At 46.0% G+C, this 288,358-nt stretch overlaps 1 protein-coding gene, 3 pseudogenes and 3 gene segments (V, D, J or C); all 7 read left to right on the top strand.

The window, feature by feature from the left end:
- The first annotated feature begins 28,723 nt into the window (after nt 1-28,723).
- LOC132676663 (putative non-functional immunoglobulin lambda variable 5-48) lies at nt 28,724-41,390 on the top strand. The segment is given in 3 exon segments: nt 28,724-28,837; nt 28,959-29,138; nt 41,203-41,390. Coding segments are annotated over 3 exon segments (399 nt in total).
- A 45,562-nt stretch (nt 41,391-86,952) lies between these two features.
- LOC145713001 (immunoglobulin lambda variable 1-40-like) lies at nt 86,953-87,550 on the top strand. The segment is given in 2 exon segments: nt 86,953-87,010; nt 87,123-87,550. Coding segments are annotated over 2 exon segments (486 nt in total).
- Nucleotides 87,551-104,070: 16,520 nt separating this feature from the next.
- On the top strand, nt 104,071-114,622 carry LOC144613825 (immunoglobulin lambda variable 5-37 pseudogene; annotated as a pseudogene).
- A 1,163-nt stretch (nt 114,623-115,785) lies between these two features.
- LOC144613826 (immunoglobulin lambda-1 light chain-like) lies at nt 115,786-125,124 on the top strand. The gene is made up of 4 exons (XM_081790848.1): nt 115,786-115,843; nt 116,932-117,258; nt 123,003-123,314; nt 125,012-125,124. The coding sequence occupies exons 1-4, from the start codon at nt 115,786-115,788 to the stop codon at nt 125,122-125,124; spliced, it is 810 nt and encodes a 269-aa protein (XP_081646974.1).
- A 1,900-nt stretch (nt 125,125-127,024) lies between these two features.
- On the top strand, nt 127,025-136,227 carry LOC132677068 (putative non-functional immunoglobulin lambda variable 5-48 pseudogene; annotated as a pseudogene). The gene is made up of 2 exons (XR_013551243.2): nt 127,025-127,109; nt 135,884-136,227. The product of XR_013551243.2 is annotated as a putative non-functional immunoglobulin lambda variable 5-48 pseudogene (transcript).
- A 3,117-nt stretch (nt 136,228-139,344) lies between these two features.
- LOC132676253 (putative non-functional immunoglobulin lambda variable 1-50 pseudogene) lies at nt 139,345-139,816 on the top strand (annotated as a pseudogene).
- A 5,466-nt stretch (nt 139,817-145,282) lies between these two features.
- LOC132676254 (immunoglobulin lambda variable 5-37-like) lies at nt 145,283-219,619 on the top strand. The segment is given in 3 exon segments: nt 145,283-145,410; nt 202,590-202,769; nt 219,346-219,619. Coding segments are annotated over 3 exon segments (420 nt in total).
- The last annotated feature ends 68,739 nt before the right edge of the window (nt 219,620-288,358 follow it).

The raw sequence follows: 288,358 nt of genomic DNA, 5'->3' as shown, positions 1-288,358 counted from the left end.
GAAGATATGGTTGGAGCTCTAGGGATAGTTGACAGAGATTATGTTTTGAAATAAGTCATAGTTTTCCACTGAGAGAAGATCTCATGTATGAGAATGTCACTGCTCCAATAATGGACCTAGAATGGCCCTTTTTCAATATCTTGGGTTATAACATGAGTATAACTACTGTCAGAAAGATCACTGTGTTTGGTGTGCTGAGAGGTATCATAGTGGCTGGAGTATGTGTGCACTGTGGCCAGCTGAGGAACAATGTACACAGGGGCCTGCAGAGCTGTAGGGTGCTAGGCAGACAGCTAATAAATCACTGAGCTGCCTGGAGGGGTGTTGAGCAAACTGTGTCCTCACTGTTGTAAGACTTGCCCTCACCTGGGATCCCCCATTGCCCTGTGAGCTCCGGGGTTGGGCTCCCTTACTACATTGTTTCAGACTTGGGTTGTCTATTCTCTTTTCTCTAAGGGGTCTGGTAGTACTGGAGTTGATAGACAAGGCAGAATGCATTTCCAAGGAGAAAGTGGGATCTTAGGAAAGTCTACCCAGAGAATAAGATCTTGTAGGCAGAATCCCCACAATGGAACCTCAGGAGACTGAGCTCTGTGGAGTCTCCATCATGTCCTGGAATCTCTCCTTCAGTCTGTTATGTAGTGATTCTTTGCCAGATTTTAGGAGAAGGAGATCCTGAGGTAACACAGGATCTGCCGTCTCCTTACTGCATCAAGAAACAGATGCAGTGGCACAAGGCTCACAACCCATGTCTCAGTGTACTGGTTACACCAACAAAGGTCCACAATTTTTTCCCTGCAAGTCTCAGAAATGTGAGACAGAAGCCCCATAAATGTGATGATTGACATCACTTAGATGCAGCCTGAGTGGGAGGCAGATGATCACTTTGGATCTGGGGGCTCCTCTTCACACCTTCCATAGTACTCTTCACCCCAGGGCAAGTGGGCCAAGACCTCTTCTCTGCTGCCCTTGTTCCACTTGTCATGCCTCTGTCACTAAGTGTCACCAGTACTAGGCACATTTAATGATTAATCACTCATTGGGGAGATCTCTGCATTAACTTCCTCCCTGACTGACCTATCTGAGGCTACAATATCCATTTGGATCTTAAGTATGACCACTTGTTCTTTCCCCTTAAAGATAACTCAAAATCATTGATTTTACTTCTTTTAATTGCATTTTCTAATACTTGTAGAGTAATGTTGAATGATAACAGAAGTAATGATCACCTTTGCCTCTTCCTGAACTTTGTGGGAATGATCCTGTTCACTACTCCATGAACTCAGATGCTGACCTCAGGACTACATCACAAGTATGAGACACAGAGTGTGTATTACCACATTATAAATGTATCTGTTTGAATTTTTCTGTGGTTTTTATTAAGATTTAGTGTTAAATTTTCTCAAGGGCTCTTTCAAGACCAGTTGGGACAATAGAGCGTATCTTTTGATATAATAATATGGTGTGGAATATTAAAATATTTCTCAATATGGAACCTGACTTATACCTTTGGAATTAGTCACACTGGTAATGGTGTGTCAATTTATTATTATGGTATGACTGAAACAGGGTGATGTCAAAAAAAAACACCAGATGCTGAATAGAAGCAAGGCAAGATTTTATTCATGGCTGGGCCAAACCTGATCTCCTGATCTTAAGGAGAAAAGTGCAGAGAATGGCCCCGAACAAAGGTAGCAGTGAGTTTATAGGGATTTTAGCAAGTCAGAATACGTCATTATTCAGAATTAACCAATTACAATTTACAACATTTCATGGTAGCCGATTATACTGTGACACACAGACGTTAGTTTTGGCAGGAACCTATCAATTTAAAGGTCTTTGCCCTAAGAGGGTTTAAAATAACCAATCATAGTTAGACACCTAAGATGCCGTGGGGCAGTGAGTACATGACTTTTTACATGTTGGTCTTGCCTGGGCCAGATCTTGGTAGAAGGGGTGGGGGAGCGTTTTGCATCCTAAGTTATCTATTTAGCAAGCAGGCAAGGTCACAGAAGCGAGATAGGGTGGTTAGTAATTTCTGATAACGCTAATAGGGGAACTACATAAGCCTTTTATCTCAATTATTCATGAAAGGTGAGTTTAAGCCAAACTTATATACAATAAGCTTTCTGATATCTTATAAGTTGACCTATTACAATGACAATATCTTTTAATATTTTATTTATAATATTTATAACAATATTTAATGTTATTGGTCTGTAATTTTCCATTTCGTGAAATTTATTTGGAAGGTGGATTTATCACTGTTATAGCTCTTTTGTTTATTTTTGTTACAGCCTTTTTATTTATTTGTTTATTTAATTTATTTTTTTAATATGAAATTTATTGTCAAATTGGTTTCCATACAACACCCAGTGCTCATCCCAACAGGTGCCCTCCTCAATGCCCATCACCCACTTTCCCCTCCCCCCCACTCCCCATCAACCCTCAGTTTATTCTCCGTATTTAAGAGTCTCTTATGGTTTGCCTCCTTCCCTCCCTGTAACTTTTTCCCCCCCCTTCTCCTCCCAGCCGGTCTTCTGTTGAGTTTTGCGGGATCCACATATGAGTGAAAACATATGGTAGCTGTCTTTCTCTGCGTGACTTATTTCACTTAACATAACACTCTCCAGTTCCATCCATGTTGCTACAAAAGGCCAGATTTCATTCTTTCTCATTGCCAAGTAGTATTCCAGTGTTACAGCCTTTTTTAAACAACTAAGAAATAATCCATCCTTCTAGATATTATGGAAAAATATGAAGTAAACAAAGTGGAACCATCTGTTCTGAAGTTTTGTTAGATGTTTCCTGTGAAAATGTCTATATCTTCTGCCTTCAGGGGAAGTGGTTGATAATAACATTTTCCACTTTCATTTTAAAATTGGTCTATTTGGGGCGCCTGGGTGGCTCAGTCGGTTGGGCGGCCGACTTTGGCTCAGGTCATGATCTCGCGGTCCGTGGGTTCGAGCCCCGCGTCGGGCTCTGTGCTGACAGCTCGGAGCCTGGGGCCTGTTTCCGATTCTGTGTCTCCCTCTCTCTGACCCTCCCCCGTTCATGCTCTGTCTCTCTCTGTCTCAAAAATAAATAAACATTAAAAAAAAAAAATTAAAAAAAAATAAAATTGGTCTATTTACTCCATTTATTTCTAGTAGAGCCATTTTTTAATCTTCTTAGGAAATTATGTGTTATATCTCTTTTCAATAGGAGTTCTCTTAGGATATTTTCATTTTTCCACTTAATACCAGAAAGGTGTGTTGTGGGACTTCCCTGTGGTCCCTACTCAGCTGCTCAATGAGGACCACTTAGTCAAAGGAGCTTCCCAGAGCTTCCTGATGGGGATTCAGCAGCTCTGTCCCCTCTGGCCTGGCACAGTCCCCTGAGCAGGGACCTTTATGTTGTCTCAGCAGGTGTTCCCCCCAGGGCTCTCCTTAGGGCTGAAGCCAACCTCCATCTTCCTGAATGTGTGGTGTAAGCTGAGCTCCAGGACCAGGGGTCAGGGAGGGGCTGGGCAGCCACTGGATAGAACTCATTTGCATGGACAGCCCCTCCTGTGACAGAGGGTGGAGGAGAAAAAGAGGCCTGGGGCAGCCCAGACCACTGTGGGGACTTGGGGCTGTGTCACTATGGCTTAGATTCCTATCTTCCTTCTGCTCCTGTCTCACTGCACAGGTAGGGACTGTTCTCTGGGACCCAGGGAAGACTTCTCAAATAAATTAGTCCCTCTGGATCAGAGCCTGGGAAACTTTATCCTGGTCCCTGATCCATCATCCACGAGTGTCTGTGTTTGCAGGTTCCCTGTCCCAGTCTGTGCTGACCCAGCCTCCTTCCCTCTCTGCATCTCTGGGGGCAACTGTCAGACTTAGCTGCACCCTGAGCAGTGGATTCAATGTCGGCAGCTACTACATAAATTGGTACCAACAGAAGCCCGGGAGCCCTCCTCAGTATCTCCTGTACTACTACTCAGACTCTAATAAGCATCAGGGCTCTGGGGTCTCCAGCCGCTTCTCTGGATCCAAAGATGCCTTGGCCAATGCAGGGCATCTCTGGGTTGCAACCTGAGGGCGAGACTATTACTGTCTGATTGGACATAATTATGCTTCTCACAGTGACACAGGCAGATGAGGAAGTGAGACAAAAGGTCTTGGTCCCACAGACCTTATCTCTGAGTCTCTTTTCAGTGAGAAATTTATGTGGAGACACATTTGGGCGGCACTGTTCTGCAGAAAGATCTGTTATTAAACTGGGGAAAGAGAGACATGCATGTTTGAATGTAACGTGAGACAGCACAGGGCATCCCAGGAAGACAGGGACAGATGACCTATCAGAGCTCAACTGCATATCCCCCTGGGGTCTGGAGAAGATGAACAGGAGTAAATACTGCGTCTGAAACTAAACATGCCACCCATCAAACATTCATCCACACATCAGCTCCATTATCTTATTCCATAAAGTGTAACCTTGTGTCAGTACTGATGTATCCACAGCTGATATATTGACAATGACCCTGGTCATAGACACAGTCCCCTCTCTCTGAACAAGCTACATGTAATCTTGGACCAGATCATACACTCTCTCTGACCACACCCCCCACACACTCCCTCCTTTTCTCCCCTCTGCCCCGAGTCCCTCAGACTTCAATCTCTCCCTCTGGCTCTTCAGGTCTGACCTCCGTATCCACTATCCACATTAGGATTTAGAGAAAACTGGAAGTGATCTTGCTGCAGCTTGCAGTCTCCAGTGTCCATCTCTAGGGAGGAGAATGAGCAGAAAATAGAGCTGCATGAAACCCCTCACATTCTCCTTCCTGCTCTCACTCTCAGGCCCCATTTTTTGTTCCCAACATGCCTTGTCATTCTTCTTAATATGAAAGTAAAGTTATTACATTTTTCTAAAAAGGATATGTTCAACTAACTTCCAGGCATTTGCACATGGAACTTATTGATTTTTACCCACTTCAGAATTAACCGATGCCCCTCCCATGGGGGGCCTTGGAGGAATACACAGACAAAGGATCACCTGCATATTTTAAAATATGTCATTGGGGGCGCCTGGGTGGCGCAGTCGGTTAAGCGTCCGACTTCAGCCAGGTCACGATCTCGCGGTCCGTGAGTTCGAGCCCCGCGTCAGGCTCTGGGCTGATGGCTCGGAGCCTGGAGCCTGTTTCCGATTCTGTGTCTCCCTCTCTCTCTGCCCCTCCCCCGTTCATGCTCTGTCTCTCTCTGTCCCAAAAATAAAATAAAAAACGTTGAAAAAAAAAAAATTAAAAAAAATAAAATAAAATATGTCATTGTTTTTCTTATGCTCCAGATACTGATTTCTAAGAATTCTCTGTATAGTAGATGCAGTGCAGAAACATTTTTTCTACAGCACATAAAGTTCCAGGTTGTAGTGGTTTTGTTTTCACAAGACATGTCAGCACTGTGTTCTTCTCATTCCCTGTTCTCACCTGGGGACACAGGGGACTGTGGTGCTGGCTGTGCTGTGGTGGCAGGAAGGAGGAGCTGTGTGCTGAACCCTGCCCTATACTTCCTGACTCCTGAAGATCCCGGAGCCGTCACTCTTGTGTCTGCAGAGATAAACCCCCCCCCCCCCCAACTCAACAAGACTTGGACTTCTGATTCAGTGAATTAACAGGTCTGTTCTCAAGTGAGTTTTCCTGGCCTACATAATTCTTTTCGCCGTAAAAATCTTAACATGCTTACCTTTAGATTCAGGGTCCAGGACCCTGGGTGTTATTAAAGAGAATCAGCTTCATGGGTAGATTTTCCAGAGAACCATTCCTCAGGGTGTTTACATGCCATATGAGGGACAGGGGGCCTCCTAGCCTCATTTGGGACACACATACACACACACACACATGGCTCTCTCCTCTCTCTGAGTGAATACCGTTCTGGACTCTGCAGGTTCTGGGCTTGTCTGTTCCTCCACAAGTATGGGTTGGCCTGTGCTCACTCAGCTGTCCTCAGTGTCACAAATTCCAAAAGGCAGAATCTGCATCAGCAGGAAACAACTGGTGACATTGAGTGTAACTGGGGTCCTGTCACAGGGCAACCAGGACGTGTTCTGAACATCTGCTCTCCTGGGACAAGGCTGATGCTCAGGAATCCCAGGTGGAGTTTCTGGACTTCAGTCAGTGCCTGAAGCTGATCAATACACTGATTCTGGGACAGCAGACCCAGTGCTGTTCCCATGGAGGTCAAGGCCCATTGGGACACGAGATGCAACCTCCTTGTGCTGTCAGGGCTGGTTGTCACTCACTCAGTCTCTCCACTGACACCTCCTGTCAGGCTGGACATCTGGGAAAAGTCTTCCAACCCAGGGTCACAGTGCCTGTGACTTCAGGGACACAGTCCCCCTTACCTTCACCTCTCCTCCACTCACATGTGGGACCTTTGACAGAAATGTCTGGTGCAGATGACCTTGGGTAACAGGAATTCATTCCTCTACTCATGGATGGCTGAATGGACAATTGCTTTATCCTGAACATGCTGGTCACAAGGCACAGGGACTAGGGCTCTGCCTACCCCAGAGAAGAGTCTGACCCCAAATCCCTCCATCCTGGAAGCTCTGGGTTTGGTAATTCCATCGCTGAGATGGCTGTGAAGTCCTCAGGAACAGGCCCCTCAGGGGGTTTCATTGGGCAAAGTGGTGGGCTTTCCTTCCTGGAGGAACAGACCCTGGATCCAAAACTTATAAGTAAAAAGAATAAATAAATAAATAAGAAGAAATCAAGCCATTTTAGTAAAAGTACATGAATTCCTACTGGAACAAGAAAAGAAGACATTCTTTCCATTGTGGTCCCACCCATGTTATTCATCACAATTTCCATTCATGTTCTTTCTGCCGTATACACAGGTGTGGGAAAAGTGTATTAGTGACTGTACTTGCATATTCACAATGATATGAACATTGAGATTAAATCAATTTTGAGTTAAATTCTATAAAAATAATATACATATATTTGATGTGCACGGTTGGCTAAGTGGTGACTAACACATACATTCTGTCAGAGTATCTGCTACTTTCACTCCATCCCACCTGGAATTTTTAGACAGTGGATCCTTTGGCACTGAGGTCAGTGCCACACACAGCCTCACCTGGCAGGGCTCCTGCAGACTGTGTCTGTGTGTTGGGAGAACATATCCTAGGAGGGATTCACTGCCCACAGTGTGTGGAGAACTGTTTCAACCTGATGGAAATACTGAGAGACAACAAAGATTGTCAGGGTGTAACCCCTCTAGGAGTGCACATGAAGGCTTCTACTAACAACCTGAAAAGAAGAGCTCCTGATCTCCACAGTGCTGTGGGAATCTCAGAGGAAGGAGGGCTCTGGAAACCTGGAAGCAATCACATAAGAGGAAAGACCTAGCATCTTGTGCAGAAAGGGTCATGTGTCCATGGGGACCCATCACTTCTCTGCAGTTGATCCTGATCTAAGAAGAGTTTGTATAAGAGACACATGGACTGGCCCTAAGGTATGAGACAGTGGACAGAGGGAAGGCAGGAACTGTGTCTGGCTCTGGTTACCACATCACACAGTGGTGTGTCTGAGCCTGGACACAGGGGGCAATCAGGGCATGTTTCTGAGGTGCCAAAGGTGATCAGAGCTAGGACTTACCACCTGGCACTACCTGTGTCTTGCTCAAGACTCACAGCTGTAACCTCTCCACCCTCTGGCCCCACACAGCCCCTCCCCTGCCCACCTCCGTGACACCTTCAGACAGAGGGACCCAGGACCAGTGAGGGTCCAGAGAGCTGGGGTATCATTTGCATGGATGGGCCCTCCCTATCTCAGAGGATGAAGAAGGGACAGATTAGGGGAGTTCTGCTCAGCTGGGAGCCACAGAAGGCAGGATCAGTGATGGTGTCCACCATGGCCTGGTCCCCTTTCCTCTTCACCCTCCTCACTCACTGCACAGGTGACTGGATATGGGCACAGGGGAAGGGGTTCTGGGAGGACAGGTGGGGCCCCACATCCTCCTCTTGCCTCTAGACCTTGGCATCATGTTCTCTGTGTCTCTCCCCCTTTCAGGATCCTGGGCCCAGTCTGTGCTGACTCAGCCTCCCTTGGCGTCTGGGGCTCTGGGGCAGACCGTCACTATTTCATGCACTGTCAGTGACTCCAGTTTTTGGGGTGGTGAATTTATACACTGGTACCAGCAACTCCCAGGAGCGGCCCCCAAACTCCTCATCTATGGTAACAACAATCGTCCTTCTGGGGTCCCCAGTCAATTTTCTGGCTCCAAGTCTGGCAACTCCCACTCTCTGACCATCACTGGGCTCCAGCCTGAGGATGAGGCTGATTATTACTGCCAATACTTTGATGACAGAGTCATTAGACAATGCTGCAGGCCTGTGGGGAAGTGAGACAAAATCCTGTTGTCCCGACAGCGATGGACTTCCTGTGAGCAGCCCCAAATTTTCAGCCGACTCAACTGTTCCCTTTATTTGTTTGGCCTGAACTGTGGTCTGAGAGCCATCTCAGGGTACTTTATCCACAAAATCTTATCACTTTTTAGAAATTCTGCCCCCTAAGCCTGTTTCTGGCAGCAGTAGATTGTGTGATTCTTCTCAAATCCAGCTGAAATACCTGGGTGTCAGTGGAAGGCTGCCCAGGGGACAGAGTCCATGGTGAGCCAGAGAAGAACCAGGGACACAGAATCCAGCCATGTCTGGGTCAGGACACACCCACAGTGTACTGTATGTGTCCTGGTACTAACAGCTCCCATGAAGGGGACCCTAAATCTTCATCTATTGTGATGATTAGACCCTCTGGGGACCCTGATCTGTCCTCTGGCTCCATGTCTAGCAACTCTGGCTCCATGACCATCACTGGGCTGAGAACTGAGGACGAGGCTGCTCCTTACTGACCATCTTGTGACAGCATCTCAGGGCTCACTCAGAGCCCCAGGCTCATGGGAACTAAGGTCAAACACCTTTGTCATCTGCTGGGAAGCAGAGGCCCCACCAGCTGCTCAGCCTCATCTTAAGGCTTCTGCTTCTGCTGCTCCTGTTGCTGCCACCATGGGCCCAGGTCCCTCTGGGGGCATCACCTGGGAGTGAAGGCTTCTCCTTCCTTTCTGTTCCCAACGTCACTCACAGCAGCCCCTTCCTAGACAAAAGATCTCAAAGGACACAGAAATGCTATCTCTCCCATAAGGTTGGGAGACAGAATCTCTTTGCACTGAAGTTCATGGATTCTGGGTGGCAGGTCCAACTGTGCTCAATTCCCACCCTAATGCTGAGGAATCCTGCATCTCAGTCCTTGGTCATTTACCTACCTCTAGAAGATTCCAGAGCTGCGGCATTCTCTCTTTAGTTCTCAGTGTTGTTTGTGCTCCTTGGGGAGATTTCTTCTGCCACTGCTGCGCCAGCCCTGGAGTATCTATCACTGAATTGTATCTTTGATTCTTTTGGAAGAACTACGTGTCCACTCCCATCAATGCTAAGATCCATTTAGCAAGTGATTTTTCTTGTCTAATTGCATGGTCTAATACTTGCAGAAGGAGGCTGAATAATAATGGATTTAAAGGTCACATTTGCCTGTTTCTGATCTTGTGGAATATTCTTGCCCTGCACCCCATTAGCTAAGGTGCTGGCTGTGACAGTAACTACATGTGTGTGGGAAAGAAAGTGTCACCATACTGCAAATGTATTTGACTATTTCTATTTATGTGTTTTTTTAAATAAGAGATTCATTTTAGATTGGTAAAGTCTCCTCCAAATTCTACTGAGGAAATAAAATTGTATCTACTCATCTATTAATATAATGTCTCTATTAAAAGATCTATCAATATTGAACCCAACTGTATATCTGGAATAAATCACATATGACCCTGGTATATCCATATATTAACGTAATACTGGAATCTCTTTGTTGGTATTTAATTTAGAATATTTACATCAATATTTCATAATATTAGTCTGTAATTTTCTTTGTATTTTATTTATCAAGTGTAGTTTTTACTATTATACATGCTTTCTACCAAATTTAATTTTCCTAGCTTTTCAATGTTTTGAAAAATATATAATGTGAAGCCAAGAAATGGAATCACCTGATCTCAGAAGGCCTGTTTGCTTTTTCTGTGAAACTAACTGGATCTTATGTCATTTTCTAGAATAGTTCCACAATAATGTTTCACTTTTTTCCCTCAGAAATTGGTCTGATTATCCATTGCTTTCTGGTAGAATTTTTTTTATATTGTGAAAGGAACAGCTTTGAATCCAAATGACAGCCCTGCCTTAGTTTAAAGCTAGGTTCTCTTTTCTGCTTATTATGGATCTTTGATAAAAAATACAATTGCTGAGAAGTCTGTTTTGCTTGCTGTTTGCTATGAGCATTGTGAGACCTTTCCTGATTGTAACCCGCTGTAGAATGGGCTGTAAAACTTCCTAAATGTAGTCTGATATGTAATAGAATGAGTGATTGTATACAAACTAACCGGCATTTCTCGCTTCTGTAAACCTGCCTGCTTAGCACATTCCTCACCTACCCCCTTCCCCCTTTCTTCCTCCCACCACAAGTAAAAAACCTCCCCTGTGCTATTTGTCTCTGTCTATAAAAACGCTATACCAACCCTATTCGTGGCCTCTTGTGTCACCGGCGACGAGTGCGCAGAGGACCAGGTTCGAACCTGCAATAAACGACCCTTGCCGCTTGGCTTTGACTTACGACTCTGGTGGTCTTTTGTGGGAGGTTTTGGAACTTCAGGCATTACAATTGCTAGGAAATTATCCTTTTTATCTATTATTAATAGGTGTTAACAGTAAGATTGTTTTTCATTTTTGTCATTTCTTATTTTGTATGTATATACATTATCCATTTTCATTCAAAACTTTATAGTTGCTTGAACTACTCTGTCATTTACAAACAAGATTTTGATGTGCCAATTAGATACAGTTCTTCTGTGACCCCCCCTGCCTTTTTTAAGTAAGCATCACACTCAGCACAGAACCCAGTGTGGGGTTTGAACTCACAATCCTGAGATCAAGACCTGAACTGAGATCAAGAGTCAGATACTTAAGTGACTAAAACACCCAGGTGTTCCAATGATCTCTTTGTTGTACTGTTTCATTTATTATGATGGGAAGTTGGTTTCTTATTTGTCTTTTTCATTTCCTCATGCCTGCTAGAAATTTAAATTGTTCCTCTTTTTTTTCTTTGCTATATGATTTTCACAGAGCTCTTACTCTCTTTTTTATTGAATAGACTTTAATATTAAGAGAAGTTTTAGATTTATAGTGAATTTGAGTGGAACTTGCAGAGATTTTCCAAAGTTCATGACAAACAATGTTCTTTTGTTGTCACTGAAAGGGCACTTTCCCAACAACTTCTGAGATTCTACTCAGTCTCAAGTAACCAGAGGATTCTTGGATCCTAAGTGTTTCTGAAGGACCAAAGATGCCTTGATGAGCTCGGGATATTTGCTAAATTGTGGCCTTCATGTTGGACCTGAAAATGGCCAATACTCTCAGATACGGGTTGACAGCGTTACCTCACACATTGAGCTCCAGGTCAGTGCGAAGGGGAGGCAAATCCCTCTGCTTGTGCTGCCTGGGCTGTCACTAGGTCTTACTTGCTTGTGACAAAAGCCAGCATCATGTGATAACACCAGCTATTGGTGCCCCACATGCAGATGTCACTTAGAGAATTTCTGCCGTATTGCTAATAGGATAGTAGAGACTTTTCATCTCTATGTGGCAACAATTATCATGTTCAGAACATAAAATCACAACAGGGTAACAACATGAGATAATTTGGACTTTTAGCTGGCACAGGAGATTTATTCACCAAAATGATTCTGCGTTGTCAATTATAGTTAAGAAGTGTTAATCAGGAATTCTGTAGTAAATGTCTTACAAACCCAAAATATAATAATTTTTTGAATATTTAACAAAAATATAATTCATGAATTTGTGAGACAAGCATGCAGAATCCCCCAATGGAGAGTGAAAACCACGACCTAGTAAGAGTAGGGACCACTGATATGTCTGGAGACATAGCAGGAGTAAGGTGAGAGATGAGGCAGGACAACTGGGAATTCCTCTAGGCTATGGGGACCCCACAGAGAGAAGACCTGGGGAATCACTGGTTCCAACACCCAGTCTTCCTACTGGAGATGTAGGAAAAGCTATCAGAAGCGGGTCACCACTTAGAGGGCCAGCTGTTGTTTCCATACATGTTGTGATGCTCTGGCCACCAGAGGGCGCTGTGGCTCGACACCAGAGTGGACACTGATGCCCACCCCCCTCCCACGTGGGAAGACCCCGAGACTGCTCCAGTACAGGCAAGCATGACCCTCCCCACCTATGTGTGACTCTCCTACACTGTGACCCCTCTAATGCCATGGAGAAACTGGATGATAAATGTCCTCCCTCAGTCCACACGGAGTTGAGATCATGTCTTCTCTCACCCTGTGACTAGAAGCATCACCCAGCCTAGAGTGATGTGGGGGCTGTACATGGGGAGAGACAGCACTGTATTTTCATGAATAACTCTATTCTCAAGATTGAGGGGGAGGAGGGAGCAAGACTCAGTATCCCCATTCGCCCTCACAAAGCTGTGCTGTCATGTTTCCTACACGGTCCTATGTTAATTTGCACCACACAATCTATGTCAGATTACTGCCTGCTGCCCAAGTACAGCTCGGAGAGGAGTCCCTGCCTTCACCTGCAGGAGATGACACCTCACTCCATGCGGGATTACAGAACTGCCACCTGCTCTCACTCTGGAGGCAGAAGTCACAGCAGTAGAAATGTCAGCACTATTAAGGCCCCTGGCCAGATGACCAAATACCAGGGATCCCATGGGGGGCAGGGCTCTTCTGATGGGAAGAAGGTCTGAGGGGTATTCTGAGAGGAGGTAAGAGGTGCATTTCCTCAAACTGGAGCACACAATGTGGGTGACAGATGACAGTGCCTGAGCTCACTTGGGCTTCTCCGAGCTGAGAATGGCCTGAGCTATGACTGGATCACTCTTCCCACGGGTTTCCTGTGTCCATCCAGCATCCTCACACCCTCAGCCATTCATTCCACCACATTCTTCAGGTTCCTTAGAGAGCTCGTCTGTGGAGAGGCAGGGGTTTTGAGTGGGGAACCCACGATGAACTGGGAAGATGGGGGCCTTTTTCTCTGCCTCAGATTCTCCTCTCTCCCCCTGCTCTTCCTTGTTTCACCTTCTCTCCTCTCCAGGGCACCTTCAGACATTTGAGCTCCTCCCCATCAGGGTAATTTATTCCTCCCCACGTTATTACACTTGTCATTCTCAGAGGACAGGGAAAAAAATCCCACCCTCACTGGGGATTCTGCAGAATAATCTTCCCCTTTTATTCACCTGCCACAGGTAGAGCCCTTCCCTGGACCACATTTCTCTATGTGCCTCCTGATAATCTGTTCCTTATTTCTGTTTTCACCGTCTGCTTCTCCTAACTGCCTTTGTCCAAGACCAGAAACAGAGAAGGGGCACATATATGGAATAGATGTATGGAAATAAACAACTACACCATAGAAAAAAAATGCATTATCCTAACGGAGCCAATGTTCTGTTTAAGGTTCATGTGTCTTCCCAAGCTTCCTCATTCAGTTCCTTCGTCACATGGGAAACTCAGAGGTGGGCCAGACACACATATGGGAGAGGACTGATGGCCCTTGGCAACTTTCTCCCCTAGGGTTTCACTTAGGTGGTTCCAATACCCCTCAATATGAATTATCCTCTGGTCAACATCCCTGAACTTTTGTCTGTGCACATGTCACATCCTACTGATGCCTTTACCATGTGTTATTTTAGATGGTAACAAACATTTCAAGCACCTTCTTGCATTTGAAAATTGTACAGTTTTTTAATCTCTTGCTCTTACTAAGGAAGATAAATACCCAAGTTACTGTAAATTGTACAAATGTAATTGAAAATGTTTCAGTAATGGAGCATAGTAAGCAACAAAATAAAAATATATATATTGAGGAGTAATTTATAGTCAGAAACTTACAGGTTAATATTTGCACAATTCAGGTGTAAATTTGAAAGATGGCATAAATCAGTGGAGGGGGGTACATTTCTTTTGTGTCCAACTTCCAATAATCCAACAGACCAAGGTAGATGTTAAAGCTTCAGGGATTCTCTTTTGGTGTCATTGACCTTCTTTAAGAAGGAGGAAATGGGGTTCAGTGAAGAGTTCAGGGAAATGCTGGAGGGTGGAAGAGGGAGTGAGAACTGGTCAACTAGCAGAGAGGGGCTGTGTGAGCAGAGGGTCTGGTGTCCTCTCCCCGGGGCCAACGCTGAGGAAGCAGGGAGCTGGAGAGCCTTCCTCTCAGTCCTGGCAGAACCATTGAGTCAGGAACACAGAGACGGCTCCTCCCTGACTCTTCATACTACTCCCTCACCTGCACCCATCAGAGAATACTTGGTGCTTTTAAAATATGTGTTTCATGAATAATTACATAAGTTCTGGAACATATAAATGAATTATTTCTCCAACTAAAAAAAAAGCTTTATACTTTTCTGTTTCTCCCATAAAAAGTGGAGGCAGCATGGGTTCCTTCGTTCTTAAGCCCATCCTGTGCTCAGAGTCTACCCTGTGAGATCGCTCATTTCATGGTCATGGAGGCAGAGCTTCCCTCTCATACTCCCTCCTGCTTCATTACTTGTTCCTACTCCTCCAAAATACGGAAACAGGCTCTATCATCAACCCTAGCCTGAATCTATCTAGTATCTCCTACAGGAGTTCACGTAGTGATTCCCTGCAATCATCAGGTGGTTTTCTCTATGCCAACAATGAAGAAGCCAGAAGGATATTGAGAAAACAATTCCATTAAGACAGCATAGAAAAGAACAAAATTTATTTTTTTAAGTTTTTATTTACTTACTTTGAGAGTGGGGGAGGGGCAGGAAGAGAGGGAGAGAGAGAAAATCTCAAGCAGGCTCCGGACTTCCAGCAAAGAGCCTGATGTGGGGCTCGAACTCACGAACCGTGAGAGCACAACCTGAGCCAAACCAAGAGCCAGACTCTCAATGGACTGAGCCCTACCCGCCACGTAAAAAGAGAACAAAGCATTCAGGAGTGAACTTAACCAAGTAGGCAAAAAATTTGTAAATTGAAAACTACAAAACATTGCTGAAAAAAATTAAGGAAGATTTAAAGAAGAGAACAGATGCCACTCCATGGATTGACTGGATGACTTAATATTGTGAAGGTACAATCAATAGCTCTCAAGTCCACGTACACATTCAGTGCCATCCGGCCATGTGCTCACTGCCCCCAGTTTAATCCTATAATGTTGGGATAAATGCCAGTTCTTTGGAACTAAATCTTAGACACCCAACCACAACATATTCCATGGAGCTTTTACCAAAAAATCTTGGTTAGTGCCCAATGCATGTAGTGTAATAGGTCATGAGAGTTTTCAGTGCAGGAGAGGAGGAAGAACCTCTCAGAAAGTTGAGAGCTCCATTTATAGTAATGTTCTTTTTATGTCAGTCTTCATACTGAGTAAAATAGCAAAACTAGACTACAACTATATTAACCATATCAAAGAGTGAAATGAACTATCGTGAGACTTTTAATCGTCTTGTAGCCCTGCAGCTTTCCTTCCAGTCTCCTGAGTCAGATTGTGCTGATGCTGCCACCCACACCATCTGGATTTCATTAAATAAAGACAGAATAGAAGTTGTATTTATTATAAATGAATGTGATATATATTTACCATAAAATCTTTATATATAATGATTTTATATATAAATATATATTACATATGTGCCATCTGCTATACTATTGTAGGGTTTATTGATATATTGTAATTTAATACATAGCATATATAACATGAAATACTGCATTGTATTTATTAATATTCTGTTACATAATATATGTACACATGTTACATGTTGCAATTTATATATATTATATAAATTAAATAATATCTGTATATCATATATACATTATAAATGTTATATATTTCATATATACTTTTTATATGTATGATATCATATATTTTGATATGGTATGTATCACATATACATTTTACATAATACATATGTTATAAATTACAGATGCTAGAGACAGCTGGACATGGGAATGTAGTGTAAACTCATTTTCTGATTCTATGAAAACAATAAAACCCAAATCAACAGGAAGAGCATCCAATGAACACAGCTGATAGGTACATGTAGAATCCATGTTATATAGGGAAGCATTTACCCTGACCCCAGAGAGGATCCAGGCTGAGACTGGGCAACTGAAACCTCTTGTTGATGAGAACAGAGGGTGTGGGAGAGCAGATAGGAAGACACACTGAGTCCTATGTTAGAGGCCCTGATCAGAGAGAGCTTGTGAGCTTCCAGAAATATGGTACTGACACACTGTGGGAGAGGAATATGAAGTCATGGACCCACTGAAATGATACCTTACCCCCAGTGAGCAGTTTGCATCAGTCTGGTGCTTCAGAGATGAAATGCACAACCCAGAGATAGTTCTTCCCTGGGCCAGGGGCTCCCTTCTTTAGGGTTGGCTCAGGCCTCCCTTCAGAAGTCAGGGATCCAGGCTGATGATTGAGACTTCTCAGTTTCCTCACTATGAAATATACACTGAATGCATTAGTGTTCAAATTGTCATGATTTGGCTTATTTGTAAGAAATATGTCATTTATTTCTATACTTTATAATGACTTACAGAAACTGATATTGTGCCATTCAGATATTTCAATTATTACCAAATTCTTCCTTTTCCTTTTTTTTTAAAAGTTTATTTATTTTGAGAGAGAGAGAGAGAGAGTGTACACGTGGGAGGGGCAGAGAGAGAAGGAGAGAGAGAATCACAAGCAGGATTCACGATGTCCGCAGAGAGCCCAACACTGGGCTTGATCTCAAAAACTGAGAGATCATGACTTGAGCCAAAATCAAGAGGTGGATGCTTAACTGACTGAGCCATCCAAGCACCCCACTTTCCTTTTTTTCTTAAGTATTACAAAGCACCAACATCCATTAGAAAGCATTCATTTAAAGATATACAGATTGAGAAGGGAAAACTAAAACAGTACTATTCTTAGATGACATAAATATCTATGAAGAAAATTGAATAGAATTACCATCAAGAAAGAAAGAAAGAAAGAAAGAAGAAAGAAAATCTTAGAACTAATAAGAGATTACAGCAAAGTTGTAGGACAATGATAATGTAAGATTCAAGTGCTTTCCTATAAACTATCATTGAATGAGTGGAATTTGAAATGAAAACACAATTTCACTTACATTAGCACTCCAAAAATGGAAATGCTTAGGTATAAATTGAGCAAAATACATACAAGATCTATGTAAGAAAAACCAGAAAATTCTGATGAGCCAAATCAAAGAAGAACTACATACATTGAGAAATGTTCCATGTCTGTGGATAGGAACACTCACTATTTTCAAGATGTGAGTGCTTCCCAATTGATCTATAGATCAATTGTCTCCCTCTCTCTCTGTTCCTCCCCCACTTGCAGTCTGTCTCTCTCTCTCTCTCAAAAATAAATAAATATTAAAAAAGAAGTAATATATTAAAACAATGAAATGGAATCAGTAATCAACAAACTCCCAGTAACATCCAGAACCAAAAGTCTTCATAGGCAAATTCTATCACATGTTTAAAGAAGAGTTAATACTTATTCTTCTCAAACTATTTCAAAATAGAAGAGGAAGGAAAACTTCCAAATTAATTCTATCAGGCCAGCATTACCTTGATATCAAAACCAGATAAAGATACCACAGGAAAAGAGAACTACAGGCCAATATCTCTGATGGACATATGCCAATACCTCCACAAAATACTAGCAAATTCATCCAACAATACATTAAGAAAATCATTTAACATGATCTAATGGGATTTATTTATGGGATGCAAGGGCGATTTAAATTTGAAAATCCATCAATATGATACTACACATCAATAAGAGAAAAGATAAAAACCATTCGATGATTTCAATAGATGCAGAAAAAACAATTTGGTAAAGTACAATATCCATCCACGATAAAAATCCTCAACAATGTAGGTTTACAGGGAACATGCCACAACATAATAAAGGCCATATATAAAAACCCCACAGTAATCATAGTGGAGAAAAGTTGAGAGTTTTCCCCTAAGGTCAGGAACAAGACAAGGATGTCTGCTCTCGCCACTTTTTTTATTATTTTATTTTATTTTATTTTTTAACGTTTATTTATTTTTGAGAAAGAGAGAGACAGAGCATAAACAGGGGAGGGTCAGAGAGAGAGGGAGACACAGAATCCGAAACGGGCTCCGGGCCGCCAGCACAGAGCCCAATGCGGGGCTCGAACCCACAGACCGTGAGAGCATGACCCGAGCTGAAGTTGGCCGCTTAACCGACTGAGCCACCCAGGCGCCCCTACTCTCACCACTTTTATTCAACCTAGTACTGGAAGTCTTAGCCACAGCAATCAGAAAGCAAAAAGAAATTAAAAGTATCCAAATTGGTAAGGAATTATATCATACTGCAAAGGACATGGTACTATATATATATATATATATATATATAATTCTAAAGATTCCAACAAAAAACTACCAGAACCAATAAATAAATTCAATAAAGTCACAGGTTATAAAATCAATGTACAGAACTCTGTTGCATTTCTTTTTTTTTTTTTTTTTTAATTTTTTTATTTATTCTTGGGACAGAGAGAGACAGAGCATGAACGGGGGAGGGGCAGAGAGAGAGGGAGACACAGAATCGGAAACAGGCTCCAGGCTCCGAGCCATCAGCCCAGAGCCTGAGGCGGGGCTCGAACTCACGGACCACGAGATCGTGACCTGGCTGAAGTCGGACGCTTAACCGACTGCGCCACCCAGGCGCCCCTCTGTTGCATTTCTATACACTGATAATGAAGCCACAGAGAGGGAAATTAAGAAATCAATCTCATTGACAATTGAGCCAAGAATAATAAGATACCCAAGAATAAACTTAACCGAAGGGGTGAAAGACTTTTACTATGAAAACTATGAAGGATTGATGAAAGAAATTGAAGATGACACAAGAAATGAACAAACATCCCTGTCATGGATTGGAAGAACAAATATTGTTAAAATGTTTATACTACCCAAATCAATCTACAGATTTAAGGCAATTCCTATCAAAGTGACAACAGCATTTTTCACAGAACTAGAACAGTCCTAAAATTTATGTGGAACCACAAAAGTTCCCAAATAGTGAAACATTCTTGAAAAAGAAAACCAAAACTGGAGGTATCACCATTCCAGATTTCCATTTATATTAGAAAACTGTAGTAATCGAAACCATATGGTAATGGCACAAAAACAGACAAAAAAAAAAAAAAAAAAGGAAACAGAATAGAAAGCCCAGAAATAAGCCCAAGAGTATATGACCAATCAATGTTTGACAAAGGAGGCAAGAATACGGAATGGGAAAAAGACAGTCTTGTCAACAAATGGTGCTGGGAAAACTGGACAGCTACATGTAAAAGAACGAAACCAGACCACTTTCTTCCGCCATACACAAAAATGAACTCAAATTGGATTAAAGACCTAAATGTGAGACCTGAAAACATAAGAATTCTAGAGAGAACTGGCAGTTATCTCTCTGACATTGGCTGTAGCAACATTATTCTGGGGATATCTCCTCAGGCAAGGGAAATAAAAGAAGAAATACACTATTGGGACTACATCAAAATAAAAATCTTCTGCAGAGTGAAGAAAAAAATCGACAGAACTAGAAGGAAACCTGTTGAATGGGATTAGTCAAGGTCACTAACTTTTGCAAAGGAAGCCTGCATGCAATGGCGGACTGATGCGAGGTTCCATGATTTTTCCCTCTGATCCCTCTCAGAATCTAAAAGGGCTTCCCAGTTCTAGACTCACCATGGAAGGGGATGAAGTTGCCACTGTATTACAACAAAAGTTCTCCCTCTTCACCTTTATTCATTTGTCCTCTTGAGCAGCTGGTGACCCTGTGAGGGCCCCTCATCATCTCTGTGGACATCTCCATTTCAGTGACTGCTGCTCAGAAAGTGATGGGGACGAGGAGAGTCTGATACTTACAAGAATGTAGGCTGGAGAATGGCTCCTCCATCTACCCTGAAGCTCTGTTCAGGGTGTTTTGAGAGCCCTTAGGTACAAGGAGAAGGATGTTCACCATCCGTGATGGGGAGTAAAGACTCCGTTTGGATACATCTCTTCTTATTTCAAGAAAGTCACAAAATACATATGACATATATTTGCATCTAACAAAGGATTGAAATAAGGAGGAAATTTGGGACATAGAATTCTTTATACATATTCCTTTCTACTGCAAATGGAAGGTGATTTAAGGAGAGAACTATTTGTTTTTTTTTAATTTAAAAGATAAGACTTCTCAATAGTAAAAACAATGCCGATTTAAAAACTGCAAATTATCTCAACAAAGGTAATATTCATGTGATATAAATAAGCTTGAGAAAAGCTGGTCAACATCATGTCAGTAAGAAACTGCACAATAACACAGCAATGACATACTGTTACATACCCATTAGAATGGCCAAAATCAAAACCACAGATGACACCAACGTCTGGCCAGGATATGGAGCAATGGAACTCTATTTCATTAGTGAGGGGAATTCAGGATGGTACAGCTACTTTGGAAAAGATTTTGGCAATTTCTTTTAAAACTGAACATTCTCTGAATTCTTGCCATTTGCAATAAATGTGGATGGAACTGGAGGGTAGTATGCTAAGCAAAATTAGTCAGAGAGGACCAATATAATATGACTTCACTCATATGTGGAATTTAAGATACAAAACAGTTGAACACAAGGGAAGAAAAGAAAACAACATAAAAACAGGGAGGGGACAAAACATAAGAGGCTCTTAAATATAGAGAACAGAGGGTTGCTGGAGGGATTGTGGGAGGGGGGATGGGCTAAATGGGCAACAGGCATTAAGAAGACATTTGTTGGGATGAGCACGGCCTGTTATATGTAGGGGTGAATCACTGGATTCTACTCCCAAAATCATGATTGTTCCTAACTAACTTGGATGTAAATTAAAAAAAAATTTTTTAAACCCCCAAAAAACCAAAAAACAAACAAAACCCTGGAACATTGTTTTGCTTTAAAATCCAGGGATCATGCATCTTTGCATTTACCTAGAGGAGTTAAAAACAATGTGTACAAAAAACCCCTGCACAAGTATGTTGACAGTGGCTTTATGCATAACTGCCCACACCTGTCAGCAGCCAACCGAAATGCCTTTCAGGAGGTGATAGGTAAGTAAATCCCAACGATAGAATATTGATCAGAGCTACAAAGATATGAGGCACCAAGGCATAAAAAAACACGGAGGACATTTTGTTGCACGTTGCTAAATGAAAGCAGCTAACGTGTAATGGCTGCACGCTGTGTGACTCCAAGGATGTAACATTCTCCAAAAAGACAAATCTATTTAGACAATAAAAGAATAGTGGTTGCAAGGGTTTGAGCATGGGGAGGGATGGACAGCTGGAGCACAGAGGTTTTTTGTGGCAGTGGAAGTGTTCTGTGTGATTCTAAAATGGACATATATCAGTGTATAGCTCTTGAACTTATTGAATGAACAAAGTCAAGAGTGAGCTTTGCTGTTGTAAAGTATAGACTTTGGGTGACAATGACTTGTCAGTGTTGGTTCATGGTTTATAACAAGTGACCACACTCATGCTAGAGTTGCATGATGGGAAAGACAAGGTGGTAGAGGGGGGTGTATTTGGGAAATCTGTAATTTCCACTAAATTCTTCTGTGACAATAAATCATAAAGTCTATTGATGTTTTTAAGTATTCAGTGGTCAAGACCACATATATGGGGATGTCTGGGTCTCGGGCAGCAGGGGGCACTGTGGCCTGTCTCTGAGCCTTGTGTGCTGTGATCCCAGCTGGGAGCCACCTGGCTCTGGTTCTCACTGTGGCTTAGCATGTGGGTGCTCACAGGCCCTTGGGGAGCCCCAGGTCAGGCCCCACAGCTTTCGCTCCATCCCCTCCTGGGGTGAGATTTGCAGACAAGGGTCAGGTTCAGGGTTCAGGCTGGGGCTGGCCAGCCAGGGGGAGGGGGCTGGTTTGCATGAAATGTCTCTCCCTCCCCTTGGGCTGCTGGAGGCAATAAGAGAGACTCTGGGAGCCCAGCTGAGGGACATTGAGGACACACTGCTGAGCAGGGGTCTCCACCATGGCCTGGGCTCCTCTCTTGCTCACACTGCTGGCTCACTGCACAGGTGGCTGGAGGCTGGGATCAGGGCTGGAGAGGAAAGGACTGTGGAACCATGTATGGGCTCTGTCCACTGACCCTTCTCTCTCACCCCATGTCTCTCTTCTGACTTGCAGGGTCCTGGACCCAGTCGGTGGTGACTCAGCCATCTGAAGTGTCCAAGCCTGTGAATAAGAGTGTTACCATCTCCTGCACGGGAAGCAGCAGCAATGTTGGGGTTGGAGGTGTGTCCTGGTACCAGCAGCTCCCAGGCAGTGTCCCCAAAGTTCTCATCTATGGTAGCAGTGCTCGGCCTGCGGGGGTCCCGCCCAGATTCACAGGCTCCAGGTCAGGGAATGTGGCCTCCCTGAGCATCTCTAGCCTCCAGGCTGAGGATGAGGCTGATTATTACTGCCACAGTCTCAAAGCTCACACACTGCTCCAGGCCTGTGGGGAAGTGAGACCCAAACCTGCTGTCCCCTCAGCAATGGGACTTTCTGTGCAGCTCACACCCCTTGGCCAACACAGCTGCTTCATTGTTTGTTTCTTCTAAAAGTGGAGTCTTAGACAAGGCTAGGGAATTTTTTCTAGAAAAAGTGTCCTTGTTCTCTCAAATTGTGCCCGTAAACCCAACCCTACTCTGCAAAACATTGTCTGAGTTTCTTCCATTGGGCAGGATTACTGTGCACCTGGGGGCCGGCTGCCCTGGGAATTGAGTCCCCATTGGGTCAGAAGCAGGCAGGTTCCATGTGTCCCTGATCAGGATAGATGACTACAGAGATCAGTCCCTCCACACCCTCTGGTGAACACCAAGTATGTGCCAGGCATGACCCTTGGGCTTAAGTACAGCTTGAGTGTGCTAGGGACAATCTATGTCCTCATGTTGCTGAAAATGTCCTGGGAGAGAAAGAGGAGAAACAAGCATGAATAGCAACACAAATAAGATGTTTCTGGAGAGTGAACAAGGGTGAGGCAGTGAGGTGGACCTGGAACATTGGAGGGGTTGACAGGAAACCCCCGAATCTGACATGCTGTGATGATGTCTCTGTGCTGCATAGATGATCAAGGAGCCAGAGGGGAGCGTGAGGAGGGGACCAGGTAGAGGCTGTTGACTGTGTCCCCATCAGACCCCTCCTCCTCAGGTCAGGGGTCCAGCAAAACTGAATGGCAACATGCAGAAGAATGAAACTGGATCTCTTTCTTGCACCATACACAACAATAAATCCAAAATGTACAGAAGACTAGACAGGAAGACAGGAAATCATCAAAATCTTAGAGGAGAACACAGGTGTAAACTCTTTGACCTTGGCTGGGGAAACTTCTTATGAGACACATTGCTGAAGGCAAGAAAGCACATGTAAACATGAATTACTGGGACTTCATCAAGTTAAAACGCTTCTGCACAGCAAAGGAAACAATGAACAAAATGAAAAGGCAGCCTACAGAATGGGAGAAGGGTATATGCAAAAACATATCTGATAATAGGTTAATATCCAAAATCCATAAAGAACTTTTCAACCTCAACACCCCTAAAACAAATAACCCATTTAAGAAATGGGCAGAAGACGCGAATAGACACTTTTACAAAGAAGTTATCCAAATGGCTAACAGATACTCAACATCACTCATCCTCAGGGAAATAAAAATGAAAACCACGATGAGAATCCACCTCACACCTGTCAGAATGGCTACAATTAACAACACAAGGAACAACAGGTGTTGTCAGGGATGCAGAGAAAGGGGAACCCTCTTGCATTGTTGGTGGGAATGCAAACTGGTGTAGTCACTCTAGAGAAGAGTACAGATGTTCCTCAAAAAACTAAAAATAGAAATACCCTATGATCCAGCAATTGTACTATTAGTTCTTTACCCAAAAGATACAAAAGTATAGATTCAAGGGGGTACATGCACCTCAATGTTTATAGTAGCTTTATTAACAATAGCCAAACTACGGAGAGAGCTCAAATGTCCATCAACTGATTAGTGGATAAAGACGTGGTCTGTATCTGCAAAGGAATATTACTCATCCATCAAAAAAAAATGAAATCTTGTCATTTGCAATGCAATGGATGGAGCTAGAATGTTTCATGCTGAGTGAAGTAAGTTAATCAGGGAAAGAAGAATGCTGCATGATTTCACTCGTATGTGGAATTTAAGAAACAAAACAGATGGACATATGGGGAAGGGGTTGAAGAGAAGAGAGGGAAACAAACCTCTCAGTGATAGAGAACAAAGTAGGAGCTGACAGTGGGAAGTAGGTAGGAGATGGGCTAGATGTGTGATGGGTATTAAGGAGGGCACTTGTGATGAGCACTGGGTGTTGTATGTAAGTGATGAATCAATGAATTCTACTCCTGAAACAAATATTGCATTGTATCTTAACTACCTAAAATTTAAATGAAAAAAATTTAAAAAATTAAATAAAGCCAAAATCACAAAAATAAATAAATAAGATAAACTGTAATTTGAGACCATTCTCAGGAATCTTTGGCTACAAAATCACCCACATTCTCTTAAATTCAGCTCCCCCAAACTTATTCTTGTCAGGAAAACATTGTAGGATTTTCTCATATTAAAGAGAAATTCCAAGGTGCCAGGCACAGGCTGCCCTGAGGACAGAGTATGTGACAGGTCAGGAAAGACCGGAGACACAGAGTCCACCTGTGTCTGACTGAGGGTAGACTACTGTCCAGATATTGTGCATCCACACCACTTACTGAACACCTAATATATGTTACACCTGAGTCTAGGATGTGGGACACATCTGGACATGACAGGAAGGGTCCCCATGCTCAGGGAGCTGACAGTGTCTGGGGGAAGAGAGAGGACACAGAAGTTAAACATGTCTTCAAGGAAAGCTATGTCCCAGCAGCATGAGGAGGGGTGAGGTCGGTGCAGTGGAGCTGGAGCATTGGAGGGGTGAACAGGGAACCCCAGAATCTGACGTTTGGTAATGACATCCTAGTTCTGCATAGATGATGAAGGGACAGGAGGGGAGCATGAAGCTGTGACCCAGCAGGGACTGTGGAGTCTGTCCCAGTCAAACTAGGAGTTCTGGACAAGGGATTGAGTGAGGACGAAAGTCAGGGTCCTCATGACTTGGAGGAAGCAGGGACTGAGGATAGGGATTTGAAGGAGGGGAACCTGGTAGGGGGCTTGGGAACTGGTGGAGAGGGGGCCCCATCAGCTGGAACAGTGTGAGAACCTATCTCTGATGCAGGAGGACTTCTATCTCATGTTTCCAAGAAATAGGATCAGCCCCTGACATAGGGAACTGTACATCAGGAGTCCTAGGAATTCACATATTTGCTTACTCTTGTCTGACCCTTCATGAAACTTCATGTGGGCCTGTTGTTGGGGGGGTGGGGAGAGTATTTCCTGAGTTCTTCAGGGTCCTTCCAGCTGGAATATGAATCAAATTTATATTTGGCAAATTAGCTGGAGAAAACGAAATTTAATAGCCTACATAAAGGGAATCCACAAAGACATGGAAGATTCAAAAGACAGGCAACATGACACATGAATAAAGGAGGTAGGGGTCTCAGGTTCAAAGAGGAGAAAGACCATTTTTCGCAGGAAGGCCAGAGGAGATGTCTGGAAAACAAAGGTTGCTCCTCTATCTCTATCTATCTATCTATCTATCTATATCTAACTATCTATCTCCCTATCTCTCTATCTATCTATCTATCTATCCTGTTTCTCATCTATCTATCTATCTATCTATCATCTATCTCATCTCTATCTATCTTATCTATCTTGTGTATCTATCATCTATCATATATCTATCTATTCATCTATCTCATCTACCTATTTATCTATCTATCATATATCTATCTCATCTATCTATGTATCATCTATCTATCATCTATTATCTATTTATTTATGTTAACTTTTAAAAGCTTATTTATTTTTTTTAAGAGAGAGAGAGAGAAGGAGAAGTCAGAGAAAGAGGGGGAGACAGAGAATCTCAAGCAGGCTCCACACTGTCAGTGCCAAGCCCAGTGTGGGGCTCAAACTCATGAATGGGAGATCATGACTTTACCTGGAATCAAGAGTAGTGTAATGCCTGAAGTTCCAAAACCTCCCACAAAAGACCACCAGAGTCGTAAGTCAAAGCCAAGCGGCAAGGGTCGTTTATTGCAGGTTCGAACCTGGTCCTCTGCGCACTCGTCGCCGGTGACACAAGAGGCCACAATTAGGGTTGGTATAGCGTTTTTATAGACAGAGACAAATAGCACAGGGGAGGTTTTTACTTGTGGCGAGAGGAAGAAAGGGGGAAGGGGGTAGGTGAGGAATGTGCTAAGCAAGCAGGTTTACAGAAGCGAGAAATGCCGGTTAGTTTGTATACAATCACTCATTCCATTACATATCAGACTACATTTAGGAAGTTTTACAGCCCATTCTACAGTGGGTTACAATCAGGAAAGGTCTCACAATGCTCATAGCAAACATCAAGCAAAACAAACTTCTCAGCAATTGTATTTCTTATCAAACATCCATAATAAGCAGAAAAGAGAACCTAGCTTTAAACTAAGGCGGGGCTGTCATTGGGATTCAAAGCTGTTCCTTTCAGTAGGCCACTGAACTAAATGAGCCACTTAGGCAACCCCCCCCCCCCCCCCCCCCGTACTATTGAGACACATGTCTTAGGTAAAGAGGGACACCAGTTGATAGCTCTCTTCCTGATATAAGTGGGCAGTTTGGGGGAAGGTATAGAACTTTTCCTAAATATGCTGAGTTTTATTTGCTTTTAACTTGAAATAATGTTCATGCCAAAATGACCCATCTTGGGGCAAAACTCATGTTGGGGCAGCCTATTCCTGGCCAGTTTCCTCCCTCCTCTGAAACTTCCCTGAGATTGCACATGTTAAAGGTTGGGCTGGTAGATTGCTCAGTTTCTTGAACCTTCCCCGACAACAGGCCAGTTTAGTTAAACTCATTTCAGGAGGGGGTGATGTGAGTGCGTTCTCCAAGTAAGGCCTGTGCTTCAAGAAATCAGGTATTAGGAGGCACTTCTATGGAAACAAACAAAAATGATGGTTAAAGATTGGATCAAATTATAAAGCAGTTCCTGAGTTTAAATTATGATATTGCTAAAGGATAATGAATGTACGAGTGCAAGTGTGTGTAATGTGATGGTGGGGGGGGAGAGCAAATGTGGAAACATGTTAATTGGGCAATCTGGTCAAGGGAATGTGAGAGCTCTTTATATTCTGGCAATTTTTCTGTTAAATGACATTATTTCAAATGCATCATTTAATACAAATTGTAAAATGGACAAAAACAAACAAACACAACTTTTGTTCAATGAACCAAAGTCCTGATAAGCATAGGAAATATTTTGGCAAAACACAGTGCTTGTTTTCTAGGCAGATAATGTCAAAAGTGAATAAAATTGTTTGTTTATCATTTTTTGGTAATAGCAGACCAAGAGTTCAAGACCGTTTAGTCCTTTTAAACAAGTGAAAACAGTTTTAATTTTACATCCATGTATTTTGACATTAAAATTCACTTATTCACTTGAATGTTCTGAATTTTAACCAGTACTAACCACATATCAAATTCCATTCCGGATTCCTTTTCCAAAATCCTAGTACAACCTTCTCTTCTACATTTAGATTTTTAAAGTTTGTTCGTTTATTTTCATTTTTTTATTACAAATTTTTTAAGCGTTTATTCATTTTTGAGAGACAGAGTGGGGAAGAGGCAGAGAGCGGGAGGCACAGAATCCAAAGCAGGCTCTAGGCTTTGAGTTGTCAGCACTGAGCCCTAGGTAGGGCTCCAACTCAGGAACTGTGAGGTCATAATCTGAGCCAAAGTTGGACACTTAACCCACTGAGCCAGCCAAGAGCCCCTATTTATTTATTTCTGAGAGGGGGTTGCAGAGAGAGAGAGAGAGAGAGAGAGAGAGAGAGAGAGACAGAATCCCAAGTAGCTCCATGCTCAGTGCAGAGTCCGATTTAGGTCTGGATTCCAGGACTGCGAGATCATGACCTGAGCCAATATCAATATTCACAGTCTCCATTTGGTCAGGACTGCATGTGTCCCTCCCGTTAGAAGCGCCTCCCCCCCCCCCCCCCTTCACAGGGGAAACCTGATCAGTGACAGCACAGCAGGACGTTTCCCTTTCCCAGGAGGGTCATTCTCAGGTTATGGAAACACAGGCATCAGGGAAGCCAGAGGTGGGAAAGGAGAGGTTCACCCAGAGACCAGCAGGGGGCACTGTGACACTGTGTCTGGGGGTTTCTGCAGGACAGGGGCATCCAGCTGGGCAGTCCTCCACTGACAGAAAGCCAGGACTGGGCCCCTTGCCTCCAGTGGGGCCAGGGCAGGTGTGTCCGGTCAGGACCTGGAGGAGTCCCTGGATCTGGGGCCTGTGTGTGGTCCCAGCAGCTGCTGCCTCCAGGCCCACCCAGGGGGAACGCAGTGCATCAGGAAGTCTCCGTGTCCAAGGGCCACAGACCCTGTTTGTGCACATGGAGAAGAGGCAGGGGTGGGTCCCATTTGCATGTGCAGCCCCTCCTCTCTGAGGCCTGTGCATAGGGGATAAGAGAGACCCGGGGCAGACAAGCCCTAGCTCTGGGCCTAAGAAGGGGGTGTGTCACCATGGCCTGGATCCCCGTCCTCCTCGTGCTCCTCTGTCACTGCGCAGGTAGGGACGGGATGCAGGGCACCAGGGTGGGCCCGCAGCCAGAGTCAAATCCCTGTGGCTCAGCTCCCTAATCTCATGTGCCCTGTCCCTTGTCTTCCTTCTGCTGTGTCTGTGTTTACAGGTTCCCTGTCCCAGCCTGTTGTGACTCAGCCAGCCTCCCTCTCTGCATCTCTGGGAGCCACAGCCAGACTCACCTGCACCCTGAGCAGGGACATCAATGTTGGAAGCTATAACATATACTGGTACCAACAGAATCCAGGGAGCCCTCCCCGGTATCTCCTGTACTACTACTCAGACTCCAGTACACAGTTGGGACTTGGGGTCCCCAGCCACTTCTCTGGATCCAAAGATGCCTCAGCCAATGCAGGGCTTCTGCTCATCTCTGCGCTGTAGCCTGAGGACGAGGCTGACTATTACTGTGCTATATATCATGGCAGTGGGAGAAGCTATCGTTACTCACAGTGATTCAGATAAGCAGGAAGTGAGACAAAAACCCCTGCATCTCTTTTATTGTGGAAGCTTCTGTGGAGGCTTGTGTATGGGACACTCCACTGTGGGAACAGCTATCTTTGAGGAGTTAGGAGTGACACAGTGTTATTGCCTGAGACAGCACAGGCATCCTAAGAGTGCACACAGGTGAGGGAACAGAGCACAGTACACATGCCCCAGGGTCTACAATAGGTAGACCCTTTATGATTGTATAAACCCAGTTGGAGGTTTTAGTCACATTCAGTTTGCAGAAATGACTGAGTTTAGATCTCCTAGCTGAAGCCCAGAGGGTATCTGTGTCCTGCTAAAGGGTCAATCAGGGAACATAAAAAAAAGTCTACGGTTTGATTGAACGACCTTCCTCCCCCTGTGACCGGGCAACATAAGGATGGTTTTCCTGGAAAGAAACCTGGTTATGGCTACTCTGCCTTCATTCTCTCTTAGGACCTGTGGCTTCAATACTCATATGCCTAATTGTTGCCCCCTCCCCCCGCCAATTTAATCCACTTTTGAACTTTGTGTCCTCCAGAATGCAACAATTCCATATATGAATGATGGTTCAACAAGGATTCCAGCCCGGGGCACCAGAGGATCCCCTCCTCCTAAATCCCATGGACCAGGCCACCAAGGAATTTCATTCAAATCACCTGTCAGCATGTTAGTATAATACCATGCTCTGGTCTATAACTGCACAGAACCCCAGACGGACAGACAAGTTTATGTATGGACAGCACACCCCCACTGTTCAACACGAGCTGCTACTGAAGATGAGACCTCTGCCCAAATGCCAAGGATTTCATTGTTGATCTATCAAGTGGGAATATAGAGGCCAGTTTTAGGCAACAGGCTTGAGCAATGGTCACCTGAGTATGGTAGAAGGTCCCACAGTGACGAGTGGGCTGTATGCAAACAGGCCCGTTAGACAACTCACCTCAAAATATCTATAAGCTCTAGCTGACTCTTACCCAGACACAGGTACCAAAAAAGGAAAAAAAAAAACCCACTAATTTCACACCTCCTTACCTTCCCCTCTTGACTATAGCCCCCCACCACTGCCTCCTGGGAGACCATCTCTGCTTTGCTGTCCTGCCTGCTGCTCCCTTACAGTGTATTCCCTAAACTTCTATCTCCTTTGCTTTGCTTGGGTGAATTCTTTCACCACCCATGCTGCTGGCCTACACCTGATTGGGTTGCCCAACAATCCAAAAGTTTACTCCTAAATTAGTCTAAGAAAGCAAAAACCTTTGTTGCACAGGTGGTAAGGAGGCTGTAGTGAAAATGGCATTCCCAGTCTCACAGGTAATTATGACACAATGGTGCCACAGGCCCACTAAACTGGGACACTGGGCTGGTGCTCCTGGAATAGACTTTCCAGCACAAACAAACTTGAAGGTTGAGGTGACAGATGTTTCCTAGGGTCTGGAAACTCTCATGACTAACTCCCCCAACAGCAGGCCCATCTGGACCAAGAAAGAGACAGAGGCATAGACGGAGGGAGAAAGTTCTCCAGTCTTTTTGGTTGGCCAAAAAGTTGCACCCCAACAAGTACAATTTCTGGATTGTGGACACCAGGAAGAATATGCTCACTAGTCATAAAACCACGATATTAAGGTCATAGAAGATGAAAAACAAATCCACATTGTTATATTATTATTATCATTACCATTATTATTATTATTATTAGTTTATTCTGGCTAGGCCTTGGTTTCTTGCAGCCACACTAATCCCCAGGAGGGATGTGGCATGGGGTTGGGAACTGAGGGGTGCTTTACAGTATACCTTGTTTTATGGAAGTTTTCCTGAGATTGACAGATTACCTAGTATCAATCTAACTTATTCCACGACCAATTTGTACTAACACATGTGTCTTCTTGAAGTGCTGAGTGCTCTAAATGCTTTGAAGACCTAAGCTCTGGGGAGCTGGGTGGATCAGTTGGTTAAGCATTCCCACGTTGGCTCAGGTGATGATCTCATGGTTCATGGGTTCGACCCCATATCGGGCTCTGTGCTGACAGCTGAGAGCCTGGTGCCTGCTTCCAATTCTGTGTCTCCATCTCTCCTTCTGCCCCTCCCCTGCTCTCTCTCTCTCTCTCTCTCTCTCTCTCCAAATCAATAAATAAACACAGACAGTGTAAAGGTGGGGATGGACAGAAGCCTGAGACAAAGGAGGAGTGACAGGTTGCACATCTAAGAGGGTGTGAAATTTTTCTGCTCAGGAGACTAGAGAGCAGCACGCAGCCATTTTAGCCTGTAGCAAACCCACACTTACCCACCCCAGTGAGCGAAGCAGCACCACCAAAAGAAGAATGGAGCCATTACACAGAACCCTATCCATCTGCAACCTCTGAGCACATCCCCCCCAGAACAACACAAACCCCTTCCATGGGCTGAATCTGGGGACCATATTGTGCTACAAAGTTTCAGTTCTAGGAGAAACTGGATCTAGCTTTATTCAGTTACATTTTGTTTGCTGGTTCACTTGTTCTTTTGTTTGCTCCAGTTTTTGTTGTTTTATTTCTTTTCTTTCTTGGATAAAAAAAGAGCAAAACTTTTTACTCTATTTTATTTTCTTCATTTTGTATAATTTTAATTTTAAAAAATATTGTAAATTTGTAAACTGTTTTTCTTTTCTCTTTTTTCTCTTTTCCATCAACGATGTCTTATCAAGCAGACCAAAACACATCTAGCATCTAGCTTCCTTTATTTGCTTTTTTTGAAAAAAAATTTTAATTTTATTGTTAATTTTAATTCATTATTATTTTTTCTTCCAAAGTGACAAGATGGAGAAATTCACCCCTAAAGAAAGTACAAGGACAAATGATGGGCAAGGATTTAATCAACACAGATAAGTAAGATGTCTAAATTAGAATTTAAAACCATGATTATAAGAATTCTAGCTGAGGTTGAAAAAAACATAGAAGATACCTGAGAATCCTTTATGCAGAGATGAAAGAACTAAAATCTAGTCAGGCCCAAATTGTAAATGCTATAACTGAGATGCAATCTTGAATGGATGCCATGACAGTGAGGATGGATGAAACAGAGCACAATCAGTGTTACGGAAGATAAAATTATGGAAAATAATGATGCTGAAAAAAAGAGAAAAACAAAGGCAAAAGATCACACTACAGAATTTAGAGAACTCAGTGACTTACTAAGAGGAATATGTTCATATCATGGGCGTCCCAGAAAATGAAGAGAGAGAAAAGTGGTAGAACATTCATGTGAGCAAATTATCGCTGAAAAATTCCCTAATCTAGGGGAGGTCACGGACATCAAAATCCACAAGGACAGAGAGCACAAATTAGAAACCACAAATAATGACCAAGGCATATCATAGCTAAATTCACAAAATACACAGAGAAAGAAAGAGTCATGAAAGCAGCATGGGGGAAAAGGTCCTTAACCTATAAGGGAAGACAGATCAAGGTCACAGCAGATCAGCCCACAGAAATTTGGAAGGCCAGAAAGGAGTGTCAGGATATACTCAATGGGCTGAATGAGAAAAATATGTAGCCAAGAATCCTTCCTCCAGCAAGGCTGTCATTCAGAATGTAAGGAGAGAAAAGAGTTAACCAGGGAAACAAAAGCTAAAGAACTTTGTGACTGCTAAACCAACCCTGCAAGAAATTTTTAGGGGGAGACACTGAGTGGAGGAAGAAGAAGAAGAAGAAGGAGAAGGAGAAGAGGAAGGAGAGGAGGGGGAGGAGGAGGAGGAGGAGATTAAGGAGAAGAAGGAGGAGAGGCAGGAGGAGGAGGAGGAGAAGAAGAAGAAGAGGAGCAGGAGGAGGAGGAGGTAGGGGGAGGAGGAGGGGGAGGAGGAGGAGAAGAAGGCCAAAGCAACAAAGAGTAGAAAGGACCAGAGAATATCACCAGAAACACCAACTCTACAGGCAACACAATGGCACTAAATTCATATCTTTCTTTTTTTTTTTTTAACGTTTATTTATTTTTGAGACAGGGAGAGACAGAGCATGAACAGGGGAGGGTCAGAGAGAGGGATACACAGCATATGAAGCAGGCTCCAGGCTCTGAGCTGTCAGCACAAGGCCTGACACGGGGCTAGAACTCACGGACCTCAAGATCATGACCTGAGCCGAAGTCGGAGACTTAACCGACTGAGCCACCCAGACGCCCCTAGAAATTAACATTTTTAATTGTTACTAGAGTGGTAGGTTTTCTTCTAAGCACTTCACTAACCGACTGAGCCACCCAGGCACGCCCCCCCCCTTTTTTTAAGGTCATATCTTTCAATAATCGCTCTGTAAATGCACTAAATGCTCCAATCAAAAGATGTAAGGTATCAGAATTAATAAAAAAAAAACAGTATCCATATATATGCTGCCTACAAGAGACTCATTTTAGAGCTGGCGACACCTGCGAATTGAAAATGAGGGGATGGATGGGTGCTTGGCTGGCTCAAGGGTTGAGTGTCCCACTTTTGGTTCAGGTCATGATTTCATGGTTCATGGGTTTGAGTCAACTTTGTGCTGACAGTGAGGAGGCCACTTTGGATTCTCTGTTTCCCTCTCTCTCTGTCCCTCCTCTCTCTCTCTTTCTCAAAAATAAATAAACATCAAAAAATTAAAGGAAAAGAAAGTGAGAGAATGAAGAACTGCCTATCATGCTAATGGATGTCAAAAGAGAGCCAGAACAGCCATGCTTATATCAGACGTACTAGATTTCAAAACAAAGAATGTAAAGAGATGAAGATTGACATTATATCATAATTAAGGGGTCTATGCATGAAGAAAATCAAACAAGTGTCCATATTTGTGTGTTTGTGTGCCCCCAAATATATAAATGAGTTAATAACAAGCATGATGAAATTCATTGATAGTAATACACCTGTAGTAGGGGACTTTCACAACCACTTACAGCAATGGACAGATCATCTAGGCAGAAAATCAATAAGGAAAAATGGATATGAATGACACACTAGTCCAGATGAACTTAACAGATATATTCAGAACATTTCACCCTAAAGCAGAAAAATGCACATTCTTCTCAAGTGTACAGGGAACATTCCCAGAATAGATCACAAACTAGGTCACAAATCAGCTCTCAACAAGTATAAGAAGGTTGAGATCATACCATGCGTATTTTCGTACCACAATGCTATGAAACTTGAAGTCAACCACAAGAACAAAACGGGAAAGATCGCAAATACCTGGAGGTCAAAAATCAATCCATGTAATGTCTTGTATTAAAAGACTAAAGACAAAAAAAAAATCCATTATTTTATCAATCAATACAGAAAAGCCATTTCACCCCATTCAAAATCGATTCATGATAATAAAAGACAATGAATGAGTGACAGTTAGTAAAAATGACAAAAATTATCAGAGAACAAAAAATAGAGGAGCACATCCTCAGCTTGATAAAGGAACTATAAAAGGCCTTCAGCTAATATACATGGAGGGGAAGCGCTGAAAGATCCCCCCCCACCCCAGGGACAGAACCATAAAGCAAGAAAAAAATGAAAAGCATACAGACAACAAAGAAGACATAAACATCCCTCTTTTCAGGTGAAAGGATGATCTAAAGGAAAACTACAAAAGAAGATACAAATATGTATGTAAATATATAAAGTCAAAGAGTAATAAACAATTTCAGGAAGGTCATACAATACAAGATCAATATATACAGATCATTTAGATGTGTATATACAGCAATGGACATGTAAATCTGGGTTATATTACCACATAAAACCACTCAATAATGAAATATTTAGATGCATATTTAACAACACATGTACAGGCCATGGAGGCTGAAAAGTGGACAATGCTGATAAATCAAATTCAAACTAAAAGAATGGAGAGACATGACCTATTGGTGGTATGGAAGGCTCATAGTGCAGATGTCATTCTTCCTGGGATGCCTGGGTGGCTCAGTCAGTTAAGCGAACTGGTCTTGTCTTTGGCTTAGGTCATGATCTCACAGTTCGTGAGTTTAAGCTTCACATCAGCATTTGTGCTGACAGTGGGGAGCCTGCTTGGAATTCTTTCTCTCTCTCTCCCTCTCTTTCTGCCCCTCTCCCACTCTCACTCTTTCAAAATAAATAAATTTCTAAAATATGTTATTCTCAAATTGTATAAAATGTTAATCCACTGCTATCATAACAAGACAGATTGATATGGATGGAAAGGTAGACACATTTGTCAATGTAATCCAATAAAGACCAGAAAAACAGACTGACAAAAGTGTGGAAGAGTATTTTTGATAAACTTTCAGAAGCTTTTCAAAGGAGGAAAGAAGGCCTTTTGGACAAATGGCCATAGAAAATTTGGATATCCATAGAGAGAAATGAAACTCAACTAAAATTCTTACCTTCTGAAAAATTTTAAAATGGATCCTAGACATAACTGTGCAACATAAAGTTGTAAACTTTGAGAAAACATGGAGGAGAAAATCGTTAGGATCTAGGATTTGAACCAGAATGTTGAGACAAATCACCATCAGCACAACCCATAAAGTAAAAAAAACCTGATAAATTGGACTTCATCAAAGATAAACTCATGGTTTTTCCTTTACTTAGTAAATCAGTAAGACAATGAAATGAGCTGCAACATCGCAGAATAAAATAAAGCTGAATTTATGGGAGTGTATTTGGAATCCATTGCTTCAATGCACATGTGTTATTAACACTCCAAATGTAGGTATATTCAACATTGCATACCAAGGGAGGGATGTGATTTTTGCAGTACCTTCTCTAGGGTGCCCACAGATTCACTTGGAGTTGTGGTAAATGCTTGCATCTTCCATCAACCAGGACTCCCTCTGAGAGTGAAAACCACTACGGTAATCATGGGCAATGCAACGGGATGACACTATCTGTGGATCAGATCACTGATGTGTGAATACACAGGGATCCTGTGAGCTGCAAAAATCAGCAGGATGCATAGGGATTTGGGCCATGGCCAGGTGAATGCCCCATGACCAGCAGGGTGCACTGTGGGACTGCACTGTGGTCCTTGCACAGCTGCTTGAGGAGCGTTCACTCAGGCAGCCCTCCCTGGTACAACCTATCCTATCACACCCACTGAGATAAGCAGCAGGACTCCAGGGTACCCAGCCTGTTGACTGGATCCAAAGATGCCTTGTCCAAGGCAGGGCTTCTGCTCCTCTCTGGGCCGCAGCCTGAGGACGAGGCTGTTACTGTGCTACAGCTGATGGCAGTGGGAGCGGCTTTCATTGCTCACAGCGTCTCAGCGAGCAAGCGAGAGAAAATACCTGTGCACAAAGATCATGATTCCGAGCATCTTTTCAGTATGAAACACCTGGAGACACATGCACATGGGATTCTTCTGCTGAAAGATCTTTCCTTGAACAGGGAAAATAGAAACGCTCATGTTTGAATGTAATGTGACAGAAAATTGGGCATCCCGGGAAGACACTGACAGTTGACGTAACAGAGCCCAACCGCATGTTCCCACGGGATCTGGAGAAGATGCGCAGGAATAAATACTGTGTCTGCACCTGAACGTGCTGCCCAGCAATCATTCGTCCACACATCAGTGTCACCATGTGATTCCTTAAAGTAGGACCTTTTGTCACTGCTGATGTACCCACAGATGATATATTGACAATAACCCTAGTCATAGTCAAAGTACCCTCTGTCTGAACCAGCTATTGTGAATCTGGACCAGATCCTACAGACTCTCCCTGCCAACACCCCCAAACCCTCCCTCCTCTTTTCCCATCTGTTCCTGGGTCCCTCAGACCTTCAGTCTCTCCCTTGGCTCTTCATGTCTGACCTCCATCTCCACGTTAGGATTTCAGAGGAAACTAGAAGTGATCTTGCTGTAGTTTCCTATCTCCAGGGTCCATCCCTCGGGAGGAAAATGGACAGAACATACAGCTGCATGTAGTCCCCTCACATTCCCTTCTGGTTCTTGGACAACTGGGGAGTCCCCTGCCCCTCTGTCAACCCCTTTGGATCAGACCCCCAAGCAGCTTCATCTCCATCCCTGCCCCATTACACAGGAGTGTCTGTGTTTGGAAGAAGCAAACCTCTCCCAGACTGTGCTGACCCACATCTATACCCTGAGAAGTGACACCATATATAGACACTGGCAGAAGGCAAAGAGCCATCCCTGGTTTCTGCTGAGATTCAAATCAGAGTCAGGTGCACTTCAGGGATCTTGGGCCTCCTATCATTTTCCGGATCCGAAGATGCTTTGACCAGTTCAGGTTTTCTGATATCTCTGGACTCCAGCATGAGGAGAAGCTGACTATTACTGTCTCATATGCCAGGATAGTGCTAATGCTTATGTAGAGCGTCAGTCCCATTGGGAAGTGAGACAAAATCTCCCTTCACCCTCTGCGTCTGGTGATGTTACCCTTCAGGTGGCTCAGGGGGTGACTTCTGTGCTCAGATCTTCAACAGACCCTCCGTTGTCCCAGAGACAGATGATGTGACACTGTCATATCCTTTCCTTCAGTTATATTTTTACACTGACGACCCATTCTCACCGTGTTCATGTTTTCAAAGGCAAACTTTGTTGCTGAGAGATAAAAAAAATATTCAGTGGAGATGTCCGAGAACAAAAGGTGTTGATTCCCAATCAGCTCTAGGGCTCAGTCGCAGATGGTTTGGGTCTGATTGGTTCAATTCTGGCCTTCTGGTTACAAAAACAGAATGAGGAGATAAATGGTAGTCTATATAGAGGCAATAAACCATCAATATATAAAAATAAAAGCAGTTCCACTTATAGTGATATAATTATGTAATTCTTAAGGATATATTTTGGGAAAATTGGAAGTCTTGTATATGGAAAACTACAAAGCATTGTAAGAGAAATTAGAGAAAACTGGGATGAATGAATAGATATTCCTTGCTTGTGGATCAATATGCTGAATTGAGTTAAGGTAAGAATTCTTTCTTTTCTTTTAAGTTTGTTTGTTTTTGAGAGAGAGAGAGAGAGAGAGAGAGAGAGAGAGAAAGAAAGAGGGAAAGAGAGAGAGAAACCCAAGCAGACTTTGCACTGTCAGCACGGAACCCTCTGATGGGCTCGGTGCCATGAACCGTGAGACCACAACGTGTGCAGAAATCATGAATAGTACGCTGTGCCACCCTGATGCCCCAGAAATCATTCTTTCTAAAATTGTCATTCAGTAGCTGGTGTCAATAGCACCCTAGCACAAAACAGACAAAAAATGGAATACCTCACGCAAATAACAAGAAAACTATTTCAAAGAAAATATTAAAAAATAGTGTTCACTTATATATATGTATCACAAGAAATACAACGATGAAATGGGGTGTATTGTGGGGATGCAAGGCTAGTTTTATATTAAACAATCAGTCAATGTAATCTCCAATATTAAGAGGACAAATAAGAAAAATCCTGGGGCACCAGGTTGGCACAGTTAAGCATAGGACACTTGATTTCAGCTCAGGTAATGATCTCAGGGTTCCTGAGGTCAAGCGCTCCATGGGGCTCCATGCTGACAACGTGGAATCTACTTGAGATCTTTTCTCTCCTCTTCTCTCTCCCCATCCCCAGCTCAAGCTATCATTCTCTCTCTAAATAAATAAATGAATACACTGAATTTTAAAAATTACTTACAAAATCAAAAACCCTGGTCTTATCAATCAATACAGAAAAAGCATTTCACACAATGCAAAACCTATTCATGACAAAGAATGAGAATGAATGAATGAATGAATGAATGAAAAAGACAACATTTCTCAGAGAATGAAAATAGAGGAGCACATCCTCACCTTGATAAAGAAAATGATGAAACACCACAGCTAACACACACTGAGGTAAGCTCTGAATGCTTTCCCCCCAGGGCAGCTACCAAGGTCATCATGTCCAGTCTCAACACTGCTGTTAGCCATAGGACTGGATGTGCCTGACCAAACCATAAGACAAGTCAAACAAAGAGAGGCGTACAGACTAAGGAGAACAAGACGTTACTGCCCCTATTTTCAGGCCAGAGGATGATATAAGAGAAAAATACAAAGGGAGCTATGAATATGTATGTAAATATTTGAATTCAAAGAGTAATAAGCAATTTCGGGAAGGTGGCAGAACACAAGAACAACGTAGAAAGATGATTTAGTTGCGTCTGTATGAGCAATAAACTTGTGAAAAACAATGTAAGAATAACACTTCAAACCACTCCATGATGAAGTATTTGGGTGAATATTTAACAAAACACGTACAGGTCATGGATGCTGAAATCTCGACAGTGCTGGGAAATGTAATCAAAGTGGATCCCAAACCGTGGAGGGATATGTTGTGTTTAAGGATTAGAAGAGTCAATATAGTAGAGATGACAATTCTTCCCAACTTGTAGAAAAGTGTAATTCAATTCCTATCACAAGAAGACAGAGTGGTATGGATGGAAGATAGACACAGTGGCCAATGTAACAGAACAGAAAACTCAGAACCAAACTCATAAAAGTATGGATAAGAAATACTTATGGATACTTATGGAGTAGAAAACCTTATTGACAAGGTTGCAGAAGCCTTTCAGAGGAGGAAGGATGGCCTTTGAACAAATGTCCACAGAACCACAGGATATCCATCGAGAGAAATGAATCTCACCGAAAACTCTGACTTCATAAAAAAATTCACTGAAAGGATTATTGACATAATTGTAAAGTATACAGTTGTAAACATAAAAATGGAAAAAGTCGTCAGGCTCTAGGGTTTGTATAAACATGTTTAGATAAGACCCCATTAGCACAAGCCATAAAAAACCTGATACATTGGACTTCATCAAAGATAAATTCATTGTTTTCCCTTTCCTTGATAAATCACTTAGCCAATAAATGAGCTGAAAAATCGCAGATTAAAACAAAACCCAATTTATTGGACACTCGTTGGCATCCATCGCTACAATGCATAGGAGCTGAAAAACATTCCCAAGGTTTACAGATGCTACCTCGCACACCAGTGCAGGGATATGATGTCTGCAGCATCTTCTGCCAGATGTCAACTTACCACTAATGGGAGGTAATGTTTGCGTCTCACAGAGACCAGGACTCCTTCTGAGAGTGCAAAACACTGCAGTCATCACAGGCGGTACTATTGGATCACGTTGGCCATGATTCAGCTCAAGGATGTGTGAACAAAAGGAGCTGAGGAAGCCAGCTGGGCTCTCAGGGCTGTTGGACACAGTGAGGTATGTGCCTGTCAGCCAAGAGGGGATGCTGTGGGAGTACCCTGTGGTGTCTTCACAACTGTGCAGAGCCTGGGCCTGGGGACTGGGCTCTGGGCTCCCTGATGGGAAGTCAGCATGTGTGTCCCTTCTGGTGTGGCAAGGTCCCTTGAGCAGGAACCTGTGCATTGTGCATGCAGGTGCTTCCTCCCAGGGTTCTCCCCAGTGGTGAAGCCAACCTCCATCGTCCCCAGGGTGTGTCCTTCAGCTGGGCTGAAGCACCAGGGCTCAGGGAGTGTCTGGGCAGTCACTAGATGGACTTCATTTCCATGGACAGCTCCTCCTGTGGCAGAGGGTGGAGGAGAAAAGGAGGCCTGGGGCAGCCCAGCCCAGTGTGGGTACCAGGGTCTGTGTCACCATGGCTTGGCCTCTTCTCATCCTCATACTCCTGTCTCACTGCACAGGTAGGGACTGGCCTCAGGGACACAGGTGGGCCTCAAAGGATGCTTCCCATGCTCAGCATTTTGGGACATTTTCCCCGCATTTCTGGTTCCATCACTGACGAGTGTCTGTGTTTGCAGGTTCCCTGTCCCAGCCTGTGCTGACCCAGCCGCCCTCCCTGTCTGCCATCTCTGGGAACAACAGCCAGACTCACCTGCACCCTGAACAGCGGGTTCAGTGTTGGAGGCTACTACATAAATTGGTCCAGCAGAAGCCAGGGAGCCCTCCCCAGTATTTCCTGTACTACTACTCAAACTCAGATAAGCACCAGGGCCCTGGGGTCCCCAGCTGCTTCTCTGGGTCCAAAGATGTCTCGGCCAATGCAGGGCTTCTGCTCATCTCTGGGCTGCAGCCTGAGGACGAGGCTGACTATTACTGTGCTATAGCACATGGCAGTGGAAGCAGCTTTGGTTACTCACAGTGTCTCAGATAATGAGGAAGTGAGACCAAAACCCCTGGGTCCACAGACCTTGTCTCCAAGCCTCTTTTTTTGAGAAGCTTCTGTGGAGGCTCCTGTAGGGGAGAGTCCTCTATGGTGAGACCTGTCCTTGAGGAGGCTGAAATGACACAGAAGAAATTTAATAGTGAACATATGGGAATCAACAGAGACCTAGAAAGTCAAAAGACACGCAGACAAAATGAGATCTATGTTTTTCTGAATTACATAGACGAGGTAGGGGTCTAGTATTCAATGCAAAGAAATGCACATCACAGAGAAGAAGAAGACTAGAGTAGATGTTGGGAAAACAATGTGTGCAGGGCCCCTGGGAAATGATGGGACACAGAGGACTGTGACCAAACAGGGCTTGCTGGCTGCCCCTCCTCCCCCCCCCCCACGGTCTCCCCCACCATGTCCATATCCTAGTGCAGTTGTCTGTGGTGCCAGCTGGCTTCTGTGTGTCCCTGTCTCTCCGCTCCTCCCCTGCTCGCACTCTGTGTCCATCTCTCTCTCTCTCAAAAATATATAAACATTAAAAAAATTTTTTTTTAGATTTCAAAACTCACTTACAAAGCTATAGTCAAGATGAATGTGGTACCGGCCTAAGGATAGACAGAGGGATAAATTAAACTTATCTCAGAGGCCAGAAAGAAATCATTCATCTATGGTGAATTGATTTTCAAAAGAGTTCTCAAAGAATGTAGTGTGAAAAAAAGTTCTCTCCTACCAATGGTCCTGGACCAACTAGATATCCACACACAAAAAAACAAAAGAATGAAGTTAGACCCTTACCACATACTATAAACAAAAATGGATGTAAAATGGATCAAAGATATAAATTTTAGAGCTAAAACCATAAAGATCTTAGAGGAAAACAAGAAGGAAATCCCCATGATTTTTGGGTTTCGCAAGAGATTCTTCACATAGGATATCATAAGAAACAGCAAAAAAAGGGGGGGAGATCATCAATTGAGCCTCTCAAAAGTTACTATATTTGAACACCCAAATATACTATCAAGAAAGAAAATGCAACCCTAAGTACAACCCCATCTCCCAGAGACCACTTAAGGAGATAAGAAATGTCTGGGACAGCCTAGCTCCAGCCATGGGTTCTCAGTAGGACTGTGACCACCATGGTGTAATCTCTTCTCCTTGTGTTCTCTTGTTACCACACAGGTAAGGACGGTCCTCAGTGATCCAAAGCAGCCTCTGAGCCTATGTCCACAACTTTGGATCAGCTTCCAAGCAGCTTCACCTCCATCCCTGCCCCATCACCCATGAGTGTCTGTGTTTGCAAATTCTTTCTGCCAGCCCATGCTGGCTCAGACACCCTCCTTGTCCGCATCTCTGAAGAATCTAATAGACTCATTTTCACCCTGAGAAGTGGCATCATTGTTGTTTTAAGAAATATGCATAATGGTGCCAGTAGAAGCCATGGAACCCTCCGTGATATCTCCTGCGATTCAAGGCAGGGTCAAATACCACACCAGAGATCCCAGTGCCCTGTCGTTTTCTGGATCCAAAGATGTTTTGACCAATGCATATGTTCTGACGTCTCTGGAATCTCGTGTGCAAGGAAGTGACTCTGTGTCATATATGCCAAGATAGTACCAATGCTTACACAGTGCTTTAGATCCATGGGGAAGTGAGAGAAAATCTCCCTCCACTCTCTAGACCTGGTGGCATCCCCTGTCAAGAGGTTCCAGGAGTGACTTTTGTTGTCAGATCTTCCAAAAGATTATCGTTGTCTGGAAATAAGATGATCTGAGAGTGCCATATCCCTTCCTTCAGTTATATCTTCAAGGTGATCCTTACTCACCCTGTGTTCATATTTTTGAAGGCAAACTAGCTTGTTCAGAGTTACAAATGACTCAGTGGAGGAGAGCCTGGCTGTTTCAGTGGTTAGAGCATGCAACTCTTGACCTTGGGTTCGTGAGTTCAAGCCCCACTTTAGGTACAGAGGTTACTTCAAAATAAACTGTTGAGGGTCACCTGGGTGGCTCAGTTGGTTGAGTGTCCAACTCTTTGATTTCAGCTCAGGTCATGATCCCAGGGTGTTGGGATCGAGTCCTGTGTCAGACTCCACACTCACTTTCTCCCTTTTCCTGACATAGAGCTCTTGCTGAGCTCCTGAATTCCCTGGTGCTGGGCAGTGCCTTCCCAATGAGCAGATCTGAACAGATCCCTTAACAAGGAAGATAGACAAAATGACTATTACACATGCAAAGTGATTTCCAACTTCATATGTCATTGTGGTATTACAAATTGAACAAGGACGTACCAGAGGCCTCCCATGACCATGGCTAAAGTTCAATACAGTGCCAGCACCAATACTACCGAGGATGTGGGGCAGCAGGAACTCTCATTCACTGCTGGTGGGAGTGCAAAAAGCCCCATCACTGGGAAGATTCCTTGGCAGTGTCTTCCACGGCAAACAAAGCCTTAACGATATAATGCAAAAAGAACAGTCCTACGGATTACTCTAAATGATGTTCTTGTGTGCAAACTAGAATATGCACCTAAGTGTTTGTTGCTGTCTTATTTATGATTGCCAAGACTCGAAAGTGACCAACACATCCTTTAAAATGGGTAAACAATAGCTAATATGTCTACACATGCAGTAGGACGCAGGAGAAAGACGTGAGTTATCAGGCCACAAAACACATGGGGGAAACTTCCATGCATATGTGTTAGTGTCAGAATCCACCGTGAAGAGTCTGCAACAGTGAGTAGGGGGGATGAGAGGCAGAGACCCAGGCCCCAGCTCCAGGCCTTGGGTCACTGTGCGTCCCGTGACCACCAGAGGGCGCTGGTGCTCCCCCAGTTCCTTAGCTGGAAGGTCCCCACAGTGTCTAGCAGGTGCTCCTAATGATTTGCACAGATGGGATTGCAAGTGTCCCAGAGCACGGAGGTGAGGTCACGAGATGGCCTTGCAGCGGTCCCTGATGGATGCCCAGCCCTGCTCTGTCCCCACACCTGTAGCACCCTCATCAGGGTTTGCCTTGTCTTGTCTCCCCTGCTCTGGAGGGACCCGGCATGCCCATGCTACGTGTCCTCCTGTGTGAGTGTGTGTCCCCTAGGTGAGCTCCTGTCCACATCTGGCACCCAGAGCCAGCATGCATCATCTGAGCTGTACCATTGGGACAGATGGTTTCTATTCCCTCTTCCATGTGTCTTGTCCTCAGCTCCATAGTGGTTCATGGGTTCTCCTGGGTCAAGACTGCATGTTTCCTTCTCACAGACCCCCCATGCATGGACGATACCTGATGGTACAGCAGGACCTTTCTCTTTCCCTGGAGGGTCACTCTCAGGTCGTGGAAACACAGGCACCAGGGAAGCCTGCACTGGGAAAGGAGAGGTTCACCCAGACACCAGCAGGGGACACGGTGACAAGGTCTGCGGCTTTCTGCAGGATGGGGGCTCCCTGCTGAGTAGCCCTCCAGGACAGAAAGCCCCAGGGCTGGACCCCTTGTTTCCAGTGGGGACAGGGCAGGTGTGTCCTCTCTGTTCCTGGAGGAGTCCCTGAACCTGGGCCTGTGTGTAGTCCCAACAGCTGCTTCTTCCAGGCCCACCCAGGGGAAAACTAGTACATCACATAGCCTTCCTGTCAATGGGCTGCAGATCTCTAAGTGCACAGGAGGGAGAAACAGAGGTGGGTCCCATTTGCATAAGCAGCCCCTCCTTGTGTGCTCTGCGGACCAGGATAAGACAGGCCCAGGGCAGCTCAGCCCCAGCTCTGTGGTCTAGGAAGGGGCTGTGTCACCATGGCCTGGACCCATGCTCTCCTCGTGCTCCTCTGCCACTGCACAGGTAGGGACAGGACCCAGTGCCCCAGGGTAGGCCTGAAGCCAGGGTCAAATCACTTGGGCTCACCTCCCTAATCCCATGTGCGCTGTTCCTTCTCTTCCCTCTGCTGTGTCTGTGTTTGCAGGTTCTCTGTCCCAGCCTGTCGTGACTCAGCCAGCCTCCCTCTCTGCATCTCTGGGAGCAACAGCCAGACTCACCTGCATCCTCGGCAGGGACGTGAGTGTTGGTAGTAAAAGCATATACTGGTACCAACAGAAGCCAGGGAGCCCTCCTCGGTATTTCCTGTACTACTACTCAGACTCCAGCAATGAGCTGGGACCCGGGGTCCCCAATCGAGTGTCTGGGTCCAAAGATGCCTCGGCCAATGCAGGGCTTCTGCTCATCTCTGGGCTGCAGCCTGAGGACGAGGCTGACTATTACTGTGCTATAGCACATGGCAGTGGAAGCAGCTTTGGTTACTCACAGTGTCTCAGATAATGAGGAAGTGAGACCAAAACCCCTGGGTCCACAGACCTTGTCTCCAAGCCTCTTTTTTTGAGAAGCTTCTGTGGAGGCTCCTGTAGGGGAGAGTCCTCTATGGTGAGACCTGTCCTTGAGGAGGCTGAAATGACACAGAAGAAATTTAATAGTGAACATATGGGAATCAACAGAGACCTAGAAAGTCAAAAGACACGCAGACAAAATGAGATCTATGTTTTTCTGAATTACATAGACGAGGTAGGGGTCTAGTATTCAATGCAAAGAAATGCACATCACAGAGAAGAAGAAGACTAGAGTAGATGTTGGGAAAACAATGTGTGCAGGGCCCCTGGGAAATGATGGGACACAGAGGACTGTGACCAAACAGGGCTTGCTGGCTGCCCCTCCTCCCCCCCCCCCCCACGGTCTCCCCCACCATGTCCATATCCTAGTGCAGTTGTCTGTGGTGCCAGCTGGCTTCCCAGAGCAGGTGCTCGCACTGAGTTTTTTAGTCAGTTGAAGAGACATGAAGAGCTTTTCCTGTGTGTGTGGACCTTGACTGCTTTTTAACTCAAAATAATCTTCATCCCAGGGAGCCTGGGTGGCTCAGTCATTAAGTGTCCTTTTCTGTTCGGGTCATGGTCTCCCGGTTCGTGGGATTGAGCCCTGCATGGGGCTTTGTGCTGACAGCTCGGAGCCTGGAAGCTGCTTCAGATTCTGTGTCTCCCTCTGTCTCTGCCCCTCCCCCACCGATGCTCTGTTGCTCTCTGTCTCAAAAGTAAATAAACACACGAAAATTTTTAAATAAATAAAAAAAACTTTATGCCGAGTGGCTCATCGAGGGGAGGCCCGCCCTTGTGTCCTGCAGTTCCAGTAAGAATTTGCTATGGCCGAGGTCAAACGTTGCTGTCTGCGTGCTTCTCTTGGATTTTGATGGTTCCCTGTCTCACCCGTGGGTCTTTCATCTATTTTGAGTTCATTTTTGATTATGGTGTAAGAATGTGGTACAGTCGTTCTTCTGCACGTTGCTGTCCAGTTTACTCCACACCATTTGTTGAAGACACTGTCTTCTTCCCATTGGATATTCTTTCCTGCTTTGTCCAGCATGAGCTAGTGTATAGTGTCCTGGACTTGACACTTTCCAGGTTCCTCTGTCTCCCCAGGAGTCATTGTCAACCTGTGCTCACCCAGCCTTCATCAGCGTCACAATCGAGGAAACAGAATCCCCATGAGCAGGAAACCCAGTGACAGCGAGTGTCACTGGAGTCCCATCAGGAGGGCAGGACTTGCTTTGAACACCTGCTCTCCTGGGATGAGGCTGACGCTCAGGGATCCCTGGGTGAGTCTCTGTCCCCATGGGCGGCTGAGCCCCCAACGATGTCTGGATTCCAGGTAGCGCCTGAAGCTGATCAGTGCACTGATTCTGGGACAGCAGCCTCAGTGCTGCTCCCTTGGAGCTCAAAACCCACAGGGACACGAGGCACACTCTGCATCCTCTCAGGGCTGGACTGTCACCCCCAGACACTCCAGTGACACCTCCAGCCAGGATAGGCCTCTGCTGAAACGTCTGTCTCAACTCAGGGCTACAGGGCCTGTGACCTCAGAGACACAGTGCCCCTTATCTCCACCTCAGCTGGCATTTATATGGGATCTTTGAAAGAATTTTCTGGGTCAAATTGGTCTTAGCTAGTGGCAATTCATTCCTCTAATCAGTGGCGGCTGACTGAGCAATTTTTCTATCCTGAACACGGTGAACACAAGACACAGTGACTATTGCTTTACCCACCCTGAGAGGAGTCTGACCCCTTATCGTTCCATGCAGCAAACTTTGTGTTTGTTCATTCCACCAGAGAGATCAGTGTGAAGTTCACTGGAACAGGCTCCTCATGATGTTTCCCCGAGAACCATGTTGGGCTTTCCTACTTTACCTGTTAGACCAGACCTAATACGCAAAATCTTTATTAAAATAATAATAAGAATAGTAATAACAATAATGAATCAAGTGATTTAAGCAAGGTATTGGCCCCTATTCAACCAAGAACTAAATGTCACATATTTTCCATTATGTTTTCACGCATTTGGCAACCACTATTTTAAATCATATTCTGTCTGCAATAAACATGGGTCCGGGGAAACACACTCGCAGTTGAACCTGTACCTTCCCATTGAAACTGTCACTGAGTTTAAATCATTCTTTTGGAGCTGAGTTTTTGGAAAAAATGACACACATTCATTTTAAGGTAACTGTTGTCTAATAGGTGATTAACACATGAAGTCTGCAAACAGGTCCCTGTCAGAACACCTGCAGCTGTCACTCCTTCCCTCCTAGAGCTCCCTGCAGGTTTGCCCTTTGTGCTCTGAGGTCAATGCCACACACAGCCTCACTTGGCAGGGCTCTTGCAGAGTTGGGTCTATGTGTTTACAGAACAGATAATAGGAGGGAATCTGTGCCCACAGCGTGAGGAGGACTGTTTTCTAAGCTGGTGGAAATAGTGACAGATGACCGAGGCTTTTAGGGCTTAACCTTTCTAGGAACAGACACGAGTGCTTCTACACAACCCGGAAAGGAGTGCTCCCCAACTCCTCAGGGCTGTGTGAACACGAGTGGAAGGGGAGTTCCAGAAACCAGGGAGGAATCCCATAAGAGGAACGGCCAGCCTCCTGGACAGAAGGGAACACCTGTCCATGGAGACCTGTCACTGTTCTGAACTTGATCATGATCTCAAAGGAGTGTGTCCCAGAGATACCAGCTCAGTCTTGACCCATGAACGAGCAAGGGAGCAGTGGGGAGGCTGGAGCTGTCTCTCTGATGGGCTCTGGTCACCATGTCACACAATGGCGTGTCTGTGACTGGACACTAGGGGTCACTCAGGGCCTGGTTCTGAGGGGTCATGGTTATTGAGACTTGGGATCTGCCACCTGGCACTGCCTTTGCCTTCTGCTCAGGGCTCCCATCTGGGACCTCCCCACCCCCTGGCCCCACACAGCCCCTGCCCTGCCCACGCCTGACCTCCTCAGGATGAGGGACCAACTGGGGCCAGTGAAGGGTCAGAGAGTTGAGGGTCTCATGCATGGATGGGTCCTCCCTCTCTCAGAGGACAAAGAGGGGAAGGAGGGGTTAGGGAAGGTCTGCTCAGCTGTGGGGTCACAGAGGGCAGGAGCAATCATGAGGAACGGGCCTCTACCATGGCCTGGGTCTCTCTCTTCCTCATCGTACTTGCTCACTGCACAGGTGACTGGATGCAGAGACAGGGGAAGGGGCCCTGCTTCCTCCTCTTGTCTCTAGACCCCAGCCTCATCCTCTCTGTCTCTTCTTCTTCCAGGGTCCTTGGCCCAGTCTGTGCTGACTCAACCATCTTCGGTGTCTGGGTCCCTGGGCCAGACGCTCACCATTTTCTGCACTGGAAGCCCAGCCACCATTGGGGCCGGTTATTGTGTGTTTTGGTACCAACAGCTCCCAAGGATGACCCCTAAAACCATCATCTATGAGAACACTCATCTTTTGGGGGTCCCAGACCAGTTCTCTGGCTCTGGGTCTGGCAATTCTGGCTCATTGACCATCACTGGGCTCCAGGCGGAAGACGAGGCTGATTATTACAACTCAGCGTGGGACAAGAATCTCACTGCTTACACAGTGCTCAGTGCTTTGGGGAAGTGCGACAAAAATCTGCTGTTTCCCCAGCATCAGGGCTCCTCTCGCAGCCTCCTCTCTTTGGCCAAGTCAGCTGCTTCCTTCGTTTGGTGTAAACTGTGGTGTGAGAACCATTTCAAGGAACTTTGGTTAGCAAATGATCCATATTCTATTAACTTCAGGCCCCCAAGCCTATCTTTGGCAGGAACACATTGTAGGAGATTCTCCTACTGAGGAGAAATTCCTGGGTGTCAGGGGCCAGCTGTCCTGGGGACAGGTCTGTGATAGGTCAGGACCAAGCCAGGAACAAAGAGTCCAGGTGTGTCTGAGTGTTGATACAGTGCTGCCCAGATAATGTGCATCCATAGCACTTCCTGAACACCTAGTGTATGCCACAAATGACTCTAGGGATGTGGGACCCATGTGGACGTGACAGGAAGGGTCCCCATGTTCAGGGAGTTGACGGTGTCTAGGACAAGAGAGAGGACACAGAACCTAAACGTGTTGTAAAGGAAGGTTGTGTCCCAGGATCTTGAGGAGGAGTGAGGTCTTTGGGGTTAGAGCTGGAGCACTGTAGAGTTTGACAGTGAACCCCAGATCTGATGCCCCGTAATGACATCCCAGTTGTGCACAGATAAGGAAGGAGCAGGAGGGGAGCAGGAAGGTGTGACTTGGCAGGGGCTGTGGACTGAGCCATAGTCAGGTTTGGGGCTCTGGATGAGAGGTGGAGGGTTGGGGAAGGTCAGGGGCCTCAGGACGGGAAGGAATCAGGGGCTGAGGATGGGGAAGGGAAGGAGAGGAAGAACATGAAGACTGCCTGTGTGTGAGTTGCTGTGAAGGTACATCAACTTTCTCTGAAGTTACAGCAAGTTGTTCGGATTTACTTTGCATGACACCTGGCAAAGGGCAGTGTTAGTCCAGCTCATTTGATGGGAGAAAAATCAAAATGTTAGGTTTGAGACCTATAGCCAGACATTGTAGGAAGCTATGGAAATCAGGTTCTAGTCCAGGTTTTAATGAACAGGATTAGAATCAAGTATGTACCCATGTGTTTATTGAAAAAAATTATTTCCTCTACAACCACCCTTGTTTTTATTCCTTACAGCCTAATGGACATTCATTTGTTTGCAAAATAAGTGTGATTTCAAAAAGAACTTGGTGTGATGATTATTTACCTAACTACAGCAAAATAGCTGTTGACCATATAGACTCTTTAAAACTTGCTTTGCTGGGACTTTTATAAGAAACCTCTAGAGTGAACATTTAGCAGCCCCTGCAGGCCAAAAGTCCAGCCAAACTGGTGCCAAAAACCTGCCATCAGACTTAGCCTGCAACACCTATAGAAGTGGGCAATTTCTCTGTGCTCAGGGTCCCAGCAATCCCAAGTTTCCTGCAACTTCCAGAAAATGTCCTGCTTGACGCACTGGAAGAGTTGCTGGGAACTCTGTAAGCAGGTGGCAGGCTGATACTTCCAAGAAGCTGCATTGGAACCATAAAGTTAATGTTAGGTATGTAAAGCTGTCTGGTGATGTGGAGTATTTGCATCTGCATATCCCTTTCAAATATGACATTCTAGTCAATATCTTGGTAATACAACCAATGTTTCCAATTGTAGTCTGTTACAAGAAAAATGGAATCTTATCAAACTTGTGCTAATAAATGTATCGCCATAAAAATATGAGAGAGTCACTGACACTTTATGAGTTCTGGAAGGATCAGGTAGGGAGAAAACTAAATGGCTTCATTGGTTGACACAGGTAGATTTCATCATGTCATTATACGTAAGTGTGCTTAAAAGAAGTTCCTTGAATCTGAAGGAAAGAAACTGTTTTTAAAAGGCAGCAATGTTTTAAAGAAAATGTCACGAAAATTTTATTTATCCTTCTCTGTACATTCAGTGCCATGGTATTAAGTTTTGTGCCATTTGAATCCAGTTTTCCTATTAGTTCTTGGAATTTACACCTCGGTGTTACTATCCTAATGGTATCAAAACCCGAAGTTTGTCAAAAGTCCTCTCCATGAATATCCTTGATGATGAAACACATTGCAGGAGCATGGGAGTAACATGGTCACTGTGCATGAGAAGCTGTAAAAGTGGTCATGGCCAAAGATGTGAGTAGAGTTCATTACGATGCAATTGACAAGAAAATGTGTTTATTCCTCTGACACCCAAACAAACACATTTTAAAGGCAAGTAGAGAAAGTTACCTAGTTATAAGCAACATGTAGGACTTCTGAAATATTATAAACAATTTGTTTTCAATGAATGACATTTCTGATAAACATAGGAAGTATTTTGGTAAAACAGAGTGCTTGTATTCTAGGCAGATAAGGTTAAAAGTGAATAAACCTTTTGTTTCCATTTTTAATAAGAGCAGACCAATAGTTCAAGAGAATTTTGACCTTTTAACCCAGAGAAAACACAATTTTGATTTTTCATCCATGTATTTTGATATGAAACATCATTTCTTTACTGAATATTTTTAAAATTTAATCAGTACTGACCACACTTAAAATTCCTTTCCAGGTTTCTTTTCCAAAATCCTACTACAGCTTTCTCTTATACATTTAGATCTCGATCTAAGGATTCTTTGAATAACCGGACTCATGTTAGGACAATATTATTTTTCTTTTCCTTCAACACAAAATGTATTCCCTTTCTTCATACTTTTCCCCCTCAAAAAACACACGTCTTACTTTCCTGGAGCACATAGCTGTTTTCCTTATTGTTTTTAGTAGCCTAAGTTATATTTATTAGAATTCCTAACTCTAGAGACCTTAGTTTTCTAGTGAAAATTAAATAGGAAGCAACTGTGAACTGTTTGCTATGCCAGTATTCTTTAGATTAGCAAATTTATGACTGCCTTTCACAATTTCTAGAAACATAATAAAATATTTAAATAAATAACAACCCAAGTTTACTAATGGCCCCACATTTATCTTTATAGTTTTTCTGTACTAAGACAAAAGTAGATAAACAGATGGTTCATACTGAAATTTTTTATTATTTTATCTTATTTACCTTACAAAATGTAAAGAACTACAATTGTTAGGAAGCTATACTCTCCGTAGCAATTAGTAGATTAAATGCAATCCCTATCAAATGCCCACATGCCTATTTTGTACTCTAAGAAAAGACGATCTTAAAATTTCTGTGGAATTGCATGGACTCAGAACATGCAAAAAATTCTGAAGAAGAACATATTTTCAGGACTGACAATTCTAGATTTCAAAACTCACTGGGGCACCTGCGTGGCTCAGTTGGTTGGACATCAAACTTCTGCTCAGGTCATGTTCTCACATGAGTTGGAGCCCCACATTGGGCTCTGTGCTGAAAGCTCAGAGCCTGGAGCCTGCTTCGGATTCTGTGTGTCCCTGTCTCTCCGCTCCTCCCCTGCTCGCACTCTGTGTCCATCTCTCTCTCTCTCAAAAATATATAAACATTAAAAAAATTTTTTTTAGATTTCAAAACTCACTAAAACTCACTTATGAAGCTATAGTCAACATGAATGTGGTACCTGCCTGAGGATAGACATAGGGAATAGTAAAACATATCTCAGAGGCCAGAAATGAATCATTCATCTATGGTCAATTGATTTTCAAAAGGGTGCTCAGAGAATGTACTCTGAAAAAAAAGGTCTCTCCAACCAATGGTGCTGGACCAACTAGATATCTACACACAAAAGTATGAAGTTAGACTCTTACCACATACTATAAACAAAAATGGATGTAAAATGGATCAAAGATCTAAATTTTAGAGCTAAAACTATAAAGATCTTAGATGGAAATCCCCATGATTTTTGAGCTTGTCAAGAAATTCTTCATGTAGGATATCATAAGAAACACCAAAAAAGGGGGGGGGGAGATCATCAATTGGGCTTCTCAAAAGTTCCTATTTTTGTACACCCAAAGATACTATCAAGAAAGAAAATGCAACCCTAAGTACAACCGCATCTCCCAGAGGCCACTGAAGGAGATAAGAAATGCCTGGGACAGCCTAGCTCTAGCCATGGGTTCTCAGGAGGACTGTGACCACCATGGTGTAACCTCTTCTCCTTGTGTTCTCTTCTTACCACACAGGTAAGGACGGTCCTCAGTGATCCAAAGCAGCCTCTGAGCCTATGTCCACACCTTTGGATCAGACCTCCAAGCAGCTTCACCTCCATCCCTGCCCCATCACCCATGAGTGTCTGTGTTTGCAAGTTCTTTCTGCCAGCTTGTGCTGACTCAGACTCCCTCCTTATCCGAATCTCTGAAGAATCAAATAGACTCATTTTTACCCTGAGAAGTGGCATCATTGTTGTTTTAAGAAATATGCATAATGGTGCCAGTAGAAGCCATGGAACCCTCCGTGATATCTCCTGCGATTCAAGGCAGGGTCAAATACCACACCAGAGATCCCAGTGCCCTGTCATTTTCTGGACCCAACGATGTTTTGACCAATGCATATGTTCTGACGTCTCTGGAATCTTGTGTGCAAGGAAGCGACTCTTAGTGTCCTATATGCCAAGATAGTACCAATGCTTACACAGTGCTTTAGATCCATGGGGAAGTGAGAGAAAATCTCCCTCCACTCTCTAGACCTGGTGGCATCCCCTGTCAAGAGGTTCCAGGAGTGACTTTTGTTGTCAGATCTTCCAAAAGATTATTGTTGTCTGGAAATAAGATGATCTGAGAGTGCCATATCCCTTCCTTCAGTTATATCTTCAGAGTGATCCTTACTCACCCTGTGTTCATATTTTCGAAGGCAAACTAGCTTGTTCAGAGTTACAAATGACTCAGTGGAGGAGAGCCTGGCTGTCTCAGTGGTTAGAGCATGCAACTCTTGACCTTGGGTTCGTGAGTTCAAGCCCCACTTTAGGTACAGAGGTTACTTCAAAATAAACTGTTGAGGGTCACCTGGGTGGCTCAGTTGGTTGAGTGTCCAACTCTTTGATTTCAGCTCAGGTCATGATCCCAGGGTGTTGGGATCGAGTCTTGTGTCAGACTCCACACTCACTTTCTCCCTTTTTGCTGACATAGAGCTCTGCTGAACTCCTGAATTCCCTGGTGCTGGGCAGTGCCTCCCCAATGGGCAGATCTGAACAGATCCCTTAACAAGGAAGATAGACAAAATGACTATTACACATGCAAAGTGATTTCCAACTTCATATGTCATTGTGGTATTACAAATTGAACAAGGACGTACCAGAGGCCTCCCATGACCATGGCTAAAGTTCAATACAGTGCCAGCACCAATACTACCGAGGATGTGGGGCAGCAGGAACTCTCATTCACTGCTGGTGGGAGTGCAAAAAGCCCCATCACTGGGAAGATTCCTTGGCAGTGTCTTCCACGGCAAACAAAGCCTTAACGATATAATGCAAAAAGAATAGTCCTACGGATTACTCTAAGTGAGGTTCTTGTGTGCAACTAGAATATGCACCTAAGTGTTTGTTGCTGTCTTATTTATGATTGCCAAGACTTGAAAGTGACCAACGCATCCTTTAGAATGGTTAAACAATATCTGTATGTCCACACATGGAATAGGACGCAGGAGAAAGACGTGAGTTATCAGGCCACAAAACACATGGGGGAAACTTCCATGCATATGTGTTAGTGTCAGAATCCACCGTGAAGAGTCTGCAGCAGTGATTAGGGGGGATGAGGGGCAGGGACCCAGGCCCCAGCTCCAGGCCCTGGGTCACGGTGCATCCTGTGTCTACCAGACGGCACTGGTGCTCCCCCAATCCCTCAGCTGGCAGGTTCCCTCTCCTTGTGTCTAGCAGGTGCTCTTGATGATTTGCACAGACAGGATTGCAAGTCTCCCAGAACACGGAGATGAGGTCGCAAGATGGCCTTGCAGTGGTCCCTGCTGGATGCCCAGCCCTGCTCTGTCCCCACACCTGTAGCACCCTCATCAGGGTTTGCTGTGTCTTGTCTCCCCTGCTCTGGAGGGACCCGGCATGCCCATGCTACGTGTCCTCCTGTGTGAGTGTGTGTCCCCTAGGTGAGCTCCTGTCCACATCTGGCACCCAGAGCCAGCATGCATCATCTGAGCTGTACCATTGGGACAGATGGTTTCTATTCCCTCTTCCATGTGTCTTGTCCTCAGCTCCATAGTGGTTCACAGGTTGTACTGAGTCAGGACTGCATGTGTCCCTCTCATCAGACCCCATCCATGGATGATGCCTGATGTAGAGCAGGACCTTTCTCTTTCCCTGGAGGGTCACTCTCAGGTCGTGGAAACACAGGCAGCAGGGAAGCCTGCACTGGGAAAGGAGAGGTTCACCCAGACACCAGCAGGGGACATGGTGACAAGGTCTTCAGCTTTCTGCAGGATGGGGGCTCCCTGCTGAGTAGCCCTCCAAGACAGAAAGCCCCAAGACTGGACCCCTGTTTCCAGTGGGGACAGGGCAGGTGTGTCCTCTCTGTTCCTGGAGGAGTCCCTGAACCTGGGCCTGTGTGTGGTCCCAACAGCTGCTTCTTCCAGGCCCACCCAGGGGAAAACTAGTGCATCACATAGTCTTCCTGTCAAGGAGCTGCAGACCTCTAAGTGCACAGGAGCAAGGAGCAGGGGTGGGTCCCATTTGCATGAATAGCCCCTCCTTGTGAGTTCTGTGGACTGGGGTTAAGACAAGCCTGGGGCAGCCCAGCCCCGGCTCTGTGGTGTAGGAAAGGAGTGTGTCACCATGGCCTGGATCCCGGTCCTCCTCCTGCTCTTCTGCCACTGCACAGGTAGGGACAGGACCCAGTGTCCCAGCGTGGGCCTGCAGCCAGAGTGAAACCCCTCTGGCTCAGCTTCCTAATCCCATGTTCCCTGTCCCTTGTCTTCCCTCTGCTGTGTCTGTGTTTTCAGGTTCCCTGTCCCAGCCTGTCGTGACTCAGCCAGCCTCCCTCTCTGCATCACTGGGAACAACAGCCAGACTCACCTGCACTCTGAGCAGGGACATCAATGTTGGAAGCTATAACATATACTGGTTCCAGCAGATGGCAGGGAGCCCTCCCCGGTATCTCCTGTACTACTACTCAGACTCAGATAAGCACCAGGGCCCCGGGGTCCCCAGCCACTTCTCTGGGTCCAAAGATGCCTCGGCCAATGCAGGGCTTTTGCTCATCTCTGGGCTGCAACCTGAGGACGAGACTGACTATTACCGTGCAATCTGGCCTAGTAGTGCTGGTCACAGTGACACAGACACATGGGGAAGTGGGACAAATACCCAGCCTGCTTAGACCACTGTAGTCTGAATCTCTGAAGTCTAATGTAAATTGAATGCACAATTACTATACTTGGGTGTAGCTACTGGATCTGAATGTCCTTCTTCCCAATTTCCTATCAAACCTGTGTGAACTCTACGAAAAAAAGAAAAAAAAAGAAAGAAAAATGACAACAACAATAAAGCAAACCAAAGACAACAGAAAAGTTATAATGATGCAGAAATTTCGCCTAGTGGTTCACACGTAAAAATTAGAGCCTGTGGATTTGGCTTTTTTTCTCTTCACAAGGGTCCATCAACTTGCCTTAGTTTTCTGGTCAGAGTCTACAGACCGTGCCCGCGGCAGACAGTCCTCTACAGCATGGCCTGTGTTCCTCCAGGGGTGAGAGCAGAGGCCCTCCCTTCCCTCCAGGCTCCTGTGCTCAGGGCTGACTGAGTAGCTCTGTGTCCCAGCGAGGAGACACTAAGAATCACAGACGCAGAGCTGGCCTGGCCCACTGGCTGGGTACCTGCCCTTCATTTGTGATGTCGGGAGAGGGTGACTGCCCCTGGGAGAAACTGTGTGTGCCAGTCAGCAAACTTCTCAGTGGGGCTTGTGAGGGACAGGTGGGAGTGCCACCAGTGCAGCAAAATTTTTAGTCTGCTTGGGAGATTTCACTGACGTGACTTCCCTACAGCTGACACCGTCAGGGCCCATGGGCAGCATGTGGCTGGTTTCTGCAGCCCAGAAGAATGGACTGTGTCTTCCTCTCCTCTCCTGCCGCATCGGGGTTGTCCGTGATCCATGCAGTAGAGGGGCTGCGGGGCACTATGTTGCATAAAGGAAGTCGATCCCACGAGCCTTTCCAGGAGAACGTCTTGTCATTTGTGACAACATGGACGAACCTGAAGGACATGACCCTAAGAGAAATAAGGCCTACACAGAAAGGCAAATGCTTTTTTATCTCATTTATATGTGGAACCTACAGGAAAAAGATAATAAAATCCCTGTCAATTTTTAGTGATGAGGATGAGTTAGAATAGGGTAACACATATAAAGATGGGAAAGAGATTGGTGTGAGTGCAACTTCCTTAACATAAGTTGGATTTTCATAATTTTTAATTATGAAAATACACACAACAGGAAATTTACTCTTTTCATCACTTTCTTGTGCAATTCAGAGATATGAAATATATTCGTCATGTTGGGTGACCATCACGACTCTCCATTTCTCAAAGCTTTTTATCATCCCAAACAGTAACTGTGCACCCAGGAAGGGAATGGGTCAGCTGGGTGTACAGAGAAGCCAGGGCCCCAGGAGCTCATGCCAATGCAGGAAGCAGCAGAGGGCAGAGGGCAGCTCCCATGGGGGCTCTTTGCGGATGTGGCCTGACCCAGGTGGGATCGTTCGTTAGGCTGTGCTTTTTACCCTGGAATGAACACGTGGGTGCACGCTGCAGCCCATGGCACGGGGATCCGTGTGCCCGCTGCAGGGGATCCAGAAACTCCAGCTTTCTTTCCCAAAGTGTGTCAGGGAACATCCGTGAGAACTGAGGTCCTCCTATGAGGCATCTGCTATATGATTCATGCTTATTCTTGTCTGAATTCCCTGCAAAATCCATGTGTGCTCTCCTCCAGAGACTGAGGAAAGGCCTCATTTTCAGTCTACATTCTCTGTGCTTGTCAAGAGGAACTTGCACTTATTTCTGGTCTTTTTATTTATATTATTTGGGTATTTTTAGGTTTATTTATTTATTTTAAGAGAGAGAGAGAGAGAGAGGAAGGAGCAGAGAGAGAGGGAGAGAGAATCCCAAGCAGGCTCAGAACCCGGCTCAGGGCTCAATTATAGAAGTTGAGGTCATGACCTGAACTGAAATCAAGAGTCTGACACTCAACCGACTGAGCCACCCTATTTCTGGCCTTTTGAATCTGTAGCATTGATATATGTGTCTCTTTTGGGGCCAATACCATACCAATTATAGGTAATGTAGAAAATGCAAAGTTTGATAGATGATAGACAAAATATACTCACGTGATCTATAGCCATGCACCGTCATTGATCTACCTCATCGAGGTCAGTGCAGAGGGTAATGGGGACTGGCCTGCCAGAATGGGAAATGAGATGAGAAAACTGGGGTGTCCCCTCAGGGCTCCCAAAAGAGGCTGTGGAGGGGAGTGAATGCTCTCTGCTCTTGTGCTCAGTGGGCGGAAACATCATCCCCGAGCTGTCAATGAGTCTTGGCCCCAACAACACAAGTCTCTAAGTAGTGGGAGGAGCCCAGGGTGATTCATACTGAGGAGGCCCCGTGTCTGCAGCAAGGACTGAGGTGTGGTGGCACCTGCAGCACAGGAAGAAGTCCTGAAGGAGGAGAAAATCTGGCCCCTGTGTGGGGGTGGACAGTATGCCAGGCTGACTGAAGTCCTTACTGCCCTGGTCTCTCTCTCGCAGCTCCAGGATGTCCCTTCCAGTCATGGGTGCAGCTGGACACTGAGACAGCAGGGGGCGCTGTGGGCCTGTCCCTGAGGGGTGTGTGTGGGGGCAGGGGTCCCAGCTGAGCACCCAGGCCTGGAGCCCTGCCTTGTGCCCCCTGCAAAATTGTGCCTAGAGGAGTTTCCCTAGTCCCACCCACCCCACACTCAGCTGTCACCACATTCAGTCCCAGGGGAGGGAGAGATTTGCATGAAGGCTTCCTCTCTCTTCCAGGAAGGGAGAGGATAAGAGAGGCTTTGTGCAGGTCTCTCCCTTGAGGGCTCAGGACCACAGCCTGGGGTATCTCCACCCTGGCCTGGATCCCTCCCCTCCTCACCTTCCTTGCTCTCTGCTCAGGTTACTGGCTGTGGAAAGTTGAAGAATTGCTTCTGGGGGACCCCTAAGTTGCTTGTTTCCCCCATTTTGAGAACACACTGTGAGTAATAACCTGATACTGACCTGTGTCTCCACTGCTCTGTTGCTGGGTCCTGGACACTGTCTGTGTTGACACAGGAAGCCTCTTCATCAGGGTCTGTGGGCTAGAAGGTCACCCTCACCTGCACTGGAATCAGCAACAATGTTGGGTCGTATTATGTGTGCTGGTACCCACAGATTCCCCACCGTGTCCCCAAAGCTCAGATGCTCAGAAGTACCGGGCCCTCCCAGATCCCAGCTGGGTTCTCGAGAATAGGGCCTCTCTTATCATCTCGGGCCTGCGGCCTGAGGACGAGGCTGGTCATTACTGACACAGTGCTCTAAGCCCGTGGGCAAATGATACAGCAACGTGCCCCAGTTTCCCATGGTCACTGCCAGTGACAAATAAACAGGGAGACCGAGGACACCCCGGAGGGTCTGAGGGTCTGACTCTCTGAGCACAGAACAACTATGAAGAGTCAGTGACAGTAGCTTCACCTCATGTTGTTTTCTTCTGAAAATAAGACAAATCTCTTAAGATCATTTACAGGCATAAAGTGCAGTCATTTAAATGGTACGATTCAGTGGTCTGTAGTATGTTTCCTGAGTTTGGCAAACATCATCAGGATCAACTTGACAACATTTCCATCGCCTGCAGAAAAACCCCTGACCCCCGAGCAGTGAGTCCATGGCCCCCTTGCATCAGCCCTTTGGAGCCAAAAATTCCTTTCTGTCTGCAGTGATTTTCCTGTTGTGCACATTTCACAGGTGCCGAATCACAGACCATGTGCCCCCGGAAGCGCACCTTTCAGTGGCATCAGCGTGTGCATTGTTGTAGGACCATCATGGGCACCATATTTAAATACAGGGAACGTTTCATCGTTTCCTCTAGAGACGGGTTCATCTGTGCAGAGGACACGCGGATCTATCTAGATGGCTGCAATTTTGATAGAGGCTGTCGAGATAACATAATTATTTTCCATGATGGTGTGTAATCACAGATTCTTTTTTAAAAAGTTTATTTTCCGATGGCTATTTTCCCACATTGTCATTTTTTATTTTGTAGATTTCTGCATACTGCAATTTTGTTCAATAATTTAGCCGGTGTTGTTTATTATTATGAAGAATAATATTATGTGTTACGGTCCATTTTTCAAGTGTTTGCCTCATACATTTTTCCTTTCCTTGTGGTGGGCAGGTGGGCTCTGTGGCCTTTCTCCTTTTCCCATTCCCTCATGCCTGGCAGACTCTACATGTCTCCTCCCCCCTCTTTTTCCTTAGTGAGATGTTTCCAGAGTGTCCTTCCTGACTTGGCTTTCTCACCCATCAGCCCACAGCACTGCATCTGAGACCTCCCGTTTCACTATTTCTCACCCTGGATGCCCGTCCTGGGGTCAGGGCTTGGGTCTCTCCACTTGCTGTCCTGTGTCTTCACTCTCAGGGGCTTTTTCGAGTGATGGTGGTTCAGACCCACGGCTAGCTTTCCCCTTCTGTCACCCCAGCCTTTTCGGGAACTGACTTCTCTTTCCACTGACGCTCATGATTTGTGGTGTGAGCCTGGGCACGAGGCCACCAGGGATTCTTAACAACAGATACCTTTAAAATTATTTCATTTTTTTCTAACTTACTTTGATATAAAGGGTGAAAATTAGCAAACAAAGATAATTTTAAGAAAACTGTTACTTAATATTTCTCTGAAATTTCTTATTAATAGACTTAAATGTCACTAAAACCACAGGTAGAGAGTAGAGAGAAGAAGGCAGGTTTCCAAGTTAAGGGATGAAATATATTACTTAGAAGTGTTGGAGCTACTTTGAGTTCACTCCTTGGTGAGGTACAGGCAGAGGCTTTAGCAGATGCTGTCACACAAAGGAAACTTTATTTGCCACAGATAAGGGGATCAGGGACAAGAATTATCAAAGCTGTGACTCCCTGAGTGGAGGCAAGTGGGTTCCTTTCGTTTGGGGTTAGGATGGATACCCAGAAAAGGGAGTTTTGTCATCTTATGCAAGAGTGGGCATGAGGTTGTGCAGGAATATGGAGAACAGGAGCTTGTGTTCCCATTCATGTGCTAGGTCAATGAAGCTGTCCTCCTCCTAGGGCAGAGACCTAACATGATAAAGAGGCAGAGGTCACTGGAGGACACTCCCTGGTCCATCTGCACTGGTGGAGCTGTTGCAGGAGATAAAACTGGTCTAGGCTCCCAGGCTCTTTCTGCTGTTTGCCTCTGAAATATGGGAACATTCCTGTGAAAAGAAGGGGTGTCAGTGGGGGTCCTACTGGTGACTGTTTTAACATCATTAACCTGTGGGGCAAGGTTTCAATCCTGCAAAAACAACTCAAGCATGTGCTTTAGGTCAAAGTTTACTTTTGTTCCTGCACTGGGACTTTTCCTCGGGTCACTGTCTCTGAAGCACTCAGGCTATTTCCTGGCCTGGTGGAGACTGGTAGGTTGGCATCCCCTTTGTTCTCCTCAAACCCTGAACTCCTGACCTTGTTGCATTTCTTTTTTCTTTTCCTCCCAGGAATGTGCTCAGTATGGGTGCTGGGCACAGACCACAGAAAATAGCTGGGGGGCTCAAATGAGTGCTCTTGGGGCAGGAAAGCTGTCTCCTCTTTATATACAGAGATTTTTTTCCCACCTGGGGACCCCTTCAGTTCTGCTTTCAGAAGGCTAAGGGTATTTAGTTTAAAAACACTGTGCTAACAAGCAGCCTTGGGCGGCTTAGTCAGTTAAATGTCTGACCTCAGCTCAAGTCATGATCTCCTACTTTGTGATTTCAATTCCCACGTCCACCTGTCTGCTGTCAGCAAGGAGCCTGCTTTGGATCCTTCATCCCCTCTCTCCCTGCCTTAACCCTTCCCTCTTGCGCTCTCTCTCTCAAAAATAAATAAAAATTAAAAAATATGGTCCTAATAAAGTAATTCAGGAAAGTCATGAGACATGTATAAAATAAAGTTTGTATTAATTATTTCAATAAAAATTTCTGTAATAACGAGACCTTGTTATATGCTAAACCAAAAAGGACTCTTATCATATTGCCAACAATGTCAAGATGCTAATATTATTGAACAGAGAGCTGGTTCTGAATTCAGGCTCTGCTGTTTGCCACTAGAAATTCATTCAATACTTGAGAGACAAGGGATGGTGGGAAAGGAATGGGTGCTTCCTCAGGAAGTCAACAGCCTGGGGAGATGTGGATAAATGTCTCAAAGATCATTTTCTCTGTCTAGGAGAAGTCCTGCACTTTCGTACGGGAAGGTGCAGGGAATCGTGGTGGCTCTCCATGGGGCAGAAGCAAGTGTCCACGTGGCTAGTTCTCTGTGGACATGAGCCTGTCATTGCCAGATCTGTTGGCATCATTGGCAGCTGCTCCAAATGTGGTCAGGCCTTCGCCTCTGGGAAAGGTCAGTCCTTCACTCCTTCCTCAGGGACAGTGGCCTGCAAATCACAAGAAAGTAGGGTAGTTCTGTTGCAGATCAAGGGTCTTAGGTCAGTGCACAAAGAGAGACTATGCTTGAAACAAGTTCACTGGAGAGACCAGAAGGAGAGCTGTTACGCTGAGATGTGTGAAATGTATGTATTAAGGGAATTGTAAACTGTCCCGAAGAATGTGAAAGCATATTTGAAATGGTGAACTGTGTTAGACTCTATGTCTAGAATTCTCTCTTGTTGAACAAGACAGCGGGATGCTGGATGAAAAGTGAGAGATGGCTAATGTCCAGGAAAAGACAAGAGCCCCAAACAAGGGTCCTTGCCCTGTGTTTATCAAGATCAGAAGGCTTACAGATTTGATGAGCGTGCACAAAGAGACAAGGAAATTGTGAGCATTCACTTGGGGATGTGAGGGAAAAGGGATTTTGAAGATATACAGCGTTTGGGGTTTTGGTCAATATACAACAAAATCCTGGTACTGGGCAGATGGACAGATGGTTGTTACCATGGTTGTTAATGGCACCGGCACCATGTCTGTTTATCTGAGCCAGCCTAGGGGGTAAGGCAGACAGGGGGAACAACCTCAAGGTTAACAAGGCACCTTTCTTTTGTTAACCATCTCTGCTCTGGGCTGCTTTGCCTGCAGTGCAGCGGTCTGTAGCTCAATTTACCTGTTTATCTAACTTGGTCCTTTCCTCCAGTAAAAGCAGCTTTTCTGCTATAGTACTAAGTTGGAGAGTGCTTCTGCCCTGAATGCCTAATCTGGCTTACCTCATATACCTTTGTATGGGGAGACTTTGTGCCTGTTCTTATTTTAGGACTTTTCCCCTCCCTCTCTATTCTGGGGGCTCTGCAACCCCTTTCTATTCTGGGGTGCCTTTGCACCTCCCTATTCTTGGGATGCCTTTACATCCCCCTAGTCTTGGGGTGCCAATCTGGTTTGCCCAAACTCAGTTGCCGGAGTGCAGCTCCCGCAGATCCAGGGGTTCCCGAAGGATGAACGGCATTGGCGAAAAAGTGAAAATAAAACAAAAATAAATTAAAAAACTAAAATAAAAACAAAAAATAAAAATGGACACAGACAACAGCGGTGTGTTGAACCAGCCGATTTATTGCAGTAAATGTGGCATTATATATGCTAGTGATTTCCTTGTAGCATACTTCAACTATGTTTTTCTAACATTACCTAATTTTGAAAATATTCCTATGTGTAAACAACCTTTAAGAAATAACATGGTGATTTTGCCCTAACTTTCCCGCATACCCTTTGATTATAGATTAATTTCTTACATTATTCCATTATGCATCTGCGTTTATCTATAATCTACAAAGGATTTGCTTTGCTGTTCTCGTGAAAGGCCCTCCATTTCTTAACACCTCAATTGGAACAGTTATAGGGACATGACCTCCTAACCACATGAGGCCAGAAGAACAATGTGTTTGCCTCGGTCAGAGCTGGCAGAAAGGGGCTGAAAAAGCCTTAGAAACCCATGTCTCATACATTCTCAGAGAGACAATGCACCTAGGAACCAATGAACCATTCTGTAGCTTAACCGACTAGGTTCAGCCACCATCTGGAATGCCTCCGGGGGGCCAGGTGGGCCTAGGGGTTGAAGTCACCGGTGCCCAGAGATACACTCCTTAGTTGCCGGAGTGAGGCTTTCAGATCCGTATGTCTCTCCTTACAGGCCCTCTTTGCTGGCAAACGCATGAGGCTATCCTTCCTGCAAGTAGAGGAGTCTCCATAGGGGATGGCAAGGGCTAACCATAAGGCCAGACAATTTCTTGCAGTACCTTAATTTCTTCCCTAATGGTTCTTTTCCCAGAGGGCCTGCCGAGCGCAATTCCCCAACAGACAATATCCCAGGTACTTTTAAGGCCAAGTTACGTAAAAGCAGGAGTACAAGAAGCTTCACTGTCGGCGGGCCGCCCTGCAGTCACCAATCCGTCCACAGCCCGGGGCCTGCCACTCAGGCTGGGAGAGCTCGGCTTCCAGCACTCAGTTGTGAGCATTCTATGTCGTTGTATTTCTTTATGCCTTGTTAGCCCCTAGGTGTAAGCCCGGGAGACTCCTACGCCTATGCCCCACAGTGAACATCTTTTTTCATCAATAAGAAAACAAAACGTGAGCCTGTTAACAATTAGTGGGTGATGCCAGGAAACTTACATTCTAGCTTCTATTTTCCAGTGTGGAGTCTGGGTGGAAGATACTTTCTCACTTTAAGGAGATTGAAGAAGTCTGACTGTGCAGTGTAGATAAGGACAGCCCTAACAATGGACTACAGAGAGGAATGTGAGAAATGAAGGATCACAGGGTGTCTGACTTGGGAGGCCCTAAAGAGAGTCTCATACATTCACAGCGGGAGCAGCCATCATGGCCATGTGCACCTGCAGCCAGTCAGCTGGGGGACTCAGCTGGAGAGGGAGCAGTACGTGGATTTGATGGGGTGGATGGTCAGTGAGGTGGGTGGGACTAAACCTCGAGGGGTATGTGGGATGGATTGTGATCATGGTAATGATGACCCAGGATTTTAAGAAAGTGAGGAGGGCAGGGAGTCTAAGGAAGTGAAGAAACCAGCAAGAAAACGGAGAGAGAAAATGCCATTTCTTCCATGTCATAAGTATCCTCTCACCCACCCTCATATTGGACAAGAGGGTGTGGTATCTGTCTCACCAGGCCTCCTGCCTTGTCTCCTTGACACCAAAGGAGAAGTAGAAATAAATCAGTTGTGATAATAGTCAAAGTATTAAATGACAGCTGAGGGGCCCCTGGGTGGCTCCGTCAGTTAAATATCTGACTTCGGTTCAGGTCATGATCTCATGGCTACTGAGTGCAAGTCCCATGTCGGGCTCTCTGCTGACACCTCGGAGCCTCCAGCCTGCTTCCCATTCTGTCTCCCTCTCTCTCTGCCCTTCCCCCATTTGGGTTCCGTCTTTCTCTTTCTCAAATATGTATAAACATTAAAAAAATTAAAAAAGAAAGACCGATGAAAGAGTCTCCCTCACTCTCTCAGGTAGGTTTAATTCTCTTCCACTTCCTGCACAGCTCAAGCCCTATTTGTGCTCATGGAAAAGAATGAATGAGTGTATGAATGAGAGTGATAAAAGTTTTCAGAGAACAAAATATAGAAGAGCACATTCAGTATGGTAAATAAAACTATAAAACACCTTCCCTTCAGTGAACACACACAGAGATGAAGCACTGAAAGATTTCCCACCTCAGGTAGGGAGCAAGGCCACCATGTCCTATCTCAACACTGCTGTTCTACATAGGACTGGATGTGTCTGTCAGAACCATAAGGCAAGACAAACAATGAGAGGCATTCAGATGAAGAAGAACAAGAGACAATTGTCCCATTTCAGGTGAGAGAATGACCTACAGGAAAAATACAAAGGAACCTACAATCAATTATGCAAATATATAAATTCAAAGAGTCATAAATAATTTTGGAAACATTTCAGAATAAAGATCAACATAGAAAGATCATATGGATGCATACATACTAGCAATAAACAGGTGAAAATTAAAAAAAAAAACCCTTAAAACCACTCGATGAACTTTTTAGGGTCATATTTAACAAAACAAGTATAGGCCACAGGTGCCGAAATCTGGACAATGCTGGTAAATGTAATCAAAGTGGATCTAAAACAAGGAAAGATATGTTCCGTTTATGGATTAGAACACTCATTATAGTAAATATGCCAGTTCTTCCCAAATTGCATAAAAGTGTAATTCAGTTCCTGTCCTAGCAAGTCAGGGTGGTATGGGTAGAGGATAGACACATTGGCCAATGTAACAGAACATATAACCCAGAAACAGACCCACAGAATGAAGGATAAACACTTTTTTTTCTTTTACAAAGTAGAAGAAGCCTTTCCGAGGAGAAAGGATGGACTGTTGGACAAATGGCCACAGAACAATTGGATATCCTGAGAGAGAAATTAATGAAATGAATGAGAGAATGAAAACTCACTTTATATATATTAAAAAATCACTAAAAGGATTTTAGACATAACTGTAAAACAGAAAGCTACAAACATAAAAAAGGAGAAACTATTCAGGATCTAGGGTTTCTATAAAAATGTTTAAATAAGACACTGTAGGGTAACCCATGAAAAAACAAAAAAAGAAAAACAAAAAATACCACTTGCTAAATAGGACTTCATCAAATATAAATTCATTGTTATTTCCTTTTCTTTTTAATGTAGTAAGCCAAGGAAATTACCTAAAAATATGGAAGATTAACATAATACTCAATTCCATGGACAGAGGCTGGAATCCATTGCTTTAACGCACAGGAGTTTTCAAACATTCACGAGATAGACATATTCTCAATTGTAGGCCAGAGGAGGGACATGAGGTCTGGAGTATCTTCTGCAAAGAACTGGCAACTTACCATTTAATTGAGGTAAATGCCTCCAAATCCTATGGACTAGGGCTTCTTTGGAGACTGAAAAATGCTACATTGAACATGGGCAGCACTATAGGGTCACATTATCCAAGATTCAGCTCAATGATATGTGAATAAACAGAAGTGAGGAAACCCGCTGGGCTTTCAGGTCTGTGAAAACACAGTTGGGTGTGTGCCCTTCAGCCAGGAGGGGGCGCTGTGGGACTGCCCTGTCATCCCTACACAGGGCCTCAGTGGGGACCATTCACTAAAAGGAACCTGGGACTGGGACTGGGTCCTGTACTTCCTGAGGGAGACTAAGCAGCTGCGTCCCTTCTGGTGTGGCAGAGTCCCCACTTGAGCAAGGACATGTGTGTTGTCTCAACAGGTGCTTCCTTGCAGGGGTCTCCCCAGGGGTGAAGCCAACCTCCATCGTCCCCAGTATGTGATGTGAGGTGGCAAGAGTGACAGCTGACAAAGATTTTCAGTGTGGAACCCTGTAGGAATGCACACGAGGAATGTGGGCTTCTACCCACAACCTCGACAAAAGGTCTCCCTGTGTCCTCAGGTCTGAGGGAGCTTCTGGGAAAGGAAAACTCTCAGACCAGAGAGGAAGCCGGGAATGGGGAAGAAATTGGCCTCCTGCACAGAACTGGCCATGTGTCAATGTGGACCCATCGCTCTGTGGCCCTGATCCTCATCTGTGTGGTTGTACAAGAGTCACCACGTCAGTCCTGCCCCGTCAATAATAGCCAAGGGCGCTGTGGACAGACTCACTATGCGGAGCCAGAGGAGAGCACAGAGTGTCCTCAGGAGATGGGAGGCCGCACAGAGGACACCTGGCCTGTCCTGAAGGAAGGCGATGGTGGACAGAGCAGTGGGAAGGCAGGAACTCTGATGAGATCTGCTCACCATGTCACATATGCTGTGTCTGGGCCTGGACACCAGGGGGTGGCTGTCACCTGCTTCTGAGGGTTGGCCATGATTAGAGCTGGGACCTGCACCTGGACAATGCCTGTGCCCTCTGCTCAGGACTCCAAACTGTGACCTCCCCTCTCCTGGCATGACCCCAGAGACTACCTCCCCGTCCAACCCACCTGACATCCTCAGGCAGAGGGACTTGACCCAGGGTCAGTGAAGTGTCAGAGAGCTGCTGGTCTGATTTGCATGGATGGGCCCTCCCTCTCTCAGAGGATGAAAAGGGGAAGGAAGGGATTAGAGGAGATCTGCTCAGCTGTGGATCCACAGAAGGCAGGGTCGGTGATGACCTCCACCATGGCCTGGTTCCCTCTTCTCCTCACCCTTTTCATCCACTGCACAGGTGACTAGATGAGGGAACAGAGGAAGTGGTCCAGGGAGGACACGTGGACCTTGGATTCTCCTCTGGTGTCTAGATCCCAGCATCATGCTCTCTTTGTCTCTCCCCTTCCAGGGTCCCGGGCCCAGTCTGTGCTGACTCAGCCGCCCTCAGTGTCTGGGGCCCTGGGCCAGACGGTCACCATCTCTTGCACTGGAAGCAGAAGCAACATCGGTATTGCTGGTGTGAACTGGTACCAACAGCTTCCAGGAAAGGCCCCTAAACTCCTCATCTATGGTAGTAGCGATTGACCCTCAGGGGTCCCTGACAGATTTTCTGGCTCCAAGTCTGGCAACACAGGCTCCTTGACCATCACTGGGCTCCAGGCTGAGGATGAGGCTGATTATTACTGCCTGTCTGCTGACATTACTCAAGGTGCTGACACAGTGCTCCAGGCCTGTGGGGAAGTGAGACAAAAACCTGCTGTCTCCACAGCAATGGGACTTCCTGTGTAGCTCTGACTTTTTGGCCAAGTCAAGTGCTTCTTTGTTTTTTTGTGCAAGCTGGGGTCTGAGACCCTTCACAAGCAATATGTCTACAAAGTCTTTCCACATTCTTTGCAATTCCTCCTTGAAGCCTGTCTTTCGGATCAATATACTGTGTGATTTTGTCAAATTGAGCACATTCCTGGGTGCCAAAGGCAGGCTTCCCTCAGGACAGGGTCCATGACAGGTCACAGCAGAAACGGGAACACAAATCCGGCTCTGTCTGAGTCAGGACACATCGGGAGTGTCCGCTATGTGTCCTGGTAACAAAAGCTCCCACTAATCGCCCCTAAATCCTCATCTATTATGATAGTTGGATCCATTGTGGATCCTGATTCCCTCTTTGGCTCCAGGTCTAGCAACTGTGGCTCCCAGATCTTCCCTGGGCTGAGGGCTGAGGGCTGAGGAGAAGGCTTCTGGTCCTTGCCCCTCCTGGGACAGCATCGTGGGCTCACACAGAGTCCCAGGCCCATGAAAACTGAAAGCAGAACCCCTTTCTCATCTGCTGGGAGGGCGAGGCCCCAGCAGCTGCTCAGGTTCAGCCTGTATCTTCTGCTTCTGATGCTCCTGCTGCTGCCACCATGGGCCCCGCTGCAGGGAGCAGCACCACCTGGGAGTGAGGGCTCCTCCTTCCCTTCTGTCCCCAAAGTCACTCACAGCAGCCCCTTCCTAGACAAAAGTTCTCAAAGCACACAGAAAGCTCATCTCGCCCATCAGGTTGCGACACAAGGTCTCTAAGTTCATGGACTGGGGGTCGTAGGTCCAGTGTTCTCAGCTCCCACCTGACTTCTGAGGAAGCCAGGGTGTCCATCCTTTGCCATTTACCTATTTCTAGAAGTTTCCAGACCTATGTAATCCTCTTATTAGTCTTCAGTAGAAATAACTGTTCTTTTGGCTCTTTGGGATGATGTCTTCTCTCACTGCAGCACCAGCTCCAGAGTATATATGACTAAATCACAATTTTTTTTTTTTGCCTTTTGAAATGAATCCCTGTCCATTCCCATCAATGCTGAGATCCAAGCAGTGGTTTTTCTTATTCACTTGCATTGCCTAACACTTACAGAAAGATGTTGAATAATAATGGTGTTTAGGTCACGTTAGCCTTTTCATCTTGTAGAAATATCCTCCCCACCCTCATCTCATTATCTAATTTTCTGGGTGTGGGACTGAGTTCTATGTGTGTGGGAGACTGTGTGTTATCTCAGTATACATTTTCTGTCTGTGAATGCTGAAGGAGGTTGTAGACAACTGAAACTATGACCTCTGAATGCTGTTACCATATTTTGTGTATTTTGCTCGTGTATTATTTACTTATTTATTTGTCTATTTGCATCTAAATTAGTTACCGTATAATCCAATAATAATTTCAGGAGTAGATTCCAGTGATTCATCCCCTATGTATAACACCCAGTGCTCATCCCAACAAGTGTCTTCCTTAATGCCTCTTACCCATTTAGCCCACGCCTCCCCCACAACCCCTAGCAACCCTCAGTTTGTCCTCTATATGTAAGAGTCTCTTATATTTTGTCTCCCTCTTTGTTTTTATATTAATTTTGCTACCCTTCCCTTATGTTAATCTATTTTGTATCTTAAATTGCTCATATGAGTGAAGTCATATAATATTTCTCTTTCTCTCCCTGGCTAATTTCACTTAGCATACCACACTCTAGTTTCATCCACATGGTTGCAAAAGGCAAGACTTCATTCTTTTGATTGCCAAGGAATACTCCATTGTATATATATATATACCACATCTTCTTCATCCATTCATCTGTCAGTGAACATTTGGACTCTTTCCATACTTTGGCTATTGTTGATAGTGCTGCTAGAAACATTGGGGTGCCTGTGCCCCTTTGAAACAGCACACTTGTATCCCTTGGACAAATACCTAGTAGTGCAATTTCTGGGATGTAGGGTAGTACTTTTTGTTTTCTGTACATACAATACCCAGTGCTCATCCCAACAAGTGCCCTCCTCAATGCCTATCATCCATGGGTAGTTCCATGTTTAGTTTTTTAAGGAACCGCCATATGGTTTTTGAGAGTTACTGTGCCAGTTTGCATTCCCACCAGTAGTGGAACTGAGATCCTTTTCCTCTGCATCCTTGCCAATATCTGTTTTTGCCTGAGTTGTTAATTTTAGCCATTCTGACTGGTGTGAGATGATGTCTCATTGTGGTTTTAGTTTGTATTTCTTTGATGACGGGTGATGTAGAACCTTTTTTCATGTGTCTTTAACCATCTGGATGTCTTCTTTGGAAAAGTGTCTATTCATGTATTTTGCCCATTTCTTCACTGGAATATTTGTTTTTTGGGGGGATGGTTTGGTGTTTGAGGGCATGTGGGAAAGGCTGGGGCAATTCTGTTTGTCCCCTGCCATCAGGGACACCATTCAGGGCCTCCAGGGTTTCAGGCATCAGTGTGCTCACTAGACGATGTTGACCTGCCAGGACCTGGGGAGCATAAGCACCCAGACCACCTGTATCTCTGGGTTAGTTCATTAACTCCTCCTCTGTGTGCTCCCACTTGTGAAAGCCCTGGGCAGGGAAGCTGGATAGACAGACAGCAAGGGTTCACTCGAGTGCAGAAATTCCACCCCCATGGAAGTGTCTACAGGCTGGTCCTGTAGAATTAGCAAGTAAGCATGGGTAGCATTGTTGTGACTATAATTGTGGCATATCAATATATGTGCATTCACAATGAGTAAAAACCATTTCAGGTTTTCATGTAGGTATGTTTATTTTCCATGTTTCCCTTCCAATTCCATTGGGAGATGTTGGATTCATGTGCTCATTGGTCCATCAGTTTGGCTCTGAGTGGATATTCACTAGAGTCACCTGCAACAAGCCTCCTCTCTTTTTCTGACCTTGGCACATGCCCTGACCTCTGACCCACGGGTCCCCCAGCTCTCTGCAGGGACACCACTTGACTCACCATATAGTCCCCACCGTATGTACCACAGTTCTGTTGGAAGTTCTTTGTCCCAAATTTCCATGCACACCCCACATGAACTTGGGCACTATCTCCATATGTGCCCCAACGACACCCCTTCACCATGTTTACATTTACCATATGCAGTGCCTACAAACACAAGACACACTGTGCATTCCAGGGATATTTTGGGCAGAGATGGATATTTTGAAATAAATCATAGTTTTCCATTGAGATACATTTCCAAATGTGAGAGTGTCATCATTCCATTAAGAGACCTAGAAAGCCCCTTTCTTACTCCACTCTCTTGGGTCACGACGTCAGTAAGACTGCTGCCTAAATGAACATTCTGCTTGGAGTGTAGAGGGGACCACAGCAACTGGAGGACATGGTGCTGAGGGCAGCAGGGGAGCAGTGTGGCAGGGGCCTGCAGAGTGGAGGGGCTGAGCCAGACAACTGGGAAACCACTCAGCTGGTGGGAGGGGCAGGAGGCAAACTGTATCCTCACTGATGTGTGACCAGCTTCCACCTGTGAGCTCCCATTGCTCTGTGACCTTCTGGATCTGGATGCTTCACCACATAGAGTCAAATGTGGATCATGTCCTTTTTCTCTATGGCATCTGGTACGTTTGAGGCTGATAGACAACGACCGGCTAGAATGTATTTCTAAGGAGGAAGTGGGTTCTCAGGAGAGTCTGCCCCGAAGATAAGAGAGCTTGTGGGCAGAATCCCCGCATGGAACCTCAGAAGACAGAACTCTGTGGGGTCTCCACCATGTCCTGGAGTCTCTTCTTCAAACCTTTAAACAGGAAGCCTTTGCCAGATTTTACAAAAGGAGTCCCTGAGATCACACAGGACCTGCCCTTTCCTCAGCTCATCAAGGAGCAGGTGCAGTGACATCAGACTCACAGTCCATCTGTTGGTGAACCGGTCACTTCAGCAAAGGTCCCCAATTTCTGCACTGAAAACCTCTGCAATATGTACTATTGTGGGTCTGAGGCAGAAGCGCCATGAATGTGATGACTGGCATCATGTAGAATGCAGCCAGAGTGGGAGGAAATAATCACTTCAGATCCAGGGTCACTGGCCCACACCTTGCACAGGGCTCTTCACCCAGTTAAGTGTGACAAGACCTCTTTCTGCTGCCCTTGTTCCACCCATCTTGTCTCTGTTACTTAGTGTCACCAGTACTAGTCACAGTCAGCGACTAGTCCTCACTGAGGAGATCTCTGCCATCACGGCCAAAGCAACACAGGCCTACCTAAGGCCATGACGTCCATCTGGATATCCAAGAATGACCACTTGTCTTTTGCCATCAATGCTAAGTATTAACCATTGATTTTGGCTTTTTAATTACATTTTCTAACTTTTTTTTTTTTTTTAAACACGCAGAAGGTTATTGTTTGCAGGTTAACGATAATTATATGAAAATACATGTTTTTACAACAATGAAGATGTCAATAAAAATACTGGTGAGGTTAATACAGCTGTGCTTAAAAATATTTATTCTGCCAGTAATTTAAAAATAATTCTATAAGTATCCTGACATCATCATCGAAATTATGTGTGTATGCATCTCTGCATGTATATAAGCAGTTTGTGAATTCTTTGGATAAAAATCGCTGAAGTCAATCTTAAAATACGTAGGGAATCAAAGAGTAAGAGACCTCTTTCTTAAAAAGAGATACATGTTTTCATGCTTATTACTGAAAGGAAGCTAGCAAATTGCCAGGGTTCCTAGAAATGATAGAGTTACTTTTGTGTGGATCTTACTGACATTCAGTGGCTGAGGGAGAATGATGGAAGGAAGAGAATGAATCCTATAACCAGATGAGTCCACAGTTCTTCATATTGTGTCAACCTGACTTTCATCCCTACTGGCATTATAAAGTATTGTGACACTGCATTCTGAAAATCTTTTTTTTTTTTTTTTTTGAATTAGATGGTATATATATATATATTTTATTTCAAACTTGTATTTTATTTGTTTTTTTGTTTTTTTTTTAATATATGAAATTTACTGTCAAATTGGTTTCCATACAACACCCAGTGCTCATCCCAAAAGGTGCCCTCCTCAATACCCATCACCCACCCTGCCCTCCCTCCCACCCCCCATCAACCCTCAGTTTGTTCTCAGTTTTTAACAGTCTCTTATGCTTTGGCTCTCTCCCACTCTAACCTCTTTTTTTTTTTTTTTTTTTTCTTTCCTTCCCCTCCCCCATGGGTTTCTGTTATGTTTCTCAGGATCCACATAAGAGTGAAACCATATGGTATCTGTCTTTCTCTGTATGGCTTATTTCACTTAGCATCACACTCTCCAGTTCCATCCATGTTGCTACAAAAGGCCATATTTCATTTTTTCTCATTGCCACGTAGTATTCCATTGTGTATATAAACCACAATTTCTTTATCCATTCATCAGTTGATAGACATTTAGGCTCTTTCCATAATTTGGCTATTGTTGAGAGTGCCGCTATAAACATTGGGGTACAGGTGCCCCTATGCATCAGTACTCCTGTATCCCTTGGATAAATTCCTAGCAGTGCTATTGCTGGGTCATAGGGTAGGTCTATTTTTAATTTTCTGAGGAACCTCCACACTGCTTTCCAGAGCGGCTGCACCAATTTGCATTCCCACCAACAGTGCAAGAGGGTTCCTGTTTCTCCACATCCTCTCCAGCATCTATAGTCTCCTGATTTCTTCATTTTGGCCACTCTGACTGGCGTGAGGTGGTATCTGAGTGTGGTTTTGATTTGTATTTCCCTGATAAGGAGCGACGTTGAGCATCTTTTCATGTGCCTGTTGGCCATCCGGATGTCTTCTTTAGAGAAGTGTCTATTCATGTTTTCTGCCCATTTCTTCACTGGGTTATTTGTTTTTCGGGTGTGGAGTTTGATGAGCTCTTTATAGATTTTGGATACTAGCCCTTTGTCCGATGTGTCATTTGCAAATATCTTTTCCCATTCCGTTGGCTGCCTTTTAGTTTTGTTGGTTGTTTCCTTTGCTGTGCAGAAGCTTTTTATCTTCATAAGGTCCCAGTAATTCACTTTTGCTTTTAATTCCCTTGCCTTTGGGGATGTGCCGAGTAAGAGATTGCTACGGCTGAGGTCAGAGAGGTCTTTTCCTGCTTTCTCCTCTAAGGTTTTGATGGTTTCCTGTCTCACATTCAGGTCCTTTATCCATTTTGAGTTTATTTTTGTGAATGGTGTGAGAAAGTGGTCTAGTTTCAGCCTTCTGCATGTTGCTGTCCAGTTCTCCCAGCACCATTTGTTAAAGAGACTGTCTTTTTTCCATTGGATGTTCTTTCCTGCTTTGTCAAAGATGAGTTGGCCATACGTTTGTGGGTCTAGTTCTGGGGTTTCTATTCTATTCCATTGGTCTATGTGTCTGTTTTTATGCCAATACCATGCTGTCTTGATGATGACAGCTTTGTAGTAGAGGCTAAATTCAGGGATTGTGATGCCTCCTGCTTTGGTCTTCTTCTTCAAAATTACTTTGGCTATTCGGGGCCTTTTGCGGTTCCATATGAATTTTAGGATTGCTTGTTCTAGTTTCGAGAAGAATGCTGGTGCAATTTTGATTGGGATTGCATTGAATGTGTAGATAGCTTTGGGTAGTATTGACATTTTGACAATATTTATTCTTCCAATCCATGAGCATGGAATGTCTTTCCATTTCTTTATATCTTCTTCAATTACCTGCATAAGCTTTCTATAGTTTTCAGCATACAGATCTTTTACATCTTTGGTTAGATTTATTCCTAGGTATTTTATGCTTCTTGGTGCAATTGTGAAGGGGATCAGTTTCTTCATTTGTCTTTCTGTTGCTTCATTGTTAGTGTATAAGAATGCAACTGATTTCTGCACATTGATTTTGTATCCTGCAACTTTGCTGAATTCATGTATCAGTTCTAGCAGACTTTTGGTGGAGTCTATCGGATTTTCCATGTATAATATCATGTCATCTGCAAAAAGCGAAAGCTTGACTTCATCTTTGCCAATTTTGATGCCTTTGATTTCCTTTTGTTGTCTGATTGCTGATGCTAGAACTTCCAGCACTATATTGAACAACAGCGGTGAGAGTGGGCATCCCTGTCGTGTTCCTGATCTCAGGGAAAAAGCTCTCAGTTTTTCCCCGTTGAGGATGATGTTAGCTGTGGGCTTTTCATAAATGGCCTTTATGATCTTTAAGTATGTTCCTTCTATCCCGACTTTCTCAAGGGTTTTTATTAAGAAAGGGTGCTGGATTTTGTCAAAGGCCTTTTCTGCATCGATTGACAGGATCATATGGTTCTTCTCTTTTTTTTTGTTAATGTGATGTATCACGTTGATCGATTTGCGAATGTTGAACCAGCCCTGCATCCCAGGAATGAATCCCACTTGATCATGGTGAATAATTCTTTTTATATGCTGTTGAATTCGATTTGCTAGTATCTTATTAAGAATTTTTGCATCCATATTCATCAGGGATATTGGCCTGTAGTTCTCTTTTTTTACTGGGTCTCTGTCTGGTTTAGGAATCAAAGTAATACTGGCTTCATAGAATGAGTCTGGAAGTTTTCCTTCCCTTTCTATTTCTTGGAATAGCTTGAGAAGGATAGGTATTATCTCTGCTTTAAATGTCTGGTAGAACTCCCCTGGGAAGCCATCTGGTCCTGGACTCTTATTTGTTGGGAGATTTTTGATAACCGATTCAATTTCTTCGCTGGTTATGGGTCTGTTCAAGCTTTCTATTTCCTCCTGATTGAGTTTTGGAAGAGTGTGGGTGTTTAGAAATTTGTCCATTTCTTCCAGGTTGTCCAATTTGCTGGCATATAATTTTTCATAGTATTCCCTGATAATTGTTTGTATCTCTGAGGGATTGGTTGTAATCATTCCATTTTCATTCATGATTTTATCTATTTGGGTCATCTCCCTTTTCTTTTTGAGAAGCCTGGCTAGAGGTTTGTCAATTTTGTTTATTTTTTCAAAAAACCAACTCTTGGTTTCGTTGATGTGCTCTACAGTTTTTTTAGATTCTATATTGTTTATTTCTGCTCTGGTCTTTATTATTTCTCTTCTTCTGCTGGGTTTAGGCTGCCTTTGCTGTTCTGCTTCTATTTCCTTTAGGTGTGCTGTTAGGTTTTGTATTTGGGATTTTTCTTGTTTCTTGAGATAGGCCTGGATTGCAATGTATTTTCCTCTCAGGACTGCCTTCGCTGCGTCCCAAAGCGTTTGGATTGTTGTATTTTCATTTTCGTTTGTTTCCATATATTTTTTAATTTCTTCTCTAATTGCCTGGTTGACCCACTCATTCGTTAGTAGGGTGTTCTTTAACCTCCATGCTTTTGGAGGTTTTCCAGACTTTTTTCTGTGGTTGATTTCAAGCTTCATAGCATTGTGGTCTGAAAGTATGCATGGTATAATTTCAATTCTTGTAAACTTATGAAGGGCTGTTTTGTGACCCAGTGTATGATCTATCTTGGAGAATGTTCCATGTGCACTCGAGAAGAAAGTATATTCTGTTGCTTTGGGATGCAGAGTTCTAAATATATCTGTCAAGTCCATCGGATCCAATGTATCATTCAGGGCCCTTGTTTCTTTATTGACTGTGTGTCTAGATGATCTATCCATTTCTGTAAGTGGGGTGTTAAAGTCCCCTGCAATGACCACATTCTTATCAATAAGGTTGCTTATGTTTATGAGTAATTGTTTTATATATCTGGGGGCTCGGGTATTTGGCGCATAGACATTTATAATAGTTAGCTCTTCCTGGTGGATAGACCCTGTGATTATTATATAATGCCCTTCTTCATCTCTTGTTACAGCCTTTAATTTAAAGTCTAGTTTGTCTGATATAAGTATGGCTACTCCAGCTTTCTTTTGGCTTCCAGTAGCATGATAAATAGTTCTCCATCCCCTCACTCTCAATCTAAAGGTGTCCTCAGATCTAAAATGAGTCTCTTGTAGACAGCAAATAGATGGGTCTTGTTTTTTTATCCATTCTGATACCCTATGTCTTTTAGTTGGTGCATTTAATCCATTTACATTCAGTATTATTATAGAAAGATATGGGTTTAGAGTCATTGTGATGTCTGTATGTTTTATGCTTGTAGTGATGTCTCTGGTACTTTGTCTCACAGGATCCCCCTTAGGATCTCTTGTAGGGCTGGTTTCGTGGTGACAAATTCCTTCAGTTTTTGTTTGTTTGGGAAGACCTTTATCTCTCCTTCTATTCTAAATGACAGACTTGCTGGATAAAGGATTCTCGGCTGCATATTTTTTCTGTTTAGCACACTGTAGATTTCGTGCCAAGCCTTTCTGGCCTGCCAAGTTTCAAAGGAGAGATCAGTCACGAGTCTTATAGGTCTCCCTTTATATGTGAGGGCACGTTTATCCCTTGCTGCTTTCAGAATTTTCTCTTTATCCTTGTATTTTGCCAGTTTCACTATGATATGTCGTGCAGAAGATCGATTCAAGTTACGTCTGAAGGGAGTTCTCTGTGCCTCTTGGATTTCAATGCCTTTTTCCTTCCCCAGTTCAGGGAAGTTCTCAGCTGTAATTTGTTCAAGTACCCCTTCAGCACCTTTCCCTCTCTCTTCCTCCTCTGGGATACCAATTATGCGTATATTATTTTTTTTTTAGTGTATCACTTAGTTCTCTAATTTTCCCCTCATACTCCTGGATTTTTTTATCTCTCTTTCTTTCAGCTTCCTCTTTCTCCATAACTTTATCTTCTAGTTCACCTATTCTCTCCTCTGCCTCTTCAAGCCGAGCCATTGTGGTTTCCATTTTGTTTTGCATTTCGTTTAAAGCGTTTTTCAACTCCTCGTGACTGTTCCTTAGTCCCTCGATCTTTATGGCAAGAGATTCTCTGCTGTCCTGTATACTGTTTTCAAACCCAGCGATTAATTTTATGACTATTATTCTAAATTCACTTTCTGTTATATTATTTAAATCCTTTTTGATCAGTTCATTAGCTGTTGTTATTTCCTGGAGATTCTTCTGAGGGGAATTCTTCTGTTTGGTCATTTTGGAGAGTCCCTGGCGTGGTGAGGACCTGCAGTGCACTTCCCCTGTGCTGTGGTGTATAACTGGAGTTAGTGGGCGGGGCCGCAGTCCGACCCGATGTCTGCCCCCAGCCCACCGCTGGGGCCACAGTCAGACTGGTGTGTGCCTTCTCTTCCCCTCTCCTAGGGGCGGGATTCACTGTGGGGTGGCGTGTCCCGTCTGGGCTACTTGCACACTGCCAGGCTTGTGTTGCTGGGGATCTGGCGTATTAGCTGGGGTGGGTAGGCAAGGTGCACGGGGGCTTGAGGGGCAGGCTTAGCTCGCTTCTCCTTAGGTGATCCACTTCAGGAGGAGCCCTGTGGCAGCGGGAGGGAGTCAGATCCGCTGCCGGAGGTTTGGCTCCGCAGAAGCACAGAGTTGGGTGTTTGCGCGGAGCGAGCAAGTTCCCTGGAAGGAACTGGTTCCCTTTGGGATTTTGGCTGGGGGATGGGCGGGGGAGATGGCGCTGGCGCCTTTGTTCCCCGCCAAGCTGAGCTCTGCCGTCCGGGGGCTCAGCATCTCTCCCTCCCTTTGTCCTCCAGCCTTCCCGCTTTCCGAGCAGAGCTGTTAACTTATGACCTCCCAGACGCTAAGTCGCGCTTGCTGTCGGAACACAGTGTGTCCGGCCCCTCCGCTTTTGCCAGCCAGACTCGGGGGCTCTGCTTGGCCGGGGAGCCTCCCCTCCGCCCCGGCTCCCTCCCGCCAGTCCGTGGAGTGCGCACCGCCTCGCCGCCCTTCCTACCCTCTTCTGTGGGCCTCTAGTCTGCGCTTGACTCCGGAGACTTCCTTCTGCTAATCATCTGGCGGTTTTCTGGGTTCTTTAGGCAGGTGTAGGTGGAATCTAAGTGATCGGCCGGACGCGCTGTGAGCCCCGCGTCCTCCTACGCCGCCATCTTCCCTGACTTTACATTTTCTAACTATTGAGGAATAATTTAAAAATAATAGAAGTGAAGATCTCCTTTACCTGTTCTTGATCTTTGTGGAAATCGTCTCCTCACTACGGCAGGAAGTAAGACGTGGGCCTTAGGACTACATCATCAGTGTGTGCGAGAGTGTGTGTTTTACCATATTATAGATGTATCTGATTGTATTTTTATGTGGGTGTTATTAGGATATGGTGTTAAATGTGGTGAAAGGCCCTTTTGAGACGAACTGGGGCAATATGGTCATATCTCATGATGTAATAATATGGTGTTTAATATAAAACTCTTTCTTATTATGTAATCCAACTTGTATCATTGGAATAAATCACACTTAATGATAGTATTTCAATTTATTAATATGGTATTGAGGTCTCTTTGTTAATATTTTGTACCCAACAAGTCTATCAATATTTCATGATACTGTTCTACTATTTTCCTTTTTGTAAAAGCTATTTTGAAGGTGTATTTATGAGTTTTATAACGTTTTTAAAAGAAGTAAGAAATATTCAATACCGTGTTAAATTATGAAAAAATATGAAGTAAATAAGTGGAATCATCTAAATTCTGAAGTTTTGTTAGATGTCCCTTTTGAAAACGTCTGTACCTAATGTATTTCTGTGGAGTGCTTCTATAATAAACTTTTCCATGTTTTTTTTTTTCCATGTTTTTACTGGAATTGGTCTATTCAGCCAATGTATTTCTAGGACAGCCAATTTTGTAACTTCTAAGAAACTCTGTATTTAATGTATTCTTACTAGGATGTACCACTTACAAGTTCTTTTTATTCATTTTTCATTTTTCCATGTGAGATTAAAAGGATGCACTCTGGGACAGCCCTGTGGTCCCTACACAGCTGGTCAGTGAGGACCAATCACTCAAAGGAGACCAGACCTTGAAGCTTTGTGGTGTCACAGCAGGTGCTACCTCCCAGGGCTCCCCGGGCAGGAGTTCCACCCCCATCCTCCCCAGTGTGTGGTGTGAGCTGAGCTCCAGCACCAGAGCTCAGGGTGGGGCTGGGCAGTCACTGGATGGACCTCATTTGCATACACAGCCCCTCCTGTGGCAGAGGGTGGAGGAGAAAAGGAGGCCTGGGGTGGCCCAGCCAAGTGTGGGGAGCAGGGGTTGTGTCACCATGGCTGGGCGCTGCTCCTCCTCCTCCTCTCTCACTGCCCAGGTAGGGATAGGCCTTATGCTCACAGGGTGGTCCCCACATCACTCCTCTTTTGCTCAGAATCCTGAATTTTGGTTACCATTTCCAGCTGCATCCCCAAAGGGTATCTCCCTGGGAGATCCACAGGTATCTCCCAGCCTGTGCTGACCCAGCCGCTCTCCCTGTCTGCATCTCCGGGAACAATTGCCAGACATCTGCACCTTGAGCAGTGGCTTCAATGTTGACAGCTATTACATACATTGGTTCCAGCAGAAGACAGTGAGCCCTCCTCTATCTCCTGTACTACTACTCAGACTCAACTAAGCACCATGGCCCTGGGATCCCCAGCCACTTCTCTGGGTCCAAAGATGCCTTGGCCAATGCAGGGCTTCTGCTCCTCTCTGGGCCGCAGCTTGAGGATGAGGTTGACTCTTCCTGTGCTACAGCTCATGGCAGTGGGTGCAGCTTTGGCTACTCACAGTGACTCAGATATGGAGAAAGTGAGTCAAAAACCCCTGGGTCCACAGATCTTGTGTCTGAGCCTCTGTTATTGGGAACCTTCTGTGGAGGCTCCTGTGGGGGAGACACCTCTGTGCTGAGAGCTGTCCTTGAGGAGGAAGGACGGACACACAGATGATGCTCTTGCCTGAGACAGCACACGTGTCCCAGGAGCCCATGCGAATCAGGGAATGGAGCCCAACTGCACATGCCCCTGGGTCTGGAGAAAAGTAACAAGAACAACTATTTTACGACCAAAATCTCTGTCTCTCCCTCTAGTTATATCTCCTTTACTACTCGCATAATACTTCACTTCACACACTCATGTTCATCAATTATACGTTTTGTATCTGTTTTCCCATATCTAGAAATTCTGTGGGACACACGGTGAGTGTCCTACAATTTACCTGAATTTAAGGCTTAGTTTATCTGCACAGAGATAGTGTCAGATCCACAGGGGAAGGGCTCAGCACCCGGAGGTTGCTCTTCATTTTGAGGCCAACAACAACTAGTAGATTGCCTGCGCCCTCTGTCCAACGTGGCTACACGTCGAAGGTTCCCACAACTCCCTCCTCAGGTCCATTAAGGTGCCAGATCAACTCACAGAACTCAGGGAGACACTGACTCCTTTGTCAGCTCATTAAAGATATGAAGGGGACAGGTGAACAAGTAATGAAGAGACACCTAGTGTCAAGTCTGGGAGCGTCTCGAGCACCAGAGCTTCAGTCCCCGTGCAGATGAGGTGCATCTGTTCTGAGAGTGGATGTGTTCGCCAAACCGGAAGCTCTTCAAACCCTGTACTTTGGCATTTTTTTTTGAGGATTCGGGTAGACGTGATTGGACATTAACTGCACTGTCAGTCTTCCCTCCCTGTCTCAAGTATGAGGGGGTGAATATTCGCAGCCTCTGATCAAGGCTTGGTCTTTCTGGGGACCAGCCCCACCCAGGAGCCATCCAGGAGCCCACCCAGAGTCATGTCATTAGAACTAAGATGCTTCTAGTGCTCTTGTCACTTAGGAAATGACAAGAATTTCAGAAACTCTGTGTCAGGATCCAGGGCGCAGAGACTCCTATATAGTTTCTAAGATCACACAGTACGATTGTCTCAACTGGACAAGGTGAACTAGATAGTCTTGTTCATCCACAAATCTCAGGCTGTAAACTGTGACTCTTGTGTTACTGACGACACATCCATAATCGATATGTTAATAAGCACCTTGGTCATAGACACAATTTTCTCTTTCACCCATCTGACAAAAAGTGAGTCACAACTTCTTCAGACTCACCTCACCCCCTCCCCCTCCCAACACAGGTTCCTCTTCTCCCTTCTGCTCCTGCCTCCCTCAGGCCTTCAGTCTCTCCCCATGGCTCCTCAGGTCTGAACTCATCTCTATGTTAGGATTTCAGAGAGAAGTAAAATTTTACAGTAATTTCCACTCTCTAGGGTTCATCTCTAGGGAGGAGAAGTCACAGATATTGGCCTGGCAGGAAATCCACTCATCATCTGATTCTTGCTCTCATCTCTGTAGTTTCCATGCTCACCGGTCTCAGTAAATCTCTGTAATATGAAACAGTTTTATTGTGTTTGTGACAAATGAAGGTTCATTCAGCCTTTGAGTATTTGCCCACAAAAGCCATTAGTACAATGACTTTTCCCCCTTGAAACTTACTGAGGTTCCACAAAAGGTAACTGTTGACCTAGCCAACAAAGGAAGGATTGGCTACATAGTTCCAGACATGACAACTTTTCTTGTTGTTGAGAATATTTGTTTCCGAGGCCATCAGGAGATTAATGCAACCACACACTTTTGTTCCAATCATTGAAGTCTCATGCATTAGCCTTTTTCCAAAATAAAAAAGGCACTCTTTCATGGTCACTGCCAAGGGGGCATCCAGGGACCTTGGAGGCATAGTGGGGGGTGGCTGTGCTGTGAAGGGCAGGAGGAAGGGACTGTGTTGTCACCCCTGTCTTGTGCTTCCTGAGACCTGAAGCCACAGATGTGGGATATGTATCTGTTGGGGTGAAAATGGACTGAAGACCTATCCCCAAGATCCAAATTTATGATTCAATGGAATTCCTATCAGAACTAATCTGTACCAAATTCTTATTCCTTGTGTAAATTCCATCCTTGTGCAAGGGAAGTGACCTTCAAGACACTAGCCTTCTTTAGCTCCAAGCTCCAGAACACAGGAGGCTCTTTAAAGAGCTAGCCCCAGCGATGGATTTGCGTAGAGAACCACACTCAGGGAGCAGAGAGAGGACATTAGAGGGACAGGGGTACACTTGTCTACGTAGTTGGCCTCTGAAGGAAAGACTTCCTGAGGATACATGGAGCATATTCTCTCTTTCTCTCTCGGTTTCTCTGTCTCTCTCCTTCTCTTTCTCTATCTTATACAAACACAGACACACACGCAGATGGACACACACACACACACACACACAACTCTCCTTTGAGTGTATAGTGTCCTAGAGTCTTCAGTTTCCCAGGTTCCCTTTGTCTCCAGAAATCATGGTCAACATGTACTCAACCAGTACCCCCAGGATCAGAATCCCAGGAGGCAGAATCCCCATCATCAGGAAACACCAGCAACATCCAGTGTGACTGGGGTCCTGTCACAAGTGCAACCAGCAGACGCTCTGAACACCTGCTCTCCTGGGACAAGGCTGATGCTCGGGAATCCAAAGGAGACTCTTTGTCCCCATGGGCAGCTCAGTCCCCAACAATCTCTGGGATCCAGCCAGCCCCCAAGGCTGATCAGTTCATTGATTCTGGGACAGCAGCTTCACTGATGCTCCCACGGAGCTCAAGGTACATGAGGACATGCCACAAAATCTGTGCGTGCTCTCAGAACGGGGCTGTCACTGCTTCAGTCTTCCCAGTGACACCTGCAGCAATCTGGACTTCTGCTGAAAATTCTTCTGTCCTAATCAAGGGCCACAGTGACAGTGACCTCAGGGACACAGTTCCCCTTATTGCCATCTCTCCACCACCCACATATGGAACCTCTGACAGAAAGTTTTCAGCCCCGTTGGCCTCAGATGATAGAAGTTCATTCCTCTACTCATGGATGTGTGAATGAGCTTTTTTCTATCCTTAATATGCTGGACACAAAGAACAGAGGTAGAGCTGTGTTCACCCCAGAGACAAGTCTGACCCCAAATCGCTCTTTCCTGGAAGCTCTCTCAGTGTTTGGTAATTGCATTACAGAGGTGGTTCTGGAGTTCATAGATATAGGCCCCTCATGGGATTTCACTGAGCATCATGTCGGGCTCTCCTACTTGCAGAAAAGTTCCACCATGCTATACTCATGACAAAGAAAACATGATTTTCGAAACACTTTATTGACTCCTATTCAACCTCCAACAAAGGGATTCCCTTCTCCATTATTCCCACAATTTCTATTTATTTTTCTCTGCAATAAATATAGATCTGTGAAAAGTATCCTAGGATTGTATCTGCATTTTCATAAGAACATTTCAATCAATTTCAAGAATGTTTCACTCTATGTTACTGAGAGAAATTTTGTATACAGAAGCACACACCCATTTATTTTTTTATTATTTTATTTTATTTTTTTTAATATGAAAATTATTGTCAGATTGGTTTCCATCAACACCCAGTACTCATTCCAACAGGTGCCCTCCTCAATAACCATCACCTATCCTCTCCTTCCTCCCAGTTTATTCTCAGTTTTGAAGAGTCTCTTATGGTTTGGCTCTCTCCCTCTCGAACTTCTTTTTTTCCTTCCCCTCCCCCATGGTCTTCTGTTACAATTCTCAGGATCCACGTAAGAGTGAAAACATATGGTATCTGTCTTTCTCTGACTGACTTATTTCACTTTACATAAACCCTCCAGTTCCATCCACATTGCTGAAAATGGCCAGATTTCATTCTTTCTCATTGCCAAGTAGTATTCCATTGTATGTATAAACCACATCTTCTTTATCCATTAAGCAGTTGGTGGACATTTAGGCTCTTTCCATATTTGGCTATTGTTGAAAGTGCTGCTATAAACATTGGGGTACAAGTGCCCCTAAGCATCAGCACTCCTGTATCCCTTGGGTAAATTCTTAGCAGTGCTATTCCTGGGTCATAGGGTAGATCTATTTTTAATTTTTTGAGGAACCTCCACACTCTTTTCCAGAGTGGCTGCACCACTTTGCAACCCTCAGTGCAGAAGGGTTCCTGTTTCTCCACATCCTCTCCAGCATCTATAGTCTCCTGATTGGTTCATTTTAGCCACTCTCACTGGCGTGAGGTGGTATCTCAGTGTGGTTTTGCTTTGTATTTCCCTGGTGAGGAGGGATTTTAAGCATCGTCCATGTGCCTGTCGGCCTTCTGGATGTCTTCGTTAGACAAGAGTCTGTTCATGTTTTCTGCTCATTTCTAAAGTGCACACTTGGCTAAGTGGTGACTAACACATAAACCGTGTCACTGGAACCCTGTCAGAGCACCTGCTGTGGTCACTCCTTCCCTCTTGGAACTTCCTGCAGGTTTGTCCTTGGGCTCTGGGTTCAGTGCCACACACAGGACCCCTGCAGACTTGTGTCTGTGTGCTGGGGGGACAGATCCTGGGAGGGAATCACTAACCACAGTGTGTGGAGAACTGTTGTCTCAAATAAGCAGACATAGTGACAGATGGCAAAGATTTTTAGTGGACAGTGCCCCTAGGAATACACACAGTTGTTCCTTCCCACAGCACTGAGGACAGAAGGAGAGCTTCTGTTCAGCCTGTGGGAACCTCAGAGCAGGAGAGATCTGGAAACCAGGGAGGAAGCACATAATAGGAAAGAACACAGAATCCTACTCAGAAGGGGCCACGTGTCCTTTGGTACTCGTCACAGCTCCGGACATGATTCTGATCTAAGTGGCATTTTGTAGAAATACCACCTCAGTCCTGACCCATGAAACATACAGGGAAACATGGCCTGGCTTTTCCGGAGGAGTCTGAGTAGAGCAGAAAGTCTGGTTTGAGGATATGGGAGGCTACCCAGGAGGATACCTGGCCTGGCCCTAGGAAAGGGGCAGTGGATGAAGCAACTGGGAACAGGAGCTCCTTTTATGGGTTCTGGTTACCATTTTGCACAATGATGCTTCTGAGTCTGGACACAAGGGGGCTCACAGGGCCCATTTCTGAGGGTTCAGGGGTGATGAGACCTGAGACCTGCCACCTGCACTGCCTGTGCCTTCTGCTCGAGACTCATAACTGTGACTTCTGCACAGTCTGGCCCCACACAGCCATTCCTCTGCCCACCCCCTGACATCCATGGGTGGAGGCACCTGACTCAGGTTAGTGAGGGGTCAGAGAGCTGGGGTATCATTTGCATGGACAGGCCTGCCCTCTCTCAGTGGATGAAAAGGGACAGATTAGGGGAGGTCTGCTCAGCTGTGGGGCACAGAAGATAGGATCGGTGATGGTCTCCACCATGGCTTGGTCTCCGGTCCTTCTCACCCTCCTTGCTCACTGCATAGGTGATTGGATGTGGGGACAGGGGAAGGGGTCTGGGAGGACATGTGGGCCCTGCTTCCACCCTCTTGTGTCCAGACCCCGGCTTTACCCTGTATGTATCTGTTCATTTTCCAGGGTCCTGGGCCCAGTCTGTACTGACTCAGCCACCCTCGGTGTCAGGCTCCTTGGGCCAGAGGGTCACCATCTCCTGCACTGGAAGCAGCTCCAACATCGGTAGCAATTATGTGAACTGGTACCAACAACTCTCAGGAACAGTTCCCAAACTCCTCATCTATCGTAATAGCAATCGACCCTCGGGGATCCCAGATCGATTCTCTGGCTCTAAGTCTGGCAGCACAGGTACCCTGACCATCACTGGGCTCCAGGCTGAGGACGAGGCTGATTATTACTGCTCAACATGGGACAACAGTCTCAGTGCTCACACAGTGCTCCAGGCCCGTGGGGAAGTGAGACAAAAACCTGCTGTCCCCACACTGATGCGCTTTCCTTGTGCAGCCCCCACCTTCTGCCAACACAGCTGCTTCCCTAAAACGGAGGTCTGAAACCCAAACCAGTGAACTTTCTCTTGAGTATGTGTCCTTGTCCTCTCAATTCAGACACCAAACCCTGTCCCTGTAGGAGCACATTTTCTGTTTTATGCAAACTGAGCAGGAATTCTTGGATGCTGGGGCCGGTTGCCCTGGGGACAGAGTCCTTGAGGATTGTGCCTGCCTGCTGGGGCTGCCATAACATAATACCACACACTGGGTGAGAAAATCAAAAGATACTCATTTTCTCACACTTTTGGAGGCTAAATGTCCAAATTCAAGGTGGGGGCAGGTTTGATGTCCCCTGAGGTCTCTCTCCTTGGCTTGCAAATGGTTACATTCGTCCTGGGTCCTCACATGGCATTTCCTCGTGTGCTCCATGCTGTGTACCTCTTCTATAAGTCTATGAAGTCACAGTGTGGGTTTCCATATAGGAATCTATGGGGATACAGTTCAGTCCATATCAAAGCACCAGGACAGAACAGCGACACAGAGCATAGCTGTGTCTGACTCAGGATAGTCAACCATCCACATGGTCTACATGCGTGGCATTGAGAGAACCCTCACTACATGACCTATGTGGGCTCGGGGCTCAGATCACGGTACAGAAATGACAGGGAGGGTCCCCATGCTCACAGAGCTGACACTGTCTTGGGGAAGAAAGTGGACACATAAGCCAAATGTACTGTGTCTCACACTGACTTCCCACATGGGGAAAATGTGTCTGCAGTCCCAGGTAATGTCCACACAACATAACATCTGGATGACAGAGACTGGCCCTAACTGACCCACTGGTAAGAAACCCCAGATTTGAGCATGACTGGATCAAGCCACCCCGCTCTCTGCCCTGACACCATCATGGCAACCGGGGAAGGGACACCTATTGCTTTGGGTAACACAGTGACTGTCTGGTGGGACCTGGACTCACTGGCTAACCGTGTAGTTGGGAGATTTGGGGTCCAGATAGAAGAAAATGATGGAAGCTTCACCAAAGAAGTCCCAGCCACCTGTATCATCTTCCCTCCATCCTCCGTGTTGTTCAGGTCGTAGCACGGACTATGGACAATCTGCACAGGGGACACAGGCCAGGGTCTTTATGTCTCATAAAACTACAGCTCAGCCCCCAGACCATTCTCATGCCCCTGCATTGGATGAACTCCAGCCCAACACACCCTCAGAGGCACGAGGTTCTGGCCTGAAATGCAAACAGTCCCATGAGAAGTAGAAAGCAGAAAACATATTCCTACTCTGATGGCCTCCTATTCCCAGAGGTTGTTAGAAGGCACAAAGTTTTCCAGAAACCTTAATGGTGACCATTTCCAGACCGCCATGCACCTGAGACCTTTTCTTTTGCTCTTACTCTGTCGGGTGAGGAACAGACTCAGGCGCCAGTACAGGAACCACTCCTTTTTTTCCACACACTCCATATTGAGCTGCTCCTGCTCTCAGGCTCCCTCAGTCACCTCTGTGTCATTGCTGAGTGTTTCCACCTCACAGGGTCCTGGCCACAGGAAGTCAGATCACAGGCTGCCTGATTCCAATGCCACTGTGACTCTGCCTCTGAAAGACACAAAGCTTACTATTAAGAGTCAGAAGGGGCGCCTGGGTGGCTCAGTTGGTTAAGCATCCAACTCTTGGTTTTGGCTCAGGTCATGATCTCATAGTTCATGGGTTCAAGCCCCACGTCAAACTCTGTGCTGACAGCATGGAGCCTGCCTGGGATTCTGTCTCCCTCTCTCTCTGCCCCTCCCCTGCTCTCTCTCTCTCTCTCAAAAATAAATAAATAAACATTAAAAAAATTTAAAAAAAAGAGTCAGAAATGAACTCTCCTGTTTTTCCCACACTTGGAACACTCTTTGCCAGTGTCCCTCCTGAATGTTCTTTCTCTATTCATTAATGTCATGTTATATCTCCAGGTCTAGGGTCATTTCTTTTCCCAAATTCCACTCTTCCCTTTTTCCTTCCTCCCCTTCCACTAATTAGTTCATGAACCTATACCGTCATCTCCTGTCTGTTGCCACAGTAATGTGGGGTGCATTGCAGGAAAAACACAGGGTCATTAAAGAAGAGTTTACTTCCTAGGAATCACTCTAGGATGTAAGAGAAGTCATTCATTTTTTTAAAGAATTAGTTAATGTTTATTTATTTTTTGAGAGAGAGACAGAGAGAGAGGGAGAGCATGAACAGGGGAGGGGCAGACAGAGGGAGACACAGAATCTGAAGCCGGTTCCAGGCTCTGAGCTGTCAGCACAGAACCTGAACCTGAAGGCTCAAAGTCATGAACAGTGAGTGTGACCTGAGGGAAAGTCGGATAGTTAACCTACTGAGCCAGGCAGACCCCAGGAAAAGTCATTATGCCCTTAAATATTTCAGCTTCAAATGACTTTTTTTTACATGTCAAATATTATTTTATGTATTTTTTTATGTTTTTAAATATGAAACTTATGGTCAAATTGGTTTCCATGCAACATCCAGTGCCCATCACAACAGGTGCCCTCCTCAATACTCATCACCCACCCTCTCCTCCCTCTCACCCCATCAACCCTCAGTTTTTTCTCAATTTTTAAGAGTCTCTTATGTTTTGGCTCCCTCCCTCTCTAACCTCTTTTTTTTTTCTTCCCCTCCCGCATGGTCTTCTGTTAAGTTTCTCAGGATCCACCTAAGAATAAAAACGTATGGTATCTGTCTTTGTCTGCGTGACTTATTTCACTTAGCATAACACTCTCCAGTTCCATCCACAGTACTACAAAAGGCCGTAATTCATTCTTTCTCATTGCCACATCATATTCCATTGAGTATATAAACCACAATTTCTTTATCCATCCATTAGTTGATGGACATTTAGGCTCTTTCCATAATTTGGCTGTTGTTGAACGTGCTGCTATAAACATTGGGGTACAGGTGCCCCTAAGCATCAGCACTCTTGTATCCCTTGGGTGAATTCCTAGCAGTGTTATTGCAGGGTCATAGGGTCGATCTATTTTTAATTTTTTGAGGAACCTCCACACTCTTTTCCAGAGTGGCTGCACCAGTTTGCATTCCCACCAACAGTGCAAGAGGGTTCCTGTTTCTCCACATCCTCTCCAGCATCTATAGTCTCCTGATTGGTTCATTTTAGCCACCCTGACTGGCGTGAGGTGGTATCTGAGTGTGGTTTTGGTTTGCATTTCCCTGATGAGGAGCGACGTTGAACATCTTTCCATGTGCCTGTTGGCCATCTGGATGTCTTCTTTAGAGAAGTGTCTATTCATGTTTTCTGCCCATTTCTTCACTGGATTATTTGTTTTTCGGGTGTGGAGTTTGGTGAGCTGTTTATAGATTTTGGATACTAGCCCTTTGTTCGATATGTCATTTGCAAATATCTTTTCCCATTCCATTGGTTGCCTTTTAGTTTTGTTGATTGTTTCCTTTGCTGTGCAGAAGCTTTTTATCTTGATGCGGTCCCAATAGTTCACTTTTGCCTTTAATTCCCCTGCCTTGGGGATGTGTCAAGTAAGAAATTGCTGTGGCTGAGGTCAGAGAGGTTTTTTCCTGCTTTTTCCTCTAGGGTTTTGGTGGTTTCATGTCTCACATTCAGGTCCTTTATCCATTTTGAGTTTGTTTTTGTGAATGGTGTAAGAAAGTGGTTTAGTTTCCTCCTTCTGCACGTTGCTGTCCAGTTCTCCCAGCATTTGTTAAAGAGACTGTCTTTTTCTCCACTGGATATTCTTTCCTGCTTTGTCAAAGATCAGTTGGCCATACTTTTGTGGGTCTAATTCTGGGGTTTCTATTCTATTCCATTGGTCTAAGTGTCTGTTTTTGTGCCAATACCGTGCTGTCTGCATGATTACAGCTTTGTAGTAGAGGCTAACGTCTGGGATTGTGATGCCTCCCGCTTTGGTCTTCTTCTTCACAATTACTTTGGCTATTTGGGCCTTTTGTGGTTCCATGCACATTTTAGGATTGCTTGTTCTAGCTTTGAGAAGCATGCTGGTGCAATTTTGATTGGGATTGCATTGAATGTGTAGATAGCTTTGGGTAGTATTGACATTTTAACAATATGTATTCTTCCAGTCCCTGAGCACGGAATGTTTTTCCATTTCTTTATATCTTCTTCAATTTCCTTCATAAGCTTTCTATAGTTTTCAGCATACAGATCTTTTACATCTTTGGTTAGGTTTATTCCTAGGTATTTTATGCTTCTTGGTGCAATTGTGAAGGGGATCAGTTTGTTTCTTTGTCTTTCTGTTGCTTCATTATTAGTGTCTAACAATGCAACTGATTTCTGTACATTGATTTTGTATCCTGCGAGTTTCCTGAATTCATGTATCAGTTCTAGCAGACTTTTGGTGGAGTCTATCGGGTTTTGCATGTATAATATCATGTCATCTGCAAAAAGTGAAAGCTTGACTTCGTCTTTGCCAGTTTTGATGCCTTTGATTTCCTTTTGTTGTGTGATTGCTGATGCTAGCATTTCCAACACTATGTTAAACAACAGCAGTGAGAGTGGACATCCCTGTCGTGTTCCTGATCTCACGGAGAAAGCTCTCAGTTTTTCCCCATTGAGGATGATATTAGCTGTGGGCTTTTCATAAATGGCTTTTATGATGTTTAAGTATGTTCCTTCTATCCGACATTCTCCAGGGTTTTTGTTAGGAAAGGCTGCTGAATTTTGTCAAATGCTTTTTCTGCATCGATTGACAGGATCATATGGTTCTTATCTTGTCTTTTATTAATGTGATGTATCCCATTGATTGATTTGTGAATGTTGAACCAGCCCTGCAAGGCAGGAATGAATTCCACTTGATCTTAGTGTATAATTCTTTTTATATGCTTTCGAATTCAATTTGCTAGTATCTTGTTGAGAATTTCTGCATCCATATTCATCAGGGATATTGGCCTGTAGTTCTCTTTTTTTGCTGGGTCTCTGTCTGGTTTAGGAATCCAAGTAATGCTGGCTTCATAGAATGAGTCTGGAAGTTTTCCTTCCCTTTCTATTTTTTGGAATAGCTTGAGAAGGATAGGTGGTATATCTGCTTTAAATGTCTGGTAGAATTCCCCTGGGAAGCCATCTGCTCCTGGACTCTTATTTGTTGGGAGATTTTTGATAAGTGATTCAATTTCTTCACTGGTTATGGGTCTGTTCAATGTTCTATTTCTTCCCGTTTGAGTTTTGGAAGTGTGTGGGTGCTTAGGAATTTGTCCATTTCTTCCAGGTTGCCCAGTTTGTTGGCATATAATTTTTCATAGTATTCCCTGATAATTGCTTGTATTCCTGAGGGATTGGTTGTCATAATTCTATTTTCATTTATGATTGCATCTATTTGGGTCATCTCCCTTTTCTTTTTGAGAAGCCTGGATAGAGGCTTATCAATTTTGTTTATTTTTTCAAAAAAAACCCAACTCTTGGTTTCATTGATCTGCTCAACAGTTCTTTTAGATTCTGTATGGTTTATTTCTGTCCTTATCTTTATTATTTCTCTTCTTCTGCTGGGTTTGGGGTGTCTTTGCTGTTCTGCTTCTATTTCCCTTAGGTGTGCTGTTAGATTTTGTATTTGGGATTTTTCTTGTTTCTGGAGATAGGCCTGGATTGCAATGTATTTTCCTCTCAGGACTGCCTTTGCTGCATCCCAAAGCATTTGGATTGTTGTATTTTCATTTTCATTTGCTTCCATATATTTTTAAATTTCTTCTCTAATTGCCTGGATGACCCACTCATTCTTTAGTAGGGTGATCTTTAACCTCCATGCTTTTGGATGTTTTCCAAACTTTTTCCTGTGGTGGATTTCAAGCTTCATAGCCTTATGTTCTGAAAGTATGCATGGTATGATCTGAATTCTTTTATACTTATGAAGGGCCATTTTGTGACCCAGTTTGTGATCTATCTTGGAGAATGATCCATGTGCACTTGAGTAGAATATATATTCTGTTGCTTTGGGATGCAGAGTTCTAAATATGTCTGTCAAGTGCATCTGATCCAATGTGTCATTCAGCGCCCTTGTTTCTTTATTGATCCTGTGTCTAGATGATCTATCCATTGTTGTAAGGGGGTAATAAAGTCCCCTGCAATTGCCACATTCTTATCAATAAGGTTGCTTGGGGCGCTTGGGTGGCTCAGTTGGTTAAGCGTCCGACTTCAGCTCAGGTCATGATCTCGCGGTCTGTGAGTTTGAGCCCCTTGTCAGGCTCTGTGCTGACCACTCAGAGCCTGGAGCCTGTTTCGGATTCTGTGCCTCCCTCTCTCTCTGACCCTCCCCCATTCAGGTCTGTCTCTCTCTGTCTCAAAAATAAATAAAGTTAAAAAAATATAAGTTTGCTTATGTTTGTGATGAATTGTTTTATATATTTGAGGGCTCCCGTCTTCAGTGCATGGCCATTTATAATCGTTAGCTCTTCCTGATGGAGAGACCCTGTCATTGTTATATAATGCCCTTCTTCATCTCTTGTTACAGCCTTTAATTTAAAGTCTAGTTTGTCTGATATAAGCATGGCTACTCCAGCTTTGTTTTGACTTCCAGTGGCATGATAGATAGTTCTCCATCCATTCACTTTCAATCTGAAGGTGTCCTCAGGTCTCAAATGAGTTTCTTGAAGACAGCAAATAGATGGCTCTTGGTTTTTTATCCATTCTGATACCCTATGTCTTTTGGTTGGAGCATTTAGTCCATTTACATTCAATATCATTACAGAAAGATATGGGTTTAGAGTCAGTGTGATATCTGTAGATTTCATGCTTGGAGTGATGTGTCTGGTACTTTGTGGTCCTTGCAACATTTCCCTCACAGAATCCCCCTTAGGATCTCTTGTAGGGCTGGTTTAGTGATGATGAATTCCTTCAGCTTTTGTTTGTTTGGGAAGACCTTTGTCTCTCCTTCTCGTCTGAATGACAGGCTTGTTGGATAAAGGATTCTCGGTTGCATATTTTTTCTATTCATCAATTGAAGATTTCCTGCCATTCCTTTTTGGCCTGCCAAGGTTCAGTAGATAGATCCGTCAGTAGTCTTATCAGACTCCCTTTATATGTTAGAGTGTGTTTATCCCGAGCTGCTTTCAGAATTTTGTCTTTATCCTTGTATTTTGCCAGTTTCGCTATGATACGTCGTGCAGAAGATCGATTCAAGTTACGTCTGAAGGGAGATCTCTGTGCCTGTTGGATTTCAGTGTCTTTTTCCTTCCCCAGATCAGGGAAGTTCTCAGCTATGTTTTGTTCAAGTACCCCTTCAGCCCCTTTCTCTCTCTCTTCCTCTTCTGGAATTCCTATTATATGGAGATTGTTGTGTTTCATTGCATCACTTGCTTCTCTAATTCTCCCCCTCACACTCCTGGATTTTTTTTGTCTCTCTTTTTCTCAGCTTCCTCTTTTTCCATAATTTTATCTTTTAAGTCAGCTATTCTCTCCTGTGCCTCTTCAATCCGAGCTGTGGTCACCTGCATATTACTTTGCACCTCATTGATAGCACTTTTTAGCTCCTCATGACTGTTTCTTAGTCCCTTGATCTCTGTAGCAATAGATTCTCTGCTGTCCTGTATACTTTTTTCAAGCCCAGCGATTAATTTTATGACTATTATTTTAAATTTTTTTTTCAACGTTTTTTATTTATTTTTGGGACAGAGAGAGACAGAGCATGAACGGGGGAGGGGCAGAGAGAGAGGGAGACACAGAATCGGAAACAGGCTCCAGGCTCCGAGCCATCAGCCCAGAGCCTGACGTGGGGCTCGAACTCATGGACCGCGAGATCGTGACCTGGCTGAAGTCGGACGCTTAACCGACTGCGCCACCCAGGCGCCCCATATGACTATTATTTTAAATTCATGTTTCGTTATATTGCTGAAACAGTTTTTGATCAATTCGTTAGCTGTCGCTCCTTCCTGGAGTTTCTTTTGAGGAGAATTCTTCCATTTCATCATTTTTGATAGTCCCTGGAGTGGTGTGGAACTGCAGGGCTCTTCCTCTGTACTGTCTGGAGTAACTTGTGTTGGTGGGTGGGGCCGCAGTCAGACCTGATGTCTGCCCCCAGCTCACCCCTGAGGCAACAGTCAGACTGATGTGTACCTTATCTGCCCTTCTCCCAGGGACAGGACTCACTATGGAGTGGTGTGGCCCCTGACTGGGCTCCTTGCACACTGCCAGGCTAGCGGTGCTGCTTAGATGGGATCTAGCATATTAGCCCGGGTGCATCCGAAAAGTGCACCAGGGCAGAAGGGACAGGCTCAGCTCGGTTTGCTGTTAGTGGTCCCCTGCAGGAGGGTCCCTGCAGCACCAGGAGGGAAGCAGGCAGACTCATCAAAGGGATGGATCCACAGAAGCACAGCGCTGGGTGTTTGCGTGGTGCAAGCAAGTTTGGTGACAGGAACTGGTTCCATTAGGGAGTTCGACTGGGGATGGGAGAGGGAGATGACGGTGGCCAGAGCCTTTGTTCCCGAGGTGAACTCTGCCGGGGCTCAACAACTCTCCCTCTTGGTGTCTTCCTGCCCCCCCCCCCCCCCCACTGGCCGAGAGCAGGGCTGTTGACTTTTAACATTCCAGATGTCAAGTCCTGCTGGGTGTCAGAACTCACGGAATCCGGCCCCTCCAATTTGCAAGCCAGACTCGGGGGCTCTGTCTTGCTGGGTGGGCTGGCTGCCCCTCCACCGCCCCTGCTCCCTCTCACCAGTTTGCGTAGGGCACACTGCCTCTCCACCCTTCCTACCCTCTTCCATGGGCCTCTTGTCTATGCTTGACTCCGGAGAGTCCATTCTGCTAGCCTTCTGGCGGTTTTCTGGGTTATTTAGGCAGATGTGGGGGGAATCTAAGTGATCAGCAGGACGTGGTGAGCCCAGCATCCTCCTATGTGGCCATCTTCTCTGATCGGCCTGCCTACATATATAAAATTGTAAAGATTCTACCAAAAAACTGTCAGAACCGACAAATAAATTCAGTAACGTCACAGGATACAAAATCAATGTACAGAACTCTGTTGCATTTCTATACACTGATGATGAAGCCACAGGAAGAGAAATTAAGAAATCAATCTCATTGAAGATTGAACTGAGAATAATAAGATACCCAAAAATAAACTTAACCGAAGGGGTGAAAGACTTTTACTATGAAAACTATAAAGGATTGATGAAAGAAATTGAAGATGATACAAGAAATGAACAAACATCCCTGCTCATGGATTGGTAGAACAAATATTGTTAAATTATTTATACTACCCAAATCAATCTACAGATTTAAGGCAATTCCTATCAAAATGCCAAAAGCCTTTTTCACAGAACTAGAACAAACAGTCCTAAAATTTGTATGGAACCACAAAAGTTCCCAAAGAGTGAAACAGTCTTGAAAAAGAAAACCAAAACTGGAGGTATCATCATTCCAGATTTCCATTTATATTAGGAAACTATAGTAATCGAAACTGTATGGTAATGGCAAAAAAACAGACCAAAAAAAGAAACAGAATAGAAATCCCAGAAATAAGCCCAAGATTATATGACCAATTAATGTCTGACAAAGGAGGCAAGAATACGGAATGGGAAAAAGTCTTGTCAACAAATGGTGCTGGGAAATCTGGACAGCTACATGTAAAGAGTGAAACCAGACCACTTTCTTCCCCCATACATAAAAATGAACTCCAAGTGGATTAAAGACCTAAATGTGAGGCCTGAAACCATAACAATTCTAGAGAGAACTGGCAGTTATCTCTCTGACATTGGCTGTAGCAACATTATTCTAGGGGTATCTCCTCAGGCAAGGGAAATCAAAGAAAAAATAAACTATTGGGACTACATCAAAATAAAAAGCTTCTGCAGAATGAAGAAAGAAATCGACAGAACCAGAAGGAAACCTGTTGAATGGGATTAGTCAAGGTCACTAACTTTTGCAAAGGAACCCTACACGCACTAGCTGACTGATGGTTGGTTCCATGATTTTTCCCTCTGACCCCCTCTCAGAATGTAAAAGGCCTTCCCAGTCCCAGACTCACCATAACAGGGGATGAACTCGTTGCCGCTGTATTACAACAAAAGTTCTCCCTTTTCACCTTTATTCATTTTTCCTCTTGAGCAGCTGGTGACCCTGTGAGGGCCCCCCATCATCTCTGTGGACAATGTCTCCATTGCAGTTACTGCTATTCAGAAAGTGATGGGGACGAGGGGAGTCTGATACTTATAAGCATGTAGGCTGGAGAATGGCTCTTCCATCTACCCTGAAGCTCTGTTCAGGGTGTTTTGAGAGCCCTTAGTTACAAGAAGGATGTTGACCATCCGTGAGGGGGAGTAAAGACTCCGTTTGGATACATGTCTTCTTATTTCAGGGAAGTCACAAAATACATGTGACATATATTTGCATCCAAAAAAGGACTGCAATAAGGAGGAAATTTGGGGCATAGTCTTCTTTATACACATTCCTTTCTACTGCAAATTGAAGGTGATTTAAGGAGAGAACTATTTGGGTTTTTTTTTTTAATTTAAAAGATAAGACTTCTCAATAGTAAGGAAACAATGTCAATCTAAAAACTGCAGATTATCTCAACAAAGGTGATATTCATGTGATATAAATAAGCTTGAGAAAAGCTGTCCAACATCATATGTCGGTAAGAAATTGCCCAAAAACACAGCAATGACATAGTATTACATACCCATTAGAATGGCCAAAATCAAAACCAGGATGACACCAACGTCTGGCCAGGATGTGCAGCAACGGAACTCTATTTCATTGGTGAGGGGAATTCAGGATGGTACAGCTACTTTGGAAAATATTTTGGCAATTTCTTTTAAAACTGAAGATTCTCTGAATTCTTGCCATTTGCAATGAACATGGATGGAACTAGAGGTTAGTACGCTAAGCGAAATTAGTCAGAGAAAGACGAGTATAATATGACTTCACTCATATGTGGAATTTAAGATACAAAACAGATGAACACAAGGGAAAGGAAGCAAGCATAATATAAAAACAGGGAGGGGTACAAAACCTAAGAGGCTCTTAAATATAGAGAACAACCTAAGGGTTGCTGGAGGTGTTGTGGGAGGGGGGATAGGCTAAATGGACAAGGGGCATTAAGAAGACATTTGTTGGGACGAGCACGGCTTGTTCTATATAGGGATGAACCACTGGATCCTACTCCCCAAATCATGATTATTGCTAACTAACTTGGATGTAAATAAAAAAAATTTTTTTAGGGGCACCTGGGTGGCTTGGTCGGTTAAGCGTCCGACTTCGGCTCAGGTCATGATCTCACGGTCCGTGAGTTCGAGCCCCGCGTCGGGCTCTGTGCTGACAGCTCAGAGCCTGGAGCCTGCTTCCGATTCTGTGTCTCCCTCTCTCTCTGACCCTCCCCCATTCATGCTCTGTCTCTCTCTGTCTCAAAAATAAATAAACGTTAAAAAAAATTTAAAAAAAAAAAAAAAAAAAAAAAGAAAAAAAAATTTTTTTACACCCAAAAATGAAAACCAAACAAACAAAACCCTGGATCATTGTCTTGCTTTAAAATCCAGGGATCATGCATCTTTGTATTTACCTAAAGGAGTTAAAAACAATGTGTACAAAAAAACCCTGCACAAGTATGTGGACAGTGGCTTTATGCATAACTGCCCACACCTGGCAGCAGCCAATTGCAATGCCTTTCAGGAAGTGACAGGTGAGGAAACCCCAACGATAGAATATTGATCAGAGCTACAAAGATATGAGGCACCAAGACATAAAAAGACACAGAGGACATTTTGTTGCATGTTGCTAAATGAAAGCAGCCAAAGTGTAATGGCTGCACGCTGTGTGACTCCAAGGATGTACATTCTCCAAAAAGACAAATCTATTTAGACAATAAAAGAATTAGTAGTTGCAAGGGGTTGAGCATAGGGAAGGATGCACAACTGGAGCACAGAGGTTTTTTGTGGGAGTGGAAGTGTTCTTTGTGGTTCTAAAATGGACATATATCAGTGTATAGCTCTTGAACCTATTAAGTGAACAACGTCAAGAGTGAGCTTTGCTGTTGTAAATATAGACTTTGGGTGACAATGACTTGTCAGTGTTGCTTCATGGTGTATAACAAGTGACCACACTCAGGCTAGAGTTGGATGATGGGAAAGACATGGTGGTGGAGGGGGTTGGTGTATTTGGGAACTCTGGAATTTCCACTAAATTCTTGTGTGACAATAAATCATAAAGTCTATTGATGTTTTTAAGTATTCAGTGGGCAAGACCAAATATATGGGCATGTCTGGGTCTCAGGCAGCAGGGAGCACTGAGGCCTGTCTCTGAGCATTGTGTGCTGTGATCCCAAGCTGGGAGCCACCTGGCTCTGGTTCTCACTGTGGCTTAGCATGTGGGTGCTCACAGGCCCTTGGGGAGCCCCAGGTCAGGCCCCACAGCTTTCGCTCCATCCCCTCCTGGGGTGAGATTTCCAGACAAGGGTCAGGTTCAGGGTTCAGGCTGGGGCTGGCCAGCCAGGGGGAGGGGGCTGGTTTGCCTGAAAGGTCTCCCCCTCCCCTTGGGCTGCTGGAGGCAATAAGAGAGACTCTGGGAGCCCAGATGAGGGACACTGAGGACACACTGCTGAGCAGGGGTCTCCACCATGGCCTGGGCTCCTCTCTTGCTCACACTGCTGGCTCACTGCACAGGTGTCTGGAGGTTGGGATCGGGGCTGGAGATGAGAGGACTGTGGAACCATGTATGGGCCCTGTCCACTGACCCCTCTCTCTCACCCCGTGTCTCTCTTCTGACTTGCAGGGTCCTGGGCCCAGTCGGTGGTGACTCAGCCATCTGCAGTGTCCTAGCCTGTGAATAAGACTGATACCATCTCCTGCACTGGAAGCAGCAATGTTGGGGCTGTAGGTGTGTCCTGGTACCAGCAGCTTCCAGGCAGTGTCCCCAACGTTGTCATCTATGGTAGCAGTGCTCGGCCCGCGGGGGTCCTGTCCAGACTCTCAGGCTCCAGGTCATGGAACATGGCCTCCTTGGGGATCTCTAGCCTCCAGGCTGAGGATGAGGCTGATTATTACTGCTCAGTGTGGGACCACAGTCTCAAAGCTCACACACTGCTCCAGGCCTGTGGGGAAGGGAGACCCAAACCTGCTGTCCCCTCAGCAATGGGACTTCCTGTGCAGCTCACACCCCTTGGCTGACAGAGTTGCTTCTTTGTTCATTTCTTCTAATAGTGGAGTCTTAGACAAGGCTAGGGAATTTTGTCTAGAAAAAGTGTCCTTGTTCTCCCAAATTGTGCCCGTAAACCCAACCCTACTCTGCAAAACATTGTCTGATTTTCTTCCGTTGGGCAGGATTTACTGCACACCTGGGGGCAGGCTGTCCTGGGAATTGAGTCCCCGTTGGGTCAGAAGCAGGCAGATTCCATGTGTTCCTGATCAGGATAGACAACTGTACAGAGATGCGTCCCTGCACACCCTCTGGTGAACACCAAGTATGTGCCAGGCATGACCCTTGGGCTTAAGTTCTGCGTGAGTGCGCTAGGGACAGTCTACGTCCTCATGTTGCTGAAAATGTCCTGGGAGAGAAAGAGGACAAAGAAGTATGAATAGCAACACAAATAAGATGTTTCTGGAGAGTCACCAAGGGTGAGGCAGTGAGGTGGACCTGGAACATTGGAGGGGTTGACAGGAAACCCCCGAATCTGATGTGCTGTGATGATGTCTCAGTGCTGCATAGATGATCAAGGAGCCAGAGGGGAGCATGAGGAGGGGACCAGGCAGAGGCTGTTGACTGTGTCCCCATCAGACCCCTCATCCTCAGGTCAGGGGTCCAGGCTCGGGTTCTGCTGGAAGAGCTGTGCTGAGAGGTGGGTCCCAGGGATCCACCTCTGTCTTTCTGACAAGGCAGAGGTGCCTCTTTCCAATCCCTTCCCCTGTGGTCCTTGTTGATGGGCTCCCCCATTCCCACAAGCAGTAGACAGAAGAGGAATCCAGGGGAGGGCCGTGGGGTCTGACCCTGCTCAGTAAACTGGGGTCAGAGGGAGAAGGAGTGCCCCAGCCTTCCCAAGCCGTGGGATGTGGCCGGTCCAGGCTTCTGTCTGCCTGCTATGCCAGCCGCAGGACACATCATTCTTCAGGGGCCAGGTCTCTGGTCACCCTGTCCTCCACTCATGTAAACCCATGAGGGAGGGTCAGGATCTAGGGAGGCTGCTGTAGGGAATGGAAGGGTGGGTGGGGGTGAGAAGGTTGCAGCCTAGTGATGGGCCCTGAGGTGAGGGATCTCCCCCAATATTGAGGAGGGGGCCGTGGAGCTGGCAGGAGTCAAGAGGGCCTTTCCTTCCCCGAGGCGCGATACTCACATTGCCTTTCACGTGCTTTGTCGCCTGTAATGGAGCCAGAAAGGGGTGCTGTGGGCATGTGTATGAAGCACATGGGTGAGCCCAGACCTGTGGACCCAGCACCTGACAGCCATCAGGAGCAGCTCAGTGACGAGGGTCCAGACAACCACGGGCCTCTAACTGGGATGCCAGTTTTGTCACAGAGGACAGGATGTTTTCAGGGTGTGAAGGTATGTGCAATAGAATGGAATAATCCATGTGGTTTTGGCCAGCAATCAGGGACAGAAGTCAGGGCCACCAGGGGCCAGCCATCAGTGTGCTCGCTAGAGGATACTCACCTGAGAGGACCTGGGGCTCATCACCACCCAGGCTGCCTGTGCCCTTAGGTTAGCTCCTCTCTTCTTCCTCTGGCTCATTCCACCTGTGAAATCCCAGAGCACGGGAGCTGGACAGACGTACAGCAAGGGTGTATCTGAGTGCAGCAACTCTACCCACATGGGAATTTCTGGATACAAGGAGACTTTAGGGAGCCCAGTCTCCGTAACAGAGCTTTAGAGGTCAGAGTCTGCGTGTCCATCATGACCTGGGCCCCTCTCCTCCTCACCTCCCTCCCTCCCCACACAGCTGAGAGCCAGCCTCATCCAAGGTGGGTGGGAGATGTGCCAGCTCTGCTCCAAACCCTCACTCTCATTCACAGTGGACTCCTGTCCTGCTCAAACTCCTCTGGGTCCCTTTAGAGTGTCTGTGAGCCAGGCAGGGCTTACTCGGCCACTGTCTGTGATCAAGGTCCTAGAACGATGGCCAAGTTCTCTTATACTGGACACAGTAACATTGCTGGCAATGAGGCAGAAGCTTGGCTTCAGCAACACCTGAGCCATGTTCTCAAACTTCATTTCAATGGAAGAACAAACATCTAGCCCTCTGGGGTCTCCACTGAGTTTCTGGATGCAGGGCAAGCAGCCTGGCTTCCCTGAACATCCCTGGTTCAGGCTGAGGGGGAGGCTGTTTATTCCCGGTCAGCATGGAAAAGTAGCCTTGGAGTTGCACAGTGCCTCAGGTCAGTTGGTTAGTGACACCCCAACCCTGAGCTCCCAGGCATCACCCATCACCTGAAGACCATGTCACTGGTCCCTGAAGAGACAAGAGCTGGGTTTCCGCTGACAATCGTGTGGACCACTCAGGATTAGAAGACATAATAACGTGAGGATAAAAGGTCAGATCTGCAGGATTAGCAAGTGCATGGGAAGTATCATTATGGATCTATTTGGCCTTTGTGACAATATGTACATTCACGTGCTTTCCCAAAGGGGAAACACAGATTTCAGGTTTAAGTAAATGGATACTTATTTTCCAGGTCTTTCTGTTCCATTTGGAGATCTGAATTCATGTGTTCAGCTGGTCCATCTCTCTTCCTTCCAGGAGACATGTTCACCAGGGTCACCAGCCACCACCCTCCCCTGTTTCTTGGGCCTTGGCACATGTTCTGCCCTCTGACCCAGGGCTATCTCCCTTCTGCAGGGACATCAGTTGGATCACCTTACAAGATCCCACCTTACATACCACAGCTGTGCTCAGACCTCTTTGTCCCGATTCCCGTGCACACCGCACATGCACATGGGCAGTATCCCTGTATGTATGTCCTCTGTCTTTTGGTAATTTTATGAGTATTATGGTTCTGAGTGCCTAAGTAGAGACCCCTCAAAGGGTTTCATTGGGCATCATGTAGACCTTTCCTACCTGGAAGATTAGACCCACAATATAAATAAATGATTTTAGAAAAAGGATATAAACACCTCTTATACTGAGAACAGAACAAATTCCTGCACAGCAGGACCTTTCTCTTTCCCAGGAGGGTCATTCTCAGGTTATGGAAACACAGGCATCAGGGAAGCCAGCGGTGGAAAGGAGAGGTTCACCCAGAGACCAGCAGGGGGCACTGTGACACTGTGTCTGGGGTTTTCTGCAGGACAGGGGCATCCAGCTGGGCAGTCCTCCACTGACAGAAAGCAAGGACTGGGCCCCTTGCGTCCAGTGGGGCCAGGGCAGGTGTGTCTGGTCAGAACCTGGAGGAGTCCCTGGACCTGGGGTTGTGTGTGGTCCCCAAAGCTGCTGCTTCCAGGCCCACCCAGGGGGAACCCAGTGCATCAGTAAGTCTCTGTGTCCAAGGTCCACAGACCCTGTGTGTGCACATGGAGAAGAGGTGGGTGTGGGTCTCATTTGCATGAGCAGCCCCACCTCTGTAGCCCTGTGGACAGGGGATAAGACAGGCCAGGGGCAGTCCAGCCCCAGCTCTGTGGCCTAAGAAGGGGGTGTGTCACCATGGTCTGGATCCCCGTCTTCCTCATGCTCCTCTGTCACTGCACAGGTAGGGATAGGATCCAGGGCACCAGGGTGGACCCGCAGCCAGAGTCAAATCCCTGTGGCTCAGCTCCCTAATCTCATGTACCCTGTCCCTTGTCTTCCCTCTGCTGTGTCTGTGTTTGCAGGTTCCCTGTCCCAGCCTGTCGTGACTCAGCCAGCCTCCCTCTCTACATCTCTGGGAGCCACAGCCAGACTCACCTGCACCCTGAGCAGGGACATCAATGTTGGAAGCTATAACATATACTGGTACCAACAGAATCCAGGGAGCCCTCCCCGGTATCTCCTGTACTACTACTCAGACTCCAGTACACAGTTGGGACCTGGGGTCCCCAGCCGCTTCTCCGGATCCAAAGATGCCTCGGCCAATGCAGGGATTCTGCTCATCTCTGGGCTGCAGCCTGAGGACGAGGCTGACTATTACTGTGCAATCTGGCACAGTAGTGCTGGTCACAGTGACACGAACTCATGGGGAAGTGGGACAAATATCTCAGCCTGCTCACATCCCTGCACTCTGACTCTCTTCCAGTTGAAAATAACTTGAATGCACACTCACTGTCTTTGGAAGTAGCTTCTAGGTCACAATACCCTTCCTCATCTGTGTCCTATTCAAACTCTTTGTACTGTCATGAAAACAAACCACCCAACAAACAAACAGGCAACAAAGAAAGCCACAACATTGCAGACATTTTGTCTGGTGGTTAAAGTGTAAAGCTCAGAGAGTGTTGAGCTGGCCCTCTTTCTCTTTACAAAGGCACATCCACTGTCTTAGTTTTCTAGTCAGAGTCTGGACCATCGCAGCAGGTGGACAGTCCTCCAGAATGTGGACTCTGTTCCTCCAGGGATTGGGGCAGAAGCTCCCTTCCCTCCAAGCTCCTATGCTCAGAGCTGGCTGAATAGCTGTGTGTTCCAGGTAGGATGTAGTAAATAAGATTGGTGCCGAGGGAAGACTCACAACAGAAGAAATAGCAGGCACAGAGCTGGCTGGGTAACCAGGCCAGCTACTTGCCCCTTAAATTGTGACGTCGGGCGGGGGGTGGTTAGCCAGGGGAGAAACTTTAGTTGTCAGCAAAACTCTCAGTGGTGCTTGTGAAGGCAACATGCAGGGCTCCATCATTGCTACAAAATGCTGGGTCTGCTCTTGGGAAGGTGGGAAGTAGATCCTACAGATGTGAATTTACCAAAGCGGACACCATCAGGCACTTTGGGTACCCCTGTGGCTGGTTTTCTGAATTCCCAGGCCCTGACTCTGTCCTCCTCTCTTCTCCTGTGACATCAGGGCTCATCAGTGATCCAAGCAGCAGGGAGGCTGTGGGGCGACAGGGCAGGATGTCCCCTATCTGTGCACAAAGAAGTCCAGTCCTATGTCTCTCCAGAAAGAAGTTCTTCCATTTGTGACAACATGGACGAACCTGCCAGATATTACCCTAGGAGAAATAAGCCCTACAGAGAAAGAAAAAATGCTATATGATCTCATTTATATGTGGAATCTATAGGAAAAATAATTTTAAACATTACTGTCAAGTTTTACTGATGATGATAAGTTAGAATAGGGTACCACATACCAGGACAAGAAGGATATTTGTATTAGTACAGCTTCTTACATATAATTTGATTTTGAACTGATAATTTATAGTGATGAGAATAAACACAACAAAATTTATTATTTTAATCACTCTGTATTGTGCAATTCAGAGATACTGAGTATACTCACAATGTTTGTAACCACCACAACTGTCCATTTCCAGAGCTTTTTCATCATCCCGAGCACCCAACAGGGGAATGGGTAATCTGGAATGGCAGAGGAGCCAGGCCCCAGGAACCCATGCCAATGCAGGAAGCAGCAGAGGGCAGAGGGCAGCTCCCATGGGGGCTCTTGGCAGATGTGGCCTGACGCGGCTGAGACAGTCTTTAGGCTGGGCTTCTTACCCCAGATTGACCATGTGGATGCATGCTGACCACCATGGCATGCGTACCAATGTGTCCCATTGCAAGGTGTCCAAGAATACCAGCTTTCTCTCCCAGAGTGTGTCAGGAACACCACTGAGAACCTTAGGATCTCGATTGGGTCACCTGCTGTATGATTCATGTATATGCCTATCTGAATCCCCTCCAAACTCCGTGTCACTTCTCCTCTAGGAACCTTGCAAAGGCCCTGTTTTCAGTGTACTTGCTCCCTGGTGGTCAAGGGGAACTTGCATTACCTTCTGGTCTTTGTATTCTGTGGCATCTATCTATGTGTGGCTTTCTAGGCCAGTTTCATACTGTTGTATTCCTAGAACTTTGTTATAAATTTAAGCAGGAAGTATGGTGCCTCCAGATATTTATTCTTCTTTCTCAAGATAGCTTGGGCAATTTTAGGTCTTTTTCTGCCTCTATACAAAAGTCAGGACTTTTTTTTCTATTTCTGTTGAAAAATATCATAGGAATTTTCATAGGAAGCCTTGAATCTATAGATTGTTTTGGGTAGTATGGACATTTTAAGGTTACTTTTGTTGTGGAAAACACTGGATATCGGAATTCTGGATGAAATACATAATACATACAGCTTCCATTATCTGCAATAGTCACAGATAAGATTCAGATTATTCTGTGACTTCTCATGTGCTTCAGCATTTTGCAGTGATGGATGTGAATTGATAACTTTTCTCTTAAGTTTTAGGTCTTCTTCTTCATCTTGAAATCTGATGTATATAATTACACATTAACCACTGTCTCAAGAATAATTTTGGCTAATAGAATTGGATTTAATATGAATCTTTTTTTGACATTTATTTATTTTTGAGGGGGTGCAGAGAGACAGGGAAACAGAGGAACAGAAGCAGGCTTGGCATTGATAGCAGAAAGTCCGATGCAGGGCTTGAACTCAGGAACTGTGCGATCACGACCTGAGCTGAAATCGAAAGTCAGATGGTTAACGGACTGAGACACCCAGGTGCCCCGAATTTACTATAAATCTTCACGTCTGATGTGAGTTAAGTCTCTGAACACAGTTGATGGCAAAGAAAGCAATGGCCGTATACGTATCACGAAACAATCTACTAACCATTCAGAGATGAGCATTGGATCACATTCTTATTCCACAGTGGGATGAAGTCCAATTTTGTGGCTTTTCTTTCACCTATTCTCCAGAAATTGTATGTTTTTCCATTTCCCCGGCCACCCTTTGGGTTCTTTCTGCTGCATAGCGACTACACAAGGCAAGGGTATTTATAATGCCTCGGGATGGTCACACAATGTTTTCAGACAGTGTCATTTTCGTTCAGATTCTTTTTTTCCCTGATGTTTGGAGAAATCTCATAATTTAATGGTGATATCATTACCTTCCCCTCAAAACCAGCAGTTACATTGTTGCTACTTCAGATAATAGATGGCTTCCAAGAGCAAATGAGGGTGACTTCCACAGCCTGGGGTGCCTCTGGTGTAGACTCCCCCACCTCTGGTCTTCTGCCCCGTGGCTATCAGGAGACAGGGACTAGGACTGAGTCAGAAGAGACCCTATTTGTTCATACCCAGCGTGGGCTTTGAAATTTCCAGGGGACTCACTCCTGGAGGACTGACCACTAAGTTTCTCCAAAGAGACAAGAGGCCATTTCACTGGGGAGGGCAGAAAATATTCCCAGGGATGGGGTACATGTGGAATGAACTAGAAGCATGGGCAGGATGTGAGAAGCAGATGCATGCCCTCAGTCTGCCTTTCCAGGGAAAACACTTGAGACTGAGGCCACCAGGGACATGGAGGAGATGACTCGGGGCAAGATGTCACCCTGCCACTCAGTGTCCCAGGATCCCTGCAGTCATTGAGTCTGTGTAGTCCCAGTATATGCCTCTTTCAAGGTCTTCCCCAGGGGACATCAGGGTGACCAAGGGGCAGTAAAAGAGAGGAAGTTAATTTGCATGAAGCACCTCTCCTCCTCATAGGTCTGCAGGCATGAAAAGGCCCAGAGGAGACCCCAACCCAACCCAAGAACCTGAGGAGGCAAGACCTGTGAGGATCCCCACCATGGCCTGGATGGTGCTTCTTCTCAGGTTCCTTGCTTATGGTTCAGGTCAGGGGAAGAGACCCTGCTTTCTTGGAGGGCACATAAAATCAAGGTTTCAGGGTGACCCTTGCCTCTCCTAATAACACATGTGCCTCCTTTTGGTTTTAGGAACCAATTCTCATACTGTGGTTATCCAAGAGCCATCACAGTCAGTGTCTGCAGGAGGCATGGTGACACTCACCTGTGGCTTTAGCTCTGGGTCAGTATCTATCAGTAACTTCCCTGGCTGGTACCAACAGACTCCAGGCAGGGGTGCCCACCCCCTTATCTACCATAAACAATCACCTGTCTCAGGTCCTTGATCACTTCTCCAGGTCCATCTCCAGGAACAAAGCCGTCCTCATCATCACAGGGGCCAGCTTGAGGATGAGGCAGATTAGCACTGTATGCTGTCTCCGGGTAGTGGCATTCCACAGTGATCTCAATCTATGGAGAAGTGCAACCAGGGTTCAGAATGTCTCAGCCCTGAGCAGCAGGGGAGCAAGCGAGGGGGAGGATGGTCAACACCACCATGGGAAGGGAGGCTCCCCAGCCTGATTCTGCTGTGCAGTGTTTCATCCCGATGTGCCTATCCCATCTCTCCCAGTGTGTGTCCATCTCACCAGTGTGACCCCCAAGACTGGGCTTCCTTTCCACATCTGCACATATAATGAAGGGGAGAGGGTTTAGCACCTAAATATATCAACAAATGGTCAGAGCCAGCAACCTCAGCAACCTGCTCCCTGTGAGATGCTTATTCAAATGACATTAAGAGCCATGTTGTCATTCACTAATCTGCTGATGGAGACCAACTGAATAAGTTATGCAGGCCAAGCCGTCAGTCAGGCAAATACTGTAACACCCACATCCTTCCTATGGGGGACAGAAGGCGTCGCTGCAGCCCTGGTTGTCTGTGATGTTTCCACGCCTCTCAACATGTCACACCGTGGTCTCAGTTTGACACGGGGACAACAGACCCATCATCTGCCCTCCATCTGCTCTCCCATCTGACTTCCCCTGTGTCAGTCAAGGCATTCCTGTCTCTGTGGGCATCACCCTCTAGCCACCTAACTCTCTGGACCATCAGTCCTTCTCCCACAGCATGGGGTCCATTCAGTTACCTCCCTCTGTTCCACTTGGAGACACAACCCATTTTACCCTTCCTGTTTTCTCTTCTGTCATCTTCCTCCAACCATCCCCCGGGGTTGCCTTCTATTTCTCCTTGCCCCAAAATCTGTCTTAGAACTTCCTGCAGAACTAAATCTCTAATGAGCAGCACTGACCAGGAGAAGCCCAGCTGGAATGAAAAGACTCCCAGCACAGGGATGGCAGGTTGCAGGATGGCCCCGCAGTGGTCCTACTGGACTCCCGGGCCCTGCTCAGTCCCCATCCTCAGCAGCCTCATCAGAGTTTGTGGAGTCCTTTCTGCCATGCTCCAGAAAGGCACAGATTTCCATAATCTATGTGTCCTCCTCTGTGAAGGTTTGTGACCACTCAGCATGTTCCTGTTCACACTCATCACCCAGAGTCAGCCTGCACCCTAGAAGCCCCCTGTGGGGGCAGATCCCCTGCTCTCTGTTCCCAGTATCTTGTCATCAGCTCCACCGGGATTCCTAGACTGTCCTGGGTCAAGATTGCTCCTGTCCTTCCCACAATAGCCCCGCCCAAGGAAGAACCCGGTTCAGGGAGAGTGCACCAGGACTGCACCTCCATCTTTCTCTGAAGGGTCTGTCTCACGTGGTGGAAGCACAAACATCAGGGATGCAGGTAAAGGAGAGCATTGGGAGCAGTGGGAAAGAACAAGAAAGTGGAAAAGAATGAGACGTTTGCCCGGAAAGTAGCAGGGGCTGCTGTGTGATCATGTCTAAGGGTTTCTGCAGGACGGGGGATCCAGCTGCCAGCCCTGCACTGACAGGAGGCCCCAGGTCTGGGCCCCCTTGTTTCCTGTGGGGATATGGCAGGTGTGTCCAATCAGGACCTGGAGGACCTGGAGGACCTGTATTGATTGTATCAATCAATACAGAAAAAGCATTTTACACAATTCAAAACCTATTAAGGACAAAGAGCAAGAATGAATGAATGAATGAATGCATGAAAAGGCAACGTTTCTCACAGAATGAAAGTAGAGGAGCACATCCTCAGCTTGATAACGAAAATGATGAAACACCACAGCTTACACACACTGAAGTGAAGCACTGAAAACTTTCCCCCCAGGATAGCAACGAAGGTCATCATGTCCAGTCTCAATACTGTTGTTAGCCATGGGACTGGATGTGCCTGACCAAACCATAAGGCAAGTCAAACAATGAGAGGCATACACACTAAGGAGAACAAGAGGCAATTGTCCCTGTTTTCAGGCCAGAGGATGATATAGGGAAAAATGCAAAGGGAGCTATGAACATGTGTGTAAATATATGAATTGAAAGGGTAGGGGCGCCTGGGTGGCTCAGTCGGTTGAGCGCTGACTTCGGCTCAGGTCACGATCTCGCGGTCCATGAGTTCGAGCCCCGCATCGGGCCCCTGTGCTGACAGCTCAGAGCCCGGAGCCTGTTTCAGATTCTGTGTCTCCCTCTCTCTGACCCTCCCCCATTCATGCTCTGTCTCTCTCTGTCTCAAAAATAAATAAAGTTAAAAAAATATAAGTTTGCTTATGTTTGTGATGAATTGTTTTATATATTTGAGGGCTCCCGTCTTCAGTGCATGGCCATTTATAATCGTTAGCTCTTCCTGATGGAGAGACCCTGTCATTGTTATATAATGCCCTTCTTCATCTCTTGTTACAGCCTTTAATTTAAAGTCTAGTTTGTCTGATATAAGCATGGCTACTCCAGCTTTGTTTTGACTTCCAGTGGCATGATAGATAGTTCTCCATCCATTTACTTTCAATCTGAAGGTGTCCTCAGGTCTCAAATGAGTTTCTTGAAGACAGCAAATAGATGGCTCTTGGTTTTTTATCCATTCTGATACCCTATGTCTTTTGGTTGGAACATTTAGTCCATTTACATTCAATGTCATTACAGAAAGATATGGGTTTAGAGTCACTGTGATATCTGTAGATTTCATGCTTGGAGTGATGTGTCTGGTACTTTGTGGTCCTTGCAACATTTCTCTCACAGAATCCCCCTTAGGATCTCTTGTAGGGCTGGTTTAGTGGTGATGAATTCCTTCAGCTTTTGTTTGTTTGGGAAGACCTTTGTCTCTCCTTCTCGTCTGAATGACAGACTTGCTGGATAAAGTATTCTCAGCTGCATATTTTTTCTATTCGTCAATTGAAGATTTCCTGCCATTCCTTTCTGGCCTGCCAAAGTTCAGTAGACAGATCCGTCAGTAGTCTTATCGGACTCCCTTTATATGTTAGAGTGTGTTTATCCCGAGCTGCTTTCAGAATTTTGTCTTTATCCTTGTATTTTGCCAGTTTTGCTATGATACATCATGCAGAAGATCGATTCAAATTATGTCTGAAGGGAGTTCTCTGTGCCTCTTGGATTTCAGTGCCTTTTTCCTTCCCCAGATCAGGGAAGTTCTCAGCTATGTTTTGTTCAAGCACCCCTTCAGCCCCTTTGTCTCTCTCTTCCTCTTCTGGAATTCTTATTATACGGATATTGTTGTGCTTCATTGCATCACTTACTTCTCTAATTCTCCCCCTCACACTCCTGGATTTTTTTTTTTTTAATCTCTCTTTTTCTCAGCTTCCTCTTTTTCCATAATTTTATCTTTTAAGTCAGCTATTCTCTCCTGTGCCTCTTCAATCCGAGCTGTGGTCACCTGCATATTACTTTGCACCTCATTGATAGCACTTTTTAGCTCCTCATGACTGTTTCTTAGTCCCTTGATCTCTGTAGCAATAGATTCTCTGCTGTCCTGTATACCTTTTTCAAGCCCAGCGATTAATTTTATGACTATTATTTTATTTTTTTTTTATTTTTTTTTCAACGTTTTTTATTTATTTTTGGGACAGAGAGAGACAGAGCATGAACGGGGGAGGGGCAGAGAGAGAGGGAGACACAGAATCGGAAACAGGCTCCAGGCTCCGAGCCATCAGCCCAGAGCCTGACGCGGGGCTCGAACTCACGGACCGCGAGATCGTGACCTGGCTGAAGTCGGACGCTTAACCAACTGCGCCATCCAGGCGCCCCATGACTATTATTTTAAATTCACGTTTCGTTATATTGCTGAAACAGTTTTTGATCAATTCGTTAGCTGTCGCTCCTTCCTGGAGTTTCTTTTGAGGAGAATTCTTCCATTTCATCATTTTGGATAGTCCCTGGAGTGGTGTGGAACTGCAGGGCTCTTCCTCTGTGCTGTCTGGAATAACTTGTGTTGGTGGACGGGGCTGCAGTCAGACCTGATGTCTGCCCCCAGCCCACCCCTGAGGCCACAGTCAGACTGATGTGTACCTTATCTGCCCTTTTCCCAGGGACAGGACTCACTGTGGAGTGGTGTGGCCCCTGACTGGGCTACTTGCACACTACCAGGCTAGCGGTGCTGCTTAGATGGGATCTGGCGTATTAGCCCGGGTGCATCCGAAAAGTGCACCAGGGCAGAAGGGACAGGCTCAGCTCGGTTTGCTGTCAGTGGTCCCCTGCAGGAGGGTCCCTGCAGCACCAGGAGGGAAGCAGGCAGACTCATCAAAGGGATGGATCCACAGAAGCACAGCGCTGGGTGTTTGCGTGGTGGAAGCAAGTTTGGTGACAGGAACTGGTTCCATTAGGGAGTTCGGCTGGGGATGGGAGAGGGAGATGGCGGTGGCCAGAGCCTTTGTTCCCCGGGAGGTGAACTCTGTCTGCCGGGGCTCAACAACTCTCCCTCTTGGTGTCTTCCTGCCCTCCCCACTGGCCGAGAGCAGGGCTGTTGACTTTTAACATTCCAGATGTCAAGTCCTGCTAGCTGTCAGAACTCACCGAATCTGGCCCCTCCAATTTGCAAGCCAGACTCGGGGGTTCTGTCTTGCTGGGTGGGCTGGCTGCCCCTCCACCGCCCCAGCTCCCTCCCATCAGTTGGTGTAGGTCACACCGCCTCTCCACCCTTCCTACCCTCTTCCATGGGCCTCTTGTCTATGCTTGACTCCGGAGAGTCCATTCTGCTAGCCTTCTGGTGGTTTTCTGGATTATTTAGGTAGATATGGGCAGAATCTAAGTGATCAGCAGGATGCGGTGAGCCCAGCATCCTCCTATGTGGCCATCTTCTCTGATCGGCCTGCCTCCATATATAAAATTCTAAAGATTCTACCAAAAAACTGTCAGAACCGACAAATAAATTCAGTAATGTCACAGGATACAAAATCAATGTACAGAACTCTGTTGCATTTCTATACACTGATGATGAAGCCACAGGAAGAGAAATTAAGAAATCAATCTCATTGAAGATTGAACTGAGAATAATAAGATACCCAAAAATAAACTTAACCGAAGGGGTGAAAGACTTTTACTATGAAAACTATAAAGGATTGATGAAAGAAATTGAAGATGACACAAGAAATGAACAAACATCCCTGCTCATGGATTGGTAGAACAAATATTGTTAAATTATTTATACTACCCAAATCAATCTACAGATTTAAGGCAATTCCTATCAAAATGCCAAAAGCCTTTTTCACAGAACTAGAACAAACAGTCCTAAAATTTGTATGGAACCACAAAAGTTCCCAAAGAGTGAAACAGTCTTGAAAAAGAAAACCAAAACTGGAGGTATCACCATTCCAGATTTCCATTTATATTAGGAAACTATAGTAATCGAAACCGTATGGTAATGGCACAAAAACAGACCAAAAAAATGAAACAGAATAGAAATCCCAGAAATAAGCCCAAGATTATATGACCAGTCAATGTCTGACAAATGAGGCAAGAATACACAATGGGAAAAAGACAGTCTTGTCAACAAATGGTGCTGGGAAATCTGGACAGCTACATGTAAAGAGTGAAACCAGACCACTTTCTTCCCCCATACATAAAAATGAACTCCAAGTGGATTAAAGACCTTAATGTGAGGCCTGAAACCATAACAATTCTAGAGAGAACTGGCAGTTATCTCTCTGACATTGGCGGTAGCAACATTATTCTAGGGGTATCTCCTCAGGCAAGGGAAATCAAAGAAAAAATAAACTATTGGGACTACATCAAAATAAAAAGCTTCTGCAGAATGAAGAAAGAAATCGTCAGAACCAGAAGGAAACCTGTTGAATGGGATTAGTCAAGGTCACTAACTTTTGCAAAGGAACCACACATGCACTAGCTGACTGATGGTTGGTTCCATGATTTTTCCCTCTGACCCCCTCTCAGAATGTAAAAGGCCTTCCCTGTCCCAGACTCACCATAACAGGGGATGAACTCGTTGCCGCTGTATTACAACAAAAGTTCTCCCTTTTCACCTTTATTCATTTTTCCTCTTGAGCAGCTGGTGACCCTGTGAGGGTCACCCCCATCATCTCTGTGGACATCGTCTCCATTGCAGTTACTGCCGCTCAGAAAGTGATGGGGACGAGGAGAGTCTGATCCTTACAAGCATGTAGGCTGGAGAATGGCTCTTCCACCTACCCTGAAGCTCTGTTCAGGGTGTTTTGAGAGCCCTTAGTTACAAGAAGGATGTTCACCATCCGTGAGGGGGAGTAAAGACTCTGTTTGGATACATGTCTTCTTATTTCAGGGAAGTCACAAAATACATGTGACATATATTTGCATCCAACAAAGGACTGCAATAAGGAGGAAATTTGGGGCATAGTCTTCTTTATACATATTCCTTTCTACTGCAAATTGAAGGTGATTTAAGGAGAGAACTATTTGGGTTTTTTTTTTTTAATTTAAAAATTAAGACTTCTCAATAGTAAGGAAACAATGTCAATCTAAAAACTGCAGATTATCTCAACAAAGGTGATATTCATGTGATATAAATAAGCTTGAGAAAAGCTGTCCAACATCATATGTCGGTAAGAAATTGCCCAAAAACACAGCAATGACATAGTATTACATACCCGTTAGAATGGCCAAAATCAAAACCAGGATGACACCAACGTCTGGCCAGGATGTGCAGCAACGGAACTCTATTTCATTGGTGAGGGGAATTCAGGATGGTACAGCTACTTTGGAAAATATTTTGGCAATTTCTTTTAAAACTGAAGATTCTCTGAATTCTTGCCATTTGCAATGAACATGGATGGAACTAGAGGTTAGTACGCTAAGCGAAATTAGTCAGAGAAAGACGAGTATAATATGACTTCACTCATATGTGGAATTTAAGATACAAAACAGATGAACACAAGGGAAGGGAAGCAAACGTAATATAAAAACAGGGAGGGGTACCAAACATAAGAGGCTCTTAAATATAGAGAACAACCTAAGGGTTGCTGGAGGTGTTGTGGGAGGGGGGATAGGCTAAATGGACAAGGGGCATTAAGAAGACATTTGTTGGGATGAGCACGGCTTGTTTTATATAGGGATGAACCACTGGATCCTACTCCCCAAATCATGATTATTGCTAACTAACTTGGATATAAATAAAAAAAAATTTTTTTACACCCAAAAAGAAAAACCAAACAAACAAAACCCCGGATCATTGTCTTGCTTTAAAATCCAGGGATCATGCATCTTTGTATTTACCTAAAGGAGTTAAAAACAATGTGTACAAAAAAACCCTGCACAAGTATGTGGACAGTGGCATTATGCATAACTGCCCACACCTGGCAGCAGCCAATTGCAATTCCTTTCAGGAGGTGACAGGTAAGTAAACCCCAACGATAGAATATTGATGAGAGCTACAAAGATATGAGGCATCAAGACATAAAAAGACACAGAGGACATTTTGTTGCATGTTGCTAAATGAAAGCAGCCAAAGTGTAATGGCTTCACGCTGTGTGACTCCAAGGATGTAACATTCTCCAAAAAGACAAATCTATTTAGACAATAAAAGAATTAGTGGTTGCAAGGGGTTGAGCATAGGGAGGGATGCACAACTGGAGCACAGAGGTTTTTTGTGGGAGTGGAAGTGCTCTTTGTGGTTCTAAAATGGACATATATCAACGTATAGCTCTTGAACCTATTGAGTGAACAATGTCATCGGTGAGCTTTGCTGTTGTAAATATAGACTTGGGGTGACAATGACTTGTCAGTGTTGCTTCATGGTGTATAATAAGTGACCACACTCAGGCTAGAGTTGGATCATGGGAAAGACAAGGTGATGGAGGGGGTTGGTGTTTTGGGGAACTCTGGAAATTCTACTAAATTCTTCTGTGACAATAAATCATAAAGTCTATGGATGTTTTTAAGTATTCTGTGGGCAAGACCAAACATATGGGCATGTCTGGGTCTCGGGCAGCAGGGGGCGCTGTGGCCTGTCTCTGAACCTTGTGTGCTGTGATCCCAAGCTGGGAGCCACCTGGCTCTGGTTCTCACTGTGGCTTATCCTCTGGGTGCTCACAGGCCCTTGGGGAGCCCCAGGTCAGGCCCCACAGCTTTCGCTCCATCCCCTCCTGGGGTGAGATTTCCAGACAATGGTCAGCTTCAGGGTTCAGGCTGGGGCTGGCCAGCCAGGGGGAGGGGGCTGGTTTGCATGAAGGGTCTCTCCCTCCCCTTGGGCTGCTGGAGGAAATAAGAGAGACTCTGGGAGCCTGGCTGAGGGACATTGAGGACACACTGCTGAGCAGGGGTCTCCACCATGGCCTGGGCTCCTTTCCTGCTCACACTGCTGCTCACTGCACAGGTGGCTGGAGGCTGGGATCAGGGCTGGAGACGAGAGGACTGTGGAACCATGTATGGGCCCTGTCCACTGACCCCTCTCTCTCACCCCGTGTCTCTGTTTTGACTTGCAGGGTCCTGGGCCCAGTCGGTGGTGACTCAGCCATCTGCAGTGTCCAAGCCTGTGAATAAGACTGTTAACATCTCCTGCATGGGAAGCAGCAATGTTGGGGCTGGAGGTGTGTTCTGGTACCAGCAGCTCCCAGGCAGTGTCCCCAACGTTGTCATCTATGGTAGCAGTGCTCAGCCTGCGGGGGTCCCATCTAGATTGTCAGGATCCAGGTCAGGGAACGTGGCCTCTCTGAGCATCTCTAGCCTCCAGGTTGAGGATGAGGCTGATTATTACTGCTCAGTGTGGGACCACAGTCTCAAAGCTCACACTGCTCCAGGCCTGTGGAGAGGTGAGACCCAAACCTGCTGTCCCCTCAGCAATGGGACTTCCTGTGAAGCTCACACCCCTTGGCCAACACAGCTGCTTCTTTGTTCGTTTCTTGTAATAGTGAAGTCTTAGACAAGGCTAGGGAATTTTGTCTAGAAATAGTGTCCTTGTTCTCTCAAATTGTGCCCATAAACCCAGCCCCACTCTGCAAAGCATCGTCTGATTTTCTTCCGTTGGGCAGGATTTACTGCACACCTGGTGTCAGGCTGTCCTGGGAGTTGAGTCCCCGTTGGGTAGACCCCGGCAGATCCCATGTGCTCCTGTTCTGGATAGGTGACTGTACAGAGATCTGTCCCTCCACACCATCTGGTGAACACCAAGTATGTGCCAGGCATGACCCTTGGGCTTAAGTACAGCGTGAGTGCGCTAGGGATAATCTATGTCCTCATGTTGCTGAAAATGTCCTGGGAGGGAAAGAAGACAAAGAAGTATGAATAGCAACACAAATAAGATGTTTCTGGAGAGTCAACAAGGGTGAGGCAGTGAGGTGGACCTGGACCATTGGAAGGGTTGAAAGGAAACCCCAGAATCTGATGTGCTGTGATGATGTCTCAGTGCTGCATAGATGATCAAGGAGCCAGAGGGGAGCGTGAGGAGGGACCAGGCAGAGGCTGTTGACTGTGTCCCCATCAGACCCCTCTTCCTCAGGTCAGGGGTCCAGCAGAACTGAATGGCAACATGCAGAAGAATGAAACTGGATCTCTTTCTTGCACCATACACAACAATAAATCCAAAATGTATGAAAGACTATATGTGAGATAGGAACCATCAAAATCCTAGAAGAGAACACAGGCCTAAACGCTTTGACCTTGGCTGGAGAAATTTCTTATGAGACACATTGCTGAAGGCAAGAAAGCAAACGCAAACATGAATTACTGGGACTTCATCAAGACAAAACACTTCTGCACAGCAAAGGAAACAATCAACAAAATGAAAAGGCAGCCTAGAGGATGGGAGAAGGTATATGCAAAAAACATATCTGATAATAGGTTAGTATCCAAAATCCATAAAGAATTTTTCAACCTCAACACCCCAAAAACAAATAACCCATTTAAGAAATGGGCAGAAGACACGAATAGACACTTTTACAAAGAAGTCATCCAGATGGCTAACAGATACTCAACATCACTCGTCCTCAGGGATATAAAAATGAAAACCACAGAGAATACACCTCACACCTGTAAGAATGGCTACAATTAACAACACAAGGAACAACAGGTGTTGTCAAGGATGCAGAGAAAGGGGACCTTCTTGCATTGTTTATGGGAATGCAAACTGGTGTAGTCATTCTAGAGAAGAGTACGGATATTCCTCAAGAAACTAAAAATAGAAATACCCTATGATCCAGCAATTGTACTATTAGTTCTTTACCCAAAAGATACAAAAGTATAGGTTGAAAGGGGTACATGCACCCCAATGTTTATAGTAGCTTTATTAACAATAGCCAAACTACGGAGAGAGCTCAAATGTCCATCACCTGATAAATGGATAAAGACGTGGTCTGTATCTGCAAAGGAATATTACTCATCCATCAAAAAAAAAAAAAAAAAGAAATCTTTTCATTTGCAATGCAATGGATGGAGCTAGAATGTTTCATGCTGAGTGAAATAAGTGAATCAGGGAAAGAAAAATACTGCATGATTTCACTCGTATGTGGAATTTAAGAAACAAAACAGATGGACATATGGGGAAGGGGGTGAATAGAAGAGAGGGAAACCAACCTCTCAATGATAGAGAACAAAGTAGGAGCTGACAGAGGGAAGTAGGTAGGAGATGGGCTAGATGTGTGATGGGTATTAAGCAGGGCACTTGTGATGAGCACTGGGTGTTGTATGTAAGTGATGAAATCAATGAATTCTACTCCTGAAACTAATATTGCATTGTATCTTAACTACCTAAAATTTAAATGAAAAAAATTTAAAAAATTAAATAAAGCCAAAATCACGAAAATAAATAAAAAAGGTAAACTGTGCTTTGAGACCAATCTCAGGAAAGTTTGGCTACAAAATCATCCACATTCTCTTAAATTCAGCCCCCTCAATCCTATTCCTGGTGGGGAAACATTGTAGGATTTTCTCATATTAAGGAGTGATTCCAGGGTGCCGGGCGCAGGCTGCCCTGAAGACAGAGTCTGTGACAGATCAGGATAGAACCAGAGACACAGCGTCCACCTATGTCTAACTGAGGGTAGAGCACTGTCCAGATATTGTGCATCCACACCACTTACTGAACACCTAATATATGTTACACCTGAGTCTAGGATGTGGGACACATCTGGACATGACAGGAAGGGTCCCCATGCTCAGGGAGCTGACAGTGTCTGGGGGAAGAGAGAGGACACAGAAGTTAAACATGTCTTCAAGGAAAGCTATGTCCCAGCAGCATGAGGAGGGGTGAGGTCGGTGCAGTGGAGCTGGAGCATTGGAGGGGTGAAGGAACCCCAGAACCTGATGTTTGGTAATGACATCCTAGTTCCGCATAGATGATAAAGGGACAGGAGGGAAGCATGAAGCTGTGACCCAGCAAGGGCTGTGGAGTCTGTCCCAGTCAGACTATGAGTTCTGGATAAGGGATTGAGTGGGGATGAAAGTCAGGGTCCTCATGACTTGGAAGAAGCAGGGACTGAGGATAGGGATTTGAAGGAGGGGAACCTGGTAGGGGGCTTGGGAACTGTGTGTGTGTGTGTGTGGGGGGGGGCTCCATCAGCTGGAACAGTGTGGGAACCTATCTCTGATGCAGGAGGACTTCTACCTCATGTTTCCAGGAAATAGGATCAGCCCCTGACATAGGGAACTGTACATCAGGAGTCCTAGGAATTCACATGTTTGCTTACTCTTGTCTGACCCTTCATGAAACTTCATGTGGGCCTATTGTTGGTGGGGGGGAGAGTATTTCCTGAGTTCTTCAGGGTCCTTCTAGCTGGAATATGAATCACATTTACATTTGGCAAATTAGCTGGAGAAAATGAAATTTAATAGCCTACATAAAGGGAATCCACAAAGACACGGAAGATTCCAAAGACAGGCAACATGACACTTATATGAATAAAGGAGGTAGGGGTCTCAGGTTCAAAGAGGAGAAAGACCATTTTTCACAGGAAGGCCAGAGGAGATGTCGGGAAAACAAAGATAGATTGCTCCTCTATCTATCTATCTGTCTATCTGTCTATCTATCTCATCTATCTATCTCTTCTATCCATCTCATCTATCTCTCTATCTCTGCATCTCTCTATCTTATCTATCTATCTATCTAGCTATGTATCTATCATCTATCATCTATCTATCTATCTATCTATCTATCATCAATCTATCTATCATCTATCTGTCTATTGTCTATCATCTATTTATTTATATTAAGTTTTTAAAAGCTTATTTATTTTAAGAGAGAGAGAGAGAGAAGGAGAGGGCAGAGAAAGAGGGAGAGAGAGAGAATCTCAAGCAGGCTCCACACTGTCAGTGCCGAGCCCACTGTGGGGCTCAATCTCATGAACAGCAAGATCATGACTTTATCTGAATCAAGAGTAGCCCACTGAACTAAATGAGCCACTTAGGCACCCCACTCTACCATTGAGGTACATGTCATAGGTAAAGAGGAACAGGAGTTGATAGTTCTCTTCCTGATAAAAGCGGGAAGTTTGAGGGAAGGTATAGAACTTTTCCTAAATATGCTGAGTTTTATTTGCTTTTAACTTGAAATAATGTTCATGCCAAAATGACCCATCTTGGGGCAAAACCCATGTTGGGGCAGCCTATTCCTGGCCAGTTTCCTCCTCCTCTGAAACTTCCCTGAGATTGCACATGTTAAAGGTTGGGCTGGTAGATTGCTCAGTTTCTTGAACCTTCCCCGACAACAGGCCAGTTTAGTTAAACTCATTTCAGGAGGGGGTGATGTGAGTGAGTTCTCCAAGTAAGGCCTGTGCTTCAAGAAATCAGGTATTAGGAGGCACTTCTATGGAAACAAACAAAAATGATGGTTAAAGATTGGATCAAATTATAAAGCAGTTCCTGAGTTTAAATTATGATATTGCTAAAGGATAATGAATGTACGAGTGCAAGTGTGTGTAATGTGATGGTGGGGGGGGGGAGAGCAAATGTGGAAACATGTTAATTGGGCAATCTGGTCAAGGGAATGTGAGAGCTCTTTATATTCTGGCAATTTTTCTGTTAAATGACATTATTTCAAATGCATCATTTAATACAAATTGTAAAATAGACAAAAACAAACAAACACAACTTTTGTTCAATGAACCAAAGTCCTGATAAGCATAGGAAATATTTTGGCAAAACACAGTGCTTGTTTTCTAGGCAGATAATGTCAAAAGTGAATAAAATTGTTTGTTTACCATTTTTTGGTAATAGCAGACCAAGAGTTCAAGACCGTTTAGTCCTTTTAAACAAGTGAAAACAATTTTAGTTTTACATCCATGTATTTTGACATTAAAATTCACTTATTCACTTGAATGTTCTGAATTTTAACCAGTACTAACCACATATCAAATTCCATTCCGGATTCCTTTTCCAAAATCCTAGTACAACCTTCTCTTCTACATTTAGATTTTTAAAGTTTGTTCGTTTATTTTCATTTTTTAATTACATATTTTTTAAGCGTTTATTCATTTTTGAGAGACAGAGTGAGGAAGAGGCAGAGAGCGGGAGACACAGAATCCAAAGCAGGCTCTAGGCTTTGAGTGGTCAGCACAGAGCCCTCGGTAGGACTCCAACTCAGGAACTGTGAGGTCATAATCTGAGCCAAAGTCGGACACTTAACCCACTGAACCAGCCAGGAGCCCCTATTTATTTCTCTCTGAGAGGGGGTTGTAGAGAGAGAGAGAGAGAGAGAGAGAGAGGGAGGGAGAGAGAGTCCCAAGCAACTCCCTGCTCAGTGCAGAGTCCAATTTGGGTCTGGATCCCAGGACTCTGAGATCATGACCTGAGCCAATATCAAGATTCACAGGCTCCATTGGGTCAGGATTGCATGTGTCCCTCCCGTTAGAAGCGCCCCCCCTCCCTTCACAGGGGAAACCTGATCAGTGACAGTACAACAGGACCTATCTCTTCCTCAGGAGGGTCATTCTCAGGTTATGGAAACACAGGCATCAGGGAAGCCAGAGGTGGGAAAGGAGAGGTTCACCCAGAGACCAGCAGGGGGCACTGTGACACTGTGTCTGGGGCTTTCTGCAGGACAGGGGCATCCAGCTGTGCAGTCCTCCACTGACAGAAAGCAAGGACTGGGCCCCTTGCGTCCAGTGGGGCCAGGGCAGGTGTGTCCGGTCAGGACCTGGAGGAGTCCCTGGACCTGGGGCTGTGTGTGGTCCCCACAGCTGCTGCTTCTAGGCCCACCCTTGGGGAACGCAGTGCATCAGGAAGTCTCTGTGTCCAAGGTCCACAGACCCTGTGTGTGCACATGGAGAAGAGGTGGGTGTGGGTCTAATTTGCATGAGCAGCCCCTCCTCTGTGGCCCTGTGGACAGGGGATAAGACAGGCCAGGAGCAGTCCAGCCCCAGTTCTGTGGCCTAAGAAGGGCGTCTCTGTGTGTCACCATGGCCTGGATCCCCATCCTCCTCGTGCTCCTCTGTCACTGCACAGGTAGGGATAGGATCCAGGGCACCAGGGTGGGCCCGCAGCCAGAGTCAAATCCCTGTGGCTCAGCTCCCTAATCTCATGTACCCTGTCCCTTGTCTTCCCTCTGCTGTGTCTGTGTTTGCAGGTTCCCTGTCCCAGCCTGTCGTGACCCAGCCAGCCTCCCTCTCTACATCTCTGGGAGCCACAGCCAGACTCACCTGCACCCTGAGCAGGGACATCAATGTTGGAGGCTATAGCATATACTGGTACCAACAGAATCCAGGGAGCCCTCCCCGGTATCTCCTGTACTACTACTCAGACTCCAGTACACAGTTGGGACCTGGGGTCCCCAGCCGCTTCTCCAGATCCAAAGATGCCTCGGCCAATGCAGGGCTTCTGCTCATCTCTGGGCTGCAGCCTGAGGACGAGGCTGACTATTACTGTGCAATCTGGCACAGTAGTGCTGGTCACAGTGACACGAACTCATGGGGAAGTGGGACAAATATCTCAGCCTGCTCACATCCCTGCACTCTGACTCTCTACCAGTTGAAAATAACTTGAATGCACACTCACTGTCTTTGGAAGTAGCTTCTAGGTCACAATACCCTTCCTCATCTGTGTCCTATTCAAACTCTTTGTACTGTCATGAAAACAAACCACCCAACAAACAAACCGGCAACAAAGAAACCCACGACAATGCAGACATTTTGTCTGGTGGTTAAAGTGTAAAACTCAGAGAGTGTTGAGCTGGCCCTTTTTCTCTTTATAAAGGCACATCCATTGTCTTAGTTTTCTAGTCAGAGTCTGGACCATCGCGGCAGGTGGACAGTCCTCCAGAATGTGGACTCTGTTCCTCCAGGGATTGGGGCAGAGGCTCCCTTCCCTCCAAGCTCCTGTGCTCAGAGCTGGCTGAATAGCTGTGTGTTCCAGGTAGGATGTAGTAAATAAGATTGGTGCTGAGGGAGGACTCAGAACAGAAGAAATAGCGGGCACAGAGCTGGCTGGGCAACCAGGTTAGCTACTTGCCCTTTAAATTGTGACGTCGGGGGAGGGGGTTAGCCAGGGGAGAAACTTTAGTTGTCAGCAAACCTCTCAGTGGTGCTTGTGAAGGTAACAAGCAGGGCTCCATCATTGCTACAAAATGCTGGGTCTGCTCTTGGGAAGGTGGGAAGTAGATCCTACAGATGTGAATTTACCAAAGCGGACACCATCAGGCACTTTGGGTACCCCTGTGGCTGGTTTTCTGAATTCCCAGGCCCTGACTCTGTCCTCCTCTCTTCTCCTGTGACATCAGGGCTCATCAGTGATCCAAGCAGCAGGGAGGCTGTGGGGCGACAGGGCAGGATGTCCCCTATCTGTGCACAAAGAAGTCCAGTCCTATGTCTCTCCAGAAAGAAGTTCTTCCATTTGTGACAACATGGACGAACCTGCCAGATATTACCCTAGGAGAAATAAGCCCTACAGAGAAAGAAAAAATGCTATATGATCTCATTTATATGTGGAATCTATAGGAAAAATAATTTTAAACATTACTGTCAAGTTTTACTGATGATGATAAGTTAGAATAGGGTACCACATACCAGGACAAGAAGGATATTTGTATTAGTACAGCTTCTTACATATAATTTGATTTTGAACTGATAATTTATAGTGATGAGAATAAACACAACAAAATTTATTATTTTAATCACTCTGTATTGTGCAATTCAGAGATACTGAGTATACTCACAATGTTTGTAACCACCACAACTGTCCATTTCCAGAGCTTTTTCATCATCCCGAGCACCCAACAGGGGAATGGGTAATCTGGAATGGCAGAGGAGCCAGGCCCCAGGAACCCATGCCAATGCAGGAAGCAGCAGAGGGCAGAGGGCAGCTCCCATGGGGGCTCTTGGCAGATGTGGCCTGACGCGGCTGAGACAGTCTTTAGGCTGGGCTTCTTACCCCAGATTGACCATGTGGATGCATGCTGACCACCATGGCATGCGTACCAATGTGTCCCATTGCAAGGTGTCCAAGAATACCAGCTTTCTCTCCCAGAGTGTGTCAGGAACACCACTGAGAACCTTAGGATCTCGATTGGGTCACCTGCTGTATGATTCATGTATATGCCTATCTGAATCCCCTCCAAACTCCGTGTCACTTCTCCTCTAGGAACCTTGCAAAGGCCCTGTTTTCAGTGTACTTGCTCCCTGGTGGTCAAGGGGAACTTGCATTACCTTCTGGTCTTTGTCTTCTGTGGCATCTATCTATGTGTGGCTTTCTAAGCCAGTTTCATACTGTTTGTATTCCTAGAACTTTGTTATAAATTTAAGCAGGAAGTATGGTACCTCCAGATTTATTCTTCTTTCTCAAGATAGCTTGGGCAATTTTAGGTCTTTTTCTGCCTCTATACAAAAGTCAGGACTTTTTTTTCTATTTCTGTGAAAAATATCATAAGAATTTTCATAGGAAGCCTTGAATCTATAGATTGTTTTGGGTAGTATGACATTTTAAGGTTACTTTTGTTGTGGAAAACACTGGATATCGGAATTCTGGATGAAATACATAATACACACAGCTTCCATTATCTGCAATAGTCACAGATAAGATTCAGATTATTCTGTGACTTCTCATGTGCTTCAGCATTTTGTAGTGACAGATGTGAATTGATAACTTTTCTCTTAAGTTTTAGGTCTTCTTCTTCATCTTGAAATCTGATGCATATAATTACACATTAACCACTGTCTCAAGAATAATTTTGGCTAATAGAATTGGATTTAATATGAATCTTTTTTTGACATTTATTTATTTTTGAGGGGGTGCAGAGAGACAGGGAAACAGAGGAACAGAAGCAGGCTTGGCATTGATAGCAGAAAGTCCGATGCAGGGCTTGAACTCAGGAACTGTGCGATCACGACCTGAGCTGAAATAGAAAGTCAGATGGTTAACGGATTGAGACACCCAGGTGCACCCATCACCTCCCCTCCATCTGCTCTCCCACCTGACTTCCCCTGTGTCAGTCAGGGTATTCCTGTCTCTGTGGGCATCACCCTCTAGCCACCTAACTCTCTGGACCATCACTCCCTCTCCCACAGCATGGGGTCCATTCAGTTACCTCCCTCTGTCCCACTTGGGGACACAACCCATTTCACCCTTCCTGTTTTCTCTGCTGTCATCTTCCCCCAACCATCCCCCGGGGTTGCCTTCTACTTCTCCTTGCCCCAAAATCTGTCTTAGAACTTCCTGCAGAACTAAATCTCTAATGAGCAGCACTGACCAGGAGAAGCCCAGCTGGAATGAAAAGACTCCCAGCACAGGGATGGCAGGTTGCAGGATGGCCCCGCAGTGGTCCTACTGGACTCCCGGGCCCTGCTCAGTCCTCATACCCTCAGCAGCCTCATCAGAGTTTGTGGAGTCCTTTCTGCCATGCTCCAGAAAGGCACAAATTTCCATAATCTGTGTCCTTCTCTGTGAAGGTTTGTGACCGCTCACAGGTTCCTGTTCACTCATCACCCAGAGTCAGCCTGCCCCCTAGGAGCCCCCTGTGGGGGCAGATCCCCTGCTCTCTGTTCTCTGCATCTTGTCATCAGCTCCACCAGAATTCCTAGACTGTCCTGGGTCAAGATTGCTCCTGTCCTTCCCACAATAGCCCCACCCAAGGAAAAACCCGGTTCAGGGAGAGAACACCAGGACTGCACCTCCATCCTTCTCTGAAGGGTCTGTCTCACATGGTGGAAGCACAAACATTAGGGACGCAGGTAAAGGAGAGCATTGGAAGCAGTGGGAAAGAACGAGAAAGTGGAAAGAATGAGACGTTTGCCCAGAGAGCAGCAGGGCCTGCTGTGAGATCATGTCTAAGGGTTTCTGCAGGACGGGGGATCCACTGGCAGTCCTGCACTGACAAAAGGCCCCAGGTCAGGGCCCCCGTGTTTCCTGTGGGGACAGGGCAGGTGTGTCCCATCAGGGCCTGGTGGAATCCCCTGGAGTTTGGCCTGTGTGTGGTCCCCTCAGCTGCTGCCTCCTGGCCCACCCAGGGGGAACGCAGTGCATCAGGAAGTGTCCGTGTCCAAGGGCCACAGACCCTGTGTGTGCACATGGAGAAGAGGCAGGGGTGGGTCCCATTTGCATGAGCAGCCCCTCCTCTCTGAGGCCTGTGCACAGGGGATAAGAGAGTCCCGGGGCAGACAAACCCTAGCTCTGGGCCTAAGAAGGGGGTGTGTCACCATGGCCTGGATCCCCATCCTCCTCGTGCTCCTCTGTCACTGCACAGGTAGGGACAGAATGCAGGGCACCAGGGTGGGCCCGCAGCCAGAGTCAATTCCCTCTGGCTCAGCTCCCTAATCTCATGTACCCTGTCTCTTGTCTTCCATCTGCTGTGTCTGTATTTGCAGGTTCCCTGTCCCAGCCTGTTGTGACTCAGCCAGCCTCCCTCTCTGCATCTCTGGGAGCCACAGCCAGACTCACCTGCACCCTGAGCAGGGACATCAATGTTGGAAGCTATAACATATACTGGTACCAACAGAATCCAGGGAGCCCTCCCCGGTATCTCCTGTACTACTACTCCAGTACACAGTTGGGACCTGGGGTCCCCAGCCGCTTCTCCGGATCCAAAGATGCCTCGGCCAATGCAGGGCTTCTGCTCATCTCTGGGCTGCAACCTGAGGACGAGACTGACTATTACTGTGCTATATATCATGGCAGTGGGAGCAGCTATCGTTACTCACAGTGATTCAGATAAGCAGGAAGTGAGACAAAAACCCCTGCATCTCTTTTATTGTGGAAGCTTCTGTGGAGGCTTGTGTATGGGACACTCCACTGTGGGAACACCTGTCTTTGAGGAGGAAGGAGTGACACAGTGTTATTGCCTGAGACAGCACAGGCATCCTAGGAGTGCACACAGGTGAGGGAGTAGAGCCCAATACACATGCCCCAGGGTCTACAAAATGTAGACCCTTTATGATTATACAAACCCAGTTGGAGGTTTTAGTCACATTAGGTTTGCAGAAATGACTGAGTTTAGATCTCCTAGCTGAAGCCCAGAGGGTATCTGTGTCCTGCTAAAGGGTCAATCAGGGAACATAAAAAAAAGTCTACGGTTTGATTGAACGACCTTCCTCCCCCTGGGACTGGGCAACATAAGGATGGTTTTCCTGGAAAGAAACCTGGTCATGGCTACGCTGCCTTCTTTCTCTCTTAGGACCTGTGGCTTCAATACACATATGCCTAATTGTTGCCCCCACCCCCCGCCCAGTTCAATCCACTTTTTAAGTTTGTGTCTCCCAGAATGCAACAATTCCATATATGAATGATGGTTCAACAAGGATTCCAGCCCGGGGCACCAGAGGATCCCCTCCTCCTAAATCCCATGGACCAGGCCACCAAGGAATTTCATTCAAATCACCTGTCAGCATGTTAGTATAATACCATGCTCTGGTCTATAACTGCACAGAACCCCAGACGGACAGACAAGTTTATGTATGGACAGCACACCCCCACTGTTCAACATGAGCCGCTACTGAAGATGAGATCTCTGCCCAAACGGCAAGGATTTGCCATTGTTGATCTAGCAAGCAGTAACATAGAGGCCAGTTTTAGGCGACAGACTTGAGCAATGGTCACCTGAGTATGGTAGAAGGTCCCACAGTGACGAGTGGGCTGGATGCAAACAGGCCCATTAGACAAGTCACCTCAAAATATCTATAAGCCCTAGCTGACTCCTACCCAGACACAGGTACCAAAAAAGGAAAAAAAAAGCCAAATAGTTCACACCACCTTACCTTCCCCTCTTGACCAGAGCCCCTACCGCTGCCTCCTGGGAGACCATCTCTGCTTTGCTGTCCTGCCTGCTGTTCCCTTACAGTGTATTCTCTAAACTTCTATCTCCTTTGCTCTGCTTGGGTGAATTCTTTCACCACCCATGCTGCTGGCCTACACCTGAATGGGTTGCCCAACAATCCAAAGTTTACTCCTAAATTAGTCTAAGAAAGCAAAAACCTTTTTTGCACAGGTGGTAAGGAGGCTGTAGTGAAAATGGCATCCCCAGTCTCACGGGTAATTATGACACAACGGTGCCACAAGCCCACTAAACTGGGACACTGGGCTGGTGCTCCTGGAATAGACTTTCCAGCACAAACTTGAAGGTTGAGGTGACAGATGTTTCCTAGGGTCTGGAAACTCTCATGACTAACTCCCCCAACAGCAGGCCCATCTGGACCAAGAGAGAGACAGAGGCATAGACAGACAGAGGGAGAATGTTCTCCAGTCTGTTTGGTTGGCCAAAAAGTTGCACCCAAAAAGGTACATTTTCCAGATTGTGAACACCAGGCAGAATATGCTCACTAGTCATAAAGCCAAGATATTAAGGTCATACAAGATGAAAGAGAAATCCACATCCGTTTATAATAATAATAATAATAATAATTATTATTATTATTAGTTTATTCTGGCTAGGCCTTGGTTTCTTGCAGCCACACTAATCCCTAGGAGGGATGTGGCATGGGGTTGGGAACTGAGGGGTGCTTTACAGTATACCTTCTTTCATGGAAGTTTTCCTGAGATTGACAGATTATCTAGTATCAATCTAACTTATTCCGCGACCAATTTATACTAACACAGGTGTCTTCTTGAAGTGCTGAGTGCTCTAAATGCTTTGAATACCTAAGCTCTGGGGAACTAGATGGCTCAGTTGGTTAAGCATACACCATTGGCTCAGGTGATGATCTCATGGTTCATGGGTTCGACCCCATATAGGGCTCTGTACTGACAGCTGAGAGCCTGGCGCCTGCTTCCAATTCTGTGTCTCCATCTCTCTCTCTGCCCCTCCCCCGCTCACACTCTGTCTCTCTCTCTCTCTCTCAAAATAAATAAATAATTAAACACAGAGAGTGTGAAGGTGGGGAATGGACAGAAGCCTGAGACAAAGGAGAGGTGACAGGGTGCGCAACCAAGAGGGTGTGAAATTTTTCTGCTCAGGAGACTAGAGAGCAGGATGCAGCCATTTTAGCCTGTAGCCGACCCACACTTACCCACCCCAGTGAGCGAAGCAGCACCACCAAATGGAGAATGGAGCCATTACACAGAGCCCTATCCATCTGCAACCTCTGGGCACATCCCCCAGAACAGCACAAACCCCTTCCATCTGCTGAATCTGGGGACCATATTGTGCTACAAAGTTTCAGTTCTAGGAGAAACTGGATCTAGCTTCTTTCAATTTCATTTTGTTTGCTTGTTCTTTTGTTCTTTTGTTTGCTCCAGTTTTTGTTGTTGTTTTTATTTCTTTTCTTTCTTGGATAAAAAAAGAGCAAAACTTTTTACCCTATTTTATTTTCTTCATTTTGTATAACTTTAATTTTTAAAAAATATTGTAAATTTGTAAACTGTTTTTCTTTTCTCTTTTTTCTCTTTTCCATCAAGTATCTCTTATCAAGCAGACAAAAACACATCTAGCATCTAGCTTCCTTTCTTTGCTTATTTTTAAAAATTTGTTTAATTTTAATTTTTAATTTTAATTTATTCTTATTTTTCCCCAAAGTGACAAGATGGAGAAATTCACCCCAAAAGAACGTAAAAGGAGAAATGATGTGCAGGGATGTAATCAACACAGATATAAGTAAGATGTCTAAATTAGAATTTAAAACCATGATTATAAGAATACTAGCTGAGGTTGAAAAAAACATAGTAGACCCCTGAGAATCCCTTTTTGCAGAGATAAAAGAACTAAAATCTAGTCAAGCCCAAGTTGTAAATGCTATAACTGAGATGCAATCTTGAATGGATGCCATGACAGTGAGGATGGATGAAACAGAGCACAATCAGTGTTATGGAAGATAAAATTCTGGAAAATAATAATGCCGAAAAAAAGAGAAAAACAAAGGCAAAAGATCACAATACAGGATTTAGAGAACTCAGGGACTTACTAAGAGGAATACGTTCATATCATGGGCGTCCCAGAAGATGAAGAGAGAGAAAAAGGGGGAGAACATATATGTGAGCAAATTATAGCTGAAAAGTTCCCTAATCTAGGGAAGGTACAGACATCAAAATCCAAAAGGACAGAGAGCACAAATTAGATTCAACAAATAATGACCATTACCAAGGCATATCATAGCCAAATTCACAAAATGCACAGAAAAACTAAGAGTCATGAAAGCAGCATGGGGGAAAAGGTCCTTAACCTCTAAGGGAAGACAGATCAAGGTCGCAGCAGATCTGTCCACAGAAATTTGGAAGGCCAGAAAGGAATGTCAGGATATACTCAATGGGCTGAATAGGAAAAATATGTAGCCAAGAATCTTTCCTCCAGGAAGACTGTCATTCAGAATGTAAGGAGAGATAAAGAGTTAACAGAGAAACAGAAGCTAAAGGAATTTGTGACCACTAAACAAATCCTGCAAGAAATTTTAAGGGAGAGACTCAGAATGGAGAAGACTCCAGGGTGCCCAGCCTCTTCGCTGGATTCAAAGATGCCTTGGCCAAGGCAGGGCTTCTGCTCCTCTCTGGGTCGCAGCCTGAGGACGAGGCTGACTATTACTGTGCTACAGCTCATGGCAGTGGGAGCGGCTTTCATTGCTCACAGCGTCTCAGATAGCGAGCAAGGTAGAGAAAATACCTGTGCACAAAGATCATGATTCTGAGCATCTTTTCAGTATGAAACTTACCTGGAGACACATGCACATGGGATTCTTCTGCAGAAAGATCTTTCCTTGAACAGGGAAAATAGAAATGCTCATGTTTGAATGTAATGTGAGAAAAAATTGGGCATCCCGGGAAGACACTGACAGTTGACATAACAGAGGCCAACCGCACGTCCCCACGGGGTCTGGAGAAGATGCACAGAAATAAATACTGTGTCTGCACCTGAACGTGCTGCCCAGCAAACATTCATCTACACATCAGTGTCACCATGTGGTCCTTAAAGGGCTTTGTGTCACTACTGATGTACCCACAGGTGATATATGGACAATAACCCTAGTCATAGTCAAAGTGCCCTCTGTCTGAACCAGCTATTGTGAATCTGGACCAGATCCTACAGACTCTCCCTGCCAACACCCCGCAAACCCTCCCTCCTGTTTTCCCATCTGTTCCCGTGTCCCTCAGACGCTCAGTCTCTACCTCTGGCTCTTCAGGTCTGACCTCCATCTCCATGTTAGGATTTCAGAGGAAACTAGAAGTGACCTTGCTGTAGTTTCCTATCTCCAGGGTCCATCCCTCGGGAGGAAAATGGACAGAACATACAGCTGCATGTAGTCCCCTCACATTCCCTTCCGGTTCTCGGACAACTGGGGAGTCCCCTGCCCCTCTGTCAACCCCTTTGGATCAGACCCCCAAGCAGCTTCACCTCCATTCCTGCCCCATTACACAGGAGTGTCTGTGTTTGGAAGAAGCAAACCTCTCCCAGCCTGTGCTGACCCACATCTGCACCCTGAGAAGTGACACCATATATAGGCACTGGCAGAAGGCAAAGAGCCATCCCTGGTTTCTGCTGAGATTCAAATCAGAGTCAGATGCACTCCAGGGATCTTGGGTCTCCTATCATTTTCCGGATCCGAAGATGCTTTGACCAGTTCAGGTTTTCTGATATCTCTGGACTCCAGCATGAGGAGAAGCTGACTATTACTGTCTCATATGCCACGATAGTGCTAATGCTTATGTAGTGCGTCAGCCCCATTGGGAAGTGAGACAAAATCTCCCTTCACTCTCTGGGTCTGGTGACGTTACCCTTCAGGTGGCTCAGGGGGTGACTTCTGTGCTCAGATCTTCAACAGACCCTCTGTTGTCCCAGAGACAGATGATGTGACACTGTCATATCCTTTCCTTCAGTTATATTTTTACACTGACGACCCATTATCACCATGTTCATGTTTTCAAATGCAAACTTTGTTGCTGAGAGATAAAAAAAATATTCAGTGGAGATGTCCGAGAACAAAAGGTGTTGATTCCCAATCAGCTCTAGGGCTCAGTCGCAGATGGTTTGGGTCTGATTGGTTCAATTCTGGCCTTCTGGTTACAAAAACAGAATGAGGAGATAAATGGTAGTCTATATAGAGGCAATAAACCATCAATATATAAAAATAAAAGCAGTTCCATTTATAGTGATATAATTATTCAATTCTTAAGGATGTATTTTGGAAAAATTGAAAGCCTTGTATATGGAAAACTACAAAGCATCATAAGAGAAATTAGAGAAAACTGGAATGAATGAATAGATATTCCTTGTTTGTGGATCAATATGCTGAATTGGGTTAAGGTAAGAATTCTTTCTTTTTTTTCAAGTTTGTTTTTGAGAGGGAGAGAGAAAGAAAGAGGGGAAGAGAGAGAGAGAAACCCAAGCAGACTCTGCACTGTCAGCACAGAACCCTCTGATGGGCTCGATGCCATGAACCGTGAGACCACAACGTGTGCAGAAATCATGAATAGTACGCTGTGCCACCCTGGTGCCCCAGAAATCATTATTTCTAAAATTGTCATTCAGTAGCTGGTGTCCACAAAACAGACAAAAAATGGAATATGTCACACAAATAAGCAGAAAACTATTTCAAAGAAAATATTTAAAAAAACAGTATTCAGTTATATACATGTATCACAAGAAATACACACAACGATGAAATGGGGTGTATTGTGGGGATGCAAGGCCAGTTTTATATTAAACAATCAGTCAATGTAATCTCCAATATTAACAGGCTAAATAAGAAAAAAACCCTGGGGCACCAATTTGGCTCAGTTAAGCATAGGACTCTTGATTTCAGCTCAGGTCATGACCTCAGGGTTCCTGAGGTCAAGTGCTCCATGGGGCTCCACGCTGACAACATGGAACCTGCCTGAGATCCTTTCTCTCCTCTTCTCTCTCCCCATCCCCAGCTCAAGCTATCATTCTCTCTCTAAATAAATAAATGAATACAGTGAATTTTAAAAATTATTTTAAATAAACCTGGTCTTATCAATCAATACAGAAAAAGCATTTCACACAATGCAAAACCTATTCATGACAAAGAATGAGAATGAATGAATGAATGAATGAATGAATGAAAAAGACATCATTTCTCAGAGAATGAAAATAGAGGAGCACATCCTCAGCTTGATAAAGAAAATGATGAAACACCACAGCTAACACACACTGAGGTGTGGCTCTGAAAGCTTTTCCCCCAGGGTGGCAACCAAGGTCATCATGTTCAGTCTCAACACTGCTGTTAGCCATAGGACTGGATGTGCCTGACCAAAGCATAAGGCAAGTCAAACAATGAGAGGCATACAGACTAAGGAGAACAAGAGCCAATTGTCCCTATTTTCAGGCCAGAGGATGGTATACGGGAAAAATACAAAGGGAGCTATGAATATGTATGTAAATATATGAATTCAAAGGGTAATAAGCAATTTCGGGAATGTGGCGGAACACAAGATCAACGTAGAAAGATCATTTAGTTGCGTCTATACGAGCAATAAAGTTTTGAAAAACAAGGTAAAAATAACACTTCAAACCACTCCATGATGAAGTATTTGGGTGAATATTTAACAAAACATCTACAGGACATGGATGCTGAAATCTCGACAATGCAGGGAAATGTGATCAAAATGGATCCAAAACCGTGGAGGGATATGTTGTGTTTAAGGATTAGTAGAGTCAATATAGTAGAGATGACAATTCTTCCCAACTTGTAGAGAACAGTAATTCAATTCCTATCACAAGAAGACAGAGTGGTATGGATGGAAGATAGACACAGTGGCCAATGTAACAGAACAGAAAACTCAGAACCAAACTCACAAAAGCATGGATAAGAAATATTTATGGATACTTATGGATAAGAAAACCTTATTGACAAGGGTGCAGAAGCCTTTCAGAGGAGGAAGGATGGCCTTTGAACAAATGTCCGCAGAACCACTGGATATCCATCGAGAGAAATGAATCTCACCAAAAACTCTGACCTCATAAAAAAATTCACTAAAAGGCTTATTGACATACTGTAAAGTATACAGTTGTAAACATAAAAATGGAAAAAGTCATCAGGCTCTAGGGTTTGTATAAACATGTTTAGATAAGACCTCATTAGCACAAGCCATAAAAAAACTGATACATTGGACTTCATCAAAGATAAATTCATTGTTTTCCCTTTCCTTGATAAATCACTTAGCCAATAAATGAGCTAAAAAATCGCAGATTAAAACAAAACCCAATTTATTGGACACTCGTTGGCATCCATCGCTACAATGCATAGGAGCTGAAAAACATTCCCAAGGTTTACAGATGCTACCTCGCACACCAGTGCAGGGAAATGATGTCTGCAGTATCTTCTGCCAGATGTCAACAACTTACCACTAACGGGAGGTAATGTTTGCAACTCACAGAGACCAGGACTCCTTCTGAGCATGCAAAACACTGCAGTCATCAAGGGCAGTATTATGGGATCACGTTGGCCATGATTCAGCTCAAGGATGTGTGAACAAACGGAGCTGAGGAAACCAGCTGGGCTCTCAGGGCTGTTGGACACAGTGAGGTATGTGCCTGTCAGTCAAGAGGGGGCGCTGTGGGAGTACCCTGTGGTGTCTTCACAACTGCTCAGAACCTGGGCCTGGGGACTGGGCTCTGGGCTCCCTCATGGGAAGTTGGCACGTGTGTCCCTTCTGGTGTGGCAAGTTCCCCCGAGCAGGGACCTGTGCGTTGTGCATGCAGTGCTTCCTCCCAGGGGTCTCCCCAGTGGTGAAGCCAACCTCCATAGTCCCCAGGGTGTGTCCTTCAGCTGGGCTGAAGCACCAGGGCTCAGGGAGGGGCTGGGCAGTCACTAGATGGACTTCATTTGCATGGACAGCTCCTCCTGTGGCAGAGGGTGGAGGAGAAAAGGAGGCCCGGGGCAGCCCAGCCCAGTGTAGGTACTACGGTCTATGTCATCATGGCTTGGACTCTTCTAGTCCTCATGCTTCTGTCTCAATGGACAGGTAGGGGCTTGCCTCAGGGACACAGGGGGATCTCAAAGGGTGCTTGCCATGCTCAGCATCCTGGTACATTTTGCCTGCATTTCAAGTTCCATCAGTGATGAGTGTCTGTGTTTGCAGGTTCCCTGTCCCAGCCTGTGCTGACCCAGCTGTCCTCCCTGTCTGCATCTCCAGGAACAACAGCCAGACTCACCTGCACCCTGAGCAGTGGCTACAATGTTGGCGGCTACTACATAAATTGGTTCCAGCAGAAGCCAGGGAGCCCTCCCCGGTATCTCCTGTACTACTACTCAGATTCAAATAAGCACCAGGGCCCTGGGGTCCCCAGCCGCTTCTCCGGGTCCAAAGATGCCTCGGCCAAGGCAGGGCTTCTGCTCATCTCTGGGCCGCAGCCTGAGGACGAGGCTGACTATTACTGTGCTACATATCATGGCAGTGGGAGCAGCTACCGTTACTCACAGTGACACAGATAACGAGGAAGTGAGACCAAAACCCCTGGGTCCACAGTCCTTGCCTCCGAGCCTCTTTTATTGAGAAGCTTCTGTGGAGGCTCCTGTAGGGGAGAGTCCTCTATGGTGAGACCTGTCCTTGAGGAGTTTGAAGTGACACACAAGAAATTTAATAGAGAACATATGGGAATCAACAGAGACCTAGAAAGTCAAAAGACACGCAGACAAAATGAGATCTGTGTTTTTCTGAATTACATGGAAGGAGGTAGGGGTCTAGTATTCAATGCAAAGAAATGCACATCACAGACTGAAGAAGAATAGAGTAGATGTTGGGAAAACAATGTGTGCAGGGCCCCTGGGAAATGATGGGACTCAGAGGACTGCCCCCCCCCCACGGTCTCCCCCACCATGTCCATATCTAGTACAGTTGTCTGTGGTGCCAGCTGGCTTCCCAGAGCAGGTGCTCGCACTGAATTTTTTAGTTAGTTGAAGAGACATGAAGAGCTTTTCCTGTGTGTGTGGACCTTGACTGCTTTTTAACTCAAAATAATCTTCATCCCAGGGAGCCTGGGTGGCTCAGTCATTGTCTATCTGTTCGGGTCATGGTCTCCCGATTCGTGGGATCGAGCCCTGCATGGGGCTTTGTGCTGACAGTTCGGAGGCTGGAAGCTGCTTCAGATTCTGTGTCTCCCTCTCTCTCTGCCCCTCCCCCACTCATGCTCTGTTGCTCTCTGTCTCAAAAGTAAATAAACACACGAACATTTTTAAAAAATAATAAATAAAAAAACTTCATGCCCAGTGGCTCATTGAGGGGAGGCCTGCCCTTGTGTCCTGCAGTTCCAGTAAGAATTTGCTATGGCCGAGGTCAAACTTTGTTGTCTGCGCGCTTCTCTTGGATTTTGACGGTTCCCTGTCTCACACATGGGTCTTTCATCCATGTTGAGCTTATTTTGTATATGGTGTAAGAAAGTGGTGCAGTCGTTCTTCTGCACGTTGCTGTCCAGTTTACTCCACACCATTTGTTGAAGACACTGTCTTCTTCCCATTGGATGTTCTTTCCTGCTTTGTCCAGCATGAGCTAGTGTATAGTGTCCTGGACTTGACACTTTCCAGGTTCCTCTGTCTCCCCAGGAGTCATTGTCAACCTGTGCTCACCCAGCCTTCATCAGCGTCACAATCTAGGAAACAGAATCCCCATGAGCAGGAAACCCAGTGACAGCGAGTGTCACTGGAGTCCCATCAGGAGGGCAGGACTTGCTTTGAACACCTGCTCTCCTGGGATGAGGCTGATGCTCAGGGATCCATGGGTGAGTCTCTGTCCCTATGGGCGGCTGAGCCTTCAACCATGTCTGGGCTCCAGGTAGTGCCTGAAGCTGATCAGCACATTGATTCTGGGACAGCAGCCTCAGTGCTGCTCCCTTGGAGCTCAAGGCCCACAGGGACCCGAGGCACACTCTGCATCCTCTCAGGGCTGGACTGTCACCCTCAGACACTCCAGTGACGCCTCCAGCCAGGATAGGCCTCTGCTGAAACATCTGTCTCAAGTCAGGGCTACAGGGCCTGTGACCTCAGAGACACAGTGCCCCTTATCTCCACCTCAGCTGGCATCAATATGGGATCTTTGAAAGAATTTTCTGGGTCAAATTGGCCTTAGCTAGTGGAATCATTCCTCTAATCAGCGGTGGCTGACTGAGCAATTTTTCTATCCTGAACACGGTGAACACAAGACGCAGTGACTATTGCTTTACCCACCCTGAGAGGAGTCTGACCCCTTATCGTTCCATGCAGCAAACTCTGTGTTTGTTCATTCCACCAGCGAGATCAGTGTGAAGTTCACTGGAACAGGCTCCTCATGGTGTTTCCCAGGGCACCATGTTGGGCTTTCCTACTTTACCTGTTAGACCAGCCCTAACATGCAGAATTGTTATTCAAATAATAATAATAACAAAAATGAATCAAGTGATTTAAGCAAGGTATTGGCCCCTATTCAACCAAGAACTAAATGTCACGTATTTTCCATTATGTTTTCATGCATTTGGCAACCACTATTTTAAATCATATTCTGTCTGCAATAAACACGGGTCCGGGGAAACACACTCGCAGTTGAACCTGTACCTTCCCATTGAAACTGTCACTGAGTTTAAATCACTCTTTCGGAGCTGAGTTTTTGGAAAAAATGACACACATTCATTTTAAGGTAACAGTTGTCTAATAGGTGATTAACACATAAAGTCTGCAAGGAGGTCCCTGTCAGAACACCTGCAGCTGTCACTCCTTCCCTCCTAGAACTCCCTGCAGGTTTGCCCTTTATGCTCTGAGGTCAATGCCACACACAGCCTCACTTGGCAGGGCTCTTGCAGAGTTGGGTCTATGTGCTTGCAGAACAGATATTAGGAGGGAATCCGTGCCCACAGTGTGCGGAGGACTGTTTCTAAGCTTGTGGAAATGGTGACAGATGACCGAGTTTTTTAGGGCTTAACCCTTCTAGGAACAAACGAGGGCTTCTACACAACCCGGAAAGGAGTGCTCCCCAACTCCTCAGGGCTGTGTGAACATGAGTGGAAGGGGAGTTCCGGAAACCAGGGAGGAATCCCATAAGAGGAACGGTCAGCCTCCTGGACAGAAGGGAACACCTGTCCATGGAGACCTGTCACTGTTCTGAACTTGATCATGATCTCAAAGGAGTGTATCCCAGAGACACCAGCTCAGTCTTGACCCATGAAGGAGCAAGGGAGCAGTGGGGAGGCTGGAGCTGTCTCTCTGATGGGCTCTGGTCACCATGTCACACAATGGCGTGTCTGTGACTGGACACTAGGGGTCACTCAGGGCCTGGTTCTGAGGGGTCAGGGTTATTGACTCTTGGGATCTGCCACCTGGCACTGCCTTTGCCTTCTGCTCAGGGCTCCCATCTGGGACCTCCCCACCCCCTGGCCCCAAACAGCCCCTGCCCTGCCCACCCCTGACCTCCTCAGGATGAGGGACCAACCGGGGTCTGTGAAGGGTCAGAGAGCTGGGGGTCACATGCATGGATGAGCCCTCCCTCTCTCAGAGGATGAAGAGGGGAAGGAGGGGTTAGGGAAGATCTGCTCAGCAGTGGGGTCACACAGGGCAGGAAAGGTGATGACCTCCACCATGGCCTGGTTCTCTCTCCTCCTCATCTTACTTGCTCGCTGCACAGGTGACTGGATGCAGAGACAGGGGAAGGGGCCCTGCTTCCTCCTCTTGTCTCTAGACCCCAGCCTCATCCTCTCTGTCTCTTCTTCTTCCAGGGTCGTTGGCCCAGTCTGTGCTGATTCAGCCATCTTCAGTGTTTGGGTCCCTGGGCCAGACACTCACCATTTTCTGCACTGGAAGCCCAGCCAACACTGGGGCCGGTTATTGTGTGTTTTGGTACCAACAGCTCCCAGGAATGACCCCTAAAGCCATTCTCCATGAGCACACTTGGCCTGTGGGGGTTCCAGACCGGTTCTCTGGCTCCGGGTCTGGCAACACAGGCTCCTTGACCATCACTGGGCTCCAGGCAGACGACGAGGCTGATTATCACGGCTCAGTGTGGGACAAGAAACTCATTGCTTATGCAATGCCCAGTCCTTTGGGGAAGTGAGACAAAAATCTGCTGTTTCCCCAGCAATGGGGGTCCTCTTGCAGCCTCCCCTCTTTGGCCAAGTCAGCTGCTTCCTTCTTTTGGTGTAAACTGTAGTCTGAGAACAATTTCAAGGAACTTTGGTTACCAAATCATCCATGTTCTGTTAACTTCAGGTCTCCAAGCCTGTCCTCAGCAGGAATACATTGTAGGAGATTCTCCTTCTGAGGAGAAATTCCTGGGTGCCAGGGGCCAGCTGCCCTGGGGACAGAGTCTGTGACAGGTTAGGACAGAGCCAGGAACAAAGAGTCCAGGTGTGTCTGAGTGTTGATACAGTGCTGCCCAGATAATGTGCATCCATAGCACTTCCTGAACACCTAGTGTGTGCCACAAATGACTCTAGGGATGTGGAACCCATGTGGACGTGACAGGAAGGGTCCCCATGTTCAGGGAGTTGACAGTGTCTGGGAGAAGAGAGAGGACACAGAACCTAAACGTGTTGTAAAGAAGGTTGTGTCCCAGGATCTTGAGGAGGGGTGAGGTCTTTGGGGTTAGAGCTGGAGCACTGTAGAGTTTGATAGTGAACCCCAGACCCGATGCCCAGAAATGACATCCCAGTTGTGCACAGATTAGGAAGGATTAGCAGGGGCGCAAGAAGGTGTGACTTGGCAGGGGCTGTGGACTGAGCCATAGTCAGGTTTGGGGCTCCGGATAAGAGGTGGAGGGTTGGGGAAGGTCAGGGGCCTCAGGACGGGAAGGAATCAGGGGCTGAGGATGGTGAGGGGAAAGAGAGGAAGAACATGAAGACTGCCTCTGTGTGAGCTGCTGTGGAGTTACATCAACTTTCTCTGAAGTTGTTCAGATTTACTTTGCATGAATCCTGGGAAAAGGGCAGTGTTAGTCCAGCTCAGTTGGTGGGACAAAAGTCAAAATGTTAGGTTTGAGACTTATAGCCAGACTTTGTAGGAAGCTATGGAAATCAGGTTCTAGTCCAGGTTTTAATGAACAGGGTTAGAATCAAGTATTTACCCATGTGTTTATCGAAAACATTTTTTTCCTCTACAACCACCCTTGTTTTTACTCCTTACAGCCAAATGGACATTCATTTGTTTGCAAAATAAATGTGGTTTCAAAAAGAACTTGGTGTGATTATTATTTACCTAACTACAGAAAAATAACTGTTGACCATATACACTCTTTAAAACCTGCTTTGCTGGGACTTTTATAAGAAAGCTCTACGGTGAACATTTAGCAGCCCCTGCAGGCCAAAAGTCCAGCCAAACTGGTGCCAAAAACCTGCCATCAGACTTAGCCTGCAACGCCTACAGAAGTGGGTAATTTCTCTGTGCTCAGGGTCCCAGTATATCCCAAGTTTCCTGCACCTTCTAGAAAATGTCCTGCTTGACGCACTGGAAGAGTTGTTGGGAACTCTGTAAGCAGGTGGCAGGCTGATACTTCCAAGAAGCTGCATTGTATCCATAAAGTCAATGTTAGGACAAAATTACTTTTCTTCTCCTTCAACACAAAATGTATTCCCCTTCTTCATACTTTTTCCCCCAAAAACCACATGTCTTACTTTCCTGGAACACATAGTCGTTTTCCTTATTATTGTTAGTAGTCTAAATTATATTTGTTAGAATTCCTAACTCTAGATACCTCAGTTTTCTAGTGAAAATTAAATAGGAAGCAGGTGTGAACTGTTTGCTATGCCAGTATTCTTTAGATTAGCAAATTTATGACTGCCTTTCACAATTTCTAGAAACATAATAAAATATTTAAATAAAGAACAACCCAAGTTTACTAATGGGCCCATATTTATCTTTATAGTTTTTCTGTACTAAGACAAAAGTAGATAAAGACATGGTTAGTATGAATGTTTTATTATTTTATCGTATTTACCTTGCAAAACAAATAAAGAACAACAATTGTTAGGAAGCTACACTCTCCGTAGCAATTGGTAGATTAAATGCAATCCCTATCAAAGGTCCAAATGTCTATTTTGCACTCTAAGAAAAGATGATCTTAAAATTTCTGTGGAATTGCAGGGACTCAGAACATGCAAAAAATCCTGAAGAAGAACACATTTTCAGGACTGACAACTCTAGATTTCAAAACTCACTGGGGCACCTGGGTGGCTCAGTTGGTTGGGCGTCCAACTTCTACTCAGGTCATGTTCTCACAGCTGGTGGTTTGAGCCCCGCATTGGGCTCTGTGCTGAAAGCTCGGAGCCTGGAGCCTGCTTCGGATTCTGTGTCTCCCTCTCTTTCTGCTCCTCCTCAGCTCACACTCTGTGTCCATCTGTCTCTCTCTCAAAAATATATAAACATTAAAAAAAATTTTTTTAGATTTCAAAAGTCACAAAACTAACTTACGAAGCTACAGTCAAGACCAATGTGGTACCGGCCTATGGACAGACATAGAGATAAATTAAACATATCCCAGAGGCCATAAAGAAATCATTCATCTATGGTCAATTGATTTTCAAAAGGGTTCTCAGAGAATGTAGTCTGAAAAAAAGGTCACTCCAACCAATGGTGCTGGACCAACTAGATATCCACACACAAAAGTATGAAGTTAGACCCTTACCACATACTATAAACAAAAATGGATGTAAAATGGATCAAAGATCTAAATTTTAGAGCTAAAACTATAAAGATCATAGAAGAAAGCAAGAGGGAAATCCCCATGCTTTTTGAGCTTGGGAAGAGATTCTTCACGTAGGATATCATAAGAAACACCCAAAAAAGGGGGGGGGGTGGTGATCATCAATTGGGCTTCACAAAAGTTACTTTTTTTGTACACCCAAAGATACTATCAAGAAAGAAAATGCAACCCTAAGTACAACCCCATCTCCCAGAGGCCACTGAAGGAGATAAGAAATGCCTGGGACAGCCCAGCTCCAGCCATGGGTTCTCAGTAGGACTGTGACCACCATGGTGTAACCTCTTCTCCTGTGTACTCTCCTTACTGCACAGGTAAGGACGGTCCTCGGTGACCCAAAGCAGCCTCTGAGCCTATGTCCACACCTTTGGATCAGACCTCCAAGCAGCTTCACCTCCATCCCTGCCCCATCACCCATGAGTGTCTGTGTTTGCAAGTTCTTTCTGCCAGCCCGTGCTGGCTCAGACACCCTCCTTGTCCACATCTCTGAAGAATCTAATAGACTCATTTTCACCCTGAGAAGTGACATCATTGTTGTTTTGAGAAATATGCATAATGGTGCCAGTAGAAGCCATGGAACCTTCGGTGGTATCTCCTGCGATTCAAGGCAGGGTCAAATACCACACCAGAGATCCCAGTGCCCTGTCGTTTTCTGGATCCAAAGATGTTTTGACCAATGCATATGTTCTGACATCTCTGGGATCCAGTGTGCAAGGAAGTGACTCTTAGTGTCCTATATGCCAAGATAGTACCAATGCTTACACAGTGCTTTAGATCCATAGGGAAGTGAGAGAAAATCTCCCTCCACTCTCTAGACCTGGTGGCATCCCCTGTCAAGAGGTTCCAGGAGTGACTTTTGTTGTCAGATCTTCCAAAAGATTATTTGTTGTCTGGGAATAAGATGATCTGAGAGTGCCATATCCCTTCCTTCAGTTATGTCTTCAGAGTGATTCTTATCTGTCCTGTGTTCATATTTTCAAAGGCAAAACTAGCTTGTTCAGAGTTACAAATGACTCAGTGGAGGAGAGCCTGGCTATCTCAGTGGTTAGAGCATGCAACTCTTGACTTTGGGTTCATGAGTTCAAGCCCCACTTTAGGTACAGACGTTACTTAAAAATAAGCTGTTGAGGGTCAACTGGGTGGCTCAGTTGGTTGAGTGTCCAACTCTTTGATTTCAGCTCAGGTCATGATCCCAGGGTGTTGGGATCGAGTCCTGTGTCAGACTCCACACTCACTTTCTCCCTTTTTGCTGACATAGAGCTCTGCTGAACTCCTGAATTCCCTGGTGCTGAGCAGTGCCTCCCCAATGGGCAGATCTGAACAGATCCCTTAACAAGGAAGATAGACAAAATGACTATTACACATGCAAAGTGATTTCCAACTTCATATGTCATTGTGGTATTACAAATTGAACAAGGACGTACCAGAGGCCTCCCATAACCATGGCTAAAGTTCAATACAGTGACAGCAGCAATACTACCGAGGATGTGGGGCAGCAGGAACTCTCATTCACTGCTGGTGGGAGTGCGAAAAGCCCCATCACTTGGGAAGATTCCTTGGCAGTGTTTTCTACGGCAAACAAAGCCTTAACGATATAATGCAAAAAGAAGAGTCCTACAGCTTACTCTAAATGAGGTTCTTCTGTGCAAACAAGAATATGCACCTAAATGTTTGTTGCTGTCTTATTTATGATTGCCAAGACTCAAAAGTGATCAACGCACCCTTAGAATGGGTAAACAATATCTGTATGTCCACACATGGAATAAGACCAGGAGAAAGACATGAGTTATCAGGCCACAAAACACATGGGTGAAACTTCCATGCATATGTGTTAGTGTCAGAATCCACTGTGAAGAGTCTGCAACAGTGAGCAGGGGGGATGAGGGGCAGGGACCCAGGCCCCAGCTCCAGGCCCTGGGTCACTGTGCATCCCGTGTCCACCAGATGGCACTGGTGCTCCCCCAATCCCTCAGCTGGCAGGTTCCTTCTCCTTGTGTCTAGCAGGTGCTCTTGATGATTTGCACAGACAGGATTGCAAGTCTCCCAGAACACGGAGGTGAGGTCGCAAGATGGCCTTGCAGTGGTCCCTGCTGGATGCCCAGCCCTGCTCTGTCCCCACACCTGTAGCACCCTCATCAGGGTTTGCTGTGTCTTGTCTCCCCTGCTCTGGAGGGACCCAGCATGCCCACATTACATGTCCTCCTGTGTGAGTGTGTGTCCCCTAGGTGAGCTCCTGTCCACATCCGGCACCCAGAGCCAGCATGCATCGTCTGAGCTGTACCATTGGGACAGATGGTTTCTATTCCCTCTTCCGTGTGTCTTGTCCTCAGCTCCATAGTGGTTCACAGGTTGTACTGAGTTAGGACTGCATGTGTCCCTCTCATCAGACCCCATCCATGGAAGATACCTGATGTACAGAAGGACCTTTCTCTTTCCCTGGAGGGTTACTCTCAGGTGGTGGAAACACAGGCACCAGGGAAGCCTGCACTGGGAAAGGAGAGGTTCACCCAGACAGCAGCAGGGGGCACGGTGACAAGGTCTGGGGCTTTCTACAGGATGGGGGCTCCCTGCTGAGTAGCCCTCCAGGACAGAAAGCCCCAAGACTGGACCCCTTGTTTCCAGTGGGGACAGGGCAGGTGTGTCTTCGCTGTTCCTGGAGGAGTCCCTGAACCTGGGCCTGTATGTGGTCCCAGCAGCTGCTTCTTCCAGGCCCACCCAGGGGGAAACTAGTGCATCACACAGTCTTCCTGTTAGCGGGCTGCAGGCCTCTAAGCGCACAGGAGCGAGCAGCAGGGGTGGGTCCCATTTGCATGAGCAGCCCCTCCTTTTGAGCTCTGTGGACTGGGGATAAGAGAGGCCCAGGGCAGCCCAGCCCTGGCTCTGTGGTCTAGGAAGAGCGTGTGTCACCATGGCCTGGATCCCCATCCTCCTCGTGCTCCTCTGCCACTGCACAGGTAGGGATAGGACCCAGTGTCCCAGGGTGGGCCTGCAGCCAGAGTGAAACCCCTGTGGCTCAGCTCCCTAATCCCATGTGCGCTGTTCCTTCTCTTCCCTCTGCTGTGTCTGTGTTTGCAGGTTCCTTGTCCCAGCCTGTCGTGAGTCAGCCAGCCTCCCTCTCTGCATCTCTGGGAACAACAGCCAGACTCATCTGCACCCTGAGCAGGAACATCAATGTTGGAAGCTATAGCATATACTGGTACCAACAGAATCCAGGGAGCCCTCCCCGGTATCTCCTGTACTACTCAGACTCCAGTACACAGTTGGGACCTGGGGTCCCCAGCCGCTTCTCCGGGTCCAAAGATGCCTCGGCCAATGCAGGGCTTCTGCTCATCTCTGGGCTGCAGTCTGAGGATGAGGCTGACTATTACTGTGCAATCTGGCCCAGTAGTGCTAGTGACAGTGATACAGACACATGGGGAAGTGGGACAAATACCCAGTCTGCTTAGGCCACTGTAGTCTGAGTCTCTCAAGTCTAATGTAAATTGAATGCACAGTTACTATACTTGGGTGTAGCTACTGGATCTGACTGTCCTTCTTCCCAGTTTCCTATCAAACCTGTGTGAACTCTCTGGAAAATAGGAAAACAAAGAAAGACAAAGAATAACAATAATAAAGCAAACCAAAGACAACAAAAAAGTGATAATGATGCAGAAATTTTGCCTTGTGATTCACATGTAAAAATTAGAGCCTGTGGATTTCGCTTTTTTTTTCTTCACAAGGGTACATCAACTTGCCTTAGATTTCTGGTGAGAGTCTACAGACCATCCCCCAGGCAGACAGTCCTCCACTGCATGGCCTATGTTCCTCTAGGAGTCAGAGCAGAGGCCCTCCCTTCCCTCCAGGCTCCTGTCCTCAGACTGACTGAGTAGCTCTGTGTCCCAGCGTGGAGACACTACAGAATCACAGACACAGAGCTGGCCTGGCCCACTGGCTGGGTACCTGCCCCTCATTTGTGATGTCGGGAGAGGGTGACTGCCCCTGGGAGAAACTGTGTGTGCCAGTCAGCAAATTTCTCCGTGGGGCTTGTGAGGGAAAGTGGGGAGTGCCACCATTGCAGCAAAATTCTCAGTCGGCTTGGGAGATTTCACAGTCGTGAGGTTCCTACAGCTGACACCATCAGGGCCCACGGGCAGCCTTGTGGCTGGTTTCTGGAGCCCAGAAGAACAGACTGTGTCCTCCTCTCCTCTCCTGCCACGTCGGCGTTGTCTGTGATCCATGCAGTAGAGGGGCTGCGGGGCACCATGTTGCATAAAGGAAGTAGACCCCCTGAGCCTTTCCAGGAGAAAGTCTTGTCATTTATGACAACATGGACGAACCTGCGGGACATGACCCTGAGAGAAATAAGGCCTACACAGAAAGGCAAATGCTTTATCTCATTTACATGTGGAACCTACAGGAAAAAGATAATAAAATCACTGTCAATTTTTAGTGATGAGGATGAGTTAGAATAGGGTGACACATATAAAGATGGGAAAGAGATTGGTGTGAGTGCAACTTCTTAAACATAATTTGCGTTTTCAGCTAGTAATTTTTAATTATGAAAATACACACAACAGGAAATTTACTCTTTTCATCACTTTCTTGTGCAATTCAGAGATATGAAATATATTCGCCATGTTGGGTGACCATCACGACTCTCCATTTCTCAAAGCTTTTTATCATCCCAAACAGTAACTGTGCACCCAGGAAGGGAATGGGTCAGCTGGGTGTACAGAGAAGCCAGAGCCCCAGGAGCCCATGCCAATGCAGGAAGCAGCAGAGGGCACAGAGCAGCTCCCATGGGGCTCTTTGCCGATGTGGCCTGACCCAGGTGGGATCGTTCGTTAGGCTGTGCTTCTTACCCCAGAATGACCACGTGGGTGCACGCTGCAGCCCATGGCATGCAGATCCATGTGCCCACTGAAGGGGGTCCAGAAACTCCACTTTTATTTCCCAAAGTGTGTCAGGGAACATCCGTGAGACCTGAGTTACTCCTATGAGGCATCTGCTATATGATTCATGCTTATTCTTGTCTGAATTCCCTGCAAAATCCATGTGTGCTCTCCTCCAGAGACTGAGGAAAGGCCTTATTTTCAGTCTACATTCTCTGTGCTTGTCAAGGGGAACTTGCACTTATTTCTGGTCTTTTTATTTATATTATTTGGGTACTTTCAGCTTTATTTATTTATTTTAAGAGAGAGAGAGGGAGGAAGGAGCAGAGAGAGAGGGAGAGAGAATCCCAAGCAGGCTCAGAAATCGGCTCAGAGCTCAATTATAGAAGTTGAGGTCATGACCTGAACTGAAATCAAGAGTCTGACACCCAACCGACTGAGCCACCCTATTTCTGGCCTTTTGAATCTGGAGCATTGATATATGTGTCTCTTTTGGGGCCGATACCATACCAATTATAGGTAATGTAGAAAATTCAAAGTTTGATAGATGATAGAGAGATAGAATATACTCACGTGATCTATAGCCATGCACCGTCATTGATCTACCTCATCGAGGTCAGTGCAGAGGGTAATGGGGACTGGCCCGCCAGAATGGGAAGTGAGATGAGAAGACTGGGCTGTCCCCTCAGGAGTCCCGAAAAAGGCTGTTGAGGGGCGTGCATGCTCTCCAATCTTGACTCACTGGGCGGAAACATCATCCCCCAGTGGTCGATGACTCTTGGCCCCAACAACACAAGTCTCTAAGCAGTGGGAGGAGCCCAGGGTGATTCATGCTGAGGAGGCCCTGTGTCTGCAGCAAGGACTGAAGTGTGGTGGCACCTGAAGCACAGGAAGAAGCCCTGAGGGAGGAGAAGATCTGGCCCTGTGTGGGGGTGGACAGTATGCCAGGCAGACTGAAGTCCTTACTGACCTGGTCACTCTCTCACAGCTCCAGGATGTCCCTTCCAGTCATGGGTGCGGCTGGACACTGAGACAGCAGGGGGCGCTGTGGGCCTGTTCCTGAGGGGTGTGTGTGGGGGCAGGGGTCCCAGCTGAGCACCCAGGCCTGGAGCCCTGCCTTGTGCCCTCTACAAAATTGCACCTAGAGGAGTTTCCTTAGGCCCACCCACCCCACACTCAGCTGTCACCACATTCAGTCCCAGGGGAGGGAGAGATTTGCATGAAGGCTTCCTTTCTCTCTTCCAGGAAGGGAGAGGATAAGAGAGGCTTTGTGCAGGTCTCTCCCTTGAGGGCTCAGGACCACAGCCTGGGGTATCTCCACCCTGGCCTGGACCCCTCCCCTCCTCACCTTCCTTGCTCTCTGCTCAGGTTACTGGCTGTGGAAAGCGGAAGAATTGCTTTCGGGGGACCCCTAAGTTGCTTGTTTCCCCCATTTTGAGAACACACTGTGAGTAATAACCTGACACTGAACTGTGTCTCCACTGCTGTGTTGCTGGGTCCTGGGCACTGTCTGTGTTGACACAGGAAGCCTCTTCATCAGGGTCTGTGGGCTAGAAGGTCACCCTCACCTGCACTGGAATCAGCAACAATGTTGGGTCGTATTATGTGGGCTGGTACCCACAGATTCCCCACCGTGTCCCCAAAACTCAGATGCTCAGAAGTACCGGGACCTCTGGGATCCCAGCTGGGTTCTCGAGAACAGGGCCTCTCTGATCATCTCGGGCCTGCGGCCTGAGGACGAGGCTGCTCATTACTGACACAGTGCTCTAAGCCTGTGGGCAAATGATACAGCAACGTGCCCCAGTTTCCCATGGTCACTGCCAGTGACAAATAAACAGGGAGACTGAGGACACCCCAGAGGGTCTGGGGGTCTGACTCTCTGAGCACAGAACAACTATGAAGAGTCAGTGACAGTAGCTTCACCTCATGTTGTTTTCTTCTGAAAATAAGACAAATCTCTTAAGATCATTTACAGGCATAAAGTGCAGTCATTTAAATGGTACGATTCAGTGGTCTGTAGTATGTTTCCTGAGTTTGTCGAACATCATCAGGATCAAACTGACAACATTTCCATCACCTGCAGAAAAAACCCCTGACCCCCCAGCAATGAGTCCATGGCCCCCCTGCATCAGTCCTTTGGAGCCAAAAATTTCTTTCTGTCAGCAGTGATTTTCCTGTTGTGCACATTTCACAGGTGCCGAATCACAGACCACGTGCCCCCGGAAGCGCACCTTTTAGTGGCATCAGCGTGTGCATTGTCCTAGGAACATCACAGGCACCATATTTAAATACAGGGAACGTTTCATCGTTTCCTCTAGAGACGGGTTCATCTTGTGCAGGGGACACGCGGATCTATCTAGATGGCTGCAATTTTAATAGAGACTGTCGAAATAACATAATTATTTTCCATGATGGTGTGTAATGACAGATTCTTTTTTAAAAGTTTATTTTCCGATGAATATTGTCCCCCATTGTCATTTTTTATTTTGTAGATTTCTGCATGCTGAAATTTTGTTCAATAATTTAGCTGGTGTTGTTTATTATTATGAAAAATAGTATTATGTGTTACGGTCCATATTTCAAGTTTTTGTCTCATACATTTTTCCTTTCCTTGTGGTGGGGAGGTGGGCTCTGTGGCCTTTCTCTTTTTCCCATTCCCTCATGCCTGGCAGACTCTACATGTCTACTCCCCCTCTTTTTCCTTAGTGAGATGATTCCAGAGCGTCCCTCCTGACTTCGCTTTCTCTCCCATCTGCCCACAGCACTGCATCTGAGACCTCCCGTTTCACTATTGCTCGCCCTGGATGCCCGTCCTGTGGTCAGGGCTTGGGTCTCTCCACTTGCTGTCCTGTGTCTTCACTCTCAGGGGCTTTTTCGAGTGATGGTGGTTCAGACCCACGGCTAGCTTTCCCCCTCTGTCACCCCAGCCTTTTCGGGAACTGACTTCTCTTTCCACTGACGCTCATGATTTGTGGTGTGAGCCCGGGCACGAGGCCACCAGGGATTCTTAACAACTGATACCTTTAAAATTATTTCATTTTTTTCTAACTTACTTTGATCTAAAGGGTGAAAATGAGCAGACAAAGATAATTTTAAGAAAACTGTTACTTAATATTTCTCTGAAATTTCTTATTAATAGACTTAAATGTCACTAAAACCACAGGTAGAGAGTAGAGAGAAGAAGGCAGGTTTCCAAGTTAAGGGATGAAATATATTACTTAGAAGTGTTGGAGCTACTTTGAGTTCACTCCTTGGTGAGGTACAGGCAGAGGCTTCAGCAGATGCTGTCACACAAAGGAAACTTTATTTGCCACAGATAAGGGGATCAGGGACAAGAATTATCAAAGCTGTGACTCCCTGAGTGGAGGCGAGTGGGTTCCTTTCGTTCGGGGTTAAGATGGATACCCAGAAAAGGGAGTTTTGTCATCTTATGCAAGAGTGGGCCTGAGGTTGTCCAGGAATATGAAGAATAGGAGCTGTGTCCCCATCATGTGGTAGGTTAATGAAGCTTGTCCTCCTCCTAGGGCAGAGACTTAACGTTATAAAGAGGCAGAGGTCTCTGGAGGATACTCCCTGGTCCATCTGCACTGGTGGAGCTGTTGCAGGAGATAAAACTGGTCTAGGCTCCCAGGCTCTTTCTGCTGTTTGCCTCTGAAATACGGGAACATTCCTGTGAAAAAGAAGGGTTGTCAGCGGGGGTCCCGCTGGTGACTGTTTTACCTCATTAACCTGTGGGGCAAGTTTTCAATCCTGCAAAAACAACTCAAGCATGTGCTTTAGGTCAAAGTTTACTTTTGTTCCTGCACTGGGACTTTTCCTCTGGTCATTGTCTCTGAAGCACTCAGGCTATTTCCTGGCCTGGTGGAGACTGGTAGGTTGGCATCCCCTTTGGTCCCCTCAAACCCTGAACTGCTGACCTTGTTGCATTTCTGTTTTCTTTTCCTCCCAGGAAAGTGCTCAGTATGGGTGCTGGGCAAGTAGAACCTGCAGGGCACAGACCACAGAAAATAGCTGGGGGCCTCAAATGAGTGCTCTTGGGGCAGGAAAGCTGTCTCCTCTTTATATACAGAGATTTTTTTCCCACCTGGGGACCCCTTCAGTTCTGCTTTCAGATGGCTCAGGGTATTTAGTTTAAAAACATTGTGCTAACAGGCGGCCCTGGGCGGCTTAGTCAGTTAAATGTCTGACCTCAGCTCAAGTCATGATCTCCTGGTTTGTGATTTCAATTCCCAAGTCCGCCTGTCTGCTGTCAGCAAGGAGCCAGCCTAGGGGCTAAGGCAGACAGGGGGAACAACCTCAGCGTTAACAAGGCACCTTTTCTTTTGTTAACCATCTTTGCTCTGGGCTGCTTTGCCTACAGTGTAGAGGTCTGTAACTCAATTTACCTCTTTACCTAACTTGGTCCTTTCCTCCAGTGAAAGCAGTTTTTCTGCTATAGTACTAAGTTGGAGAGTGCTTCTGCCCTGAACGCCTAATCTTGCTTACCTCATATACCTTTGTATGGGGAGCCTTTGTGCCTGATCTTATTTTAGGCCTTTTCCCCTTCCTCTCTACTGTGGGGGTTCTGCACCCCTTTCTATTCGGGGGTGCCTTTACATCCCCCTAGTCTTGGGGTGCCAATCTGGTTTGCCCAAATTCAGTTGTGAGCATCCTGTGGCTTTGTGTTTCTTTATGTCGTATGAACCCGTTGGTGTAAGCCCAGGGGACTCCTAAGCTCATCCCCCACAGTGAATATCATCTTTTGTCGTCGATAAGAAAACAAAACATGAGCCTGTTAACAATTAGTGGGTGATGCCATGAAACTTATCTTCTAGCTTCTACTTTCCAGTGTGGATTCTGGATGGAAGATATTTTCTCACTTCAAGGAGACTGAGGAAGGCTGACTGTGCACTGTAGATACGGACAGCCCTAACAATGGATGACAGACAGGAATGTGAGAAATGAAGGATCACAGGGTGTCTGACTTGGGATGCCCCAAAGAGCAGCAGGGTCAGTCATCATGGCCATGTGCACCTGCAGCCAGGCAGCTGGGGGCTCAGCTGCAGAGGGAGCAGTATTTGGATTTGATGGGGTGGGTGGTTAGTGAGGCGGGTGGGATTAAACCTTGAGGGGAGGGGTATGTGGGATGGATTGTGATCATGAAAATGATGACTCAGGATTTTAAGAAAGTGAGGAGGGACAGGGAGTCTAAGGAAGTGAAGAACCCAGCAGGAGAAGGGCGAGAGAAAATGCCATTTTTTCCATGTCATAAGTATCCTCTCACCCACCCTCATATCAGACAAGAGGGAATGGTATCTGTCTCAGCAGGCTTCCTTCCTTGTCTCTTTGTCACCAAAGTAGAAGTAGAAATAAATCAGTCGTGATAAAAGCCAAAGTATTAAATGACAGCTGAGGGGCCCCTGGGTGGCTCCGTCAGTTAAATATCTGACTTGGGTTCAGGTCATGATCTTATGGCTACCGAGTTCAAATGCCATGTCGGGCTCTCTGCTGACACCTCGGAGCCTCCAGCCTGCTTCGCATTCTGTCTTCCTCTCTCTCTGCCCTTCCCCCACTTGGGTTCTGTCTTTCTCTCTCTCAAATATATATAAACTTTTAAAAAATTAAAAAAGAAAGACAGATGAAAGCATCTCCCTCACTCTCTCAGGTAGGTTTAATTCTCTTCCACTTCCTGCACAGCTTAAAACCTATTTGTGCTCATGGAAAAGAAAGAATGAATATATGAATGAGAGTGATAAAAGTTTTCAGAGAACCAACTATAAAAGAGTACATCTTCAGTTTGGTAAAGAGAACTATAAAACACTTTCCCTTCGTTGAACACACACGGAGATGAAGCACTGAAAGCTTTCCCACCTCAGGTAGGGAGCAAGGCCACCATGTCCTATGTCAACACTGCTGTTCCATAGGACTGGATGTGCCCGTCAGAACCATAATGCAAGGCAAACAATGAGAGGCATACAGATGAAGAAGAGCAAGAGACAGTTGCCCCAATTCCAGGTGAGAGAATGATCTCCATGAAAACTACAAAGGAAGCTACAATTAATTATGCAAATATATAAACTCAAAGAGTAATAAATAATTTTGGAAACATTTTAGAATGAAGATCAACATAGAAATATCATATAGATGTGTATATACTAGCAATAAACTGGTGAAAATAATTTTTAAAAAACCCTTAAAACCACTCGATGAAGTGTTTAGGGGCATGTTTATTAACACAGGTATAAGCCACAGGTGCTAAAATCTGGACAATGCTGGTAAATGTAATCAAAGTGGACCTAAAACAATGGAAAGATATGTTCTGTTCATGGATTAGAAGACTCATTATCGTAAATATGCCAGTTCTTCCCAAATTGTATAAAAGTGTAATTCAGTTCCTGTCCTAGAAGTCAGAGTGGTATGGATAGAGGATAGACACATTGGCCAAGATAACAGAACATAAAACCCAGAAACGGACCCACAGAAATAAGGAAAAACAATTTTTTTTTTTACAAAGTGAAGAAGGCTTTCCGAGGAGAAAGGATGGACTTTGGGACAAATGGCCACAGAACAATTGGATATCCTGAGAGATAAATGAATCATACTTAAAACTCATTTTATAGGGGCGCCTGGGTGGCTCGTCAGTTGAGCGTCCGACTTCGGCTCAGGTCATGATCTCACAGTCTGTGGGTTCGAGCCCCGCATCAGGCTCTGTGCTGTCAGCTCAGAGACTGGAGCCTGCTTCCGATTCTTGTCTCCCTCTCCCTCTGGCCCTCCCCTGCTCATGTTCTGTCTCTCTCTGTCACAAAAATAAATAAAAACATTAAAAAAACCCTCATTTTATATATATTAAAAAATCACTAAAAGGATTATAGAAATAACTGTAAACATAAAGCTGTAAACACAAAAAGGAGAAAATATTCAGGATCTAAGGTTTCTATAAAAAAGTGTAGACAAGACACTGTCAGGATAACCCATGAAGAAATGAAAAAAGAAAAACAAAAAATGACACTTGTTAAATACGACTTCATCAAATATAAATTCATTGTATTGTCTTTTCTTCTTAAGGTAGTAAGCCAAGGAAATTACCTAAAAATATAGAAGATTAACATAATACTCAATTTAATGGACAGTAGCTGGAATCCATTGGTTTAACGCACAGGAGTTTTCAAACATTCAGAGATAGACATATTCTCAATTGTAGGCCAGAGGAGGGACCTGAGGTCTGGAGTATCTTCTGCAAAGAACTGGCAATTTACCATTTAATTGAGGTAAATGCCTCCAAATCCTATGGACTAGGGATTGTTTGGAGACTGAAAAATGCTACATTGATCAAGGGCAACACTAGAGGATCATTATCCAAGATTCAGCTCAATGATATGTGAATAAACAGAAGTGAGGAAACCTGCTGGGCTCTCAGGGTTGTGGGACACAGTGGGGTGTGTGCCCTTCAGCCAGGAGGGGGCGCTGTGGGACTGCCCTGTCGTCCCTACACAGGGCCTCAGTGGGGACCATTCACTAAAAGGAACCTGGGACTGGGGACTGGGCCCTGTACTTCCTGAGGGAGACTGAGCAGCTGCGTCCCTTCTGGTGTGGCAGAGTCCCCACTTGAGCAAGGACATGTGTGTTGTCTCAACAGGTGCTTCCTTGCAGGGGTCTCCCCAGGGGTGAAGGCAACCTCTATCGTCCCCAGTATGTGATGTGAGTTGGCAAGAGTGACAGCTGACAAAGATTTTCAGTGTGGAACCCTGTAGGAATGCACACGACGAATGTGGGCTTCTACCCACAACCTGGAGAAAAGGTGTTCCTGTGTCCTCAGTGCTGAGGGAGCTTCTGGGAAAGGAAAACTCTCAGACCAGAGAGGAAGCAGGGAAGGGGGAAGAAATCGGCCTCCTGCACAGAACTGGCCATGTGTCAATGTGGACCCATCGGTGCTGTGGCCCTGATCCTCATCTGTGTGGTTGTACAAGAGTCACCACGTCAGTCCTGCCCCGTCAATAATAGCCAAGGAAGCTGTGGACAGACTCACTATGCGGAGCCAGAGGAGAGCACAGTGTGTCCTCAGGGGATGGGAGGCCACACAGAGGACACCTGGCCTGTCCCGAAGGAAGGGGATGGTGGACAGAGCAGTGGGAAGGCAGGAACTCTGATGAGATCTGCTCACCATGTCACATATGCTGTGTCTGGGCCTGGACACCAGGGGGTGGTCGTCACCTGCTTCTGAGGGTTGGCCATGATTAGAGCTGGGACCTGCACCTGGACAATGCCTGTGCCCTCTGCTCAGGACTCCAAACTGTGATCTCCCCTCTCCTGGCATGGCTCCAGAGACCACCTCCCCGTCCAACCCACCTGACATCCTCAGGCAGAGGGACTTGACCCAGGGTCAGTGAAGTGTCAGAGAGCGGCTGGTCTGATTTGCATGGATGGGCCCTCCCTCTCTCAGAGGATGAAAAGGGGAAGGAAGGGATTAGAGGAGATCTGCTCAGCTGTGGATCCACAGAAGGCAGGGTCGGTGATGACTTCCACCATGGCCTGGTTCCCTCTTCTCCTCACCCTTCTCATCCACTGCACAGGTGACTAGATGAGGGAACAGAGGAAGTGGTCCAGGGAGGACACGTGGGCCTTGGATTCTCCTCTGGTGTCTAGATCCCAGCATCCCCTTCTCTTTGTCTCTCCCCTTCCAGGGTCCTGGGCCCAGTCTGAGCTGACTCAGCCGCCCTCAGTGTCTGGGGACCTGGGCCAGATGGTCACCATCTCCTGCGCTGGAAGTGCCAACAACATTGGTATAGTTGGTGTGAACTGGTACCAGCAGCTTCCAGGAAAGGCCCCTAAACTCCTCATCTCTGCTAATAGCAATAAACCCTCAGGGGTTTCTGGTCGATTTTCTGGCTCCACGTCTGGCAACACAGCCTCCTTGACCATCACTGGGCTCCAGGCCGAGGACGAAGCTGATTATTACTGCATGTCTGCTGACTCTGTAGAAAGTGCTGACACAGTGCTCCAGGCCCATAGGGAAGTGAGACAAAAACCTGCTCTCCCCACGCTGATGCGCTTTCCTTGTTCAGCTCCCACTGTCTGCAAACACAGCTGCTTCCCTAAAACAGAAGTCTGAAACCCAAATCAGTGAACTTTCTCTTGAGTATGTGTCCTTGTCCTCTCAATTCAGACACCAAACCCTGTCCCTGTAGGAGCACATTTTCTGTTTGATGTGAACTGAGCAGAAATTCCTGGATGCTGGGGCCGGTTTCCCTGGGGACAGAGTCCTTGAGGATTGTGCCTGTCTGCTGGTGCTGCCATAACATAATACCACACACTGGGTGAGAAAATCAAAAGATACTTATTTTCTCACAGTTTTGGAGGCTAAATGTCCAAATTCAAGGTGGTGGCAGGTTTGATGTCCCCTGAGGTCTCTCTCCTTGTCTTGCAAATGGTTACATTCATCCTGGTTCCTCACATGGCATTTCCACGTGTGCTCACCCATGCTGTGTACCTCTTCTATAAAGTCTATGAAGTCACAGTGTGGGTTTCCATATAGGAATCTACGGGGACACAGTTCAGTCCATATCAAAGCACCAGGACAGAACCAGTGACACAGAGCATAGCTGTGTCTGACTCAGGATAGTCAACTGTCCACATGCTCTATGTGCGTGGCATTGAGAGAACCCTCACTACATGACCTATGTGGGCTCAGGGCTCAGATCACAGTACAGAAATGATAGGGAGGGTCCCCATGCTCACAGAGCTGACACCGTCTTGGGCAAGAAAAAGGACACATAAGCCAAATGTACTGTGTCTCACACTGACTTCCCACATGGGGAAAATGTGTCTGCAGTCCCAGGTAATGTCCACACAACATAATGTCTGGATGACAGAGATTGGCCCTTACGGACCCACTGGTAAGAAACCCAAGATTTGAGGATGACTGGATCAAACCACCCCACCCTCTGCCCTGACACCATCATGGCAACCGGGGAAGGGACACCTATTGCTTTGGGTAACATAGTGACTGTCTGGTGGGACCTGGACTCACTGACTAACCATGTAGTTGGGAGAGTTGGGGTCCAGGTAGAAGAAAATGATGGAAGCTTCACCAAAGAAGTCCCAGCCACCTGTATCATCTTCCCTCCATCCTCCGTGTTGTTCAGGTCATAGCACGGACTATGGACAATCTGCACAGGGGACACAGGCCAGGGTCTTTATATCTCATAAAACTACAGCTCAGCCCCCAGACCATTCTCATGCCCCTGCATCAGATCAACTCCAGCCCAACACACCCTCAGTGGCACGAGTATGCAATGCAATGCAAACAGTCCCATGAGAAATAGAAAGCAGAAAATATATTCCTACTATGATGGCCTCCTATTCCCTGAGGTTGTTAGAAGGTACAAAGTTTTCCAGAAACCTTAATGGTGACCATTTCTAGACCACCACGCACCTGAGACCTTTTCTTTTGCTCTCACTCTGTCGGGTGAGGAACAGACTCAGGGGCCAGTACAGGAACCACTCTTTTGTCCACACAGTCCATATGGGACTACTGCTCTCAGGCTCCCTCAGTCACCTCTGTGTCATTGCTGAGTGTTTCCACCTCACAGGGTCCTGGTCACAGGGAGTCAGATCACAGTCTGCCTGATTCCAATGCCACTGTGACTCTGCCTCTGAAAGACACAAAGCTTACTATTAAGAGTCACAAATGAACTCTCCTGGTTATCCCACACTTGGAACTCTCTTTGTCAGTGTCCCACCTGAATGTTCTTTCTCTATTGATTAATGTCATGTTATATCTCCAGGCCTAGGGTCATTTCTTTTCCCAAATTCCACTCTTCTCCTTATCCCTCCTCCCCTTTCCACTAATCAGTTCATGAACCTATACCGTCATCTCCTGTCTGTCGCCACAGTAATGTGGGGTGCATTGCAGGAAAAACACAGGGTCATTAAAGAAGGGTTTACTTCCTAGGAATCACTCTAGGATATAAGAGAAGTCATTCATTTTTTAAAGAATATTTTAATGTTTATTTATTTATTGAGAGAGAGACAGAGAGAGAGGGAGAGCATGAACAAGGGAGGGGCAGAGAGAGGGAGACAAAGAATCTGAAGCCGGTTCCAGGCTCTGAGCTGTCAGCACAGAACCTGATGTGGGGCTCAAAGTCATGAATCGTGAGTGAGACCTGAGCTAAAGTGGGGCACTTAACCAACTGAACCAGCCAGGAGCACCTAGAAAAGTCATTCTGCCCTTAAAGATTTCAGCCTCAAATGACTTTTTTTTATATGTCAAATATTATTTTATTTATTTATTTTAAATATTAAGTTTATTGTCAAATTGGTTTCCTTACAACACCCAATGCCCATCCCAACATGTTCCCTCCTCAATACCCATCACCCACCCTCCTCTCCCTCCCAACCCCATCAACCCTCACTTTGTTCTCAGTGTTTAGAGTCCCTTATGGTTTGCTTCCCTCCCTCTCTAACCCTTTTTTTTTCTTCCCCTTCCCCATGGTCTTCTGTTAAGTTTCTCAGGGTCCACCTAAGAATAAAAACTTATGGTATCTTTGTCTGCATGACTCATTTCACTTAGCATAACACTCTCCAGTTCCATCTACATGGCTACAAAAGGCCATTTTTCATTCTGTCTCTTTGCCACGTAATATCCCATTGTGTATATAAACCACAATTTCTTTATCCATTCATCAGTTGATGAACATTTAGGCTCTTTCCATGATTTGGCTATTGTTGAAAATGCTGCTATAAACATTGGGGTACAAGTGCCCCTAAGCATCAGCACTCCTGTATCCCTTGGGTATATTCCTAGCAGTGCTATTGCAGGGTCATAGGGTAGTTCTATTTTTAATTTTTTGAGAAACCTCCACACTGTTTTCAGAGAGCCTGCACCAGTTTGCATTCCCAAAACAGTGCAAGGGGGTTCCCGTTTCTCCACATCCTCGCCAGCATTTATAGTCTCCTGATTGGTTCATTTTAGCCACCCTGACTGGCGTGAGGTGGTATCTGAATGTGGTTTTGATTTGCATTTCCCTGATGAGGAATGACGTTGAGCATCTTTCCATGTGCCTGTTGGCCATCTGGATGTCTTCTTTAGAGAAGTGTCTATTCATGTTTTCTGCCCATTTCTTCACTGTGTTACATGTTTTTCAGGTGTGTAGTTTGGTGAGCCCTGTATAGATTTTGGATACTAGCCCTTTGTTCGATATGTCATTTGCAAATATCTTTTCCCATTCCATTGGTTGCCTTTTAGTTTTGTTGATTGTTTCCTTTGCTGTGCAGAAGTTTTTTATCTTGATAAGGTCCCAATAGTTCATTTTTGCTTTTAATTCCATTGACTTTGGGGATGTGTCAAGTAAGAAATTGCTGCGGCTGAGGTCAGAGAGGTTTTTTCCTGCTTTCTTCTTTGGGGTTTTGATGGTTTCCTGTCTCACATTCAGGTCCTTTATCCATTTTGAGTTTGTTTTTGTGAATGGTGTAAGAAAGTGGTGTAGTTTCCTCCATCTGCACGTTGCTGTCCAGTTGTCCCAGCATTTGTTAAAGAGACTGTCTTTTTTCCATTGGATATTCTTTCCTGCTTTGTCAAAGATGAGTTGGCCATACGTTTGTGGGTCCAATTCTGGGGTTTCTATTCTATTCCATTGGTCTAAGTGTCTGTTTTTGTGCCAATACCATGCTGTCTGCATGATTACAGCTTTGTAGTAGAGGCTAAAGTCTGGGATTGTGATACCTCCCGCTTTGGTCTTCTTCTTCACAATTACTTTGGCTATTCGGGGCCTTTTGTGGTTCCATACAAATTTTAGGATTGCTTGTTCTAGCTTCGAGAAGAATGCTGGTGCAACTTTGATTGGGATTGCATTCAATGTGTAGATAGCTTTGGATAGTATTGACATTTTAACAATATTTATTCTTCCAGTCCCTGAGCACGGAATGTTTTTCCATTTCTTTATATCTTCTTCAATTTCCTTCATAAGCTTTCTATAGTTTTCAGCATACAGATCTTTTATATCTTTGGTTAGATTTATCCCTAGGTATTTTATGCTTCTTGGTGCAATTGTGAAGGGGATCAGTTTCTTTCTTTGTCTTTCTGTTGCTTCATTATTAGTGTCTAACAATGCAACTGATTTCTGTACATTGATTTTGTATCCTGCGAGTTTCCTGAATTCATGTATCAGTTCTAGCAGACTTTTGGTGGAGTCTATCGGGTTTTGCATGTATAATATCATGTCATCTGCAAAAAGTGAAAGCTTGACTTCGTCTTTGGCAGTTTTGATGCCTTTGATTTCCTTTTGTTGTGTGATTGCTGATGCTAGCACTTCCAACACTATGTTAAACAACAGCAGTGAGAGTGGACATCCCTGTCACGTTCCTGATCTCAGGGGAAAGTCTCTCAGTTTTTCCCCATTGAGGATGATATTAGCTGTGGGCTTTTCATAAATGGCTTTTATGATGTTTAAGTATGTTCCTTCTATCCCAGCATCTCGAGGGTTTTTGTTAGGAAAGGATGCTGAATTTTCTCAAATGCTTTTTCTGCATCGATTGACAGGATCATATGGTTCTTATCTTTTCTTTTATTAATGTCATGTATTACATTGATCGATTTGCAAATGTTGAACCAGCCCTGGAGCCCAGGAATGAATCCCACTTGGTCATGGTGTATAATTCTTTTTATATGCTTTCGAATTCAATGTGCTAGTACCTTATTGACAATTTTTGCATCCATCTTCATCAGGGATATTGGCCTGTAGTTCTCTTTTTTTGCTGGGTCTCTGGTTTAGGAATCCAATTAATGCTGGCTTCATGGAATGAGTCTGTAATTTTTCCTTCCCTTTCTATTTTTTAGAATAGCTTGAGAAGGATAGGTAGTATCTCTGCTTTAAATGTCTGATAGAATTCCCCTGGGAAGACATCTGCTCCTGGACTCATATTTGTTGGGAGATTTTTGATAAGTGATTCAATTTCTTCGCTGGTTATGGGTCTGTTCAAATGTTCAATCTTCCTGTTTGAGTTTTGGAAGTATGTGGGTGCTTATGAATGTGTCCATTTCTTCCAGATTGTCCAGTTTGTTGGCATACAACTTTTCATAGTATTCCCTGATAATTGCTTGCATTTCTGAGGGATTGGTTGTAATAATTCCATTTTCATTCATGATTTTATCTATTTGGGTCATCTTTCTTTTCTTTTTGAGAATCCTGGCTAGAGGCTTATCAATTTTGTTTATTTTTCAAAAAAACCAACTCTTGGTTTCATTGATCTGCTCTACAGTTCTTTTAGATTCTGTATCACTTATTTCTGTTTTGATCTTTATTATTTCTCTTCTTCTGCTGGGTTTGGGCTGTGTTTGCTGTTCTGCTTCTATTTCCCCTAGGTATGCTGTTAGATTTTGTATTTGGGATTTTTCTTATTTCTGGAGATAGGCCTGGATTGCAATGTATTTTCCTCTCAGGACTGCCTTCGCTGCATCCCAAAGCATTTGGATTGTTGTATTTTCATTTTCATTTGCTTCCATATATTTTTTGATTTCTTCTCTAATTGCCTGGTTGACCCATTCATTCTTTAGTAGGTTGTTCTTTAACCTCTATGCTTTCGGAGGTTTTCCAAACTTTTTCTTGTGGTGGATTTCAAGCTTCATAGCATTGTGGTCTGAAAGTATGCATGGTATGATCTGAATTCTTTTATACTTATGAAGGGCCATCTTGTGACCCATTATGTGATAGATCTTGGAGAATGTTCCATGTGCACTTGAGTAGAAAGTATATTCTGTTGCTTTGGGATGCAGAGTTCTAAATATATCTGTCAAGTCCATCTGATCCAATGTGTCATTCAGCGCCCTTTTTCCTTTATTGATCCTGTGCCTAGATGATCTATCCATTGTTGTAAGTGGAGTATTAAAGTCCCCTGCAATTACCACATTCTTATCAATTAGGTTGCTTATGTTTGTGATGAATTGTTTTATATATTTGGGGGCTCCCGTATTCAGCGCATAGACATTTATAATTGTTAGCTCTTCCTGATGTATACACTCTGTAATTATAATATAATGCCCTTCTTCATCTCTTGTTACAGCCTTTAATTTAAAGTCTAGTTTGTCTGATATAAGCATGGCTACTCCAGCTTTGTTTTGACTTCCAGCAGCATGATAGTTCTCCATCCCTTCACTTTCAATCTGAAGGTGTCCTCAGGTCTAAAATGAGACTCTTGTAGACAGCAAAGAGATGGGTCTTGTTTTTTTATCCATTCTGAAACCCTATGTCTTTTGGTTGGAGCATTTAGTCCATTTACATTCAATGTCATTATAGAAAGATAAGGGTTTAGAGTCATTGTGATGTCAGTAGGTTTCATGCTTGGAGTGATGTCTCTGGTACTTTGTGGTCCTTGCAACATTTCTCTCACAGAATCCCCCTTAGGATCTCTTGTAGGGCTGGTTTAGTGGTGATGAATTCCTACAGTTTTTGTTTGTTTGGGAAAACCTTTATCTCTCCTTCTATTCTGAATGACAGACCTGCTGGATAAAGGATTCTCAGCTGCATATTTTTTCTGTTCATCACATTGAAGATTTCCTGCCATTCCTTTCTGGCCTGCCAAGGTTCAGTAGATAGATCTGTCACTAGTCTTATTGGTCTCCATTGATATGTTAGAGTGTGTTTATCTCTAGCAGCTTTCAGAATTTTCTCTTTATCCTTGTATTTTGCCAGTTTCACTATGATAAGTTGGGCAGAAGATCGATTCAAATTACGTCTGAAGGGAGTTCTCCGTGCCTCTTGGATGTCAATGCCTTTTTCCTTCCCCAGATCAGGGAAGTTCTCAGCTATGTTTTGTTCAAGTACACCTTCAGCCCCTTTCTCTCTTCCTCTTCTGGAATTCCTATTATATGGATATTGTTCCGTTTGATTGCATCACTTAGTTCTCTAATTCTCCCCTCATACTGCTGGATTTTTTTTCTCTCTTTTTCTCAGCTTCCTCTTTTTCCATAATTTTATCTTCTAATTCACCTATTCTATCCTCTGCCTCTTTAATCCGGGCTGTGGTCGCCTCCATTTTATTTTGCACCTCATTTATAGCATTTTTTAGCTCCTCATGACTGTTTCTTAGTCCCTTTATGTCTGTAGCCATAGATTCTCTGCTGTCCTCTTTGCTTTCTTCAAGCCCTGCAATTAATTTTATGACTAGTATTTTAAATTCATGTTCCATTATATTGCTTAAATTGTTTTTGATCAATTTGTTAGCTGCCACTCCTTCCTGGAGTTTCTTTTGAGGAGAATCTTCCATTTTGTCATTTTGGATAGTCCGTGGGGTGGCACAGAACTGCAGGGCACTTCCCCTGTACTGTCTGGAGTAACTTGTGTTGGTGAGCGGGGCCGCAGTCACACCCGATGTCTGTTCCTAGTCAACCGCTGGCATCACAGCCAGACTGGTGTGTACCTTATCTTCCCCTCTGCCTGGGGCAGGACTCACTGTGGAGTGGTGTGGCCCCTGTCTGGGCTACTTGCACACTGCCAGGCTTGCGGTGCTGCTTGTATGGGATGTGGCGTATTAGCCCGGGTGGATCTGCAAGGTGCACCAGGGTGGGAGGGGCAGGCTCAGCTCAGTTTGCTGTTAGTGATCCCCTGCAGGAGGGGCCCTGCAGCACCAGGAGGGAAGCAGGCAGACCCGTCCAAGGGATGGACCCACAGAAGCACAGCGTTGGGTGTTTGCGTGGTGCATGCAAGTTCAGTGATGGCAACTGGTTCCCTTTGGGAGTTCGGCTGAGGATGGAAGAGGGAGATGGCGCTGGCCAGAGCATTTGTTCCCTGCGGATCTGAGCTCTGTCTTCTGGGGCTCAACACCTCTCCCTCCCGGTATCCTTTTGCCCTCTCGCTCTCAGAGCAGGGTTATTGACCTTTAACATGCCAGATGTCAAGTCCGGCTGGCTGTCAGAACTCATGGAACCCGGCCCCTCTGCTTTTGCAAGCCACACTTGGGGGCTCTGCCTTGCCAGGCGCGCTGCCCCCAATCTGCCCCGGATCCCTCCCACCAGTCCGTGTAGTGTGCACCACCTGTCCCCCCTTCCTACCCTCTTCCATGGGCCACTTGTGTACTCTTGACTCTGGAGAGTCCATTCTGCTAGTCTTCTGGTCGTTTTATGGGTTATTTAGCAGATGTGGGTGGAATCTAAGTGATCAGCAGGCCGCGGTGAGCCCAGCATCTTCCTACGCAGCCAACTTCTCCAAACAGCCTGCCTGTATATATAAAATTCTAAAGATTCCACCAAAAAACTGTCAGAACCAAGAAATAAAGTCCGTAAAGTCACAGGATACAAAATCAATATACAGAACTCTGTTGCATTTCTATACACTGATAATGAAGCCACAGAAAGAGAAATTAAGAAATCAATCCCATTGAAAATTGAACCAAGAATAATAAGATACCCAAGAAGAAACTTAACCGAAGGGGTGAAAGACTTTTACCATGAAAACTCTAAAGCATTGATGAAAGAAATTGAAGATGACACAAGAAATGAACAAACATCCCTGCTCATGGATTGGTAGAACAAATATTGTTAAAATGTTTATACTACCCAAATCGATCTACAGATTGAAGGCAATTCCTATCAAAATGCCAAAAGCCTTTTTCACAGAACTAGAACAGTCCTAAAATTTGTGTGCAACCACAAAAGTTCCCAAATAGTGAAACAGTCTTGAAAAAGAAAACCAAAACTGGAGGTATCATCATTCCAGATTTCCATTTATATTAGAACACTGTAGTAATGGAATCCGTATGGTACTGGCACAAAACAAGACAACAAAATAAATGAAACAGAATAGAAAACCCAGAAATAAGCCCAAATAATATGACCAATCAATGTTTGACAAAGTAGGCAAGAATAAGCAATGGGAAAAAGACAGTCTTGTCAACAAATGGTGCTGGGAAAACTGGACAGCTACAGGTAAAAGAATGAAACCAGACCACTTTCTTTCACCATACACAAAAATAAACACAAAGTGGATTAAAGACCTACATGTGAGGCCTGAAACCATAACAATTCTAGAGAGAACTGGCAGTTATCTCTCTGACTTTGGCCTTAGCAACATTATTCTGGGGATATCTCCTCAGGCAAGGGAAATCAAAGAAAACAATAAACTATTGGGACTACATCAAAATAAAAAGCTTCCGCAGAGTGAAGAAAAAAAATCGACAGAACTAGAAGGAAACCTGTTGAATGGGATTAGTCAAGGTCACTAAGTTTTCCAAAGGAAGCCTGCATGCAATGGCGGACTGATTCATGGTTCCATGATTTTTGCCTCTGACCCCCTCTCAGAATCTAAAAGGCCTTCCCAGTCCCAGGCTCACCATAAAAGGGGATGAACTTGTTGCTCCTGTATTACAAGAAAAGTTCTCCCTCTTCACATTTATTCATTTTTCCTCTTAGGCAGCTGGTGACCCTGTGAGGGCCCCCATATTCTCTGTGGGCAACATCTCCATTTCAGTGACTGCTGATCAGAAAGTGATGGGGACGAGGAGAGTCTGATACTTATAAGAATGTAGGCTGGAGAATGGCTCCTCCATCTACTCTGAAACTCTGTTCAGGGTGTTTTGAGAGTCCTTCGGTAGATGTTCACCATCCGTGAAGATGTTCACCATCCATGATGGGGAGTAAGGACTCCCTTTGGATACATCTCTTCTTATTTCAGGGAAGTCACAAAATACATATGACATATATTTGCATCTAACAAACGATTGCAATAAAGAGGAAATGTAGGGCATAGACTTCTTTATACATATTCCTTTCTACTGCAAATGGAAGGTGATTTAAGGAGAGAACTATTTGTTTGTTTTTAATTTAAAAGATAAGACTTCACAATAGCAAAGAAACAATCTCAATTTTAAAAATGCAGATTATCTCAACAAAGGTGATATTCATGTGATATAAATATGCTTGAGAAAAGCTGTTCAACATCATATGTCAGTAAGAAATTGCACAAAAACACAACAATGACATAGTATTACATACCTATTAGAATGGCCAAAATCAAAACCACAGATGACACCAACGTCTGGCCAGGATGTGGAGCAACGGAACTCTATTTCATTGGTGAGGGGAATTCAGGATGGTACAGCTACTTTGGAAAGGAGTTTGGCAATTTCTTTTAAAACTGAAGATTCTCTGAATTATTGCCATTTGCAACAAACGTGTAATGAACTAGAGGGTAGTATGCTAAGCGAAATTAGACAGAGAATCACCAATATAAAATGATTTCACTCATATGGGGAATGTAAGATACAAAACAGATGAACACAAGGGAAGGGAAGCAAGCATAATATAAAAACAGGGAGGGAGACAAAAAATAAGAGGCTCTTAAAAATAGAGAACAACCTAAGGGTTGCTGGAGGTGTTGTGGGAGGGGGGGATAGGCTAAATGGACAAGGGGCATTAAGAAGACATTTGTTGGGATGAGCACGGCTTGTTCTATATAGGGATGAACCACTGGATCCTACTCCCCAAATCATGATTATTGCTAACTAACTTGGATGTAATGAAAAAAAAATTTTTTTTTTTACCCAAAAACAAACAAACAAACAAAACCCTGGATCATTGTCTTGCTTTAAAATCCAGGGATCATGCATCTTTGCATTTACCTAAAGGAGTTAGAAACAATGTGTACCTAAAAACCCTGCACAAGTATGTGGACAGTGGCTTTATGCATAACTGCCCACACCTGGCAGTAGCCAATCGCAATGTCTTTCAGGAGGTGACAGGTGAGTAAACCCCAACGATAGAATATTGATCAGAGCTACAAAGATATGAGGAACCAAGACATAAAAAGACACAGAAGATATTTTGTTGCACGTTGCTAAATGAAAGCAGCCAACGTGTAATGGCTGCACGCTGTGTGACTCCAAGGATGTAACATTCTCCAAAAAGACGAATCTATGTAGACAATAAAAGAATCAGTGGTTGCAAGGGGTTGAGCATAGGGAGGGATGCACAACTGGAGCACAGAGGTTTTTGTGGCAGTGAAAGTGCTCTGTATGATTCTAAAATGGACATATATCAGTGTATAGCTCTTGACCTATTGAATGAACAACGTCAAGAGTGAGCTTTGCTGTTGTAAATATAGACTTTGGGTGACAATGACTTGTCAGTGTTGGTTCATGATATATAACAAGTGACCACACTCAGGCTAGAGTTGGATGATGGGAAAGACAAGGTGGTGGAGGGGGTTGGTGTTTTTGGGAACTCTGGAAATTCTACTAAATTCTTCTGTGACAATAAATCATAAAGTCTATGGATGTTTTTAAGTATTCTGTGGGCAAGACCAAACATATGGGCATGTCTGGGTCTCGGGCAGCAGGGGGCGCTGTGGCCTGTCTCTGAGCCTTGTGTGCTGTGATCCCAGCTGGGAGCCACCTGGCTCTGGTTCTCACTGTGGCTTAGCCTCTGGGTGCTCACAGGCCCTTGGGGAGCCCCAGGTCAGGCCCCACAGCTTTCGCTCCATCCCCTCCTGGGGTGAGATTTGCAGACAAGGGTCAGGTTCAGGGTTCAGGCTGGGGCTGGCCAGCCAGGGGGAGGGGGCTGGTTTGCATGAAATGTCTCTCCCTCCCCTTGGGCTGCTGGAGGCAATAAGAGAGACTCTGGGAGCCCAGCTGAGGGACACTGAGGACACACTGCTGAGCAGGGGTGTCCACCATGGCCTGGGCTCCTTTCCTGCTCACACTGCTGGCTCACTGCACAGGAGGCTGGAGGCTGGGATCGGGGCTGGAGACGAGAGGACTGTGGAACCATGTATGGGCCCTGTCCACTGACCCCTCTCTCTCGTCCCGTGTCTCTCTTCTGACTTGCAGAGTCCTGGGCCCAGTCGGTGGTGACTCAGCCATCTGCAGTGTCCTAGCCTGTGAATAAGACTGTTACTATCTCCTGCACCGGAAGCAGCAGCAACGTTGGGGCTGGAGGTGTGTCCTGGTACCAGCAGCTTCCAGGCAGTGTCCCCAACATTGTCATCTATGGTAGCAGTGCTCGGCCTGCGGTGATCCTGTCCAGACTCTCAGGCTCCAGGTCAGGGACGTGGCCTCCCTGAGTATCTCTAGCCTCCAGGTTGAGGATGAGGCTGATTATTACTGCTCAGTGTGGGACCACAGTCTCAAAGCTCACATACTGCTCCAGGCCTGTGGAGAGGTGAGACCCAAACCTGCTGTCCCCTCAGCGATGGGACTTCCTGTGTAGCTCACACCCCTTGGCCGACGGAGCTGCTTCTTTGTTCCTGTCTTCTAATAGTGGAGTCTTAGACAAGGCTAGGGAATTTTGTCTAGAAATAGTGTCCTTGTTCTCTCAAATTGTGCCCCTAAACCCAGCCCTACTCTGCAAAACATTGTCTCATTTTCTTCCATTGGGCAGGATTTACTGCAAACCTGGGGGCAGGCTGTCCTGGGAATTGAGTCCCCGTTGGGTCGGAAGCAGGCAGATTCCATGTGTTCCTGATCAGGATAGACGACTGTACAGAGATCCGTCCCTGCACACCCTCTGGTGAACACCAAGTATGTGCCAGGCATGACCTTTGGGCTTAGGTTTGGTGTGAGTGTGCTAGGGACAATCTACATCCTCATGTTGCTGAAAATGTCCTGGGAGAGAAAGAAGACAAAGAAGTATGCAACACAAATAAGATGTTTCTGGAGAGTCAACAAGGGTGAGGCAGTGAGGTGGACCTGGACCATTGGAGGGGTTGACAGGAAACCCCAGAATCTGATGTGCTGTGATGATGTCTCAGTGCTGCATAGATGATCAAGGAGCCAGAGGGGAGCGTGAGGAGGGGACCAGGCAGAGGCTGTTGACTGTGTCCCCATCAGACCCCTCCTCCTCAGGTCAGTGGTCCAAGCTCAGGTCCTGCTGGAAGAGCTGTGCTGAGAGGTGGGTCCCAGGGAGCCACCTCTGTCTTTCTGACAAGGCAGAGCTTCCTCTTTCCAATCCCTTCCCCTGTGGTCCTTGTTGATGGACTCCCCCCATTCCCACAAGCAGTAGACAGGAGAGGAATCCAGGTGAGGGCCCGGGGGTCTTACCCTGCTCAGTAATCTGGGGTCAGAGGGAGGAGGAGCGCCCCAGCCTTCCCAAACCGTGGGATGTGGCCGGTCCAGGCTTCTGTCTGCCTGCTGTGCCAGCTGAGGACACATCATTCCTCAGGGGCCAGGTCTCTGGTCACCCTGTCCTCCACTCATGTAAACCAATGAGGGAGGGTCAGGATCTGGGGAGGCTGCTGTAGGGAATGGAGTGGTGGGTGCGGATGAGAAGGTTGCAGCCCAGTGATGGGCCCTGAGGTGAGGGATCTCCCCCAGTAGTGAGGAGGGGGCCGTGGAAGTGGCAGGAGTCAAGAGGGCCTTCCCTTCCCCCAGGCGCGATACTCACATTGCCTTTCACGTGCTTTGTCGCCTGTAACGGAGCCAGAAAGGGGTGCTGTGGGCACATGTATGAAGCACACGGGTGAGCCCAGAGCTGTGGACCCAGCACCTGGCAGCCATCAGGAACAGCTCAGTAACGAGGGTCCAGACAACCACGGGCCTCTAACTGGGGTGCCAGTTTTGTCACAGAAGACAGGATGTTTTCGGGGTGTGAAGGTATGTGGGATAGAATGGAATAATCCATGTGGTTTTGGCCAGCAATCAGGGACAGCAGAGGCCCACCCCAGGGACCCCTGGGTGGCTCCGTCAGTTAAATATCTGACTTCGGTTCAGGTCATGATCTCATGCCTACTGAGTTCAAGTCCCATGTTGGGCTCTCTGCTGACAACTCGGAGCCTCCAGCCTGCTTCCCATTCTGTCTCCCTCTCTCTCTGCCCTTCCCCCACTTGTGTTCCATCTGTCTCTCTCTCAAATATGTATAGACATTAAAAATTAAAAAAGAAAGACCGATGAAAGCGTCTTCCTCACTCTCTCAGGTAGGATGAATTCTCTTCCACTTCCTGCACAGCTCAAGGCCTATTTGTGGTCATGGAAAAGAATGAATGAGTATATGAATGAGAGTGATAAAAGTTTTCAGAGAACAAAATATAGAAGAGTACATCTTCAGTGTGGTAAATAAAACTATAAAACACCTTCCCTTCAGTGAACACACACAGAGATGAAGCACTGAAAGCTTTCCCACCTCGGGTAGGGAGCAAGGCCACCATGTCCTATCTCAACACTGCTGTTCCACATAGGACTGGATGTGTCTGTCAGAACCATAAGGCAAGACAAACAATGAGAGGCATTCAGATGAAGAAGAACAAGAGACAATTGTCCCATTTCAGGTGAGAGAATGACCTACAGGAAAACTACAAAGGAAGCTACAATTAATTATGCAAATATATAAATTCAAAGAGTAATAAATAATTTTGGAAACACTTTAGAATAAAGATCAACATCGAAAGATCATATAGATGTATACATACTAGCAATAAACAGGTGAAAATAATAAAAAAAAACCCTTAAAACCACTCGATGAACTATTTAGGGGCATATTTCACAAAACAAGTACAGGCCACAGGTGCTGAAATCTGGACAATGCTGGTAAATGTAATCAAAGTGGATCTAAAAAAAGGAAAGGTAAGTTCCGTTCATGGATTAGAAGACTCATTATAGTAAATATGCCAGTTCTTCCCAAATTGTATAAAAGTGTAATTCGGTTCCTGTCTTAGCAAGTCAGGGTGGTATGGATAGAGGATAGACACATTGGCCAAGATAACAGAACATAAAACCCAGAAACGGACCCACAGAATGAGGATAAACATTTTTTTTCTTTTACAAAGTAGAAGAAGCCTTCCTGAGGAGAAAGGATGGACTTTTGGACAAATGGCCACAGAACAATTGGATATCCTGAGAGAGAAATGAATCATACTTAAAAATCTCTTTATATATATTAAAAAATTACTAAAAGTATAATAGAAATAACTGTAAACAAAAAGCTGTAAACATAAAAGGAGAAAATATTCAGGATCTTGGGTTTTAAAAAACAAAAGAAAAACAAAAAATGACACTTGTTAAATATGACTTCATCAAATATAAATTCATTGTTTTCCCTTTTCTTCTTAAGGTAGTAAGCCAAGGAAATTAGCTAAAAATATAGAAGATTAACATAATACTCAGTTTAATGGAAAGTAGCTGGAATCCATTGTTTTAATGCACAGGAGTTTTCAAACATTCACGAGATAGACATATTCTCAATTGTAGGCCAGAGGAGGGACATGAGGTCTGGAGTATCTTCTGCAAAGAACTGGCAATTTACCATTTAATTGAGGTAAATGCCTCCAAATCCTATGGACTAGGGCTTGTTTGGGGACTGAAAAATGCTACATTGATCATGGGCAACACTAGAGGATCATTATCCAAGATTCAGCTCAATGATGTGTGAATAAACAGAAGTGAGGAAACCCGCTGGGGCTCTCAGGGTTGTGGGACACAGTGGGGTGTGTGCCCTTCAGCCAGGAGGGGGCGCTGTGGGACTGCCCTGTCGTCCCTACACAGGGCCTCAGTGGGGACCATTCATTAAAAGGAACCTGGGACTGGGGACTGGGCCCTGTACTTCTTGAGCGAGACTCAGCAGCTGCGTCCCTTCGGGTGTGGCAGAGTCTCACTTGAGCAAGGACATGTGTGTTGTTTCAACAGGTGTTTCCTTGCAGGGGTCTCCCCAGGGGTGAAGTCAACCTCCATCGTCCCCAGTATGTGATGTGAGGTGGCAAGAGTGACAGCTGACAAAGATGATCAGTGTGGAACCCTGTGGAATGCACACGAGAGATGTGGGCTTCTACCCACAACCTGGACAAAAGGTCTCCCTGTGTCCTCAGTGCTGAGGGAGTTTCTGGGAAAGGAAACTTTGGGACCAGAGAGGAAGCAGGGAAGGGGGAAGAAGTCAGCCTCCTGCACAGAACTGGCCATGTGTCAATGTGGACCCATCACTCTGTGGCCCTGATCCTCATCTGTGTGGTTGTACAAGAGTCACCACGTCAGTCCTGCCCCGTCAATAATAGCCAAGGAAGCTGTGGACAGACTCACTATGCGGAGCTGTAGGAGAGCACAGTGTGTCCTCAGGGATCGGAGGCCACACAGGGGACACCTGGCCTGTCCCGAAGGAAGGGGAGGGTGGACAGAGCAGTGGGAAGGCAGGAACTCTGATGAGATCTGCTCACCATGTTACATATGCTGTGTCTGGGCCTGGACACCAGGGGGTGGTTGTCACCTGCTTCTGAGGGTCAGCCATGATTAGAGCTGGGACCTGCACCTGGACAATGCCTGTGTCCTCTGCTCAGGACTCCAAACTGTGACCTCCCCTCTCCTGGCATGGCTCCAGAGACCACCTCCCCGTCCAACCCACCTGACATCCTCAGGCAGAGGGACTTGACCCAGGGTCAGTGAAGTGTCAGAGAGCTGCTGGTCTGATTTGCATGGATGGGCCCTCCCTCTCTCAGAGGATGAAAAGGGGAAGGAAGGGATTAGAGGAGATCTGCTCAGCTGTAGATCCACAGAAGGCAGGGTCGGTGATGACCTCCACCATGGCCTGGTTCCCTCTTCTCCTCACCCTTCTCATCCACTGCACAGGTGACTAGATGAGGGAACAGAGGAAGTTGTCAAGGGAGGACACATGGACCTTGGATTCTCCTCTGGTTTCTAGAACCCAGCATTATGCTCTCTTTGTCTCTCCCCTTCCAGGGTCCTGGGCCCAGTCTGTGCTGACTCAGCCGTCCTCAGTGTCTGGGGCCCTGGGCCAGACGGTCACCATCTCTTGCACTGGAAGCAGGAGTAACATCGGTATTGTTGGTGTGAACTGGTACCAACAGCTTCCAGGAAAGGCCCCTAAAGTCCTCATCTATGCTAATAACAGACGACCCTCAAGTGTTCCTGACAGATTTTCTGGCTCCAAGTCTGGCAACACAGGCTCCTTGACCATCACTGGGCTCCAGGCTGAGGACGAGGCTGATTATTACTGCCTGTCTGCTGACATTACTCAAGGTGCTGACACAGTGCTCCAGGCCTGTGGGGAAGTGAGACAAAAACCTGTTGTCCCCACAGCAATGGGACTTCCTGTGCAGCTCTGACTTTTAGACCAAGTCATGTGCTTCCTTGTTTGTTTTGTACAAATTAGGGTCTGAGACCCTCCACAAGCAATAAGTCTACAAAGTCTTTCCACATTGTTTGCAATTCCTCCTTGAAGCCTGTCTTTCGGATCAATATACTGTGTGATTTTCTCAAACTGAGCACATTCCTGGGTGCCAAAGGCAGGCTGCCCTGAGGGCAGGGTCCATGACAGGTCACAGCAGAAACAGGAACACAAATCCAACTCTGAGTCAGGACACATTGGGAGTGTCCGCTATGTGTCCTGGTAACAAAAGCTCCCACTAATTGCCCCTAAATCCTCATCTATTATGATAGTTGGATCCATTGTGGATCGATCCTGATTCCCTCTTTGGCTCCATGTCTAGCAACTCTGGCTCCCAGATCTTCACTGGGCTGAGGGCTGAGGGCTGAGGAGGAGGCTTCTGGTCCTTGCCCCTCCTGGGACAGCATCGTGGGCTCACACAAAGTCCCAGGCCCATGAGAACTGAAAGCAGAACCCCTTTCTCATCTGCTGGGAGGGCGAGGCCCCAGCAGCTGCTCAGGTTCAGCCTGTGACTTTTGCTTCTGATTCTCATGCTGCTGCCACCATGGGCCCTGGTGCATGCAGGAGCACCACCTGGGAGTGAGGGCTCCTCCTTCCCTTCTGTCCCTAAAGTCACTCACAGCAGCCCCTTCCTAGACAAAGGGTCTCAAAGGACACAGAAAGCTCATCTCGCCCATCATGTTGAGACACAAGGTCTCTACGTTCATGGACTGGGGGTCGTAGGTCCAGTGTTCCCAGCTCCCACCTGACTTCTGAGGAAGCCAGGGTCTCCATCCTTGGCCATTTACCTATTTCTAGAAGTTTCCGGACCTATGTAATCCTCTTATTAGTCTTCAGTAGAAATAACTGTTCTTTTGGCTCTTGGGATGATGTCTTCTCTCCCTGCAGCACCAGCCCCAGAGGATATATGACTAAATCATAAACTTTTGTCTTTTGAAATGGGTCCCTGTCCATTCCCATCAATGCTGAGAGCCAACCAGTGATTTTCTTATTCACTTGCAGCGCCTAAACCTTACCGAAAGATGGTGAATAATAATGTTGTTTAGGTCACGTTAGCCCTTTCATCTTGTAGAAATGTCCTCCCCACCCCCATCTCATTATCTAATTTTCTGGGTGTGGGACTGAGTTCTCTGTGTGTGGGAGACGCTGTTATCACAGTATACATTTTCTGTCTATGAATGTGGAGCGAGGTTGTAGACAAATGAAACTATGAGATCTGAAGGCCTTTTGTGTATTTTGTGTATTTTGTTAATGTATTATTTTTTTCTTTATTCGTCTATTTGCATCTAAATTAGTTAGCATATAGTCCAATAATAATTTCATGAGTAGATTCCAGTGATTCATCCCCTATGTATAACACCCAGTGCTCATCCCAACAAGTGTCTTCCTTAATGTCTCTTACCCATTTAGCCCACGCCCCCCCCCCCCACAACCCCTAGCAACCCTCAGTTTGTTCTCTATATGTAAGAGTCTCTTATGTTTTGTCTCCCTCTTTGTTTTTATATTATTTTTGCTACCCTTCCCTTATGTTCATCTGTTTTGTATCTTAAGTTGCTCATATGAGTGAAGTCATAGGATGTTTCACTTTCTCTGACTGGCTAATTTCACTTAGCATAATATCCTCCAGTTCCATCCCCGTAGTTGCAAATGGCAAGATTTCATTCTTTTGATTGCCGAGTAATTCTCCATTGTATATATATACCACATCTTCTTTTTCCATCATCTGTCGATGAACATTTGGACTCTTTCCATACTTTGGCTATTGTTGATAGTGCTGCTAGAAACATTGGGGTGCCTGTGCCCCTTTGAAACAGCACAATTGTATCCCTTGGACAAATACCTGGCAGTGCAATTTCCGGGTTGTAGGGTAGTACTTTTTTTTCTGTTTTCCCACTCACTTTTTTAAAAAATATAACTTATTGTCAAATTTGTTTGCATACAACACCCAGTGCTCATCCCAACAAGTGCCCTCCTCAATGCCCATCATCTATGGGTAGTTCCATTTTTAGATTTTTGAGGAACCTCCATACTGTTTTTGAGAGTTACTACACCAGTTTGCATTCCCACCAGCAGTGCAACTGAGATCCTTTTTCTCCACATCCTTGCCAATGTCTGTTTTTGCCTGCGTTGTTAATTTTAGCCATTCTGACTGGTGTGAGATGGTATCTCATTGTGGTTTGAATTTGTATTTCTTTGATGATGGGTGATGTAGAACATTTTTTGCATGTGTCTTTAACCATCTGGATGTCTTTTTTGGAAAAGTGTCTATTCATGTCTTTTGCCCATTTCTTCACTGGAATATTTGTTTTTTGGGGGAATGGTTGGGTATTTGAGGGTATGTGGGAAAGGCTGGGACAATCCTGTTTGTCCCCTGCCAGCAGGGACACCATTCAGGGCCTCCAGGGTTTCAGGCATCAGTGTGCTCACTAGACGACGCTGACCTGCCAGGACCTGGGGATCATCAGCACCCAGACCACCTGTATCTCTGGGTTAGTTCATTAACTCCTCCTCTGTGTGCTCCCACATGTGAAAGCCCTGGGCAGGGAAGCTGGATAGACAGACAGCAAGGGTTCACTTGAGTGCAGCAACTCCACCCCCATGGAAGTTTCTGGAGCTACAAATATACCATGGGGAGCTCAATCTGCACAACAGAGCTGGGTATCTATCATGACCTGGGCTCCTCTACTACTCACCCTCCCCACTCCCTGCACAGGTGAAGTCAGGCCTTGCCCAGGACAAGTGGGAGATCCCCCCACCCTTCTCCACACGGCTCTCTCTTTCACACTGGGCTGCCATCCTGCCCATTCCTGGTCTTCGGGCTGAGGACAGAGCTGATTATCCCCTCTCAGCATGGGGCAGCAGTCTTGGAGCTTGTGCCGTGCTTCGGGCCAGTGGGGAAGTGCACACCAACCCTGAGATCCCTGCCTCACCGGCACCCGGAACCTCACAGAGCACCATGTCACGAGCCCGTGAAGAGACAAGGGCTCAGTTTCCCCTGACGTTCCTAAGGACCTCTCAGGATTATAAGGAATAATAATGTGAGGGGAAAAGTCTGGTCCTGTAGAATTAGCACGTGCACATGGGTAGCATTGTTGTGATTATAATTGTGGCATATGAATATATGTGCATTCACGTGCATTCACAATAAGTAAAAACCATTTCAGGTTTTAGTCTAGGTATGTTTATTTTCCGAATTTCCATTCCAATTCCATTTGGAGATGTTGGATTCATGTGCACATTGGTCCATCTGTTTGACCCTCTGAGTGGATATTCACTAGAGTCACCTACAACCAGCCTCCTCTCTTTTTCTGGCCTTGGCACATGCCCTGACCTCTGACCCACGGGTCCCCCAGCTCTCTGCAGGGACACCACTTGACTCACCATATAGTCCCCACCGTAGGTACCACAGCTCTGATGGAAGTTCTTTGTCCCAAATTTCCATGCACACCCCACATGGACTTGGGCACTATCTTCATATGTGCCCAACGACACCCCTTCACCATCTTTACATTTACCACATGCAGTGTCTGCAAACACAAGACACACTGTGCGTTCCAGGGATATTTTGGGCAGAGATGGACATCTTGAAATAAATCAGAGTTTTCCAGTGAGATACATTTCCAAATGTGAAAATGTCATCATTCCAATAAGAGACCTAGAAAGGCCGTTTCTTACTCCAGTCTCGGGTCACAACGTCAGTAAGACTGCTGCCTAAATGAACATTCTGCTTGGTGGGCAGAGGGGATCACAGCAGCTGGAGGACATGGTGCTGAGAGCAGCAGGGGAGCAGTGTGGCAGGGGCCTGCAGAGGGGAGGGGCTGAGCCAGACAACTGAGAAACCACTCAGCTGGCTGGAGGGGCAGGAGGCAAACTGTACCCTCACTGATGTGTGACCTGCTTCCACCTGTGAGCCCCAATGCCCTGTACCCTCCTGGATCTGGCTGTTTCCCAACACCGATTCCAATGTGGATCATGTCTTTTTGTCTATGGCATCTGGTAAGTTTGAGGCTGATAGAGAACCACGAGCAGAATGTGTTTCCAAGGAGAAAGTGGGCTCTCAGGAGAGTCTGCCCAGAGGATGAAAGAGCTTGTGGGCAGAATCCCCTCATGGAACCTCAGAAGACAGAGCTCTGTGGGGTCTCCACCATGTCCTGGAGTCTCTCCTTCAAACCTTTAAACAGGAAGCCTTTGCCAGATTTTACAAAAGGAGTCCCTGAGATCACACAGGACCTGCCCTTTCCTCAGCTCATCAAGGAGCAGGTGCAGTGACATCAGACTCACAATCCATCTGTTGGTGAACGGGTCACTTGAGCCAAGGTCCCCAATTTCTGCACTGAAAACCTCTGCAATATGTACTATTGTGGGTCTGGGGCAGAAGCCCCATACATGTGATGACTGACATCATGTAGAATGCAGCCAGCGTGGGAGGAAATAATCACTTCAGATCCAGGGTCACTGCCCCACACCTTGCACAGGGCTCTTCGCCCAGTCAAGTGGGAGAAGACCTCTCTCTGCTGCCCTTGTTCCACCCATCTTGTCTCTGTTAGTTAGTGTCACCAGCACTAGTCACAGTCAGCGACTAGTCCTCACTGGGGAGATCTCTGCCGTCACAGCCAAAGCAACACAGGCCTACCTAAGGCCATGACGTCCATCTGGATATTCAAGAATGACCACTTGTCCTTTGCCATCAGTGCTAAGTAATAACCATTGATTTTGGCTTTTTAATTACATTTTCTAGCTATTGAGGAATAATTTGAAAATAAAAGAAGTGAAGATCTCCTTTACCTGCTCTTGATCTTTGTGGAAATCGTCTCCTCACTACTGCAGGAACCTAGATGTGGGCCTCAGGACTACATCATCCGTGTGTGCGAGAGTGTGTGTTTTACCACATTATACATGTATCTGTTTGTAGTTTTATGTGGGTTTTATTAGGATATGGTGTTAAATCTAGTGAAAGGCCCTTTTGAGACCAATTGGGGCAATATGGCCATATCTCATGATGTAATAATATGGTGTGTAATATAAAACTCTTTCTTATTATGTAACCCAGTTTGTATCATTGGAATCGATCACACTTAATGATACTATCAATTTGTAAATATGGTATTGAGGTGTCCTTGTCAATATTTTGTACCCAATATTTGTATCAATATTTCATGATACTGTTCTATTCTTTTCCTTTTTGTGAAAGGTATTTTGAAAGTGTATTTTTGAGTTTTATAACATTTTTAAAAGAAGCAAGAAATATTCAATACCGTGTTATATTATGAAAAAATATGAAGCAAATAAATTGGAATTATCTAAATTCTGAAGTTTTGTTAGATGTCCCTTGTGAAAACGTCTGTACCTAATGTATTTCTGTGGAGTGCTTCAGTAATAACCTTTTCCATTTTTATATGGAAATTCGTCTATTCACTCAATGTATTTCTAGGACAGCCAGTTTTGTAACTTCTAAGAAATTACATATTTAATCTATTCTTAATAAGGTTTACCACTTACAGGATGTTTTTCTCCTTTTTTCCTTTTTCCATGTGAGATTAACAGGATGCGCTGTGGGACAGCCCTGTGGTCCCTACACAGCTGGTCAGTGAGGACCAATCACTCAAAGGAGACCAGACCTTGAGGCTTTGTGTTGTCGCAGCAGGTGCTACCTCCCAGGGCTTCCCCGGGCAGGAGTTCCACCCCCATCCTCCCCACTGTGTGGTGTGAGCTGAGCTCCAGCACCAGGGTTCAGGGAGGGGCTGGGCAGGCACTGGATGGACCTCATTTGCATGCACAGCCACTCCTGTGGCAGAGGGTGGAGGAGAAAAGGAGGCCTGGGATGGCCCAGCCCAGTGTGGGGAGCAGGGGTTGTGTCACCATGGCCTGGACATTGCTCTTCCTCCTACTCTTCCTTCACTGCACAGGTAGGGACAGGCCTTATGGACTCAGGTGCTCCCCACATCACTCCTCTGCTCAGAATCCTGAATTTTGGTTTCCATTTCTAGCCGCATTCCCAAAGGGTGTCTGTGTTTGCAGGTTCCCTGTCCCAGCCTGTGATGACCCAGCCGCTCTCCCTGTCTGCATCTCCGGGAAAATTGCCAGACATCTGCACCTTGAGCAGTGGCTTAGTGTTGGCAGCTATTACATACATTGGTTCCAGCAGAAGCCAGTGAGCCCTCCTCTGTATCTCTTGTACTACTACTCAGACTCAAATAAACACCAATGCGGTCCCCAGCTGCTTCTCTGGGTCCAAAGATGCCTCGGCCAAGGCAGGGCTTCTGCTCCTCTCTGGGCCGCAGCCTGAGGACAAGGCTGACTCTTTCTGTGCTACAGCTCATGGCAGTGGGAGAAGCTTTGGCTTCTCACAGTGACTCAGATATGGAGAAAGTGAGACAAAAACCCCTGGGTCCACAGACCTTGTGTCTGAGCCTCTGTTATTGGGAAGCTTCTGTGGAGGCTCCTGTAGGGGAGAGTCCTCTATGGTGACAGCTGTCCTTGAGGAGGAAGGACGGACACACAGATGATGCTCTTGCCTGAGACAGCACATGTGTCCCAGGAGCCCACGTGAATCAGGGAATGGAGCCCAACTGCACATGCCCTTGGGTCTGGAGAAAAGTAACAAGAACAACTATTTTACAACCAAAATCTCTGGCTCTCCCTCTAGTCATATCTCCTTTACTACTCGCATAATACTTCACTTCACACACTCATGTTCATCAATTATACATTTTGTATCTGTTTTCCCACATCTAGAAATTCTTTGGGACACACACACAATTGAGTGTCCTACAATTTAACTGAATTTAACGCTTAGTTTATCTGTGGGGAGATAGTGTCAGATCCACAGGGGAAGGGCTCAGCACCAGGAGGCTGCTCCCCATTTTGATGCCAGCAACAACTAGTAGATGGCCTGCACCCTCTGTCCAATGTGTCTACATGTCGAAGGTTTCCACGACTCCCTCCTCGAGTTCCATTAATTTGCCAGATCAACTCACAGAACCGAGGGAGACACTGACTCCTTTTGTCAGCTCATTAATGATATGATGAAGGGGTCACATAAACAAATAATGAAGAGACACCTAGTGTTAGGTCTGGGAGCGTCTCGAGCACCAGAGCTTCAGTCCCTGTGGAATTGAGGTGCATCTGTTCTGAGAGTGGATGTGTTCACCAAACCGGAAGCTCTTCAAACCCTGTACTTTGGCATTTTTATTGAGGATTCGGGTAGACGTGATTGGACATTAACTGCACTGTCAGTCTTCCCTCCCTGTCTCAAGTATGAGGGGGTGAATATTCGCAGCATCTGATCAAGGCTTGGTCTTTCTGGGCACCAGCCCCATCCAGGAGCCATCCAGAAGCCCACCCAGAGCCATGTCATTACAATTAAGAAGCTTCTAGTGCTCTTGTCACTTAGGAAATGACAAGGATTTCAGAAACTCTGTGTCAGGATCCAGGGCGCAGAGACTCCTATATAGTTCCTAAGATCACACAGTACGATTGTCTCAACTGGACAAGGTGAACTAGATAGTCATGTTCATCCACAAATCTCAGGCTGTAAACTGTGACTCTTGTGTTACTGATGACACATCCATACTCGATATGTTAATAAGCACCTTGGTCATAGACACAATTTTCTCTTTCACCCATCTGACAAAAAGTGAGTCACAACGTCTTCAGACTCACCTCACACCTCCCCCTCCCGACACGGGCTCCTCTTCTCCCCTCTGCTCCTGTCCCTCAGGCCTTCAGTCTCTCCCTATGGTGCTTCAGGTCTGAACTCCAACTCTTTGTTAGGATTTCAGAGAGAAGTAAAATTTTACAGTAATTTCCACTCTCTAGGGTTCATCTCTAGTGATGAGAAGTCGCAGAAAATGGACTGGCAGGAAATCCGCTCAACATCTGATTCTTGCTCTCACCTCTGCTCGTAGTTTTCATGCCCACCAGCCTCAGTAAATCTCTGTATTATGACAACAATATTATTCTGTTTGTGACAAATGAAGGTTCATTCAGCCTTTGAGTATTTGCCCACAAAAGCCATTAGTACAACGAATTTTCCCCTTTCAAACTTACTGAGGTTCCACCAAAGGTAACTGTTGACATAGCCAACAAAGGAAGGATGGGCTACATAGTTCCAGACATGACAACTTTTCCTGTTTTTGAGAATATTTGTTTCCGAGGCCATCAGGAGACTAATGCAGCCACACAAGTTTGTTCCAATCATTGAGGTCTCATGTATTAGCCTTTTTCCAAGATAAAAAAGGCACTCTTTCATGGTCACCGCCAAGGAGGCATCCAGGGACCTTGGGGGCACAGTGGAGGGTGGCTGTGCTGTGAAGGGCAGGAGGAAGGGACTGTGTTGTCACCCCTGTCTTGTGCTTCCTGAGACCTGAACCCACACATGTGGGATATGTATCTGTTGGGGTGAAAATGGACTGAAGACCCATCTCCAAGATCCAAATTTATGATTCAGTGGAATTCCTATCAGAACTAATCTGCACCAAATTCCTCTTACTTGTGTAAAATCCATCCTTGTGCAGGGAAGTGACCTTCAAGACACTAGCCTTCTTTAGCTCCAAGCTCCAGAACACAGGAGGCTCTTTAAAGGGCCAGCCCCAGTGATGGATTTGTGTGGAGAACCACACTCAGGGAGCGGAGAGAGGACCTTAGAGGGACAGGGGTACACTTGTCTACATAGTTGGCCTCTGAAGGAAAGACTTCCTGAGGATACATGGAGCATATTCTCTCTTTCTCTCTCTGTTTCTCTGTCTCTCTCCCTCTCTTTATCTGTCTTACACAAACACAGACACACACGCAGATGGACACAAACATACACACACACACAAACACACACAACTCTCCTTTGAGTGTATAGTGTCCTAGAGTCTTCAGTTTCCCAGCTTCCCTTTGTCTCCAGAAATCATGGTCAACATGTACTCAACCAGTACTCCCAGGATCAGAATCCCCAGAGGCAGAATCCCCATCATCAGGAAACACCAGCAACATCCAGTGTGACTGGGGTCTTGTCACAAGTGCAACTAGCACACGCTCTGAACACCTGCTCTCCTGGGACAAGGCTGATGCTCGGGAATCCAAAGGAGACTCTTTGTCCCCATGGGCAGCTCAGTCCCCAACAATCTCTGGGATCCAGCCAGCCCCCAAGGCTGATCAGTTCATTGATTCTGGGACAGCAGCTTCACTGATGCTCCCACGGAGCTCAAGGTACATGAGGACACGCGACAAAATCTGTGCATGCTCTCAGAACGGGGCTGTCACTGCTTCAGTCTTCCCAGTGACACCTGCAGCAATCTGGACTTCTGCTGAAAATTCTTCTGTTCCAATCAAGGGCTACAGCGACAGTGACCTCACGGACACAGTTCCCCTTATTGCCATCTCTCCACCACTCACATATGGAACCTCTGACAGAAAGTTTTCAGCCCCGTTGGCCTCAGATGATAGAAGTTCATTCCTCTACTCATGGATGTGTGAATGAGCTTTTTTCTATCCTTAATATGCTGGACACAAAGAACAGAGGTAGAGCTGTGTTCACCCCAGAGACAAGTCTGACCCCAAATCGCTCTTTCCTGGAAGCTCTCTCAGTGTTTGGTAATTGCATTATAGAGATGGTTCTGGAATTCATAGAAATAGGCCCCTCATGGGATTTCACTAGCATTTTGTCGGGCTCTCCTACTTGCAGAAAAGTTCCACCATGCTATACTCATGACAAAGAAAACATGATTTTCGAAACTCTTTATCGACTCCTTCAACCTCCAACAAAGGGATTCCCTTCTCCATTGTTCCCACAATTTCTATTTATTTTTTCTGCAATAAATACAGATCTGTGATTTGTAATAGATAAATACAATCTAGTGATTCTATCTGCATTTTCATAAGAACATTTCAACCAATTTCAAGAATGTTTCAATCTATGTTACTGAGAGAAATTATGTATACCGAAGCACATGCCCATTTATTTTATTATTATTATTATTATTATTTTTTTTTTTAATATGAAAATTATTGTCAGATTGGTTTCCATCAACACCCAGTACTCATTCCAACAGGTGCCCTCCTCAATAACCATCACCTATCCTCTCCTTCCTCCCAGCCTCCCACCAACCCTCAGTTTATTCTCAGTTTTGAAGAGTCTCTTATGGTTTGGCTCTCTCCCTCTCGAACTTCTTTTTTTCCTTCCCCTCCCCCATGGTCTTCTGTTACAATTCTCAGGATCCACATAAGAGTGAAAACAGATGATATCTGTCTTTCTCTGACTGACTTTACGCTTTATGTATTTCATACATACACTAAAGTATTTCATACATACACTAAAGTATTTCCCTTTACATAATACCCTCCAGTTCCATCCACATTGCTGCAAATGGCCAGATTTCATTCTTTCTCATTGCCAAGTAGTATTCCATTGTATATATAAACCACATCTTCTTTATCCATTAAGCAGTTGGTGGACATTTAGGTTCTTTCCATATTTGGCTATTGTTGAAAGTGCTGCTATAAACATTGGGGTACAAGTGCCCTTATGCATCAGCACTCCTGTATCTCTTGGGTAAATTCTTAGCAGTGCTATTGCTGTGTCATAGGGTAGATCTATTTTTAATTTTTTGAGGAACCTCCACACTCTTTTCCAGAGCAGCTGCACCAGTTTGCAACCCTCAGTGCAGGAGGGTTCCTGTTTCTCCACATCCTCTCCAGCATCTATAGTCTCCTGATTGGTTCATTTTAGCCACTCTGACTGGCGTGAGGTGGTATCTCAGTGTGGTTTTGATTTGTATTTTCCTGGTGAGGAGTGATTTTAAGCATCGTCCATGTGCCTGTCGGCCATCTGGATGTCTTCGTTAGACAAGTGTCTGTTCATGTTTTCTGTCCATTTCTAAAGTGCACAATTGGCTAAGTGGTGACTAACACATAAACCGTGTCACTGGAACCCTGTCAGAGCAACTGCTGCGGTGACTCCTTCCCTCTTGGAACTTCCTGCAGGTTTGTCCTTGGGCTCTGGGTTCAGTGCCACACACAGGACCCCTGCAGACTTGTGTCTGTGGGCTGGGGGGACAGATCCTGGGAGGGAATCACTAACCACAGTGTGTGGAGAACTGTTGTCTCAAATAAGCAGACATAGTGACAGATGGCAAAGATTTTTAGTGGACAGTGCCCCTAGGAATACACACAGTTGTTCCTTCCCACAGCACTGAGGACAGAAGGAGAGCTTCTGTTCAGCCTGTGGGAACCTCAGAGCAGGAGAGATCTGGAAACCAGGGAGGAAGCACATAATAGGAAAGAACACAGAATCCTACTCAGAAGGGGCCACGTGTCCTTTGGTACTCGTCACAGCTCCGGACATGATTCTGATCTAAGTGGCATTTTTGTAGAAATACCACCTCAGTCCTGACCCATGAAACATACAGGGAAACATGGCCTGGCTTTTCTGGAGGAGTCTGACAAGAGCAGAAAGTCTGGTTTGAGGATATGGGAGGCTACCCAGGAGGATACCTGGCCTGGCCCTAGGAAAGGGGCAGTGGACAAAGCAACGGGGGACAGGAGCTCCTTTTATGGGCTCTGGTTACCATTTTGCACAATGATGTTTCTGAGTCTGGACACAAGGGGGCTCACAGGGCCCATTTCTGAGGGTTCAGGGGTGATGAGACCTGAGACCTGCCACCTGCACTGCCTGTGCCTTCTGCTCGAGACTCATAACTGTGACTTCTGCACAGCCTGGCCCCACGCAGCCATTCCTCTGCCCACCCCCTGACATCCACGGGCGGAGGCACCTGACTCGGGTTCAGTGAGGGGTCAGAGAGCTGGGGTATCATTTGCATGGACAGGCCTGCCCTCTCTCAGTGGATGAAAAGGGACAGATTAGGGGAGGTCTGCTCAGCTGTGGGGCACAGAAGACAGGATCGGTGATGGTCTCCACCATGGCTTGGTCTCCGGTCCTTCTCACCCTCCTTGCTCACTACACAGGTGATTGGATGTGGGGACAGGGGAAGGGGTTCTGGGAGGACACGTGGGCCCTGCTTCCACCCTCTTGTGTCCAGACCCCGGCTTTACCCTGTCTGTATCTCTTCATTTTCCAGGGTCCTGGGCCCAGTCTGTACTGACTCAGCCACCCTCGGTGTCAGGCTCCTTGGGCCAGAGGGTCACCATCTCTTGCACTGGAAGCAGCTCCAACATCGGCAGCAATTAAGTAAACTGGTACCAACAACTCTCAGGAACAGTTCCCAAACTCCTCATCTATCGTAATAGCAATCGACCCTCAGGGGTCTCTGATCGGTTCTCCGGCTCCAAGTCTGGCAGCACAGGCACCCTGACCATCACTGGGCTCCAGGCTGAGGACGAGGCTGATTATTACTGCCTGTCTGCTGACATTATTCAACGTACTGACACAGTGCTCCAGGCCTGTGGGGAAGTGAGACAAAAACCTGCTGTCCCCACAGTGATGCACTTTCCATGTGCAGCCCCCACCTTCTGCCAACACAGCTGCTTCTCTAAAATGGAGGTCTGAAAGCCAAACCAGTGAACTTTCTCTTGAGTATGTGTCCTTGTCCTCTCAATTCAGACACCAAACCCTGTCCTTGTAGGAGCACGTTTTCTGTTTGATGTGAACTGAGCAGAAATTCCTGGATGCTGGGGCCGATTGCCCTGGGGACAGAGTCCTTGAGGATTGTGCCTGCCTGCTGGGGCTGCCATAACATAATACCACCCAGTGGGTGAGCAAATCAAAAGATACTTTCTTTCTCACAGTATTGGATGCTAAATGTCCAAATTCAAGGTGGGGGCAGGCTTGATGTCCCCTGAGGTCTCTCTCCTTGGCTTGCAAATAGTTACATTCATCCTGGGTCCTCACGTGGCATTTCCTCATGTGCTCACCCATGCTGTGTCCGCCACTTCTATAAAGTCTATGAAGTCACAGTGTGGGTTTCCATATAGGAATCTTCGGGGATACATTTCGGTCCATATCAAAGCACCAGGACAGAACCAGCGACACAGAGCATACCAGTGTCTGTCTCAGGGTAGTCAATCATCCACATGCTCTACATGCGTGGCATTGAGAGAACCATCCCTACATGACCTATGTGGGCTCGGGGCTCAGATCACAGTACAGAAATGACAGGGAGGGTCCCCATGCTCACAGAGCTGACACCGTCTTGGGCAAGAAAGAGGACACATAAGCCAAATGTACTGTGTCTCACGCTGACTTCCCACATGGGGAAAATGTGTCTGCAGTCCCAGGTAATGCCCTCACAAAATAACGTCTGGATGACAGAGACTGGCCCTTACGGACCCACTGGGAAGAAACCCCAGATATGAGGATGCCTGGATCAAACCACCCCACCCTCTGCCCTGACACCATCATGGCAACCGGGGAAGGGACACCTATTGCTTTGGGTAACACAGTGACTGTCTGGTGGGACCTGGACTCACTGACTAACCATGTAGTTGGGAGAGTTGGGGTCCAGGTAGAAGAAAATGATGGAAGCTTTGCCAAAGAAGTCCCAGCCACCTATATCATCTTCCCTCCATCCTCCGTGTTATTCAGGTCGGAGCACGGACTATGGACCATCTGCACAGGGGACACAGGCCAGGGTCTTTATGTCTCATAAAACTACAGCTCAGCCCCCAGACCATTCTCATGCCCCTGCATCAGATCAACTGCAGCCCAACACACCCTCAGAGGCACGAGGTTCTGCCCTGAAATGCAAACAGTCCCATGAGAAGTAAAAATCAGAAAACATATTCCTACTCTGATGGCCTCTTATTCCCACAGGTTGTTAGAAGGTACAAAGTTTTCCAGAAACCTTAATGGTGACCATTCCAGACTGCCATGCACCTGAGACCTTTTCTTTTGCTCTCACTCTGTCAGGTGAGCAACAGACTCAGGGGCCAGTACAGGAACCACTCCTTTTATTCCACACACTCCATATTGGGCTGCTCCTGCTCTCAGGCTCCCTCAGTCACCTCTGTGTCATTGCTGAGTGTCCCCACTTCCCAGGGTCCTGGTCACAGGGAGTCAGAACACTGTCTGCCTGATTCCAGTGTCACTGTGACTCTGCCTCTGAAAGACACAAAGCTTACTATTAAGAGTCAGAAGGGGCGCCTGGGTGGCTCAATTGGTTAGGCGTCCAACTCTTGGTTTTGGCTCAGGTCATGATCTCATGGTTCATGGGTTCAGGCCCCACATCAAGCTCTGTGCTGACAGCATGGAGCCTGCCTGGGATTCTGTCTCCCTCTCTCTGCCCCTCCCCTGCTCTCTCTCTCTCTCTCTCAAAAATAAATAAATACACATTAAAAAAAGTTAAAAAAAAAGAGTCAGAAATTAACTCTCCTGTTTTTCCCACACTTGGAACACTCTTTGCCAGTGTCCCTCCTGAATGTTCTTTCTCTATTCATTAATGTCATGTTATATCTCCAGGTCTAGGGTCATTTCTTTTCCCAAATTCCACTCTTCCCTTTTTCCTTCCTCCCCTTCCACTAATTAGTTCATGAACCTATACCGTCATCTCCTGTCTGTTGCCACAGTAATGTGGGGTGCATTGCAGGAAAAACACAGGGTCATTAAAGAAGAGTTTACTTCCTAGGAATCACTCTAGGATGTAAGAGAAGTCATTCATTTTTTAAAGAATTTGAAATGTTTATTTATTTTTTGAGAGAGAGACAGAGAGAGAGGGAGAGCATGAACAAGGGAGGGGCAGACAGAGGGAGACACAGAATCTGAAGCCGGTTCCAGGCTCTGAGCTGTCAGCACAGAACCTGAAGCGGGGCTCAAAGTCATGAACAGTGAGTGTGACCTGAGGGAAAGTCGGACAGTTAACCTACTGAGCCAGGCAGACCCCAGGAAAAGTCATTCTGCACTTAAAGATTTCAGCTTGAAATGACTTTTTTTTTACATGTCAAATATTATTTTATGTATTTTTTTAATTTTTTTAAATATGAAACTTATGGTCAAATTGGTTTCCATACAACATCCAGTGCCCATCACAACAGGTGCCCTCCTCAATACCCATCACCCACCCTCTCCTCCCTCTCACCCCCATCAACCCTCAGTTTGTTCTCAATTTTTAAGAGTCTCTTATGTTTTGGCTCCCTCCCTCTCTAAACTCTTTTTTTTTCTTCCCCTCCCCAATGGGTTTCTGTTAATTTTCTCAGGATCCACCTAAGAATGAAAACATATGGTATCTGTCTTTCTCTGCATGACTTATTTCACTTAGCATAACACTCTCCATTTCCATCCACAGTGCTACAAAAGGCCGTAATTCATTCTTTCTCATTGCCACATCATATTCCATTGTGTATATAAACCACAATTTCTTTATCCATCCATTAGTTGATGGACATTTAGGCTCTTTCCATGATTTGGCTGTTGTTGAACGTGCTGCTATAAACATTGGGGTACAGGTGCCCCTAAGCATCAGCACTCTTGTATCCCTTGGGTAAATTCCTAGCAGTGTTATTGCAGCGTCATAGGGTCGATCTATTTTTAATTTTTTGAGGAACCTCCACACTCTTTTCCATAGTGGCTGCACCAGTTTGCACTCCCACCAAGAGTGCAAGAGGGTTCCCGTTTCTCCACACCCTCGCCAGCATCTATAGTCTCCTGATTGGTTCATTTTAGTCACCCTGACTGGCGTGAGGTGGTATCTGAGTGTGGTTTTGATTTGTATTTCCCTGATGAGGAGCAACGTTGAGCATCTTTCCATGTGCCTGTTGGCCATCTGGATGTCTTCTTTAGAGAAGTGTCTATTCATGTTTTCTGCCCATTTCTTCACTGGATTATTTGTTTTTCGGGTGTGGAGTTTGGTGAGCTGTTTATAGATTTTGGATACTAGCCCTTTGTTCGACATGTCATTTGCAAATATCTTTTCCCATTCCATTGGTTGCCTTTTAGTTTTGTTGACTGTTTCCTTTGCTGTACAGACGTTTTTTACCTTGATGCAGTCCCAGTAGTTCATTTTTGCCTTTAATTCCCTTGCCTTGGGGATGTGTCAAGTAAGAAATTGTTGCGGCTGAGGTCAGAGAGGTTTTTTCCTGCTTTCTCCTTTAGAGTTTTGATGGTTTCCTGTCTCACATTCAGGTCCTTTATCCATTTTGAGTTTGTTTTTGTGAATGGTGGAAGAAAGTGGCTTAGTTTCCTCCGTCTGCACGTTGCTGTCCAGTTGTCCCAGCATTTGTTAAAGAGACTGTCTTTTCTCCACTGGATATTCTTTCCTGCTTTGTCAAAGATCAGTTGGCCATACTTTTGTGGGTCTAATTCTAGGGTTTCTATTCTATTCCATTGGTCTAAGTGTCTGTTTTTGTGCCAATACCATGCTGTCTGCATGATTACAGCTTTGTAGTAGAGGCTAACGTCTGGGATTGTGATGCCTCCCGCTTTGGTCTTCTTCTTCACAATTACTTTGGCTATTCGGGGCCTTTTGTGGTTCCATACAAATTTTAGGATTGCTTGTTCTAGCTTTGAGAAGTATGCTGGTGCAATTGTGATTGGGATTGCATTCAATGTGTAGATAGCTTTGGGTAGTATTGACATTTTAACAATATGTATTCTTCCAGTCCCTGAGCACGGAATGTTTTTCCATTTCTTTATATCTTCTTCAATTTCCTTCATAAGCTTTCTATAGTTTTCAGTATACAGATCTTGTACATCTTTGGTTAGGTTTATTTCTAGGGATTCTTTAGTAGGGTGATCTTTAACCTCCATGCTTTCGGAGGTTTTCCAGACTTTTTCCTGTGGTGGATTTCAAGCTTCATAGCATTATGGTCTGAAAGTATGCATGGTATGATCTGAATTCTTTTATACTTATGAAGGGCCATTTTGTGACCCAGTATGTGATCTATTTTGGAGAATGATCCATGTGCACTTGAGTAGAAAGTATATTCTGTTGCTTTGGGATGCAGAGTTCTAAATATATTTAAGTCCATCTGATCTAATGTGTCATTCAGTACCCTTGTTTCTTTATTGATCCTGTGTCTAGATGATCTATCCATTGTTGTAAGGGGGGTAATAAAGTCCCCTGCAACTGCCACATTCTTATCAAAAAGGTTGCTTGGGGCGCATGGGTGGCTCAGTCAGTTAAGCGTCCGACTTCAGCTCAGGTCATCATCTCGTGGTCCGTGAGTTCGAGCCCCACGTCGGGCTCTGTGCTGACCACTCAGAGCCTGGAGCCTGTTTCGGATTCTGTGTCTCACTCTCTCTGACCCTCCCCCATACATGCTCTGTCTCTCTGTCTCAAAAATAAATAAAGTTAAAAAAATATAAGTTTGCTTATGTTTGTGATGAATTGTTTCATATATTTGAGGGCTCCCGTCTTCAGTGCATGGCCTTTTATAATTGTTAGCTCTTCCTGATGGAGAGACCCTGTCATTGTTATATAATGCCCTTCTTCATCTCTTGTTACAGCCTTTAATTTAAAGTCTAGTTTGTCTGATATAAGCATGGCTACTCCAGCTTTCTTTTGACTTCCAGTGGCATGATAGATAGTCTTCATCCATTCACTTTCAATCTCAAGGTGTCCTCAGGTCAAAAATGAGTTTCTTGTAGACAACAAATAGATGGCTCTTGTTTTTTTATCCATTCCGATACTCTATGTCTTTTGGTTGGAGCATTTAGTCCATTTACATTCAATGTCATTACAGAAAGATATGGGTTTAGAGTCATTGTGATATCTGTAGATTTCATGCTTGGAGTGATGTGTCTGGTAGTTTGTGGTCCTTGCAACATTTCCCTCACAGAATCCCCCTTAGGATCTCTTGTAGGGCTGGTTTAGTGGTGATGAATTCCTTCAGCTTTTGTTTGTTTGGGAAGACCTTTGTCGCTCCTTCTCGTCTGAATGACAGACTTGCTGGATAAAGGATTCTCAGCTGTATATTTTTTCTATTCATCACATTGAAGATTTCCTGCCATTCCTTTCTGGCCTGCCAAGGTTCAGTAGATAGATCCGTCAGTAGTCTTATCGGACTCTCTTTATATGTTAGAGTGTGTTTATCCCTAGCTGCTTTCAGAATTTTGTCTTTATCCTTGTATTTTGACAGTTTCACTATGATACGTCGTGCAGAAGATCGATTCAAATTACGTCTGAAGGGAGTTCTCTATGCCTCTTGGATTTCAGTGCCTTTTTCCTTCCCCAGATCAGGGAAGTTCTCAGCTATGTTTTGTTCAAGTACCCCTTCAGCCCCTTTCTCTCTCTCTTCCTCTTCTGGAATTCCTATTATACGGAGATTGTTGTGTTTCATTGCATCACTTAGTTCTCTAATTCTCCCCCTCACACTCCTGGATTTTTTTTATCTCTCTTTTTCTCAGCTTCCTCTTTTTCCATAATTTTATCTTTTAATTCACCTATTCTCCTCTGTGCCTCTTCATTCCGAGCTGTGGTCACCTGCATATTACTTTGCACCTCATTTATAGCACTTTTTAGCTCCTCATGACTGGTTCTTAGTCCCTTGATCTCTGTAGCAATAGATTCTCTGCTGTCCTGTATGCCTTTTTCAAGCCCAGAGATTAATTTTATGACTATTATTTTAAATTCATGTTTCGTTATATTGCTGAAACAGTTTTTGATCAATTTGTTAGCTGTCGCTACTTCCTGGAGTTTCTTTTGAGGAGAATTCTTCCATTTCATCATTTTGGATAGTCCCTGGAGTGGTGTGGAACTGCAGGGCTCTTCCTCTGTACTGTCTGGAGTAACCTGTTTGGTGGGCGGGGCCACAGTCAGACCTGATGTCTGCCCCCAGCCCTCCGCTGGGGCCACAGTCAGACTGATGTGTACCTTATCTGCCCTTCTCCCACGGACAGGACTCTCTGTGGAGAGCTGTGGCTCCTGACTGGGCTACTTGCACACTGCCAGGCTAGCGGTGCTGCTTAGAATGGATCTGGTGTATTAGCCCGGGTGCATCCGAAAAGTGCACCAGGGCGGAAGGGACAGGCTCAGCTCAGTTTGCTGTGGGTGGTCCCCTGCAGGAGGGTCCCTGCAACACCAGGAGGGAAGCAGGCAGACTCATCAAAGGGATGGATCCACAGAAGCAGAGCCTTGGGTGTTTGCGTGTGCAAGCAAGTTTGGTGACAGGAACTGGTTCCATTAGGGAGTTTGACTGGGGATGGGAGAGGGAGATGGCGGTGGCCAGAGCTGTTGTTCCCCGGGAGGTGAACTCTGTCTGCTGGGGCTCAACAACTCTCCCTCTTGGTGTCTTCCTGCCCTCCCCACTGGCCGAGAGCAGGGCTGTTGACTTTTAACATTCCAGATGTCAAGTCCCGCTGGCTGTCAGAACTCATGGAATCCGGCCCCTCCAATTTGCAAGCCAGACTCGGGGGCTCTGTTTTGCTGGGTGGGCTGATTGCCCCTCCACCGCCCCAGCTCCCTCCCACCAGTTTGTGTAGGGCACACTGCCTCTCCACCCTTCCTACCCTCTTCCATGGGCCTCTTGTCTATGCTTGACTCCGGAGAGTCCATTCTGCTAGCCTTCTGGCGGTTTTCTGGGTTATTTAGGCAGATGTGGGGGGAATCTAAGTGATCAGCAGGACGCGGTGAGCCCAGCATCCTCCTATGTGGCCATCTTCTCTGATCGGCCTGCCTACAAATACAAAATTCTAAAGATTCTACCAAAAAACTCTCAGAACCGACAATTAATTCAATAATGTCACAGGATACAAAATCAATGTACAGAACTCTGTTGCATTTCTATACACTGATGATGAAGCCACAGGAAGAGAAATTAAGAAATCAATCTCATTGAAGATTGAACCAAGAATAATAAGATACCCAAAAATAAACTTAACCGAAGGGGTGAAAGACTTTTACTATGAAAACTATAAAGGATTGATGAAAGAAATTGAAGATGACACAAGAAATGAACAAACATCCCTGCTCATGGATTGGTAGAACAAATATTGTTAAATTATTTATACTACCCAAATCAATCTACAGATTTAAGGCAATTCCTATCAAAATGCCAAAAGCCTTTTTCACAGAACTAGAACAAACAGTCCTAAAATTTGTATGGAACCACAAAAGTTCCCAAAGAGTGAAACAGTCTTGAAAAAGAAAACCAAAACTGGAGGTATCACCATTCCAGATTTCCATTTATATTAGGAAACTATAGTAATCGAAACCGTATGGTAATGGCACAAAAACAGACCAAAAAAATGAAACAGAATAGAAATCCCAGAAATAAGCCCAAGATTATATGACCAGTCAGTGTTTGACAAAGGAGGCAAGATTACGGAATGGGAAAAAGACAGTCTTGTCAACAAATGGTGCTGGGAAATCTGGACAGCTACATGTAAAGAGTGAAACCAGACCACTTTCTTCCCCCATAAATAAAAATGAACTCCAAGTGGATTAAAGACCTAAATGTGAGGCCTGAAACCATAACAATTCTAGAGAGAACAGGCAGTTATCCCTCTGACATTGGCTGTAGCAACATTATTCTAGGGGTATCTCCTCAGGCAAGGGAAATCAAGAAAAAATAAACTATTGGGACTACATCAAAATAAAAACCTTCTGCAGAATGAAGAAAGAAATCGACAGAACTAGAAGGAAACCTGTTGAATGGGATTATTCAAGGTCACTAACTTTTGCAAAGGAACCCTACATGCACTAGCTCACTGATGGGTGGTTCCATGATTTTTCCCTCTGACCCCCTCTCAGAATGTAAAAGGCCTTCCCAGTCCCAGACTCACCATAACAGGGGAGGAACTCATTGCTGTTGTATTAAAACAGAAGTTCTCCCTTTTCACCTTTATTCATTTTTCGTCTTGAGTAGCTGGTGACCCTGTGAGGGCCCCCCATCATCTCTGTGGACAACGTCTCCATTGCAGTTACTGCTGCTCAGAAAGTGATGGGGACGAGGACAGTCTGATACTTATAAGTACGTAGGCTGGAGAATGGCTCTTCCACCTACCCTGAAGCTCTGTTCAGGGTGTTTTGAGAGCCCTTAGGTACAAGGAGAAGGATGTTCACCATCCTTGATGGGGAGTAAAGACTCCATTTGGATACATGTCTTCTTATTTCAGGGAAGTCACAAAATACATGTGACATATATTTGCAGCCAACAAACGATTGCAATAAGGAGGAAATTTGGGGCATAGTCTTTTTTATACATATTCCTTTCTACTGAAAATGGAAGGTGATTTAAGGAGAGAACTATTTGGGTTTTTTTTTTAATTAAAAGATAAGACTTCTCAATAGTAAGGAAACAATGTCAATCTAAAAACTGCAGATTATCTCAACAAAGGTGATATTCATGTGATATAAATAAGCTTGAGAAAAGCTGTTCAACGTCATATGTTAGTAAGAAATTGCACAAAAACACAGCAATGACATAGTATTACATACCCATTAGAATGGCCAAAATCAAAACCAGGATGACACCAACGTCTGGCCAGGATGTGGAGCAACGGAACTCTATTTCATTGGTGAGGGGAATTCAGGATGGTACAGCTACTTTGGAAAAGATTTTGGCAATTTATTTTAAAACTGAAGATTCTCTGAATTCTTGCCATTTGCAACGAACATGGATGGAACTAGAGGTTAGTATGCTAAGCGAAATTAGCCAGGGAATACCAATATAAAATGATTTCACTCATATGGGGAATGTAAGATACAAAACAGATGAACACAAGGGAAGGGAAGCTAAAATAATATAAAAACAGGGAGGGGTACAAAACATAAGAGGCTCTTAAATATAGAGAACAACCTAAGGGTTGCTGGAGGTGTTGTAGGAGGGGGGATAGGCTAAATGTACACGGGGCATTAAGAAGACATTTGTTGGGATGAGCACGGCTTGTTCTATATAGGGATAAACCACTGGACCTTACTCCCTAAATCATGATTATTGCTAACTAACTTGGATGTAATTAAAAAAAATTTTTTTACACCCAAAAATGAAAGCCAAACAAACAAAACCCCGGATCATTGTCTTGCTTTAAAATCCAGGGATCATGCATCTCTGCATTTACCTAAAGGAGTTAAAAACAATGTGTACAAAAAAACCCTGCACATGTATGTGGACAGTGGCTTTATGCATAACTGCCCACACCTGTCAGCAGCCAATCGCAATGTCTTTCAGGAGGTGACAGGTGAGTAAACCCCAACGATAGAATATTGATCAGGGCTACAAAGATATGAGGCACCAAGACATAAAAAGACACAGAGGACATTTTGTTGCACGTTGCTAAATGAAAGCAGCCAAAGCGTAATGGCTGCATGCTGTGTGACTCCAAGGATGTAACATTCTCCAAAAAGACAAATCTATTTAGACAATAAAAGAATTAGTGGTTGCAAGGGGTTGAGCATAGGGAAGGATGCACAACTGGAGCACAGAGGTTTTTTGTGGGAGTGGAAGTGTTCTTTGTGGTTCTAAGATGGACACATATCAGGGTACAGGTCTTGAACCTAAAGTGAACAACGTCAAGAGTGAGCTTTGCTGTTGTAAATATAGACTTTGGGTGACAATGACTTGTCAGTGTTGCTTCATGGTGTATAACAAGTGACCACACTCAGGCTAGAGTTGGATGATGAGAAAGACATGGTGGTGGAGGGGGTTGGTGTATTTGGAAACTCTGGAATTTCCACTAAATTCTTCTGTGACAATAAATCATAAAGTTTATTGATGTTTTTAAGTATTCAGTGGGCAAGACCAAACATATGGGCATGTCTGGGTCTTGGGCAGCAGTGGGCGCTGTGGCCTGTCTCTGAACCTTGTGTGCTGTGATCCCAGCTGGGAGCCACCTGGCTCTGGTTCTCACTGTGGCTTAGCCTCTGGGTGCTCACAGGCCCTTGGGGAGCCCCAGGTCAGGCCCCACAGCTTTCGCTCCATCCCCTCCTGGGGTGAGATTTCCAGACAAGGGTCAGCTTCAGGGTTCAGGCTGGGGCTGGCCAGCCAGGGGGAGGGGGCTGGTTTGCATGAAGGGTCTCTCCCTCCCTTTGGGCTGCTGGAGGAAATAAGAGAGACTCTGGGAGCCTGGCTGAGGGACATTGAGGACACACTGCTGAGCAGGGGTCTCCACCATGGCCTGGGCTCCTTTCCTGCTCACACTGCTGGCTCACTGCACAGGTGGCTGGAGGCTGGGATCAGGGCTGGAGACGAGAGGACTGTGGAACCATGTATGGGCCCTGTCAACTGACCCCTCTCACTCACCCCGTGTCTATCTTCTGACTTGCAGCGTCCTGGGCCCAGTCGGTGGTGACTCAGCCATCTGCAGTGTCCAAGCCTGTGAATAAGACTGTTACCGCCTCCTGCACTGGAAGCAGCAGCAATGTTGGGGCTGGAGGTGTGTCCTGGTACCAGCAGCTTCCAGGCAGTGTCCCCAACGTTGTCATCTATGGTAGCAGTGCTCGGCTTGCTTGGGTCCCATCTAGATTCTCAGGCTCCAGGTCAGGGAAGGTGGCCTCCCTGAGCATCTCTAGCCTCCAGGTTGAGGATGAGGCTGATTATTACTGCTCAGTGTGGGACCACAGTCTCAAAGCTCACACTGCTCCAGGCCTGTGGGGAAGGGAGACCAAAACCTGCTGTCCCCTCAGCAATGGGACTTCCTGTGAAGCTCACACCCCTTGGCCAACACAGCTGCTTCTTTGCCCGTTTCTTGTAATAGTGGAGTCTTAGACAAGGCTAGGGAATTTTGTCTAGAAATAATGTCCTTGTTCTCTCAAATTGTGCCCGTAAACCCAGCCCTACTCTGCAAAGCATCGTCTGATTTTCTTCCGTTGGGCAGGATTTACTGCACACCTGGTGTCAGGCTGTCCTGGGAATTGAGTCCCCGTTGGGTAGACCCCGGCAGATCCCATGTGCTCCTGTTCTGGATAGGTGACTGTACAGAGATCTGTCCCTCCACACCATCTGGTGAACACCAAGTATGTGCCAGGCATGACCCTTGGGCTTAAGTACAGCGTGAGTGCGCTAGGGACAATCTATGTCCTCATGTTGCTGAAAATGTCCTGGGAGAGAAAGAGGACAAAGAAGTATGAATAGCAACACAAATAAGATGTTTCTGGAGTGTCAACAAGGGTGAGGCAGTTAGGTGAACCTGGAACATTGGAGGGGTTGACAGGAAACCCCAGAATCTGATGTGCTGTGATGATGTCTCAGTGCTGCATAGATGATCAAGGAGCCAGAGGGGAGCGTGAGGAGGGGACCAGGCAGAGGCTGTTGACTGTGTCCCCATCAGACCCCTCCTCCTCAGGTCAGGGGTCCAGCAGAACTGAATGGCAACATGCAGAAGAATGAAACTGGATCTCTTTCTTGCACCATACACAACAATAAATCCAAAATGTATGGAAGACTATATGTGAGACAGGAAACCATCAAAATCCTAGAAGAGAACACAGGCCTAAACTCTTTGACCTTGGCTGGAGAAACTTCTTATGAGACACATTGCTGAAGGCAAGAAAGCAAACGCAAACATGAATTACTGGGACTTCATCAAGACAAAACGCTTCTGCACAGCAAACAATCAACAAAATGAAAAGGCAGCCTAGAGGATGGGAGAAGGTATATGCAAAAAACATATCTGATAATAGGTTAGTATCCAAAATCCATAAAGAATTTTTCAACCTCAACACCCCAAAAACAAATAACCCATTTAAGAAATGGGCAGAAGACACGAATAGACACTTTTACAAAGAAGTCATCCAGATGGCTAACAGATACTCAACATCACTCGTCCTCAGGGATATAAAAATGAAAACCACATGAGAATCCACCTCATACCTGTCAGAATGGCTACAATTAAAAACACAAGGAATAACAGGTGTTGTCAAGGATGCAGAGAAAGGGGACCCTCTTGCATTGTTTATGGGAATGCAAACTGGTGTAGTCACTCTAGAGAAGAGTACGGATATTCCTCAAGAAACTAAAAATAGGAATACCCTATGATCCAGCAATTGTACTATTAGTTCTTTACCCAAAAGATACAAAAGTATAGGTTGAAAGGGGTACATGCACCCCAATGTTTATAGTAGCTTTATTAACAATAGCCAAACTACGGAGAGAGCTCAAATGTCCATCACCTGATAAATGGATAAGGACACGGTCTGTATCTGCAAAGGAATATTACTCATCCATCAAAAAAAATGGAATCTTGTCATTTGCAATGACATGGATGGAGCTAGAATGTTTCATGCTGAGTGAAATAAGTGAATCAGGGAAAGAAAAATACTGCATGATTTCACTCGTATGTGGAATTTAAGAAACAAACCAGATGGACATATGGGGAAGGGGGTGAATAGAAGAGAGGGAAACCAACCTCTCAATGATAGAGAACAAAGTAGGAGCTGACAGAGGGAAGTAGGTAGGAGATGGGCTAGATGTGTGATGGGTATTAAGCAGGGCACTTGTGATGAGCACTGGGTGTTGTATGTAAGTGATGAAATCAATGAATTCTACTCCTGAAACTAATATTGCATTGTATCTTAACTACCTAAAATTTAAATGAAAAAAATTTAAAAAATTAAATAAAGCCAAAATCACGAAAATAAATAAAAAAGGTAAACTGTGCTTTGAGACCAATCTCAGGAAAGTTTGGCTACAAAATCATCCACATTCTCTTAAATTCAGCCCCCTCAATCCTATTCCTGGTGGGGAAACATTGTAGGATTTTCTCATATTAAGGAGTGATTCCAGGGTGCCGGGCGCAGGCTGCCCTGAAGACAGAGTCTGTGACAGATCAGGATAGAACCAGAGACACAGCGTCCACCTATGTCTAACTGAGGGTAGAGCACTGTCCAGATATTGTGCATCCATACCACTTTCTGAACACCTAATATATGTTACACCTGAGTCTAGGATGTGGGACACATCTGGACATGACAGGAAGGGTCCCCATGCTCAGGGAGCTGACAGTGTCTGGGGGAAGAGAGGACACAGAAGTTAAACATGTCTTCAAGGAAAGCTATGTCCCAGCAGCATGAGGAGGGTTGAGGTCGGTTCAGTGGAGCTGGAGCATTGGAGGGGTGAACAGGGAACCCCAGAACCTGATGTTTGGTAATGACATCCTAGTTCCGCATAGATGATAAAGGGACAGGAGGGGAGCATGAAGCTGTGACCCAGCAGGGGCTGTGGAGTCTGTCCCAGTCAGACTACGAGTACTGGACAAGGGATTCAGTGGGGATGAAAGTCAGGGTCCTCATGACTTGGAAGAAGCAGGGACTGAGGATAGGGATTTGAAGGAGGGGAACCTGGTAGGGGGCTTGGGAACTGTGTGTGTGTGTGGGGGGGTCTCCATCAGCTGGAACAGTGTGGGAACCTATCTCTGATGAAGGAGGACTTCCACCTCATGTTTCCAGGAAATAGGATCAGCCCCTGACATAGGGAACTGTACATCAGGAGTCCTAGGAATTCACATGTTTGCTTACTCTTGTCTGACCCTTCATGAAACTTCATGTGGGCCTATTGTTGGTGGGGGGGAGAGTATTTCCTGAGTTCTTCAGGGTCCTTCTAGCTGGAATATGAATCACATTTACATTTGGCAAATTAGCTGGAGAAAATGAAATTTAATAGCCTACATAAAGGGAATCCACAAAGACACGGAAGATTCCAAAGACAGGCAACATGACACTTATATGAATAAAGGAGGTAGGGGTCTCAGGTTCAAAGAGGAGAAAGACCATTTTTCACAGGAAGGCCAGAGGAGATGTCGGGAAAACAAAGATAGATTGCTCCTCTATCTATCTGTCTATCTATCTATCTATCTATCTATCTATCTATCTCATCTATCTATCTCTTCTATCCATCTCATCTATCTCTCTATCTCTGCATCTCTCTATCTTATCTCTCTATCTAGCTATGTATCTATCATCTATCATCTATCTATCAACCGATCAATCTATCTATCATCTATCTGTCTATTGTCTATCATCTATTTATTTATATTAAGTTTTAAAAGCTTATTTATTTATTTTAAGAGAGAGAGAGAGAGAGAAGGAGAGGACAGAGAAAGAGGGAGAGAGAGAGAATCTCAAGCAGGCTCCACACTGTCAGTGCCGAGCCCACTGTGGGGCTCAATCTCATGAACAGCAAGATCATGACTTTATCTGGAATCAAGAGTAGCCCACTGAACTAAATGAGACACTTAGGGACCCACTCTACTATTGACGTACATGTCATAGGTAAAGAGGAACACGAGTTGATAGTTCTCTTCCTGATACAAGCGGGCAGTTTGGGGGAAGGTATAGAACTTTTCCTAAATATGCTGAGTTTTATTTGCTTTTAACTTGAAATAATGCTCATGCCAAAATGACCCATCTTGGGGCAAAACCCATGTTGGGGCAGCCTATTCCTGGCCAGTTTCCTCCCTTGTCTGAAACTTCCCTGAGATTTCACATGTTAAAGGTTGGGCTGGTAGATTGCTCAGTTTCTTGAACCTTCCCCGACAACAGGCCAGTTTAGTTAAACTCATTTCAGGAGGGGGTGATGCGAGTGCGTTCTCCAAGTAAGGCCTGTGCTTCAAGAAATCAGGTATTAGGAGGCACTTCTATGGAAACAAACAAAAATGATGGTTAAAGATTGGATCAAATTATAAAGCAGTTCCTGAGTTTAAATTATGATATTGCTAAAGGATAATGAATGTACGAGTGCAAGTGTGTGTAATGTGATGGTGGGGGGGAGAGCAAATGTGGAAACACGTTAATTGGGCAATCTGGTCGAGGGAATGTGAGAGCTCTTTATATTCTGGCAATTTTTCTGTTAAATGACATTATTTCAAATGCATCATTTAATACAAATTGTAAAATAGACAAAAACAAACAAACACAACTTTTGTTCAATGAACCAAAGTCCTGATAAGCATAGGAAATATTTTGGCAAAACACAGTGCTTGTTTTCTAGGCAGATAATGTCAAAAGTGAATAAAATTGTTTGTTTACCATTTTTTGGTAATAGCAGACCAAGAGTTCAAGACCGTTTAGTCCTTTTAAACAAGTGAAAGCAATTTTAATTTTACATCCATGTATCTTGACATTAAAATTCACTTATTCACTTGAAGGTTCTGAATTTTAACCAGTACTAACCACGTTATCAAATTCCATTCCGGATTCCTTTTCCAAAATCCTAGTACAACGTTCTCTTCTACATTTAGATTTTTAAAGTTTGTTCATTTATTTTCATTTTTTATTACAAATTTTTTAAGCGTTTATTCATTTTTGAGAGACAGAGTGAGGAAGAGGCAGAGAGCGGGAGACACAGAATCCGAAGCAGCTTCTAGGCTTTGAGTGGTCAGCACAGAGCCCTCGGTAGGACTCCAACTCAGGAACTGTGAGGTCATAATCTGAGCCAAAGTCGGACACTTAACCCACTGAGCCAGCCAGGAGCCCCTATTTATTTCTCTCTGAGAGGGGGTTGCAGAGAGAGAGAGAGAGAAAGAGAGAGGGAGGGAGAGAGAGTCCCAAGCATCTCCCTGCTCAGTGCAGAGTCCAATTTGGGTCTGGATCCCAAGACTCTGAGATCATGACCTGAGCCAATACCAAGATTCACAGGCTCCATTGGGTCAGGACTGCATGTGTCCCTCCCGTTAGATGCGCCCCCCCCCCTTCAGAGGGGAAACCTGATCAGTGACAGCACAACAGGACCTATCTCTTTCCCAGGAGGGTCATTCTCAGGTTATGGAAACACAGGCATCAGGGAAGCCAGAGGTGGGAAAGGAGAGGTTCACCCAGAGACCAGCAGGGGGCACTGTGACACTGTGTCTGGGGGTTTCTGCAGGACAGGGGCATCCAGCTGGACAGTACTCTCCTGACAGAAAGCAAGGACTGGGCCCCTTGCCTCCAGTGGGGCCAGGGCAGGTGTGTCCGCTCAGGACCTGAAGGAGTCCCTGGACCTGGGGTTGTGTGTGGTCCCCACAGCTGCTGCTTCCAGGCCCACCCAGGGGGAACGCAGTGCATCAGGAAGTCTCCGTGTCCAAGGGCCACAGACCCTGTGTGTGCACATGGAGAAGAGGTGGGTGTGGGTCTAATTTGCATGAGCAGCCCCTCCTCTGTGACCCTGTGGACAGGGGATAAGACAGGCCAGGGGCAGTCCAGCCCCAGCTCTTCGGCCTAAGAAGGGGGTGTGTCACCATGGCCTGGATCCCCGTCTTCCTCGTGCTCCTCTGTCACTGCACAGGTAGGGACAGGATGCAGGGCACCAGGGTGGACCCGCAGCCAGAGTCAAATCCCTGTGGCTCAGCTCCCTAATCTCATGTACCCTGTCCCTTGTCTTCCCTCTGCTGTGTCTGTGTTTGCAGGTTCCCAGTCCCAGCCTGTTGTGACTCAGCCAGCCTCCCTCTCTGCATCTCTGGGAGCCACAGCCAGACTCACCTGCACCCTGAGCAGGGACATCAATGTTGGAGGCTACTACATATACTGGTACCAACAGAATCCAGGGAGCCCTCCCCGGTATCTCCTGTACTACTACTCAGACTCCAGTACACAGTTGGGACCTGGGGTCCCCAGCTGCTTCTCTGGGTCCAAAGATGCCTCGGCCAATGCAGGGCTTCTGCTCATCTCTGGGCTGCAGCCTGAGGACGAGGCTGACTATTACTGTGCAATCGGGCACAGTAGTGCTGGTCACAGTGACACAGACACATGGGGAAGTGGGACAAATATCTCAGCCTGCTCACATCCCTGCACTCTGACCTCTTCCAGTTGAAAATAACTTGAATGCACACTGACTGTCTTTGGAAGTAGCTTCTAGGTCACAATACCCTTCCTCCTCCCAGTGTCCAACTCAACTTCTTTGTACTGTCAGGAAAACAAACAAGCCAACAAACAAACAGGCATCAAAGAAACCCACGACAATGCCGACATTTTGTCTGGTGGTTAAAGTGTAAAACTCAGAGAGTGTTGAGCTGGCCCTTTTTCTCTTTACAAAGGCACATCCACTGTCTTAGTTTTCTGATCAGAGTCTGGACCATCGCATCAGGTGGACAGTCCTCCAGAATGTGGACTCTGTTCCCCCAGGGGTTGGGGCAGAGGCTCCCTTCCCTCCAGGTTCCTGTGCTCAGAGCTGGCTGAATAGCTGTGTGTTCCAGGTAGGATGTACTAAATAAGATTGGTGCCGAGGGAGGACTCAGAACAGAAGAAATAGCAGGCACAGAGCTGGCTGGGCATCCAGGCTAGCTACTTGCCCCTTAAATTGTGATGTCAGGGTAGGGTGATTAGCCAGGGGAGAAACTTTAGGTGTCAGCAAAACTCTCAGTAGTGCTTGTGAAGGTAACATGCAGCGCTCCTTAATTGCTACAAAATGCTGGGTCTGCTCTTGGGAAGGTGGGAAGTAGATCCTACAGATGTGAATTTACCAAAGCTGACACCATCAGGGACTTTGGGTACCCCTGTGGCTGGTTTCCTGAACTCCCAGGCCCTGACTCTGTCCTCCTCTCTTCTCCTGTGACATCAGGGCTCATCAGTGATCCAAGCAGCAGGGAGGCTGTGGGGCGACAGGGCAGGATGTCCCCTATCTGTGCACAAAGAAGTCCAGCCCTGTGTCTTTCCCGAAGGAAGTTCTTCCATCTGTGACAACATGGATGAACCTGCCAGATATTACCCTAGGAGGAATAAGCCCTACAGAGAAAGACAAATGCTATATGATCTCATTTATATGTGGAATTTACAAGAAAAAATAATTTTAAAAATTACTGTAAAGTTTTACTGATGACGATGAATTAGAATAGGGTAACACATACCAGGACAAGAAGGGTATTTGTATAAGTACAGCTTCTTACATATAATTTGATTTTGAACTGATAATTTATAGTGATGAGAATAAACACAACAAGATTTATTATTTTAATCACTCTGTATTGTGCAATTCAGAGATACTGAGTATACTCACAATGTTTTGTAACCACCACAAATGTCCATTTGCAGAGCTTTTTCATCATCCCGAGCACCCAACAGGGGAATGGGTAATCTGGAATGGCAGAGGAGCCAGGCCCCAGGAACCCATGCCAATGCAGGAAGCAGCAGAGGGCAGAGGGCAGCTCCCATGGGGGCTCTTGGCAGATGTGGCCTGACGCGGCTGAGACAGTCTTTAGGCTGGGCTTCTTACCCCAGATTGACCATGTGGATGCATGCTGACCACCATGGCATGCGTACCAATGTGTCCCATTGCAAGGTGTCCAAGAATACCAGCTTTCTCTCCCAGAATGTGTCAGGAACACCAGTGAGAACCTTATGATCTCGATTGGGTCACCTGCTGTATGATTCATGCATATGCCTATCTGAATCCCCTCCAAACTCCATGTCACTTCTCCTCTAGGAACCTTGTAAAGGCCCTGTTTTCAGTGTACTTGCTCCCTGGTGGTCAAGGGGAACTTGCATTACCTTCTGCTCTTTTTATTCTGTGGCTTCTATCTATGTGTGGCTTTCTAGGCCAGTTTCATTCTGTTTGTATTCCTAGAACTTTGTTATAAATTTAAGCAGGGAGTATGGTGCCTCCAGATTTATTCTTCTTTCTCAAGATAGCTTGGGCAATTTTAGGTCTTTTTCTGCCTCTATACAAAAGTCAGGACTTTTTTTTCTATATCTGTGAAAAATATCATAGGAATTTTCATAGGAAGCCTTGAATCTATATTGTTTTGGGTAGTATGACATTTTAATATTACTTTTGTTGTGGAAAACATTGGATATAGGAATTTTGGATGAAATACATAATACACACAGCTTCCATTATCTGCAATAGTCACAGATAAGATTCAGATTATTCTGTGACTTCTCATGTGCTTCAGCATTTTGTAGTGACGGATGTGAATTGATAACTTTTCTCTTAAGTTTTAGGTCTTCTTCTTCATCTTGAAATCTGATGCATATAATTACACATTAACCACTGTCTCAAGAATAATTTTGGCTAATAGAATTGGATTTAATATGAATCTTTTTTTGACATTTATTAATTTTGAGGGGGTGCAGAGAGAGAGGGAAACAGAGGAACAGAAGCAGGCTTGGCATTGATAGCAGAAAGTCCGATGCAGGGCTTGAACTCAGGAACTGTGCGATCACGACCTGAGCTGAAATCGAAAGTCAGATGGTTAATGGATTGAGACACCCAGGTGCCCCGAATTTACTATAAGTCTTCACGTCTGATGTGAGTTAAGTCTCTGAACACAGTTGATGGCAAAGAAAGCAATGGCCGTATACGTATCATGAAACAATCTACTAACCATTCAGAGATGAGCATTGGATCACTTTCTTATTCCACAGTGGGATGAAGTCCAATTTTGTGGCTTTTCTTTCACCTATTACTCCAGAAATTGTATGTTTTTCCATTTCCCTGGCCACCCTTTTGGTTCTTTGTGCTGCATAGCGACTACACAAGGCAAGGGTATTTTATAATGCCTCGGGATGGTCACACAATGTTTTCAGACAGTGCCATTTTCCTTCTGATTCTTTTTTTCCCTGATGTTTGGAGAAATCTCACAATTTAATGGTGATATGATTACCTTCCCCCCGAAACCAGCAGTTATATTGTTGCTACTTCAGATAATAGATGGCTTCCAAGAGCAAATGAGGGTGACTTCCACAGCCTGGGGTGCCTCTGGTGTAGACTCCCCACCTCTGGTCTTCTGCCCCGTGGCTATCAGGAGACAGGGACTAGGACTGAGTCAGAAGAGACCCTGTTTGTTCATACCCAGTGCGGGCTTTGAAATTTCCAGTGGACTCACTCCTGGAGGACTGACCACTAAGTTTCTCCAAAGAGACAAGAGGCCATTTCACTGGGGAGGGCAGAAAATATTCCCAGGGATAGGGTACATGTGGAATGAACTAGAAGCATGGGCAGGATGTGAGAAGCAGATGCATGCCCTCAGTCTGCCTTTCCAGGGAAGAAACTTGGGACTGAGGCCACCGGGGACATGGAGGAGATGACTCGGGGCAAGATGTCACCCTGTCACTCAGTGTCCCAGGCTCCCTGCAGTCATTGAGTCTGTGTAGTCCCAGTATATGCCTCTTTCAAGGTCTCCCCCAGGGGACATCAGGGTGACCAAGGGGCAGTAAAAGAGAGGAAGTTAATTTGCATGAAGCACCTCTCTTCCACATAGGTCTGCAGGCATGAAAAGGCCCAGAGGAGACCCCAATCCAACCCAAGAACCTGAGGAGGCAAGACCTGTGAGGATCCCCACCATGGCCTGGATGGTGTTTCTTCTCAGGTTCCTTGCTTATGGCTCAGGTCAGGGGAAGAGACTGCTTTCTTGGAGGGCACATAAAATCAAAGTTTCAGGGTGACCTTTGCCTCTCATAATAACACATGTGCCTCCTTTTGGTTTTAGGAACCAATTCTCATACTGTGGTTATCCAAGAGCCATCACAGTCAGTGTCTGCAGGAGGCATGGTGACACTCACCTGTGACTAGCTCTGGGTCAGTATCTATCAGTAACTTCCCTGGCTGGTAACAACAGACTCCAGGCAGGGGTGCCCACCCCTTATCTACCATAAACAATCACCTGTCTCAGGTCCTTGATCACTTCTCCAGGTCCATCTCCAGGAACAAAGCCGTCCTCATCATCACAGGGGCCAGCTTGAGGATGAGGCAGATTAGCACTGTATGCTGTCTCCGGGTAGTGGCATTCCACAGTGATCTCAATCTATGGAGAAGTGCAACCAGGGTTCAGAATGTCTCAGCCCTGAGCAGCAGGGGAGCAAGCGAGGGGGAGGATGGTCAACACCACCATGGGAAGGTAGGCTCCCCAGCCTGATTCTGCTGTGCAGTGGTTCATCCCGATGTGCCCATCCCATCTCTCCCAGTGTGTGTCCATCTCACCAGTGTGACCCCAAGACTGGGCTTCCTTTCCACATCTGCACATATAATGAAGGGGAGGGGGTTCAGCACCTAAATATATCAACAAATGGTCAGAGTCAGCAACCTCAGCAACCTGCTCCCTGTGAGATGCTTATTCAAATGACATTAAGAGCCATGTTGTCATTCACTAATCTGCTGATGGAGACTAACTGAATAAGTTATGCAGGCCAAGTCGTCAGTCAGGCAAATACTGTAATACCCACATCCTTCCTATGGGGGACAGAAGGCGTCGCTGCAGCCCTGGTTGTCTGTGATGTTTCCAGGCCTCTCAACATGTCACACCGTGGTCTCAGTTTGACACGGGGACAACAGACCCATCATCTGCCCTCCATCTGCTCTCCCACCTGACTTCCCCTGTGTCAGTCAAGGCATTCCTGTCTCTGTGGTCATCACCCTCTAGCCACCTAACTCTCTGGACCATCCCTCCCTCTCCCACAGCTTGGGGTCCATTCAGTTACCTCCCTCTGTTCCACTTGGGGACACAACCCATTTTACCCTTCCTGTTTTCTCTGCTGTCATCTTCCTCCAACCATTCCCCGGGGTTGCCTTCTATTTCTCCTTGCCCCAAAATCTGTCTTAGACTTCCTGCAGAACTAAATCTCTAATGAGCAGCACTGACCAGGAGAAGCCCAGCTGGAATGAAAAGACTCCCAGCACAGGGATGGGAGGTTGCAGGATGGCCCCGCAGTGGTCCTACTGGACTCCCGGGCCCTGCTCTGTCCCCATACCCTCAGCAGCCTCATCAGAGTGTGTGGAGTCCTTTTTGCCATGCTCCAGAAAGGCACAGATTTCCATAATCTATGTGTCCTCCTCTGTGAAGGTTTGTGACCGCTCAGGAAGTTCCTGTTCACACTCATCACCCAGAGTCAGCCTGCACCCTAGAAGCCCCCTGTGGGGGCATATCCCCTGCTCTCTGTTCCCTGCATCTTGTCATCAGCTCCACCGGGATTCCTAGACTGTCCTGGGTCAAGATTGCTCCTGTCCTTCCCACAATAGCCCCGCCCAAGGAAGAACCCGGTTCAGGGAGAGTGCACCAGGACTGCACCACCATCTTTCTCTGAAGGGTCTGTCTCACGTGGTGGAAGCACAAACATCAGGGACGCAGGTAAAGGAGAGCATTGGTAGCAGTGGGAAAGAACAAGAAAGTGGGAAAGAGTGAGACATTTGCCCGGAAAGCAGCAGGGGCTGCTGTGTGATCATGTCTAAGGGTTTCTGCAGGACGGGGGATCCAGCTGCCAGCCCTGCACTGACAGGAGGCCCCAGGTCTGGGCCCCCTTGTTTCCTGTGGGGATATGGCAGGTGTGTCCAATCAGGACCTGGAGGACCTGGAGGACCTGTATTGATTGTATCAATCAATACAGAAAAAGCATTTTACACAATTCAAAACCTATTAAGGACAAAGAGCGAGAATGAATGAATGAATGAATGCATGAAAAGGCAACGTTTCTCAGAGAATGAAAGTAGAGGAGCACATCCTCAGCTTGATAACGAAAATGATGAAACACCACAACTTACACACACTGAAGTGAAGCACTGAAAACTTTCCCCCCAGGGTAGCCACCAAGATCATCATGTCCAGTCTCAATACTGGTGTTGGCCATGGGACTGGATGTGCCTGACCAAACCATAAGGCAAGTCAAACAATGAGAGGCATACAGACTAAGGAGAACAAGAGGCAATTGTCCCTGATTTCAGGCCAGAGGATGATATAGGGGAAAAATGCAAAGGGAGCTATGAATTGTGTGTAAATATATGAATTGAAAGGGTAGGGGCGCCTGGGTGGCTCAGTCGGTTGAGCGCTGACTTCGGCTCAGGTCACGATCTCGCAGTCTGTGAGTTCGAGCCCCGCATCGGGCCCCTGTGCTGACAGCTCAGAGCCCGGAGCCTGTTTCAGATTCTGTGTCTCCCTCTCTCTGACCCTCCCCCATTCATGCTCTGTCTCTCTCTGTCTCAAAAATAAATAAACGTTAAAAAAAAAACTTTAAAAAAAAAAAGAAAGGGTAATAAGCAATTTCGGGAAGGTGGTGGAACACAAGATCAATATAGAAAGATCATTTAGTTGCGTATATACAAGCAGTAACCTTGTGAAAAACAATGTAAAAATCACACTTCAAACCACTCCATGATGAAATATTTGGGTGAATATGTAACAAAACATGTACAGGTCATGGATGCTGAAATTTTGACAATGCTGGGAAATGTAATCAAAGTGGATCTAAAACCGTGGAGGGATATGTTGTGTTCAAGGAATAGAAGAGTCAATATAGTAAAGATGACAATTCTTCCCAACTTGTAGAGAAGTGTAATTCAATTCCTATCGCAACAAGACAGAGTGATATGGATGGAAGGTAGACACAGTGGCCAATGTGACAGAACAGAAAATTCAGAACCAAACTCACAAAAGCATGGATAAGAAATACTTATGGATACTTATGGATAACAAAACCTTATTGACAAGGTTGCAGAAGCCTTTCAGAGGAGGAAGGATGGCCTTTGAACAAATGTCCACAGAACCACTGGATATCCATCGAGAGAAATGAATCTCACCGAAAACTCTGACTTCATAAAAAAATTCACTAAAAGGATTATTGACATACTGTAAAGTATACAGTTGAAAACATAAAAGTGGAAAAAGTCAGGCTCTAGGGTTTGTATAAACATGTTTAGATAAGACCTCATTAGCACAAGCCATAAAAAAACTGATACATTGGACTTCATCAAAGATAAATTCATTGTTTTCCCTTTCCTTGATAAATCACTTAGCCAATAAATGAGCGAAAAAATCACAGATTAAAACAAAACCCAATTTATTGGACACTCGTTGGCATCCATCGTTACAGTGCATAGGAGCTGAAAAACATTCCCAAGGTTTACAGATGCTACCTCGCACACCAGTGCAGGGATATGAAGTCTGCAGCATCTTCTGCCAGATGTCAACAACTTACCACTAATGGGAGGTAATGTTTGCATCTCACAGAGACCAGGACTCCTTCTGAGCGTGCAAAACACTGCAGTCATCACGGGCAGTATTATAGGATCACGTTGGCCATGATTCAGCTCAAGGATGTGTGAACAAAAGGAGCTGAGGAAGCCAGCTGGGCTCTCAGGGCTGTTGGACACAGTGAGGTATGTGCCTGTCAGCCAAGAGGGGGCACTGTGGGAGTACCCTGTGGTGTCTTCACAACTGCTCAGAGCCTGGGCCTGGGGACTGGGCTCTGGGCTCCCTGATGGGAAGTCAGCATGTGTGTCCCTTCTGGTGTGGCAAGTTCCCCCGGGCAGGGACCTGTGCGTTGTGCATGCAGTGCTTCCTCCCAGGGGTCTCCCCAGTGGTGAAGCCAACCTCCATCGTCCCCAGGGTGTGTCCTTCAGCTGGGCTGAAGCACCAGCGTTCAGAGAGGGGCTGGGCAGTCACTAGATGCACTTCATTTGCATGGACAGCTCCTCCTGTGGCAGAGGGTGGAGGAGAAAAGGAGGCCTGGGGCAGCCCAGCCCAGTGTGGGTACCAGGGTCTGTGTCACCATGGCTTGGCCTCTTCTCGTCCTCATACTCCTGTCTCACTGCACAGGTAGGGACTGGCCTCAGGGACACAGGGGGGCCTCAAAGGATACTTCCCATGCTCAGCCTTTTGGGACATTTTCCCCCCATTTCTGGTTCCATCACTGACGAGTGTCTGTGTTTGCAGGTTCCCTGTCCCAGCCTGTGCTGACCCAGCCGCCCTCCCTGTCTGCATCTCCGGGAACAACAGCCAGACTCACCTGCACCCTGAGCAGCGGGTTCAGTGTTGGAGGCTACTACATAAATTGGTTCCAGCAGAAACCAGGGAGCCCTCCCCGGTATCTCCTGTACTACTACTCAGACTCAGATAAGCACCAGGGCCCTGGGGTCCCAAGCCACTTCTCTGGAACCAAAGATGCCTCGGCCAATGCAGGGCTTCTGCTCATCTCTGGGCCACAGCCTGAGGATGAGGCTGACTATTACTGTGCTACAGGTTATGGTAGTGGGAACAGCTACCTTACTCACAGTGACTCAGATAACGAGGAAGTGAGACCAAAACCCCTGGGTCCACAGACCTTGTCTCTGAGCCTCTTTTATTGAGAAGCTTCTGTGGATGCTCCTGTAGGGGAGAGTCCTCTATGGTGAGACCTGTCCTTGAAGAGGTTGAAGTGACACACAAGAAATTTAATAGAGAACATATGGGAATCAACATAGATCTTGAAATTCAAAAGACACCCAGGCAAAAATGAGGTCTATGTTTTTCTGAATTACATGGATGAGGTAGGGGTCTAGTATTCAATGCAAAGAAATACACTTCACAGACAGAAGAAGAAGAGTAGAGTAGACGTTTCATAAACAATATGTGCAGGGCCCCTGGGAAGCGATGGGACACAGAGGACTGTGACTAAACAGGCCTTGCTACCCCTTTGCCCCGTCTGCCCCACCCCATCCATATCCTAGGGCAGTTGTCTGTGGTGCCAGCTGTCTTCCCAGAACAGGTGCTACCACTGAATTTTTAGTCAGTTGAAGAGACATGAAGAGCTTTTCCTGAGTGTATGGGCATTAACTGCTTTTTAACTCAAAATGACCGTCATGCCAGGGCGCCTGGGTGGCTCTGTCTGTTAAGCGTCTAATTTCTGCTCGCGTGATGGTCTCATGGTTCGTGGGATGGAGCCCTGCGTGGGGCTCTGTGCTGACCGTTTGGAGCCTGGAAGCTGCTTCAGATTCTGTGTCTCCCTCTCTCTCTGCCCCTCCCCCACCGATGCTCTGTTGCTCTCTGTCTCAAAAGTAAGTAAACACGCGAACATTTTTAAAAAGTAATAAATAAAAAAACTTCATGCCCAGTGGCTCATCGAGGGGAGGCCTGCCCTTGTGTCCTGCAGTTCCAGTAAGAATTTGCTATGGTCAAGGTTAAAGTTTGCTCTCTGCGCACTTCTCTTGGATTTTAACAGCTCCCTGTCTCACACGTGGGTCTTTCATCCATGTTGAGTTTATTTTTGTATATGGTATAAGAAAGTGGTGCGGTCGTTCTTCTGCACGTTGCTGTCCAGTTTACTCCACACATTTGTGGAAGACACTGTCTTCTTCCCATTGGATATTCTTTCCTGCTTTGTCCAGCATGAGCTAGTGTATAGTGTCCTGGACTTGACACTTTCCAGGTTCCTCTGTCTCCCCAGGAGTCATTGTCAACCTGTGCTCACCCAGCCTTCATCAGCGTCACAATCCAGGAAACAGAATCCCCATGAGCAGGAAGCCCAGTGACAGCAAGTGTCACAGGAGTCCTAACACCAGGGCAGGACTTGCTTTGAACACCTGCTCTCTTGGGATGAGGCTGATGCGCAGGGATCCCTGGGTGAGTCTCTGTCCCCATGGGCGGCTGAGCCCCCAACCATGTCTGGGTTCCAGGTAGCGCCTGAAGCTGATCAGTGCATGGATTCTGGGACAGCGGCCTCAGTGTTGCTCCCTTGGAGCTCAAGGCCCACGGGGACACGAGGCACACTCTGCATCCTCTCAGGGCTGGACTGTCACCCTCAGACACTCCAGAGACACCTCCAGCCAGGATAGGCCTCTGCTGAAACGTCTGTCTCAGGGCTACAGGGCCTGTGACCTCAGAGACACAGTGCCCCTTATCTCCACCTCAGCTGGAGTCAGTATGGGATCTTTGAAAGAATTTTCTGGGTCAAATTGGCCTTAGATAGTGGAAAATTATTCCTCTAATCAGCAGCGGCTGAATGAGCAATTTTTCTATCCTGAACACGGTGAACACAAGACACAGTGACTATTGCTTTACCCACCCTGAGAGGAGTCTGACCCCTTATCGTTCCATGCAGCAAACTCTGTGTTTGACCATTCCACCAGAGAGATCAGTGTGAAGTTCACTGGAACAGGCTCCTCATGATGTTTCCCCGAGAACCATGTTGGGCTTTCCTACTTTACCTGTTAGTCCAGCCCTAATATGCAGAATTGTTATTAAAATAATAATAGTAATAACAATAATGAATCAAGTGATTTAAGCAAGGAATTGGCCCCTATTCAACCAAGAACTAAATGTCACGTATTTTCCGTTATGTTTTCATGCATTTGGCAACCACTATTTTAAATCATATTCTGTCTGCAATAAACATGGGTCCGGGGAAACACACTCGCAATTGAACCTGTACCTTCCCATTGAAACTGTCACTGAGTTTAAATCACTCTTTCGGAGCTGAGTTTTTGGAAAAAATGACACACATTCATTTTAAGGTAACTGCTGTCTAATAGGTGATTAACACATGAAGTCTGCAAGGAGGTCCCTGTCAGAACACCTGCAGCTGTCACTCCTTCCCTCCCAGAACTCCCTGCAGGTTTGCCCTTTGTGCTCTGAGGTCAATGCCACACACAGCCTCACTTGGCAGGGCTCTTGCAGAGTTGGGTCTATGTGTTTACAGAACAGATAATAGGGATTCCGTGCCCACAGCGTGAGGAGGACTGTTTTCTAAACTGGTGGAAATAGTGACAGATGACTGAGGCTTTTAGGGCTTAACCCTTCTAGGAACAGACACGAGAGCTTCTACACAACCCAGAAAGGAGTGCTCCCCAAGTCCTCAGGGCTGTGTGAACACGAGTGGAAGGGGAGTTCCGGAAACCAGGGAGGAATCCCATAAGAGGAACGGTCAGCCTCCTGGACAGAAGGGAACACCTGTCCATGGAGACAAAAATCTGCTGTTTTCCCAGCAACGGGGGTCCTCTTGCAGCCTCCTCCCTTTGGCCAAGTCAGCTGCTTCCTTCGTTTGGGGTAAACTGTAGTGTGAGAACAATGTCAAGGAACTTTGGTTAGCAAATAATCCATATTCTATTAACTTCAGGCCCCCAAGCCTGTCCCCGGTTGGAAGACATTGTAGGAGATTCTCCTACCGAGGAGAAATTCCCGGGTGTCAGGGGCCAGCTGTCCTGGGGACAGAGTCCGTGACAGGTCAGGACAGAGCCAGGAACAAAGAGTCCAGGTATGTCTGAGTGTTGATACAGTGCTTCCCAGATAATGTGCATCCATAGCACTTCCTGAACACCTAGTGTGTGCCACAAATGACTCTAGGGATGTGGGTCCCTGTGGACGTGACAGGAAGGGTCCCCATGTTCAGGGAGTCGACAGTGTCTGGGAGAAGAGAGAAGACACAGAAGCTAAACATGTTGTAAAGGAAGGTTGTCAAAAGTCCTCTCCATGAATATCCTTGATGATGAAACACATTGCAGGAGCATGGGAGTAACATGATCACTGTACATGAGAAGCCTTAAAAGTAGTCATGGCCAAAGACGTGAGTAGAGTTCATTACGATGCAATTGACAAGAAAATGGGTTTATTCCTGTGACACACAACACAAACACATTTTAAAGGCAAGTAGAGAAAGTTACCTAGTTATAAGCAACATGTAAGACTTCTGAAATATTATAAACAATTTGTTTTCAATGAATGACATTTCTGATAAACATAGGAAGTATTTTGGTAAAACAGAGTGCTTGTATTCTAGGCAGATAAGGTTAAAAGTGAATAAACCTTTTGTTTCCATTTTTAATAAGAGCAGACCAATAGTTCAAGAGAATTTTGACCTTTTAACCCAGAGAAAACACAATTTTAATTTTTCATCCATGTATTTTGATATGAAACCTCATTTATTTACTGAATATCTTTAAAATTTAACCAGTACTGACCACACTTAAAATTCCTTTCCAGGTTTCTTTTCCAAAATCCTACTACAGCTTTCTCTTATACATTTAGATCTTGATCTAAGGATTCTTTGAATAACCGGACTCATGTTAGGACAATATTATTTTTCTTTTCCTTCAACACAAAATGTATTCCCTTTCTTCATACTTTTCCCCCTCAAAAAACACACGTCTTACTTTCCTGGAGCACATAGCTGTTTTCCTTATTGTTTTTAGTAGCCTAAGTTATATTTATTAGAATTCCTAACTCTAGAGACCTTAGTTTTCTAGTGAAAATTAAATAGGAAGCAACTGTGAACTGTTTGCTATGCCAGTATTCTTTAGATTAGCAAATTTATGACTGCCTTTCACAATTTCTAGAAACATAATAAAATATTTAAATAAATAACAACCCAAGTTTACTAATGGACCCACATTTATCTTTATAGTTTTTCTGTACTAAGACAAAAGTAGATAAACAGATGGTTCATACTTAAATGTTTTACTATTTTATCTTATTTATCTTACAAAACATAAAGAACTACAATTGTTAGGAAGCTATACTCTCCGTAGCAATTAGTAGATTAAATGCAATCCCTATCAAATGCCCACATGCCTATTTTGCACTCTAAGAAAAAATGATCTTAAAATTTCTGTGGAATTGCAGGGACTCAGACCATGCAAAAAATCCTGAAGAAGAACACATTTTCAGGACTGACAATTCTAGATTTCAAAACTCACTGGGGCACCTGCGTGGCTCAGTTGGTTTGGCATCCAACTTCTGCTCAGGTCATGTTCTCACATGAGTTCGAGCCCCACATTGGGCTCTGTGCTGAAAGCTCGGAGCCTGGAGCCTGCTTCAGATTCTGTGTGTCCCTGTCTCTCCGCTCCTTCCCTGCTCGCACTCTGTGTCCATCTCTCTCTCTCTCAAAAATATATAAACATTAAAAAATTTTTTTCTTAGATTTCAAAACTCACTAAAACTCACTTATGAAACTATAGTCAACATGAATGTGGTACCCGCCTAAGGATAGACATAGGGATAAGTAAAACATATCTCAGAGGCCAGAAAGAAATCATTCATCTATGGTCAATTGATTTTCAAAAGGATGCTCAGAGAATGTACTCTGAAAAAAAAAGGTCTCTCCAACCAAAGGTGCTGGACCAACTAGATATTCACACACAAAAGTATGAAGTTAGACTCTTACCACACACTATAAACAAAAATGGATGTAAAATGGATCAAAGATCTAAATTTTAGAGCTAAAACTATAAAGATCTTAGGAGAAAACAAGAAGAAAATCCCCATGATTTTTGAGCTTGGCAAGAGATTCTTCACATAGGGTATCATAAGAAACACCCAAAAAAGGGGGGGATGATCATCAATTGGGCTTCTCAAAAGTTCCTATTTTTGTACACCCAAAGATACTATCAAGAAAGAAAATGCAACCCTAAGTACAACCGCATCTCCCAGAGGCCACTGAAGGAGATAAGAAATGCCTGGGACAGCCTAGCTCTAGCCATGGGGTCTCAGGAGGACTGTGACCACCATGGTGTAACCTCTTCTCCTTGTGTTCTCTTCTTACTATACAGGTAAGGACGGTCCTCGGTGACCCAAAGCAGCCTCTGAGCCTATGTCGACACCTATGGATCAGACCTCCAAGCAGCTTCACCTCCATCCCTGCCCCATCACCCATGAGTGTCTGTGTTTGCAAGTTCTTTCTGCCAGCTTGTGCAGACTCAGACTCCCTCCTTCTCCGCATCTCTGAAGAATCAAATAGACTCATTTTCACCCTGAGAAGTGACATCATTGTTGTTTTAAGAAATATGCATAATGGTGCCAGTAGAAGCCATGGAACCCTCGGCGGTATCTCCTGCGATTCAAGGCAGGGTCAAATACCACACCAGAGATCCCAGTGCCCTGTCGTTTTCTGGATCCAAAGATGTTTTGACCAATGCATATGTTCTGACGTCTCTGGAATCTCGTGTGCAAGGAAGTGACTCTTAGTGTCCTATATGCCAAGATAGTACCAATGCTTACACAGTGCTTTAGATCCATAGGGAAGTGAGAGAAAATCTCCCTCCACTCTCTAGACCTGGTGGCATCCCCTGTCAAGAGGTTCCAGGAGTGACTTTTGTTGTCAGATCTTCCAAAAAATTATTTGTTGTCTGGGAATAAGATGATCTGAGAGTGCCATATCCCTTCCTTCAGTTATATCTTCAGAGTGATCCTTATTCACCCTGTGTTCATATTTTCGAAGGCAAACTAGCTTGTTCAGAGTTACAAATGACTCAGTGAAGGAGAGCCTGGCTATCTCAGTGGTTAGAGCATGCAACTGTTGACCTTGGGTTCGTGAGTTCAAGCCCCACTTTAGGTACAGAGGTTACTTCAAAATAAACTGTTGAGGGTCACCTGGGTGGCTCAGGTGGTTGAGCATCCAACTCTTTGATTTCAGCTCAGGTCATGATCCCAGGGTGTTGGGATCGAGTCCTGCGTCAGACTCCACACTCACTTTCTCCCCTTTTCCTGTGATAGAGCTCTGCTGATCTCCTGAATTCCCTGGTGCTGGGCAGTGCCTTCCCAATGAGCAGATCTGAACAGATCCCTTAACAAGGAAGATAGACAAAATGACTATTACACATGCAAAGTGATTTCCAACTTCATATGTCATTGTGGTATTACAAATTGAACAAGGACGTACCAGAGGCCTCCCGTGACCATGGCTAAAGTTCAATACAGTGCCAGCACCAATACTACCGAGGATGTGGGGCAGCAGGAACTCTCATTCACTGCTGGTGGGAGTGCAAAAAGCCCCATCACTTGGGAAGATTCCTTGGCAGTGTCTTCCATGGCAAACAAAGCCTTAAGGATATAATGCAAAAAGAACAGTCCTACGGATTACTCTATATGAGGTTCTTGTGTGCAACTAGAATATGCACCTAAATGTTTGTTGCTGTCTTATTTATGATTGCCAAGACTCGAAAGTGACCAACGCACCCTTTAGAATGGATAAACAATATCTGTATGTCCACACATGGAATAGGATGCAGGAGAGAGAAATGAGTTATCAGGCCACAAAACACATGGATGAAACTTCCATGCATATGTGTTAGTGTCAGAATCCACTGTGAAGAGTCTGCAGCAGTGAGTAGGGGGGATGAGGGGCAGGGACCCAGGCCCCAGCTCCAGGCCCTGGGTCACGGTGCATCCTGTGTCTACCAGACGGCACTGGTGCTCCCCCAATCCCTCAGCTGGCAGGTTCCCTCTCCTTGTGTCTAGCAGGTGCTCTTGATGATTTGCACAGACAGGATTGCAAGTCTCCCAGAACACGGAGGTGAGGTCGCAAGATGGCCTTGCAGTGGTCCCTGCTGGATGCCCAGCCCTGCTCTGTCCCCACACCTGTAGCACCCTCATCAGGGTTTGCTGTGTCTTGTCTCCCCTGCTCTGGAGGGACCCGGCATGCCCACATTACATGTCCTCCTGCGTGAGTGTGTGTCCCCTAGGTGAGCTCCTGTCCACATCCGGCACCCAGAGCCAGCATGCATCGTCTGAGCTGTACCATTGGGACAGATGGTTTCTATTCCCTCTTTTGTGGGTCTTGTCCTCAGCTCCATAGTGGTTCACAGGTTGTACTGAGTTAGGACTGCATGTGTCCCTCTCATCAGACCCCATCCATGGAAGATACCTGATGTACAGAAGGACCTTTCTCTTTCCCTGGAGGGTTACTCTCAGGTGGTGGAAACACAGGCACCAGGGAAGCCTGCACTGGGAAAGGAGAGGGTCACCCAGTCAGCAGCAGGGGGCACGGTGACAAGGTCTGGGGCTTTCTGCAGGATGGGGGCTCCCTGCTGAGTAGCCCTCCAGAGTAGAAAGCCCCAGGGCTGGACCCCTTGTTTCCAGTGGGGACAGTGCAGGTATCTTCTTCTCTGTTCCTAGAGGAGTCCCTGAACCTGGGCCTGTGTGTGGTCCCAACAGCTGCTTCTTCCAGGCCCACCCAGGGGGAAACTAGTGCATCACATAGTCTTCCTGTCAACGGGCTGCAGACCTCTAAGTGCACAGGAGCGAGCAGGAGAGGTGGGTCCCATTTGCATGAGCAGCCCCTCCTTTTGAGCTCTGTGGACTGGGGATAAGAGAGGCCCAGGGCAGCCCAGTCCCGGCTCTGTGGTCTAGGAAGGGCGTGTGTCACCATGGCCTGGATCCCCGTCCTCGTCGTGCTCCTCTGCCACTGAACAGGTAGGGACAGGACCCAGTGTCCCAGGGTGGGCCTGCAGCCAGAATGAAACCCCTGTGGCTCAGCTCCCTAATTCCATGTGCACTGTTCCTTCTCTTCCCTCTGCTATGTCTGTGTTTGCAGGTTCCCTGTCCCAGCCTGTCGTGACTCAGCCAGCCTCCCTCTCTGCATCTCTGGGAACAACAGCCAGACTCACCTGCATTCTGAGCAGGGACATCAATGTTGGAAGCTATAACATATACTGGTTCCAGCAGATGGCAGGGAGCCCTCCCCGGTATCTCCTGTACTACTACTCAGACTCAGATAAGCACCAGGGCCCCGGGGTCCCCAGCCGCTTCTCTGGGTCCAAAGATGCCTCGGCCAATGCAGGGCTTTTGCTCATCTCTGGGCTGCAACCTGAGGACGAGGCTGACTATTACTGTGCAATCTGGCCTAGTAGTGCTGGTCACAGTGACACAGACACATGGGGAAGTGGGACAAATACCCAGCCTGCTTAGACCACTGTAGTCTGAATCTCTGAAGTCTAATGTAAATTGAATGCACAGTTACTATACTTGGGTGTAGCTACTGGATCTGAATGTCCTTCTTCCCAATTTCCTATCAAACCTGTATGAACTCTACGAATAAAAGAAAAAAAGAAAAGAAAAATGACAACAACAATAAAGCAAACCAAAGACAACAGAAAAGTTATAATGATGCAGAAATTTCGCCTAGTGGTTCACACGTAAAAATTAGAGCCTGTGGATTTGGCTTTTTTTCTCTTCACAAGGGTCCATCAACTTGCCTTAGGTTTCTGGTCAGAGTCTACAGACCGTGCCTGAGGCAGACAGTCCTCCACAGCATGGCCTGTGTTCCTCCAGGGGTGAGAGCAGAGGCCCTCCCTTCCCTCCAGGCTCCTGTGCTCAGGGCTGACTGAGTAGCTCTGTGTCCCAGCCAGGAGACACTAAGAATCACAGACGCAGAGCTGGCCTGGCCCACTGGCTGGGTACCTGCCCTTCATTTGTGATGTCGGGAGAGTGTGACTGCCCCTGGGAGAAACTGTGTGTGCCAGTCAGCAAACTTCTCAGTGGGGCTTGTGAGGGACAGGTGGGAGTGCCACCAGTGCAGCAAAATTTTTAGTCTGCTTGGGAGATTTCACTGACGTGACTTCCCTACAGCTGACACCATCAGGGCCCATGGGCAGCATGTGGCTGGTTTCTGCAGCCCAGAAGAATGGACTGTGTCTTCCTCTCCTATCCTGCCGCATCGGGGTTGTCCATGATCCATGCAGTAGAGGGGCTGCGGGGCACCATGTTGCATAAAGGAAGTCGATCCCCTGAGACTTTCCAGGAGAACGTCTTGTCATTTGTGACAACATGGACGAACCTGCAGGACATGACCCTGAGAGAAATAAGGCCTACACAGAAAGGCAAATGCTTTTTTATCTCATTTATATGTGGAACCTACAGGAAAAAGATAATAAAATCCCTGTCAATTTTTAGTGATGAGGATGAGTTAGAATAGGGTAACACATATAAAGATGGGAAAGAGATTGGTGTGAGTGCAACTTCCTTAACATAAGTTGGATTTTCATCTAGTAATTTTTAATTATGAAAATACACACAACAGGAAATTTACTCTTTTCATCACTTTCTTGTGCAATTCAGAGATATGAAATATATTCGCCATGTTGGGTGACCATCACGACTCTCCATTTCTCAAAGCTTTTTATCATCCCAAACAGTAACTGTGCACCCAGGAAGGGAATGGGTCAGCTGGGTGTACAGAGAAGCCAGAGCCCCAGGAGCTCATGCCAATGCAGGAAGCAGCAGAGGGCAGAGGGCAGCTCCCATGGGGGCTCTCTGTGGATGTGGCCTGACCCAGGTGGGATCATTCGTTAGGCTGTGCTTTTTACCCCGGAATGACCACGTGGGTGCACGCTGCAGCCCATGGTATGGGGATCCGTGTGCCCGCTGCAGGGGATCCAGAAACTCCAGCTTTCTTTCCCAAAGTGTGTCAGGGAACATCCGTGAGAACTGAGGTCCTCCTATGAGGCATCTGCTATATGATTCATGCTTATTCTTGTCTGAATTCCCTGCAAAATCCATGTGTGCTCTCCTCCAGAGACTGAGGAAAGGCCTCATTTTCAGTCTACATTCTCTGTGCTTGTCAAGAGGAACTTGCACTTATTTCTGGTCTTTTTATTTATATTATTTGGGTATTTTTAGGTTTATTTATTTATTTTAAGAGAGAGAGAGAGAGAGAGAGAGAGAGGAAGGAGCAGAGAGAGAGGGAGAGAGAATCCCAAGCAGGCTCAGAACCCGGCTCAGGGCTCAATTATAGAAGTTGAGGTCATGACCTGAACTGAAATCAAGAGTCTGACACCCAACCGACTGAGCCACCCTATTTCTGGCCTTTTGAATCTGTAGCATTGATATATGTGTCTCTTTTGGGGCCAATACCATACCAATTATAGGTAATGTAGAAAATGCAAAGTTTGATAGATGATAGACAAAATATACTCACGTGATCTATAGCCATGCACCGTCATTGATCTACCTCATCGAGGTCAGTGCAGAGGGTAATGGGGACTGGCCTGCCAGAATGGGAAATGAGATGAGAAAACTGGGGTGTCCCCTCAGGGCTCCCAAAAGAGGCTGTGGAGGGGAGTGAATGCTCTCTGCTCTTGTGCTCACTGGGCGGAAACATCATCCCAGAGCTGTCGATGAGTCTTGGCCCCAACAACACAAGTCTCTAAGTAGTGGGAGGAGCCCAGGGTGATTCATGCTGAGGAGGCCCTGTGTCTGCAGCAAGGACTGAGGTGTGGTGGCACGTGCAGAAGCCCTGAGGGAGGAGAAGATCTGGCCTGTGTGGGGGTGGACAGTATGCCAGGCTGACTGAAGTCCTTAGTGCCCTGGTCTCTCTCTCACAGCTCCAGGATGTCCCTTCTAGTCCTGGGTGCGGCTGGACACTGAGACAGCAGGGGGCGCTGTAGGCCTGTGCCTGAGTGGTGTCTGTGTGGGGAGAGATCCCAGCTGAGAACCCGGGCCTGGAGCCCTGCCTTGTGCCCTCTACAAAATTGTGCCTAGAGGAGTTTCCCTAGTCCCACCCACCCCACACTCAGCTGTCACCACATTCAGTCCCAGGGGAGGGAGAGATTTGCATGAAGGCTTCCTCTCTCTCTTCCAGGAAGGGAGAGGATAAGAGAGGCTTTGTGCAGGTCTCTCCCTTGAGGGCTCAGGACCACAGCCTGGGGTATCTCCACCCTGGCCTGGACCCCTCCCCTCCTCACCTTCCTTGCTCTCTGCTCTGGTTACTGGCTGTGGAAAGCGGAAGAATTGCTTTCGGGGGACCCCTAAGTTGCTTGTTTCCTCCATTTTGAGAACACACTGTGAGTAATAACCTGACACTGAACTGTGTCTCCACTGCTGTGTTGCTGGGTCCTGGACACTGTCTGTGTTGACACAGGAAGCCTCTTCATCAGGGTCTGTGGGCTAGAAGGTCACCCTCACCTGCACTGGAATCAGCAAAAATGCTGGGTCGTATTATGTGGGCTGGTACCCACAGATTCCCCACCGTGTCCCCAAATCTGAAATGCTCAGAAGCACTGGGCCTTCTGGGATCCCAGCTGGGTTCTCGAGAACAGGGCCTCTCTGATCATCTCGGGCCTGCAGCCTGAGGACGAGGCTGGTCATTACTGACACAGTGCTTTAAGCCCGTGGGCAAATGATACAGCAACGTGCCCCTGTTTCCCATGGTCAATGCCAGTGACAAATAAACAGGGAGACTGTGGACACCCTGGAGGGTCTGAGGGTCTGACTCTCTGAGCACAGAACAACTATGAAGAGTCAGTGACAGTAGCTTCACCTCATGTTGTTTTCTTCTAAAAATAAGACAAATCTCTTAAGATCATTTACAGGCATAAAGTGCAGTCATTTAAATGGTACGATTCAGTGGTCTGTAGTATGTTTCCTGAGTTTGGCGAACATCATCAGGATCAAATTGACAACATTTCCATCACCTACAGAACAAACCCTGACCCCTGAGCAGTGAGTCCATGGCCCCCCTGCATCAGCCCTTTGGAGCCAAAAATTCCTTTCTGTCTGCAGTGATTTTCCTGTTGTGCACATTTCACAGGTGCCGAATCACAGACCACGTGCCCCCGGAAGCGCACCTTTCATGGCATCAGCGTGTGCATTGTTGGAGGAACATCACGGGCACCATATTTAAATACAGGGAACGTTTCATCGTTTCCTCTAGAGACGTGTTCATCTTGTGCCGAGGACACGCGGATCTATCTAGATGGCTGCAATTTTAATAGAGGCTGTCGAAATAACAGAATTATTTTCCATGATGGTGTGTAATGACAGATTCTTTTTTAAAAGTTTATTTTCCGATGAATATTGTCCCCCATTGTCATTTTTTATTTTGTAGATTTCTGCATGCTGAAATTTTGTTCAATAATTTAGCCGGTGTTGTTTATTATTATGAAAAATAGTATTATGTGTTACGGTCCATTTTTCAAGTTTTTGTCTCATACATTTTTCCTTTCCTTGTGGTGGGGAGGTGGGCTCTGTGGCCTTTCTCTTTTTCCCATTCCCTCATGCCCGGCAGACTCTACATGTCTACTCCCCCTCTTTTTCCTTAGTGAGATGTTTCCAGAGCGTCCCTCCTGACTTCGCTTTCTCTCCCATCTGCCCATAGCACTGCATCTGAGACCTCCCGTTTCACTATTGCTCGCCCTGGATGCCCGTCCTGGGGTCAGGGCTTGGGTCTCTCCACTTGCTGTCCTGTGTCTTCACTCGCAGGGGCTTTTTCGAGTGATGGTGGTTCAGACCCACGGCTAGCTTTCCCCTTCTGTCACCCCAGCCTTTTCGGGAACTGACTTCTCTTTCCACTGACGCTCATGATTTGTGGTGTGAGCCCAGGCGCGAGGCCACCAGGGATTCTTAACAACAGATACCTTTAAAATTATTTCATTTTTTTCTAACTTACTTTGATCTAAAGGGTGAAAATGAGCAGACAAAGATAATTTTAAGAAAACTGTTACTTAATATTTCTCTGAAATTTCTTATTAATAGACTTAAATGTCACTAAAACCACAGGTAGAGAGTAGAGAGAAGAAGGCAGGTTTCCAAGTTAAGGGATGAAATATATTACTTAGAAGTGTTGGAGCTACTTTGAGTTCACTCCTTGGTGAGGTACAGGCAGAGGCTTCAGCAGATGCTGTCACCCAAAGGAAACTTTATTTGCCACAGATAAGGGGATCAGGGACAAGAATTATCAAAGCTGTGACTCCCTGAGTGGAGGCGAGTGGGTTCCTTTCGTTCGGGGTTAAGATGGATACCCAGAAAAGGGAGTTTTGTCATCTTATGCAAGAGTGGGCCTGAGGTTGTGCAGGAATATGGAGAATAGGAGCTGTGTCCCCATCATGTGGTAGGTTAATGAAGCTTGTCCTCCTCCTAGGGCAGAGACTTAACGTTATAAAGAGGCAGAGGTCTCTGGAGGACACTCCCTGGTCCATCTGCACTGGTGGAGCTGTTGCAGGAGATAAAACTGGTCTAGGCTCCCAGGCTCTTTCTGCTGTTTGCCTCTGAAATACGGGAACATTCCTGTGAAAAAGAAGGGTTGTCAGCGGGGGTCCCGCTGGTGACTGTTTTAACCTCATTAACCTGTGGGGCAAGTTTTCAATCCTGCAAAAACAACTCAAGCATGTGCTTTAGGTCAAAGTTTACTTTTGTTCCTGCACTGGGACTTTTCCTCTGGTCATTGTCTCTGAAGCACTCAGGCTATTTCCTGGCCTGGTGGAGACTGGTAGGCTGGCATCCCCTTTGGTCCCCTCAAACCCTGAACTCCTGACCTTGTTGCATTTCTGTTTTCTTTTCCTCCCAGGAAAGTGCTCAGTATGGGTGCTGGGCAAGTAGAACCTGCAGGGCACAGACCACAGAAAATAGCTGGGGGCCTCAAATGAGTGCTCTTGGGGCAGGAAAGCTGTCTCCTCTTTGTATACAGAGATTTTTTTCCCACCTGGGGACCCCTTCAGTTCTGCTTTCAGATGGCTCAGGGTATTTAGTTTAAAAACATTGTGCTAACAGGCGGCCCTGGGCGGCTTAGTCAGTTAAATGTCTGACCTCAGCTCAAGTCATGATCTCCTGGTTTGTGATTTCAATTCCCAAGTCCGCCTGTCTGCTGTCAGCAAGGAGCCAGCCTAGGGGCTAAGGCAGACAGGGGGAACAACCTCAGCGTTAACAAGGCACCTTTTCTTTTGTTAACCATCTTTGCTCTGGGCTGCTTTGCCTGCAGTGTAGAGGTCTGTAACTCAATTTACCTCTTTACCTAACTTGGTCCTTTCCTCCAGTGAAAGCAGTTTTTCTGCTATAGTACTAAGTTGGAGAGTGCTTCTGCCCTGAACACCTAATCTTGCTTACCTCATATACCTTTGTATGGGGAGCCTTTGTGCCTGATCTTATTTTAGGCCTTTTCCCCTTCCTCTCTACTGTGGGGGTTCTGCACCCCTTTCTATTCTGGGGTGCCTTTACATCCCCCTAGTCTTGGGGTGCCAATCTGGTTTGCCCAAATTCAGTTGTGAGCATCCTGTGGCTTTGTGTTTCTTTATGTCATATGAACCCGTTGGTGTAAGCCCAGGGGACTCCTAAGCTCATCCCCCACAGTGAATATCATTTTTTGTTGTCGATAAGAAAACAAAACATGTGCCTGTTAACAATTAGTGGGTGATGCCATGAAACTTATCTTCTAGCTTCTACTTTCCAGTGTGGATTCTGGATGGAAGATATTTTCTCACTTCAAGGAGACTGAGGAAGTCTGACTGTGCACTGTAGATACGGACAGCCCTAACAATGGATGACAGACAGGAATGTGAGAAATGAAGGATCACAGGGTGTCTGACTTGGGATGCCCCAAAGAGCAGCAGGGTCAGTCATCATGGCCATGTGCACCTGCAGCCAGGCAGCTGGGGGCTCAGCTGCAGAGGGAGCAGTATTTGGATTTGATGGGGTGGGTGGTTAGTGAGGCGGGTGGGATTAAACCTTGAGGGGAGGGGTATGTGGGATGGATTGTGATCATGAAAATGATGACTCAGGATTTTAAGAAAGTGAGGATGGACAGGGAGTCTAAGGAAGTGAAGAACCCAGCAGGAGAAGGGCGAGAGAAAATGCCATTTTTTCCATGTCATAAGTATCCTCTCACCCACCCTCATATCAGACAAGAGGGAATGGTATCTGTCTCAGCAGGCTTCCTTCCTTGTCTCTTTGTCACCAAAGTAGAAGTAGAAATAAATCAGTCGTGATAAAAGCCAAAGTATTAAATGACAGCTGAGGGGCCCCTGGGTGGCTCCGTCAGTTAAATATCTGACTTGGGTTCAGGTCATGATCTTATGGCTACCGAGTTCAAATGCCATGTCGGGCTCTCTGCTGACACCTCGGAGCCTCCAGCCTGCTTCGCATTCTGTCTTCCTCTCTCTCTGCCCTTCCCCCACTTGGGTTCTGTCTTTCTCTCTCTCAAATATATATAAACTTTTAAAAAATTAAAAAAGAAAGACAGATGAAAGCATCTCCCTCACTCTCTCAGGTAGGTTTAATTCTCTTCCACTTCCTGCACAGCTTAAAACCTATTTGTGCTCATGGAAAAGAAAGAATGAATATATGAATGAGAGTGATAAAAGTTTTCAGAGAACCAACTATAAAAGAGTACATCTTCAGTTTGGTAAAGAGAACTATAAAACACTTTCCCTTCGTTGAACACACATGGAGATGAAGCACTGAAAGCTTTCCCACCTCGGGTAGGGAGCAAGGCCACCATGTCCTATGTCAACACTGCTGTTCCATAGGACTGGAGGTGCCCGTCAGAACCATAATGCAAGGCAAAAAATGAGAGGCATACAGATGAAGAAGAGCAAGAGACAGTTGCCCCAATTCCAGGTGAGAGAATGATTTCCATGAAAACTACAAAGGAAGCTACAATTAATTATGCAAATGTATAAACTCAAAGAGTAATAAATAATTTTGGAAACATTTTAGAATGAAGATCAACATAGAAATATCATATAGATGTGTATATACTAGCAATAAACTGGTGAAAATAATTTTTTTTTTATTTTTTAATATATGAAATTTACTGTCATATTGGTTTCCATACAACACCCAGAGCTCATCCCAAAAGGTTCCCTCCTCAATACCCATCACCCACCCTGCCCTCCCTCCCACCCTGCCCTCCCTCCCACCTCCCATCAACCCTCAGTTTGTTCTCAGTTTTTAACAGTCTCTTATGCTTTGGCTCTCTCCCACTCTAACCTCTTTTTTTTTTTTTTTTTTTTTTCCCTTCCCCTCCCCCATGGGTTTCTGTTATGTTTCTCAGGATCCACATAAGAGTGAAACCATATGGTATCTGTCTTTCTCTGTATGGCTTATTTCACTTAGCATCACACTCTCCAGTTCCATCCATGTTGCTACAAAAGGCCATATTTCATTTTTTCTCATTGCCACGTAGTATTCCATTGTGTATATAAACCACAATTTCTTTATCCACTCATCAGTTGATGGACATTTAGGCTCTTTCCATAATTTGGCTATTGTTGAGAGTGCCGCTATAAACATTGGGGTACAGGTGCCCCTATGCATCAGTACTCCTGTATCCCTTGGATAAATTCCTAGCAGTGCTATTGCTGGGTCATAGGGTAGGTCTATTTTTAATTTTCTGAGGAACCTCCACACTGCTTTCCAGAGCGGCTGCACCAATTTGCATTCCCACCAACAGTGCAAGAGGGTTCCTGTTTCTCCACATCCTCTCCAGCATCTATAGTCTCCTGATTTCTTCATTTTGGCCACTCTGACTGGCGTGAGGTGGTATCTGAGTGTGGTTTTGATTTGTATTTCCCTGATAAGGAGCGACGTTGAACATCTTTTCATGTGCCTGTTGGCCATCCGGATGTCTTCTTTAGAGAAGTGTCTATTCATGTTTTCTGCCCATTTCTTCACTGGGTTATTTGTTTTTCGGGTGTGGAGTTTGATGAGCTCTTTATAGATTTTGGATACTAGCCCTTTGTCCGATGTGTCATTTGCAAATATCTTTTCCCATTCCGTTGGTTGCCTTTTAGTTTTGTTGATTGTTTCCTTTGCTGTGCAGAAGCTTTTTATCTTCATAAGGTCCCAGTAATTCACTTTTGCTTTTAATTCCCTTGCCTTTGGGGATGTGCCGAGTAAGAGATTGCTACGGCTGAGGTCAGAGAGGTCTTTTCCTGCTTTCTCCTCTAAGGTTTTGATGGTTTCCTGTCTCACATTCAGGTCCTTTATCCATTTTGAGTTTATTTTTGTGAATGGTGTGAGAAAGTGGTCTAGTTTCAACCTTCTGCATGTTGCGGTCCAGTTCTCCCAGAACCATTTGTTAAAGAGACTGTCTTTTTTCCATTGGATGTTCTTTCCTGCTTTGTCAAAGATGAGTTGGCCATACGTTTGTGGGTCTAGTTCTGGGGTTTTTATTCTATTCCATTGGTCTATGTGTCTGTTTTTATGCCAATACCATGCTGTCTTGATGATGACAGCTTTGTAGTAGAGGCTAAAGTCTGGGATTGTGATGCCTCCTGCTTTGGTCTTCTTCAAAATTACTTTGGCTATTCGGGGCCTTTTGTGGTTCCATATGAATTTTAGGATTGCTTGTTCTAGTTTCGAGAAGAATGCTGGTGCAATTTTGATTGGGATTGCATTGGATGTGTAGATAGCTTTGGGTAGTATTGACATTTTGACAATATTTATTCTTCCAATCCATGAGCAGGGAATGTCTTTCCATTTCTTTATATCTTCTTCAATTACCTGCATAAGCTTTCTATAGTTTTCAGCATACAGATCTTTTACATCTTTGGTTAGATTTATTCCTAGGTATTTTATGCTTCTTGGTGCAATTGTGAATGGGATCAGTTTCTTCATTTGTCTTTCTGTTGCTTCATTGTTAGTGTATAAGAATGCAACTGATTTCTGCACATTGATTTTGTATCCTGCAACTTTGCTGAATTCATGTATCAGTTCTAGCAGACTTTTGGTGGAGTCTATCGGATTTTCCATGTATAATATCATGTCATCTGCAAAAAGCGAAAGCTTGACTTCATCTTTGCCAATTTTGATGCCTTTGATTTCCTTTTGTTGTCTGATTGCTGATGCTAGAACTTCCAGCACTATATTAAACAACAGCGGTGACAGTGGGCATCCCTGTCGTGTTCCTGATCTCAGGGAAAAAGCTCTCAGTTTTTCCCCGTTGAGGATGATGTTAGCTGTGGGCTTTTCATAAATGGCCTTTATGATCTTTAAGTATGTTCCTTCTATCCCGACTTTCTCAAGGGTTTTTATTAAGAAAGGGTGCTGGATTTTGTCAAAGGCCTTTTCTGCATCGATTGACAGGATCATATGGTTCTTCTCTCTTTTTTTGTTAATATGATGTATCACGTTGATCGATTTGCGAATGTTGAACCAGCCCTGCATCCCAGGAATGAATCCCACTTGATCATGGTGAATAATTCTTTTTATATGCTGTTGAATTCGATTTGCTAGTATCTTATTAAGAATTTTTGCATCCGTATTCATCAGGGATATTGGCCTGTAGTTCTCTTTTTTTACTGGGTCTCTGTCTGGTTTAGGAATCAAAGTAATACTGGCTTCATAGAATGAGTCTGGAAGTTTTCCTTCCCTTTCTATTTCTTGGAATAGCTTGAGAAGGATAGGTATTATCTCTGCTTTAAATGTCTGGTAGAACTCCCCTGGGAAGCCATCTGGTCCTGGACTCTTATTTGTTGGGAGATTTTTGATAACCGATTCAATTTCTTCGCTGGTTATGGGTCTGTTCAAGCTTTCTATTTCCTCCTGATTGAGTTTTGGAAGAGTGTGGGTGTTTAGAAATTTGTCCATTTCTTCCAGGTTGTCCAATTTGCTGGCATATAATTTTTCATAGTATTCCCTGATAATTGTTTGTATCTCTGAGGGATTGGTTGTAATCATTCCATTTTCATTCATGATTTTATCTATTTGGGTCATCTCCCTTTTCTTTTTGAGAAGCCTGGCTAGAGGTTTGTCAATTTTGTTTATTTTTTCAAAAAACCAACTCTTGGTTTCGTTGATCTGCTCTACAGTTTTTTTAGATTCTATATTGTTTATTTCTGCTCTGATCTTTATTATTTCTCTTCTTCTGCTGGGTTTAGGCTGCCTTTGCTGTTCTGCTTCTATTTCCTTTAGGTGTGCTGTTAGATTTTGTATTTGGGATTTTTCTTGTTTCTTGAGATAGGCCTGGATTGCAATGTATTTTCCTCTCAGGACTGCCTTCGCTGCATCCCAAAGCGTTTGGATTGTTGTATTTTCATTTTCGTTTGTTTCCATATATTTTTTAATTTCTTCTCTAATTGCCTGGTTGACCCACTCATTCGTTAGTAGGGTGTTCTTTAACCTCCATGCTTTTGGAGGTTTTCCAGACTTTTTCCTGTGGTTGATTTCAAGCTTCATAGCATTGTGGTCTGAAAGTATGCATGGTATAATTTCAATTCTTGTAAACTTATGAAGGGCTATTTTGTGACCCAGTATATGATCTATCTTGGAGAATGTTCCATGTGCACTCGAGAAGAAAGTATATTCTGTTGCTTTGGGATGCAGAGTTCTAAATATATCTGTCAAGTCCATCGGATCCAATGTATCATTCAGGGCCCTTGTTTCTTTATTGACCGTGTGTCTAGATGATCTATCCATTTCTGTAAGTGGGGTGTTAAAGTCCCCTGCAATGACCACATTCTTATCAATAAGGTTGCTTATGTATGAGTAATTGTTTTATATATCTGGGGGCTCGGGTATTTGGCGCATAGACATTTATAATAGTTAGCTCTTCCTGGTGGATAGACCCTGTGATTATTATATAATGCCCTTCTTCATCTCTTGTTACAGCCTTTAATTTGAAGTCTAGTTTGTCTGATATAAGTATGGCTACTCCAGCTTTCTTTTGGCTTCCAGGAGCATGATAGATAGTTCTCCATCCCCTCACTCTCAATCTAAAGGTGTCCTCAGATCTAAAATGAGTCTCTTGTAGACAGCAAATAGATGGGTCTTGTTTTTTTATCCATTCTGATACCCTATGTCTTTTAGTTGGCGCATTTAATCCATTTACATTCAGTGTTATTATAGAAAGATATGGGTTTAGAGTCATTGTGATGTCTGTATGTTTTATGCTTGTAGTGATGTCTCTGGTACTTTGTCTCACAGGATCCCCCTTAGGATCTCTTGTAGGGCTGGTTTCGTGGTGACAAATTCCTTCAGTTTTTGTTTGTTTGGGAAGACCTTTATCTCTCCTTCTATTCTAAATGACAGACTTGCTGGATAAAGGATTCTCGGCTGCATATTTTTTCTGTTTAGCACACTGTAGATTTCGTGCCAAGCCTTTCTGGCCTGCCAAGTTTCAAAGGAGAGATCAGTCACGAGTCTTATAGGTCTCCCTTTATATGTGAGGGCACGTTTATCCCTTGCTGCTTTCAGAATTTTCTCTTTATCCTTGTATTTTGCCAGTTTCACTATGATATGTCGTGCAGAAGATCGATTCAAGTTACGTCTGAAGGGAGTTCTCTGTGCCTCTTGGATTTCAATGCCTTTTTCCTTCCCCAGTTCAGGGAAGTTCTCAGCTATAATTTCTTCAAGTACCCCTTCAGCACCTTTCCCTCTCTCTTCCTCCTCTGGGATACCAATTATGCGTATATTATTTTTTTTTAGTGTATCACTTAGTTCTCTAATTTTCCCCTCATACTCCTGGATTTTTTTATCTCTCTTTCTTTCAGCTTCCTCTTTCTCCATAACTTTATCTTCTAGTTCACCTATTCTCTCCTCTGCCTCTTCAAGCCGAGCTATCGCGGTTTCCATTTTGTTTTGCATTTCGTTTTAAGCGTTTTTCAGCTCCTCGTGACTGGTCCTTAGTCCCTCGATCTTTGTGGCAAGAGATTCTCTGCTGTCCTGTATACTGTTTTCAAGCCCAGCGATTAATTTTATGACTATTATTCTAAATTCACTTTCTGTTATATTATTTAAATCCTTTTTGATCAGTTCATTAGCTGTTGTTATTTCCTGGAGATTCTTCTGAGGGGAATTCTTCCGTTTGGTCATTTTGGAGAGTCCCTGGCGTGGTGAGGACCTGCAGGGCACTTCCCCTGTGCTGTGGTGTATAACTGGAGTTAGTGGGCGGGGCCGCAGTCCGACCCGATGTCTGCCCCCAGCCCCCCGCTGGGGCCACAGTCAGACTGGTGTGTGCCTTCTCTTCCCCTCTCCTAGGGGCGGGATTCACTGTGGGGTGGCGTGTCCCGTCTGGGCTACTTGCACACTGCCAGGCTTGTGTTGCTGGGGATCTGGCGTATTAGCTGGGGTGGGTAGGCAAGGTGCACGGGGGCTGGAGGGGCAGGCTTAGCTCGCTTCTCCTTAGGTGATCCACTTCAGGAGGAGCCCTGTGGCAGCGGGAGGGAGTCAGATCCGCTGCCGGAGGTTTGGCTCCACAGAAGCACAGAGTTGGGTGTTTGGGCGGAGCGAGCAAGTTCCCTGGCAGGAACTGGTTCTCTTTGGGATTTTGGCTGGGGGATGGGCGAGGGAGATGGCGCTGGTGAGCGCCTTTGTTCCCCACCAAACTGAGCTCTGTAGTCCGGGGGCTCAGCAGCTCTCCCTCCCTTGGTCCTCCAGCCTTCCCGCTTTCCGAGCAGAGCTGTTAACTTATGACCTCCCAGACGCTAAGTCGCGCTTGCTGTCGGAACACAGTCTGTCCAGCCCCTCCGCTTTTGCCAGCCAGACTCGGGGGCTCTGCTTGGCCGGGGAGCCGCCCCTCCGCCCCGGCTCCCTCCCGCCAGTCCGTGGAGCGCGCACCGCCTCGCCACCCTTCCTACCCTCTTCCGTGGGCCTCTAGTCTGCGCTTGACTCTGGAGACTCCCTTCTGCTAATCCTCTGGCGGTTTTCTGGGTTCTTTAGGCAGGTGTAGGTGGAATCTAAGTGATCGGCAGGACGCGCTGTGAGCCCCGCGTCCTCCTACGCCGCCATCTTCCCGAGAGCTCTGAAAATAATTTTTAAAAAACCCTTAAAACCACTCGATGAAGTGTTTAGGGGCATGTTTATTAACACAGGTATAGGCCACAGGTGCTAAAATCTGGACAATGCTGGTAAATGTAATCAAAGTGGACCTAAAACAATGGAAAGATATGTTCTGTTCATGGATTAGAAGACTCATTATCGTGGGGCGCCTGGGTGGCGCAGTCGGTTAAGCGTCCGACTTCAGCCAGGTCACGATCTCACGGTCCGTGAGTTCGAGCCCCGCGTCGGGCTCTGGGCTGATGGCTCGGAGCCTGGAGCCTGTTTCCGATTCTGTGTCTCCCTCTCTCTCTGTCCCTCCCCCGTTCATGCTCTGTCTCTCTCTGTCCCAAAAATAAAAAAAAAATAAAAAAAATAAAAAAAAAAAAAGAAGACTCATTATCGTAAATATGCCAGTTCTTCCCAAATTGTATAAAAGTGTAATTCAGTTCCTGTCCTAGAAGTCAGAGTGGTATGGATAGAGGATAGACACATTGGCCAAGATAACAGAACATAAAACCCAGAAACGGACCCACAGAAATAAGGATAAACAATTTTTTTTTGACAAAGTGAAGAAGCCTTCCCGAGGAGAAAGGATGGACTTTTGGACAAATGGCCACAGAACAATTGGATATCCTGAGAGATAAATGAATCATACTTAAAACTCATTTTATAGGGGCGCCTGGGTGGCTGGCTCGTCGGTTGAGCGTCCAACTTCGGCTCAGGTCATGATCTCACAGTCTGTGGGTTCAAGCCCCACATCGGGCTCTGTGCTGACAGCTCAGAGCCTGGAGCCTGCTTCCGATTCTGTGTCTCCCTGTCTCTCTGGCCCTCCCCTGCTCATGTTCTGTCTCTCTCTGTTGCAAAAATTAATAAAAACATTAAAAAAAACCCTCATTTTATATATATTAAAACATCACTAAAAGGATTATAGAAATAACTGTAAACATAAAGCTGTAAACATAAAAGGAGAAAATATTCAGGATGTAGGGTTTCTATAAAAAAGTGTAGACAAGACACTGTCAGGATAACCCATGAAAAAACAAAAAAAGAAAAACAAAAAATGACACTTGTTAAATACGACTTCATCAAATATAAATTCATTGTATTGCCTTTTCTTCTTAAGGTAGTAAGCCAAGGAAATTACCTAAAAATATAGAAGATTAACATAATACTCAATTTAATGGACAGTAGCTGGAATCCATTGGTTTAACGCACAGGAGTTTTCAAACATTCACGAGATAGACATATTCTCAATTGTAGGCCAGAGGAGGGACATGAGGTCTGGAGTATCTTCTGCAAAGAACTGGCAATTTACCATTTAATTGAGGTAAATGCCTCCAAATCCTATGGACTAGGGCTTGTTTGGGGACTGAAAAATGCTACATTGATCACGGGCAACACTAGAGGATCATTATCCAAGATTCAGCTCAATGATGTGTGAATAAACAGAAGTGAGGAAACCCGCTGGGGCTCTCAGGGTTGTGGGACACAGTGGGCTGTGTGCCCTTCAGCCAGGAGGCGGCGCTGTGGGACTGCCCTGTCGTCCCTACACAGGGCCTCAGTGGGGACCATTCATTAAAAGGAACCTGGGACTGGGGACTGGGCCCTGTACTTCCTGAGGGAGACTGAGCAGGTGCGTCCCTTCTGGTGTGGCAGAGTCCCCACTTGAGCAAGGACATGTGTGTTGTCTCAACAGGTGCTTCCTTGCAGGGGTCTCTCCAGGGGTGAAGCCAACCTCCATCTTCCCTAGTATGTGATGTGAGGTGGCAAGAGTGACAGCTGACAAAGATGATCAGTGTGGAACCCTGTGGAATGCACACGAGAGATGTGGGCTTCTACCCACAACCTGGACAAAAGGTCTCCCTGTGTCCTCAGTGCTGAGGGAGCTTCTGGGAAAGGAAAACTCTCAGACCAGAGAGAAAGCAGGGAAGAGGGAAGAAGTCGGCCTCCTGCACAGAACTGGCCATGTGTCAATGTGGACCCATCGCTCTGTGGCCCTGATCCTCATCTGTGTGGTTATACAAGAGTCACCGCGTCAGTCCTGCCCCGTCAATAATAGCCAAGGGCACTGTGGACAGACTCACTATGCGGAGCCAGAGGAGAGCACAGTGTGTCCTCAGGGAATGGGAGGCCACACAGGGGACACCTGGCCTGTCCCGAAGGAAGGGGATGGTGGACAGAGCAGTGGGAAGGCAGGAACTCTGATGAGATCTGCTCACCATGCCACATATGCTGTGTCTGGGCCTGGACACCAGGGGGTGGTCGTCACCTGCTACTGAGGGTAGGCCATGATTAGAGCTGGGACCTGCACCTGGACAATGCCTGTGCCCTCTGCTCAGGACTCCAAACTGTGACCTCCCCTCTCCTGGCATGGCCCTAGAGACCACCTCCCCGTCCAACCCACCTGACATCCTCAGGCAGAGGGACTTGACCCAGGGTCAGAGAAGTGTCAGAGAGCTGCTGGTCTGATTTGCATGGATGGGCCCTCCCTCTCTCAGAGGATGAAAAGGGGAAGGAAGGGATTAGAGGAGATCTGCTCAGCTGTGGATCCACAGAAGGCAGGGTCGGTGATGACCTCCACCATGGCCTGGTTCCCTCTTCTCCTCACCCTTCTCATCCACTGCACAGGTGACTAGATGAAGGAAGAGAGGAAGTGGTCCAGGGAGTACACGTGGGCCTTGGATTCTCCTCTGGTCTCTAGACCCCAGCATCATGCTCTGTCTCTCCCCTTCCAGGTTCCTGGGCCCAGTCTGTGCTGACTCAGCCGCCCTCAGTGTCTGGGGGCCTGGGCCAGACGGTCACCATCTCCTGCGCTGGAAGTGCCAACAACATTGGTATTGTTGGTGTGAACTGGTTCCAGCAGCTTCCAGGAAAGGCCCCCAAACTCATTTATGCTAATGACAGACGACCTTCAAGTGTTCTTGACAAATTTTCTGGCTCCACGTCTGGCAACACAGGCTCCTTGACCATCACAGGGCTCCAGGCCAAGGACGAGGCTGATTATTACTGCATGTCTGCTGACTCTGTAGAAAGTGCTGCCACAGTGCTCCAGGCCCGTGGGGAAGTGAGACAAAAACCTGCTGTCCCCACACTGATGCACTTTCCTTGTTCAGCCCCAACCGTCTGTCAACACAGCTGCTTCCCTAAAACGGAGGTCTGAAACCCAAACCAGTGAACTTTCTCTTGAGTATGTGTTCTTGTCCTCTCAATTCAGACACCAAGCCCTGTCCCTGTAGGAGCACATTTTCTTTTTGATGTGAACTGAGCAGAAATTCCTGGATGATGGGACAGGTTGCCCTGGGGACAGAGTCCTTGAGGATTGTGCCTGCCTGCTGGGGCTGCCATAACATAATACCACCCACTGGGTGAGCAAATCAAAAGGTATTTATTTTCTCACAGTTTTGGAGGCTAAATGTCCAAGTTCAAGGTGGGGGCAGGTTTGATGTCCCCTGAGGTCTCTCTCCTTGGCTTGCAAATGGTTACATTCGTCCTGGGTCCTCACGTGGCATTTCCACGTGTGCTCACCCATGCTGTGTCCACCACTTCTATAAAGTCTATAAAGTCACAATGTGGGTTTCCATATAGGAATCTACGGGGACACAGTTCAGTCCATATCAAAGCACCAGGACAGAACCAGCAGCACAGAGCATAGCTGTGTCTGACTCAGGATAGTCAACTGTCCACATGCTCTACATGCGTGGCATTGAGACAACCCTCACTACATGACCTATGTGGGCTCGGGGCTCAGATCACAGTACAGAAATGACAGGGAGGGTCCCCATGCTCAGAGAGCTGACACCGTCTTGGGCAAGAAAGAGGACACATAAGCCGAATGTATTGTGTCTCACACTGACTTCCCACATGGGGAAAATGTGTCTGCAGTCCCAGGTAATGTCCACAGAACAAAACGTCTGGATGACAGAGACTGGCCCTTGCGGACCCACTGGTAAGAAACCCCAGATTTGAGGATGACTGGATCAAGCCACCCCGCCCTCTGCCCTGACACCATCATTGCAACCGGGGAAGGGACACCTATTGCTTTGGGTAACATAGTGACTGTCTGGTGGGACCTGGACGCAGTGACTAACCATGTATTTGGGAGAGTTGGGGTCCAGGTAGAAGAAAATGATGGAAGCTTCACCAAAGAAGTCCCAGCCACCTGTATCATCTTCCCTCCATCCTCCGTGTTATTCAGGTCGGAGCACGGACTATGGACAATCTGCACAGGGGACACAGGCCAGGGTCTTTATGTCTCATAAAACTACAGCTCAGCCCCCAGACCATTCTCATGCCCCTGCACCAGATCAATTCCAGCCCAACACACCCTCAGAGGCACGAGGTTCTGGCCTGAAATGCAAACAGTCCCATGAGAATTAGAAAGCAGAAAACATATTCCTACTCTGATGGCCTCCTATTCCCAGAGGTTGTTAGAAGGTAAAAGTTTTCCAGAAACCTTAATGGTGACTATTTCTAGACCACCACGCACCTGAGACCTTTTCTTTTGCTCTCACTCTGTTGGGTGAGGAACAGACTCAGGGGCCAGTACAGGAACCACTCCTTTTTTTCCACACACTCCATATGGGGCTACTCCTGCTCTCAGGCTCCCTCAGTCACTTCTGTGTCATTGTTGAGTGTTTCCACCTCACAGGGTCCTGGTCACAGGGAGTCAGATCACAGTCTGCCTGATTCCCATGCCACTGTGACTCTGCCTCTGAAAGACACAAAACTTACTATTAAGAGTCACAAATGAACTCTCCTGGTTATCCCACACTTGGAACTCTCTTTGTCAGTGTCCCACCTGAATGTTCTTTCTCTATTCATTAATGTCATGTTATATCTCCAGGCCCAGGGTCATTTCTTTTCCCAAATTTCACTCTTCCCCTGATCCCTCCTCCCCTTTCCACTAATCAGTTCATGAACCTATACTGTCATCTCCTGTCTGTCGCCAGAGTAATGTGGAAAAACACAGAGTCATTAAAGAAGGGTTTACTTCCTAGGAATCACTCCAGGATGTAAGAGAAGTCATTCATTTAAAAAAAATTTTTTTTTAATGTTTATTTATTTTTGAGACAGAGAGAGACAGAGCATGAACAGAGGAGGGTCAGAGAGAGGGAGACACAGAATCCGAGGTAGGCTCCAGGCTCCGAGCTGTCAGCACAGAGCCCGACGCGGGGCTCGAACTCATGGACCGCGAGATCACGACCTGAGCGGAAGTCGGCCGCTTAACCGACTGAGCCACCCAGGCGCCCCTAAGTCATTCATTTTTTAAAGAATTTGTTAATGTTTATTTATTTATTGAGAGAGAGACAGAGAGAGAGAGAGAGAGGGAGAGCATGAACAAGGGAGGGGCAGAGAGGGAGACAAAGAATCTGAAGCCGGTTCCAGGCTCTGAGCTGTCAGCACAGAACCTGATGTGGCGGTCAAAGTCATGAATCGTGAGAGTGAGACCAGAGCTAAAGTGGGACACTTAACCAACTGAACCAGCCAGGAGCACCTAGAAAAGTCATCTGCCCTTAAAGATTTCGGCGTCAAATGACTTTTTTTCTGACATGTCAAATATTATTTTATTTATTTATTTTAAATATTAAGTTTATTGTCAAATTGGTTTCCGTACAACACCCAGTGCCCATCCCAACATGTTCCCTCCTCAATACCCATCACCCACCCTCCTCTCCCTCCCACCCCATCAACCCTCACTTTGTTCTCAGTTTACAGTCCCTTATGGTTTGCCTCCTCCCTCTCTAACCTCTTTTTTTTTTGTTCCCCTTCCCCATGGTCTTCTGTTAAGTTTCTCAGGATCCACCTAAGAATAAAAACATATGGTATCTGTCTTTGTCTGCATGACTCATTTCACTTATCATAACACTCTCCAGTTCCATCCACATGGCTACAAAAGGCCATTTTTCATTCTTTCTCATTGTCACGTAGTATTCCATTGTGTATATAAACCACAATTTCTTTATCCATTCATCAGTTGATGAACATTTAGACTCTTTCCATGATTTGACTATTGTTGAAAATGCTGCTATAAATATTGGGGTACAAGTGCCCCTAAGCATCAGCACTCCTGTATCGTTTGGATAAATTCCTAGCAGTGCTATTGCAGGGTCATAGGGTCGATCTATTTTTAATTTTTTGAGGAACCTCCACACTGTTTTCCAGAGAGGCTGCACCAGTTTGCATGCCCACCAACAGTGCAAGAGGGTTCCCGTTTCTCCACACCCTCTCCAGCATCTGTAGTCTCCTGGTTGGTTCATTTTAGCCACCCTGACTGGCTTGAGGTGGTATCTGAGTGTGGTTTTGATTTGCATTTCCCTGATGAGGGGCGACGTTGAGCATCTTTCCATGTGCCTGTTGGCCATCTGGATGTCTTCTTTAGAGAAGTATCTATTCATGTTTTGTGCCCATTTCTTCACTGGATTATTTGTTTTTCGAGTGTGGAGTTTGGTGGGCTCTTTATAGATTTTAGATACTAGCCCTTTGTTCGATATGTCATTTGCAAATATCTTTTCCCATTCCATTGATTGCCTTTTAGTTTTGTTGACTTTTTGCTTTGCTGTGAAGAAGGTTTTTATCTTGATAAGGTCCCAATAGTTCATTTTTGCTTTTAATTCCCTTGCCTTGGGGATGTGTCAAGTAAGAAATTGCTGCGGCTGAGGTCAGAGAGGTTTTTTCCTGCTTTCTCCTCTAGGGTTTTGATGGTTTCCTGTCTCACATTCAGGTCCTTTATCCATCTTGAGTTTGTTTTTGTGAATGGTGTAAGAAAGTGGTCTAGTTTCTTCCTTTTGCATGTTGCTGTCTAGTTCTCCCAGCACCATTTGTTAAAGAGACTGTCTTTTTCCCATTGGATATTCTTTCCTGCTTTGTCAAAGATTAGTTGGGCATACTTTTGTGGGTCTAATTCTGGGGTTTCTATTTTATTCCATTGGTCTATGTGTCTGTTTTTGTGCCAATACCATGCTGTCTTGATGATGACAGCTTTGTAGTAGAGGCCAAAGTCTGGGATTGTGACACCTCCCAATTTGGTCTTCTATTTCACAATTACTTTGGCTATTCGGGGCCTTTTGTGGTTCCATACAAATTTTAGGATTGCTTGTTCTAGCTTCGAGAAGAATGCTGGTGCAATTTTGATTGGGATTGCATTCAATGTGTAGATAGCTTTGGGTAGTATTGACATTTTAACAATATGTATTCTTCTGGGCCCTGAGCACGGAATGTTTTTCCATTTCTTTATATCTTCTTCAATTTCCTTCATAAGCTTTCTATAGTTTTCAGCACACAGATCTTTTACATCTTTGGTTAGGTTTATCCCTAGGTATTTTATGCTTCTTGGTGCAATTGTGAAGGGGATCAGTTTCTTTCGTTGTCTTTCTGTTGCTTCATTAGTAGTGTCTAACAATGCAACTGATTTCTGTACATTGATTTTGTATCCTGAGACTTTGCTGAATTCATGTATCAGTTCTAGCAGACTTTTGGTGGAGTCTATCGGGTTTTGCATGTATAATATCATGTCATCTGCAAAAAGTGAAAGCTTAACTTCGTCTTTGCCAGTTTGATGCCTTTGATTTCCTTTTGTCGTCTGATTGCTGATGCTAGCACTTCCAACACTATGTTAAACAACAGCAGTGAGAGTGGACATCCCTGTCGTGTTCCTGATCTCAGGGAGAAAGCTCTCAGTTTTTCTCCATTGAGGATGATATTAGCTGTGGGCTTTTCATAAATGGCTTTTATGATGTTTAAGTACGTTCCTTCTATCCCGACATTCTCAAGGGTTTTTGTTAGGAAAGGATGCTGAATTTTGTCCAATGCTTTTTCTGCATCGATTGTCACGGTCATATGGTTCTTATCTTGTCTTTTATTAATGTCATGTATCACATTGATTGATTTGCAAATGTTGAACCAGCCCTGCAGCCCAGGAATGAATCCCACTTGATCATGCTGTATAATTCTTTTTATATGCTTTCGAATTCAATTTGCTAGTATCTTGTTTCGAATTTTTGCATCCATATTCATCAGGGATATTGGCCTGTAGTTCTCTTTTTTTGCTGGGTCTCTGGTTTAGGAATCCAAGTAATGCTGGCTGCATAGAATGAGTCTGGAAGTTCTCCTTCCCTTTCTATTTTTTGGAATAGCTTGACAAGGATAGGTATTATCTCTGCTTTAAATGTCTGGTAGAATTCCCCTGGGAAGCCAACTGCTCCTGGACTCTTATTTGTTGGGAGATATTTGATAAGCGATTCAATTTCTTCGCTGGTTATGGGTCTGTTCAAATGTTCTACATCTTCCTTTTTGAGTTTTGGAAGTGTGTGGGTGTTTAGGAATTTGCCCATTTCTTCCAGATTGTCCAGTTTGTTGGCATACAATTTTTCATAGTATTCCCTGATAATTGCTTGTATTTCTAAGGGATTGGTTGTCATGATTCCATTTTCATTCATGATTTTATCTATTTGGGTCATCTCTCTTTTCTTTTTGAGAATCCTGGCTAGAGGCTTATCAATTTTGTTTATTTTTTCAAAAAAACAACTCTTGGTTTCAATGATCTGCTCAACAGTTCTTTTAGATTCTGTATGGTTTATTTCTGTCCTGATCTTTATTATTTCTCTTCTTCTGCTGGGTTTGGGGTGTCTTTGCTGTTCTGCTTCTATTTCCCTTAGGTGTGCTGTTAGATTTTGTATTTGGGATTTTTCTTGTTTCTGGAGATAGGCCTGGATTGCAATGTATTTTCCTCTCAAGACTGCCTTTGCTGCATCCCAAAGCGTTTGGATTGTTGTATTTTCACTTTCATTTGCTTCCATATATTTTTAAATTTCTTCTCTAATTGCCTGGTTGTCCCATTCATTCTTTAGTAGGTTGGTCTTTAACCGCCATGCTTTTGCAGAGTTCTAAATATAACTGTCAAGTCTATCTGATCCAATGTATCATTCAGCGCTCTTGTTCCTTTATTGATCCTGTGTCTAGATGATCTATCCATTGTTGTAAGTGGAGTATTAAAGTCCCCTGCAATTGCCACATTCTTATCAATTAGGTTGCTTATGTTTGTGATGAATTGTTTTATATATTTGAGGGCTCCCGTGTTCAGTGCATAGACAATTATAATTGTTAGCTCTTCCTGATGTATACACTCTGTAATTATAATATAATGCCCTTCTTCATCTCTTGTTACAGCCTTTAATTTAAAGTCTAGTTTGTCTGATATAAGCATGGCTATCCCAGCTTTCTTTTGACTTCCAGTAGCATGATAGTTCTCCATCCCTTCACTTTCGATCTGAAGGTGTCCTCAGGTCTAAAATGAGACTCTTGTAGACAGCAAATAGATGGGTCTTGTTTTTTTATCCATTCTGATACCCTATGTCTTTGGTTGGAGCATTTAGTCCATTTACTTTCAATGTCATTATAGAAACATAAGGGTTTAGAGTCATTGTGATGTCTGTAGGTTTCATGCTTGGAGTGATGTCTCTGGTACTTTGTGGTCCTTGCAACATTTCACTCACAGAATCCCCCTTAGGATCTCTTGTAGGGCTGGTTTAGTGGTGATGAATTCCTTCAGCTTTTGTTTGTTTAAGAAGACCTTTATCTCTCCTTCTCGCCTGAATGACAGACTTGCTGGATAAACGATTCTCAGCTGCATATTTTTTCTATTCATCACATTGAAGATTTCCTGCCATTCCTTTCTGGCCTGCCAAGGTTCAGTAGATAGATCTGTCACTAGTCTTATCGGACTCCCTTAATATGTTAGAGCGTGTCTATACCTGGCTGCTTTCAGAATTTTGTCTTTATCCTTGTATTTTGCCAGTTTCACTATGATACGTCGTGCAGAAGCTCAATTCAAGTTACGTCTGAAGGGAGTTCTCTGTGCCTCTTGGATTTCAGTGCCTTTTTCCTTCCCCAGATCAGGGAAGTTCTTAGCTATGTTTTGTTCAAGTACCCCTTCAGCCCCTTTGTCTCTCTCTTCCTCTTCTGGAATTCCTATTATACGGATATTGTTGTGTTTCATTGCATCACTTAGTTCTTTAATTCTCCTCTCATACTCCTGGATTTTTTTATCTCTCTTTTTCTCATCTTCCTCTTTTTCCATAATTATATCTTCTAGTTCACCTATTCTCTCCTCTGTTTCTTCAATCCGGGCTGTGGTCGCCTCCATTTTATTTTGCACATCATTTATAGCATTTTTTAGCTCCTCATGACTGTTTCTTAGTCCCTTGATATCTGTAGCAATAGATTCTCTGCTGTCCTCTTTGCTTTTCTCAAGCCCTAGGATTAATTTTATAACTATGATTTTAAATTCATGTTCCGTGATATTGCTTAAATCGTTTTTGATCAATTCGTTAGCTGCTGCTCCTTCATGGAGTTTCTTTTGAGGAGAATTCTTCCATTTTGCCATTTTGGATAGTCTGTGGGGTGGCACAGAACTGCAGGGCACTTCCCCTGTATTGTCTGGAGTAACTTGTGTTGGTGGGCGGGGCCGCAGTCACACCTGATGTCTGTTCCTAGCCAACTGCTGGCATCACAATCAGACTGGTTTGTACCTTATCTTCCCCTCTGCCTGGGGCAGGACTCACTGTGCAGTGGTGTGGCCCCCGTCTGGGCTACTTGCACACTGCCAGGCTTGCGGTGCTGCTTGTATGGGATCTGGCGCATTAGCCCTGGTGGATCTGCTAGGTGCACCAGGGTGGGAGGGGCAGACTCAGCTCAGTTTGCTGTCGGTGATCCCCTGCGGGAGGGGCCCTGCAGCACCAGGAGGGAAGCAGGCAGACCCGTCCAAGGGATGGACCCACAGAAGCACAGCATTGGGTGTTTGCCTGGTGCAAGCAAGTTCTGTGATGCAACAGGTTCCCTTTGGGAGTTCGGCTGAGGATGGGAGAGGGAGATAGCGCTGGCCAGAGCATTTGTTCCCTGCGGAGCTGAGCTCTGTCTTCTGGGGCTCAACACCTCTCCCTCCTGGTATCCTTTTGCCCTCTCGCTCTCCGAGCAGGGTTGTTGACTTTTAACATTCCAGATGTCAAGTCCGGCTGGCTGTCAGAACTCATGGAACCCGGCCCCTCTGCTTTTGCAAGCCACACTTGGGGGCTCTGCCTTGCCAGGCGCGCTGTCCCCAATCTGCCCCGGATCCCTCCCACCAGTCCGTGTAGTGCGCACCACTTCTCCACCCTTCCTACCCTCTTCCGTGACCCACTTGTATACGCTTGACTCTGGAGAGTCCATTCTGCTAGTCTTCTGGTCGTTTTATGGGTTATTTAGCAGATGTGGGTGGAATCTAAGTGATCAGCAGGACACGGTGAGCCCAGCATCTTCCTACGCAGCCAACTTCTGTGAACAGCCTGCCTGTATATATAAAGTTCTAAAGATCCCACCAAAAAACTGTCAGAACCAAGAAATAAAGTCCGTAAAGTCACAGGATACAAAATCAATATACAGAACTCTGGTGCATTTCTATACACTGATAATGAAGCCACAGAAAGAGAAATTAAGAAGTCAATCCCATTGAAAATTGAACCAAGAATAATAAGATACCCAAGAAGAAACTTAACCGAAGGGGTGAAAGACTTTTACCATGAAAACTCTAAAGCATTGATGAAAGAAATTGAAGATGACACAAGAAATGAACAAACATCTCTGCTCATGGATTGGTAGAACAAATATTGTTAAAATGTTTATACTACCCAAATCGATCTATAGATTGAAGGCAATTCCTATCAAAATGCCAAAAGCCTTTTTTCACAGAACTAGAACAGTCGTAAAATTTGTGTGCAACCACAAAAGTTCCCAAATAGTGAAACAGTCTTGAAAAAGAAAACCAAAACTGGAGGTATCATCATTCCAGATTTCCATTTATATTAGAACACTGTAGTAATGGAATCCGTACGGTACTGGCACAAAACAAGACAACAAAATAAATGAAACAGAATAGAAAACCCAGAAATAAGCCCAAATAATATGACCAATCAATGTTTGACAAAGTAGGCAAGAATAAGCAATGGGAAAAAGACAGTCTTGTCAACAAATGGTGCTGGGAAAACTGGACAGCTACAGGTAAAAGAATGAAACCAGACCACTTTCTTTCACCATACACAAAAATAAACACAAAGTGGATTAAAGACCTACATGTGAGGCCTGAAACCATAACAATTCTAGAGAGAACTGGCAGTTATCTCTCTGACTTTGGCCGTAGCAACATTATTCTGGGGATATCTCCTCAGGCAAGGGAAATCAAAGAAAAAAATAAACTATTGGGACTACATCAAAATAAAAAGCTTCCGCAGAGTGAAGAAAAAAATCGACAGAAGTAGAAGGAAACCTGTTGAATGGGATTAGTCAAGGTCATAACTTTTGCAAAGGAAGCCTGCATGCAATGGCGGACTGATTCATGGTTCCATGATTTTTCCCTCTGACCCCCTCTCAGAATCTAAAAGGCCTTCCCAGTCCCAGGCTCACCATAAAAGGGGATGAACTTGTTGCTCCTGTATTACAACAAAAGTTCTCCCTCTTCACCTTTATTCATTTTTCCTCTTGAGCAGCTGGTGACCCTGTGAGGGCCCCCATATTCTCTGTGGGCAACATCTCCATTTCAGTGACTGCTGCTCAGAAAGTGATGGGGACGAGGAAAGTCTGATACTTATAAGAATGTAGGCTGGAGAATGGCTCCTCCATCTACTCTGAAACTCTGTTCAGGGTGTTTTGAGAGTCCTTCGGTAGATGTTCACCATCCGTGAAGATGTTCACCATCCATGATGGGGAGTAAGGACTCCCTTTGGATACATCTCTTCTTATTTCAGGGAAGTCACAAAATACATATGACATATATTTGCATCTAACAAACGATTGCAATAACGAGGAAATGTAGGGCATAGACTTCTTTATACCTATTCCTTTCTACTGAAAATGGAAGGTGATTTAAGGAGAGAACTATTTGTTTGTTTTTAATTTAAAAGATAAGACTTCACAATAGTAAAGAAACAATCTCAATTTTAAAAATGCAGATTATCTCAACAAAGGTGATGTTCGTGTGATATAAATAAGCTTGAGAAAAGCTGTTCAACATCATATGTCAGTAAGAAATTGCACAAAAACACAGCAATGACATAGTATTACATACCCATTAGAATGGCCAAAATCAAAACCAAGATGACACCAACGTCTGGCCAGGATGTGGAGCAACGGAACTCTATTTCATTGGTGAGGGGAATTCAGGATGGTACAGCTACTTTGGAAAAGATTTTGGCAATTTCTTTTAAAACTGAAGATTCTCTGAATTCTTGCCATTTGCAACAAACGTGGATGGAACTAGAGGGTAGTATGCTAAGTGAAATTAGCCAGAGAATCACCAATATAAAATGATTTCAGTCATATGGGGAATGTAAGATACAAAACAGATGAACACAAGGGAAGGGAAGCTAAAATAATATAAAAACAGGGAGGCAGACAAAAAATAAGAGGCCCTTAAAAATAGAGAACAACCTAAGGGTTGCTGGAGGTGTTGTGGGAGGGGGGGATAGGCTAAATGGACAAGGGGCATTAAGAAGACATTTGTTGGGATGAGCACGGCCTGTTCTATATAGGGATGAACCGCTGGATCCTACTCCCCAATCATGATTATTGCTAACTAACTTGGATATAATGGAAAAACATTTTTTTTAAACCCAAAAAAGAAAAACCAAACAAACAAAACCCCGGATCATTGTCTTGCTTTAAAATCCAGGGATCATGCATCTTTGCATTTACCTAAAGGAGTTAAAAACAATGTGTACAAAAAAACCCTGCACAAGTATGTGGACAGTGGCTTTATGCATAACTGCCCACACCTGGCAGCAGCCAATCTCAATGCCTTTCAGGAGGTGACAGGTGAGTAAACCCCAATGATAGAATATTGATCAGAGCTACAAAGATATGAGGCACCAAGACATAAAAAGACACAGAAGACATTTTGTTGCACGTTGCTAAATGAAAGCAGCCAACGTGTAATGGCTGCACGCTGTGTGACTCCAAGGATGTAACATTCTCCAAAAAGACGAATCTATGTAGACAATAAAAGAATCAGTGGTTGCAAGGGGTTGAGCATAGGGAGGGATGCACAACTGGAGCACAGAGGTTTTTTGTGGGAGTGGAAGTGTTCTTTGTGGTTCTAAAATGGACATATATCAGTGTATAGCTCTTGACCTATTGAATGAACAACGTCAAGAGTGAGCTTTGCTGTTATAAATATAGACTTTGGGTGACAATGACTTGTCAGTGTTGGTTCATGGTGTATAACAAGTGACCACACTCAGGCTAGAGTTGGATGATGGGAAAGACAAGGTGGTGGAGGGGGTTGGTGTATTTGGGAACTCTGGAAATTCTACTAAATTCTTCTGTGACAATAAATCATAAAGTCTATTGATGTTTTTAAGTATTCAGTGGGCAAGACCAAACATATGGGCATGTCTGGGTCTCGGGCAGCAGGGGGCGCTGTGGCCTGTCTCTGAGCCTTGTGTGCTGTGATCCCAGCTGGGAGCCACCTGGCTCTGGTTCTCACTGTGGCTTAGCCTCTGGGTGCTCACAGGCCCTTGGGGAGCCCCAGGTCAGGCCCCACAGCTTTCGCTCCATCACCTCCTGGGGTGAGATTTCCAGACAAGGGTCAGGTTCAGGGTTCAGGCTGGGGCTGGCCAGCCAGGGGGAGGTTTGCACTAACGGTCTCTCCCTCCCCTTGGGCTGCTGGAGGCAATAAGAGAGACTCTGGGAGCCCGGATGAGGGATAGTGAGGACACTCTGCTGAGCAGGGGTCTCCACCATGGCCTGGGCTCCTCTCCTGCTCACACTGCTGGCTCACTGCACAGGTGGCTGGAGGCTGGGATCGGGGCTGGAGATGAGAGGACTGTGGAACCATGTATGGGCCCTGTCCACTGACCCCTCTCTCTCACCCCGTGTCTCTCTTCTGACTTGCAGGGTCCTGGGCCCAGTCGGTGGTGACTCAGCCATCTGCAGTGTCCTAGCCTGTGAGTAAGACTGTTACCACCTCCTGCACAGGAAGCAGCAGCAACGTTGGGGCTGGAGGCGTGTCCTGGTACCAGCAGCTCCCAGGCAGTGTCCCCAACGTTGTCATCTATGGTAGCAGTGCTCGGCCTGCGGGGGTCCCGTCCAGACTCTCAGGCTCCAGGTCAGGGAATGTGGCCTCCCTGAGCATCTCTAGCCTCCAGGCTGAGGATAAGGCTGATTATTACTGCTCAGTGTGGGACCACAGTCTCAAAGCTCACACACTGCTCTAGGCCTGTGGAGAGGTGAGACCCAAACCTGCTGCCCTTCAGCAATGGGACTTCCTGTGAAGCTCATACCCCTTGGCCGACAGAGCTGCTTCTTTGTTATTGTCTTCTAATAGTGGAGTCTTAGACAAGGCTAGGGAATTTCGTATAGAAATAGTGTCCTTGTTCTCTCAAATTGTGCCCCTAAATCCAGCCCTACTCTGCAAAACATTGTCTGATTTTCTTCCGTTGGGCAGGATTTACTGCACACCTGGCGGCAAGCTGTCCTGGGAATTGAGTCCCCGTTGGGTCGGAAGCAGGCAGATTCCATATGTTCCTGATCAGGATAGACGACTGTACAGAGATCCGTCCCCGCACACCCTCTGGTGAACACCAAGTATGTGCCAGGCATGACCCTTGGGCTTAGGTTCGGCGTGAGTGTGCTAGGGACAATCTACGTCCTCATGTTGCTGAAAATGTCCTGGGAGAGAAAGAGGACAAAGAAGTATGAATAGCAACACATAAGATGTTTCTGGAGAGTGAACAAGGGTGAGGCAGTGAGGTGGACCTGGAACATTGGAGGGGTTGACAGGAAACCCCCGAATCTGATGTGCTGTGATGATGTCTCAGTGCTGCATAGATGATCGAGGTGCCAGAGGGGAACGTGAGGAGGGGACCAGGCATAGGCTGTTGACTGTGTCCCCATCAGACCCCTCCTCCTCAGGTCAGGGGTCCAGGCTCGGGTCCTGCTGGAAGAGCTGTGCTGAGAGGTGGGTCCCAGGGAGCCATCTCTGTCTTTCTGACAAGGCAGAGCTGCCTCTTTCTAATCCCTTCCCCTGTGGTCCTTGTTGATGGACTCCCCCATTCCCAAAAGCAGTAGACAGGAGAGGAATCCAGGTGAGGGCCCGGGGTCTGACCCTGCTCAGTAATCTGGGGTCAGAGGGAGGAGGAGGACCCCAGCCTTCCTAAACCGTGGGATGTGGCCGGTCCAGGCTTCTGTCTGTCTGCTGTGCCAGCCGAGGACACATCATTCCTCAGGGGCCAGGTCGCTGGTCACCCTGTCCTCCACTCATGTAAACCCATGAGGGAGGGTCAGGATCTGGGGAGGCTGCTGTAGGGAATGGAGGGGTGGGTGCGGGTGAGAAGGTTGCAGCCCAGTGATGGGCCCTGAGCTGAGGGATCTCCCCCAGTAGTGAGGAGGGGGCCGTGGAAGTGGCAGGAGTCAAGAGGGCTTTCCCTTCCCCCAGGCGCGATACTCACATTGCCTTTCACGTGCTTTGTCGCCTGTAACGGAGCCAGAAAGGGGTGCTGTGGGCATGTGTATGAAGCACACGGGTGAGCCCAGAGCTGTGGACCCAGCACCTGGCAGCCATCAGGAACAGCTCAGTAACGAGGGTCCAGACAACCACGGGCCTCTAACTGGGGTGCCAGTTTTGTCACAGAGGACAGGATGTTTTTGGGGTGCGAAGGTATGTGGGATAGAATGGAATAATCCATGTGGTTTTGGCCAGCAATCAGGGACAGCAGAGGCCCACCCCAGGGGCCCCTGGGTGGCTCCGTCAGTTAAATATCTGACTTCGGTTCAGGTCATGATCTCATGCCTACTGAGTTCAAGTCCCATGTCAGGCTCTCTGCTGACAACTCGGAGCCTCCAGCCTGCTTCCCATTCGGTCTCCCTCTCTCTCTGCCCTTCCCCCACTTGTGTTCCGTCTGTCTCTCTCTCAAATATGTATAAACATTAAAAAAATTAAAAAAGAAAGACCGATGAAAGCGTCTTCCTCACTCTCTCAGGTAGGATGAATTCTCTTCCACTTCCTGCACAGCTCAAGGCCTATTTGTGCTCATGGAAAAGAATGAATGAGTATATGAATGAGAGTGATAAAAGTTTTCTGAGAACACAATATGGAAGAGTACATCTTCAGTTTGGTAAAGAAAACTATAAAATGCCTTCCCTTCAGTGAACACACACAGAGATGAAGCACTGAAAGCTTTCCCACCTCGGGTAGGGAGCAAGGCCACCATGTCCTATCTCAACACTGCTGTTCCACATAGGACTGGATGTGTCTGTCAGAACCATAAGGCAAGACAAACAATGAGAGGCATTCAGATGAAGAAGATCAAGAGACAATTGTCCCATTTCAGGTGAGAGAATGACCTACAGGAAAACTACAAAGGAACCTACAATTAGGTATGCAAATATATAAATTCAAAGAGTCATAAATAATTTTGGAAACATTTTAGAATAAAGATCAACATAGAAGATCATATATATGTATACATACTAGCAATAAACAGGTGAAAATAATAAAAAAAAACCTTAAAACCACTCGATGAACGATTTAGGGGCATATTTAACAAAACAAGTGTAGGCCACAGGTGCTGAAGTCTGGACAATGCTGGTAAATGTAATAAAAGTGGATCTAAAACAAGGAAAGATAAGTTCCGTTCATGGATTAGAAGACTCATTATAGTAAATATGCCAGTTCTTCCCACATTGTATAAAAGTGTAATTCAGTTCCTGTCCTAGCAAGTCAGGGTGCTATGGATAGAGGATAGACACACTGGTCAGTGTAACAGAACATAAAACCCAGAAACGGACCCACTGAATGAAGGATAAATGATTTTTTTCTTTTACAAAGTAGAAGAAGCCTTTCTGAGGAGAAAGGATGGACTTTTGGACAAATGGCCACAGAACAATTGGATATCTTGAGAGAGAAATGAATCATACTTAAAACTCACTTTTTATATATTAAAAAATCACTAAAAGGATTATAGACATAACTGTAAAACATGAAGCTACAAACATTATAAAGGAGAAAATATTCAGGATCTAGGGTTTCCATAAATTTGTTTAAATAAGACCCTGTCAGGGTAACCTATGAAAAAACAAAAAAAGAAAAACAAAAAATGAAACTTGCTAAATAGGACTTCATCAGATATAAATTCATTGTTATTTCCTTTTGTTTTAATGTAGTAAGCCAAGGAAATTACCTAAAAATATGGAAGATTAACATAATACTCAATTTAATGGAAAGTAGCTGGAATCCATTGCTTTAATGCACTGGAGTTTTCAAATATTCACAAGATAGACATATTCTCAATTGTAGGCCAGAGGAGGGACATGAGGTCTGGAGTATCTTCTGCAAAGAACTGGCAACTTACCATTTAATTGAGGTAAATGCCTCCAAATCCTAAGGACTAGGGCTTCTTTGGAGACTGAAAAATGCTACATTGAACATGGGCAGCACTATAGGGTCACATTATCCAAGATTCAGCTCAATGATGTGTGAATAAACAGAAGTGAAGAAACCCACTGGGCTCTCAGGGCTGTGGGACACAGTGGGGTGTGTGCCCTTCAGCCAGGATGGAGCGCTGTGGGACTTCCCTGTCTCCCTACACTGGACCTCAGTGGGGACCATTCACTAAAAGGAACCTGGGACTGGGGACTGGGCCCTGTACTTCCTGAGGGAGACTCAGCAGCTGCGTCCCTTCTGGTGTGGCAGAGTCCCCACTTGAGCAAGGACATGTGTGTTGTCTCAACGGGTGCTTCCTTGCAGGGGTCTCTCCAGGGGTGAAGCCAACCTCCATCGTCCCCAGTATGTGATGTGAGGTGGCAAGAGTGACAGCTGACAAAGATGTTCAGTGTGGAACCCTGTAGGAATGCACACGACGAATGTAGGCTTCTACCCACAACCTGGACAAAAGGTCTCCCTGTGTCCTCAGTGCTGAGGGAGCTTCTGGGAAAGGAGAACTCTGGGACCAGAGAGGAAGCAGGGAAGGGGGAAGAAATCGGCCTCCTGCACAGAACTGGCCATGTGTCAATGTGGACCCGTCGCTCTGTGGCTCTGATCCTCATCTGTGTGGTTGTACAAGAGTCACCACGTCAGTCCTGCCCCGTCAATAATAGCCAAGGGCGCTGTGGACAGACTCACTATGCGGAGCCAGAGGAGAGCACAGAGTGTCCTCAGGGGATGGGAGGCCGCACAGAGGACACCTGGCCTGTCCCGAAGAAAGGCGATGGTGGACAGAGCAGTGGGAAGGCAGGAACTCTGATGAGATCTGCTCACCATGTCACATATGCTGTGTCTGGGCCTGGACACCAGGGGGTGGTCGTCACCTGCTTCTGAGGGTCGGCCATGATTAGAGCTGGGACCTGCACCTGGACAATGCCTGTGCCCTCTGCTCAGGACTCCAAACTGTGACCTCCCCTCTCCTGGCATGGCCCCAGAGACCACCTCCCCGTCCAACCCACCTGACATCCTCAGGCAGAGGGACTTGACCCAGGGTCAGAGAAGTGTCAGAGAGCTGCTGGTCTGATTTGCATGGATGGGCCCTCCCTCTCTCAGAGGATGAAAAGGGAAAGGAAGGGATTAGAAGAGATCTGCTCAGGTGTGGATCCACAGAAGGCAGGGTCGGTGATGACCTCCACCATGGCCTGGTTCCCTCTTCTCCTCACCCTTCTCATCCACTGCACAGGTAACTAGATGAGGGAACAGAGGAAGTGGTCTGGGGAGGACACGTGGACCTTGGATTCTCCTCTGGTGTCTAGATCCCAGCATCATGCTCTCTTTGTCTCTTCCCTTCCAGGGTCCTGGGCCCAGTCTGTGCTGACTCAGCCGCCCTCAGTGTCTGGGGCCCTGGGCCAGACAGTCACCATCTCCTGTGCTGGAAGTGCCAACAACATCGGTAGAATTGGTGTGAACTGGTACCAACAGCTTCCAGGAAAGGCCCCTAAACTCCTCATCTATGCTAATAACAGACGACCCTCAAGTGTTCCTGACAGATTTTCTGGCTCCAAGTCTGGCAACACAGACTCCTTGACCATCACAGGGCTCCAGGCCAAGGACGAGGCTGATTATTACTGCCTGTCTGCTGACATTACTCAAGGTGCTGACACAGTGCTCCAGGCCTGTGGGGAAGTGAGACAAAAACCTGCTGTCCCCACAGCAATGGGACTTCCTGTGCAGGGCTGACTTTTTGGCCAAGTCATGTGCTTCCTTGTTTGTTTTGTACAAATTAGGGTCTGAGACCCTCCACAAGCAATAAGTCTACAAAGTCTTTCCACATTGTTTGCAATTCCTCCTTGAAGCCTGTCTTTCGGATCAATATACTGTGTGATTTTCTCAAACTGAGCACATTCCTGGGTGCCAAAGGCAGGCTGCCCTGAGGACAGGGTCCATGACAGGTCACAGCAGAAACAGGGACACAAATCCAGCTCTGTCTGAGTCAGGACACATCGGGAGTGTCCGCTATGTGTCCTGGTAACAAAAGCTCCCACTAATTGCCCCTAAATCCTCATCTATTATGATAGTTGGATCCATTGTGGATCCTGATTCCCTCTTTGGCTCCAGGTCTAGCAACTGTGCCTCCCAGATCTTCCCTGGGCTGAGGCCTGAGGGCTGAGGAGAAGGCTTCTTGTCCTTGCCCCTCCTGGGACAGCATCGTGGGCTCACACAGAGTCCCAGGCCCATGAGAACTGAAAGCAGAACCTCTTTCTCGTCTGCTGGGAGGGCGAGGCCCCAGCAGCTGCTCAGGTTCAGCCTGTGACTTTTGCTTCTGATGCTCCTGCTGCTGCCACCATGGGCCCCGCTGCAGGCAGCAGCACCACCTGGGAGTGATGGCTCCTCCTTCCCTTCTGTCCCCAACGTCACTCACAGCAGCCCCTTCCTAGACAAAGGGTCTCAAAGGACACAGAAAGCTCATCTCGCCCATCACGTTGCGACACAAGTTCTCTAAGTTCATGGACTGCGGTCATAGGTCCAGTGTTCTCAGCTCCCACCTGACTTCTGAGGAAGCCAGGGTCTCCATCCTTGGCCATTTACCTATTTCTAGAAGTTTCCAGACCTATGTAATCCTCTTATTAGTCTTCAGTAGAAATAACTGTTCTTTTGGCTCTTTGGGATGATGTCTTCTCTCCCTGCAGCACCAGCCCCAGAGTATATATGACTAAATCACATTTTTTTTTTTTTGCCTTTTGTAATGAATCCCTGTCCATTCCCATCAATGCTGAGAACCAACCAGTGATTTTCTTATTCACTTGCATTGCCTACTACTTACAGAAAGATGTTGGATAACATGGCGTTTAGGTCACGTTAGCCTTTTCATCTTGTAGAAATATCCTCCCCACCCCCATCTCATTTTATTTTCTGGGTGTGGGACTGAGTTCTCTGTGTGTGGGAGACTCTGTGTTATCACAGTATACATTTTCTGTCTGTGAATGTGGAACGAGGTTGTAGACAAATGAAACTATGATCTCTGAGGGTCGTTACTGTATTTTGTTTATTGTGTTAGTGTATTATTTATTTCTTCACTCGTCTATTTGCATCTAAATTAGTTAGCATATAGTCCAGTAATAATTTCAGGAGTAGATTCCAGTGATTCATCCCCTATGTAAACACGCAGTGCTCATCCCAACAAGTGTCTTCCTTAATGCCTCTTTCCCATTTAGCCCACGCCTCCCTCACAACCCCGCCAGCATACCTCAGTTTGTTCTCTATATGTAAGAGTCTCTTATGTTTTGTCTCCCTCTTTGTTTTTATATTATTTTTGCTACCCTTCCCTTATGTTCATCTGGTTTGTATCTTAAGTTGCTCATATGAGTGAAGTCATAGGATGTTTCACTTTCTCTGACTTGCTAATTTCACTTAGCCTAATATCCTCCAGTTCCATCCCCGTAGTTGCAAATGGCAAGATTTCATTCTTTTGATTGCTGAGTACTTCTCCATTGTATATATATACCACATCTTCTTTTTCCATTCATCTGTCGATGAACATTTGGACTCTTTCCATACTTTGGCTATTGTTGATAGTGCTGCTAGAAACAGCCTGTTTCTGTGCCCCTTTGAAACAGCACACTTGTATCCCTTGGACAAATACCTAGTAGTGCAATTTCTGGGTTGTAGGGTAGTACTTTTTTTTTCTTTTTTCTCACTCACTTTTTAAAAAAATATAACTTATTGTCAAATTGGCTTGCTACAACACCCAGTGCTCATCCCAACAAGTACCCTCCTCAATGCCCGTCATCCATGGGTAGTTCCATTTTTAGTTTTTTGAGGAACCTCCATACTGTTTTTGAGAGTGACTGCACCAGTTTGCATTCCCACCAGCAGTGCAAGAGAGATCCTTTTTCTCTGCATCCTTGCCAATATCTGTTTTTGCCTGAGTTGTTAATGTTAACCCTTCTGACTGGTGTGAGATGCTATCTCATTGTGGTTTCAATTTGTATTTCTTTGATGATGGGTGATGTAGAAACTTTTTTCATGTGTCTTTAACCATCGGGATGTCTTCTTTGGAAAAGTGTCTATTCATGTCTTTGCCCATTTCTTCACTGGAATATTTGTTTTGGGGGGAATGGTTTGGTGTTTGAGGGTATGTGGGGAAAGGCTGGCTAATCCTGTTTGTCCCCTGCCAGCAGGGACACCATTCAGGGCCTCCTGGGTTTCTGGCAGCAGTGTGCTCACTAGATGATGCTGACCTGCCAGGACCTGGGATTATCACCACCCAGACCACCTCTATCACTGTATTAGTTCATTAACGCCTCCTCTGTGTGCTGCCACTTGTGAAAGCCCCGGGCATGGAATCTGGACAGACAGACAGAAAGGGTTCACTTGAGTGCAGCCAGTCCACCCCCATGGAAGTTTCTGTAGCCATAAATATACTATGGGGAGCTCAGTCTGCACAACAGAGCTGGGTATCTACCATGACCTGGGCTTCTCTACTACTCACCCTCCCCACTCTCTGCACAAGTGAAGGCAGGCCTTACCCAGGACAAGTGGGAGATCCCCCCACTCTGATCCAGGAGATCCGGGGTCACTGCCCCACACCTTGCACAGGGCTCTTCACCCAGTCAAGTGGGACAAGACCTCTCTCTGCTGCCCTTGTTCCACCCATCTTGTCTCTGTTACTTAGTTTCACCAGCACTAGTCAGAGTCAGCAACTAGTCCTCACTGAGGAGATCTCTGCCGTCACGGCTACAGCAACACAGGCCTACCTAAGGCCATGACGTCCATCTGGATATTCAAGAATGACCACTTGTCCTTTGCCATCAATGCTAAGTAATAACCATTGATTTTGGCTTTTTAATTACATTTTCTAGCTATTGAGGAATAATTTGAAAATAAAAGAAGTGAAGATCTCCTTTACCTGCTCTTGATCTTTGTGGAAATCGTCTCCTCACTACTGCAGGAACCCAGATGTGGGCCTCAGGACTACATCATCCGTGTGTGCGAGAGTGTGTGTTTTACCATATTATACATGTATCTGTTTGTATTTTTATGTGGGTTTTATTAGGATATGGTGTTAAATCTAGTGAAAGGCCCTTTTGAGACCAATTGGGGCAATATGGTCATATCTCATGATGTAATAATATGGTGTGTAATATAAAACTCTTTCTTATTATGTAACCCAATTTGTATCATTGGAATCAATCACACTTAATGATACTATCAATTTGTAAATATGGTATTGAGGTCTCCTTGTCAATATTTTGTACCCAATATTTGTATCAATATTTCATGATACTGTTCTATTCTTTTCCTTTTTGTGAAAGGTATTTTGAAAGTGTATTTTTGAGTTTTATAACATTTTTAAAAGAAGCAAGAAATATTCAATACCGTGTTATATTATGAAAAAATATGAAGCAAATAAATTGGAATCATCTAAATTCTGAAGTTTTGTTAGATGTCCCTTGTGAAAACGTCTGTACCTAATGTATTTCTGTGGAGTGCTTCAGTAATAACCTTTTCCATTTTTATATTGAAATTCGTCTATTCACTCAATGTATTTCTAGGACAGCCAGTTTTGTAACTTCTACGAAATTACGTATTTAATCTATTCTTAATAAGGTTTACCACTTACAGGATGTTTTTCTTCATTTTTCCTTTTTCCATGTGAGATTAACCGGATGCGCTGTGGGACAGCCCTGTGGTCCCTACACAGCTGGTCAGCGAGGACCAATCACTCAAAGGAGACCAGACCTGGAGGCTTTGTGGTGTCGCAGCAGGTGCTACCTCCCAGGGCTCCCTGGACAGGAGTTCCACCCCCATCCTCCCCAGTGTGTGGTGTGAACTGAGCTCCAGCACCAGGGCTCAGGGAGGGGCTAGGCAGTCACTGGATGGACCTCATTTGCATGCACAGCCACTCCTGTGGCAGAGGGTGGAGGAGGAAAGGAGGCCTGGGGTGGCCCAGCCCAGTGTGGGGACCAGGGGTTGTGTCACCATGGCCTGGATATTGCTGCTCCTCCTACTCTTCCTTCACTGCACAAGTAGGGACAGGCCTTATGGACTCAGGTGCTCCCCACATCACTCCTCCTCTGCTCAGAATCCTGAATTTTGGTTTCCATTTCTAGCCGCATTCCCAAAGGGTGTCTGTGTTGGCAGGTTCCCTGTCCCAGCCTGTGCTGACCCAGCCGCTCTCCCTGTCTGCATCTCCGGGAAAATTGCCAGACATCTGCACCTTGGGCAGTGGCTTCAGTGTTGGCAGCTATTACATACATTGGTTCCAGCAGAAGCCAGTGAGCCCTCCTCTGTATCTCTTGTACTACTACTCAGACTCAAATAAACACCAATGCGGCCCCCAGCCGCTTCTCTGGGTCCAAAGATGCCTCGGCCAAGGCAGGGCTTCTGCTCCTCTCTGGGCCGCAGCCTGAGGACAAGGCTGACTCTTCCTGTGCTACAGCTCATGGCAGTGGGAGAAGCTTTGGCTTCTCACAGTGACTCAGATACGGAGAAAGTGAGACAAAAACCCCTGGGTCCACAGACCTTGTGTCTGAGCTTCTGTTATTGGGAAGCTTCTGTGGAGGCTCCTGTAGGGGAGAGTCCTCTATGGTGACAGCTGTCCTTGAGGAGGAAGGACTGACACACAGATGATGCTCTTGCCTGAGACAGCACACGTGTCCCAGTAGCCCACGTGAATCAGGGAATGGAGCCCAACTGCACATGCCCCTGGGTCTGGAGAAAAGTAACAAGAACAACTATTTTACAACCAAAATCTCTGGCTCTCCCTCTAGTCATATCTCCTTTACTACTCGCAGAATACTTCACTTCACACACTCATGTTCATCAATTATACGTTTTGTATCTGTTTTCCCACATCTAGAAATTCTTTGGGACACACACACAATTGAGTGTCCTACAATTTAACTGAATTTAATGCTTAGTTTGTCTGTGGGGAGATAGTGTCAGATCCACAGGGGAAGGGCTCAGCACCAGGAGGCTGCTCCCTATTTTGATGCCAACAACAACTAGTAGATGGCCTGCACCCTCTGTCCAACGTGGCTACACGTTGAAGGTTTCCACGACTCCCTCCTCGAGTTCCATTAATTTGCCAGATCAACTCACAGAACCGAGGGAGACACTGACTCCTTTTGTCAGCTCATTAATGATATGATGATGGGGGTCACATAAACAAATAATGAAGAGACACCTAGTGTTAGGTCTGGGAGCGTCTCAAGCACCAGAGCTTCAGTCCCTGTGGAGTTGAGGTGCATCTGTTCTGAGAGTGGATGTGTTAGCCAAACTGGAAGCTCTTCAAACCCTGTACTTTGGCATTTTTATTGAGGATTCGGGTAGACATGATTGGACATTAACTGCACTGTCAGTCTTCCCTCCCTGTCTCAAGTATGAGGGGGTGAATATTCGCAACCTCTGATCAAGGCTTGGTCCTTCTGGGCACCAGCCCCATCCAGGAGCCATCCAGAAGCCCACCCAGAGTCATGTCATTAGAATTAAGAAGCTTCTAGTGCTCTTGTCACTTAGGAAACGACAAGAATTTCAGAAACTCTGTGTCAGGATCCAGGGTGCAGAGACTCGTATATAGTTCCTAAGATCACACAGTAGTATTGTCTCAACTGGACAAGGTGAACTAGATAGTCATGTTCATCCACAAATCTCAGGCCAGAAACTGTGACTCTTGTGTTACTGACGACACATCCATACTCGATATGTTAATAAGCACCTTGGTCATAGACACAATTTTCTCTTTCAGCCATCTGACAAAGAGTGAGTCACAACTTCTTCAGACTCACCTCACCCCTCCCCCTCCCGACACAGGCTCCTCTTCTCCCCTCTGCTCCTGCCTCCCTCAGGCCTTCAGTCTCTCCCTATGGTGCTTCAGGTCTGAACCCCAGCTCTATGTTAGGATTTCAGAGAGAAGTAAAATTTTACAGTAATTTCCACTCTCTAGGGTTCATCTCTAGTGATGAGAAGTCGCAGAAAATGGACTGGCAGGAAATCCACTCAACATCTGATTCTTGCTCTCATCTCTGCTTGTAGTTTTCATGCCCACCAGCCTCAGTAAATCTCTGTAATATGACAACAATATTATTCTGTTTGTGACAAATGAAGGTTCATTCAGCCTTTGAGTATTTGCCCACAAAAGCCATTAGTACAATGACTTTTTGCCCTTCAAACTTACTGAAGTTCCACCAAAGGTAACTGTTGACATAGCCAACAAAGGAAGGATGGGCTACATAGTTCCAGACATGACAACTTTTCCTGTTGTTGAGAATATTTGTTTCCGAGGCCATCAGGAGACTAACGCAGCCACACAATTTTGTTCCAATCATTGAGGTCTCATGTATTAGCCTTTTTCCAAGATAAAAAAGGCACTCTTTCATGGTCACCGCCAAGGAGGCATCCAGGGACCTTGGAGGCATAGTGGGGGGTGGCTGTGCTGTGAAGGGCAGAAGGAAGGGACTGTGTTGTCACCCCTGTCTTGTGCTTGAGACCTGAACCCACACATGTGGGATATGTATCTGTTGGGTAAAAATGGACTGAAGACCCATCCCCAAGATCCATATTTATGATTCAATGGAATTCCTATCAGAACTAATCTGAACCAAATTCCTCTTCCTTGTGTACATTCCATCCTTGTGCAAGGGAAGTGACCTTCAAGACACTAGCCTTCTTTAGCGCCAAGCTCCAGAACACAGGAGGCTTTTTAAAGAGCCAACCCCAGCGATGGATTTGCATGGAGAACAACACTCAGGGAGTGGAGAGAGGACATTAGAGGGACAGGGGTACACTTGTCTACATAGTTGGCCTCTGAAGGAAAGACTTCCTGAGGATACATGAAGCATTTTCTCTCTGTCTCTTCTCTCTCTCTCTTTCTCTGTCTGTCTTACACACACACAGACACACACGCAGATACACACACACACACACACACACACACACACACACATCTCTCCTCTGAGTGTATAGTGTCCTAGAGTTTTCAGTTTCCCAGCTTCTCTTTCTCTCCAGAAATCATACTCAACATGTACTCAAACAGTACCACCAGGGTCAGAATCCCAGGAGGCAGAATCCCCAAAATCAGAAACACCAGCAACATCCTGTGTGACTGGGGTCCTGTCACAAGGGCAACAAGCCCATTATCTGAACACCTGCTCTCCTGGGACAAGATTGATGCTCGGGAATCCCAAGGAGACTCTCTGTCCCATGGGTAGCTCAGTCCCCGACAATCTCTGGGATCCAGCCAGCCCCCAAAGCTGATCAGTTCATTGATTCTGGGACAACATCTTCAGTGATGCTCCCACGGAGCTCAAGGTACATGAGGACATGCGGGGGTCTCTGCTTCAGTCTTCCCAGTGACACCTGCACCAATCTGGATCTCTCCTGAAAATTCTTCTGTCCCACCCAAGGTCCACAGTGACAGTGACCTCAGGGACACAGTTCCCCTTATCGCCATCTCTCCACCAGTCACATATGGAACCTTTGATAGAGAGTTTTCAGCCCAGTTGGCCTCAGATAATAGAAATTCATTCCTCTACTCATGGATGTGTGAATGAGCTTTTTTCTATCCTGAATATACTGGACACAAAGAACAGAGGTAGAGCTGTGTTCACCCCAGAGACAAGTCTGACCCCAAATCACTCTTTCCTGGAAGCTCCCTCAGTGCTTGGTAATTGCATCACAGAGATGGTTCTGGAGTTCATAGAAATAGGTCCCTCATGGGATTTCACTGGACATCATGTCTCTCCTACCGGTAGAAAAATTCCACCATGCTATACTAATGACAAAGAAAACATGATTTTTGAAAAACTTTATCGACTCCTATTCAACCTGCAAGAGAAAGCATCCCTTCTACATTGTTTCCACAATTTCTATCTGTTTTTCTTTGTAGTAAATACAGATCTGTGAAAAGTATCCTAGTGATTGTATCTGCATTTTCATAAGAACATTGTCATTGAGTTTCAGTCAATGTCACTGAGAGAAATTTTTTATACACAAGCATATGCCCATTCAGTTTTTAAAATTATTTTATTGTATTTTTTTAATATGAAATTTACTGTCATGTTGGTTTCCATACAACACCCAGCGCTCATCCCAGCAGGTGCCCTTCTCAATGCCCATCACCCACCCTCCCCTTCCTCCCACCGCCCCATCAACCCTCAGTTTATTCTCAGTTTTTCAGAGTCTCTTATGGTTTGGCTCTCTCCCTCGAGTTCTCTCCCTCAAACTTTTTTTTTTCCTTCTCCTCCCTCATGGTCTTCTGTTAAGTGTCTCAGGATCCACATATGAGTGAAAACATACGATATCTGTCTTTCTCTGACTGACCTATTTCACTTTGCCTAATACCCTCCAGTTCCATCCACATTGCTGCAAATGGCCAGATTTCATTCTTTCTCATTGCCAAGTAGTATTCCATTGTATACATAAACCACATCTTCTTTATCCATTCACTACTTGGTGGATATTTAGGCTCTTTCCATAATTTGGCCATTGTTGAAAGTGCTGCTATAAACATAGGGGCACAAGTGCTCCTAAGCATCAGCACTCCTGTATCCCTTGGGTAAATTCCTAGTAGTGCTATTGCAGGGTCATAGGTAGATCTATTTTTAATTTTTTGAGGAACCTCCACACTGTTTTCCAGAGTGGCTGCACCAGTTTGCAACCCTCAGTGCAAGACAGTTCCCATGTCTCCACATCCTCTCCTGCATCTATAGTCTCCTGATTGGTTCATTTCAGCCACTCTGACTGGCATGAGGTGATATCTCAGTGTGGTTTTGATTTGTATTTTCCTGATGAGGAGTGATGTTAAGCATCTTTCCATGTGCCTGTCGGCCTTGTGGATGTCTTCGTTAGAGAAGTGTCTGTTCATGGTTTCTGCTCATTTCTAAAGTGCACACTTGGCTAAGTGGTGACTAACACATAAACCGTGTCACTGGAACCCTGTCAGAGCACCTGCTGCGGTCACTCCTTCCCTCTTGGAACTTCCTGCAGGTTTGCCCTTTGGGCTCTGTGTTCAGTGCCACACTAGGACCCCTGCATATTTGTATCTGTGTGCTGGGGGTACAGATCCTGGGAGGAAATCACTAACCACAGTGTGTGGAGAACTGTCGTTTCAAATAAGCAGACATAGTGACAGATGGCAAAGATTTTTAGTGGACAGTGCCCTTAGGAATACACACAGTTGTTCCTTCCCACAGCACTGAGGACAGAAGGAGAGCTTCTGTTCAGGCTGTGAGATCCTCAGAGCAGGAGAGCCCTGGAAACCAGGGAGGAAGCACATAATAGGAAAGAACACAGAATCCTACGCAGAAGGGGCCACGTGTCCTTTGGTACTCACCACAGCTCCGGACATGATTCTGATCTAAATGGCGTTTTTGTAGAAATACCACCTCAGTCCTGACCCATGAAACATACAGGGAAACATGGCCTGGCTTTTCCGGAGGAGTCTGAGAAGAGCAGAAAGTCTGGTTTGAGGATATGGGAGGCTACCCAGAAGGATACCTGGCTGGCCCTAGGAAAGGGGCAGTGGACAAAGCAATGGGGGACAGGAGCTCCTTTTATGGGCTCTGGTTACCATTTTGCACAATGATGTTTCTGAGTCTGGACACAAGGGGGCTCACAGGGCCCATTTCTGAGGGTTCAGGGGTGATGAGACCTGAGACCTGCCACCTGCACTGCCTGTGCCCTCTGCTGAGACTCATAACTGTGACTTTTGCACAGTCTGGCCCCACACAGTCATTCCTCTGCACACCCCCTGACATCCACGGGCAGAGGTACCTGACTCAGGTCCAGTGAGGGGTCAGAGAGCTGGGGTATCATTTGCATGGACAGGCCCGCCCTCTCTCAGTGGATGAAAAAGGAACAGATTAAGGGAGGTCTGCTCAGCTGTGGGGCACAGAAGACAGGATCGGTGATGGTCTTCACCATGGCTTGGTCTCCGGTCCTTCTCACCCTCCTCGCTCACTGCACAGGTGATTGGATGTGGGGACAGGGGAAGGGGCTCTGGGAGGACACGTGGGCCCTGCTTCCACCCTCTTGTGTCCAGACCCCTGCTTCACCCTGTCTGTGTCTCTCCATTTTCCAGGGTCCTGGGCCCAGTCTGTACTGACTCAGCCACCCTCGGTGTCAGGCTCCTTGGGCCAGAGGGTCACCATCTCCTGCACTGGAAGCAGTTCCAACATCGGTAGCAATTATGTCAGCTGGTACCAACAACTCCCAGGCACAACCCCCAAAACCATAATCTATTGGGATAATAGCAGACCCTCGGGGGTCCCTGAACGATTCTCTGGCTCCAAGTCTGGCAGCACAGGCACCCTGACCATCACTGGGCTCCAGGCTGAGGACGAAGCTGATTATTACTGCTCAGCATGGGATGATAGTCTGAGAGCTCACACAGAGCTCCAGGCCCGTGGGGAAGTGAGACAAAAACCTGCTGTCCCCACACTGATGCGCTTTCCTTCTGCAGCTCCCACCTTCTGCCAACACAGCTGCTTCCCTAAAACGGAGGTCTGAAACCCAAACCAGTGAACTTTCTCTTGAGTGTGTGTCCTTGTCCTCTCAATTCAGACACCAAACCCTGTCCTTGTAGGAGCACATTTTCTGTTTGATGTGAACTGAGCAGAAATTCCTGGATGATGGGACAGGTTGCCCTGGGGACAGAGTCCTTGAGGATTGTGCCTGCCTGCTGGGGCTGCCATAACATAATGCCACCCACTGGGTGAGCAAATCAAAAGATACTTATTTTCTCACAGTTTTGGAGGCTAAATGTCCGAGTTCAAGGTGGTGGCAGGTTTGATGTCCCCTGAGGTCTCTCTCCTTGGCTTGCAAATGGTTACATTCGTCCTGGGTCCTCACGTGGCATTTCCACGTGTGCTCACCCATGCTGTGTCTACCTCTTCTATAAAGTCTATGAAGTCCCAGTGTGGGTTTCCATATAGGAATCTATGGGGACACAGTTCAGTCTATACCAAAGCCCCAGGACAGAACCAGCAACACAGAGCATAGCTGTGCCTGACTCAGGATAGTCAACTGTCCACATGCTCTACATGCATGGCATTGAGAGAACCCTCACTACATGACCTATGTGGGCTTGGGGCTCAGATCACAGTACAGAAATGACAGGGAGGGTCCCCATGCTCAGAGAGCTGACACCGTCTTGGGCAAGAAAGAGGACACATAAGCCAAATGTATTGTGTCTCACACTGACTTCCCACATGGGGAAAATGTGTCTGCAGTCCCAGGTAGTGTCCACACAACATAACGTCTGGATGACAGAGACCCTTACTGACCCACTGGTAAGAAACCCCAGCTTTCAGGATGACTGGATCAAACCACCCCACCCTCTGCGCTGACACCAGCATGGCAACTGGGGAAGGGACACCTATTGCTTTGGGTAACACAGTGACTGTCTGGTGGGACCTGGACTCACTGACTAACCGTGTAGTTCAGAGATTTGGGGTCCAGGTAGAAGAAAATGATGGAAGCTTCGCCAAAGAAGTCCCAGCCACCTGTATCACCTTCCCTCCATCCTCCGTGTTGTTCAGGTCATAGCACGGACTATGGACAATCTGCACAGGGGACACAGGCCAGGGTCTTTATGTCTCATAAAACTACAGCTCAGCCCCCAGACCATTCTCATGCCCCTGCACCAGATCAACTCCAGCCCAACACACCCTCAGAGGCATGAGGTTCTGACCTGAAATGCAAACAGTCCCATGAGAAGTAGAAAGCAGAAAACATATTCCTACTCTGATGGCCTCCTATTCCCAGAGGTTTTTAGAAGGTAAAAGTTTTCCAGAAACTTTAATGGTGACCATTTCTAGACCACCATGCACCTGAGACCTTTTCTTTTGCTCTCACTCTGTCGGGTGAGGAACAGACTCAGGGGCCAGTACAGGAACCACTCCTTTTTTTCCACACACTCCATATGGGACTACTCCTGCTCTCAGGCTCACTCAGTCACCTCTGTGTCATTGCTGAGTGTCTCCACTTCCCAGGGTCCTGGTCACAGGGAGTCAGATCACTGTCTGCCTGATTCCAATGCCACTGTGACTCTGCCTCTGAAAGACACAAAGCTTACTATTAAGAGTCACAAATGAAGTCTCCTAGTTTTCCCACACTTGGAACTCTCTTTGTCAGTGTCCCACCTGAATGTTCTTTATTCATTAATGTCATGTTATATCTCCATGCCCAGGGTCATTTCTTTTCCCAAATTTCACTCTTCCCCTTATCCCTCCTCCCCTTTCCACTAATCAGTTCATGAATCTATACTGTCATCTCCTGTCTGTCGCCACGGTAATGTGGGGTGCATTGCAGGAAAAACACAGGGTCATTAAAGAAGGGTTTACTTCCTAGGAATCACTCCAGGATGTAAGAGAAGTCATGCATTTTTTAAAGAATTTTTTAATGTTTATTTATTTATTGAGAGAGAGACAGAGAGCATGAACAAGGGAGGGGCAGAGAGAGGGAGACACAGAATCTGAAGCAGGTTCCAGGCTCTGAGCTGTCAGCACAGAGACTGATGTGGGGCTCAAACTCATGAACCGTGAGAGTGTGACCTGAGCTAAAGTCGGACGCTTAACCAACTGAACCAGCCAGGAGCCCCAAGAAAAGTCATTCTGCCCTTAAAGATTTCAAACTCAAATGACTTTTGTCTCTCATAAATATACTGGTTTCTCCTGATGGTTTTGAGGGTGGATTCTTAGACTGTGGTGACCCAGGAGCTTTCACTGGCAGGGTCTCCAGGACGGATGGCCACACTTACCTGTGCCTTTCGCTCTGGATCAGTCTCTACCAGACAACCACCCACCCACTTGGGGCCCATGATGGCTTCTCCAGGTCCATCTCTAGGAACAAAGCCACCCTCACTTCTCAGGAGCCTCGCCTGAAGATGAGGCTGTCCCTGCATGCTGTATATGGATAGTGGCATCCCACAAGGATCTAAATCTACGGGATATTACAACCAGAACCTCCTCATGGGCTCAGACTGGCTCAGCCCTTAGAGGCAGTGGAGAAAATTATGGCGGGGGGAGTAGTCAACACCACCAAGGAAAAGAGGCTCCCTGGTTCCATACTTGTGTCCAGTGGTTCATGACCACATGCCCCCATCCCCCTTGTGTCAGGGTGAGTCCATTTCCCAGTGTCACGCTACAAGATTGTGCTTCCTTCTTTCTTCTCTGCCTGTAGTGATGGAGAGGGCATCCACCTCCCAAATGTGTGAACCAGCAATGAGTCCCTGAGACCTCATTGCTCCTTGTGACATACTTCTTATTCAAATAGCATTAACAGCCATGGTCTCATTTATTAATTTGATTACAGAGACCAAATTAATATTGAATATTTCTTCATCTGAAAAGACAGGAGCTGGATCCACAGCACATGCCAGATGCTTCTAGTGTGTGTGCAATGAAGATCATGAAGGAGAGAAACAGGTGGGAGAGTTCGTGTGTTACTGTTGTCTGAGCTACCCACACTTTTCACGTCTTCCGCTTTGGAGAATAATTTAATTTTCTGTGACAGGATATGCCTTTTTAATGGTGCAAAGTAAAAACTTCTCAAAACCTAATATTCACACTATGGTAGAATAAAAAATTACTTACTCATTTGGGAAGGATTTTATATCTGAGAAAGCAATCAATGTATGTCAGGAACTTGGGTCACCCAAGTGCATGGGTGTTTGAGGACTAACAGTGAGCAGGCTGTCTGAACTGACCCCAACATCATTTCTACCCAGAGCTGCAGTTTGACTAGTGGGCATAGGAGGTGATGTGGGCCTCCCTCGGGTCAGGACAGTGGGGTCCATCTGTTGTGTAATCACCAAAATTTGCCAGGGTTGGGGCATTGGTGTCCATGCGGGCCAGTGGGGTCTCAGCAGCTGTGTCCCCTCTGGCTGGGCAGAGCGTCCTGCTCTCAGGTCTGTGGAAGATCCCAGCTGCTGCTTTTTCCTTGGCACCTCTCATGGGACGAACTCTGAGACTCTCCCTCGGACTCGAGTCTATCTAAGAACTAAGCTCAGACTTCAGCTCATGCTCAGGACAGAGCAGATTGTCTAACAGGAAAAAGTTCATGTGAGCAGTGCTCCCCTTTCAGGTCACCGGAGAAGACAAAAGAGGCCTGGTCACCGAGCCCCAGCTTGGATCTCAGGACAGCAGTGTCCCCATCACCTGGTCTGCTGTCCTCCTCATGCTGCCCTCTCACTGGTCACACAGGAACAAGCCTCAGAGACCTGAGCTTGGCCCTGCGACAATCAGGTGATGGGAAGGATTAGACAAGAACATGATTGTCAGGCAGGGATGCTGGTGTCGGATCACCGGGGAAGGAGCTGGAGTGGGAAGAAGAACCCGCACGCGTAAGTCTAAATCACGAAAGGAGACAAGGGAGGAAGGAGCAGGTAGGGAGTGTCTGGGACCAGAGGTCTGAGCATGTCAGCAGGGATGATGAAGGTCCTGGGGCCTGGGGACATTAGAGAAGTCTGCCTCCCCCAGGAAAGGCCTGGCTCAGAAACCTCTGAGCTCATGCTTGCCTGGAGCTGCCCAGGGGCAGTGGGTCTGTCAGTCACCTGGTGTCCTCCCTGCAGGGTCTCCTGGGGTGGGAGTCACCGAAGTCTGCACCTCCAGGGCCACCGCCACCGCCATTTGCAGTGTGCCATCCCCAGGACAGGGGCCGTGCCCTCCTCCCTCTGCATCCTCTTCCATCTGGACCGCAATTAAGTCACAGCTAAGGTGTCTGAGGACATTAGAGCCTTTGTCCCCTGCAGGTCCCTGCAGACACAGAGACAACCACCTCTGCCCCCAGCTGCGTGCTGGGAGGGAATACTTTTTGGGAGGTTCGCACCTCTTAACATTCGGCATTTCTCGGAACATAAAACAGTCCTCAAACTCTCTGTACCCATTGGACCATCTCCAGCATGTTTGTTACCCTGGTTCCTTCTGCTCCAGTGACTGGGCCCTGTCCTTGACCCCATTATATTCCCACTGCCTGACACATGTAGACATTCCATGTAAATCTGTTTATAGAGTGAAGGAATAGGACGCGTGGGTGGCTCAGTTGGTTCAGCACCTGACTCTTGATTTTGGCTCAGGTCCTGATCCCAGGGTTGTGGGATTGAGCCCCACGTTGGGTTTTCACTGAGAATGGAGCCTGCTTAAGATTCTCTCCTCCCTCGGCCCCTCTCCCCCACTCCCATGTGCTCTCTGTCTCTAAAATAAAACACATTAAAAATGAATAAGTGAGTGAATGAAGGAATGAATGGATGGATGGATGGATGATGCAGACTAAGTCCTCAAGCAGGGAGTTAATATAATGCCCACATCCTTCCTACAGGGAAGGAAAGGTGTCCCTCATCCCTGGTTGTCTGTGATGTTTCCACACCTTGTCACATGTCACAGCATGGATGTCATATGACAAGTGACAACAGACCCATCACCTGCCCTCCACCTGCTCTCTCACCTGACGTCACCTGTGTCAATCAAGGCATGTCTCTGTGGGCATCACCCTCCCTTAACCTGACCTCTGGACCATCCCTCCTTCTCCCAAAGCCTGGGGCCCAGTAGGTCCACTCCCTGTGTCCCACCTGGGGACAAGTACCATTTCTCCCTTCCTTGTTTCCTTTGCTGTCATCTTCCTCCAGCTGACCCCCAATGTCCCCTTGTAGGCCTCCCTGTGTCAAATTCTGTCTTAAACTTGGAGCTAAATCTCTCATGAGCAGTACTGACCAGAGGCACAGGCGTGATTAAAAATCTCCCAGCACATGGAGAGGAAGTCGCAGGATGGCTTCACAGTGGTCCCCCTGGACTCGCTGCCCTGCACTGTCCCCACACCTGTCGCAGCCTCCGCAGAGTTTGCTGTGTCCTATCTGCCTGGCTCTGGAAGGGCCCAGATTTTCACAATCTGTGTGTCCTCCTCTGTGAAGGTTTGTGACCACTCAGCAAGTTCCTGTTCACACTCATCACCCAGAGTCAGCCCGCCTCATCTGAGCCCCCTGCGGGGGCAGATCCCCTCTGCTCTCTGTTCCCTGTGTCTTGTCATCAGCTGCACAGGGAATCGTAGGCTGTCTGGTCAGGATGGCACCTGTCCCTCCCGCTACAGCCCCACACAAGGAAGAACCCCGATCAGGGCAAATGTGCCAGGACTGCACCTCTATCCTCCCTGGAGGGTTTTTCTCACGTGATGGAAACAGGCATGGGGGAAGCAGGTGAAGGAGAGCTTTGGAAGCAATGGGAAAAAATGAGTCATTTGCCCAGAGAGCAGCAGGGGGTGCTGTGAGACCAGGTCTGGGGGTCTCTGCAGGATGGGGGCTTCCAGCTGGCAGCCCTGTACTAACAGGAGGCCCCAAGTCTGGGGCCCTTGTTTCTTGTGGGGACAGCGCAGGCATGTCCTCTTGGGGCCTGGTGGAGTCCGCTGGACACGGGCCTGTGAGTGGTCGAGCTGCTGCTGCCTCCAGGCCCACCCCTGGGAACACTAGTGTCAAGTGTCAAGTGTCAAGTGTCAAGGGCCCCACTCCCTGTCCAAGGGCCACACACCCTGTGTGTGCACATGGAGAAGGGGCAGGGGTGGGTCCCATTTGCATGAACAGCCCCTCCTCCGTGAGGCCTGTGGACAGGGGATAAGAGATACCCAGGGCAGCCCAGCCCCAGCAATGTGGTCTAAGGAGGGGCTGTGTCACCACGGTCTGGACCCCTGTCCTCCTTGTGTTCCTTTGTCACTGCACAGGTAGGGACAGGACCCAGTCCCCTAAGGTGGGCGGCCCCCAGCCTGAGTCAAATTCCTCTGGCCCAGGTCCCTAAGCAACAGCTACTTGTCTGGTCTCTTCATTCTGATGCATCTGTGTTTGCAGGTTCCTTGTCCCAGCCTGTGGTGACCCAGCCACCATTCCTGTCTGCATTTCCTGAAACACCCGCCAGACTCACCCACTCTCACCCTGAGCAGTGGCTTCAGTGTTGGCAGCTACCACATATACTGGTACCAGCAGAAACTGGGGAGCCCTCCCTCCCTATCTGCATAGGTTCTACTCACATTTAAATAAGCACCAGGGCTCTGGGGTCCCCAGCCGCTTCTCTGGATCCGAAGATGCCTCGGCCAATGCAGGGCTTCTGCCCATCTCTGGGCTCCAGGCTGAGGACGAGGCTGACTGTTACTGTGTAATAGAAGGTAGCAGTGGGAGCAGCTATGCTTACGCACAGTGTCTCAGATAATGAGGAAAATTGGACAAAATCCAGTTGGTCTACAGACCTTGTGTCTGAGCCTCATTTCATTGATAAACTTACCTGGAGACCTACAGTGGGGACCCTTCTATGGAAAGATCTCTCCTTGAACAAAAGAAGGACAAACACACATGCTATGCCTGTAAAGTGACACAGCCCAGGACGTCCTAGGAAGACGCTGATGGATGAGGACGTATCAGAACACAACCGCACGTCCCCATGGAGTCTGGAGAAGATGAACAGGAATGAAAACTGTGTCTCAAATGAACCTGCTGCCCAGCAAACATTTACCAGTGTCGTCACTCCCCCAGACATTCCGGTAACCCCTCAGCCAGGATGGACCTCTTTTGGAAAATCTGTTCCAATGGAGGGCCGCAGGGCCTGTGACCTCAGGGACACAGTGTCCCTTATCTCCACCTCACCTAGATTCACATGTGGGATCTTTGACAGAAACTTCTGGGTCAAGTTGGCCTTGGGGAATAGAAATTCATTCCTCTAGTCATGGGTGGGTGAATGGACGATTTATGTTGAACATACTGGACATAAAGAAGAGAACCCAGACCTGTGCACACCTCAGAGATGAGTCTGACCCCTCCTCAGTCCATCTTGGAAGTTGTGTTTAGTCATTCCATCATGGAGATGGCTCTGTAGTTCAGACAAACAGGCTCCTCGTGGTGTTCCCCTGGACACCATGTTGGGCCCTCCTCCTTCTACTTGCAGGACAAGACCAACTATATAAAATGCATGTTGATGATGATGATGATGATGATGGTGATGGTGATGGTGATGATGACGATACATCAAATAATTTCGAAACACCCTTATTCAACCGAGAACTAGATGACACTTACTTTCCATCATTTTGCCATCTATTTTTTCAACTACTATTTCAGTCCATATTGTCTCAGCAATAAGCACGAATCTGTGAAAATACACTGGTGATTGTACCTACATCTTCACAATGACAATGTCAGTCGATTTAAATCATTCTTACGGGGCTGAATTCTGTGTAAAATCACCCACATTCATTTTGAGGTAGCAGTTGTCCAAGTGGTGACAGACACATAAAGTCTGTGACGAGGTCCCCGTCAGAGCACCCGCAGCTGTCACTCCTTCCCTCCTGGAGCTTCCTGCAGGTTTGCCCTTCGTGCTCTGAGGTCAGGGCCACACTCGGTCTCCTGCAGACTTGGGTCTGTGTGTTGGGGGACAGATCGTAGGAGGGAAGCACTAAGCACAGGGTGTGGAGAACTGTTGTTTCGCGGAGGTAGAAGTAGTGACAGACGACAAAGATGGTCAGTGTGTAACCCCCCTAGGAAGGCACACGAGGGCGTCTACCCACAACCTGGAGAAAAGGCCTCCCTGTCTCCTCAGTGCTGAGGGAACTTCTGGGAAAGGATAACTTTGAAACCAGAAAGGAAACAAGCAGAGGAAAGAAATCAGCCTCCTGCACAGAACTGGCCAGGTGCCAATGTGGACCCATCACTGTTCTGGCCCTGATCCTCATCTGTGTGGCTGTGCCAGAGTCACCACCTCAGTCCTGCCCCATCAACAGCCAAGGGAACCATGGATGGACTCACTACGTGGAGCCTGAGTAGAGCAAAGTGCACCCTGAGGTGATGGGAGGTCACATAGGGGACATCCAGCCTGGCCGGAAGGAAGAGCAGTGAGGAGGCAGGAACCCTCTCTGATGGGCTGAGTGAGAGTGGGCAGAGCAGTGAGGAGGCAGGAACCCTCTCTGATGGGCTCTGGTCGCCATGTCACATATGCTGTGTCCAGGCCTGGACATCAGGAGGCACACGTCGCCTTTTTCTGAGGAGTCAGGGATGATCAGAGCTGGAAGTTGCCACCTGACGCTGCCTATGCCCTCTGCCTGCCCAACCCCCTAGCCTATCAGAGCCCCTCCCCTACCCACCACCCTAACATCCTTACACAGAGGGACCTGACCCAAGGCGGTGAAGTGTCTATGAGCTGGGGATCTCATTTGCATAGATGAGTCCTCCCTCTGTCAGAGGATGAAAAGGGGAAGGAACAGATTAGGGGAGGCCCTGTTCAGCTGTGGGGCCACAGAAGGCAGGATCGGTGATGACCTCCACCATGGCCTGGTCCCTTCTCCTCACCCTCCTTGCTCACTGCACAGGTGACTAGATGTGGGGACAGGGGAAGCGTTCCTGGGAGGACACTTGTGCCTTAATTTCTCCTCTTGTCTCCAGACCCCAGCTTCACCCTCTCTTTGTCTCTCCTCCTTCCAGGGTCCTGGGCCCAGTCTATGCTGACTCAGCCGCCATCAGTGTCTGGGGCCCTGGGCCAGAGGGTCACCATCTCTTGCAGTGGAAGCACCAACAGCATCGGTATTTATGGTGTGAACTGGTACCAACAGCTCCCAGGAGAGGCCCCTAAACTCCTCATCTATGGTAGTAGCAATCGACCCTCGGGGGTTCCAGATCAATTTTCTGGCTCCAAGTCTGGCAGCACAGGCTCCTTGACCATCACTGGGCTCCAGGCTGAGGACGAGGCTGATTATTACTGCCAGACCATTCACTTAACTGTCAGTGATTACACAATGTTCCAGGCTCATGGGGAAGTGAGACAAAAACCTGCTGTCCCCACAGAAATGGGACTTTCTGTGTAGCCCTGATATTTTGGCCCCATCGGCTGTTTCTTTGTTTGATATCAACTGAGGTCTGTCACCCGCCTCAAAGAATTTGTCTACAAATCTTTCCACATCCTCTTAAATTTCTCCTTGAAGCCTGTCCTGGGGAGCAAGATATTTTCTGATTTTTCTCAAACTGAGCGCAAATTCCTGGGTGCCAGAAACAGGCCACCCTGAGGACAGTGACCATGTCACGTTAGGGCAGAAACAGGGTCACAAAATCCAGAGTATCTATGGCTGATTCGTACATTTGGGTCTTTTGAAATGAGTCCCTGTCCGTTCCCATCCGTGCTGAGATCCAACCAGTGATTTTTGGTATCCACTTGCTATTTGTTATTCACTTTGTTAATACTTACTTGCAGAAGGATGTTGAATGATAATGGTGTTTAGGTCACATTAGCCTGTTCACCGTGTAGAAATGTCCTCCCCTCCACCACCCCATTATTTAATTCCCTGGTTGTGGGAGTGAGTTCTATATGTGTAGGAGAGAATGTGCTGTCACAATATAAATGCTTCTATCTGTTTCCATTTTATGTGGTTTTTATTAGGACTTTGTTTTCAATTTTTCAAAGAATCTTTCAAGGTCTACTGAGATCATGGGATTTTCATCTGTTTGTTTACTAATATGATGCCTTATCTTAGAAGATTTATTAATACGGAATCCCACTCTATATTTGCAATAAATCACGTATAGTCACTTTATATGACTATTTTAGCCTGATAATGGATTCTCACTATTGATATCTTATATTTAGAACATTTGCATCAATATTTCATAATATTCTACAATTTTCCTTTTTCTGTACTTTTAAAACAAATTTTAATTTTACTTCATGACAGAGGGAGACACAGAGCGTGAGCACGAGAGGGGCAAAGATAGAGGGAGACAGAGTCTGAAGCAGGCTCCAGGCTCTGACCTGTTAGGTCACAGCGGGATGTGGGGCTCAAACTCAAGAGCCAAGCCTTGAGATCATGACCTCAGCCAAAGTCAGACACTCAACAAAGTGAGCCACCCAGGCACCCCCCCTTTTTCTGTATTTTATATATCAAGTGTATGTATTTATTTCTATAAGAATATATATATTTCTTTCTATAATAATATATATATATGTACATAGAGAGAGAGAGAGAGAGAGAGAGAGAGAGAAGTGCAAACAAATGAAACTATGAAACTATGAGCTCTGAAAGTTGTTAGTGTATTTTGTGCAGTTAACCACATCTTATGCCTGTTTATGGAATAGTTCCTAATAATATTGTCTTTTTTTCCTAAGGAAATTGGTCTGTTTATTCATTTTTTTAATGGAACCATTTTTACTTCTTCTTAAATTATGTTTTTAATTTATTATTAAAAGAGGTTGACAGTATGATTTTTCCACTTTTTATTTTTGTGCACATGCCATTTCCCATTTGCATACCTGTGTATTATTCACTTCCATGCAAAAGCTAGTAAGTGGGTTGTTCTGCATTTAAAAACCTGATTTTGAAGTACTAATTAGATTCAAATACACGTTATGATTCTGTGGACACCAGGGGGCGCTGTGGCCTGACAAGAGAGCAGAGACTGATGCCCCCCTCTCTTACACATGGGAAGAGCCGGAGCCTGCTTCAATAGGAATGGGAGCAATGACCCTTTCCCCAAGTATGATTCTCCTGCACTGTGACCCATCTAATCCCATGGGAAAACCGGGTGCTGATCTTCCTTCAGCCCATAGGAAACCCAGACCATCTCTTCCTTTCCCTTGACTAGAACCATCATCAGCCCAGAGTGATGCAGGGGCCAGACATGCCCCATATCTGCATGAATGACTCCATTCCCAAGAATGAAGGGAAAGAAGGAGAGAAATCCTGTCCTCAGTCCCCATGGTGGCCCTCAGGAGGCTGTACTGTCATATTTCCTGTATGGCTCCATGTTAATTTGCAAAATACAATGCATATGAGAACACTACTTGCTACCCAAGTGCAGCTCAGAGAGAAGTTCCTGCCCTCACTTGCAGAACGTGGTTTTCCCACCCCCCCCCCCCCCAGCCCCACCCCATGCAGGATTCCAGAACTGCCATCTGCTCCTACTCTGGAATCCAGAGCAGCAGGAGCTGCAAAGTCAGCAAAATTACGGTCCCTGCCCAGGTGACCAAATGTCAGGGAGGGCAGGTGAGGGCGGGACTCTTCCGATGGGAAGAGAGGCTGTAAGTTGTCCTGAGAGGAGTCAGGAGGTGGAAATCTCCCAAAATGGGAGACACAGGTGAGTGACCGATGACAGCTTGTTCAGCTCACAGGGGCGTCTCTAACCTGAGAGTGGCCTGAGCTGTGACTGGATCAATCTTCCTACAGGTTCTCTGTGCCTGTCCATCTTCCTTATGCCCTCAGACATTCATTCCGCCACATTCTGCAGGTTCCTCAGACACTCCTCTGTGGAGGGGCAGGGGCTCTGCGTGGGGAAACTGCAATGAACCAGGCAGAGGGGGTCCTTTCTCTCTGCTTTAGATATTCTCCTAATCCCCCCCTTCACTTCCTTGCTTCACCTTCTCTCCTCTCCAGGGCATCCACCAAATCTTTGAGCTCCTTCCCATCTCATGATTGACTCATTTCCCCTCACTCTCATCACCTGTCATTCCCAGAGGTGGGATAGGCCCACACATCATAGGAAGGACTGATGGTTTTTGGCAACCTCCTTCCCTACGGATTCATATAGATGGTCCCCATGAACCCTGAACATAAACTACCCTCTGGTGAACATCCTTGAACATTTGTCCATGTATGTGTCATATGCTACTGATACCTATGTACACTTGACATTAACACACATGTCAAATACTATCTTGTATTTGAAAATATGCACTTTATGGTTACTGGTCTTTTACTATAGAGGACAAATACTTAATGATTTCTATAACTTGTTAAAGGGTATTGAAAAATGCCTCAGTAATGTAGCAATGAATCGATAAAATAAAAGTATAATTACCAGGGCATAATTTATAATCAGAAACTTATAGGTTACTAACTGCACAATCCCTGTGTAAATATAAAAGAAAAGACGAATAATTGGAGTGGAATACGTTTTTTGTCTCCACCTTCAAATAATCCAACAGTCCAAGGTGGGTGTCAAAGCTAGAGGGCTTCTTTTAGATGATGTTGACCTAAGAGAAGAGGAATAAGGGTTCAGAGAGGAGGTGTGGAGAGATGCTGGAGGCTGGAGGAAGGAGTGAGAACTGGCCAGCCAGCAGAGAGGCGCTGGGTGCTGGGAGGTCTGGTGTCCTCTCCCAGGGGCCAAACCCTGAAGAATCAGAGTTCTGGAAGCAGAGCTCTCCTCTCAGTCCTGACGGAACCACTGGGGCAGGAACACAGAGACGGCTCCTTCCTGACCCTTCGTGTTACTCCCTCATTGTACCAGTCAGAGATTAGTTGGTGCTTATGAAATATATGTTTCACAAATAACTATACAAGTTCTGAAATATATAAATGAGTTATTATTTCCCAAACGAAAAAAAATCTTTATGCTTTTCTGTTTCCCTATAAGAAACGGAGGCAGCACAGGATCCACTTAGTTCTTAAAGCCATCCTATGCTCAGAGTCTGCCCTGTGAGATCGCTCATTTCATGGTCAGGCACGCAGAGCTCCCCGCTCATACTCCCTCCTGCTCCAAAATGGGGAGCAAACTCTATCATCACCCCAAACCTGGGTCTGTCTAAGATCTCCTACAGGAGTTCACATAGTAATTCCCTACAACACTCGGGTGGTTTTCTCTATGCCTACAAGAAGCCCCAAAGGACATTTAAAACCAATTCCATGTAGGATAGCATCAAAAAGAATAATAATAATTTCAGGAGGCAAAATAAACAAGTAGCAAAAGACTTGCAAACTGAAACCTGCAAAAGATTGCTGAAAACATTAAAAAGATTAAATACGTGAGAGAACACTGTGACCGTGGATTGGGTGACTTAATATGTGAAGGTGTAACCAACAAGGTCCAAATCCATGTCGATATTCAGTGCCATCCTGCCATGAGCTTGCTGCCCCCAGTTTAATCCCTCAATATCTACTGCTCACTCCTTCTGGTTCCTTTGTTGGGAAGATGTTGGGTATACATCTGTTCTGCGGACCCAGATCTTAGACACCCAACCCCCATGAATTACATAGAGTAATAGGTCATGAGTGTTTGCGGTCCAAGAGAGATAGAAAAACCCCTCAGAAGGGAGGAGGTCTCCATTTATAGTAATGTTCTGTTTATACCTATCCTCATACTGATGAAAATTACAAAATGGGGGTGCCTGGGTGACTCAGTCGGTTAAGCGTCTGACTGCAACTTAGGTCATGATCTAGCAGTCTGTGAGTTCAAGCCCCACATTGGGCTCTGTGTTGACAGCTCAGAACCTGAAGCTACTTTGGATTCTGAGTCTCTCTCTCTCTCTGCCTCTCTCTCTCTGCCTCTCTCTCTCTCTCTCTCTCTCTCTCTCTCTCAAAAATAAATAAATATTAAAAAATTTTTAATTACAAACTGATATATGAAGTATATCAGAGTGTCAAATATATAAGCACTTGCCAGGCTAAACTTCAAGGGAAAACGTGAATGCTGAAAAATAAGGAGCAAAAGACACATTTCCCTGACAGCATCCTGTCCTCATGGCAAAGACAGGCATCAAAAGTCCTTGCAGTGTGGGCTGAAGGGATCTGTCAGGAGAATCTAAACCCCCCACCGCAACAAAGGTTAAACTAGAGGACGCGTCCAAGAGAACTATTATGAGTTTGAACCATCTCGGTACTCTGAGAACTTTAAGGCTTTCATTAAGTTTAAGATGACACTAGACTGGTTTTGACCCTAGGCACCTGGAAGGGCAAACCCCAATGTCAGGTAATACCTGGTAGCGTTAGCACTGTGCAATCAATACACCATGTATTTAACCACACGGAGGTCATCGGTGACCCAGAAAAATTGCAACCATTCCTAAAATAGACAGAGGGCATCTCTTCATCCTACTGCATTTGGGAATGAAGGCATTCTAGATTAAATTGCAAAAGTCTGGACATCATTCCAAGAGTGCTAGGAAGTTTCAGAATGACTGGACGATTTGGTGTCTAAGCCCAGCAGGTGGCACTGTGGGACCGGTCCTGTGAGGACAAGCTTCTAGAGCTGACCGACTAGGGAACTACTCTAATAATTCCCGCACACTCATCAGGCAGTGTCCCCACGGCAGTGTGACTCTGCAGCCCCTGTGCCCCTGGAGCCACATGAGCCCTCAGCTCTGACTCACTCCCTCGCTCCATGTTTCATCCTCCAACCCCATGGAGTCAGTGCCCAGGTGGTGTTCAGGTAGGGACAGACAATCCCACACCTGGAGAAGTTCGCACAATGAACAAATCACCTGCCATGCTACCTGCATCTAGGGTAAAAGACCCTTGGGGAGGGGAGGATGGGACTTCTCTGTCCTGTCCTGAGTCCTCTCCTCACCTCCTGCCTCACAGACAAGGAGATCCCTTTAGGGCTGAAGAGAAAAGATGCTGGGGTGGTGGAGGGTGGGGGTGGGGGGGCATTTGCACTCCTTTGTTCCCGTCATCTCTGTATGGCAGTCATCACCCCCATTCTTTCTGTCACCTTATAGCTTCTAGCTTTCCTTCAAGGGTCTCTGTCAGACTGTGCTACTTTGTCATCCAGGGCATCTGGGTCCTTGATAGGGGCAAAAAGAAAAAAAAAAAAAAAATATATATATATATATATATGATATTTATTATAAATAAATATTACATATTACAAAGCTATGTATAATATATAAACAATATATAAACACATATTTTAAATATGTGTAATATGTTATATTGAATTATTACATATGTAACTGTATTATATAACTATTAAATATAAGTATCTTGTATAATATAAAACACTACAGATTGCATATACACATTATATGTATGTTCCATGTTGCAATTTACATATCATATATTATAATTTATATATTTAAGTAATAGAACTTAGAGAGAGAGGGAGAGGAAAATGAAGTTGCTGTCTCGGAACTAAGCTGAGTTCTTTCCACCCAGAGTGAAATTTAGAGACTCTGCCAGGTATGTGGTCTCACAGAGGAAACTGGATTTGCAGCAAAATAATGAGATCACGAGGAATAACTTGCAAAGCCTTGAGTCTCAGAGCAGGAGTGAGCGGGTTCTTCTTATTTAGTCGTTGGGATCGATATTCAGAAAGGGGACTTTGTCACCCTGCGAAAGGTGGCCATCGTGTCGCACGGGCACACTTAGAAAACAGGACCCTACCTGCATCCTAGGTTATGTCCATGCAGCTTGCGCTCCTCCTCGTGTGGAGACTGACATCATAACGAAGCAGAAGTAACCGTCCCGCAAGGGGAAGGGGCCAGGGGCCTGCTCCCAGAGCCAGTATAAACTGGAGGAGGTTTGGGCTCCTGACCTGGGGAAAGGAATGCAGGGCCTTGCTTCCTCTGACACAGCGCTGGGAGTTTGCCCTCTGCTGTGTTGTCTCTGATGTGGTGAAGCACTTTCCTGGCCTGGTGGAGATTGTTAACCTTTGTATTCCCTTTGTTCCCTTAAAAACCCTTAATTACTGATGTGTTGTTGCATTTGTTTGTAATTCTGACTCATGTTAAAAGCCACTAGGGGTTAGCTGGATCTTTCTGTCCCTTCCAACTTCGTGAGGGACTCCAGGGCCCTGGGTTCTTCTCCCACATCCAGTTTTTAAATCCTTCTTTGCTCCACTGACTCCAGGCCTTCCCAGCAGGAAAGGATTCTTCTCACCCGTGGTGCCTTGAACCTATCTGAGAGTTTCTTGGGTTGACTCAGGGCTCCCTTCACTGTCAGGGATCCTGGCTGATTACTGTGACTCTGCCATTTATTAGAATGAATATATAATCAATTCATTAGTTTTCAAACTGCTATGATTTCAGTTGCTATTTCTAAGCAATATGATATTGGTCATTTACTTCTATATTACATGGTGACTAATGGAAGCTGATTTTGTATTTTTCAGATGTGTCAATTACTCTTTTTGATTCTTCCCCTTTGTCTTAAGTTATAGATAGATACTCTTTATCTTCAAATTTGGTGCATATACAATTGCATACTTTTCCCCAGTATATCAAAGAATGTTTTGATAAAGAAGCACTAACTGATTGAGTAGGAACCTTTGTGTGATATAAGTTGGACTGCCAAACACAGACAATGAGAAAGGCAAACAGTAACCATGCAAATTATATGAAACAGACAACGTACCAGCGATTCTGAAATGAATAAAAATCAGATTTTCTTTCATGCTGTGATGAGTGCTGATCTGACATGTGTGGACAATACTTAAATGTGTATGTAAGGAATGAATGAGTGAACGAACGAATGAATGAATGATGCAGACTAAGCTGCCAGTCAAGCAGTTACTGTAACTCCCACATCCTTCCTATGGGGGAGGAAAGGCCTCCCTCATGCCTGTTGTGATGTTTCCACAACTCTCCACATGTCACACCATGGTTGCCATGGGACACAGGGACAACAGACCCCATCACCCTGCCTCCCACCTGGTTCCCATCTCACCTCACCTGTGTCAGTCAGGGCATCACCGTATCTGTGGGCATCACCCTCCCTCCTGACCTGACACTCTGGACCATCCCTCCATCTCCCACAGCCCGGGGTCCAGCCAGTCACCTCACTGTGTCCCACCTGGGGACATCTTTCTCATCTTTCTGTTCTCATCTTTCTCCAGTTGACCCCCAGTGACTCCTTCCAGGTCTTCTTATTTCAAGTTCAGTCCTAGGACTTGCTGTGGAGGTAGGTCTCTAACGAGCAGCATTGCAGAGGCACAGCTGGAATTAAAAGTACCAGAAATATGGAGACGAGGTCACAGGATGGCCCAGCAGTGTTCCCTACTAGACCCAGAGGTTTATTTCAGTCTCCGCACATGCAGCAGCCTCATCAGAGTTTGCTGTGCCCTGTCTGCCTGGCTCTGGAAGGGCCCAGCATTCTGACACCGTGTGTCCTCCTCGGTGAAGGTGTGTGTCCCCTCAGCGAGCCCAGTTCACATTCGGCTCCCAGAGTCAGCCTGCCTCCTCTGAGCCCTGCCACGTGGACAGATCCCCCCCTGCTCTCTGTTCCCTGTGTCTTATCCTTAGCTTCACAGAAGTTCACAGGCTCCACTGGGTCAGGACTGCACGTGTTCCTCCTGGTAGACATTCCTCCCATCCACGGAGGAAACGTGATCAGGGACAGCACAGGAGGACTTCTGTCCTTCTCTGGAGCACTGCACACACATGGTGGAAACTCAGGCATCAGGGAAGCAGGTGAAGGGGAAGATTGCCATCCTTGGGCAAGAAGGAGAGCTTCTCCCAGAGACCAGCAGGAGGTGATGTGGCATTGTGTGTGGGGGTTTCTGCAGGAAAGGGGATTCGAGCTGGCAGCCCTCCAATGACAAGAGGCCCTGGGGCTGGGCCCCTCCTTCCAGTGGGGACAGGGCAAATGTGTCCTATCTAGGCCTGGACCAGTCCCTGAACCTGGGCCTGAGTGTGATGCCAGCAGCTACTTCCTCCAGGCCCACCCAGGGGGAAACTAGTGCATCAGGAAGTCTCCCTGTCCAAGGGCCACAGACCTGTGAGTGCACAGGAGGGAGAGGCAGAGGGGGGTCATATTTGCATGAGCAGCCCCTCCTCGGTGAGGCCTGCAGGGAGGGGACAGGAGAGACTATGGACAGCCCAGCCCTAGCACTGTGGCTAAAGTAGGGGCTGTGTCACCATGGTCTGGACCCCTGTCTTTCTCCTGTTCATCTGTCACTGCACAGATAAAGCTAGGCCTCAGTCCATAGGGTGGGTCCATAGCCTGAGTCAAATCCCTCTGGCTCAGCTCCCCAATCACATGCACCCTGTCCCTTCTCTTCATTCTGCTGTGTCTGTGTTTGCAGGTTCCCTGTCCCAGCCTGTGCTGACCCAGCCGACCTCCCTGTCTGCATCTCTGGGAACAACAGCCAGACTCACCTGCACCCTGAGCAGTGGCTTCAGTGTTGGTGGTCAAAACATGTACTGGTACCAGCAGACGGCAGGGAGCCATCCCTGGTATTTCCTGTAATACTTAGACTTAGAAAAGCAGCTGGGACCTGGGGTCCCCAATCGTGTCTCTGGATCCAAAGATGCCTCCACTAACACAGCAATTTTGCTCATCTCTGGGCTGCAGCCTGAAGACGAGGCTGAGAATTTCTGTGGTACAGATCACATCGGTGTGAGCGGCTACCGTTACTTACGGAGTCACAGATAACGAGGAAGTGAGACAAAACCCCTGGCTCCTTGTCCCTGGTCCTCTTCATTGGGAAGCTTCTGTGGAACTCACTGTCAAGTGTAGGACAGTGGTGTTTATCACAGTGACAGAGACACATGAGAAGGTGGATGAAACCCTGAGGCCTTAGGTTCCGAGATGTGAAACAATTATTGAGATGATTAGTACCTTTACTAGCAAAATAGCAATAGAACATATTCCCTGGGGTTTCTGGCCTGAAATCTGTAACTCTTGCCGTTTCTTACACACAGTACCCATGGAGCCTCTAAAAAGTTAAACAAAATGTATATTAATACTAATAAATGTTAACATCACTACTATATTTTCAGCTTGCAAAACATGGGTAGAGCAGAACATGAAATCCATCCAGATGACGGCACACACGATCATACTATGTTTTATGAAACTTTACATTGACATGTATATTTTCAAGACAGAGGGTAACCTGCACTTATCCCAGGCCCTGGGGTGTGCTTTTGCCTCCAAATAAGAAAGCCAACTAAATAGATAGAACTTATGATGACCCTCTCCTCCAAGGTAAAGATTTCACCAAAAAGCAGTGTTTGTTTACCAAACCTGGAGTTTAGCAACTGCATTCTCTGAATGTACAGCATTTATTTTTTGTATTTATTTTCTTTTTTTTTGCTATTTATTTCTTTATTGGAGAATTTTTTTTTTAATTTTTTAAAATTTATTGTCAAGTTAGCTAGCATGCAGTGTATACAGTGTGCTTTTGGTTTTGGGGGTAGTTTCCCGTGATTCATCGCTTACATACAACCCCCAGTGACCCCTAACACAGTAGCTCAGTGAGGCCCATTCCCCACCCAAAGAAGATACAGAGCTGGGACTGGGCCCAGTGCTCCCTGATGGGGACTCAGCAGTTGAGTTCCCTCCGGTCTGACTGAGTCCCCTGAGCAGAGACTGTATATTGTTTGCTTTGGTTTGGCTTTCCAAAGAATACATTTCTTTATTAAAGGTACCCAATTACATCGTTTGGTTAAATTATCCTCATACACTTATACAATGTCTTTTTTTCTTACAGTTTCAGTAATGTCTGTCTTATGTATTTATTTTTAACATAATTGTCAGAGACTTTATATTGTCACTGAATACACTTCGTCTCCCCAGGGTTGAAGCCAACCTCCATCCTCTTTAGTGTGTGATGTGAACTGAGCTTCAGCACCAGGGTTCATGGACAGGCTTTGCAGTCCCTGGATGGACCCCATTTACATGGATAGCCCTTTCTGTGGCAGAGAGTGGAGGAGAAAAGGAGGCCTGGGGAGCCCCAGCCCAGTGTGGGGACCGGGGTCTGTGTCATCATGGCCTGGACTCCAATCCTTCTAGTGCTCTTTAAGTGCACAGGTAGGGACAGGCCTTGGGGATGCAGGGTAGCCCTCCAGCCTGCATCAGTCACTCAGTCTCAGACAGTGGGAAACTTTACCCTTGTCCCAGGCAGTGCTGACCCACCCACTCTCTCTCTCTCGGCATCCGTGAGAACAATAACCAGGCTCACCTGCACCTTGGGCAGTGGCTTCAGAGTTGGTAGCTATGGCATAAGCTGGTTTCATTAGAAACCAAGGAGCCCTGGTAAGTCTCGTGTTATTACTCAGAATCAAGGAGTTCGGATCTGCATTTCCCAGCTGCTTATCTGGATCCAAAGATGCTTCAGCCAATGCAGGGATTCTGCTCACTTGTGGGCTGCAGCCTGAGGCTGACTCTTACTGTGCTCTATGTCATGGCAGTGGGGGCAGCTACCGTTACTCACAGTGTCTCAGATAATGAGGAAGTGAGACAAGAACTCTTGGTCCCCCAGACCTTGTTTCTGAATCTCTTTTCAGTGAGGAGCTCATGTAGAGACACATGTAGAAGGGATCATCTGCAGAAACATCTGTCCTTGAAAAGGCAAAAGAGGGACACTCTTGTTTGAATGTAAAGTGAGAGGAAATTGGGCATCCCAGGAAGACACTGACAGATGAGGTAACAGAGCCCAACTGCACGTCCCCACGAGGTCCGGAGAAGATGCACAGGAGTAAATACTGTGCCTGCACCTGAACGTGCTGCCCAGCCAACATTCATCCACACATTAGTTCCACCACCTTATTCCATAGACTGTGACCTTGTGTCAGTACGGATGCATCCACGGCTGATATAGTGACAATAACCCTGGTCAGAGACACAGTCTCCTCTCTCTGAACAAGCTAGACATGAACTTGGACCAGATTCTACAGACTCTCCATGACAACAGCCCCCACACCCTCTCACCTCTTCCCCCCTCTTCTCCTTTGTCCCTCAGGCTTCAGTCCCTCTGGCTCTTCAGGTCTGACCTCTGTCTCCAAGTTAGGATTTCAGAGAAAGCTGGGAATGATCTTGCTGCAGTTTCCCATTTCTGGGACCCATCTCTAGGGAGGAGAATGACCAGATAATAGAGCTGCATGAAAACCCTCATATTCTCCTTCCTGCTGTCACTCAACAAGACTTCTGATCCAGGGAAGTGTTAACAAGTCTTCTCTCCAATGAATCCTCACTGACTAAATAATTCCTCCCCCAGGGAACTGGTATTTGAGATATCTGCCTTTAAATGCAAGGTCTATGACCCTGGAGATGGGCAAATATCTCTCAGGATGTAGAGAAGGAATAAGAGGGATGTAAGGCCACCTGGTTTCATTTTAGGTCACACACCCAGACACACACACACACACACACACACACACACACACACAAAACCACACACACAACCTTCTCCTTTCTCTGAGGGTATAGTGTCCTGGATTCTGTAGTTTCCAGGTGTCTCTGTCCCTCCAGAAGTCAGGGTCAAACTCTGCTTACCCAGCCATCCTCAGTGTCAGATTCTCCATCACTAGAAAGCAACAGGGACATTGAGGGTGACTGGGGCCCTGTCACCAGGGCAGCCAGGACATGTTCTGGACACCTGATCTCCTGGGACGAGGCTGTTGTTCAGGAATCCCAGGGCAAGTGTCTGTCCCCATCAACAGCTCAGTCCCCAACCATCTCTGGGCTCCAGTCAGTGCTTGAGGCTGATCAGTACATTGATTCTGGGAGCAGCAGCCTGAGTTCTGCTCCCATAGAGTTCCAGGCTCATCGGGATGTGAGTCACAGCCTCACCTGGTTCTCAGAGCTGGGCTGTTGCTCCCTCCGTCACCCCAGTGATACCTACAAACAGGCTGACCTCTGCTGAAATGTCTTCTTCCCAAACCCAGGGCCTCAGGGCCTGTGATGTCAGGGACAGAGGCCCCCTTGTCTCTGCCTCTCCACTATTCAGGTGTGGGACCTTTGACAGAAACTTCTGGGTCCAGGTGAACTTGGATAATAGGGACTCATTCCTCTAGTCATGGGCGGTTGCATGAATAAATGCTCTGTCCTGAACATGCTGGACACAAGGTAGAGGGCTACAGCTGTGCCCACCCAAGAGACAAATCTGACCCCAACGGCTCGTTCCTTGAAGCTCTGTGTTTGAATCCCATCACTGAAATGGCTCTGAAGCTCATAGGAACAGGCCCCTCTTGGAGTTTTACTGGGCACCGCGTCAATCTTTCCTGCCTGCAGGGCCAAAGCAATGATTAAAAAAAAAACAAACTCAAGAGAAAAACATCACATGATTTCACAAAATGTTTATGGAACTCTATTAAATGAGAACAGGGGTCATTCCTTCTCCTTTGTTTTTCCACCAAATTTTTAAACCATAATTTCCATCCATATTCTCCCTGCGAGAAGCACAGATCTGTGAACAATGTACTAGTGATTCACAAGGGCGTTATCTTTGAGTTTTAATCAATCCTATTGAGACGAATTTCATGTAAAAGAACACTCATCCGTTTTTATGTGCCAAGTTGGCTAAGTGGTGACAAATACGCAAACTGTGTCACTGGATCCCTGTCAGAGCATCTGCAGCTGTCACGTTCCCGCCTGGATCTTCCCACATATTTTCCCCTTGTGCCCTAAGGCCAATGCCACACACAACCTCTCCTGGCAGGGATCCTTCAGACTTGTGTCTGTGTGCTGGGAAAAGGAATCCTAGGAGGAACCATTGCCCATAGTGTGTGGAGAACTGTTATGTCAAACAGGTGGAAGTAGTGACAGATGACAAAGATGTTCAGTGTGTAACCCCTCTAGGGTTACACACGAGGGCTTCTGCTCACACAATGCAGAGAATTGCTGCCAGTCTCCTTGGTGTTGTGGGAACCTCAGGGTAATGAGACGTCTGTAAAGGGGGGAATAATCACACCACAGGAAACACCTAACACAATGCACAATGGGGACATGTATCCGTGGGGACTAGTCACTGATCTGGACATGACCCTGATCTAAGACGAGTTTGTATAAAGCCCCATGAACAGCCAGGGAGCCCTAGACACATTCAGCCTGAGGAGTCTGAGTAGAGGATAGTCTCCCCTGAGATGATGGGAAGCCATATTAAGGGGACACTTGGTCTGGCCCTAATGCAGGGGACAGGAATCAGAGCAATGGGGAGGCATGAGCTATTTCTGTGTCCTCTCCTCACCATGCACACTATGATGGGTCTGGGTCTTGACACCAGGGGGTGCACCGGTCCTGTTTCTGAGGGGTAAACCATGATCAGAGCTGTGACTGCAGAACTGGCACTGACTGTGCCCTCTGCTCAGGGCTCAAAACTGGGACCTCCCCATACCCTGATTCTACACAGCCCCTCCCATCCCCACCCCTCCTGACATCATCGGTCAGAGGCCTTTGACCCAGGGCCAGTGAGGGGTCAGAGAGCTGGGAGTCTCATTTGCATGGAAGGGCCCTCCCTCTCTCAGAGGATGAAGAGGGGAAGGGAGAGATTAGGGGAGGCTCTGCTCAGCTGTGGGGCCACAGAAGGCAGGAATGCGTGCTGACCTCCACCATGGCCTGGTCCTTTCTCCTCCTCACACTCCTCGCTCACTGCACAGGTGACTGAATGTGGGGACAGGGGAAAGGGACACACTTTCCTGGGAGGACAAAATGGGCCCTGCTTCTTCCTCTTGTCTCTAGACCATATCATCATCCTCTCTGTGTCTCTCCCCCTTCCAGGGTCCTGGGCTCAGTCTGTGCTGACTCAGCCGCCCTCAGTGTCTGGGGCCCTGGGCCAGAGGGTCACCATCTCCTGCACTGGAAGCAGCTCCAACATCGGGCGTGGTGAATATGTGAACTGGTACCAACAACTCTCAGGAACAGCTCCCAAACTCCTCATCTATGGTAATAGCAATCGACCCTCGGGGGTCCCAGATTGATTTTCTGGCTCCAAGTCTGGCAGCACAGGCTCCTTGACCATCACTGGGCTCCAGGCTGAGGACGAGGCTGATTATTTCTGCTCAGCGTGGGACAGCAGTCTCAGTGCTCACACAGTGCTCCAGACCTGTGGGGAAGTGACACAAAAACCTAGTTACTCATTTGTGAAGAGCGTGAATAACCCAGCAGCTGCGTGCTCAGCTTAGTCTGTAAGTTCTGCTTATTCTTTGGCTGATGCCCTGTGTCCCGCTCCATCCAGTTGCACGCCATAGGAGTGAGGCTCCTCCTCTGCCTTCTCTCCTCAAGGTCACTCAGATTAGTTCATTCATAGACAGATGGTCGCTATGGTACCAGAAAGTCCTTGTCCTCATGAACTATGACAATTTACTTCCATGCTAGTTTATATTCATTTATTGTCTTCTGATCTTTCAATGAGTGAAACATCTTCCCTGTT

The sequence above is a fragment of the Panthera onca genome, chromosome D3 (genome assembly GCF_046562875.1).
Source record: "Panthera onca isolate mPanOnc1 chromosome D3, mPanOnc1 haplotype 2, whole genome shotgun sequence".
Taxonomy (NCBI): domain Eukaryota; kingdom Metazoa; phylum Chordata; class Mammalia; order Carnivora; family Felidae; genus Panthera; species Panthera onca.
The sequence above is the reverse complement of the archived record's forward strand: the minus strand, read 5'-3'. Positions and strand labels throughout refer to the sequence as shown.

Coding starts and splice junctions, on each gene's coding strand:
- LOC144613826 (XM_081790848.1), top strand. CDS start 115,786: ATGCATAACTGCCCACACCTGGCAGCAGCCAATTGCAATTCCTTTCAG. Junction 115,844..116,931: donor TTCCTTTCAGGAGGTGACAG/GTAAGTAAACCC, acceptor TTTGACTTGCAG/GGTCCTGGGCCCAGTCGGTG. Junction 117,259..123,002: donor TGCTCCAGGCCTGTGGAGAG/GTGAGACCCAAA, acceptor CTGTGTTTGCAG/GTTCCCTGTCCCAGCCTGTC.